The 258,219-nt window shown below is 36.6% G+C and overlaps 5 protein-coding genes and 2 long non-coding RNA genes across 7 annotated transcripts; 3 read left to right on the top strand and 4 right to left on the bottom strand.

Moving 5' to 3' along the window:
• Nucleotides 1-35,976: 35,976 nt before the first annotated feature.
• On the top strand, nt 35,977-66,539 carry LOC140159290 (uncharacterized). Its single transcript, XM_072182705.1, has 6 exons — nt 35,977-36,108; nt 58,727-58,835; nt 60,286-60,369; nt 61,784-61,836; nt 62,782-62,854; nt 65,200-66,539. The coding sequence occupies exons 1-6, from the start codon at nt 36,002-36,004 to the stop codon at nt 65,227-65,229; spliced, it is 456 nt and encodes a 151-aa protein (XP_072038806.1). The 5' UTR covers nt 35,977-36,001; the 3' UTR covers nt 65,230-66,539.
• Nucleotides 47,461-51,492, top strand: LOC140159289 (uncharacterized). The gene is made up of 3 exons (XR_011859869.1): nt 47,461-47,585; nt 48,568-48,686; nt 49,781-51,492. It is a non-coding gene; the product is annotated as an uncharacterized lncRNA (long non-coding RNA).
• Nucleotides 51,390-54,556, bottom strand: LOC140159288 (uncharacterized). The gene is made up of 2 exons (XR_011859868.1): nt 54,387-54,556; nt 51,390-52,682 (listed from the first exon to the last, which is right to left on the bottom strand). It is a non-coding gene; the product is annotated as an uncharacterized lncRNA (long non-coding RNA).
• Nucleotides 66,540-72,292: 5,753 nt separating the features above from the next.
• On the bottom strand, nt 72,293-79,106 carry LOC140159287 (uncharacterized). The gene is made up of 2 exons (XM_072182704.1): nt 78,913-79,106; nt 72,293-77,909 (listed from the first exon to the last, which is right to left on the bottom strand). The coding sequence occupies exons 1-2, from the start codon at nt 78,954-78,956 to the stop codon at nt 75,185-75,187; spliced, it is 2,769 nt and encodes a 922-aa protein (XP_072038805.1). The 5' UTR covers nt 78,957-79,106; the 3' UTR covers nt 72,293-75,184.
• LOC140159630 (bis(5'-nucleosyl)-tetraphosphatase [asymmetrical]-like) lies at nt 78,958-96,534 on the bottom strand. Its single transcript, XM_072183125.1, has 2 exons — nt 96,519-96,534; nt 78,958-79,262 (listed from the first exon to the last, which is right to left on the bottom strand). Exons 1-2 carry the CDS (start codon nt 96,532-96,534, stop codon nt 78,958-78,960), a joined length of 321 nt encoding a protein of 106 aa, XP_072039226.1.
• On the top strand, nt 95,886-143,021 carry LOC140159629 (uncharacterized). The gene is given in 12 exon segments (XM_072183124.1): nt 95,886-96,031; nt 96,657-97,243; nt 97,246-97,611; nt 99,578-99,675; nt 106,801-107,016; nt 120,859-120,946; nt 125,953-126,074; nt 130,816-130,921; nt 133,266-133,447; nt 135,180-138,044; nt 140,556-140,655; nt 141,801-143,021. Coding segments are annotated over 11 exon segments (4,833 nt in total). The 5' UTR covers nt 95,886-96,031; nt 96,657-96,694; the 3' UTR covers nt 141,942-143,021.
• Nucleotides 143,022-152,415: 9,394 nt separating this feature from the next.
• Nucleotides 152,416-195,195, bottom strand: LOC140159282 (phosphatidylinositol 3-kinase catalytic subunit type 3-like). Its single transcript, XM_072182698.1, has 19 exons — nt 195,077-195,195; nt 184,495-184,683; nt 184,040-184,097; nt 182,710-182,795; nt 178,433-178,643; nt 177,552-177,647; nt 173,771-173,842; nt 171,577-171,681; nt 167,848-168,126; nt 166,278-166,414; nt 164,625-164,751; nt 163,069-163,242; nt 160,030-160,146; nt 158,458-158,724; nt 156,756-156,890; nt 155,834-156,162; nt 154,920-155,010; nt 153,384-153,509; nt 152,416-152,573 (listed from the first exon to the last, which is right to left on the bottom strand). Exons 1-19 carry the CDS (start codon nt 195,154-195,156, stop codon nt 152,559-152,561), a joined length of 2,694 nt encoding a protein of 897 aa, XP_072038799.1. The 5' UTR covers nt 195,157-195,195; the 3' UTR covers nt 152,416-152,558.
• Nucleotides 195,196-258,219: the final 63,024 nt, after the last annotated feature.

The following is a 258,219-nucleotide window of genomic DNA, read 5'->3' as shown; positions in this document are numbered from 1 at the left end:
TGCAGTTGGGACGTCATCGGAAGAGGTGCTTTATTATTTTTGTAAATCAAACTACCGTATTCATTCCATTTATCGCCCAGGGTGCTTTTAAGTAGTCATTTTACACAGACGGTTATTTTTTACACTGTTTTCATAATTATGTGTAAAATATGTCCAATAACAAATCATCCATTTTAGTGCAGTGCGCCCTTATATTGGTGACTTGACATGCACTGCAGAGCAGGAAATTAAATAAAATTGTGTATAATTTGCTTCAAGTTCAAAGTAAAGGATAAGTCAACTAAATTTCGCGGTTCTCGGATTGGGCGGTTCTTGTGATAGGCCTGTGCAGGGCAAACCGCTATTCGAAGGTTTGCTGTCCCGAAGGTTCGCTATTCAAAGGTTCATTATTCCAAAAATTAAAAAGGTTCTCTATTACGTAGGTTCTCTATTCGAAAACAGAAAAGGTTCCCTATTCAGAATATGAAAAAAGGTTCGGTTCTCTATATTCCGAAAACGAAAGACGGTTCTTTATTCCGATATAAACCACCGTGTTCTCTACTCCGAAAATATGGGCCCTGGGGCCTTTTGTAGTTTTAGCGCTAGCCTTGACAGAATGATGTGTTTGATGACGGAGGAACAGGCCCTAAAAGAAACCAAGTAAAATTTTTCGTTTAGCCATGATGTTACGAATTCCACTGCTATAACATATTCGGAATAGAGAACCTTTGTTCATATTCGGAGTAGAGAACACGGTGACTTGTTTCGGAATAAAGAAACTTTATTCGTTTTCGGAATAGAGAACCCATATTTGAATATTCGGAATTGAGAACCTTTTTTCATATTCGGAATAGAGTTACCTTTCTGTTTTCGGAATAGAGAACCTGTTTGTGTTTTTATGGGAATTTTCGAATAGAGAACCTTCGGAATAGAGAACCGTTTTTTGAATTTAGCGAACCTTTAATTACATTGAATAGCACATGCTAAAATTACACGTTCGGAAAAGCGAACCTTCGGAATAGCGAACCTTCGGAATGGCGGACCTTCGGAATAGCGAGAGGACCCCCCTGTGCATACATTAATTTTGAAGATTTTTTACGATTAAGTTCGAAGAGCAAATCACTGAATAGGCCTTTTAAAATCAAATTCATTCAATAGTATCGTATTTTGCAAGTTGAAATATCGTGGATGACTGGGTGGGCAGTTGGCACATTGGTTCACCACAAGTTTGGTAGTGACGTACATGTAGGTGCGTATTATGCTGGTAGCAGTTTTGAATTGCACACATAATATTAATCGCAAGAGGCGTACATGCACACATATTACAAGGGCGGTTTCTCAGGGCTCTTAGAGCACAACCAGAAATAGCAATGATGTTGCACTACCAAACTATTGATGCGACATGCGCAACACTTTAGTACATAACACGAACCCCATTGTATGCCTACATTCAGTAGGCTACATATGCATAGTGAGGCAAATTTAAGTCGCTGCCTTTGTTTATAAAATCTTTGATGACCACAAAATGCCTGCACAGCCTTACAATGGCACATATACATTGGTTCGCCATAAGCCTAGTGCATTACACGGTACATACCTGTCGCGTATTTTGCTGGTGGCAGTTTCAATTGCACGCGTAATGTTAGTCGCGCAGTTTGCACATACAAAGGCGGTTCCTTATAGTGCAACCAGAAACAACACTACCGAACTCATTGATATGACATGCACAACACATTTAGCACATGACTCGAAACCCCACTGTAGGCCTACATGCATACGCATGGGTCAAGTTTGAGTCACTGATCTTTGTTTATAAAATCTTTAAGGAACCCAAGATGCCTGCACCTGGTACATCTAGATACATTGCCAAAAGTACGGTAGTGAAGTACTTGTACATAAATTTGGTTCATCTCAAGTTTGGAAGTAGCGTAGGCCTCACGATGCGCGCATATTTTGTTCACCACAGTATCGAATCGCGGCGTAAAGTTCGCGCCCTGAGTGTACATGCACACGTACAGGAGCGCTTTGTCGGCACGCCTGCGGCGCAACCGCGAAAGAATATTTACGTCACTACCAAACTTGAGGTGAACCAAATTTATATAGGGGTTATAGGGGTATATACCGTTTCTGGCAGAGAAGAACGGCAGTTGTTTACATTTTGAGAGCGTGCACAGCATTAACAGGGAAGTGGAGTTCTGATTCAATCGTCTGACAATCATTAAACAACAGACCGATAATATGATTGGCGATTTCACATCAAAAAGTTGGTCGGCACACACACTATATCATGCCCATGTTGTAACATTAAGTACAGGGCGCTCGCATCAATCTGAGCAAGGGACTGCCGGTCTTCTCTGAAACCGAGTGTAGGTGCATATGTTGCTGGTGGCAGTACTTTTTCGAGTCGCACACGTACATGTACTAATAGCCATGACATAACTACCGAACATGACGTGCACAATAAATTAGTATGCCTCGTAAAGTAATACTCGATGCGAGTAACATGCTTGCATACGGCGCGGTGTGCAGGTACCAGGTGCATGTGCATGTAGGCTATGTATTATACTTATAAATAGTCAGATATGGTTATGATAGCGTACACTCACCTGTATTGATAATAAAATAGGCTGTACCGTACTGTAGATGAAAATGCTGTTTGCACTGATTGGTCATGTTGGTAACATGCTTCTGCTTATTTGTCCAACACCATGAACACTGCGCCATATGTACATGTCATTGTAACGTACATCATTGAAAATCCTGTACAACAGTGTGGTGAACTGATGATGTCCAGTAATATCAGCAGTACAAGAAATATCAGTGTCAATATGTCATGCATTCATGGACGGTCATGATTATGTATTTTATTTACTGTTAAGTTACACACTGTGCCCGGACACAGACACAGTCAACTCATGACAGTCAGTATTGTATTGTATAGAGAGCCATACAAATAAACTTCCTATTACACTGCACACTATGCTTTTCTTAGAAATGTTGTACTTCGAAGTTGAAAACGAGAATAAACTAAATTAAAATGCATTTAGCCACCCATCGGTGGCCCGAGTGCAAAATTCGGCACCCATACCGTCGGTTAGTCATTACAAATCACCATCAAAACGGCACAGCAATAAAATTTACAGACGGAATCACGGAATAATCATGAAAAATAGTTACCCGTGCAGCGTATCGATTATTTTTGAAGTCACATAAATCTTATTGAAGTCCAAAAACGAACTTAAATACGTCCACGGTCACGACCGAGTGAATTGTGAGTCCAGCCGTGAATTCAGAATATTATCATGCATCAAAATATTTATAGGACGAGGCTGGAAACAGTCCTCAGTAACCAAAAACACAAGTTCTGGCAGTAACCAAAAACACAAATCCAAATGCTCTCCCCATTGAACGTACAGAGAGAGATACCAAAAACACAAAAAAGAGCATGATTGAGTAACCAAAAACACAAATGGAGATCTCTCTCTCTCTCTCTCTCTCTCTCTCTCCCGCTCTCTTTGTGTGTCAGGTGGAACTGTGTAGCGCTGCTGTGGTCTTCACAAGAGTACGCTATCTCACTCGATCTGATGCCAAGTGCGTTGCACCTTGCATTCATTGGTTAGAAACCAGTTTCACGTCATTTTTCCAAGATGTTGGTGGACGTCCTGTTCCTCGTCGGCCTTCCATAGCCCATTGCAAAATGTGTTATTATACACCTCCATGTGTCCTGACAATATGGCCATAAGTACTTCAGCTTTCTCTCCATTGTGCCGTTTCTGATGGTATAGACTTGTACCAATCTTGTAAGATTGCATTCTAAGCAAGTGCACTCAATTAGCTGGATAATAAACTATAATTGATACAAAATGAATTCTAAATCAATATGTCAGTATAATGTAACTGAAGAATAAACAAGTGAAAAATAAATACAAAAACTGTAAATGCATTATCACAAAGAAGGACATTTGCAGAAATAATGTGATATCTAACGTGACAAGATTTCTTGTCAATGTCAGATACAAAATACAAGGGAACATTTCATTGCATGATCAAGAAAAGCCTACGTGCAGACCGCAAAAAAATTAAGGTACTGGTTATGTTCACCCCTGGTTATCCAAAACAAAATACAGGTATGTCATAATTAGAGCCAGCAGCCAATACCTGCATCTTTTAGCTCGCATTTAAAGCCATAATGAACGATTTATTTTAATTTTATTTTCTTCAAACCTGATTTTTTTTTGCATATTTGTAATATTTACATGTGTCCCAACTTGCACCTAAATGGAATCGGCCACATTTGTTGTCTTTGTAGGTCAACAGAGCAAAGTTCGACATATTATCATAAATTAAAAATTATGATAATGTCCTCCCATAGAACTGCATGTTAAATGGTCAAAATAACCAGTGGGATGTCTTTCACTTTACCTTGTTATTTCAACTTAAAATGGACAGCAACCCTTCCCGGCAGTTATTAATAATATTTTTAATAACAAAATAACAAAATTAAAATTTGACGGAAATTAATGCTTTTAAAAAAGACCTCATTCGTTGAGATCGGTCAAGAAATAAAGGCACGGTTATCCAAAATCCCAAGAAAGATGCCAATTCAAAAGTTACAGTTTTCTCATTGGATGCCATACTGATATCGCGAAGCTTATCTCTCTAGTTTCAAAGGGAAACCGACACCAGCTGCACATGAGCTCTAGTATGTAGATGAAATACCCCACAGTGGGGTATTTCATAGAAATGTTGTTCATACTTTAAAGAATAAAAAAAAAATTAAGGTTTGTATCAGAATAAGCGTTTTTTTAATTCCAAATAATTATGTATTTTGATCTTTCTTTAGGTTACCTTGTTTAATTTAGTTTTTATTCGGATATCACTTTTACATCAGTGGCACTCATCAGTATGATGGTGCATCCAAAAACATTTAAATAATAACAATGTAAATAAATATATAAAACAAAATTAAATTAAATTATAATTAAACAGAAGTACATACAAATGATACGTTTGAAACATGAAAAATAAAAAATAAAAAATATTTACAAGTAAATCTCATTATATGTACAAGTAGCCTACTCAAGGACATTAATCAGAACTTGAATATAAAAAGAAAAATAATAAAGACATTATTTATGGTGCCTTCAAATGTGTCCTTAACGACCATGCACGTTTTATGTACGATTTACAATACGCATCAAACATATCATCAATAATATTTTTGAATTCTGGGGAGAATGGTACGTATCCATGACCATCAAATACATTACTACCTACAGCAAAACGCAATTTGATATTCATCTCACAGCATATAAACCATTATTGCAAAGGTTATTCTTAAGAATAGTTAGTTCGTCATCTCTGACACCTTTAGTGTTTTACATTAAAACATAAAATGTAAAATATCCTCTGTGCCATCATTACATAACGTACATATACCACTTAAGTTATTATCCCAAATGCTTAACTTTCTATCTAACGAGAGTGTATTAGATCGTGCTCTGAACTTCATACTTGCACCATAAAAATCTAGTTTGTCAAGCAAATAGTTTTTAAGTGAGGAGTCTTTTGAATTGAACATATTCCTTCAAAGAAGATTTACGACATGCTGATTCATACCAATTTTTCACACGGTATTGATTATGAATACGATTGAAATACTTAGATAAACTATTGCTTAATGACTGAGTATTTGAACCCATTACATGACTCATACCAATATCATTTAAAGTACTCCTTACTGAGTTAAGCCATTTCCAAGAAATCAGATGTGAGTTTTCAGACATAATAAGAAGAGCGTTGATAATTAACTTTGGCCATCTATGCAAGCCCATTGAAAGTAATCTTGAGAGATACTTAATTGTCACCTTATCGTGCATACTTTTAAAATCTTCCCAACCTAAATCACCAATAAGTGCTTCTGCTGGGGTGTTTCTTGGGGCTTTAAGAATAGTCCTTGCCATTTGAATTTGGAGACTGTCAAGTTTTTTATAATCACTATCGCTATATGATGAAATCGCACATACATAATTAATAGCTGGTAAAGCCAAAGATTTCCAAAGAATATTCCTGGTTATCAATAATTGACTTAACATATCCAATCAAACGATTTCCCTTTTTTATGACTTCAGATATATGAGAGTGATCAGATAGATTCCTGGTGATATGAACACCTAAGTACTTGTACATATCTACTTCCATAATGTGATTGTCTGCAAGATTCCATAATTTGTTATAATTAACACGTTTACCAACAACAAGAACGTTAGATTTAGTATTATTAAAATTACGACGCCACTTATTTGAACATTCGACTGCATTATTAAGCATACGTTGTAAGTCATTTTAATCTTTAGCTATGAGAACAACATCGTCTGCCCAAAAAAGGCATTTTATGTTAACACCCATAATATGAATTCCAACATCATTTTTGCCAAGCATCTTTGATAATTCATTTATATAAATACAGAAAAGAATTGGAGATAAAACACAGCCTTGTTTAACACCTTCTTCTACATCGAAATAATCTGTGACTATGTCCCCAAATTTGACATTACACTGGACATTTTTATACAAACTCTCTAAAATATTCCATACCCTTCCTCTGATGCCAACATTCCAAGCAACTGACAAGAGACCCTTTCTCCATACAGTATCAAATGCTTATCGGAAGTCTAGGAAGGCCATATAATGAAGAGTTTTGTTTCAAAACCCCTTACATCCACTTTTGGCTGAAATTGAGTTATGGACATGACACTATAGTGTGGGTACAAATACACATTTGGTGGTTGTTTGACCTTCATACCACTTTTCCTTCCGGAGATATGGTATATTTCCCGTTTGAGAAATCTTAGGGAATTTCCAGAAATCTGAACATAAAATGAATATAGAATTGTTTTGTTTTAATATTTTGATGTATACTAGTAGCATGGAATGTTATTTACCTATTAAAACCAAAAGGAACTGTTTTTGGATCACTATTTTTGAAAAAATCATTTTAATTAACAAAAGGTGTAGCTTCGGAAATACTCAAAAAATGCCATTTTCCCGAATTTAATTAAAAATTCATAATTAAAAAAGTAAATGAGATATTCCAATTTTTCTTTTTGATTTTGAAAGCATTAGTCAAGTTACATAAAGTAGTGTAAACAAATGGGTTTAAATATGATTGCAAAGGTGGTTTCTAGAAAAGGGGTAAATTTGTTTTGTTGCAAAAGCCCTTACATCCACAAAAGGTGCGATATAAAAGATATAATAAAATAAATAGGAAGGCTTCAAAATTGTACCAAACCTATTCTTTTAGTTTCTATTCATCAACACTTTATTTAAACCCAAATTGAATCAAATCGAACCAGTAATACTTGCACAATTAAAAAAAGCTGTTTTTCTCAAAAAGTCAAAAGTGGATGTGTAAGGGGTTTTGCAACAAAGCTCTTCATATGTTGGTTTATTCTCATCAAGTCTTGCAGCTGCAATACCTTTTAAAGTCAGAATATGATCCTCACACCTATGATCTTTCCTGAAGCCTCCCTGCACTTCCGAAAGAACATTATTATCTTCAATGAAAGACGAAATTCTATTTGAAATGATTCGATTGAAAATTTTGGAAACACAAGATGTGAAAGATATGACGATTCAAAATAATAAAGAGACTTCTGGGACACTCTGTATATTAGTTCTTTTCTCTTTTTATAAGGGTTTATAATAATTCCATTTTCTTATTAATAAGTGCGGCGAAACAACAGCCATGACATTTGAGAAATTCCAACCCACACATTTGCCTACGAAAAAGAATTGTAAGCTTAATGACTTTATTCTTTCAAAAACTTATACTTAACTTATACAAAACTTTATGTCACTACTTCTACTTTCAAATGTTATGATGTCCCTTTCAATTGACGCCTGTATCATGATTTCTGGCGAAATATTTGGTCACTTTAACCTTAAAAGCGCAATTTTTTGACCTCTTATCGTGCGAGTTTGTTCTACTGTATTTACACCATACTCCACCATTTTAGTTTTAATATGGTAAAACAATTTCGCGGGGTTCGCGGGCATTTGTACCTGTCGCCAAAAGGTGTTTGATTCACTATACTTCAATACTTCATATTTCTAATATCCAACCCCCGCGCGACCTTGGAACCTTTTTACTGATACGCCTCCATCTAAGGTAGAAAACTTCACTCTTAACGAAAATATAAACATCCATCCATCAAATCTTTGAACAAGTTCATTTGCAATGTTGGATTGAACTGTAAACATGGTTCGTTTTGAACAATACCCGTGCAAAATGATGTTGATCTACTCACATTGTCAGTGACGTTTCACCACTACACTAGTGGTTTCTTCAGACTGCAACTCATCACATCTTGACTGCTTCCTCTTATAGTCAACAGTAGCCGTTGAGGGCGTGATGAGTTGGTCAAAGATGTTGGTGAGTGAATAGGTCCATCCATGAAGGGAGAGCGTGGCGCAATGGTTAGAGTACTTGCCTTTAGTGCATGAGGTCCCGGGTTCGATTCCCGGCGGTGGCGATTTGCTGGGATATTGACTTGGAAAAAAAAGTCTGAAATTAATTGGCAACATCTGTAGATTAAATTCAGACTTCCGCTCTCCCATGGTTCATTTAGAATTGGGTAAATGAATCATGAAAGTACTCCGTCCTTCGGAGGGGACGTTAAGCCGTCGGTCCCGTGTGCAGAGAGTCATACCTGTACATGTATCTCGCAGCCAGTTTCGAAAAGAGTAGGGTGTTAACCCCTGACTGTTCCCAAGCCGTCCCGGTGTTCAAATGGACCCCAATGGAAATAAGCTTCAATAGAGGCTTTCTTGGGTTATCCAGGGTTGTCAAAACCCGAACAAAACAAATCAAAATCAAAAATCCATCAAGCAGCAAACAACAAAAGTAATACGATTCCAGGTGTACCAGCGACCGTTAGAAATGAGTAACTGGATTTGTAGTTCGATAAACAAAAAGATCTAGTTAAATATTTGATACATTCAGTGTCAAAATAAACCCAAAATAAAAAATGTGTAGTTTTGGGACTTTTTTTGTCTTCAAAGAAGTGTCCCATACTCAGTAAACACAAAACATTTTACAGAAACGGTTAAATGTTGGGTTTAAAAAAGGGTAGAAAACGTTTTAATATCATTCAGAAAACATTTTTGAAATATTTTGCAATTACATTCTGGCATCATTTGTTAAAAATGAATTGTTTCTTGGCCTTTATAAAACCCGACATTTAAATGTCATTGAAACGGTTTGACCGACCCCAAAACGTTTTTATATATGACACGTTTATAACGGTTTACAAACCATTGTTGTATGAACTTGTATCTGGTGGAATTACTAGTATAACCTCATGAATATTAAGTGAATCATTATTTTAGTTCGGCATTTATGGTCATTTTGTCACAGAAGCGTTTACTATTAGCAAAAACACTTTTATGGATTGAGTTGTTTAAATTGGATTCCATAACCCCTTTATGAATTTTTAAATTTGTTATCATTACATAATATAAAAATACTATATTATCAGAATGTTAAGAAATTCTATAAAAGATCTATATCACGGTGCATCTACCTTAAGCATGACAAACAAACGAAGTAAAATACCCAAGATATACAAGCCGTCCAAAAACATTGTGATGTACCCTGTATAATTCTATGTCATGACTTTTCTGGAAAATAACAGCATCATTAATCAAGACTATTTATGTCAAGGGGAAAATCCCCTGATATCAGAATGTTGCAATAATGCACAATGGTCAGTGGTAATGTCTATTATTAGACATTTTGAAAAACCCAGATGGTTTGCTATAAAACATCTTGCTGGATTTAATTCTAGGCAGACATGTATCGATATGATTGTAATGTGAATGAATGTAGCTAAAAAGAGAGTAAATAATGTTAACCAGTTAAAATCAGGATACTCAAAGAGTATTACTGAGTGTGGCCAGGGAGATCATGAGTTTCCGACAGTGCTATTTTAAAAAACAGCCTCTGAGCGATGGAGATGGATGGATATTTTCACCGACAAGCTGAAATTATGGTTATTATTTCGGAGCTACGAAAATGGACCAAAGTAAGACATAGGGTCTACTGCGGATTGTGTCGGACTTTATGGAAAATGTTACAATTATTATCATCTGGATACAGATCTGGATACAGACTGCAATAGCCTTTATTATTGAGACAGTTGATAGTGTTGATCTGGGTTAGCTAGCTAATATGCTTACAGTCCAATTCCTGCAAAGAAAGGAAATTGCAAACCAGAATTATTTTATGTAGTCAATGCACTACTGTCTGCCAGTGTTGTCGGAGAAGATCTAGAATACGTCAAAGAACGTACTTCTTCCAAGAAAGAAATAAATATTCTTCTGCCGATTTGCTGAAGTCTGGTTAATGGAGCAACACAACTGTCAAAGTGGGGACAACTGCATCGCAGTCCTGCTTCCTGAAGATATTGTGTGAAAGGTGGAAATAGCACCATAGTAGCGCAAGGAGTTAAGTTTGGAGAAAGCAGCGCAAAGAGTTAAATTTGGAGAAAGCAGCGCAAGGAGAAAGCAATGCCATTTTTGTGTGAGGATTTCATACGCAAGGATATTTATAAACGCAAGTTTTCACTGGACTTCGCTGACTTTCGCAGGACAAGTGAATAAGGATGTATTACATCTGTCGTCCAGAACATTGCAAGAACTGTTATGATCACCAAGAAGAAGAAGAATGCTGGCTAAGTACTAAATAGTTAGAGAGTGATTATATTTGATTATTGTGTATGTGCATTTGTTGTCATATATTGTACCAATCATAACTTGCTTTCAATTAAAGACTTAAATTTTGTTAGCTTAATCAAACAGTGTATTTGTGTTGTGCATTCGTGTGAGTTCGGGTAAAAGGTGATTTTGGCCTTGAGTCAAGTACGACTCCTAAGAACATTAACAAAACTCAACTAATTGCTGAATCACCGGGCTAAATCGTATTGTTTTGCAATTAATTGGGGTCTCAATATTGGCGTTTATATCATCCGGGTTATCTATGAACATTGTGTCCTACAAAATGTACTGAAAAGGGGTATCATATCATTTGAAAGTAGAAGTAGTGACATTAAGTTTTGTATAAATGACAAACATTTTTAATGAATAAAGTCATTAATGTGGGGTGGTTTTTATAAAAAGTCATGGCTGTTGTTTCGCCGCACTTATTTATTTATTTATTTATAACATTCGGCCGAAGCCAGGCAAATCCCAATAGTGCTCAGAGGCTACTAAATTTAAGGGACACCATCCGGATATGACGGGACAGGGATATGGGAAGAGGTCCGATTTTAGATGCAGGAGGAAAACCGGAGCACCCGGAGAAAAACCTGCGAGGACGAGCATGGATCGGCAACCAAACTCACATGTGGCGCCACGGGGAATCGAACCCCGGCCACAGTGGTGAGAAGCGAGTGAGAAGACCACTACACTAACCCGCCCTCCCTTATTAATAAGAAAATGGAATTATTATGAAAAAAAAAAAAAAAAAAAGAGAAAATAACTAATATACAGAGTGTCTCAGAAATTACATATTTGGAAATAAAAAAGCTTATTCTGATACAAATGTTGAAAAGAATTTCCTCTTTAAAGTATGAGCACCATTTCCAAGTCATTTAGATAGTAGGGACCCCACTCTCTATTTCATAAACATATTAGAGCTCATGTGCAGCTGGTGCCCTTTTAAAAAAGAGAGATAAGCATCCATATATCAGTATGGCATCCAATGAGCAAACTGCAACTTTTGAATTTGCATCTTTCTTTTGGATTTTGGATAACCGTGTCTTATTTTCTTGACCGATCTCAACGAATCAGGTCTTAAATGCGAGCTAAAAAGATACAGCTATTGGCTGCTGGTTCTAATTATGACATACCTGTATTTTGTTTTGGATAACCAGGGGTGAACATAACTAGTACCTTAATTTTTTTGCAGTCTGTGTGTAGGCTTTTCTTGATCATGCAATGAAATGTTCCCTTGTATTTGGTATCTGACATTGACAAGAAATCTTGTCACGTTAGATATCACATTAATTCTACAAGTTTCCGTTTTTGCGATAATGCATTAACATTTTTTGTAAGATATTTTGCTAGAAAGGTTAAAAGTTTTATAATCGATATTTGAAATGGTAAGGGGACCTTTGGGACACCCTGTACATAATCGCCTTTAACTCTCAAAGGGATTATATTTTTTATAATACCAAGTTGAGCACGTCAAACACCTTTAGGGCATTCCTTACATCTATACATTTAATAAACTATTGATTTACTTAATTTAAAGGACGGTCGGTACTTACATATAAATAGATCAGAAAAGCGTCATACAAATTGGTTGCGGATTGTTGTTATTTCAGTATCGCCTCCATCCACACTTTGGGCTCTGTTTTGTATAAATAAAATATAGATAACCTTATAACTAATAAACAATTGGGCTTGACAGTTATTTGATTTGATTTGATTTTATTCGGTATCTCCATATTGCACACACAACAATACTAGTACAAGGCAAATAGATACAAAATACACTAAGATAAATAACATAAATGGTCAATTCCAGCGAAAGCAGGACAAAATTCTCTCTATGTTAACTTTCCACTTTAAAATGTCATTAATAAAGGAAATCACGTTATTGATGGAGCATATCATGTCACGTCAAAAGAGATATCATTATGCATATAGGCCTTTACTAGCAAGTCATACCAGGGGACAAGTTATGATGGCTTAAATGAATTGGCGTTACCCACGAATTCAAAGATAAAGCACCATATATGTCATTGAATGTCCTTCAATCAAAATGAAATTATTACCGTTAGAAAGACGTTTGCATGATTTCTTATCATATGTAAAACGATTGAATTCCACCAAAGTTTGTGGACTCTAGAGGCCATTAAGTAAATTTGGCTAATAATTTTGTTACCCGCGTATCAAAAATAAAATGATCGTTCTGAAAAATGTTGAGTGAATATGCCATAAATGACTATATCATGAAACGAAGTTTCGTTCTATAATTCTGAGGTCCAAGTGATTATTTTATGCAAATACGTTTTACCCATAAAATTCCATAAAATCAAATTTGACGTTACCCACGTATCAACTGTTACCCACGAGTCCAGCAAATATAATTGCCATAACTTATATTAACATTTAATGACTTTGAATTTAGTTTGACAAGCGCTTAAGATTGTAAATCGTAAAAATACGTTCACCGCTTTAAAAAAGAATCTACGACGGTTTAAACTTTTGTTACCCACGAATTCCGAATAGATGCTAACCTTGAAAAACAAGGAGATTGTTTATTTTAAGTTTAAATCAGCATATATTCAAGCCATGGGTATGCTATAATTTTTACAGTACTTACAGTTTATGCACCTAAGAAACGCAAACCCCAAACGGTACTATAGTACTTATACTTTACCCACGAATTCGGCGTTACACACGAATCCAAGGATTTACTCGTAAATTATATGTTTCTTATGCATCTTAACAGTTTGAAAACATGCGAAATAGGTCCTATTTAATAGCGTCCTCTTGAAGGTATACTGAAGCTGTATCATGAGGTTTTGATTGATTATCCTAAATTACCATTTTTTGGGTAAATGCAATTGGTTAGAGAAACGGGAATCATTGAAACACAATGGACGAATAACCGCATGATGGTTTCCAACCTTCTGTAATATTTTCTATTTTGCCGCTTACCAATACATACCTTCAAATATGTGTTACCCACGAACATTTTGGTTACCCACGAATCCCTACTTAAATTATAGTTAATAATGTATTGATAGTGTTTTAGTTCATAGGAACTGTCAAACACGAGTTAATAGAATATTGCTGTATGAAAATATGGAATGATTTTACTAAAATAATAATATAAAACTGTTTGCTCTGTCTATTTGAATTTGGCAACTTCATTATTCTCAATTTTTTTATACCCAAAATGCCAAAATGCCATTTTAAATATTCCATGTAGTCTGTATTTTGATTAAAATTCATTTAGTGCCATTGCAGCCTGAATTATTGACATACGGAAAAGTATTTTTTTTTTTATTAAAAAAATTAATAGGAATTGCTATTTTTCAGACGCTGCAACCCACGAATCCATCCGAGATCCTCATCCTGCGACGAGATACAAAATCTAACTTTATATTTATATGAAGCATTTATTCTAATCTTTCGAAATAATACAGTAATGTTAAATGACAGCCACTTTGGAAAGAGTTCGAAAAATTGACACAATCTTAACTGTACACCTGGTTCTTTCTTAAAATTTGTAATAACCAAAATATTTCTTTGTAGATATATGTAATAACATTCTATTTTACATTCAAATTCTTCACCGATTTCTAGTGTATATGAGTCGCACATAAAATATTGAAAGATATTAAAGAAAGTGAAATTTTATGGCGTACAACAGGTGAAAAAGGCTTGAATTCGTGGGTAACATGCATTATGCGCATTTAACACTTTATTTGGTCTAGCAAGAAAAGTTATTTTTCAATCCGATGGCACTTCCACCTGATGATTCACTAGATATGATCGTCTCATTTGATAAGTCTAGAATTGAAAAGGAAAACATTTTCAAAATGGCCCCCAGAGAGAATTTTGTCCCGCTTTGGCTGGAATTGACCAAATACACCAAAAAAAACAAAGCAAGGAGATATCATTTAAGCCCAAAGGCTTATTTCCGAAGGAGTCCTTTATACATAGAATGGCAAAAGGCATAAATAAAAACAAAAACATACAAATAAATATAAATAAATATATATACAACTTACAAGTGAATATTAAAAGTAAAAAAGTACTTAAACATGATTAAAATCATAAGAAACTAAATTTGGTTAAAAAGATGAGTTTTTACAGACTTTTTGAAACTTGGTTTATCAGAAATTGATTTGATTGCACCTGGTAAGTTGGCCCAATCCTGAATGGCATTATAATAAAAAGAGCCAGAAGTGACGGTAGTGGATTTTGGAACAAATTTGGAATTCTGGTACTGTATTGGTGCACGTTTGAAACTCTGGTAAAATTTGAAATAAGATAGTCTGGGCCAACTTCATTAAAAATATCAAAAACATGGTTCAACCTGAGTTGTTTTGCCCTATTTTGTATGTTAAGGAAATTAAGATCTTTAAAATCATCTTCTGTAATATGATACATGCAATTCTTATTTAAAATGAATCTGATAACTTTGTTTTGAGCAATTTGTAGGCTTTTACTCATCTGCTTATTGTGTGCCAGCATACCAAGAAGAAATAGAATAATCAAACAAAGTACAAGAGCAGAGCATAAATATTTTTTGATATTTTGATCAAGAAACTTTGCCTGTCTGTAAAGAAATTTGAGTCTAGAATTTACTTTTTTTATGACACCAAAACCCATATCTTCACCATTCAAACACTGGTCAATAGTAAGACCCAAGTATTTAACTGAGGGAGTAGCATGAATTGTTTGCCCTTCACAATGGTATAATTTTGCCAATTCTTCAATTTACGTTTTGTTCCAAAAAGAATGAGTTCTGTTTTACCCATGTGGAGAGACAGTTTATTATCAATGAGCCATTTGTTACTGCTTTCCAGATTTTTGCTAAGCTGCTGCCCACTTTTTAACGGATCTTTATCAGAAACCAAAAGAGCGCTATCGTCTGCATACTGAAGGAGCATACAATCAACACAGTTGGGCATGTCGTTCACGTAACAAAGGAACAAAATGGGACCCAAGATACTCCCCTGTGGAACTCCACATGTTAAAGCCATAGAGTTGGAGTCTGAGCCATTAAGAATAACAATCTGATATCTGCAATTCAGATATGACTCAAACCATTTAGTGGAGTTCATTCCCAGAGCAGTAAGCTTTTGACATAAAATAGAGTGATTAACACTGTCGAATGCTTTCTGGATGTCAAGAAGCACCATTCCAGTAAACAGACCAGCACTGATTTGGTTTCTGATATGATCTTGATGATAGATAAGACATGTGTCTGTGGAATATTTACCTCTAAAACCTGACTGATATTTAAATAAGATGTTATTTTCCGTGAGATACTTGTTAAATTGTACAAACACTGCTTTCTCCAAAATTTTGGAGGCCACAGACAAAATACTAACAGGTCTGTAGTTGCCTACTTCCAACCTGCTCTTCTTTTTATATAATGGTTTGACCTTGTCAATTTTCATTTCACTTGGAAACACTTCAGTCCTGATAGAGAGATTAATAATAGATGTGATTGGAGTTTTAATGACCTCTGCAGCATCTTTCAGAAAACGAGCATGGCAAGCCATCTAAGCCAGTGCTTTTATCGATGTTAAGATTGGTTAGCTCATCATAGACAAAGGCCTCACTGACCTCATGGAGATCAAAGGATCCATTCCTAATATGACTGTAATAGCTTTGGAACCTGTTGGAGTTAACATCATAAAGACCACTTGGCTCAGGTAGCTCACCAACAAGTTTGGCAGCAACCCCAGTATATAATTTGTTGAAATGTTTGTTTTTATTAAATTTTGCAAGCAAACAGTCTCTTTCTCTGATGTCATCAACAATCTCACTTGTCATACATGGTTCAGAGCGTTGTTTAATCCGAACTTCCCTTAGGAGCAACAGAGTCAAGAGTGTTCAAGAATATGTTACAAAACATGGACCAAGCTCTATCAACATCGTTACATAACAATATTTCAGACCAGTCAGTTTCAGACAACTTATCAATGAAAGATTCCTTGCTGTAATTCTTTAAAGATCTTACTTTTACTTTTTTATGCTCGTTAAATGTTGGTTTGGGTGACTTCCTTGTACAGTACGTGAAAAGGTGATCACTTAACTCAGTTGTTACCACACCATATTGACTGATTACATTGTCATAATTACATATAATGTGATCAAGAGCAGACTTTGTGGTAGGGGTGATTCTAGTCGGGGTATGAATAAGTTGTTTATGTCCAAACAAGTGGAGCCGAGCATGTTAGCATATTTGGTGTATACTCGGTCTTAACATAGATCAGGTCTTTGGTGTAGGCGGCTTACATAAGTGCGGACTTTCTTTATTCCACTCTAATGGTAACTTTTAGAACTGTATTAAAAGTCTTTATGAAGATGCGAAATGTTCTGTAAGGGTTAATAACTTTATAACAAGTTGGTGTGATGTTGAAATCGGTGTGTTTAATTTCTCCCGTGCTCTTCCACATTTATTTGAACAGTAATGTGAATGAAATAAAAGAATTAAACTGTGGTGTTCCTGTGCTTGACACAAAAATTGATTTGCTAATGTATGCAGATGACATTGTACTCGTTGCTGAAAATGAAAGTTCTCTTCAAAAGCTTTCAAAAGAATGTTAGACTGTGTATCAAACTGGACTAAAAGATGGCGTATCAGTTTAAATGATACAAAGACTCAGGTAGTTCATTTCCGCACTAAAAGCCGTGATAAATCTAATGTACAGTTCACATGTTGTGATACTATCATCTCTACAGTAAATGGTTATAAATATTTAGGCATTTGGTTTGACGAATATCTTGATTTTCATGTGTCTACCCAAACTCTAGCCGCTTCTGCATCCAAAGCTCTGGGAATGGTCGTCAGTTAAGTCAAAGCCCAGGGTGGTATCAATTTCAATTCTTTCACCAAGCTGTATAACTCTTTCGTTGGACTACGGCAGTGGGGTCTGGGTACTGATGAGTTATCCTCGAGGTATTCTGTGTTCTACCGCGCTTGCCGATTTTTCCTTTAGTGTTGGGAAATATGTTCCAAATGACGCCATCGGTTGACCTCGGTTTGATTTTATTCATGCTCCCGTGATATGGAGAATTACTTTCACCAAGTTTAAGCCAAATCAGACGAAATTTAAAATGTAGCTTTTGGATGACCTTTGACCTCGAATGACCTCGATTATATAATAAATATATTTTTACGTGTGCCCCTCATTTCAAGGATTCCACCCATTTGAACCCTCCGTGATGACCTTTGACCTTGGTTGACCAAGGCTATTATTTCGCACATATATATTCTCCTTGTATCAAGGATTACACCCACCAAATTTAACCCCTCCTTAATGACCTTTGACCTCGGTTGACCTCAATTTTATTTCGCGCATATATTCCCCTTGTATCAAGGATTCCACCCACCAAGTTTGAGCCCGATCGGACACAGTTTGAATTGAATCGGACACGACCTTTGACCTTGACCTCCAATGACCTTTAAAACCAGCCGAAGGACATGCTTTTCCCGATACCTATCCATATCCAAAATATCGGATTGATGCGTCGAAGCGCGGCGAAACGCATAGCCGGACAGACAGACACACACACACACCCCCCACACTATGACACACACGTCGCTCATTATTTTAGTATAGTAGATTATAAAATGACATGGAATTGGCAAATGAAGTTGCTGCATTGCCGATAGTTATACAGTCGTGCTAGTATTTTTGAACTGCGTATACGTGGGAAAAGATATACTATGAATATTTATATTCATATGTTTTGGTTCAAATTATATAAACTAGGCGGTTACCCGTATTTGGCGGTTCTCGGCTGTCGCGATTACCTGGCTGATGGTGACTGTACTCACCAAGTTTTATGCCCATAGGACAGTTTTTACTAATTTGACCTCAGATGACCCCTTGTGAACTCGAAATGACCTTCCAAAATTTGGCTCTAAATGTTGACTGTACCCACCACGTTTCATGCCCATATGACAGTTTTTAGTAATTTGACCTTGGATGACCCCAAAATGACCTTCCAAAAATTTGACTCTAAAAGTTTACTGTACCCACCAAGTTTCATGCACATACGACATTTTTTACTAATTTGACCTCAGATGACCCCTGGGTGACCCCGGATGACCCCAAAATGACCTTCCAAAAATTTGACTATAAAAGTTTACTGTACCCACCAAGTTTCATGCCCATACGATAGTTTTACTAATTTGACCCCTGGATGACCTCGGGTGATCTTGGCCCACTAACCGAAAAAAACTTGGGTTCTGTCAGAGGTCCAGATGCACCCATCCACCAAGTTTGAGGCGACCCCTAGTCTCCGAGAAAATAGGCGGAAAACAGTTTTTACTAATTTGACCTCAGATGACCCTTGGGTGACCTTGACCCACTAATCAATACAAACTTGTTCTGTCCTAGGTCAAGATGCACCTACCCACCAAGTTCCAGGCTCCGAGAAAAGAGGCGGACAGACAAACAAACAGACAGATTGACAGATGGACAGATTCTGGTGAATTATAGTAAGATAGGCAATACAAATCGGCCCACATAACCTCTCAGCCTGCAGCACCTAGTAATTTCGTCCATACATGTGTGGCCGTGTGTCTTGAACTCGCCACCCTTAGCGTTACATGACAAATATTATGAATTTTTACACCAAACGGGTTTCTAATTAAATTATCTCCACAATCATCAACCCTAAACTAGCAAAGGTATACATTTATGGAAAGCTGAAGGCATACGCAATTCAAATATATACATTTCAACTCATTATACAGTGTGACCTGCAAGTTATACAGGGTGGAATAAAAAAGATTTTGATAAAAAATGGGTCACTCAATGCATTGCTTATTACCAACTTACAGTAATAAACTGGAAGTAAACAACATTCATTTGGTCAGAGGATATAGAGAGCCAACTGACTTTGGAAGAAACCAAAATCACAGCTGTTTGGTAATCTCGGAATATTGGGTGTCCCAAAGTATGTTAGATTTTGTTACAATTCAACATATTTTGAACCTAAACATTTTCCCCTAACCCATACAGAAAAAATTTGTCCATATTTAGATTTCTCGTCAAATTTCCCTTCAGAAAATCTATACTTTGACTATGGTAGGATAAGTAATTAAAATTTTACAGTAACTTTTAGATTTTGAAGACATCTGCATTACTTACTACAGTGTTTAATATGACAACGGGTAGTTTTGTATGGAAAAGTTTGTATTTTCTAGACTAAACCAATCATAAATGATTAAAAACAATTAGTAGAATTGATTAGCTGTAAGGCCATTAGTCTTTTAGATGCGAAATAGAGTCCAAATCCAATTTACAGCCTTTACAGAAGCAGATTACGCACTAAAAATACCAATCCCATAGAGTTTGTGTGTACCACATCCCCCACCACCACATCCCCCACCACCGCCACCCTGCCCATTCTGAATTCTATGAAGCACAGTATCAGTATTAAAAAAAGTTTAAGTATTTCTTTTTACAGGGTCGAAAGTGCATTTTATTTAGCAATAAAATGAGACCACAAGCATGACAATAACTTCTTGCTTGACAGAGATATCATCATTTGTTTTGAGTCGACTTTGGCAAAATGTAACGTCGCCACCTTTTTTTGCTGGCGAGCTCAAGACACACGACCGTGTTGTTTTCGGCGTGTCTTATATAATATTTAAAAATAGCAATCTCAAATTAATAAAGCAACAGTATTTAGATATTTAGCTCTGGGATGCTTTTTGAAAATAAGACAAATAGCATACAATGGGTATTCCCGCAAATAAACTGAGCTCAAAAAGAAACTTATAATTTTTCACAACTTGTGAATCACAAGGTCATATCTTAAAATCCTGTCAATCAAAATGAGCCAAAATTACACCCAGGATTACTTCAATACACATGTCAGTAACCAAGCAGTTGTCCAACTGACACAACAGCAAAAAGCACTGACACGGAACAGCTTCCTGGACCACTTTCACAGCCCAATATTTGGCACCAAGCACAAGAAATCTGTGAGAATGCATACAAGATCCTGGCACAGATGATGAAACGGTACTGCTTTTTTCTTTTCAAACACTTTCTTCAAGAAACATGTCTTGTTCCATATTATTCCACTATACTGTTTGGGAATTATCACATGTGCAAGGATTTTGTATTCATTCTCACAGATTTCTTTTGCTGGGTGCCAATTATTGGGCTGTGAATGTGGTCCAGCATGTCCAGGAAGCTGTTCCATGTCAGTGCATGTTGTTGTTGCACACCGACACCGCCTGGCTAATAATTATTTGGTGCAGAAGGGACACTAAAATGAATACACGGGATCGATACACGTGAATTGCTATGCACGATTTTGATATCAGACGAAAATCTTCTGATACCTGGTTAGAAAATGATGCATATGGAAACGTTGTCGCATTTGCTCAATTAGGCATGCACTGCCAGTTTTAACACGGGACATATTCAGGCCTATTTTGGTATTTTGAACATTTGAAAAAAATCCGTGCAAGTTAGACCTATGTGCGCCCTCGATTTCTTAAGTAAAAAACATTCCTGAAACCAAATACCTTAAAAAAACAACAACAAAATATATCGTTTGGTCGGAATAGCTTGTTTTTCGTTGCTAAAATCCATCACTTTCAATACAAGAATGTGGAAAATATTGCGAAATTGGCCGACACACCAACATGCATGCTGCCCTCCTGCGTTTGCTGTACTCGGTGGCATCATGTGCCCCAGCAGTTTCTTGACATTTAACTTTTCAGCTTTCATATGATATAACGCTTATTTTCATTGGTTTAGAAATATAGACGGAACACAGCGATCCAATAATATCGAGTGTCTCACGTCTCCCAAAAATTGAGATCGCGTCCCGGAAGTGATGTCACGGCAACGAGCTTGGTAACGAGCAATCAACAAACATGTGCATTAATCGTAGCGGCGTCAGCGTATACTGTTATTAAGTTATCGTCTGATTACACCAAAGTTTTGCTTCATTGGAACAAATATAAGTTTTTTGCATCTTAATTTATACCAATATTGTCATATTTATTAGTTTAAACCATGTAATTATTTATATTCTGCAATTTTCAACATCACCGACTGTGCATGTTTTGCACGGGACTAACGAATTATACGGAATAGGGGTGGCATCGCGTCGTGTTGTAGTTTGTATCGTGTATCGTTGCGGACTGTATTAGAAATTTGGATTTTAATAGTGCTGGAAATACTGCTCAAAATTGCCTAATTTCAGATAAGCTTTATATTTTATGATTCTATATTAATCTTTTTTTAATTTTAATTTTAATTTTATTTTTAAAAACTTTTTCATCATTTTATTATATTTTTTCTATTTTGTGTATTTATAATTCTATTTTGTGTAATTAAAATGTTGACATGTTTAAAGAAAGAAAAAATAAAACACATTTCTGCATTTATTTTTTTTTGAAAAAATAAAATTGAGTGATTACTTCCTTTATTGATTGTGATCTTTATTGTAGGTTTACCTACATCACACAATGGTACCGTCCAAAGTCTTGCTAATATTGATTTCCAGCGACCTTGCTCTGTGTGTGCATTGACCCTGTGCACTGTGTGCATACACATGCAGTGAGGAGCTCAATTGATTTTATGATAAAAATCGAGGTAAAGGTTTCCATATGATATCTCCCGTCATGATTTTTTTCTCAAGAAACCAGATTTGGTCTCATAAACTTGGAAATACGTGTTGAACAGATATGATAGTCGCTAGAATGCGCTTTGAAAATTGGCCGTGCGCTTTGAACTCAAAATTTGACCATTTTATATTGCGTTGGTCCTGTTATGGACTACAGCGTGCAGCGTGTAGTACAGCTGCACTCACTGTAGGCAGTATAAAAGTCGATGACCATTGACCTCAATGGGGTATACAAGCTTAATCACGCACAACCAAGATCGATTACCCGGCTATTGTGAGTAGCCTTAGTTATGTCCCTCGACTAATTATTAGTTTAAAAGAGCTTTAAAGGTTTGAACCAAATGGCTAATCGTGGCTGTGGATTTAACCTACCATGGCGATTCCTGCCATGAAGATATAGGGTCGAAGACACTGTGTGTTGTATCCGTTGGATAACTGCTTGGTTACTGACATGTGTTTAGAGTAGAGTATTGAAGTAAGCATGTGTGTAATTTTGATTCATTTTGATGGACAGGATTTTAAGATATGACCTTGTGAAAAATTATAAGTTTCTTTTTGAGCTCAGTTTATATTCACGTTCACAGTATTTTGATTATGAGCCGGGCTTTTTATTGCTGTAGAGTTGTGAATACCCGTGTGAACATTTATGGCGTAGTTTTTACCAGCACGGACTACCAGATAGCCAACAACAATAGCATGCCTTTTCCACGTGGCTCTTTCTCAGTCTCTACGCTCTGCAGTACGACAGCAACTTAGCTCACTTCCGGTAATTTTTACCGGCGTGACCTTTGCTGTTACGTAACGTAATGTTGTAAATCAGGTGGCAAATACAGTTTTTCAGAAAACATCAAAAACATGGAATACACGAGTGGTTTCTCCCTTCATTTCCATATTGAGCCCATAGATAAGATATGAAACATGAGTATAAGGCAAACAGTAACGTGTAAAAGTCCAATTATTGTGGAGAAAATGAATGTTTATTGTGCGCGAAGTAGCCTAAAAATGAGAAAAATGCATGTCACGATCACCAAAATGGTTATATCTGCAACTATGCGCCAACGCCGGTCGTATGCTTTTCTGTAATGATAGATATTAGCTAACTTGAGCTTGTATTAAATTTTCAGTGAAAATGATTGGTGGAACAATCGAGTCGTAGGTTGGAAAGTTGCTTTCAAAACGGCTTCCCCTCGCAGTCGTGCGTGACCATAAGTGACCAGTGTCAGCAGGAAAATTAACAGCCGGCCTTGTCCATATAATCGATTAATAATTGTCAGGATCGTCCAGTTGACTGTGATATTTATTTATTCATACAAAATACTGCCCTGTCTTACAAAATATCCAAGTCAATTCAAGCCATTTGACTGAACTTACAAACAGTTTATAAAAGATTATTGTTGAACGAGACACTGAATTACTATGAGAAATAACATTGCAAAAGGTACGAGAATAAGTTAGCAGGTTGTGATGGTCTAGTGGCTAAGTCCGTGCCTGAAGTGCGTGAGGTTGGAAGTTCGAACCCTACCATAGCGGGGTTTTTTTGTTGAAAATATTTATGATATTAGTAAACAACTTTCAGGAAGGGTTTCTGATCATTTGAAGCAGAAATAATGAGGTAAAATGAAAGAAAGCATTTGTTTTATCTTGACCGCTTGTGGTGTTTCTATTGAAGATAATTAAAGTTACTCTAGACAACGAAACGCTGATTCCAATTATGTGTATGTCTGGGTATGGTGTAAGAACGGTGTAAAAATTACAAATAATATTATGCCAAAATATCAGGTTTGAAATTCGTAAATTATGGCTGACGCTATCTTATTTTTTTTTTTTTAATATGTAGGCCTACGCATAAAGAAAAACATTGCAAACGTGTTGCATAGAAATATTTTTAATTGATCATAATACTGACGGGCCTACACCATATGCCTAACAGAACAAGAGAGAAAAAAAATCGAAATGCTGTAGGATTCGAACCTTCAACCTCTCGCACTTCAATATACTGATAGGCATGGCTTACGATACGGGTGTTGGACCTCTTCAGGTGTGAATGTGCTCTCCCAATTGCCATTGAAACGGGTCGCCTAACAACACTCAGGTAGGTACAGAACCGAATTTGTAATATTTGTAATATGAATTGCATTGAAGATGAGTTCCATTGTTTTATAAAATTTTCAACGTATAATGATATCAGATCCAATTTCTTTAATGACATGGTTAAATTTAACCCAATTAGGTTTATCAAATAAATTCATTTTTGTAGTGTCAGATGGCAACCATTGTTGCAGGGTAGCAAAATTTGCAATGAAATTCTCACACTTCGTCAATCTTTTGTGCACACTAAGGGATAAATTGTAAATCAGTTAGCTGTCTCCTCATGTAGGCCAACACGTCAACATCATGCTAGCTTCTGTCATGTTGCGCATTTGCGGCTTCTTGCATTTATTTTCTTCTTTTGGCTTAGGCCTATAGCATGATGGACGTTTGATGAGGTTTCAGCTAACATTTCGTGTTTATTTTTTTAATGTATGCATATTGTTGTTTTTAAAAACCTTGCCTTTATTATGTTTATAGGCCTATGTATTATTATGTGCTATATATTTTATATTGTATTAGGCCCTATTATTGTTTTGCCAATAAGCCGGATCATAAGCCAGAATTGGCTGGTCTCTATCCCGGGTCTCTATGTGAGAGTGTGACGTTAATAAAGAATTATACTTTCCCACAGTCTGGGTTCCATCTGTGGGTAAATAATTAGAGAGCTAAAACCATCTCATTACTCGTTGACTGCCGATAAAACGCCCAATAAAGACTTAGTCACCGGACCGCGCCGGCCAGTTAAAGTACATGCCCTATCACACCACTCCACACCATACATAAATTCTCCCAGTCACATTTCCCAAATATGAAATTAAAAGAAGTCAAATTTTAATTTACTTCTTTTAAAGTTTGGCAGAGGCGGGGTTCGAACTCACGGCGCAACGCTTAGTACTCTATGAGCCTAGCGCCTTAGACCACTAGGCCACTTGTCTTCTTGTTATTCAGCTGAAACTTATTTAAAAATATAATCGCAACTTCAACATTGGCCTACCACGTGACAAGCAAAGGCAGAAAACGTATTATATTTTGGAATTTTATCTGCTTAAAACATTAATGTGTATTATAATAGAGCTACCATTATTTATATTGTTGAATTCTCAAGCGCATAGAGACAATTAATACGAGCGTCCTATGATACATACACAATACATAAAATCGATTTTGATCTTCGGCATTACTCGGTGACCTCCGATAAAACGCCCAATAACGCCGGTCAGTTAAAAAAATGCTTAAGTACATGACCTATTGAGATAAGCAATCCTTTTGTGATATGTCCATTCATCCATATAATAATAGCAATCAGATTTTTGGATGGATGTTTTACACAGTGATTGGAGAAGAAGCTATGTAAATAATCAAAAGTAGGCCTACATGTCTACAAATTGACAAGGACAACTCCTTTTGTCAAAATTGTTTTCACCTATTGCTCAGTATGTTAATTAATCCGATTAATTACGTAATTTCGCCAGCGTATGATATATCAGTACTAATATGTAGGCCCAAGGAGGTTAGATATAGAAAGAAGAGGAAATAGATTACGTATCGCATATTGGTCCTTTGTGCCTATTAGAGTTGCCCCAAGGGAGGAAGAAAAAGGAAGGAGGGGGGGAAGGAGAGAGAGGAGAGGGAGACCGATGGAGTCACAGGGCTCTAAATTACATAGGCGTAGATGGGGGGGATAAATGCCACAATATTTTGCCATGGGGATGTTCAATATAATCACCCCCAATATTGACGCCTGTGTATTGGTTTGTGTCGAAATTAACCTCATATTTGGCCATTTGTGATGCGATCAAGCAAAATCAGTCGGAACTCGGAAATATTGATTTTGAGATATAGCCAAACAAAGGCAATATTTCCTTATGTTTCCTTCTGTTTTGGAAACTCTTTAATTGCTAATATCTTTGGATCAGGTTGTTCAATTTCAATGGGGTTTTCTTCAAAATCCAGCTTTGTAAATGCTTTTTACTATCCTATAAGAAACTGAAAATTTAATATTTCCGAGTTCCGACTGATTTTGCTTGATCGCATCACATTTTATAGCCACAAAATGCCATTTTTAGCGCTTTGCGCGAATTTATTCCACTTTTGTCCCATATTTCACTAGTTTAGTTTCAATAGGCCTATGCTAAAATTTTCGCGCGCATTTGTACCATAAGGTTCACTGTACTGGGTACTTTAAAAAATCCTAACCTAACCTAAAACATAACTTTAACCCTTAGATTGGAGCTCTACTAGAAGTAAAAATATAGATAGTGAACGAATTTAGTATTTCTATATCTATGTGAGAATGATACAATAGAGGCCCTGCATGAAATTATTGATTGGCTCCAAAAAAGGTTTTCAACCGGTGTCCTTCACCGTAGTTATGGCGGAGTGCAGTCCATTCAATCAAATGTTGTCATCAACCTATTTGATCGTAGTGCAGGATTATGTGTGTGAGACGAACTGTCACGGTAGATTGCAATCATGCTTTTGTTGAATGCATTTGAGTAGTCCGCCATATTTACGGGATGATACGTCGCATGCAAGGCCTCTATATGACATGATGAACATAGGGCCGTGTAAAATTAATATTTTGGTTCTCGTCCCTCCTCCTCAATTTCTGGGATTTGTCAGATTTTTTTTTTTTTTTTTTTTAGATTTTTCAATTTTTTAGACTTTGGAATGATTTATGAAATCTTCATACATATAAATAAGTTTATTAGAAAACAAGCATCACTTCCAAGTCTTTTTGAGGTACTCTAGGGGGAATATCCCTCAGAATCTCACATTTGAAAAAAAAAAAAAAAAAGGGCCTCATCGTTTCCTCGAGCACTGTTGGAGAAGACCGAAAACTACTGACAATGCTAATTTTACATTGAAAAAAAAAAAAAAAAAAAAAAACACCTCCCTCCCTCATCAATTCATGAAAATCCTCTGGACGAGAACCAAAACATTAATTTTATACGGCCTAGTCATTGATGCATCAGTTTTAAAATAGACTAGGCGGTTACCCATATTTGGCGGTTCTCGGCTGGGCGCGATTACCAGGCTGATGGTGACATGCCCATATGACAATTTTTACTAATTTGACCTCAGATGACCCCAGGGTGACATTGGATGACCCCAAAATGACCTTCAAAAAATGCTGCTTTAAATGTTGACTGTACCTACCAAGTTTCATGCCCATACGACACTTTTTAGTAATTTGACCTTAGATGACCCCTGGGAGGGGACCCCGTGGTCAGATGACTTAACGAACATAAACATCTTCTTGCCAGCACAGAACTATACCCACCCACCGAGTTTGAGCCCCGTACGACCTAGTTTCATGCCCATATGACAGTTTTTAGTCATTTGACCTCAAATGACCCCTGGGAGGGGGCCCCGTGGTCGGATGACTTAACGAACATAGACATCTTCTTGCCAGGACAGAACTACACCCACCCACCGAGTTTGAGCCCCGTAGGACCTAGTTTCATGCCCATATGACAGTTTTTAGTCATTTGACCTCAAATGACCCCTGGGGGAGCCCGGGGTCGGACGACTTAACGAACATAAACATCTTCTTGCCAGGACAGAACTACACCCACCCACCGAGTTTGAGTCCTGTACGACCTAGTTTCATGCCCATATGACAGTTTTTAGTCATTTGACCTCAAATGACCCCTGGGAGGGGCCCCGGGGTCGGATGACTTAACGAACATAAACATCTTCTTGCCAGGACAGAACGTCACCCACCCACCGAGTTTGAGTCCCGTACGACCTAGTTTCATGCACATATGACAGTTTTTAGTCATTTGACCTCAAATGACCCCTGGGAGGGGGCCCCGGGGTCGGATGACTTAACGAACATAAACTTCTTCTTGCCAGGACAGAGCTACACCCACCCACCGAGTTTGAGCCCCGTACGACCTACGACGGCCTCACATTAGCAGTCACAGACAAAATCTACAGAATTTATATCCATTACTCGTCGATACTCGAAAGAGCTCAAAATAAATAACTTAGAAAATTTTCTTGATGTCCTTTAACATGTTTTCATAGTTAACCATCGTTAGCCATGGATATCTATCATGAGAACTGACCGGTGACTAAGTCCGATTTATTGGGACGTTTATCGGCAGTCAACGAGTAATGTCTCCTTCACTCCAAAGGTTAAAACAACACAGCACTAATTATATATGACAACAAAGTTATAGTGCTCCTAGAGCACTGTGTGTCGACGAAAACTCAATTAATCTACAGACCAACTTGTTTATTTTTTTATAATAGCTCTCCTAAACCGCGGGTTTATTTAATGTTGTATAATCTACATTACCAGTCGTTCTCCATGGACCCGAGGGAGGGTCTAATAAAGAATAAACTTAACTTAGAGGTGTTTACTTGGGATCGTAATATCATGTCTAAGCGGACATTATAGAAATGTTCGGTACGGTCGGGTGAATTTTTTTTCGCCGCCGAAAGCGGCAAGTTTTTTTTTTTAATTTCATGCATTTATACACAGTGAGTTAGGTGGGCAACGTGTTTTTTTAGCGTTGGTGGGGAAAGTTGTTTTTTTTTGCTCATGTAGTGAGGGAAGTTTTTTTTTCAAAACTTCCTCCCCCTTGAAGTCTAATGGTGAGTCCCTTAAACGCTCCACAGCGTCGTCATCCCTATATCTTCGTGTCAGAAATTGCCATGATAGTAGGGCGAATCCACTAGTTCTTCAACAGCCACGTACGCATGGCGATTTTGTTCCGCTGTGTTTATTAGTTTCGAAATAGTAATTTGTGTTTCAGATTACTACGATTCCTGCGATTGACGAAATCAGAACTTGCTATCAAGAAGACGAAGGAAATGCGTGACAGATTATGATAGGCCTAGTAGTATTTGAAGTCACGAAACCTTTGACACCTCACCTAACATTCTATCATGGCGCCATATACTTCTGTTTGTTCGTATTCGTGTCCTCGTGTGAAAAATATCAGTCTGCACTAATCAAGAATAATGGTAGGCCTACTTGACTCCCGCATGTATTATAGTGCTAAGTTATAAGGGACAGTTTCGCCAGGAGAGTGCACATTTTGACGCGCTCAGAGAGCAGCCTTTATATCGTTGTGACCAGCCATGTTATCGAAGCCAATCACCAAGCCCAAAGTACGATGATATATGGTCGTTATCACAAACATAATTTGGATCCCGGAGTCCCGATAGATCAATAAATTAATGTAAATTTTTGCCATACATAGGGCACCAAATGTATGATAACATTTACAAGGGACCGACGGCCAAAATGTAGGCCTATAACTTTTACAAGGGTAAATGCTATCTTGGCACGTACCATGGCATAACTTGATCATTAATCCATTCCGTTACAACCTTTATTTTAAGAACTTTTAAACTCGAAGGTGCTTATCTTTATCTTAGTAAACAACAAAGAACAGGGGCGTAGGGGGGGGCAAAATAAAATTTCGGGGGCACAGACGAAAAAAATTGCAGTTGCATCATACAATACATAGAGACTGTATGTCTTCGAGCTTCCCGAAAAAGGCTTTATTTGGATGGTGTGCGCGCGTAGCGCAAAAAAATGGTATTTTACACTATTTTCGCCCATTATCCGGCTGAAATGGGCTTTATTGTTACAATGTGCGGGCGTAGGGCGAAAAATTTTGTATTTTACACTATTTTGGCCCTGAATTTTGCTAGAAAAGGGACTCTTTGCCCTTTTTGTTTTCCTTTGCCCTCCTGATTTTCTCTTTTATGTTTTTTCAGAGGGGCACTTTTTCTTTCATTTTTTGTCAGGGGGGCACTCTTCCCCACCTGCCCCACCGCTAGCTACGCTACTGACAGAGAAACTGGCCAGGTAATATAATACAGAAGAGGAAAAAAGGGGATCTCCCCTAGGACTTCATTTATATCTTGATAATATTTACTTATAATCGCATTTCGCAGTGGATTAAATTAATAATAAAACTTTTAAAGTTAGTGACCGTAATGTTTTCCCCTACTTTGCTAAACGAATTACATATCCTGTTTTGGAGTCCTTATACATCATGTACCTGTAATTGAGACCTGCTCCCACAAAATGAGCATAAAGTCGCCAGGACACTATAGAAGATACAGTCCATTAAACTTTACAAAATTCAATAGAAAACAAAAGAAATTCTGGATGAAATAATTGCTTTTTGAAGACCAAAGCAAGGAGTCATCCTAAAATGTTTGGTATGATTTTAAAGGCTGTAAAATAAGAATTGCAAATATTGAATATCTCGGAATGTTATTTTGTTAACTTTATGCTCATTTTGTGTGAGAGCAGGATATTAGGGGAGAGTGGGGTAAGTTGAGCCAGGGGGTAAGTTGATCCACCCCCTCTAGAAAGAAAATTAAAAACTTCTCTTACTTTGCAGTTCCACTTATTTGTATATGGCATAATAGAGGCTTCTCAAGTGTAATATGGAATCACTTGCACATATGGTAAGAAGGTGGCATTAGAAAGTTAATTTTTCGCACTTTTGTTGAACTTTTGGAAAAAAAAATATTTTTTTCATGTTTCACCCAGAAAGAAAATGGCTTTAATGATAGCATTCTGGGTATTGAGGATGTGTTATATGAACACTATTTTAGAAAACTATTTACAACTGTAACAAGTTTTAGTCAGCCGGGAGGCTTGGTTCTTGACAAAAATGGTCACATGGGGTAAGTTGAGCCAAAGGCTATGGGGCAAGTTGAGCATAGGAAAAACCTGCATAAATTTCCCCAATTTTTTTTATTCAAAGTAAAATCTTGTCAGAAATTACTTGTATGCAATATTTAGATCAAACTACTTCTATATCAAACTATTTTTCAAAATAAATACATGAAAACAACAATTTAGAAAAAAGGCAAAATTGAATTTCACAGCTATGTCATATAACTGTGCATTTCTATGGTGGCTCAACTTACCCCCGCCACTGGCTCAATTTACCCCACCGTTGGGGTAAGTTGAGCCAATTTGCAAATAAATTTTGGCGTCTCACTGTGAGAAAGTGCCAACATTTGATTAAAATTTTGTGGTATCATAACCAAGTAAACATACATATGTTTCATTTGTAACACTGCATTTAATTTGGGTCCTGCTTTATTTATTTGAGCGTAGTGAAAGGAAATGTAAAAAGTGGCTCAACTTACCCCACTCTCCCCTATGTAAACGATTAAGAAAATCCATTTATCGTTTCATCATCTGATCATCAACATGTTTGCTTGCTTTTTTAAAAATGTATTTATTTATTCTTTTTGAACGTACACAATTGCAGGGTCAACTGGATTGAACGCCAACGCGTTTGAGACAAATATAGATCTATCTTATAACATTCCTGTACCAAATCATAAGCCTTTTTGAAATATGGCGGGCACAAAAGGAGAGGGCGTGGCGTACTTTGAAGTGAGTAGGCCCCCTAATCTTTTGTCAGCTGTGAAGCATACAAAAGATTACTCACCATAGACATAGGCCTACGACAAAGTACGCCCTCTCCTTTTGTGCCCAGCTGACAAAAGATTACTCACTTCAAAGTACGCCCTCTCCTTTTGTGCACGCCATATTTCAAAAAGGCTTATTGCCCAACTTGGACTATAATAGCCCTTGTATAATCCTATGTCATGAAATAGGGGACGTTACCTTTCTAATCATGCAGTAGTTTGTTTATTATGACATCACGGGGAAAACCCAGATAACTGCAATAACAACATCATTTAAACAAGACTATTTATGTCAAGGGGGAATCCCCTGATATCAGAATGTTGCAATAATGCATAATGGTCAGTGGTAATGTCTATTATTAGAACATTTAGGAAAATCCCAGATGGTTTGCTATAAAACATCTGGCTGGTAGTAATTCTAGGCAGACCTGTATCGATATGATTGTAATGTGAATGGATGTATCTAGCTCTCAAAAAGAGAGTAAATAATGTTAACCAGTTAAAATCAGGATACTCAAAGAGTATTGCTGAGTGTGGCCATGGAGATCATGAGTTTCCTACAGAGCTATTTAAAACAGCCTCTGAGCGATGAAGATGGATAGATGTTTTCACCGACAAGCTGGAAGTATGGTTATTTCAAAGCTACGAAAATGGCCCAAAGTAAGACATAGGGTCTACTGCGGATTGTGAAGGACTTTATGGAAAATGTTATAAATATTATCATCTGGATACGGATCTTACAGGCGGCCATAGCCTTTATTATGGCCGAGATTTCAAGACAGAATGTCATGGGAGATTGTGAAACTCCACATGTGTGTGATGGTCTTCGTGCTTCAAAAAAGAAGTAGGCCTACATCTTAACCAGTTTATATAGCCAATAATTGAGCTATTTTAATACAGAAACGAAGGAGATTGCGAGCACACAAATGTGCTCTTCCTCATCAAAGGATTAAAGTTCTTCTGTCGAATTGCTGGAGTTTGCTGGGTTTGTGAAGGCCACGCATCTGTCAAATACGGTGTTAAAGAAACCTGTTCCCTGGAGAAAGAGCGATTGGTGAAAGAAACACCATTTTTGGAGAAAGCAGCGCAAGGAGATATATTTTTGGAGAAAACAGCGCAAGAAGATAAGTGATTAGAGAAAGCAGCATCATTAATTTGTGTGAGGATTTCATACGCAAGGATATTTATAAACGTAAGTGTACAATGGACTTCGCTGATTTTCGCAGGACAAGTGAATAAGGATATATTACATCAGTCGTCCAGAACATTGCAAGAACTCTAGGATCACCAACAAGAAGACCGCTGGTTAAGTACTGATAGAATAAAACTGATTGTGTGATTTTATTGTATATGCAATATTGTTGTTATATGTACCAAGCATACTTTGTTTTCAATTAAAGACTTAGATTTTGTTAGCTTAATCAAACAGTGTATTTGTGTTGTGCATTCGTGTGAGTTCGGGTAAAAGGTGATTTTGGCATTGCCGGCTGCACAGTGTCGACAGCGTCTAAATAAATACCCTTTCCCTGAAATGAATCACGTCCTAATACTCCGTTGGTGAGCGACGGGTGATTCGTATTTCACTAATAAGAGACCAGGCTCGCCTTTCCGAACACAAGAAAAGGAGTCCTATCTGATTGGCTAGAAACCGATCGCCAGATCGCTCAGTGACGAGTGTAAACTCATGTATTCAATTCCATTTAAATCAATATTCTATTATTGACGCAGATAAAGAAAGTTTTATAGCTATTCACTGTGCTGTATTGTATTATAGATTTGTGATTTAATATTCTATAGCCAGTGTACAGCACCGTGGTCTTAGCTGAATGGGCTTCCATTTCGTTCTTTTCATAAATAATATTCTCAAACAGTTTAATATCTCACAATTTTGATGCACAATTTAAAATCTTTATGGTGAAAATGCAGTAAAATATATCCACAGCAAACAGCAATCCCCGCTTATTAGTGTATTGAATTTCCAGTTAGTGTATTGAAAACAAATCCTGCGTTTTACCTGACAACAACACATGGGGTACTGAGCATGCACAGATTGCATAAATGTGTATGAATGGAAACACTGCAGTATCTCATATCGTGTAATCGATATGCTTAGCCTGAGTCGCTCGGCCTATCTCGAACAAAATCGCCATGCGTAGCTTTTGAAGAAAGAGTGGACTCGCCGTACTATCACGGCAATTTTTGACACGAAGATATAGGATGATGACGCTGTGCCCTGCCTACCTGCCTATGTGTCCTCGAACTGTGATGTCCCTCCATATCTTCCTGTCTTGCATTGCTGTTGTCATGTCAGTTGTTTCAAGCCCAGTAAAATTATAATAAGGGGTTAGCCCATCACTAAATTGCGACAGATTCCACTTAATCACCATTCATTTTAGGAAAGCATATTAAATAACACATTGAAGGTCCCCAAAAATACAAATAGTGTAACAGTGCTTAATTTACAAAAATGGCCGCTTAGGGCTATGCATAGGGTGAAATGTCAAAATAGAAAAGTTGGTCAAATCTGGTTAAAAACAATACCAATGTAACAGTATAGCTCTCATCATAAGGATGCAGAAAAAGTAAAGAGCCATTCCATGTCAACTCCAGGGATGTGCACCGCAGCACCTCTTCAATTTTTTTCTTTTTCTGTGTGATGGTAGATATTGATGAGAAAGTAAAATCCTGAAAATTTGAGCTTCACACTCCATTTCGTTTTCCCGTGGCATCAATTTGGGGTCAGGGTAAAAAATGTGTCGCAATGCGAAAGACGATGTTTGGAGGTCCATAAATGTATAAAAGGAACGGCGCTATTAACCCCCAACAACTTTGAAAAGTATGTATCCTCATGGGGTACTTTTTTGTGTAGAATTCAAATCTGGCATCAGACAACTTGTGACTCCTTTACTTTAAAAGATATAGGGCCCTCAAAATGCAACTTCGTCCATCCAGGACCAACTTCGGGGGTCAGAACTCCAAAAGTAAAAATAATTTTATTGTCCATTTTTTGCCAGTCACAGCCCTTTGGTATTACTCTTATTATACTATGAAAAACTTTGTAATCTATTTATTTATCTATTTCCTTATTTATTTATTTATTTATTTATTTATTTATTTATTTATTTATTTATTTATTTATTTATTTATTTATTTACTTATTTATTTATTTATTTATCTTATTTAATTCCTTATTTTTTTACATATATATTTATTCATATATCTATGTATTTATTTAGTTACTAACTGTTTAATTTTTTGTTAAATTTAATTTATGTATTTTATTTATTCTTTATTACATTTTTTTTAATTTATTTATGTATTTTATTTATTCTTTATTACATTTTTTTATTTATTTATGTATTTTAGTTGCTTAGGCCCTATTCATTTATTTATTTTTGAAATCTTATTCTAGCCTATAAAATTTATTCATTTTTTTATATTAAAAGGGCATTTCGTGATCCACAGCCTCATCCCCCCACTTTTCTCAAAAAAAAAAGTTGAGATTTTTATATCACTTGAAACCTCTGGCTACATAATGTTTATGTACAAAATATTTCTTGCAGATTAATTCGTTTAGCAAAGATATCGTGTAATCACAGATATTGGTGGTGTAATTTGAATTTCGTTCTGGTGCACCAGAACGAAATTACAACGCATTGTCTATGGAGCAGTGTAATACACATAATCATGCATAACTCGCGAACGCAAAATCGGAATCAACTGAAATTTTGGGAATAGGTTTTTTACTTGGATATCTAATGAAAAATGACATAAATAGAGGATGCTAGGATCACGAAATACTCCTTTAAGCATAATACCCGGTAGTTCACTATTATTTACGTTCTTTAGTCACGAGTGTCTGTCTCTCTTTAACTACTTCCACCCCTCTCTCCTTCTCTTTCAAATCAATCCCCGGAATCAATCATGTAGCGATTTTTTGTCCCGGAATTATGTAGGCCTATGCCAAAATGGCCAAATGTACGTTTTCCACAAAACGGGGCTCCGCGCTCTTGTACTCAATCGCCAATTTCGTTTATCGCCCCGCTCAACAAATGTAATTGCCCATCACTAGATTTGAAAACTTGAATGAAAAATGGCGGCTGCTAAAGAAGTCGAAGACTTTCTTCTTGATTCACATGTTATATTTGGCCCATTTGATACATTCCCTGAATTTCAAGATCTGTTCCCCAGTAAGTATAGGTAAGAAATATGACAGCGAGTTTGATCATTCTTATTTAAAGCTAAATAAGTCCCAAATGAGCAAAATACAAGCTTAAGCTTACCTCCATCATGTGACATGTCCATGGCATGCTGCTTGATCAATAAGGGGTGGTGCAATAATTATGTGTATTTCCCCCGGGGGGGGGGATGAATTATAGGGGGGGCAAAAGATTTTTTGGGGGCAAGCATTTTTGGCAGGTCAAAAGGGGGGTCAAGCAATTTTTGGCAGGTCGAAAGGGGGGGGGGCAAGCAATTTTTGACACAGATATTTTGCCATTTGGGTACCGTTTCTATATTACGCCCTAAAAAGGCATAGGAAAACGTTAGGAACACATTCAAATATGCAAAATTTCCTGCTCGCTGCGCTCGCATTATATGATAAGACAATTTAAGGTTTTAAATTCGGGTTCCCCAAAATCTTGCATGTGTAACGGGGGGCAAAGATTTTTGGCACGTCAAAGGGGGGGGCAAAGGTTTTTGGCACATCGAAGGGGGGGCAAAGATTTTTGGCATGGCCAAGGGGGGGAAGCATTTTTGGCAGACCATTTTGAGAATTCACCCCGGGGTACACATAATTATTGCACCACCCCTAATGCATGTACAGTATCCTGATCATAAATGACATAATGACATTGAATGCAGTCCATACGTCCATGAGTCATATGCCATGCCTTCAGGTACAAATCTTTGGGAGCAGAAGACACCAAATTGGTGTTTTATGACCTTTTTTGACATTCTTTTGTGAGTGAGTACATGTACGCGTACGTGACTGACGTGGTCAATTCACGCCAAGCATGCCAACCAAGTGACAAGTGTGTATCATCATCATGTGTTAGACTGCGGAACTCAGTCTTCAAAGATAGTCAGTAATTTATCTTTTGGACATTATAGACCAGGTTAAAACTGAGCTAAGTACCACTTGGAGAACCAGAAATTCTCATATGGTTTATCTGGACCAGTTTTGCATGGGGAACAAGAATTTCTTGGGTAAAAAGCCCGTAACCTGAGAACTTTTCCGTGAGGGCTTTTTTCAAAATGGCCGCCAAAATCCAATATATATGGTTAAATTAGTCACTTTAGGGCATATTTAACAAGATTTTGGATTTTTATTGATAGCAATAATGTACTACTAAGTCAGGTTATTAATATGGAGGTGACAGGAGTCACGGCTGAGGCGCTTTTTTCAAAATGGCCGCCAAAATCAATGAAAAACATATATATGGTTAAATTAGTCACTTTAGGGGCATATTTAACCAGATTTTGATTTTATTGATGGCAATAATGTACTACTAAGTCAGGTTATTAATATGAAGGTAACAGGAGGTCACAGGTGTGGGTGCTTTTTTCAAAATGGCCGCCAAAATCAATGAAAAGCATATATATTGTTAAATTAGTCACTTAAAACTGGTATACTTCATCAGATTTTGAATGTTGTTATTGATAGCGGTAAAGCCTTAATACTAGGTCAGATTATTAATACGGAGGTAATAGGATGTCACAGGCGAGGGTGCTTTTTTCAAAATGGCCGACAAAATTGAACTGGAAAGTATGATATCAACAAAAAGCGTCATAAAATGTTACTTAAGTTGAAAAAAAAGTAATAGTTGTCTTTGACTTTTTGAACTTATAATGAAGTACTTCAGGGTGGTAAATGTAGATTCTGATTTAAAATGGCTGCAATGATGACTACCAGAATTGCCTTTATGTATTAAAGAAGACCCCCAAAAGGCAACTTGTACACTAGAATGCCGCAAAAGTGTTGCTTACAGTGTTATAAATTGTCCGTCTTTGCATGATTTCACTGATGCATTCCTCTTTGTTTTAATCCTCATGATCAATCAAATCGCTATTATCTGAAAAACCTTCATAGTCATTCTCTACCAATAGTTCTTGGACGTCCTCAGGCATTACCTGCCGTTTCAACCCACTTAGGTTAAGGTTCCATGTTTTCGTTCCACCCATTGTCAACAATGTTTCCACCATCGTATACAGTGACATCGGCTGCTGCTCTCTTGCCTCCTGCAATGACATACGCGCGAAGGATATGCAGCGCCAGCGCCTGCTTACATGGAGGAAGTAAAGATATATCTGTAATATTTTTATCTTTTGAAAACTTTCGATCAAAGATATCGTATCTTGCTTCGTTGACATCTTTGTCCTTTATTCCGTATAGAAGTGGAACGTTCTCCTCTAGCTCTTTGAATAAACTTTCTGACGGAAAATCTAATACTCCAATGCCGTCCTGTATTTACCAGTGTTTGTGTCCAGAATTACTCTGTCTCCATCATGAATGAAATGGGATAAAGCAATGGCTGCAATGTCTATGTCTCCCGCATGTGAACGGATGATTACTATTAATACCCTCGTTATTATTCCTCACTGTATGTTTTGCATGCAAGATGACCTTTGTGTAATCTTCTTCCTGATTACTGCTAAGATCGAGAATCAAAATAGCATCTTGTTTTGTGACACGAAGGCCTTTAAATTGAGCGATATTGAATTAACAGCCAGCTCAGAAGTCATCCCTGATTGGATTTCATGCATTCACTGATTACAACTCAGTTTTTTTTTTTTTTCGCAAGGGGAAACGTCAGTGCTGGAAACTTCTGGAGTCAAAGCCAAATTTTGTGGACACTTTCTGCACTTTGGAGTATTAGATTTTCTGATAGAAAGTTTATGCAAAGAGCTAAAGGAGTACGTTCACTTCTATAATGGAGTGAAGGGCAGAGATGTCAATGAAGCAAGATACGATATCTTTGATCGAACGCTTTCAAAAGATAAATAGATTGCAGATATATACTTACTACCGCCATGTAAGCAGGCGCTGGCGCTTCATATCCTTCACGCAAAAAGTCACAGACAGCTATTACTTTTTTTCAACTTAAGTAACATTTCCTGACACTTTTTCGTTGATATCATACTTTCCTTCAATTTTGTCGGCCATTTTGAAAAAAAGCACCCTTGCCTGTGACATCCTATTACCTCCGTATTAATAATCTGACCTAGTAATGCTTTACCGCTATCAATAACAACATCCAAAATCTGATGAAGTATACCACTTAAGTGACTAATTTTACTTTTCATTGATTTTGGCGGCCATTTTGAAAACAGCGCCCACAGCTGTGACCTCCTGTTACCTTCATATTAATAACCCGACTTAGTAGTACATTATTGCTATCAATAAAAATCCAAAATCTGGTTAAATAAGCCACTAAAGTGACTAATTTAACCATATATATGTTTTTCATTGATTTTGGAGGCCATTTTGAAACAAGCGCCTCAGCCGTGACCTCCTGTTACCTTCATATTAATAACCTGACTTAGTAGTACATTATTGCTATCAATATAAAGCCAAAATCTGGTTAAATATGCCCTAAATTGGCTAATTTAACTATATATATGTTTTCATTGATTTTGGCGGCCATTTTGAAAAAAAAGCGCCCTCAGCTGTGACCTCCTGTGACCTTCATATTAATAACCTGACTTATTAGTACATTATTGCTATCAATAAAATTCAAAATCTGGTCAAATATGCCCTAAAGTGACTAATTTAACCATATATATTGGATTTTGGCGGCCATTTTGAAAAAAGCGCCCTCACGGAAAAGTTCTCAGGTTACGGGCTTTTTACCCACACCACCTCAATGCCTTCGGCAAAATATTTCCCTAAGTTCAGGTGTGCCATTTGCGCATGCGCGAAAGTAGTTTGATTGACAGATTTCACCTCTGACCTCGATCAGCTGTTTTTGCGACAGTCATAACACTGACAGAAGTATCCAGTTGCGAAAATCGAATTATTTGCCTCATTTTAGCGGCGTGCTTGGACTAGTTTGCAATAGTAATATTAGTATTCAATTCACTGAATATTTAGAGAAGCAAATGACATGATGGATAAGGACAGTTATGGCCACGGACATCGAATATACCACGAAAACATGACGAGATTTGTCCCATTCACCACTGCATCACACAGATCTGTTGTTCATGCACTGTCATGACTGTACATTCATGATCATTGCAATACAGTGTATGTCGTGTATGTGTATACCGTTCTCCTGGCTGAGTATGTCGGGTGTGTTGTTTGTACCTCGACTCTGCAAGGTGAGTTTCTTTTTATAACTCATTAATTTTTTTAATGCACAAGTAAAACTAAACGACACAACATTAATTTTAACTGGCAGTGAGGATTCGCTATAGTATAGACGAATCCAACGAGCCAAGTCATGGTCAGGATTTGCTCGGCCATTAGGCCAAGTAAAATAAAAAACATGTTTCACGTCCGGGTTTTCGAAAAAAAGGAGGAAGAGGGTCTTTTTATTTTCTATTTTTTATCACAAAATTGGTGTAAATAGCCATACTTAGAGCTCAGTGTTTTAGCGTATACAATAATGCCTGGAAAAAGGAGGAGAGTTACACCCCCTCAAATGATCACAAAACCTTCCTAACGTGTTTCTTGTATCTTAACAAGGCTATAGAAAGCATCCTAACTTCCTAGACATATATTTTGAAAGTTATAACCGAATTTCAAAAAATAAAAATATATTTGAAGAAACCTCAAAAAAGGAAGCAGGAGGGGACGTGAAACATGTTTATTTTTTTATTTGGCCTTATTAGGGTCCCTGCATGCACCAAACAGGTGTTGTGAGTGCCCAATTGGGTGGATTAAACCCGCTTAAAATTTGATGTGAGATTCTTTTGTGTTGTAAACTGTCATCATTCTTTTGTCTGCGTGTAACACGGGTGGTAGAATGCAGTTTAAAATATCCTTCAAGGCCGCATCATTTCACATTTTAGGTGAGATAGTTTCGTCCCTGTCGCGGCTATGGCCGCCATTGAGGTGCAGGAATGCGTGAAATTTGATTCGTCTATAGGAAAATATTATTTTGACTTCATCTTCAGTCTCAATCCCAACCCACAGCAAGTGAGCAAACATAAAGTCTTGATTTTTGCAGAGTATGTAGGGCAGCCTACTATATGTTTACAAAGCAATCGTGTAAAAACAGAATTTTGAAAAATATTCAGGGCTTTCCCCTTAGCAAATGTTACAATGGCTTTAATTACAATGTCATACTGTATGAACACGAAAGGTCCATTCTGCAAGGCATATCTTCCAAAAATCTGAACTATAAACACACGCTGAAGCAAAGCACCTGCAACCGAACAGCACAGCTTTCCTTATTGAGGAGGATGTAAGTAATTTCATTTACAAAGTTGTAGCCAAGGGGTGCAGCACACCACACAAAATGCCAATACCTTATTCCTATGTGTTCCTATATTTAATTCTCAGGCACGACAGGTATATATGAAATGAAAGTGCCCTCTGACAAAAAAATAAAAGAGAAAATCAGAAGGGCAAAAGAAAAGAAAAGGGACAAGGAACCCTTTTCTACCGAAATTAACCTGATCATGACCGAAAATAGTGTAAAATACGAAATTTTTGCGTGCCACGTCCCAATAAAGCCTTTTTTAGAAGCTCAAAGACATACAACCTCTCTAGGTATAATTGTATGATGCAACTTTTTTTGCAATGCAGAGTTTTTTTGTGTACCACCTAAGTTTTATTTTGCCCTCCTTACTAAAAAAGATGGCTATGCCCATGAAACTATGCACGACTAGTAGACTTAGTAAATTACAGATTAATGCTTTAAATCTGTCTCCGCTCTCACAGTTCATAAAAAAAATTTAAAATTCCAAAATGATTGCAAGTGACTACTTTTGACTGTATGGACCTTTGACCTCACACCTATTGAAATAGCATATCATGACTCTGCTACAATAATTTATCATTTTGGAAGGAAAATCTAAAAATTTAAAAAGATAGTACATTAAGGCTTTAACGGAGTACAACACCCCTGGCCAATTTTGTGCTTATTTTTTGCATTTTACGAAAAAATTATAGCACATTGGTGACAAGTAAGATATGTATAGGGGCAAGGACTCCCAACTACTGTACTGAAAATTCAGCAACTCAAAGCAAGTAGTTATTGATTTTTGATCAAATATTGGTTTTCCCTCATTTTTGACTGTAACTCCACAACTGTTGTCTGTGCTGATATAAAATTTCCAGTGCAGTAGTTGTAGTCCTTGCCCCTATAATATACATATCTTACTTGTCTCCAATGCCCTATAATTTTTGAGAAAAATGCACAAATAGGCACAAAATTGGGCAGGGGTGTAGTACCCCCTTAAGGCACACAAACAGCCTAGATACCATAATCCTGATAATAATGTGTAATAATTAATCATTGGCTATTATTTTATTTTATTCCAATTTCCAGGTGCAGCAGTACTACTGAGGATACTGGTTTCGTGAAAGACAAAGAGGATGATGGTTTGGAAGTCAACAGCTGGCATCTGTTATCTGGCGCATCACTCGCTAGCCGTACTATAGGGCTTTTTAAACACACTATATCCGAGAACTGCTAAAACCCACTAACCGCTCCACCCAAAAGGGGGAATTAGCAGTCTGGGTTTAGCAGTTCTCTGGATATAGCCAGGTTTTACGATATAGCATGGTTTTGGACCACCACAGTCAAAAGGCCGTAGTAGGGCTATCACCGCATGCATTGAAAACTTTCCCAACATTATGTCAACAATTAAATTTTTTGAAGAAAATCTTTTCTGGAGGGTGAACATTTGATGAGAACTTAAATACTTGCATAGTAATTTATGTGGTGCATAAACTAACTAGTAAATGTTTGCTCCAATTATTAAAATAATAAGGACCTCAACAAATGACTCTGACATCATGTGATGTAATCGTAATGCATAGTTCCTTACAGGCTGTAAAAGTTGCATGGAATTATTGGAAATGTTCTAGGCACTTTTCTTTGGTTTGCCTCAAATTCAGCAGTGACGTCAATGTCTTTTCATGGCTGCGCCACACGAACCACCCTTTTTTGCTACACAATTAACTATACGCACACGATTCAATACGGCGCCCACTAAAATATGCACCTACGTCACTACTGAACTTGAGGGGAACCAATGTATAGCCAAGGTTCCCTAGTCCAAAAATACGGATCGCTAGTCCGAAAAAAATAGGAAATGGTTCACAAGTCCAAAAATAAATAAGGTTTACAAGACCTTAGCAATGGAAAATCTGCAGCCATTAGGACTAGCGACCATTTTTTTCTACATGTAAACCCTTAACATAAAACTAAAATAAAAGAAGGCCCTACATGTAAACCCTTGACTTATAAATGCTTTTAAAGGAGTGTAAGTGTTCATAGTTTATTATTGGCAGACACTGTTTCTTTCATGAAAGCTGTGACTGTGCATCAATGCATTCACACCCAAAGCCTTCAGGAAAGACTAGCCGATGTCAGTCAATGCTACAGTGTAGTCTTTTGTGAAGGCACCATATTAACACACAAGCTGGACTCGAATTTCAGTCAGGGCCATTGCCAGCAGTTTTTCAGTTTTGGCCTTTGTGCCCCTGATCTTTGTTAACTTCAAGGTGTTCTTCAATCCTCTTGACAAGTGGTGCCAAATGGCCTTGACAAAGGGTCCCCCCCCAAATGAAGGTCTGAACAAAAGCCTTCTCAAAAGACTAGTGGCTGCCAATAGACTGTAAATAAATGGTCTTTTGCACTCATTATCTCATACTTCATTACTAAATGTATTTTTACACCTATTTCTCTGGTACATAATTATTAGAAAGACAAGAGTTCATGAAATAAACAAAAATGCATGGTGAATATGTAGCTTTGATCATTGTTTTAATTTATTTTGAAATCTGTAAGGAAGTGAAAAAAAAAAAGCACTATTGTCTTTATTAAAAAAGTATGAAGAAGGAAGTCCAACAAACCAAAACAGTTGAACACACCTACTTAATAGATAATAAATGATGGGGATTTTTTACTACATGTATCCTCTATTGTGTGATGGAAGATATCCAATAAAAAGTCTGCACAAAAAGTAACACAGCTGAAATACGCCTATAAGTTCAGAACTAGTAATCGTTTCCACAATATTTCTGCATAGAAAGAAGGATGATTTATTTACGCTCATTTTGATACCCCATTTGTGAAATGTCGTTCAATACTGATAACACAGTACATAGTGCTTTTAAAGAAAAACCACAAATTTAAAAGTTGCCATTTACAGTAATCAATGGTTTCAATCAATGACTTCATATCAATACAAATAACCGCAACTTTCAATTCGGGTATTTTTCTTTAAAAACACTGCTGTGTTGTTATTATTGAACGAGATTGGACTAATGGGGTATCAAAATGCGCGTAAATAAATCATCCTTCTTTCTATGTTGAAATATTGTGAACACAATTATTAGTTCAAACGCTACAGGCATGTTTATAACAGCTGCGTTTTTTGTGCAGTCTTTATTTTTATAATACAATTCAGCATATTCCCTCTAAGTGATTGTGATCTGGGACAAATCCAAAATTGGATCTAATCTATTAGAAATATTCAATCTAGAATTCAATCTTATTTGATTTTTAATGTAAAAAACATTTGGATGGATTTTTAAAAATCTAATTTGAATACATCTAATTTGATTTTAATCTAAGGGGTTAAAAATCAATCTAAGCAATTTTAATCCCATATATTAAAATTGAATTAGATTGAATTCTAATCTATTGGATTGAATATTTCTAATAGATCTTAATAAATTTTCACACATTCTGTTACACCTAATTTATGAGTCCCGACTTTCAACACAAGTATTGTTCTTCAATTAGTGAGATTGAAGTGCGTTTCTGAATCCGGTCATTATTTCAGTCCTTTTTAATATTTCATTTGTTCCATGACTTCCATCTGCCTCCGCTGCAAAATGTGACATGAAATGGCTCACAGTGGCATTGGTTAATGGTGTCTGGCAGTTGGTTGTTACTTGTACAGTGTAGCTCTGACCTTTTAGTAGGCCTGAAAAAAAAAAGAGGATTTTAGAAAATTTGTCAGGGTAAAGCTGGGACAGTGGCACAATCCCCGCCTGGGGCTGTTACAGCGGCTTTGGTTTGAAATCCTTGCCCACCCACTTCCCCCAAATGAGCACATGCATCTGTATTCCCCAGCCCCCCCCCCCCCCTTGGCGGTGGTGGCAGATTTACCCCCAGCTAGCTGTTCCCTTGATTGCAATGAAAGTGTAGTTTTGCCACTGGTGTGCACACCACAGGGTTCATTTATGTGCCATATTAGGGGCTGTGCAATAATTATCGGGGTAATAAAATGTCCGAACGACCCACCAAAAATAGCTTGCCCCCCCTCTCAGCCTGCAAAATAATCGCTTTCCTCCCTCTTTTGGCCTGCCAAAAATCTTTGCCCCCCCTACACATGCCAAATTTTTTGGGATTCCAATTTGCAAACCTTAAAAGGTCTAGATATGTTATGAGCACAGCGAGCATGAAAATTTGCATATTTCAGCGTTTCCATACTGTTTTCCTAAGCCTTTTTAGAGCATTTTATTTAAAAGGCACCCCATGAATGTGTGCCAAAAATTGCTTGGCCCCCCCCCTCGGATCGCAAAAATTGCTTGCCCCCCAATTTTACCCTCCTTCCAGGGCTCATAATTATTGCACAGCTGAGTCCTTATAGGTATAAGGGGCTATCATTTTCTTCAGAAGGGGGGTCATGAATATATTGGGGGGTTATAGAATTTTAAGACCAAAAATAGGGGGGTTATAATTTTTGTAGCAATCAAAATAGGGGGGTTATAGAATTATTAAGGGCTGGCGACTGGTGTAACTTTTCTTACACTTTTTTTGAACAAAATGTGCACACAATCTTTATACAATGTAAGATTTTTGCGCTCTCCGTGCGCCTTCTTTACGCTTATGGTCAAAAATTTTAACGCTTTCGTGTACTCCGCTCTAAAATTTTGACAGAAGGGGGTCCTAAAATTTTTGACCCACGATAGGGGGTCGAAAATTTTAGCCCGCGATCCGCGATGGAGGGGGTCATAAAAATTGACTTCAGTCACCGACATATTCATGACCCCCTGTCGAAGAAAATTACATCCCCTGAAAGGTGAATTCAGTCAAATTTTGCCATCAAACACTGCATCATTTTATATCAAATTAAACTCCTTGATTATAAAGAAAGCCAAAACTGAAAACCGTTTTGTCATAGCACTTTCCGTAGCAAAATTACATCTTGTCACAGATTGACTTTCATGATATCATCAAAAACATTCAGCCAACATTAGAAGCTTCAATTGGCAAAACAAATCAGGATCTAGGCTCATGATGATGGAATTTCCGGCTCATGACAGAGCAGCTTTTCTACGGTGCGGGAACTGCTATCAAAATCCCTCTAAAATTCCATGTGCGATTCTCTCATTACAAAAATAAATCATATATTTGGGTCAAGTGAAGTATTGACAACATATTCATATAGGTTTCCTTGACCGATCTTTTCTTTACGAGGAAAATTTACAAAATATTGTTGTATTTTTAGCCTAGTCGTAAGAGATTCCCATTGAGTTTACATGTACGAACCTGTTATTCCCACCTAGACCATGCCAAAAACATGCCCACATTTCAACTCGATTATCTACCAAACTGGTCATAGATCTCCTACAATTTTTTGATATGACATAAATGAAAGTGTTACTTACCTAAATGTATCCATTTCAGTCGAGATCTATGACTGGAATTCCTGTAATTCGTTGCCAAATATTGGTATTTTCCTCATTTTGCACCACACAAACCAATGGAAAAAGTTACTTCCGGGTTGCCGAGAAGGCAGGGAAAGTAGGCGGGGCTTGTGAGAAAAACTTCTAGAATCGTTTGAGTCGGGACGGTAGAAACACCGAGTGCATTAAAATATACGAACCCAATGTGGTGGTGTGTCGTCGATGTACAAACGATGTTGCCAATGTTGGTCCGTACTAGACTCGCTGAGTCTCATGGACGCCGTTCCCACACCACCTCAATGCCTTCGGCAAAATATTTCCCTAAGTTCAGGTGTGCCATTTGCGCATGCGCGAAAGTAGTTTGATTGACAGATTTCACCTCTGACCTCGATCAGCTGTTTTTGCGACAGTCATAACACTGACAGAAGTATCCAGTTGCGAAAATCGAATTATTTGCCTCATTTTAGCGACGTGCTTGGACTAGTTTGCAATAGTAATATTAGTATTCAATTCACTGAATATTTAGAGAAGCAAATGACATGATGGATAAGGACAGTTTAAGGCCACGGACATCGAATATACCACGAAAACTAGCTCGTTCACGTAGCGTTTTCGTTGTCCCACTGGCCTACTACACGTAGATTGCCTGGCGATCGGAGTGTTTCGTCAGAGCACCTCGGACTACACGAAAACATGACGAGATTTGTCCCATTCACCACTGCATCACACAGATCTGTTGTTCATGCAGTGTCATGACTGTACATTCATGATCATTGCAATACAGTGTATGTCGTGTATGTGTATACCGTTCTCCTGGCTGAGTATGTTGGGTGTGTTGTTTGTACCTCGACTCTGCAAGGTGAGTTTCTTTTTATAACTCATTAATTTTTTTAATGCACAAGTAAAACTAAACGACACAACATTAATTTTAACTGGCAGTGAGGATTCGCTATAGTATAGACGTAATCCAACGAGCCAAGTCATGGTCAGGATTTGGTCGGCCATTAGGCCAAGTAAAATAAAAAACATGTTTCACGTCCGGTTTTCGAAAAAAAAGGAGGAAGAGGGGTCTTTTTATTTTCTATTTTTATCACAAAATTGGTGTAAATAGCCATACTTAGAGCTCAGTGTTTTAGCGTATACAATAATGCCTGGAAAAAGGAGGAGAGTTACACCCCTCAAATGATCACAAAACCTTCCTAACGTGTTTCTTGTATCTTAACAAGGCTATAGAAAGCATCCTAACTTCCTAGACATATATTTTGAAAAGTTATAACCGAATTTCAAAAAATAAAAATATATTTGAAGAAACCTCAAAAAAGGAAGCGGAGGGGACGTGAAACATGTTTATTTTTTTATTTGGCCTTATTAGGGTCCCTGCATGCACCAAACAGGTGTTGTGAGTGCCCAATTGGGTGGATTAAACCCGCTTAAAATTTGATGTGAGATTCTTTTGTGTTGTAAACTGTCATCATTCTTTTGTCTGCGTGTAACACGGGTGGTAGAATGCAGTTTAAAATATCCTTCAAGGCCGCATCATTTCACATTTTAGGTGAGATAGTTTGGTCCCCGTCGCGGCTATGACCGCCATTAAGGTGCAGGAATGCGTGAAATTTGATTCGTCTATAGGAAAATATGATTTTGACTTCATCTTCAGTCTCAATCCCAACCCACAGCAAGTGAGCAAACATAAAGTCTTGATTTTTGCAGAGTATGTAGGCCTACTATATGTTTACAAAGCAATCGTGTAAAAACAGAATTTTGAAAAATATTCAGGGCTTTCCCCTTAGCAAATGTTACAATGGCTTTAATTACAATGTCATACTGTATTGTCTTTCCAGAAACTGGCACACGAAAGGTCCATTCAGCAAGGCATATCTTCCAAAAATCTGAACTATAAACACACGCTGAAGCAAAGCACCTGCAACCGAACAGCACAGCTTTCCTTATTGAGGAGGATGTAAGTAATTTCATTTACAAAGTTGTAGCCAAGGGGGTGCAGCACACCACACAAAATGCCAATACCTTATTCCTATGTGTTCCTATATTTAATTCTCAGGCACGACAGGTATATATGAAATGAAAGTGCCCCTCTGACAAAAAATAAAAGAGAAAATCAGAAGGGCAAAAAGAAAAGAAAAGGGACAAGGAACCCTTTTCTACCGAAATTAACCTGATCATGACCGAAAATAGTGTAAAATACGAAATTTTTGCGTGCTGCGTCCCAATAAAGCCTTTTTTAGAAGCTCAAAGACATACAACCTCTCTATGTATAATTGTATGATGCAACTTTTTTTGCAATGCAGAGTTTTTTTGTGTACCACCTAAGTTTTATTTTGCCCTCCTTACTAAAAAAAAAAAGATGGCTATGCCCATGAAACTATGCACGACTAGTAGACTTAGTAAATTACAGATTAGTGCTTTAAATCTGTCTCCGCTCTCACAGTTCATAAAAAAATTAAAATTGCAAAATGATTGCAAGTGACTACTTTTGACTTTATGACCTTTGACCTCACACCTATTGAAATAGCATATCATGACTCTGCTACAATAATTTATCATTTTGGAAGGAAAATCTAAAAATTTAAAAAGATAGTACATTAAGGCTTTAAGGGAGTACTACACCCTGGCCAATTTTGTGCTTATTTTTTGCATTTTCATAAAAATTATAGCACATGGTGACAAGTAAGATATGTATAGGGGCAAGGACTCCCAACTACTGTACTGAAAATTCAGCAACTCAAATCAAGTACATGTAGTTATTGATTTTTTGATCAAATATTGGTTTTCCTCATTTTTGACTGTAACTCCACAACTGTTGTCTGTGCTGATATAAAATTTCCAGTGCAGTAGTTGTAGTCCTTGCCCCTATAATATACATATCTTACTTGTCCCCAATGCCCTATAATTTTGAGAAAATGCACAAATAGGCACAAAATTGGGCAGGGTGTAGTAATTTCTATAAGGCACACAAACAGCCTAGATACCATAATCCTGATAATAATGTGTAATAATTAATCATTGGCTATTATTTTATTTTATTCCAATTTCCAGGTGCAGCAGTACTACTGAGGATACTGGTTTCGTGAAAGACAAAGAGGATGATGGTTTGGAAGTCAACAGCTGGCATCTGTTATCTGTCGCATCACTCGCTAGCCGTACTATAGGGCTTTTTAAACACACTATATCCGAGAACTGCTAAAACCCACTAACCGCTCCACCCAAAAGGGGGAATTAGCAGTCTGGGTTTAGCAGTTCTCTGGATATAGCCAGGTTTTACGATATAGCATGGTTTTGGACCACCACAGTCAAAAGGCCGTAGTAGGGCTATCACTCGCATGCATTGAAAACTTTCCCAACATTATGTCAACAATTAAATTTTTTGAAGAAAATCTTTTCTGGAGGGTGAACATTTGATGAGAACTTAAATACTTGCATAGTAATTTATGTGGTGCATAAACTAACTAGTAAATGTTTGCTCAAATTAGTAAAATAATAAGGACCTCAACAAATGACTCTGACATCATGTGATGTAATCGTAATGCATAGTTCCTTACAGGCTGTAAAAGTTGCATGGAATTATTGGAAATGTTCTAGGCACTTTTCTTTGGTTTGCCTCAAATTCAGCAGTGACGTCAATGTCTTTTCATGGCTGCGCCACACGAACCACCCTTTTTTGCTACACAATTAACTATACGCACACAATTCAATACGTCTATCACTAAAATATGCACCTACGTCACTACTGAACTTGAGGGGAACCAATGTATAGCCAAGGTTCCCTAGTCCAAAAAATACGGATCGCTAGTCCGAAAAAATAGGAAATGGTTCACAAGTCCAAAAATAAATAAGGTTTACAAGACCTTAGCAATGGAAAATCTGCAGCCATTAGGACTAGCGACCATTTTTTTCTTGGACTAGTGACATTTATGACTAAGCGCACCTTAGGATTAGCGGATGCAGGATAGAGTAATTGTAGACCAAATTGTTTAGTAGCTGCTACTGGTTTACCTTCATCCCCGTAAATATGATGAGTATCCAGTCCACTAATCAAGGGTTTAGGACCAGAAGGCCTAACTGCAATAGCTGCCCCATAGACATTTTGATAATTTATCTAAAATATGACACTTGGCAGCTATTGCAGATAAGGCCTCGTTAATGTCTGTTATTTATTAAATAAATAAAAGAAGACCCTACATGTAAACCCTTAACATAAAACTAAAATAAAAGAAGGTCCTACATGTAAACCCTTGACTTATAAATGCTTTTAAAGGAGTGTAAGTGTTCATAGTTTATTATTGGCAGACACTGTTTCTTTCATGAAAGCTGTGACTGTGCATCAATGCATTCACACCCAAAGCCTTCAGGAAAGACTAGCCGATGTCAGTCAATGCTACAATGTAGTCTTTTGTGAAGGCACCATATTAACACACAAGCTGGACTCGAATTTCAGTCAGGGCCATTGCCTGCAGTTTTTCAGTTTTGGCCTTTGTGCCCCTGATCTTTGTTAACTTCAAGGTGTTCTTCATTCCTCTTGACAAGTGGTGCCAAATGGCCTTGAAAAAGGGCCCCCCCCCCCCCCCAAATGAAGGTCTGAACAAAAGCCTTCTCAAAAGACTAGTGGCTGCCAATAGACTGTAAATAAATGGTCTTTTTGCACTCATTATCTCATACTTCATTACTAAATGTATTTTTACACCTATTTCTCTGGTACATAATTATTAGAAAGACAAGAGTTCATGAAATAAACAAAAATGCATGGTGAATATGTAGCTTTGATCATTGTTTTAATTTATTTTGAGATCTGTAAGGAAGTGAAAAAATAAAAGCACTATTTTTTTTTTTTAAAAAGTATGAAGAAGGAAGTCCAACAAACCAAAACAGTTGAACACACCTACTTAGATAATAAATGATGGGGATTTTTTTACTACATGTATCCTCTATTGTGTGATGGAAGATATCCAATAAAAAGTCTGCACAAAAAGTAACACAGCTGAAATATGCCTATAAGTTCAGAACTAGTAATCGTTTCCACAATATTTCTACATAGAAAGAAGGATGATTTATTTACGCTCATTTTGATACCCCATTTGTGAAATGTCGTTCAATACTGATAACACAGTACATAGTGCTTTTAAAGAAAAACCACAAATTTAAAAGTTGCCATTTACAGCAATCAATGGTTTCAATCAATGACTTCATATCAATACAAATAACCGCAACTTTCAGTTCGGGTATTTTTCTTTAAAAACACTGCTGTGTTGTTATTATTGAACGAGATTGGACTAATGGGGTATCAAAATGCGCGTAAATAAATCATCCTTCTTTCTATGTTGAAATATTGTGAACACAATTATTAGTTCAAACGCTACAGGCATGTTTATAACAGCTGCGTTACTTTTTGTGCAGTCTTTATTTTTATAATACAATTCAGCATATTCCCTCTAAGTGATTGTGATCTGGGACAAATCCAAAATTGGATCTAATCTATTAGAAATATTCAATCTAGAATTCAATCTTATTTGATTTTTAATCTAAAAAACATTTGGATGGATTTTTAAAAATCTAATTTGAATACATCTAATTTGATTTTAATCTAAGGGGTTAAAAATCAATCTAAGCAATTTTAATCTCATATATTAAAATTGAATTAGATTGAATTCTAATCTATTGGATTGAATATTTCTAATAGATCTTAATAAATTTTCACACATTCTGTTACACCTAATTTATGAGTCCCGACTTTCAACACAAGTATTGTTCTTCAATTAGTGAGATTGAAGTGCGTTTCTGAATCCGGTCATTATTTTAGTCCTTTTTAATATTTCATTTGTTCCATGACTTCCATCTGCCTCCGCTGCAAAATGTGACATGAAATGGCTCACAGTGGCATTGGTTAATGGTGTCTGGCAGTTGGTTGTTACTTGTACAGTGTAGCTCTGACCTTTTAGTAGGCCTGAAAAAGAAAAAGAGGATTTTAGAAAATTTGTCAGGGTAAAGCTGGGACAGTGGCACAATCCCCTTTTGTTTTTGTTTTAGCGGCTTGGTTTGAAATCCTTGCCCACCCACTTCCCCAAATGAGCACATGCATCTGTATTCCCCAGCCCCCCCCCTTGGCGGTGGTGGCAGATTTACCCCCAGCTAGCTGTTCCCTTGATTGCAATGAAAGTGTAGTTTTGCCACTGGTGCCCCCAATCCCCCCTCCACCATCGGTTGCACACCACAGGGTTCATTTATGTGCCATATTAGGGGCTGTGCAATAATTATCGGGGTAATAAAATGTCCGAACGACCCACCAAAAAAATAGCTTGCCCCCCTCTCAGCCTGCAAAATAATCGCTTTCCTCCCTCTTTTGGCCTGCCAAAAATCTTTGCCCCCAACACATGCCAAATTTTTGGGATCCCAATTTGCAAACCTTGAAAGGTCTAGATATGTTGCGAGCACAGCAAGCATGAAAATTTGCATATTTCAGCGTTTCCATACTGTTTTCCTCAGCCTTTTTAGAGCATTTTATTTAAAAGGCACCCCATGAATGTGTGCCAGAAATTGCTTGCCCCCCCTCGGATCGCTTGCTTGCCCCCCCACTTTTACCCTCCTTCCAGGACCCATAATTATTGCACAGCTGAGCCCCTTATAGGTATAAGGGGCTATCATTTTCTTCAGAAGGGGGGGTCATGAATATACTGGGGGGGTCATAGAATTTTAAGACCAAAAATAGGGGGGTTATAATTTTTGTAGCAATCAAAATAGGGGGTTATAGAATTATTAAGGGCTGGCGACTGGTGTAACTTTTCTTACACTTTTTTGAACAAAATGTGCACACAATCTTTATACAATGCAAGATTTTTGCGCTCTCCGTGCGCCTTCTTTACGCTTATGGTCAAAAATTTTAACGGGTTTCGTGTGCTCCGCTCTAAAATTTTGACAGAAGGGGGGGGTCCTAAAATTTTTGACCCACGATAGGGGGTCGTAAAAATTTTAGCCCAGCGATCCGCGATGGAGGGGGGGTCATAAAAATTGACTTCAGTCACCGACATATTCATGACCCCCTGTCAAGAAAATTACATCCCCTGAAAGGTGAATTCAGTCAAATTTTGCCATCAAACACTGCATCATTTTATATCAAATTAAACTCCTTGATTATAAAGAAAGCCAAAACTGAAAATCGTTTTGTCATAGCACTTTCCGTAGCAAAATTACATCTTGTCACAGATTGACTTTCATGATATCATCAAAAACATTCAGCCAACATTAGAAGCTTCAATTGGCAAAACAAATCAGGATCTAGGCTCATGATGGAATTTCCGGCTCATGACAGAGCAGCTTTTCTACGGTGCGGGAACTGCTATCAAAATCCTCTAAAATTCCATGTGCGATTCTCTCATTACAAAAATAAATCATATATTTGGGTCAAGTGAAGTATTGACAACATATTCATATAGGTTTCCTTGACCGATCTTTTCTTTACGAGGAAAATTTACAAAATATTGTTGTATTTTAGCCTAGTCGTAAGAGATTCCCATTGAGTTTACATGTACGAACCTGTTATTCCCACCTAGACCATGCCAAAAACATGCCCACATTTCAACTCGATTATCTACCAAACTGGTCATAGATCTCCAACAATTTTTGATATGACATAAATGAAAGTGTTACTTACCTAATGTATCCATTTTCAGTCGAGATCTATGACTGGAATTCCTGTAATTCGTTGCCAAATATTGGTATTTTCCTCATTTTGCACCACACAAACCAATGGAAAAAGTTACTTCCGGGTTGCCGAGAAGGCAGGGAAAGTAGGCGGGCTTGTGAGAACAACTTCTAGAATCGTTTGAGTCGGGACGGTAGAAACACCGAGTGCATTAAAAGTAACGAACCCAATGTGGTGGTGTGCTTTTTACCCAAGAAATTCTTGTTCCCCATGCAAAACTGGTCCAGATAAACCATATGAGAATTTCTGGTTCTCCAAGTGGTACTTAGCTCAGTTTTAACCCGGTCTATTATATGACTATCATTTGAAGACTGAGTTCTTATGATACATCTTCCGAGGAGCAGTTTCAGACAATAGCTCGGGATTATTGGGATAGGGGTTATCTTTTGAATTCTTTTATGACCACGTCGAGCATAGTCATGTCTGTCAAGGACACTCGGCATGAATTGAAAGACCATGTCATTCGCAACAAAAGAATGTCAAAGGTCATAAAACACCAATTTGGTGTCTTTCCGCTCCTCAGAATATGATGCTTTAAGGGGTACTACACCCCTGGCCAATTTTGTGCCTATTTTTGCATTTTTCTCAAAGATTATAGCGCATTGGTGACAAATAAGATATGTATATTATAGGGGCAAGGACTACAACTACTGCACTGGAAATTTTATTTCAGTACAGACAACAGTTGTGGAGTTGCAGTCAAAAATGAGGGAAAACCAATATTTGATCAATAAATCAATAACTACTTGCCTTGAGTTGCTGAATTTTCAGTGCAGTAGTTGTAGTCCTTGCCCCTATAATATACATCTTACTTACCACCAATGCGCTATAATTTTTGAGAAAAATGCAAAAATAGGCACAAAATTGGCCAGGGGTGTAGTACCCCCTTAAAGGCCTATGGCTAATCATGTGTATGCTTCATAAATTCAGTGCCGTGCCAGTGGTCATGAGTCATGAAACTTTGAAGAATTAAAAGATAACCTCTGCCCCACTAATCCCAAGCTATTGTCTGAAACTGCTCCTCGGAAGATGTGTCATAAGAACTCAGTCCTCAAATGATAGTCATAAATATAACGACCAAAAGATAAATGACTGACTATCATTGAAGACTGAGTTCCGCAGTCTAGTACGGTATGATATGAATGCATGAATTGTACGGTACTGGTACGCCATGCGCCCAGTACTTTAATAACACTTCTCACGTCTGTCAAAGAAAGGAGACACACTCGCGAATTCCCTATTGGATTGATAACTGACTTTCTCTGCATGAGTGAGACATAGGGCCTATCTTGATTTTGCATTGACTGTTCAGTGTTATTTCAATTGTACGTCCGTAACAAAAAAATGTACACGTCCGCAACGGCAAAACATTGAGAAATTTGACCAAAAGATATTAAGACTCTGATTTTTTTCTTTGCTGGTTTTCTTTAGTTTTGTCCCTCTTGCAAATAAAACTGTACCAGTTTGCATCAAAGATCTGAACACTACACAGAGCAATTAAACGGAAACACAAGTACTCCCGGTAACTCAAAAAAATCACTTTCTGTACGTCCGCAAAGGAGGTGTTTTTGTCATGCCAACTAAGAATGGGATTGGAATTAAATATTCAGGTTTTACACTTCTATCAGAGATACTTCAAATACAAAAGCCTCAAGAATTTAGAAGTTCTCAAAGTCTTCTAAATGTATGTCCGGAACTACGGAACTGGCCCAGGGCCTAGGCAAAGGCACATATAAATACTTGTTGTTATGTTATTACCATCACAGCTTTGGAACTTTTTTTTCTTCTTTTTAGATTTATTTTTATTTTTTTTGTAAAAAAATTAGGTCATGACTCGGGCCTACTTTTAGAGTCGGTCCAGTTATGCCAAACAATAGTTTTAGGCCCTATTGAAATGTTAATTTAAATTGTTGATTAATTTAAACAACAACAAAATTGGCCAAGCGCCAACCCTGAATCTGAATAATTTTTCTCTTGACATACCAGTTAGCAACCTGGACAACCGATTCTTTTGTTTAGCAAGGCTCACTCAGTCATTTAATGTGGCAATACAAACGATCGAATTTTGTGTTGAAACGAGCTAAATTTTGAGTTACACCTTTTCAATGTAAAATAAATTTTCTCGGTGAAATGAAATGCAATCATTTTCATTTTTTCAGTAAATGTCAGGTCAAATTGTAGTGCTTGATACTTATTTTTTTTTTTCAAATCCTAGTGTTTAACTTAGGCGTGAAATTCAGTCATTTCGTGTAAGATTTTCGATTTTGATAGGCTTAAACTCTGCCCATGAGCCTTTTCTTGGATCAACCTTTTAGCTTTTCAAAGTAATATAGTTCGCTAATGAAGGATTTTTCCCAACTTTCTAACGCACATCACCGTGAGCGATATATCATAGTTTTGTCAGAATTTACGTTTTGATTTCACCATTTTTTCACCGGCTGAAATTTTTTCAAAATCAACGCGTGAAATATAAGGCTAATAATACTAGTATTGTGGATCGATATCCCTGGGTTTAATAGGAATACCGGCATGATACAGTGTTGCCAGAACTTCAATATAGCAAACGAAATTCCCAGAGAAATAACCTTCATACGCCCGGCGTAACGCCCCAGACTTTCGTTATTTAAACGCCAGAAATAGATTGTCCTTATAAGAACCATCAGAGATTGTGGCTTATAAGAACCGTTCATTATCATTGTTAACTTAAACAGGTTTTGTTTTTAAACATCTTTATAAATTGATTGTTTTTATGTTTGTTTGTAAATTTGCGTGCTTTTACGCGCTTTGAGTTCCTCATCAGAGATTGTGCCTTATAAGAACCATTCATTTTCATTGTTAACTTAAACAGGTTTTTGTTTTTAAACAAAAACCTGTTCAAGCAATTATTTAAAATTGCTTGCCTAAAAACAGAATAACTTGGATGTTAATACTTGACGTAGTGTTTCAATTGTCATGAAGGTGACTGGGTATCCAGTGCCTTTTGTTTGTGTTTGCTTGAAACTGCTTTTGGAAACCCACCGAAAGGCATAGGCCCTAATGAAGCAGCCAAAACAATACCAGGTTAAACATGGAAGTTTATAAAAACTTATTAAATAACCTTAAGGAAAAAAAAAAAACATTTGTGGCAACAATAAGCCTTGCATTGAAAGTCATGGTTAAAGTGTGTTGATTACCACACCAAAGTTTCCCTACATACACCCCCACTACCCACCTCACACACCTCTGCACCCACCCCACCCTATAGGCCTACATGTACATGATATTACATAATAATATATAGCATAGCTATACATTTAGGTATAGCGCTTAATTATGACAAATATGGTTAGGCCTATATATAGGCCTACAACCCGAACACTGATGAATCTCTACAGAAACCCGAACACAAGTCATACAAAATTCACATGGAGATAGGAGGGACAGAAGATTAAAATCCCCCCGGAAAATCCCCTATAATAACACGCTAATTTTTCTTGGTTTGGACCGTGGATTTTCATGAACCTCAAGCGTCGTCTCTTAATACGGACTAACCTAGGTAAACAAACACACAGACAGACAAAATGGTTTTCATAATCATGGAATCCATATAAATTGAAATTGCAGGCTATCACGGGAGCAAATTTGTAAAATTCACCTCATTTACCAATTGGGGATTTGGGCTACCAAATCGCTAGTCGGGCAATCTTCATGATCTTTGCTTTTCAATGGAAAATTGCCCTGGATGACAACAATGAAAATATCGACTATTTCTGCTGGTTACGCACGAGATAAAAGCACCGAGTTTGACATTTTCAGAGCATGAAGGGAAAAAGGGTAAAATAAAAAACGGAAATTCTGACAAAACTATAATATATAGACCCACACGATGTGCTTTACAGAGGTGGGAAATATCTTTCTTTAGCAAACTATATTAGTTTGAGACGCTAAAAATCAATTCCGTAAAAAGCTCAGAGGCGAACTCAAGGCCTATAAAAATCAAAAATATCACACTAAAAGATACAATTTGATGCTTAATTTTAACACCAGGATTTAAAAAAAAATGTATATCCAAGCACCAAGTTTTTAACTGACATTACTGAAGAAAAAAAAAAAAATATTGCTTTATATTTGACCGAGAAAATTAATTTCATAGCAAAAGGTGTATCTCTGAATTGTGCTGATTTTAACATGTATCGATCGACTTTTAAGCGCGACTAAGCATTTCTAAAGAATCGGTTGTCCAGGTAGGTGACTGATACCATGTTTTGTATAAAATGAGTAACACATTTCAGAATGTTGCCTCTTTACAGGGCTCATCCAGATGTAAGATTATTATATCAGGCGTTTAAAAGACACAGACGACTTGTAACAGGAAAGGTCAACAAAGATATTGTGCAGAAATATAACAAAACAGAAAAGGTGAGATCAGTTAATATGTTAAGGGGGTACTACACCCCTGCCCAAATTTGTGCCTATTTTTGCATTTTTCTTAAACATTTTAGCGCATTGGGGACAAGTAAGATATGTATTATAGGGGCAAGGACTACATGTACAACAACTGCACTGGAAATTTTTATTTCAGCACAGACAACAGTTGTGGAGTTACAGTCAAAAATGAGGGAAAACCAATATTTGATCAATAAATCAATAACTACTTATTGAGTTGCTGAATTTTCAGTACAGTAGTTGTAGTCCTTGCCCCTATAATATACATATCTTACTTGTCACCAATGTGCTATAATTTTTGAGCAAAATGCAAAAATAGGCAAAAAATTGACCAGGGGTGTTGTACCCCCTTAAAAAAGTTACTAATTGGTTCAATTGAACTGTATGGATCTAATTTCAAAATTTTTAAAACCATTTTAATTTGTAAGTGCCAAAACTGTGAACATCCAAACTCAATGAACATAGATTTGAAATTAAACCATTGTAATAAGCAGGCCTTAAGTGCTAAAACTGTGAACCATCCAAACTCATGAACTTGGAGATTGAAATGTTTCCTTCCAAATACTTTTTAAAGCTGGGTCCTACATAAATAGTTTCACTAAGACGACACAACAAAAATGCTGATGTAAAAAATATGTATATTGTTTGAACGTAATGCCCGCCATTGTGGTGTTTTATTTTTCCCTCCTTGCAGTTTACATGATACACAAGTAAAAAAACAAAGTGGCTGTAAAAAAATAGAAACTAAAATATCTGACAGATAACCATAATTTAGAAACCTGGTTGTCAAGATATCTAGTACGGTACATATATGTACTACACACCCCACATTTGTCATTTTTGCAATAATAAAATAATGTCACTATATGGAGTCCCCACCCAGCCACGCATCTGTAAGTTCATCGAAGTATCCTGCGCTATCTTCCAATCACTCAGTCCTGTCAAGACTGCCACAATCATAATTGACAACCTCATGGTGAAAAGCAGGGGTAGCGCAAGAACTAAACACTCCAGTGTCCGCAGGGACCCCCGAACTTGAAGAAAATTAAAAAGTGGGGCGTCCGGAGTAGAGTTTGGCGAGTCTGAGTTGCATAAATGCAGCATAAATAGTATGTCTGCAATAGTGCTAGATTGAAAAACGGGGGTTCTGCTGGGACCCCTGAACTTGCAGAAAATTTAAAAACAGGGGGTCCGAACTCTATTTTAGTGGGTCCGGGACCCCAAAAAGCAACCTAGCGCTACCCTAGGTGAAAAGGTGAGCGCGTGCGAAGAGGACGTCCCCGTCTAGTCTTCGACACTAACGCACTTATACCAATTTGAACTGGAGTCAGATATGGAATCAAACTCATCACATGTTATCTGTAGATATGCTTGTGGTCTCAGAATGAATCATTACATTACTTTGGTTTTGTCTTAAACACAGGATGGTACACATGCCAAAGTAGGAGATCAACATTTAGAAGATGCTGTGCAATTTTTAGAAGAAAAAGAAGAGGAAGTGAAGGGGGTAAGTATATGTTATTCTAATCGAAATTCATACTCCATTTGTGGAAGATATGACCTTAATCTCACTGCCACACACAGGGGTGTAGAATTCAAATTCACACTCTTCCTAATGTCTTTTAGCAGAGATGCCAACCCTCCCTATTTAATAGCGATGCTCCCTATTTTTGGAAACGTTTTTGTCCATTTTGACACCCAAATTTGGCAACCTCCCTATTTCTAACAAGTTATGTGCCATTGAAGTTGCATGTAATTTTGAAAACCTCCCTATTTTTTGTTTGAATCCTCCCTATTTTCTGGATGTTAATGTTGGCATCTCTGTAGTAGGTGTATGGATAAATTGGATATCAACCTGAATAGCCCAAATTTATTAAGGAAATCAACTGCAAGCAGCTTTACTGCAGATTTACTAACTGTCTGTATAATTAATTCTCGGACGGAACATGTACATTTAGAAGCAACATGTTTGTCCCACACACTTATGATGCACCCCTGTACACATGACCACTGTAATTGATCAACGTTAAGATCAAGAGCTTAGGCTGCCAGCCGTGTAAGGAATGTCTTACACACCCAGTTTTTGCCCACATGGCCTATACTTTGTACACAAATCTTAAATTTACACACCCAGTTTTTTTTTACACACCCAAACCTTCAAATCCTGCCTTAGAGACCCTGATTAAGATCACACAATGCAATGTTCCAAGCAATGTGATGTGTAATTTTTCACCAACAAGACATGAAGTAAATCACTATAATTTGGAACATGAATTATGCGGGATTAAACTGTGAACAAAGTTTGGCAGACTCAGAATATTAGAAGATTTTTCAACAGAAAAGAAGACTCAATATTATTTTGAATTAAGAGAATAAACTTGGAAGTGAAATGAAATCTGTGAGTTGGGTTTGGTGAAGACATTTATGAGCCAGGCTAGGTTGTACAAATAAGTACATGTTTTAAGGCATGTGAGTGCGATAGCACACCACGGAACACCTTAAATCACCCGTCCAAGTGCGATTTATAGCGCACCTCAATTCCTAAACTTCTTTCTTACTGAGTGCAATTTAATAGCACACCTGACAGTCCGCCACAACATTTCCAGAAGTTGTAGCACTAGCACACCTGTTATTTCAAAACTCAACCCCTGATATACACCGTTCCCAACATAATCAGAGGGTGTATGAGTATGACAGGAGTGGTGTATATGTACCAGATTCTCAAGTTGCACCATGATCCACCATAATTGTAAATATAGGACTGAATAAGCCTACATGTATGAATATTTATCCCATTGAGTATTGTGTCGCTGTGCCATGAGTATAGATCTCTTCTTAGACACTGGTCTATATAGTGCACAGCAGTTTTCATTGTTTGTTTTTATTAAAAAGTAACATAACTTTGTAAACTTTCATTACAGAGGCTGCAGGAGACACAAGCTGACATAAAATCATTGGAAAAGGAAATCAAAAGGTATAGTCATTTCAGTGATACAAATTACATTAGCTTTTTCAGTTTTTTTTAAAAAAGTATTTACTTGAAATTATAGGTGTATACAAATTACATCGGTATTAAATGAAATCTTATGAATGTCATATTTTGTCTGCTGCTCAGTGCAAATTCCAAAAGAAACACCATATTCTCACCAACATTTTCATGTGATGATTTGTTTTATGTCATAGTAAGAATCAATTTCTTGATTGATGCTGAATCTGAAACTTTGATCATCAGTAGAAAATAGTCAACAATAATACAATTAATAATTTGATTCTGGTCCGATTATGGCGAGCAAGCTATGGCGAGCATGCCAAAATTTGTTAGCCGTACACCACTGATTATAACAAGTGAAAGGGTACATTTGTGAAACAGAACAAATGAAAGGGTACATTTGTTTTATAATACATTCTTATTCAATGGGTGTGTCTTGTAAAGAATTCACATAATTTGATTGGTTATCTGGTGTATAATATGATAATATCTCACAATAGTTGATAGTGATATTAGTCAGGGCGCGCGCCGCCACGCAACGGCGGCACGCTTGTTACTCCTCAATGATCGCGCGATAATGCGTCAGCGTAATACACGTGCGAGAACTAAGAAAAAGATTCGGTGGCTTAGATGTTCGTGATGGTTTCGTTCATTTAAAACAACGGGATGTCCTCACAAAAGTAACTTTATTTTTTCTGAAAAATGCAGTTTTCTCATAAAAATTACATTAAAACTGAATAAGAATGAGAATAATATTTGATTTTACAGATTACAGATACAGACAAGCTATGGCGAGCATGCCCAAATTTGTTAGCAGTCGGGGAGGGGGGTCGTGGCTCTACCACTTTCAAAAACCTGCGTACACCACTGATTATAACAGAACAAGTGAAATGGTACATTTGTTTTATAATATAATATTTGATTTTACAGATTAACCAAGAGTGTTGAAGACAACAGTTTAGCAGATGTTCTTCCACAGGATTTCAGTACAGAAAGTATTCAGGTAAACTAAGTCGAAAGAACCAACAAATGTAAATCAAGCGTTGAAATGTTTTCAGCATGGGGGGACTTAACACAAATGACCATATGGGTATGCTCCCCTGGAAAGAACCCAGTTTTTGGACAGCACTGCTCCCAAAGGCCCCTTGAATTTTACCCTTATTAAGATAATTTCAGCTCTAGAAGGCCCAATTAATTGCTAATTCCTCACATTTTTAGTTTTTTCAGGTTTACTGATTTTCAACCAGAAACCAAGAAAGGCCCTTGATTTTTACCGTTCGCAGCTCCGAAAGACCCCAGTTTTGGGCGATTTTTGAAACCAGATTTAATCCAAGAAAGACACTTCATTTTGACCATTCGCAGCTCCGAAAGACCCCTTTTCCTTTTCTTCAGGCGACTTTAAACCAGAAACCAAGGAAGACTCTTGATTTTGACCGTTTGCAACTCTGAAAGACCCCCCCCCCTCAGCGCCCAAAGACCCACTACCTCAAAATTCGAGTGAAGCATACCCAGATTACCCACCAAAAATTGATGATGTGCCCCCAGGTTATACATATATGACACGGTCAAGGGAAATGGGTCGGATGTCGCTAATATTGATAAGTGTTAAAATTCTTTTGTTTTATATTGTTTTCAGCGATTGATAAATTGATGTAACTTTGCAAAGAAAAGTCGTATCAACATGGGGTTTTCAGTTTCAGAAAGCTCTAAATGTCCTCTTCAGGAACATATGTAAAACTCATTTTCGACCAGGGTGGACATGTGACTCATTCCCCTTGATCATGTCACATATAGTGAAAAATACAGTTGTACTTTAATGCTTGCACATACCCCTTCCCTTCATTGCTGGTAAACCTACAGGTTAAACACCATTACTAGTAATTAGAGCTGGGCAGTACTTGAAAAAGAAAGAGGGATCTGAAAAAGGTGCTTAAAACTTAAAAGTCACTGAAAAATAAAAGAGTAACTTGCAGAAATGACATTATTTTATGTTAATTGGACCTTGCTTTCTCGTTTGACATCCTGTTCATGAAAATCGAGCAAGAATGGACCAAGATATGTGCCTCAAACCCCAAAATCGAAAGTTGCAATTTTAATAATTCAATTGTGCCTGTTGCACTGTGTGCTAACTGCTTTATTGATCGGCCCGTGGTGCTTGTGAACAACACAACGATGCATCCCATTGAAAATTGTTGAAATCGCAACTTTTAATTTTGGGGTTTGAGAGTTTGGAGGCGCATGTCGTGGTCAATTCTTGTTCAATTTTTACGAACAGGGTGTCAAGTGAGAAAGCAAGGTCCAATTAACAAAATGTATATTTCAGAATAATCCAAAATGATCAGGTTGTTGAACAGCAAGGATGACTATAACTGACAAGTTTCTTTTTGTGCCTGGTGTATATGAATGTTTCCATACAGTTTTTCAATGCATTTTATGTAATAAATGTCTATGAAAATTGTATTCTTATTCAAATTGCCTGTTTTTTTTAAATTTCCATCATTAGCCCCCATTACCACCACCCCACCCCACCACCCCAGAGGAGAGGGTCTTTTTTAATGCTGAATTACAGTATTTTTATAGTGCTAAAGTAGAACTGACCACAATGGAAATGAAAGTGTTTAAAGCTTTCAAAGTGGGACCATGTAATCAAAATAGTGAGCGTAACGCGAGTCACGTAACGCGAGTCACGCACCAATTTAGCTCAAGTTGGCCATTTTAAAAATACCAATCTCAAATATAATTGGTGTTTGTTTCTGAGAATACAGCTGAGATATAAGGTAATTACTTAGTGGTATAAACTTTTGTCTGCAGCTGTTTGTTTGAGGAGAAATATTGAACAAGTAAAAGCCTAATTTTGAAGGTGTAATTTTTCGTAACGCGAGTTACAATCACATTTTTTTCTAATAAATGTTTCACCTAGTTATTTACAAAATTAAAGTTTATGTGATTTGATACACTGGGTCAGTAAGTACATGTGGAGAGAAGATGAATAAACCAACTCCTTGTTCAATTGTATTTATATGACATTGAATGTGCTGATTTTATCAAAAATGTAACACGAGTAACATGGAATTGCCCAAACCTCTATCAAGAATATGCACTATTTTCCAGATTTTTTGAGTAAAAGCACCCTCTCTCTAAACCAGTTTTTGATAATTATAATCCTCATTTATACCAAAAAGCCTGAAAATGCAATATGCCGTGTGTGGGTCCTGTATCTCCTTTCCACAAAGGACCCCCCCCCCCCCAAGTTTTGCTCTGCATAAACAAGTGAATGATTCCTTCTTTCAGTTGTTATTTCATAAAACTAATGCCACTCATTGTACATTGTATCATCTCCCTAAACAGAAACTCTATGATGCTCTAAAGAAGAGGTAGCAGGAATGGACGGACACTCCAGACAAATGCAGAAAGTATATCAAAATGCATGATACATACGAGTACATGTACATAATTTTAATGTAAATGGTGCTACTGATGTCATCAGACAAATATTCACTACTCCCCATTCCAGAAAAATACAGCACTAATTTTTTGGGATTAAAAAAATATTATCCTGTTTTGCCAAATGAAACATAGCTAAATCCTAATCATTTAGTTAGTTCTAATTGGCAATAAAAATTAAATTTCACTGTTTGGCCAAAGTTATGAATTAAGGGCCCAAAACATACATATTTAGGGTGTTTTTCACATGCTGTGACAATCAAGTCTAAAGACTTGTAATTAGTCTAATTTCAATTTATGCATTTTTTAGAAAAGGCATATAATTCATTCTTATAACCAATCATTAATCAAAGTAACCCGAAAATTAGAGCAAAATTTTGAAATTACTCAAGATTTTGAATGCATAGACTTGTTCCAAGTCTTTGATTTTTGTGACTTTAATTGATAGTCAAAAAACATGCCAAAAATGCATGTTTTTGGCTGTTTTGTTCAAGAAATTAGTAAAATAATGAACTTTTTCTTTTATCTCCAGTTAGTACTAAATGAATGATTAAAATTTTCATTTAGTAGAACTTGATAATATTTTTTTAAAACCCAAAATATTAGTCCTGCATTTCTCTGGAATGGGGATTATTAAAGACCTAACATGTTATTGCATCTGTTGACTGCATCAGAGATCATGGTTATATTTTTAGTATCAGGTTTTTGTATTGAAAGTAGACTATAGTTGTGTTTTGGTGAACATGTATAATTTCAGTTCACAAAGACCTGGGGAGCACTTGTATTCTGCGTTGAATATGATGCTCATGTGTGAATGGTTGTTTCTCACTGGCAAGCAAACACATACATCGTTCAATGAGGGCGTCAAAAACCTGGGGGGGGGGCACTTAACACAAATGACCATGCAGGTATGTTCCCCTGGAAAGACCCCCCTTTTTGGATTTCGCAGCTCCAAAAGACCCCCTATATTTGACCAAAATAGAACTCTTAACAGATCCTTGATTATGATAATTTCAGCTCTAAAAGACCCCAAAATTGCCCATTCCTCATATTTCTGACGATTTTCAACCAAAAAGCCAAGAAAGACCCTTGATTTTGACTGTTCCCAGCTCCAAAAGTCCCCATTTTACTTGTTCGCAGCCCTGTTCGCTGCTCCAAAAGACCTCCTTTTACCAGTACGTTGTCAGTTCCCAAAGACCCACCACCTCAAAATTCTGGGGGAACATACCCACCAAAATTTTTTGATCTGTGTTACAAATTGATGATTTCTGTGATTTTCTGTTTCCACTATAAAGCACTGAAAAGTTAAAACTAACTTGTTTTAAAAGTGTATGGCCAGAATCTTGCATTGTATGCCTAAAATTAATGCTAGAATGGATTGTTTAATGGTTGATTACTGCTAAATAATCACTTTCCTTTTTTGTTTTATTTTGCAAATCAACACAAAAGTTAGACATTTTACACAGTTTTCACTATTTTGTGGCATTTTCAAATTTCCGTGAGCAACCCCCGAATTCTGTGAGTTTTTCCGTATCGCGGAGAAATCGTGGCTTAACGCATACTGGGCAGATAAACTAGAAATTGGCAAACAGATATTGGCCATATTGGAGCATACTTAATTGTTTCATAAAATGGAGATGTCAGTACTAAACAACTAAGGATCCATTTCACTATAAGGGGTTGTGCAATAATTATGTGTGCCCCAGACTGGTGAATTATAAAGATTTTTTGGCTGGCCAAAACTGGGAGGGGGAGCAAGCAATTTTTGGCAAAGATACTTGGGCACCGTTTTGATATTATGCCCCGAAAGGCATAGAAACATGTTTGGAAAATTTACAATATGCAAAATGTTCTGCTTGCTTGATCATTGCATAATTAAACAATTTCAGGTTTTTAATAAATTGTGGTTCCCCAATATCTAGCATGTGTAAAGATTTTTGGCATGTCGAAAAGGAGGGGCAAATATTTTTTTGGCATTTTGCAACTTTTGGCAGACCATGCATTTTGAGAATTAACCATCCTGGGGTGCGCATAATTATTGCATTTTTGTCAAAACATTCAACAGTTACCCAAATTCGGTTCCGTCAGGATTCTGATATATTTCGCATCTAGGCACTATTTTTTATTGGGACTATGAAGGGTTACACCAAATGCTGAAGGATTTGGTGGTGTGCTACCTAATAAAAGGGTATTTGTAACTTGGAAATGGTTACAAAGGGTTAATGGTTTAGCAAATAAAATCAATGTTAAAGGTGGTTTCAAATCTTGAAGATGTACAGTTAATGAGATTATGGGTTATATTGAATTTATGTAAAAAAACAATTTCTACATTTTATAGCATTGTTTAAGTTTTATAATAATTTCTACATTCTATAACATAATGTTTAAGGTTTATTTTGTTAATAGTTTTGACAGTGAATTTGAGATGAATAAACTGAACCAAAGAAACAACATGTTACATGTTCTAACTCTCTTCACATAGGTGTCGACTGCAGATGAAAAATGTATTAGAATGAGTACAAACAAGCCTAGTATTGCAATGTTCAGTGGTTCTTAAGGTAGCTTGAAGCCTATGGCTAGCATGTAGACTGTAGAGCATATACATATGGTAATGGAAGATTGGTTGTATAGCTTTGGTAACGACAGTTCAATTTTGTTGTGAGAATCAGGGAGTTTAGTTTTGTATAGACCTTTTCATATCGTGAATCGGCATCGGATATGTTCGCAAAATAATCACATGGACGCGAGCGTCTTTACATGCCAGCGTAAATACACATAAACGCTGTGTATTGACGCAACGCACAACTGGCGTAAGTGCGCGCCCAAGAACTGCGTATGATGAATCACTTCGGAAAACTTTGATATGAAAAGGTATTCATGCAACAATATTGAAAATCATTGTTGATTCTCCTAAAACTTCTACAGTAAGAATCAGATTCGTGAAATCTGATCTGAAATTTTACCTGGATGACTCTGTACAAATGCATATCTAAGCAATGTACATTTTCAGGATTTTTTTTGCCATTTCAAGATTTTTTGACATCACTGACTGGCATCTGTGCAGTGTACTTTTTATCACTGCAGTGCACTTTTACAGGGCTGTCAACTCTCACGCATTGGCCGTGAGTCTCACGCATTGGGTCACTTTCTCACACCAAGGTAGTATAATCTCACGCAAAAAGCTGGAAAATGAGTAAAATCTCACGGATTGTCAAAATAATACGCCAAGGTAGTATAATCTCACGCCTAGGTTGTAAATCTCACGCAAAAAGCTGGAAAATGAGTAAAATCAAACGCATTGTCAAAATAATTTGTTTCAAAATATCCTGTGAGACAGAAAACAATTATATTGTATATTGCATCCGGGTAATTTGCGAAAGCTGTATACTTACAATCCTCAATTTTGCATATTTTATCTCTCAAAAGTCTGATATAAATAATTAGCTACACCTGTCCTGTACATTTTCTGGTCATTTTAAGCCAAACTAATGGGGTAAAAATTAAGTGAAAATGAGGTAAAAATTAAGTTGAAGTGGCAAAGTTGTCTTATTTCGACGTATACCTTTACAAAGTTTGGTATTTAAAATAAATCGAAAAATATTTGACAAAATGCAAACTTGGAAAAAGACATGTGTAGTTTTATTTGTTTTATAGCATCACATGTCATTGCGTTCAGTCACAATGGTTTATTATGTAATGAGAACGTTTTAAACCCGTGTTAAAAGTTGCATCCGAGTCCGTAGGAGTCAACTCTCAAACAATACATGTACAGCAGGTCTGGCCTATTTATGTGCTTGTTAGAAAATCTGACTGCTATGGGCTCAGGTGCAACTTTTAAAACGGCCTCTTTTCTTACATAATTAACGCAATGTGTTACACTATAAATTGGTCCACAGGGGCAAAACAAATAGGGCTATACATATCTTTTTACATTTTGTAAAATATTTGTCAACTTATTCTAAAAAGTATTAGCGGGGGAACTTATGAGTTGTGCACCCTGTATAACTAAATGCTGATATAACTCCAGGTCTTGTGGGAATGGTCACACAGTCAAACATTATACACTAAGCCAAAAAGAAACTTATAATTTTTCACAAGGTCATATCTTAAAATCCTGTCTATCAAAATTCCGGGATCACATTCACAGGCGAAAAATTGGAACCCAGCCAAAGAAATCTGTTGCGCTGTGAATGTGGTCCAGGAAGGTGTTGCATGTCAGTGTATTTTGCTGTTGTGTCAGTTGGACAACTGTTTGGTTACTGACCAGTGTTTAGAGTAGAGTATTGAAGTAATCCTGTGTGCAATTTTTGTTCATTTTTATGGAGAGGATTTCAAGATATGACCTTGTGAAAAATTATATAAGTTTCTTTTTTGGCTTAGTGTATATACTGCACCAATAAAGTATCCTTAACACTTGGGAAAACTAATCACAATTTCAAAACTGAACAATATTGGGGTAAATTTGTTTTTTTTTTAATAGATGCACTATCTAATCCTGCACATTATGACACCACATTGAATCCAATGTGACTTCAAGAGGTAAAGTTACAAGCAATTAAAAGTGACAAACTGGCCTATACAAGGGGCAAAAAGATTCCAACAAGCGAAACAAAGAGAGACAACACAGTTTCTTCAATGAAGCGTTATTTAAAGCAGTTTTTATTTCAGTTTTTACTTCTCTGTACTTGTCATAATTTTCATTTTATTTGTCAGTTCTTTTGTTTCAGTTTTCTTTTGTTCCTTTTGTTTTAAATTAAAGCCAAACGCATAAATTAGCCATTCACCACTCTCACCAGATTTGTGGTCTGTGGAGTTTTGAATAGGCCAGTTTGTCACTTTTGAAATTGGACCTTCATCTAATCAAATGCATGTAACTTTACTTCTTGAAGTCACATTGGATTCAATGTGGTATCATAACGAGCAGGATTAGATAGTGCATTTATTTTAAAAAAAATTTACTCCAATATTGTTCAGTTTTGGAAATTGTGATTATTTAAGTGTAAGGATACTTTATTGGCGCAGTATATAACAGGGCTGTCAACTCTCACGCATTGGCCGTGAGACTCACGCATTGGGCCACTTTCTCACGGTCTCACGCCAAGGTAGTATAATCTCACGCCTAGGTAGTAAATCTCACGCAAAAAGCTGGAAAATTAGTAAAATCTCACGCATCATCATGAATAATGTGTTGCTCCTACCCCCCCTGCTTTTCACATTCTCGAGCGCTGTGGCTCAAATAATCATGGTACAAAATGAACATTGGAGTCGGCAAATCTCGGTACGACTCTGTCTCACGGCAAGCAATTCCAAAAAGTTGACAGCCCTGATATTAACCATCCAAGTGGGACTTCCATTGGATACTCCTCTTCCTTATAGTATTGATATCTTTATTTCTGGATACTGCCCACATTTTAAAGTCTATTTTATAGAGCAGAACAAGATGGTACCAAATAATGCCGTGTGGAATTTGTTCTAGTGATCAAAAACTAGTTAAATTTTTTATCCCTAGATGATTGCATTACATACTAAACAGGATTTTGTTAAATTATTGAATATTGACTGCCAAACTTTTACTTGTTAAGATTGTTACTGCTTATTTGCATGTGTGGGTACGTTCCATCCCGGGACGATTGTATGACATTTTACAGAGCGAGTTGTTATGAAGGACTTGTTTGACCTTTCCAAATTTTTAATTGGATATATTTTTATTGAAAGTCAACAACTGTGATGATGTCCTTTGTCGGCAAATTCAAAATGCAGTATTTAAGGGAGCTATCGCTATTTAAGCCAGGAAGGAACAGGATTTTCATATTTTCGCACAAAAATTTTGCATCCCCCTTCATATTGAAGGAAAAATTTCACGTCCCCCCTTGCATCATCCATTCCTTGTATACAATTTCATGCCCCCTGCAATCTCAAGTCGATCAAAAAATTTCCTGTCCCCCCTAAAATCCTCCGTTTCCCCGGCATAAATAGTGATCGCTCCCTAAGTAACTGGACCATATGCAGACCGTTATTTTGATGACAACCCTGTCAAAATTGGACTTGCATTTGTAGAGATATGGTCAATGAGTTGCTCAGAACAAAATACAAAGTAAGTTGTGCTATCTCAAATTAGCAATAACAATGACTCTAATAGCTTATCACATCACAATTATGTATGTAGAGAGTTGTACCGACCTGGGAGGGGGAGGGGGAGTTCGAAATACCGCTACTTCTAATACCAGTGGGCAAATGAAGCCCCCATAAAAAAGCTGCTTATTTCAACTCTTGGATGATGTCCCAGGCTGCTGGATGTAACAATCACTTCAATGTAAATCAGTCGGTTGTAACAAAAAATTAAATTGTTTAAACAGCAACTTTAATTTTAACAAGTACACATTTAATACACAATTGAATACCTGAGTGGAAGAAGGGCCCAACTCCAATTTTTTACAAAAATGAGTTAGACCCAGCATTTTATTGCCTGCTGACTGTTCTTCCTTGTGTGTGAAAGATGAGCTAAAATCCACTCTCTAAATAGACTTCCACATTACACTTAATCATGGTTTTCATGGAAGAAAGGCCCAACTCCATGGAGTTTGACCCTTCTTCCACAAATATTGGGTTAAAGAAGAAATTTTGTTCATCCATGAAATCTGCTTTTCACTACAATAAACTTTCTTGCTAGCATATTACATGCTTCTACTTGTGCAATTAATGGATAATTATCAAATTTCTGTAGCTATTTATAACAGATCTGCTTACGGAACTTGCACTTGCAGTATATTAGTGGAAGAAGGGCCCAACTCCAGCTCGTATTAAGACCTGTACTGTTGCCATAGAAACATCATATATAATTTTGAATGTATATAATATTGTATGTTCATGCATTAAAGGTCCCCTGAAGATGAAAACATTCTGTCTATAAAACTTTTCCAAATATAGAGGTTTTTCTTAATATCTCAAAAACAGTTTTGATGGAGTTGGGCCCTTCTTCCACTCAGGTATTCAATTATCATATTGAATGAGTTTATTTCAAGTATAATGTAAACAAAGAATTGAAATTAACAAATATACATATACAAAGGTTTCATTTACATTAAAGGCATGTAATTCCCAAAACCACTGGTCCATGGACGCCAAAGGAGGATTTTTTGAAAATTGAGTCGAGCATAGTTGGACCTTAAGTTCTGAAGTTTTGCAATGTCTATTATCAAGACTTGATGGATTTTATTGTTTCTTTAATAACTCCATATTTTTACATTTATCTCAATTTCAAATTTGCAGTCTAGATGGCCTCCATGGACCACATTGTGTCACCAAAACCAAGCGATTTTCTTTCTGGTGAATAGATAACAGCCTTAGCTAGTCACCCGTCATTTTGGACAGGCAGTTTGCTCCAGGAACAGGCAAAATTAATGTGTGACATTGTGCTAAATTCTAAAAAATTATCTCAAGAACCGAATACCATATGACGATGAAACAAACTTTGAAATAAAGCTTTTGCATTTCTCTAAAAAAAAAAAAAAAAAAAAAAAAAAAGCCACCTGTCATTTTGGACAGGCAGTTTGCTCCTGGGACAGGCAAAATTAATGTGTCATATTGTGCTAAACTCTAAAAATAATGCTTGAATAAGTGAACCAAACCAAGAACAGACAAACAAATCAAGGCTATAGCAATAGCTATTTGAACTTACTGGACTCCCAGAAGGACCAGAGGTCTGGTTTTTGTTTTCAGGGTCAAATTTTGGACAAGCAGTTTTGGTGAAAATGCTGTGCACTTGCACAAATCCTAGCTAAGACCCTGCTAGGTAAGTAACTTCCCAAGTTTGAAAAAAAAAAACACATCTTCAAGACAAATGATAAAGGCATGCTAAATTATATGTAAATAGAATCCAAGAGGGTGTTGGGAAAAAACTTTTGTTTTGGGATCAAATTCGGTAAAATTAGGTTGTTCAGGGGGTAATGTGCTATATATGTTTCATTCATCAGGGGGTTTCGTGAAACAATTTGGTCATGCATGTCTACAATAGAATACTCCCCTACATTTCCCCATTTAAGAAGAGGGTTTGTCCTTCAAAATGTACAACCAAATCTTGCGACAAACTATTTTAGATGGCCTTATAGAAGTTCCTTCTATAATCTGAGTGTTGGCCAACACTAATCCCTACAGTCATAAACTAGTAATGAATTGTCTACAATCTGTGGTTATTATAATTATTATAATTCTCAAGTTTTTAAAGAAAACAACTGAAATCTCTATACTCTCAAATTAATTGTGTACATGGAGTTTTAACATGTGTACTCTGTAGTATCCAAGATGGACTGTTACTTTGCAACTAAACCTTATACACTAGGAAATACAAAGGTGACTACAAATGAATACCCAGTTATAATTCAGGCATTCTCAAATGGATATTCTGAAGTGCCACTGTCTGAAATGAAAGTGCCATTATCCAATGCGAACGAGCACAGTGGCCATGTGGTGGTGTCCTGTGTCCCGCCAAGGGCAGAGCCCACAGACGCTCTTGGATTTTAGCTTTCTGGGAGGGGTTCTATCTCCTGGCATGTTTTTGTACAAGTTTTCAAATTGAAACTGTCATAAACCAGGGCCTCAATTTCGTCTTTGTTTGAGAGAATCAAAATCCATCTGTCGCTACACTGAGAGAATCTTATGTTTATCATTATAATAATTGATTCTGTGATTCTCGTCGAAATCTAGGCCCTGTAAATGATTATAAATAAACTGAAAAGAAAGTATTTTTATTGTCCCTCTACTTTAGTGAGTGAATGACATCTTGAAAATATTGTAAAATCTGGTTTGTAGTGTTTTTTATAGTGAGGTCACATGCCACTTGGAAACCAGCCATTTGAGAATGTCTGTTTTAATTGTTTGTTTTAAATGTCTTAAATTAATTTTTCCATTTTAAAGAGTCAATCATATTCTCCAAAATATCTGTTTTCCTTTCACACAGGATTGCTGATATAGTTTGATCCGCTTATAATTGGCAAAAAATTAGACTCATAACATTGTGTATATTGATATAGAATGCCGTGCACGCAGTTGGGCGCAGCATTTATGGCGGTTGTGTAATGCATGACTGGTGCCCGCTTATATCAATTTACGTGAGCATAAGTTAGGACTTTATTGATGCGTGCAGTAACATAAAAAATAACTTTCGCCAATTATAAGCAGAACGAAACTATAACAATGGGCACATACTCGTGACATATGTAGGGATAAATCACAACTTGCTTACAGGATTAAGGGAATTGGTTGAACACAAAAAGTCCCCACTTATCCTCAGTATTATATCGTACTGTGTTTAAAACTACCAAGAACCAGTGGAACCAAAACAATATGGCGGCGATCAGTGTCGTTCAGTGGTGAGAACCTGGGTGAGAATTGCTTATTTCTCCCCTACAGTCTGTCTATTCTGAAGTACAAAATACCGACGCGGACGCACACAGTGTGCCGACTTTGAAGGCACACATACCTGCAGCAGAGACGCAGCACTGCGCACTGTTTACGCGCGCGTTGTCACTTTGTACTTCAGAGTGGACAAACTGTAGCTCATCTGTTCGATTTTGTGGTCCTCAGATTGAGAAAATACTCCTGAAAAGAAATAGACACTCTCATACTGTCCCACATCTTCATTAAAAAGTTGAATGTTACACCCACCGTGCCCACGCATTTGCAAACCAGAGCGGTATCCTCCCCTCGGATCTCGGGTTGCCGTTTACTTACAAAAAATACACTAATTTTCAGATTGAAAATTGCTAAATACGATTTAAATTACAAATTTCCGGCTCATTTCTGGCCGGAAATTTGTGATTTTTGAATTTATAAAAAGGCTGGAATTCCGGCAAAACTGGTAAACTTGCATCTCTGATTCTGCAACTCCACTTCAGGTAAGCACGAACTGTACAGCAATTTCAGTTTCATCAATCTCTAAGGAATCTGCATTTGTGGTACTTGCATCTTCCGCTGCCACCTGTACAGGTATTTGTTCCGGTGCTACCTCTGTTGGCGTTTGTTCCGGTCCTGCCTCTGTTGGTGCTTGCTCCAACGTTACCGTTTCTTGATTTTCACCACTTGTTTCTCCCTCATCGGAGTCGATGCTGTCTTCGTTTGCTCTTAATCTGGAATCGATAACACTATTTATAATGTCATCAGTACTATGGGATTGTTCATGCTTACGACGATGATACACTCTTTTGAATCTCTCTCCGCATCCAACGACACGACACTCATACGGCATCTCGTCTCCATGCTCCCTGACGTGATCTCTTAGCGACGGGTAGTTCTTATAGGTCTTCCAACATATCCCACACTGGTAGATAGTTGCTGGAGAACTGATGGTTTCTTTAGGTATAGGTTTTTTTTTAAGGCCTCTCTTCCATGACGACTGGTGCCCGGTTGATGACGATGCGGGGCCAGCTGGTTTACTGTGGCTCTTCTCATGACGTAATCGAATGTGAGGTTGCTGGAATTTCATTACACACTCTGGATCAACACGACACTCAAACGTAGCATTGACATGCTTCTGTTGATGTTCTTCAAAGGCACTCGGTTTTTTAAACGACATGCGGCAAAACTGACAGTACAAGAGATTGGTGTCGTGAACTTTCCTCTCGTGGACGTATCGATCATTTGCGCACTTAAATATCTGCCCACATGTTTCGTATCTACACTTAAACGGATTCTTATCTCCGTGCAACATCTGATGATTTCTTAACGTTGTGTACGTCGGGAAATTCTGTAAGCAAACGTCGCACCGAAATTCTGTATCATTTGAGTGCAGTTTCATGTGGGATTTGTATTCTTCTTCCTTGAAAAAGCAGACGGTCTGCTTGGGACATTCACGACATATGTACGGGGCTTTATCAATGTGCAATCTCTTGAGATGGCGCTTTACATCTTGACTAAAATGAAAACGCTCATCGCAAAAGTCGCACTTGAAGGGTTTCACTCCAGTATGCACTCGCATGTGTTTTCTCAAATCTTTGCTCATCACAAAACTGTGAGAACATAACTCGCAGTGGAATTTTTTCTCCCCGTGAATCTTCTTGTGCGCCCTCAGTCTGGTTGCAGTGAGGTACGTGCGGCCGCATTCGTCGCACTTATGAGGAAGTTCGTTAGTTTGACTGTGAATGACAAAATGTTGGTCGAGTGTCTGCTTTGATTTGAATGTTTCTCCACATAAGGAGCATAGGATTGGCTTGATCCCTGTATGGCACATAATATGGTAGTCCATACCACCTTTACTTTGCAGAACTTTGGGACAATGTGGACAAGTGAAACTTTTCTCAGCTGGCTTCAGTCTTGGTGCTTTTGTATTAGGATAAATAGCAATTGGATACTTGGAATAGTGCTGAGAACCCTCCTCTTCAACTCCGTCGGCCCTGCTCTGCTTGCGTCGAAAATGTCGGATGAGACTTTTCTTCTGTGTGAATGTCTGTCCGCATACACATTCAAATTTAATATTAACAGTGACTGCCAGGTCAGCTGAGAATGCGGTTACATCTTTTGGTTTTGACGCTTTGATGATATTGATGGGTACAACTTCATCAGGGTCTATTGCTTCAATTCCATCTGGTGTAATAGTGAAAGTATCTTGCTCGCGTTTTATAGCGACCTTCTTGGTACCTTTTGTTGCCTTCTTCTTCCCAGGCTTGGTAGCTTTTTCACTATCTCCGACAGCATCATCAGCAGGTTTATCAACTTCCTCTGGTTTGTTTTCTGTTTCTTTATCATCAGTCGTCATTTTTTCCTCTTCCATACTTTCTGAACCAGATTGACCTTTCTTCTTTCGCAATGCCATACGGGTACCCACCTTTGCAGCAGGCGTATCTTGTACTGCAGTCTCTCCATCGCAAGTCACATTATCACTTGCCAACTTTTCATTAGTTGCAGGTGTTTCAACAGTCTCTTCATCAACAGTCAAATTGCCAGGTGTATGGTCCTTGTTTATTCTGCTTGACTTTGCTTTGGTTCCCTGAGTTTCATCTTGTTCTTCATCCCCATCGCAACACCCCGTATGACATCGTTTCCTTTGAGGAAACGCGGCCGCTTTTCTCTTGCTTCTACGAGACACTTGAGCAGGTTGTTTTGCTGCAAGATAATCATGCTCATTCAAGTTAGATTTAGATACACTATTATTTTCTACTTTACTACCAACACCTGAATCACCTTCACTTATTTCTACAACTCCACCTGGCTTTTCTCCTGTAACACCATCTGATGAAACTGATTCTACATGTTCCCTAATAAAAACTTGAATTTTATTATTTTCATCTACAGTTCCAACATCTCCGTCAGGAGTTGGGGCATCCCCAGACATCGTCACTGTCCTACTGTTCTGCTCTGGTGTTACCAATTGAGGCACATCTTGGGACATAGGTGACTTGACCGGCATCTGTACCTCAACTTGTTCCTGTGTTGTATACAGCGCTCGAGGTATTGGTTGAGATCTGTCTGCCGGCATCTGCACCACCACTTGGCTCTCACCCCCTTCATCTAGGAGCTCATTTATTGGGACTGTCACTACGCCATCTTCGTCTCCATTCTCACCTTCTTCATTGCAGATAATGACAATTTGATCGTTGCTGTTGGCAAGCCATTCTGGAATACTGAAAAGATCAAGATGAAAAATATCATTTAGTACATGTATCACAAAGTTGATTCATGAGACAGATGAATCCATTGGGCTAATCTATTCCAGTCAAAATCCATAGCCCTATGGAAGACATGACCTGAAATCTTCCACATTTTCAAATGGCATTACCTGAATGGGTGACTCTATTTGAAATCTACACCCTCTGTGTGGGAGATAAGATCATGTCTTCCAGGGGTGTGTGGATTTTACATGGAATAGCCCATGACAGACAGTGAGGGAGGGGTCAGTACCGTCAGTTATTAACCTAAACCATATGTTTACACCATGAAGAAGTCAGGGTTATCGAGCTATTTCAATTGCAAGTCGCAACTATAATTGAAGACCGAATCAAATAGTAGTTTGCGTATGACATCCTGTCAACTAGACCAAAAATGTTGTACTGCGCAGGTCAGCAACCATTAATCACATCACGCCTTTGCCTTAACGTAAGACGCAAAATAGCGTTTTTAATTTGGTCTTCAATTATACACAACTCGATCTGAGGACAGTGATATACACACTGTATACTTTGAACACAAGTCTTGATATTAAAAAATGCTTAATTTCATGTAGCCTTTGCTGGTGGCAGCAGTAACTTTCTGCGATTAATTATTCATGAGATTGGCAATGGCCATGTTGCCAAGTGATGTCATTTTAACTAAGTCTTTTGTAACCTATGGCAGCAGCAAGTTTCTGCTTGAAATGAGCTGCTAGCCCCAAGTTATTGCACAAAGTATGCACTGCGCTGTCCACACATTTTGCTTTGCACAAGTTTTCTTAAATATAATTGACCCCTTTCCGCTGTCGATGGCATTTTGGCTCAGCTAACTCCAATCGGACCAGAATTGGCGAAGCGGAAAAGCTGACAGCAAGTGTGGTTGTGTAGCCCACGCCATCAACGGCATGAAGGGGCCAATTATAAGAAATAAGAACCAACACATGAATAATTGCGATAGACCTTGAATCTTCCATCTTACTTGATTTCTAGATGCTGCACTTGTTGTTGTTGTTGATTCTCCATATTACTGCTTTAAATATTTCTCGACAATCATCAAAGTCTCTTGCATGTCCTTGTAACCGGCAATAGCTTTAGCCTCATCCAATTTCAACCACCTGTAAGCCTGGTGCTCATCAGACAGTCGCACCTTGGTGTTGATATCCTTGAGTTCTGCTAACCAGTAGACCACCTCCTTCTGCCCTCTATTAGTGTGGTACTCAAGTTTTCTCTGGAAGTCTAGGATGTTGAGATGATCAGCTCCTAAGCCGGCTTCCTCTTCTGTCTCTCGCAGAGCTGCTTGACGGAAGTCTTCACCCGGATCTAAATGCCCTGAAGTGAAATAATTAAATACATAATAGACATAATTAGTAAACTTGTCATAGATCTGTTTAAAATAAGAGGCATGTGAATTCATTATGAAAATGAATGCCTTGGCCTTGTATATAAACGTTAAAGCATATGTATGTGGCAAAACATTCAATTTCTTTTCTTTTAGCATATCGTTGGAAATCAAGATTGCCAATTAACTCTTCAGCACTACATGTATGATGTAGGTCAAATGAATACACCTGCCGGACTGAGGTAAAAAACAAATATTTAGGATGCTTCGTTCCCATTTGAATTGGTAATGTGGTATCAAGACAATGATTGAGTTCTCTCTCTTGGATGGTTGTATAAAATACTTTTTACCCCGGCCAATTCTGATTTTAAAATTACAGAAGTTATACAGCAATTTTTTCATCGCTGTTACGATATATATTTAGATCTATCATCTATGTGACCTCGCTAGCGTAGTAATGAAAGCATCTCCATCAAATGGTTGTATTCGCCAGAGAAATGATGATGTAACAGGGTTCTACCATAGCAACCTGTAGATGAATACAATTTTTGAATATTGCCTTGCACTACAACGTTCATACGAGCCGATGGTTCTCTCAAAAGCCCTAAATGCTCTGATTTCAACAATGAAAGTGAACTTTGCACTTTAAAAAAAATGCTATCTACTTGTGTTTTTCACATTCTTTAAATCTTTGGTCCAGATGTCTTCTCAATACTTGCATATTTAGACCGAATTAAAAAGACTAGATTGCATATCCTGTCAACCAGACCAAAAATGCCGTATTGCGGTGGTGCCCGTACTGCGAATGTAAGCAACCAATCATGTCGCGCTTTTGCCCTGACGTCAGGACGCAAACTAGTCTTTTTAATCCGGTCTTCAATTATCGCAGAGTTGCATTTCATCCACACGGCCGTCAATGGAGGAGATTGGTCCTGGTCATCTTCTGCCAAAGTAATTGTGTGAGGATATCTGAGCAATTGCTTGCAATTGTGAAAGCGCAGTGCATCATCATTAAGCTGAATTTATACTCGATCGCTTTTGCAGAAAAGCGATTTGATTTGATTTGTTCGGGTTCTGACAACCCTGGATAACCCAAGAAAGCCTTTATTAAAGCTTATTTCCATTGGGGTCCATTTGACCACCGGAACAGGTTGGGAACAGTCAGGGGTTAACACCCTACTCTTTTCGAAACTGGCTGCGAAATACATACTGTAAAAAAATACAGTAACTGTATAGGTATGGCTCTCTGCACAGGGGACCAATGGCTTAACGTCCCCTCAGAAAGCGGAGTACTTTCATGATTCATTTACCCAATTCTAAATGAACCATGGGAGAGAGGAAGTCTGAATTTAATCTACAGAAGTTGCCAATTAATTTCAGATTTTTTTTCCCCAAGTCAATATCCCAGCAAATCGCCACCGCCAGGAATTGAACCCGGGACCTCATGCACTAAAAGGCAAGTACCGTAACCATTGCGCCACGCTCTCCCTTGATTCTCACGCATGCTCAATGTTTACTTCCGTTTTCAGAGCGTCAACTCAAGCCGATCAATCAATACAAATCGCAGAGGCAAAAACGATGTCGCTTTTGCAAGTTGAAGAAATCTCAACTTCCCAGCGATATCACTTGACATGTGAATGCGTCAACCAATCATATAGGCCTACAACCAACTGGATCTATTATTTTGCTGATTAATTTCCCTTTCTCGATTATTAATTTTTGATGACGAATTAATTCAAAGCAATAATTATTGACAGCAACTGATGTTTTAAAAATGTATTTTGTGGCATTCAGAATATTTAAATTGTCGTCTGCAATCGCTATCTCCGTGATAAGTATAAATGCAAAAGCGACGCAAATTCGGCGATTGCCCATCGCTTTCCAAAAGCGTTTAATCGCAATCGCTCGGCGATCGAGTATAAATTCAGCTTTACTTACTTGAGAACTCTAGCTTTGAATTTGCACACGATAGTTACACATTCAATGCTAGAGTATTGCGTTGAGACAGTTTTTGCAACGGATTGTTATTTATTCTGTTAACCCTAACACCCAAAAATCTTACAAAATCTTACGATGAAAAATTCTGCGCATGCATGAATCCCAGGGTCTGGCGATAGCGCAATCAGCCCAAGTGTTATATGAGCACGGAATTGCTGGCGGGCAGCAATAACCCGATGTAGCTACCGGTCCGTGATCATGCGGTTGGCATGCGAGGGGTCATAGGTTCGAATCCGGGGTGCCAAGCCAAAATTCTTCTTCTCCTTGACTTTTTCGGATCTTCTTTGACTTCCGATCCCAAAAAGCAGGGTCCAGTGTTAGGGTTAACTAAGATGTATTTTTCCAGATTAGACCCTACTATAACCCTAACACCCAAAAATCTTACAAAATCTTACGATGAAAAATTCTGCGCATGCATGAATCCCAGGGTCTGCGATGACGCAATCAGCCCAAGTGTTATATGAGCACGGAATTGCTGGCGGGCAGCAATAACCCGTGTAGCTACCGGTCCGTGATCATGCGGTTGGCATGCGAGGGTCATAGGTTCGAATCCCGGTGCCAAGTCAAAATTCTTCTTCTCCTTGACTTTTTCGGATCTTCTTTGACTTCCGATCCCAAAAAGCAGGGTCCAGTGTTAGGGTTAATGTTGAAATTTGAATGAATAGTATTTCGATGAGTCCACTATCATTTGGGTAAAATTTGCCTATTTTAATTTTTGAACAGTCTAAAAATTTTGTTGTCAAAGTGGCCAGTCGCAATTAGCAACATTTTTTCTATGATCACCCGTCGCGGCCTGTGTCATGTGTGTTGACTTCTGAACTTCCAAAGTTCCATTGCTTTTACAGTGTCATGCTTCAGCAAATCCGACTAGATTTTGAATGCAAAGGTCTAGACTCTAGCCTCGAATGTGAAGCTTGAGCTATTGTTGGTAGGTATGATCATCAAATTTTCAATTTCATGTGAAATACATAGAAATTGTTTTATTTGAAAAGGTGATTATTTAACCATGTCTGTAGGAGAAAAATTAGCAAAGTTATGGGCAAATGTCCTTGTCCAAATTCTGTGACCATCATCAACTGTAGGCCTACCTTTATAATGAATTACTGTACAAAAAAGCAAGTAATTTAGTAAAGCAGTTATTTTTCAGCACGGCGATCCATTTTACACAATAAGCGATTTTATTTGAAAAAAATCTTACTATCACTGTATGATAACTTTTGTATCAAGGTATACCAATTGACAGTTTCTGACTTTCTACATTAAGTTTCTGGTGTCCAAATTTCAAATTTTTGTACATTCCTATGGGGATTACACAGTTAAGCCATTTATTCCACTTTTGCACCATATTTCATCAGTTTAGCTTAAAAATAGCAACATTTTTCGCGCGCATTTCTACCATTAACTTAATCAGTCGCCAAAAGGTGCTGCTTTCACTATACTTCCAAGAATTTTTTCCAACCCCATCCCCCCCAATGTCAAAAAAGAAATCTACGCCACTGTACTGTACATTTTTGTACATTTCCAAAAAATGCGGTGAACGGTGCTGTTTGCATAAAAACATCTTGTACTGGGATTTCTTCATGATATTTAATCAAATACAATGTATCATGACGAAATAAACACAAAATAATCGGCATAATTCCAGTACAAACTATGTTTTTATTAGGTATGCTAGGTGAATTCAAATTTGCCATCAAACTGCATCATTTTATATATCAAATCAAAGCCCTTGAGTAAACAAAGCCAAAACTGAAAACCATTTTTTCATAGCACTTTCCGTAGCAAAGTTACATCTTGTCAAAGATTGACTTTCATCAAAAAGTTTCAGCTAGCAAAATTCCCCAAAACGGCATTTCGGGGGTGTTTCTAGATCTTAGTCTCATTATGATAGCAGCTTTTTTTTAATGGAACTGCTATCCAAATCCCTCTAAAATTCCATGTGCAAGTGACTTATCACCATAAAAATCATATATTTGGGTCAAGTGAAGTATAAAAAACATATTTATGTACGTTTCCTTCTTCGGCCAGTTGTTTTAAATTTCTATGTAAATATGCATTGACATTGTCGGCGAATTTGGCTGACTAGCAAATGTGTTTTAAACTAAGGTTTGTCTGGGTTACCTATTTTTATGCAAACGGCACAGTTCACCGCATTGGACATGTTGGAAACGCACTGCCACTGCAGCCTCCTCGTGTTTATCTCTCGTTGAAGAACTGTGTGACGATGTCTGAGCATGCGCAGTTGCAATTTTCCGAAATTGCGAAAGGGCTTATTCATGGAAAACATCAACATCATGAGTTGACATGGCATGGGCATGGTCATGGATGGCAATAGCAGGATCTTGAAAAATTTAAGATTTTTCATTTTGATGAATATTGTCATATACGATCACTTATTTATTACATTCACTGTTTAAATGCTACAAGTACATTACAAGTATATTTTACTTGTTTTCAACCTTCTCACAGCTTAGAGGTGCTCCAACAAAGAGGAATTTACTTTGAACACTGAAAACTTTGCGAAAATCCTAGTGGTGCAAAATTCGGAAGTCAAACGCTTCCAACTTAACAAGCATTTTATCAAAATTAAAAGTATGTTTTCTAAAACTATTTAATGCGATCGAAAATTAATACCTTTCGGAGGAGTCCAGTGATGCTGGCCGTAAGATGTTTGCAAGAGTAAATACTCAAATTCGCCCTGAACTTTTCGAAAAATAATCAACCCTCCAGCTCGCAACACGCCAGCTGCCATTTTCTGTTCCTGGGTTGCCAGTTTCTAGTTTCTTGTTGCAAATGGGCAAATCAAATCCTTTATCAGACGCCAGTAAATCCATGACGGCGCAACTTCAAGGTGTGGAAATTTACGTAAGTTTGGGTGGTTTGCCTCAAAACTGGGGGGCAAGAATAATATTGGGGGGGCAAATTCCCCTTGCCCGAATGGAGTCTGATTAGGGGTGTATCGTAAGGTGCAGGCGAAATCAGTCATTTTGGGGAAAATGACTGATTTCCCCGAATGACCAACAACTTGGTGGGGGCCGTGACCCCTGCCCCCCCGTCCTTTGCGCACACCACTGACGTGCTCTCAATAGTCTGTGGAAAGGGACCATTCACAAACACTTGTACTTTTGTAAGGGGAGGGGACTGATGCACTTTTGGCGACGGGGATATCATGGGGTCTTTTGGTGAGTATAGACTTCAACAAAGGGGTCTTTTGGGCCCCAAAGAATGGGGTTTTCGGAGACGCAAAAATTCTTATACCAAAAATGGTCTTTCTGTGAGAGGGGGAAAAATTTCTGTCAAACTATAAAAGTCAATAAAAATTTTCAAAATTAAAAAAAAAAATAGAAAAAAATAAGTGGTGACAGGAAACAAAAAGCAGGTCATTGGGTGAGAGGGAGTTTAGTAAAACAAAAATGAGTCATTGGGTGAGAAGGCAGTGGCGTGTACACCGTGGCCGCCCCAACCCCAGGGGGCTGAAGAAAATTCAATTTTGCCGCCCCTTCCTCAACAGCCCGAAAAGGTTGACCTAATTTTTTTCTCGGTTGTTTGAAAAAGTGAAGAGCAAAAAAAAATTAATTAGTTTCAGGCGCTAGCACCCTAAAAGCAGCACATTTTCATGTATATCCATAGTACCATTTTTTCAAAATTTTTTATGCTTTATCAAATTTTTCCGCCCTTTTTTATTTACTAATTCTTTTTGCAGCTCCCTTCGTTTTTGCCGCCCCTGTTTTTGCCGCCCCTTCTTCTTCTGCCGCCCCTTCATTTTGGCTGCCCCCTGCTTTTACCCCGGGGGGCTGGCGCCCCCAAAGCCCCCAAAAAAATACGCACATGGAAGGAGTTGAAAAATGGTGGTCAATGTGGCCGACTGGCCGTGCATTCACGTCAACTTAGTGACTACCCCCGTCCCCAAGGAGAAAGAAAGGAAAGAAAGATTATAACATAAAGAAAGTAAGCAAAGTAACTTAAAAAGAACAACAAGTAGCCGGGGGGCAATAACTGTATTGACTGTACACTTATGGATAAAAGCACCGGGGGGGGGGGCGCATTTTGTATCCATGGGTAACAAATCAAATTGCTCCAATCAAGTTCTTGCTTTATCCAGAAGTGCACAATTATATTATGGAGACAGCAGTTATTTGACTACAGTAAGGGAACAACCCAAAAGTTCGGAAGCCCTATAAACGAAGTCCTTTCATTAGTGAAGGCTAACCCCCTCCCCTCTTTACTTCTTTACAAATGTAATTGGACTTTTTGACCCCCTCCCACCCTAACGAAAGGACTTTCGTTATAGGGCTTCATCGAACTTTTGGGTTGTTCCCTAAGAAGCATAGTAGGCCTATAACTAATTAACTGGCGGAGAAAAAAATAACCAGAGGCACCGAAGGCGGCTTGGTGCCCCGGTTATTAAGCCGAAACAGCGGCACAGAAACCTGGAACATTGAATTTCTAAATGGCTTCAAATTTCTTTTTTCAAAAATAATAGGGGCCTACTGTAACAAAATCTGTGATAAATGAAAAATCTTCCCCCCCCCCCATGCACATGCCAAATTTTTGGGATCCCAATTTGCAAACCTTAAATGGTCCATATACATGTTGCGAGCGCAGCGAGCAGGAAAATGTGCATATTTAAATTAAGCGTTTCCGTACGGTTTTCCTAAGCCTTTTTAGAGCGTATTATTTAAAAGGCGCCCCAAGAATGTGTGCCAAAAATCGCTGCCCCCCTCTCGGCTTGCCAAAATTGCTTGCCCCCCCTTTCGGCTCGCCAAAATTTTCTTCCCCCCCCCCCAATCCCAATTTTACCCTTCCCCCAATGGGCATAATTATTGCACAGCCCTATTAATGTGAGATAGTGATCATAGTCTGGTAAAAAAAGGTCCTACTCATTGGACTAGCTGCGCTAGGATCAAAAGCTCATCAGGCAGTCCCGCGATAGATTTTTTTACATTGAAATTTTGTTTTTCACTAAAAAAAACATTTTCTGAAAAATCAACTGACTTTACCAGTTAGGCCTACCACATGTGTTTACAAATAATGTGATCAGGATTCAGGCGCTCAGGCCCCTATTGACACATCCTCTAAATTTAGTATATTTTGTACTTCATTATTCAAAGCAGCAACCAGGCAGCAACAGGCAATTATAATCATAGCGCCCTCATCAATTTACCCCGATCATTGTTTTCATAGGCAGGACTGGAGTTCGTTGTCGTTGTTTACAAAAGTACAAGTCACTGAGCGTGATGTATTTTGATTATCGAACCGCGACAATTCAAAGCAAAGCACACTGGACCAAGTTGTTGCCCTGAATATCATGTTTATAGATCATCGGAAGCTACTATATATATATAATAGCTCATTCGGGTGAGTGTTAAATCGTTCAATTTTGGGCTCTGCCTCTCGCTAGCTCTAGCTGCAGTGCTGGCTCATCAGTCATAGCTGCCATCAGTGTCGGTGACTCAGTCATGATCATTCATGACATGTACATGTATTTTGTATATTTCTATCTATGCATACACTACTGAGCTGAGAGTTGCAGGTAAATTAAGTATTTCTTGGCCAGACTGGAACATGTGCATTGCGTCCATGTAGCGTACTGCGTGTACACAATAATGCGCACAGCGTCATCATGCATGTGTCAAAAATTGCCGTACATGAACATGTACAATGTATCATGTATGGGAAATGTAGTCTAGCTAAAAATAAATTCTCGATCATGAGAGCCAACTTGGGCATGCACTGATATTTGCGTCAAGCCCCGCGTCGAGCGTACTACGCAAAGACCACACACTACGGAGCAAGCAATGCCAACATTGGCGCACGAGGGGGGTGTTACGGTGTGAAAACCCCCTTGTGTCTGTCAAAAAAAATAAAAATGGGGAGAAAAGGCGGAGAAAGAGAAAGGAGAGAGAGAGGGGGGGAGGGGAAGAGGAGAAGAGGAGATGAGCAAGGCATAAGGCTAATGAAAGTTGATCCCCAGTTTCCCGTTACATAGTTTTTCATGACTGGGTAGGTGACTGTTTCATTATTCATTATTCATTATTTTCAAACTTTCGTTATCGGTGCAAAGTTAATTACGGAATGCTATGTTTTGAGGCCCAAATAAAATAATAAAGTATAGTTAGTAATGACCATGCTTCACTTCAAAACAAATTTTAATTAAGCACATCTTCTTTGGAATCTTCAAATTAACCTATAGGTTGTGCAACATATGAAAGCACCAGAAGTCCATGATAGTCTTTGGAGAACCACTTTTCCATATAAATACACGGTGTCTGTGTGTTCTATTGCACACTACTTTTTACAAACCAAACTTACTCTCCACTAGCACATCTTTGGAAGCAATATTTATACGGAAATTAGTTTGTCTACTTGCACAAACTGGAGGTTGCTGGTAAAAATCATCACAGGGTGCACGTGTTAATAATAAAACAACCATGCAAGAAATTGACAAATAAATCATTTTATTTATAAGTTTATTTTATTTTAAAAATACATAAATATTTGTAAAGAAAAGCAGAATAAATTTGACTTCAAATTTTGTTTATTTTATTTATTTTGATGTTGTCTATATATCTAGCGCTACATAGTGCAGGGTAGAAATGCTTTCATATTTGTTCATACGCTGGTTCCCTTGAACTTGGCTGCCTCTCTTTGTGTTCGGTCTATCCATTTAGTGGTAGGAGAAACTTAGATGCAGGGAATTCCTAGTCTCTAGTAAATGCGCCTCACGATATCGCCATTTTACCACGTAGTTTAACCCAGCGTTTGCAAAGACTATTCGGGCCGGTCAGGGTCGGCGTAAAAGTGCTTAAAATACGTGTCGGACGTGAAAGATGACATTAAAACTATCCTTTTTTTCTTAAAAACTTGAAAAATGTGAAATAATGAAATAATGGAAAATAATGAAATATTTGATCGGCATTTTTTTCTGACCGGAGTCGGGTAACGAGAAACTGGGAGTCAACTTTCATTAGCCTAAGGGACATATTATCAAATTATCATAGGCCTATCTTTTTTTCTGTTTGAAGCAATGATTTTAAAATAGTGTAAAAATTATGCACCAAATGGCGAATCAATCGAACCTTCATTTTGCAAATTTTTCCAACTTCTTCATGGACCATTATTTCACCAATTTTGGGCTTTTTCAAACTAAAATTTTACACACTAATTAGGCCCTAGTGTCTAAATTATGGTCCGCCAAATCGCTTCAATTAGGTCTTCAGTTTGCAAAAGTTTCTTAATGCTCAGGGGGGCACATCCCCCTCAGACACCCCCTGCATAGTGGATAAAGTAGCCATTTTGGCTTTTTGCTTTCGACATTTACCAATTTGTATTTAACACAATTTATAGGCCTACAACTGTAGGCAAGGCTTGTTCACGAAAGGCTTCATGGACCGCCATTGCACAAATTTTCGGCTTTTTCAAACTCAAATTTTACACACTAATCATGCTAATAGTCCCAAAAGGTCCACCAAATCAGGTCCCCCTCAGACACCCCCTGCGTAGTGGATAAACAAGCAGCCATTTTTGCTACTGCTTTCGACATTTACCAAAAATTGTGTTTTTACACAATTCATATAGGCCTACAACTGTAGGAAAAACTTGTTCACGAAAGGCTTCATGCACCGTCATTTCACAAATTTTCGGCTTTTTCAAATTGAACTTTTACACACTAATAGTGCCAAAATTGTCCACCAAATCGCTTCAATTCGGTCTTCATTTTCCAAAAGTTTCTTAATTCTGAGGGGGGCACATCCCCCCTCAGACACCCCCCTGCGTCGCGCAAGCGCGACGGGATGACCGCTATATAATGCGGCCATTTTTATTGTTTATCATCACACCCCCTTGAGAAATTCCTGCGTACACACGCATGAATGCCAAGCATATAGCGTTACGGGAAACAGCGATGTCCGTGACCTCTCCTGTGCATGTACCCCAGGGGGTATTACTACTCGGTACAAATGACCATACGGGACGTGCCGCAAACATGGGTAGCATTTTCAGCCTTCTGGTATATCAATGACCCCTTTTTCAAAGCCTATTTTGGTATATGAATGGGTCCTTTTTCAAAATTTTCTCAATTTTTTCAGAAAACAGCCCAATTTTTCCTTAATTTAGCCAAAATTTTCAAAATTTTGGGAAAATTTGTAAAAACTAAGACAATTTTGGGTAAATTCGGCCGAAAATTTTGACTTTTGGTATATCAATGGGTCCAAATTTCTTGAAAAATTGGTATATTTATGGGTCTACTTCCAAAATCTCAGCTGCACGTCCCTACCAAAACCAAACTTGAGTACCCCGGGCATGTACATCACTTTGTGCCTGTTTGTGCTCAAACGCAAAAAAGCTTTGATTGTACGCAACACGTTGACAGGAGTGAAATTACCGTAAACCACCAAAAAAACAAAACACGGCTAGCTGCACGTCGGCTGTTTTCAAAACAACAACATTGTAATAAAATTACAATTAACTATTGTTTTTGTACTTCCTATCCACTGTTAAAAGTCTCTTAAATGTAATAAAATATAATGCTTCAATAAAATTCATTATCCATGTGTGTTTCATTTTATATTTTAAAAGCAAAGGTAATTTAAAACAAAGTTAAAAGCAATAAGCATGTTAATTGAGCAGCGGTAAACTCCAGGAGTAAAAAACGTGAAAAAGTGCCAGTAACAGTAACCATGGGCGAGAGATGACCGTACTGAGTCGCCGCATCTCCTGGTAAACCAGCAACTTCAAAAACTGGGTTGCTGTGGGTATAGTCTCTTTTATGGTTTAAAAATAAATTTTTATTCGTATTTTTAAAATGCCTCTCACAAGAACAAGGTATAGGCCTATCATACTGTCCCATACAGCCGCCAGGCTAGAGAAATCATCATCAACATATAAATTTGGAATTTCTTTGCAAATAAGGAATATCATGAACGATCAGGGACGTCAAGACCAAATGCCGTAAAGAATATGCTAGCCGCTACAGGACTCAAATCTCGGTCTACGCTGTACAACTTGAGGAAAATTGGACCTGTTTCTCCCAGGAAAAGAAGACCCCGGTGTAAGCGTGTGATAGATAAGGCTATTGAAACTTGATGTTGAGTTTAGCGTCCCATTTTTTCAGCTCATAATGAGGCAACTATTTCATTATTCATTATTCATTATTTTCAAGGTTTCATTATCAGTGGCCTTTTACCAATGCTTATGCGCTTTTGTTTATTCTAATTGGGCATCGGCAGTCCCAATATAATGTCACTTAAACACACATAAATAATATACAAATATATACCGCCATGAGAGGTTCTGGTTAAAACTATGGGCCCGAGGTCAGATCAGTACTACTTTGACCTCTATTGAATTAGTGCGCCCACATGATCCCACTTTTTTTTTACTTGTTATCAGTTATACATAAGCCCCTTTATCCAATCATCCAAAAAGTAAGATGGGATCTTGTTGTCGCACATTTTTATTGCGGGTCAAAGTTCTACTTTTGTGCTGCACATAGGCAAAGTAATGCCAATTCGGCACAAAGTATGAACTTTGACCTCTATTGAATTAGTGCGCCCACATGATCCCACTTTTTTTTAACTTGTTATCAGTTATACATAAGCCCCTTTATCCAACCATCTAAAAAGTAAGATGGGATCTTGTTGGCGCACATTTTTATTGCGGGTCAAAGTTCCACTTTCGTGCTGCACATAGGCAAATATGCATCACTTTGGCACAAAGCTTGACCTTTGACCTCTTTTATATTAGTGCGCCCATGGAGCTATTAAGAATGGAGAGGCAATAGATTATGTAACGCATTGAAAACTTGTGTCGATTTGAAATCTGACAAGCTATTCATCGAAAGGTACCTTTTGTTTGGGACAAAGAGCGACCACCATTAAATCGGTAAGCTGACCCGACAGTGTATTAACGCTTTACCTACCAGACTACTGTCAATAAGTGATCAAACGAAAGTCGCGTAAGCGCTTACTATAACGAAAAGTACCTTTTGTTGTCATACCACTCAAGGGTGTAATTGAGTAGCCGTAAGCTCAAAAGGCACACATTAGCCGCTGATGCAGTTCACAGACCCCACTGACTGTAGGTGCTTCATTTAAATAAATTGAATGCACTTGCTGAATGATTCAGATCAAGGCTGCCATGTCTATTACTGTATAATGGTAATAGCTATCCGTATACATGTAACATATAATAAGTATACCGGTATAGGCCTATATAAAAGTTGTTTCACAAATTGACATTTTATTTTATTTTAAGAAGGAGAATGTCATAAACAGTGGCGTACTGAAGGGGGGGCAGCTCTTTTGTGAGAGGTCTTGGGAGGGGATGAGGGAGGAAGAGATGAGAGGGGGCTGGAGGAAGAGATAAAGAGGGACAAAAAGTATGAGGGGATGGAGAAGGGAAGGGAGATAAGAAGAGGGAGTGATACTTTAGCAAGGAAAGAATAAGTACAGAGAAAGGAAAAGAAAGGAATAACAAATAAATGTAGGCCTTATAATAATTATTATAGCAACTAAACACAGCCCCCCCACACACACATAGGCCTAACACTAACAGCACTATAGGCAGCCATTCGATGATGTCAATTCCTTAATGCGTTACATATTTAAAACGCCCATTCAGATGTATTTTACACCTGCCAAGCACAAGTCACCCAATTTCGAAAATTGGACGTTGAATGTACACTCTCATGAATATTGATTGGCAACATTTTCCAATATGTCAGCGCTCAAATCGGACACAATAGAACAATAGACCATTCAGTGCGCTGAGCGCCTACATGATCCCAATTAGCTGTTGCTTGTTTTTTTGTCTACTGTCGCCGAAGAAGCTAGACGATGAAAAATAAAATTGGGATCTTGTTGGCGCATCTTTTTGTGATGCAGTAAAAAGCCCACATTGTGCAGCGAGTGGGAAAAAGATGTCAAATTGACCTCCAAAATGAGGCTAAGTCCATTTTCAAAAAATCAGAAAAATATGAAGATCAAGAGATCCCAAGCTAATTTTTTCAGTTCTTGCAGAGAATTACCTCTTCTTTGATGAAATGCTATTCGGAGAGTCAGGTGACGTTGGCGCGTAATAATGCACGCGTGCCAAAATGTGCTAAAATAGGAAATTTTGACCTTTGACCTCTGTTAACTCGGGGTGCGCCAACGAAATCCCAACAAATTTTTGCTGAAAAATGAAACTTGCCATGGAGGTCTTTAATTTCAAACTTGTTCGGACTTGGGATCTTGATGGCGAGCCGGTTATGATGCTTTGAAGTTTGCACGAGGCGCTTTTCATCAAATTGTATTTTTTCTTGGTTTTGTAATGTAACCATTTGGTACTTTAAAAAATGCAAAATGCAGGTTGGGATGATGATGGCGCACAATGTTATGCACCTCCAAAGTTTACCATTTGCAAGTAAGGCTCAGAGAGGCTGAAATTTCAAGAATTTTTTCAAGCTGAACGAGGGCACTGTGCACGCTCATATTTTACATGTGAGTTGTTGGTGCTAATATGTACCAAAATTATTTTTTAGAGAAAATTCTATTTTTTTTTGTATAGCAAATCCGTACATAATAAGGGAGACTGGCTCTTAAGCACAACCTACCCTTCAACAAATCGAATAGCCTAAAATCGGGCTAACCAATTACAGCAGCGCGAAATGACGCCATGGCAGTTTCGCAGACGTGAACTGTTCCGTCAAGATCGAATGCGCTGCGCACGCCGAAGGCATGGTCAAAAGTGCTGTTTACGGCTTGGAGGTACTATTTACGGCTCATCCGGGACATTGAAAATACTATTTACGGCTTAGATGTACTATTTACGGATAAGAGTACTGATGGTAGAACTATTTTTGGTCATGTGATCCACTTTTAACCAATCAATGAACAAGAATATATTAATGAAGTATATAATGTTTATTTAAAAGTATAATTCTTGCTTTTTGCAGTCTAATTCTTCACTCCAATTTGTACTAACCTCTCCATATATATACATTTGAGGATAGGGGAAGGGGGGGTTATAGTATCTCCTAGTTAAATTATTTACAACATAAACAATGTCCATCTGGTAAAAACATTTTGGCTAGATAAATTTCTCTTCTAGTCTACCCTGGTATCCCAAAGGTATTGAAATAATTGGATAGTGCAAGGGTCCAAAATCTGTATATTTTTAATGCTCAGATATTTAGATGAAATCTTCTATAGTTGTCAAGGCTTTTGAAGGCTTCAAATACAAAAAAAAGGGGTTTAAAATTTTCTTTCTGGTTTAGTAGTACCAATTTGCACAATAATGAATTTATTTTCAGGATTTATCATCTCAAACGCAGCACAAAATTCATAACGCAAGCGGCGGACGCTAAACTCAGAATCAACGTTCAAGTGCCTAATGTAGACTCTTTTGATCGTGGAGTAATACGTCGATTAATTGCCTCAATGTATGAGCAAAAGAAATGGCCTACAATTGCGTCAATTCACAAAGAGCTTAAATCACAAATTGAACTCAAAGGTTCACAATCAACCCTGAAGAACTTGCTCAAGGATATGGGCTTCAATATGGTAAAAGGCCTACAAGAGACCTGGTAAAAGAACGCCCTGACATTCCACATTGGTCGGAGCTCCCGGAGACCTGATTTGCATCAACACAGTCCGGGGAGGCTGTCACATTAATTGTCTGTACACATGCGTGAAAAAAAAAACAAGGAAAAAGGGGTGTTTTTTAGGCAAGGCAAGTTGCGTGAGTGACGCATTTAGGGTCTAAAAAACACTGATACCGGTATTCAAGAATAAGGTAAAAAACAACTGCTGACATTTACTTCATTGTTTTATGTTTTATAATGAAGAGTATCATTTAGCACTATTGAAAATAAAAAAAATTGGCAGGTATGATTTGTTACTAAAAATAAAGCCACGGACGGACGAGATAGAAATAGGTTCCCCTACTTTTCAGTACTCTTTTGTCATTTCTATCTAAACTAATCAATGCTTACCAATACTTTCCAGGACAAATAATAGCCAAGATACTTGGCTTGATTACCTGATAAACAGATATTGGAAACAAGCTTCATCTTTTCCAGGAGAATGTGACAAATTTTGTCATGGACGGACACTTTTGGGTGTCACAGACGGACACAAATTATGCTAATCAGAGGAGCAACTTTTAAAATTGTCACTTATTTACCCTTTAGTCAGCAGCTCCAGTAACTGCACATTACCATGGAAAAATGATCTTGCAACTCCAAACTGTTTCTGAGTTATGACATTAAATATCCATTTTTGTCACGGATGGACAGAATTTTTGTCACGGACGGACATTTCATTACAAATTTTAGTACAATGTCCTATTTTGACAGCTTATAAATAAAACATTAAAAGAACTCTAAACTTGGTTTTACTATATTTGTGTTGACCATGTGTGTTTAAATTTGTCCTCAAGAGTTGATCAACAAGGGACCCTTAATTCTTCAGATAGACCCCCTAAACTTGCTCCATATGGCCAAAGTCTGTGTAAAGAACTTCACTCAAGTACTACCGAATAATTAACAGTAAAAGTGAAATAAATGCATCTTTTGGTTTATATATTCAATCAGTTATGTTAGACACTTTGCAAAAATTGAGCATCAAGTGATTGTTCATGAATCTTTAAAATAAACCCCCTGAAATTGCCCCAAAATGACTAGTCCTCATCAGGGGTAGCATTAAGGCCCGAAAGTTGGGGGTTGTTTTCCCGTGTTTTCACTCCCGAGCTTGCAGAAAATCCAAATACATGTACATGGGGTGAAAATTAAATCTCGGGGGTGAAAAATATTTTGCAGTGTAATCAGGGGTAGGAGTAAGGTCCAAAAGTAGAGGGTCAGAGTTCACCCCAGAGCTTGCACATTCCCAATATATGGAGGGTGAAAAATTTATATATAAAAAAATTTAGGGGGTCATTTACCCCCCATTTTCAGTAGTGAATCAAGCAACAATGAACATGAACGAAAGGCATCTGTTGCTTTATAGTATATGTTTAACTAGTTATTGTTAGTAGCTTTGCAAAGATTGAGCATCAAGCGATTGTACATCTTTAAAATAGACCCCCCTGAAATTGTCTCAAAATGGCTGGGGACCAATATTCCTGATACCAAGTACCATTTTCAGTAGTGAATAAAGTAACAATGAAAGTGAACTGAAGGTATCTTTTGCTTTATATATGTTCAACCAATTAATGTTTGTTGCTTTGCAAACATTGAGCATCAAGAGATTGGTCATCTTGAAAATAGACCCCCCTGAAATCAAAATGTTCGTCTGTGACACTTACTAAAACCACTGCTTGTACATTTTCCATGTGATGCGATTATGCAATCAGCCTGAGCCTAAGTCATATTTACCCAGGGAATCGCTGGCCGGGCCAACGTAACCCATGTGGCTACAGGTCGTTGACCTTCTGTGTGGCATGCGAGGGGTCCGAGGTTCGAATCCTGGGTGACTTCTTTGTTCATCTTCTCTCCTTTTTCGTGCTTTACAGCAAGTTTTTCCTGCAAACCCTGCCTACACTGTATACTGTAACTAATTGTCCAACTTTTTTATTGCATGTTCAATCATGCATTAATTAGTAAATTACCTGTTCCGTTTATTTCTCATCAACATGCAGGGACTTGCAGCTGGTGACATAATATAATGAGGGGCTGATCACCATGATATGAAGTTCAAGTTGTACTGAGGCTTGTCAGCAAGAAGTAGTGTAGAGGAATGCAAGCATACTACTGACTGAGCCAGGAGCGGATGATCTGAGTAATGTAGGACAATTTGTTGATATATTACAGGTATGTTTATTTTTACTCTATGAATTTTAGGGAGAATGACCTAGGGACGCTTGCATAAATATTGAGACAAATAAAGCTGATGTACAAGAGGAATGGTGTAGTTTCTTCCAAGACTTGGTGGGGTTCATTTCTGCTCCATATGTGTATGATATTTCTCGGGAGGGGCAAAACCCGGGGGAAAAATGCCCAAAACTTTGATTGATATTATCATTGGCCTTAAATCAAGAACCACAAGACCTATGTAAAATTGTAAATATAAATTATGTGATTATGCTTTATGACTTGTTTCCTATAAAAGAATAATTGATGTATTTTACCTGTACAGTACACTGCAGTTTTTTGGTTAAAATGGCTAAAACTGGGAAAATTTGGTTGTGCCATATAGCCCTGAAGATGGTCTATGGTTCTGCCATTCTAGCTACTGACCTTATATTTTGTATCTAGATTTCCATGTACATACCTGTATGGTACCTCATATGTCTCAGACAGTTTTATTTCTTCCTAAAATAGATGACTAATTCACTTCAACACTTAATATCTTGCTCATGTATTCAGTGTAATCCCTTATTAATTCTTAATGGTGTCATTTCACCCGTAGGCAGCGGAGTCATTAAATTTGAAGTACACTCAACCATCATGGCAAAAGGATTATTCGAATGCTTGCACGAGGCTAATCTTGGCCAATACATAGAGCAATTCCGACTGCATGGTGTGAGCACCCTGGAGACGCTGGCAACACTATCACTGCATGAGTATGTTAACTTTGGTATCACATCTGCAGAGGACAGGCAGAGACTGTTCCAGTTGATTCACATCGTGAAAAGAGTGCAGGGTGAGAGGAGGATGTCGTCTATAGATATGTCGGTGCAAGACAAGGAAAACACACCAGTGAAAATAAACACTAGTAGTCGTAACAAGTCTCAAAAGGATGCTGGTGATCGGTCAACGATTCCTAGCTCGCTCAGTATTCAGTGGACTCCAAGAAAGAAAGGGAAGAGTTATACCGACCCTCCTATCAAACAAAACACTGTGCAATTAAATGATAGCTGGCGTAATGCAGATGAATTGCAACCCATCAGTGGTATGCAACCAGATACTAATACTCTAAAAAGACTTGAAGATCAAGGTGGAATCCTTTTGTGCAAACCTCTCCCTACCAATCTAAGCCATCGCCAAGGAATCGCAAGCATGATCTTCGACAGTCTCTGTCAGACTCTGAAGTCGCGGATGAACTGTTAGACTCTTCCACAAACCCTGCAGATGTTACAGGGTTTGGTGCTCCGAAGCTAAAGAAAAGTGTTGTGGAAGTGATTGATCACAGAGCAAAGGGTTACAACTATGGAATTCCAGGTCAAAATGTTATCACACCTGCTAGGAAGCAGGAAATATCAAATCTGGATACGAGCAAGATAAAGGTTTGCGTAAGGAAGCGCCCTCTGTTGAGGAAAGAGATAGGAGTGAAGGAGGAGGATATCGTTGGGACTGAAGGACATAGTACAGTAGTTTTGAATGAAAGCAGAGTTGCAGTGGATCTTACTAAGTTTATGCAAGTGGTGAGTTACATTTTCTTTGGTATTCTAACACGTGCATTATGATGAACAATGAACAAAATGTTTTATAGCTCTATATTTGATCTGACTGACCTAGATTTTCATTTTGGGGCTTTTTAAAGTACATTTTAGATTTTTAGCTGTATAATAAATTAACTGAAAAATATGAGTGAATGCAATCAAGTGATTTCTTTGCCATAAAATGTTAGCTTTTACTGTCAGATATATCCCTTTTTAATTTTGAATGGTTTAAAGTCAAACTGTTCAGGGCATTAATTTTTTGATAAAAAATTAAGCACACCTCCCAGTTAGGATTTTAATATGGTTTACACAATCCTGGCCTTTCTAAACAAACTTGAGAATTCATTTATTTATCTGGATACAGTACTGGCAAAGTTGAACAATGCTTTCCTAGATCATTCATTCGATCACACAGGAAAAGTTATTAAGTAACCATATCATTCAGTCAACCTAGGCTACATGTAACCAAGCAAATACTGTACATACCTAGAAATGAATCACATTTTGTTACCTTGCTCATTGCACTTTTCTGTCCTTCATATTCAAGCCCACAGCAGCCGATAGGTGTATCCCATCATGCTCTGCGGTACCAAAGTAGAACTACACATGCCATAGAAAGTGTGCACAAAATTCCTCACTTCAACTTTCAATTACTTGCTTATATCAGAGGAGCTTAAATTTTTGTTTGAAAAAATATGATCTCTTTAAGTATTGTGAACCTATCCATAGCTCTCAATATCTCTTGTTTATATTTAGTATGTATTTGCTATAGAGTATGCAGATAGACTGCAATGCATGATGGGATACTCCCTTCAGCTGCTGTGATTCAAGCCACTGTAGGAAACATTCAAAAGTTCACCAACTTTCAAAAAATACTGTATACATGGTTTAGTGGGGTATTTTCGCTGGGTTAATTTTTAGCGATTTTTAAAATTCTGGATGATTTAGTGGGTGTATTTGTGTTTGCAAATATATTCACATTTTAAGTAATATGTGTATACTTTCAGGTTGCAATCGGCGGGAAATGGTAGTCATTTACCACTACGCCGAAAAGTAGACCCACGTTAAGAGTGATATAGTTGACATGTCTGGTCTATATTGTGCAATGTTATTATTTCATTTATTCTCATTGAAATCCACACACCCACTATATGGAAGCTTTTTTTTTCTTCTTTGAACAAGCAAAAATGGAAGCATTTTAAATTCAGAAATATAATTATTATGAATTTCATGTGAATATTGGTTTGTTCCAGTTGAAATCCATTCGCCTATGGAAGACATGACCTTAATCTCACACATAGGGGGTGTAGATTTCCAATGGAGTCATCCATTCAGGTAACCCCCATTTGAAATTCACACCCCCTGTGTGGGATATTAAGGTTATGTCTTCCATGGTGGTGTTGGTGGTGTATAAATTTCAATTGAAATAGCCCATTATTCATATATCTCTATGACCATGATAAAAGTTTACTATTTTGCCATGAACCATTTCCACAATTTGATCAACATTGTCATTGATTATCATGTCCCTGGCTTACCGTGTTATAAAACTTCTTTATTTGGTCATTTGGAAAATAGGATTTTGGCTATCAGCTTAAGCTCTACAGTACTGCAAATTAGTACCACTTCAAAGGGTGTGTGAAAGTCCTGATGAATTGTTATTGGCTCATACAGATAAATACTAGTAAAATCTTCCTGTGTGAAATTATGTACCAAATCTGTAGCAGCTTTGATAGCATTATTAAAAGTATCATGTAAGTCACTAGGGCATTGGCGCATCTTTGAGAGGAATGCTTGATGACCTATACTGAATACGGTAGAATCACATACCATTTCCTAGGAACGGATAAGGTCTGACCCGTAATAGTTAGTGAATAGGATTTATTGGAGAAGACATTAATTGGACCCATTTTGGTTTGAGTGTATCATTTTGTATTTCATTTTGCAGCACAAGTATCACTTTGATGAGGTATTCCATGAGTCATGCAGTAATTTGGAAGTTTACAACCGGACAGCCAAGCTACTTGTGCCACATGTATTTAAAAGGTGAGTGATGATTGAATGGTGTATGGCTAACCTGGCTGTCCAACTAGTCATTTTGGACAGGACAGGCAATGTAACTAATGCAGAACAGTGAACTACACCTATAGCATTTTTGAAAAAGTAATGCATAAGTTCTGTGAACTCAAAATAAGGCCAGACTAGTAATAGCAATAGCTATTTGAATCAAACTGACTGAAGTTCCAGAAGGTGCAGAGATAAATTAGCTGGTTTATGTTTTTAGAGTCAAATGTTGGACAGGCAGTTTTGGTGAAAATGACAGGCACTTTTCAAATCATAACCCCTGGTGTATGGTACTGTTTTAAAAATACTTTGAGGAAGACAAGTATTTGTATTTCAATCAACAACAAAAAACTTCAATGATTAAAGACTTTTCCTTGAATAGATCGTGCTGTTTTTATTATAAAAGAAATGTGCTGTGATGAAAATTGTCTGGGTTTTGCAATATTGTACTATCTGTGAAAACTCTTCAGATGGTGAAAAACAAAACAACAACAAAAAACATAGCAATTTAGGTATGTTTTCATTTTATGACTTCAACATCAAAAGTTATCAGTTAATTTAAAAAATAAGAAAAAGTAAAAAACTAGACTTAGCTGTGGTCTAAGACCACGAACACAGCCGTGTTGTTTCCCCTTAATGACCTTTGACCCCAAAATATATGAAAGCCCCATAGACATTGGCTAATGTCAATGCACATTTACACGTGGCATCACTATGCCATGTTATTTCTGGCAGAAGGGCATTTTGAAGGTTTTTCGCCTCAGACCGGAAGTGACCCCTTGATGACCTTTGACCCAAAATAAAAAAATACCACATATACACTGGGTAACCACAATTCATATATGAACATACCGTTACTGTCCTTTGTTTTTCTTAGCTAATAAAATTTTTGAAGGTATTTCGTTTTATACCGAAGTGACCCCTTAATGACCTTTGACCCCAAATCTGTGTACACCCCATACACACTGGGTAACACCAATGCATGTGTGCAAGTGGCGTCACTGTCCTACGTAATTTGTGGAAGAAGATGCATTTTATAAGTATTTCGTTTTATACCGGAAGTGACCCCTTAATGACCCTTGACCCCAAATGAAAAAATACCACATATACACTGGGCAACCACAATTTATGTGTGCATATACCGCTACTGTCCTACGTTTTTCTTAGCTAATAAAATTTTTTGAAGATATTTCGCTTTTATACCGAAGTGACCCCTTAATGACCTTTGACCCCAAATCTGTGTACACCCCATAGACACTAGGTAATTATAATACATGTGTGCAAGTGGCGCCACTGTCCCACGTAATTTGTGGGAGAAGATGCATTTTAAAGGTATTTCGCTTTTATACCGGAAGTGACCCCTTAATGACCTTTGACTCCATGTAAAAAAATATCACATATACACTGGGTTACTACAACTCATATGTCAACATTCCGTTACTGGCCTATGTTTTGATTAGCTAATAAAAATTTTTGAAGGTATTTCATTTTGTACCGGAAGTGACACCTTAATGACCTTTGACCCTAAATCTGTGTACACCACATAGACACTGGGTGATATCAATGCATGTGTGCTAGTGGCGTCGCTGTCCCACGTAAGTTGTGGGAGAAGATGCATTTTTAGTTGAAATCACGTTTTTGACCCCTATAACCTCTGCGTGACCTTTGACCCCATGAGTTTCATGTAACTTGTAGGTGCACAGTGAATGATCATTGTGACCAAGTTAGGTCAAAATCGATGTAAGCATGTGAGTGCTAGAGCAATGTAAAGATTGACAGAAGAAAGAAGAAGAAGAAGAAGAAAGAAAAAAAAGAAAAAAGACACAGCCGTGACTAACGTCACGGCTGTGTAACAAGACAGCAATAATTTTTTAGAGCTATTGCCTTTGTTCTTGATATCTTTATAAAATAAAATACCATCACGCAACATGTGAAGGATTTTCACAGATCCCATCACATACATCTGCAGATTTTATATACTTTTTATTATATTGATATATTAGAATTTATATTGACATTTATTGTATCAAATCTCACTATTATTCAATATTTTGAAAGTATAATTACTAGATTGCCAAACATTTCGTACATTTTAGACAGAGAAGAGTGCTGTATCATAATCAATCATTTTGATCATAATCAATTTTTATTATCATATTTATCAATCGGGCACTGTGGGTAGTTCCTTCATATAGGCCTATTTGTTGATGACAACTGGTGCATTAAAATTTCAATGATACTAATTGACAAGAAAAACTGCAAGGCTTTCATATTTGTTTCTTGTTTTGTTCTGCATACAAACCCCGGGGGTGCCACTGTAATGGTGAAGGGGGGTATCAGGCGCGTCCGTGGACTCACAAAAAGCACCCTAAACAAGTATTGCTGAGACTGAAATTTGCACCCCTAAACAAGTATAAGTATCGTGATTTGCTACCCTAAACAAGTAGTTGTCTTTTCTCTACCCCTAAACAATTGATGCAATTATTACCCCTAAACAACACTAAGAAACAGATGCTTTTAACCATAAAATAAGTAAGAAGCTGTTGCCTTGGTCAATTTTGGAAATAACTTGGACCAAAAACGTGTTTTTGCTTCCTTTATTAAATAAATGCATGTTATGAAAAGCTTGAACATGTTGAATGTAAAAGTGTCAACTTCAAAGGTTCATAACTTGAAAACTGAGCCCCCCCCACGCATACATATGAACTGTATCAAGAGATAGAGCTCTTTAAAATAAAGCTTTTCTGAAAAAATTGGACAGAGCTCCTACTGCCTGACAGAGAAATTTAAGGTTTCCAAGAGCTTGCTTTTTAATCACAAGTCACTTATTCACAGAGCTTACCTATAGTACTAGTAGTAGCCCCCGTTAAAACAATAGTTTAAGGATGCACAACTATGTTTTCTCAAAATTTGGGTTGGCAAAATCCCTAAAAAGTAAGTCCTAAAGTTATTAATTTATTCAATTTGGCAACTGGCTAAATTGCGAAAAAACCAAACAACCAGGTTTTGAATTCGGAGTTAATAGGTCATCAGTAAAGTGGTCCAACATAGTTTTTTGGTATTTATCAATTATTAATTTAAATGAATAGGACTGGCAACTCACTAATTTCAGAAAATCATTGATCAATACATCATTAAAACAGTCAAGTGCCAATGTCAATTAGAATACTATGACAAGCAGTTGTCTATGCATGGTTAAAGAAAATATATTAATGTGCCCTTGCTGCACCATGACAAAGTCACGACAAAACAAAGTCGAAAACCATCTTGTAGGCTTATTCTTTTGCACAAATAGACCTAAATAGTTAACTAAATACCTTCAGAAGACAAAGAATGTGTAGCAGTTGGAAGAAAATCATTTCGCAAGCCATCTTGTAGGCCTATATAGTTTTTTTTAATGTGCATGCATCATGCGAAAGTCGGGAGAAAAACAAACTCCGAAACCATCTTGTAGGCTTATTTTTTTGCACCGATAGAGCTAAATAGTTAACAAAATACCTTCAGAAGACATAGCATTAGATGGTTGAGTAAAATATTAATGTGCATGAAAAATCAGCAAGTCAGAAGAACATTATTTCGGAAACCATCTTGTAGGCCTAGCCATATAATTTTTTAATGTGCATGCATCATGCGAAAGTCGGGAGAATAATGCAGTCGGAAACCATCTTGTAGGCTTATTCTATTGCACCAATAGAGCTAAATAGTTAAAGGCCCTTTCAGTGATTTCACAGGAACATTAAAAAAATGGAAATTTGTCAGAGTTGCTTAGAAATAAAGAATAAGTCTACAGAATTTCATTAAACCACTTTTCCCCTGAAAACATCGACAAATTAGTCAAAAAACAGAAGTTTTAGAAAGGTTTTCTACTTCAACTCTGAGAAAATCGAGATTTTCGTACAGTGCGCCACCTAATCGACTGGAAAAACTTCCTAGTCCAGTGTTTCTAACACGGGGAAGTAGAGTCTAAATTGATTTAAAACAGACGCTTTTAAGCTACAATTTTGTAGTAGAAAACAAAATAAGCAATTAAAGGTCACCGAGGCAAACTAACGGTCAATTCAAATATGAAAAACAGTTAAAATTGTGTATTTTGTTTAAAATAGTAGCTACTGATGTAATAAGTAGTAGAAACAATACGCAACGCGTGTTGGTACGTGGAGAGTGAGCTTCTTTCGATCTCGAGTCGGACTTTTGTACTGTCAGTATCAAAAGTCCAGAATCATGCAAATGCTTTATTTTGTCTAAAATACACGGCTTTTCGATCGAACCACTAGCAGGCTATGTTAGCACATCTATGCCAATTACAAAGGTACCAAAATCTGAATTTTGATGATTTTTACGATCGTCCGGATGAGCAAATCACTGAATGGGCCTTTAACTGAATACTTTCAGAAGACATAGCATCAGATGGTGAAGTAAAATATTATTAATGTGCATGAAAAATCAGCAAGTCGGAAGAACATTATTTCGGAAACCATCTTGTAGTCCTAGCCATATAATTTTTTTTAATGTGCATGCATCATGCGAAAGTCGGGAGAATAACCATCTTGTATAGGCTTATTCTTTTGCACCACTGGCACTAGAGCTAAATAGTTAATATGATAGTTAACTGAATACCTTCAGAAGACATAGTATTAGATGGTTATTAAAATATTAATGTGCAGGAGAAAATTATTTCGGAAACCATCTTGTTTTCTGTAGGCCTATTAAATATTTTTTAATGTGCATGCATGTCGGGAGAAATTGCCAGTTTGGTATGGGTTAAGTGTCTAGGGTCGAAAGAATTGAGTCCGTTGGCAAAACCCCGGGCAAAACTACCCTAAGTACGTAAGAGCTCCAAAAACATACCCTTTTACACCAATTTTACATGGATTTGATACCCTATTCAAGCGTTACGCACGTAACGCGTGCCCTAGTCTGAAAAAATACCCTTTTTACGTGAATTTACGGACGCGCCTGATACCCCCCTTCACCATTCGAGTGGCCCCCCCGGGATACAAACATTATGTAATGGAATACCGGACATTATGCAACATCTGCTTTAATGACAAGAGAACTTAGCAAAATGCAAGATGATGATAATTGACATGTCTACTTAATTTGGTGGTGGTTCTTTTTAAGGAACAATTCTACCAACACCACTTCAGACTTTAAATTGTAATTTTATTTCACTTTGTTGCAATTTCATTGACTTATATAATTGAATATTTATATAATTTATAATCTTGTACTTAGACCTCCAGATGGTAATTTCTTTGTGTAAGAAACTCTTTTTATACTCATTGCCTTGAATTCATCACCATAAATGATTCTTGAACATTAGCATTTCTATATCCCAATTCTACAACTTTCCTGGAGGTGTTTCTCTTCTCATTTATATCTGTATCTATAATTCACAAGAGCCAATACTGGCCTTCACATTCTGCTTTCAAATCTTCAGCTCTCACCTAAAGATCCGTTGTTTTCTCTAAAGAGCAGGATTTTTTTGCTCACAAAGAGCCATATTTTCTTTTAAAGAAATTTGAAAATTTGAAGAAAGGCTAGCTGTCTAATTTGCACCCAAAGAATCTTTATTCTGGCCATTATTTTGTTGCCTACTTTACTTGGTGTCACAGAGAGACCCTTAATATTTAATGCTATCACTATTAAATGTCCATTGGTTTGTTGTGTCTGTGCACCTGCGGGTGAGTGCAACCAATTTTTCCACCCATATACAGGTCTTTTCCCAGGTGGAGGAACTCAATACATAAAGTATCAAATCAAAACAACCCTCTCATTAAAGTTCTTAATACTTGTGTCAAATTACTCAATATATAAACTTGACATTGCCTGTAGCAGATAAAATAATGCCATTGTATAATATTTCCTTTGGTATGTATAATACTGTTGACATGGTGTGGGTGTGTGCAATATTGAAGCAACATAAATAGCTGCCACCTTTTTTTTTTTTTTGGTCTCAATTTTTTTTAGTATTTTACGTTTAGTGGTATTACGTTTTGTTTTGTTTTTATAGATGTTTTCAGAGATGACTGGGTTACCTGACCATCTGAGGATAAAAGTCATCCCAAACAGTAGTTGTTGTTGCTAATGGTTTTAAGGTGGTACTATACCCCCTGAAAATTGTGTGACTAATTTTGCATTTTTCTCACAAATTAACTACACACTGGTAACAAAAGTTATAGGGGCAAGGAATCCAATAATATTACTTCACTGAAATTTCAGTGATTCAATACAAGTGGTTCATTAGGCCAAATAAAAAATAAAACATGTTTCACGTCCCCTCCCGCTTCCTTTTTTGAGGTTTCTTCAATTTTATTTTTATTTTTTGAAATTCAGTTATAACTTTTCAAAAAATATGTTTAGGAAGTAGAGGTGCTTTCTATAGCCTTGCTAATATACAAGAAACACTTTTATAAGGTTTTGTGATAGTTAGAGGAAACCTATCTCTCAGAACAACAAAAAAAAGAGGCCTCCTCCTCTTTCCAGGCATTATTGTATATGCTAAAATAGCTCTAATAATGGGTATTTACACCGATTTTATGATAAAAAATAAAAAATAAAAGCCCCTCTTCCTCCTTTTTTGTCAAAAACCCGGACGTGAAACATGTTTTTTATTTTATTTGGCCTTATATTTGTTGAAAGAAATGAGGTATATACTAGCGGTACCTCTTTTCTTATCGTAAATAATGTACCACTTGTCTTGAGTCACTGAAATTCCAGTGAAACTGGATTCCTTGCCCCGATAATATACATAACTTTTGTTTTGAGAAAAATGCAAAAATAGTCACAAATTTATCAAGGGGTGTAGTACCACCTTAAATCATTACCAATTCTTTTGTTTTTGCTACAATGTGAAGTGCAAAATAAAATTGTCACAAAAGTTAATTTGAATTAAAAATTTGAATAGAAGGTGGTTTGCACTTTATGAAAAATTTAAACATAGAGGTAACAAGTCTAATCTTGATTTAAAAAGGTTTCTGTAAAATGGGTGGACATACATCAAATTGGATCTGCTTTATAAATTCCATTATGTGGAACAATTTTGAAAATATGTTAGGGCAGCCTTAACACACCGTTCACTCAAATGGTATGTACTTGATGTTGCAGAGCTAAGGCCACCTGCTTTGCCTATGGACAGACCGGTGCAGGAAAGACGTACACCATGCTAGGCAACAAGGAAACCAAGGGGCTGTATCTGTTGGCAGCGGAAGACATCTTCTCACTACTGGCGGAGGATAAAACTGGCAGTCGGCTGTCAGTTTGGGTGAGCTACTTTGAGATCTACTGTGGTCAGCTGTTTGATTTACTCAATGCAAGACAGAGGTGAGTCAAAAAAGTTTTTGTTTCTTTGTAGATGATGGGCTATTCCAGTTGAAATCCATATACCCCCTTTGGAAGACATGATTGTAATGATGATTGATGTCATGTGTTCCATTAGGGGTGTGGACTTCAACTGGAATAGCCTATTACGTGTACATTATTAGTAATGGTACAATAACAGCTTGGCACCATTGTTATGTAATTGGTAGCCCATTGCTAATGAGGGCGAAATGGATGACATTTAATTTCAGTTTTTTGCCCATAAAATGAAAAGTAATTCAGATATGGTCATTTTCACGGTAAAGGGTGTAACTTTGGATTTTTAACATTTTAATCCGTAGTGTTCTAATAAAGCCACAGAATTCCATGATTTTTGGCCACATAAGTCATCTAGTTAGCAGCTACCTTGGGTAGCATAATCAGCTTTGGGAGTTACTATGCTCAGTTTAGCAGGCTTAAATGTACTTAATATTGCCATTTTGAAAAACTATAAAAACAGTAACATTTTGTAAAACCCTGTGTTTTCTTCAGTTAGTTCATGGATAATTTTTCTTATCCTGAAAGTACAGTCATATGTTCAGTAAACACTGCCACATTAGATTTAATTGTGAACAGCCCTGTATTTTTGAGAACCGGACTTCGATATTTGTTGTTTCGAGGTTTCATTTTCCGTTAACAATTGTTAACAAACTTTGTGGGTGTAGCTTTGGTTCATAATTCTTGGTTATTTCTTCACTTCTTCTTGATTCATAACAGTTGTTATCTTAACTTGAAATGGGTAACAAAAATTAGTCGATTTGCAAGCTTTTAAAATTTTTATAAAATCTTGACTTCAAAGAGCCGTTTTTCCGTTAACTTTTTTGAAGCCTCCGAAACAAACTGTTCAGCAAGCTTGTGCAAATATAAATAAAAGAGCTCATCCAATCTATTTATCAAAATGCAGCAAAGTAGATCCTCAAGTCACATGTTTTTAAATCGTGGAGATATATATCACCGTTTGAAAATACAAATTTTCCGTTAACAATTGAAGCCTCCGAAACAAATGAAGCCTCCGAAACAACAATAAGATTAATTATCATCTATGCATATCTAAATTGGTGTGTTTCATACTGATATCTGCATTGTAATTATTACTTGATATGTGCAGAATGTCATAAATTAAAAAAAAATTTGACATTATGGTTAATGTTTGAAAAATATACTGATACCCAAAAAGCCTGTTTCGGAGGCTTCACATGCAAAAAACACCATACTTAACAAATGGGTGAAAAAATTAACATGTGATAAATCTACAATATCTGCCGCATAGAATCATTGATTCAATACACACAAGAAAATAACAGCTTAGATGATCCCAACACTGTTGTTTTCAAAAAAACTACTTCTGCAATGTTTAACAATTGTTAACATGAAGCTTCCGAAACAAAAAAAATGACTCGCTGTGATAATTTAATTTTGTCACAACTGAAATTCAATACTTAGAAGCAAAGCATGAAAATTGGTAATTGTGATATTTTTACCTATTTTTTATGTCAACTTGTAGTAGTTAGCCAAATATTTTACTTTTATGATCACCTGTGTTGTTAACTGAAGCCTCCGAAACACAAATCGCTTGAATTGCCATTTCTAAAAAATAACTCCAATTTCTGTGAAACTTGGCTGGGAGGTTCCTTTCATCAAGTAGTATTTGTACATGAAGTTAGACATTCAAATTATTTTAGGAACCCAATTAAAACTTTAAAAATATGTTTAAGGTTTGGAAATTTCCATTGTAAATGACACTTGATGTTAAAAATTTTCAAAACTGCAATTACAAACATAGCAAAACATGGTATAAAATTTAACTTATATCTGTTGACTTACTTTGGAATGGGATTTCACATGTATTCCAGCTTTCATGTCATAATTTTCTGAGGTTATGTAAAATACATTTTTCTTAGATTTTAACCAAAATGTTATGGAAATGTCAAATTTTTATTAGAAATCAAAAGGTTTAAGCCTTGAAACATTATTTTACTGGAATTTAAGTTGCTTCTATTCATGTTTTCAGTAAACAGAAACATATTTAAGTGGTTTGAAATTTTGACCTAAAAAATCAAAAGATACACCCTTTACTGTGAAAATGACCATATATTAAGATAATCTTTAGAAACACAATCAATCACTTTAAATGCCATTTTATATAATAATAGACTAGAGGATAATTAAGTTTCTTAGTTTTTGTGGAAAGTTTGATCAAAACTTAAGTAGCGATTCGAGAGTTATTCTAAACCTACCATACTTCACGTTTTATTTGTGCCTCAGACAATGCTAGTCAAAAGTGTTAGGCCCCCTCCCATTCCTTTGAAACAATGTTGAATCATGTGATGTTGCTCATGAGCCCCTAGAAGTTAATGCCATTCTTTTTGTAGGAAAAACAGCCTAAACAGTTCTTTTGCATGTTTTCTTACAATAACAGTCACTGAATTCACATTGTTGGCACAAGTCAAAAATCGTGCCTTTACTAGAATACTGCTTTTCATATCAGTTGTCTGTCTAGCATAGCATTTTCAAATAAAGAACGCAAAATGCTTATTTGCTTATAAAAAATTATTTTCTTTCAGATGCAAAACCTGATAAATGCCATTTTCAAACTTTCAGCATAAAGGCCACCAACATCTACCCTATAATGCTACAAGTAGCTTTAAATTGACACCCTCCCATGTTTTTGAAATTATGATAAAAACAGCACATATTTTCTTAATATATTCTTTATATTTGACGAAGTTAATATCTATATCTCAAATCGAGAAACATTATAAAAAAAATGGATATCGCTTTTGCATCTGCTCTCTTCATATAAATACGTACACATATTTAGGAAACAAAGAGTAGTGCTGCATTTTTCTGTCATGAGGAACAGACTCGGTAATGTGTTTTAATTCAATTTAAAAACTGTTATAGCTTGATATGCTGGCTTGTTACAATGATGTATAACCTTGAAGAGAGCTCTCATATTAAAATGGGAACCGAAACAGCAGCAACCATACTGCATTATTCAAAATATATAATATAGTTACAATAACAATATAATTAAATGCATTGAATTGAGCTTCATATCAACTACATACCAAGCATGCATCCAAAGCAAATTTGAGTGTTGTTTTTAAAATTTAAACTAAAGTAACAGAGCTACATTTTATAATGACAATTTATCAGTCAATGTTATTTCAATGTTTTACTTTTAGTATCTTCAGGTTCAATTTACATATGTATTAATATGGAGGTCTGATTTGTATATAGGGCTAGAAAAATAGCGCTAAAAATGTCTTTATCCTGTAAAAATGAGCCATACTTCCCTGCAAGATACCTGTAGCAACATTTTCCATGAAAACTAATTCTTACATATGAGGAATTTCCTTCCAAATTCCCCCCAAAATGTCCTTCCATATCCCAAAATTTCCCTCGAATGAACTTGCTAGATTTAATATTTTCCAATCCCTTAAGGGATCTAAAATGAGCGTTTATTATGCTTTTCGACAGTATTTTTTGTGGGACATGAGAGCACCTCAGACCTATCGAATTGCATTCTGAATCTGAAGCATGTCTTTCTGATATCAAATAATTTTCATTTTTTGAAAATCACAATATAATACAAATTTTATGACAAATTATAAAAATTTGGATATTTTTCAAAATTTTGATATATATAACAGTCCTCGAAGTAAATTATATTAATCTAATGATATATATTCTTAAAGTGTATGTAGTTGGGAGGAAAAGCCGACGATCAATTGAAAATTTTGACCTTTCATATTGAAGATATGGATTTTTTTCCCAAAAAGACCTAATTTTTTTTTGTGTTTTGGAGAAAAAATCCATATCTTCAATACAAAAGGTCAAAATTTTCAATTCATCGTCGGCTTTTCATCCCACCTACATACACTTTAAGTATAAATCATCAGATTTATAAAGTTAACTTCAAGTACTGTTAAATATCAAAATATCAATTTTAATGATTTGCCATAAAATGTGTATTAAATTGCTAATTTCAAAAATCAAAATTATTTGATATCAGAATGACATTCTTCAGTATTCAAAATGCAATTCGATATGTCTGATGTGCTCTAATGTCCCAAAATAAATACTGTCCAAACGCTTATACCCCATCCCTTACATTAAGTGTATACCTGCTAATTGCAAGCTTAAGTGGCATATTTTCTAATTTCCTGCAGACGTGAAAGATGAAGGTCGGCCGCCATCAATAATATTTTGGGACATTGATAGGTTTTGATAACACTTTTCAATCACGACACTAAAAAATTCTCTGGAGCCCCCGTTAAAAAATATGACCACCCCCTAAAAATCGCTCCAAAATCACCTAAAATATGTTTTAAAAAGCAGTTTTTCATCGCATTTGAAGGAAATATTGTAAGAAACTCCATAATTCAACAGGTCCCAAACAAATTGGCATTGAAAATACATATATTGGTGAATCTCCTCACATATTTACAGAAGCCAGCAATTTCATTAAGGTGGATTTTTCATAACTTCAATATAGCCATATTTTCAAAATGTCGAAAATGAGAAAAAATGCAAATTTTACCTAATTTCTAACTTAATTATTGCCTTTATTCAGGCTGAGTTTGATATGACCTTTTTAGATAAACATTTCCCATCCTTTGACTATAGGAAAATGCTTTTTCTATTGTGGGATCTTTTTCCAATTTATTATGAGGGGTCTTTAAAATATTGCATTTTGCATTAGTTCGTAAATCAACAAAATCAAAATGAGCATATTAATATTGTCTAATACTATGTACAATCTGTATTAATCAGAAAAAAAAATATTATATAACATCAGTATGTAGATTATTAATAACAACTGAGTGCAAGTTTTTACCTAGAAGTGACTTTTTAATGTCCAAATATCCCATTTTTGGCTGTATTTGGTCAATAATTTACATTCATATATGCCTACATACATGGCGCTACCTAACGGCGCGCTTGATTGTTTGAGACTAAACAACGGCGATATGGCCCAGCGTTTAGGATCGGCTGATCTGCCTAGGGATTTCAGTTGGTGAAATAATGGTATATGATGAAGAAATAGTATAGTATCACAAAATGTTCTGGTATAAGCGTGGTTTTCATGAATGAATCCCTAAATTAAATTTGATGATGCGTGAGAATTTGTTAGATTTTACTACATCCACTTGGTCCCATTACCATTTGGTACAATAACCATTTGGTCCTATTTACCATTTAGACCAAAACCCAATAGTCTAGGGACCGCTCACAAACACTTGTGGGGGGCTGATGCAAATCGCGAAAATTTTTCGGGGCCACCCCTTTACAGACCTCAAAGGCCCCTCCCCTTTTTTGACATGAAAATTATGGGTCAACCCCATTAGAAACCTATTTCGTTTTAAAGTTTGGAGTGACAGATAACTCATACTGGCCCATGTCCCATGCCTGTGGTACCCCCCGGTGATGCATGATGAGCCTATACCGGTTATATTATTTATATACCTTGTAAAGACCGGAAAAGAAGAACAAATAGCCCGGCAAAATGTCACTTTCAATACATGCAGGCCGCATATGTCTTCTTCTTAATTTTTTGGGTACACTATATTTGATGAATGTAGTATATTTATACACGTGCCCGTCTCATTTACATATATTTACAGCCCGTAACCAGTTGTAGACGATTTTTTTTGATGAATTGGCAAATACACGACATAGTATTAGATTATAACTGGTTATTAGACCATACGGTTAATAGACCAAACGGTTATTAAATCAAAGGTAATTAGGCCAGATTGTTAATAATACTAGAATTTACGCGGTTCATAATTAAGGTGGCCCCCACCCAAAGGTGTGTAAACAACAAATAATATGCAATTTGTTAATAAGCTCATTAATATCAATAAAATATATGCAAATAACATGACACAAAACTATCCAGCACATCAGGCCACCATATACTACATGTATCACAAGACCAAGTTAGAAGATGATCGGTTGTTGCGCTTAAGCTGTAGAGTGGATTGATGAAAATGTAAGCAAAATATGCAAATTAGCTCATCAATATTCATAAATATCACAAAACTATACAGCTTATCAGGCCACCATATCCAATCACCAAACCAAGTTTGAAATTTATTGGTTATAGCGTTTAAGCTGCAGAGTGGATGACTGAAAATATAGGCAAAATATGCAAATAAGCTAATTAATATTCATTGATATACAAATAACATGACACAAACTATACAGCACACCAGGCCACCATATCCAATCACCAAATCAAGTTTGAAGTTGATCGGTTATTGCGATTAAGCTGCAGAGTGAATTAATGAAAATGTAGCTGCAAAATGTAGGCAAAATATGCAAATAAGCTCATTAATATTCATAAATATGCCAATAACATGACAGAAAACTATACAGCACATCAAGCTACCATGACCAATCACCAAACCAAGTTTGAAGTTGATAGGTTATTACGTTTAAGCTGCACAGTGGATTAATGAATTTGCTTCCGCCCGGCCCGCCCAACAAAGAAACAAAGAAACAAACAACCAGTCAACCATTTGGATGATAACATAAGCCCCACATATATGTGGGGGCCAAAAATATTAGACCAAATGGTTATTAGTCTATATGGTCAGTAGACATACTGGTTAATGGACCAAACAGTATTATACTAAAGGGACATTAGACTATATGATTATTAGACGTGGTAATTAGCCTTTCTGGTACTAGACCTTTTGTATATACAGACTTGATATTTAGTATGGAATATTTTTTGCAAAATTCCAAGACTGGTCTGGAAGGGGTCTGCATAAACCGCACGGGCTAAATATTAATCGGGTGTGTCGGGAGATGGTGTAACATAATTTTTTGACAGATAATGTGCTTTCCAAATTCCATTAGTTTACATTATGGCGCTCATAATGTAGTGAATTATCCTAAAATTGCGGTTTTAAGGAGACTGAATTGGATTTTTGTGGGCGCGATTATTTCTGAATTTGAGCAACATCATTCTGTTATTATCAAATTTATTGAGGTTTAAGGTGATGTTTACTGAACCTTAATACCAATAAGTGTTCATCAGAACTGAAATGCACTTGTAATTTACCAGTTTTAAAAGTGGGAGGAGCTTTAAAAATATGGCTCTTAAAAGTGGTACGCACTCAGAAAGTTTGAATGGCCCCTTACAATCTTACTGTACACAAAGAATCAGCGTGAGTTCATTGGACAACCAGAAATCCGCGCAGTTGTTTTTTGTACCATAAGTTTATAACATTTGACCCGGGGTCATTTAAACTTTCTGAGTAATGCACCACTTTTAAGAGCCATATTTTAATCTCCTCCCATGTTCAAAAATGTGTACATTGCAAGTGTATTTCAAATGTGATAAATGCCAATTGCTGACGAAGTTTAGGAAATATCACCTCAAACCCCAATACATGTGATTTTGATAATAACAGAACAATTTTGCATAAAGTCCAGCCCAGTCCTCGAATTTTGCGAGAAAATATTCCATACTAAATGTCAAGTCTGTAGATAAAATGGGTATTAGACCAAATGGTATTAGACCAAATGGCAATAGATCTGACACCTGATAAAGTCCCCGAATGCGTGAGTCTCACGCTCAATGAGATATTGTAAACGTACATCATTACATGTAGGCCTACATATTCACATTCAATTTTAGACAATGCTTGAAGTACCTATACATGTTATCAAATTCGCCTTTGAAAAGAAATGCAAATTCCATTGCATTGGTAGTAGATATTATATGAAGTATGGCGTGGTGTTTGTTTTGTTTTGTTATAAATGTGTTGTTGTTTTTTGCCTGCTGATCTAACAGTTAACTAAATATTAGTCAATTTTATTTTAAATATGATTTGTTACCTAAACAGTGTAATGTTGGTTGCAAATTCCACTTTCGAAAATATGTTTAAAGACACAAATTCCTTGGAAAAACAAATTCCATTAAAAAACACATTCTGTTATTAGAAACATATTTCTAAAATCAGCAATCAAAATAAATATCATATCAATCTAGGAAACCCGAGTTTCATATCATTAGTTAGCAGAAAGATTCATATGCAAATTCCATGAAAATTAACAAATTCCACTATAATAAAAGAGCAAAATCCACATGAAAATAGTTATCAAACTTAAATCAATAATAACCTTGGTTGAGAATTGAAGCCGATTGTGAATGTAAAATAATTAGTATGTTTATACATTGGAAAACGTTAATTGAGTCTACAAGAAAAAAGCAAAAACGGAAAATCCGCCAAAATCAACAAACTCCCCTGCAGTATAGGAAAAAAGTCCCACGCTAATTTAAACATATTTCAGAAGTACAACATGTTGGTTATATTATCCAAAAGGTTTGATCCAATGTTAGCCTGAATATAGCAGAAAATGTGATTTGAAAATGCTCTTTTTTCGCTACTTTCAAAATTATGAAAAATCCTGTTTTTGCCCAAATTCCACGATGATATTACGTAATTATATCAAAAGAAATAAATTTTTCTGAATAGGTCATCTTATAAAGCATAGTTCAATTCCAATATGTTCAACTTTCTGTCAGACCCAGGTTATTTTAAAGGACATTTTCATGATGTCGAATGTTGTTCAGTTTTAAGCTGTATCAATTCTGTGGCAGGTCAAAAGAGGGCCAATTTTAGGGGGGTCATGGAATTTCCCCCAGGGGGGTCACCTGATTTTTTTATTATCATAGTTGTGAACCATCTGACCTAGCTAGACTACATACCAAATATCATTGGATTTGGCTGACCTTCATCTTTCAGCTTTGTGTACAGGCCGCATGGTGCTTAGAAAATATTCCACTTAAATTCAGTACCAACAAGTACTGTTCACTATCAGGTGAAAATATACTTAATTCATGATGAGTCTGCATTTATGTTTACCAATTGTACTGGATGACATTTAAGAACTGCATCATTGATGATCAAATGGATACAAAACACCGTAACTTAATCGAGACAGTGACTGGGAAGGTATATGGTTGCAGCGACCTGCAGTCAGCTGTCATGTTTTATGAGGGGAGTGCAATAATTATGTATTCCAAAATTGCTATATATGAGTAGGTCTATGTGTAATTTGTTGGCTTTAGATGTTTAGGTCAACATGGTCAATAAATGAATCATTTCAGATCACCAGAATGCTTTAATTGCCACCCGGGATTGTCACCTTCTGTGAGCGTGTATGATATCATAAGGAGTTATGTATCATAGCAATATTATCCAATGAGTGTACCTTTATGAAATTAAAGTAGTGTATCCATATGCATAGCGGTACTTTACCCCAACCCTAACCCTAACAGCAATATGTAACTTAACACCTAATACTATTTAAAAAAAATAGACCAGCATAAAATGATTGATGGTAATGAGTTCCACTTGTGCACACATCTGTGTATTGAATTTATAGTGATACAATATAATAAATGTATGCTTACATAATCTGCTTACATGATACATATCAAACTACTAACACAGAGCTCTCGGTCTGTGGGTCTGTCGATATCTCTGTCTTTACTCTAGGGGAGTGAGTTGGCAGAAATATGGCTAAGTGGGTTATAAGGTCAGGAGAGTGAAAACTATTTATGCACTCTGGCAGTCACTAGAGAAAGAGTTCAAGTAACACATGCATGCACCGTAATCAAACTACTAACACAGAGCTCTCGGTCTGTGGGTCTGTCGATATCTCTGTCTTTACTCAAACTACTAACACAGAGCTCTCGGTCTGTGGGTCTGTCGATATCTCTGTCTTTACTCTAGGGGAGTGAGTTGGCAGAAATATGGCTAAGTGGGTTATAAGGTCAGGAGAGTGAAAACTATTTATGCACTCTGGCAGTCACTAGAGAAAGAGTTCAAGTAACACATGCATGCACCGTAATGTCTACCCAGAATTCATTGCTGCACATTATTTTTGAATTTCAAACCGAATGGTCTGCAAATGGTACAGATTTGTCATTTCTGTCTGTTGGTAAGGGTATGGAAGTGGTTGTGTAAGTCTACCCATAATGCAATGTGAAGTGGTTGTTTACCCATAATGCAATTTGTAAAGTTGCTCCAATCGGGTTGTAACTCGGGGATAGACACTCCGGGAGAATAAAGCCGCAAAGGTCATAACTCGGGTAAAATAATCCCTACCATACTGCAAAGGTCATCCGAGGTCAAAGGTCAGGTCAAATTTGAAGCTACTCCAATTGGGCTGTAACTCTGGGAAAATGATCATCCTCAACACTCGGGGAGTCTAAAACCGCAAAGGTCATCCGATGTCAAAGATCAGGTCAAATTTGAAGTTGTTCCAATTGGGCTGTAACTTGCGAAAAAAAATACCTGACTCCCGGAGAGTATAAACCCGCAAAGGTCATCCCAGGTCAAAGGTCAAGTCAAAGTCTAATTTTAAGTTGCTCTGATCAACAAAGCTCATCACCAGGGAACAGTTTGGAACATTTAGCAGGAGTCGTGTCAAAGGTCAAGGGTCCACCTCCCCCAACTTAATTTACGGTCTATCAGTAGACTATCACCAAGATGTGGCTCTAGTACTTATATAATACTGGATGCATTAATCATTTGCAAGCTTCCAACCATGTTCAGATTGCTTATAGGCCTATTTGTTGAAAGCTCTACTGTCTGTTCAATTAGCTTAGATTCTTGAATTTTTAAGATATTTAAAAAATAAAAATTGTGGTCAGTGTCCCAAATAAGGAAAATATGGAGGTTGTCCCGAGGACAACTAAAGCATGAATTCTGCTTGTCCTCAAAACATTTTGGTTGTCCCCAAAATACATGTCATGTTTTTTGAGTGCAAGGAATCCAAATAGTGGTTGTCCATGGGATAAGTATACATAGCTCAATATGGTTGTCCCCAGTGATTTTTGGACAAGAGGACAAGAGGATAAGTGCTTATTTCGAACACTGATTGTGGTCAAAGTCATCAAAGAAAAGTGTTAGCACAGCCTTACACCTAACATGATTTACACTTTTCAAATTCTAAAGTTCAATTTAAAACCCCATTTCTTTTCAATTTTGGTCTTTTCCTGCGATATTTTTATAAAAAGCCGTAGAACGTTGGGTACCATAAACTTTTTTGAATCAATCCATTTAGAGCAATGGGGACGAATGAGATAGTATTTATTCGACCATCCGCAGCAAACTATTTATGAACTAAGGTTTTCTAAAATAGGCCCAGCTTATATAAATACATTCCTTGCATATTTATTGATTTATTGATTTATTTATTTATTTATTTATTTATTTATTTATTTATTTATTTATTTATTTATTTATTTATTTATTTGCCAGGTATTTGTTTATTTATTTATTTATTTATTCATTTATTTATATATTTATTTATTTATTTGTTTGTTTGTTTGTTTGTATGTTTGTTTGTTTGTTTGTTTATCTATTTATTTATTTATTTAACAACATATATTCATAGTTAGACTACCTTTTGAATACAGTGCGCAATCCCAAGAAGGGAGAGCGTTTAAGTTTAAAGTTTAAACCTTCTAGAATAGAAGTTGTTACTCTGAGTTTCACGCCTAAAGGCGATCGTCAAACGTTTGACCAGACGATCGCCTTTAGGCGACTTCTATTCTAGAAGGTCTAAACTTTGAATATTTTATTTAGTTATTTAGTTATTTATTTATTTATTGTGTGAATGGGTCTGAGAAGGTGTAGGCCTATAGGCCTATTATAAAACTACACATTTATTTTCAATTTGTTATTTCGTTTTGTTTGTTGAATACAAATTGAAAAAAACTGTGAAACAAAAGAACTTTTGTACAAGAAAATATTATTTAAAATAATCAGGTTACAGAAAACAATTCTTGTAAAGTCACTGTGCGCTCGTATCTGAAAATGTCAAGCGAATGCTGATATTCTTGGGAAGGAATGGTGGTATTAAACAAAACTCAGTTTACATTACACCAGTTGAAATAAAAACGAAATCCACAATTTTAATGTCATTGTTTAGGAAAAAAATAATGCTCAGAATAATGTTATGCATAAAACGTAATCGCGCCATACAATTTCGTGTGACAAAAACCGGTGGACCATCATCACCTATAGAACCTATCCAATAACCAAAACGGTATAACAATTGAAATGGCAGGACAGATTGACGGAACAGATTGTTTTGCTAAATTTGATAGGGTCAATGCACTAAGTTGAGAATGGACCATCCCACTCGATTTGTAAAAGGTCGCGAACCCTTTCGGTGGACCCAAGTAACTGCCTAAAATGAGGCAAAATTCAAAAGAAATGGGGTTTTAAATTGAACTTTGGAATTTGAAAAGTATAAATCATGTTAGGTCTAAGGCTGTGCTTAACACTTTTCTTTGATGACTATGGCCACAATTTGTTATTTTTTCAATATCTTAAAAATTCAAGAATCTAAGCTAATTGGACAGACAGTAGTTGACAAACTAAGTAAAACAAAGTGAAATGCTCAAAATTGAAGGCCAAAATGCATATCTTTATAGGGACAGGGCATATGGACAGAGCTTATTATTTTTAGTTGGTATATCTCAGGCATAGCAAAATACTAAATACAATGTTAAATATACAATTGAATACCTGAGTGGAAGAAGGGCCCAACTCCAATTTTTTTCATTTTTGTGTTAGACCCAGCATTTTATTGCCAGTAGACTGATCTTCCTTGTGTGTGAAAGATGAGCCAAAATCCACTCTCTAAATAGTCTTTCACGTACACTTAATTATGGTTTTCATGGAAGAAAGGCCCAACTCCATGGAGTTGGGCCCTTCTTCCACAAATATAGGGCTAAAGAGGAATTTTGTTCATCCATGAAATCTGCTTTTCACTACAATAAATTTTCTTGCTAACATATTACATGAGTTCTACTTGTGCAATTAATGGTGATTACGTAATTTATGTAGCTATTTATAACACAAAACTGGCACTTGCAGTATATTAGTGGAAGAAGGGCCCAACTCCAACTCGTATTAAGACCTGTACCGCTGCCATGGAAACATCAAATATAATTTCGAATGTATGTACTATTGTATGTTCATGTATTAAAGATCCCCTGAAGATGAAAACGTTCTGTCTATAAAACTTTTCCAAATATTAAGTTTTTTCTTAATATCTCAAAAACAGTTTTGATGGAGTTGGGCCCTTCTTCCACTCAGGTATTCAATTTGAGTCTGCAACTATGCCCTATACTATCTGCCTACACTGAGTAGAATTGGTTTGAGAATTTGTAGATTGGTTATAAATTTCAAATTTGCGAAGAAATGATTTTGATCAAAATAGAATCCATATCAAGGCCCGGGAGAGGTGGGGGGAGGGGGAGCCGGTGGGGGGGGGGGGTTAGTACTCAGTACAAATGACCATACTTGGACCTACTGCAAACATGGGTAGCATTTTCTGCCTTTTGGTATATCAATGACCCCCTTTTCTAGGCCAATTTTGGTATATGGATGGGTCCTTTTTTCAGAAAACTCAGAAAATAGCTCAATTTTGCCTCACTGTAGCCAAATTTTTTGAAATTTTCCTAAAATTTGGGGGGGAAAGTTGTAAAAATTAAGACAATTTATGTTAAATTTGGCCAAATATTTTGGTATATCGATGGGTTCACATTTGTTGCAAAATTGTATTGATGGGTCCACTTTCAAATTTTGAGTGGCACCCCTGCTCAAACCAAATTTGAGTACTCCGGTATTAAGGAGGCACTGATGAACACAATTATTAAGAAAGCCTTCAATGGGAATTTGCAATAAAAGAAACCACACATCATTACATACATGTACATCATTAATGATGGTAGAATCTGATGTTTTTTGTTACCTTCAGGTTGCATGCTCGTGAAAATAGCCGTCACAATGTATGCATAGCTGGATTGAATGAAGTGCAAGTCAGTGGGCCTCAAGGATTAATACGAGTGAGTAGCTACATGTATAGTTTATTGTCAAGTTCAGTTGTTAACTTTTCACTCAAACTTGATCTTGATTCTACATGATATATGCTTTGCGCATGATAACGCAATTGCCCTAAGTGATATATAGGCACGCTTTTGTTGGCCCGTCCAGTGCTTGGCATGCGAGGGGTCTGGGGTTCGAATCCCACACAGAGCAAACAACTTCTTTGTTTGTTTTTTGTCGTTATTCCTTCCTTCTCTCCCTTCCAGTCGCCAAAAAGACCTTCGGGCATTAGGGTTAAAGCGGCCCATACTGATTCAATTTTACTGGGCAATATCAAAGACCCTATACAAAATCTACATTGTGCACTGTACACACGATCATTAATAGTGCAAAATGGGGTTACCTGAATGGGCGATTCCATTTTGAAATCCGCACCCCCTGTTTATTGCAACAAACATCGGAGAATAAAATCTTGCAGTAAAATGTTTGTTTGTTTGTTTAAACAGTCGCTTTGTGTGGAGACACGCTTGGGTCCTGATGGGACCAGGCTCAAACAAAATGCTCAAGTCAGGCTAAAAAGCCTATAAGCATGCTGGCCTGTATGGAAAGAGAAGAGAGAAACAGATTTGAAGACAAATAACAAGTAAAAGAAGGCCACTCCCAACAATCAAATTAAAAATTTTACTCTCAGCCTTTGGGTCAAGAGAAAGGAAGTGCGTAATCCAATCTCAACTGCCACTGATTTTGATTGGGTAAAGTGGGGGGGGACGAGGCTGTGTGTGGCGGCTATGAATTTGGTTTAAAATAAGTTTGCATCAGTTATATGTTGCATTTGGGCATTGTGAAAAATCTAAACATTTTGCTTTGGTGTAATTCCACGGTTCCAAAGGTGAAATGTTTAGATTTGTCATAATGCCCGCTAAATAACTGATGTTTAAAAACCCTATATAATCAATGCAAGACATATTTTGCTGATCCAGGAATGAGCCAAGATTATTGAGTTCAACTATTTTTGTAACAGTCTATAAAAGACCAGTCTCGTAAATGTTGTTATCTTTTATCAGAGTAATAATCGTTGTAACATTAACTTGCATGAAAGAGAGCCATCAACAAACATTGTGTGTAATTTCAGCCAGGAGTGTGTATTTAGATACAGCGTAATGGTGATATGATAACCAGGAGGCAGCAGGCATTGATAGCACATGATACGATAAGGGTGTTTTATCTGCTAGTATTTGTAGTTGGTGGTAGTCAGTAGGATGTGCAAAACAAGCTTGCAATGCAGAAGCAAACTTGCTAGATTCATTTTAAGTGGATTAACGATTTAACGTAGTAGGTTTTGCACAAGTTGTTGTTTTTGTCAGGGTAGGGGGTCATTGGGGAGGGGGATACACTGTACACATGAGTGATCAAAACAACAAGTTAAAAGGGGTGTTTTTAGCAAGCATGCAACAATTACTTTAATGACATATTTAAAATACACTGATTTTCAAGAAAAATGTTTTTTTTAATAACTTGGTAAACTTATATAGTATTCAGAACATAGACATAGATCCCAGGGGATGGGAAATCCCCCAATATTTTGCCATGGGGGGGATGGTCCACAATCACCCCCCAATCTTGATGCCTGTATATGTGTGAGTTTCTGACCAAATTAACCTCATATTTGGCCATTTTAGCCCCCAAAGTGCCAATTTGTGCATGCTTCGAGTAAATTAATTCCACTTGTGCACTATATTTCATCAGTTTAGCTTCAATATGGCAAAAATATTTGCGTGTTTCATGCCCATTTGTACCATAAACTTATTCTGTCACCAAAAGGTGCTGGATTCACTATACTTCAAGAAATTATTTCAATCCCATCCAACCTAATGTCAAAAAGAAAACTACGCCACTGATTCAGAAAGCAATTTGGTGTGTCTGATGTGCTCTCAGGTCCCACAAAAATACTGTGCAAAGGTACGGGCTCAAACAAAATGCTCAAGTCAGGCTAAAAAGCCTATAAGCATGCTGGCCTGTATGGAAAGAGAAGAGAGAAACAGATTTGAAGACAAATAACAAGTAAAAGAAGGCCACTCCCAACAATCAAATTAAAAATTTTACTCTCAGCCTTTGGGTCAAGAGAAAGGAAGTGCGTAATCCAATCTCAACTGCCACTGATTTTGATTGGGTAAAGTGGGGGGACGAGGCTGTGTGTGGCGGCTATGAATTTGGTTTAAAATAAGTTTGCATCAGTTATATGTTGCATTTAAGCATTGTGAAAATCTAAACATTTTGCTTTGGTGTAATTCCACGGTTCCAAAGGTGAAATGTTTAGATTTGTCATAATGCCCGCTAAATAACTGATGTTTAAAAACCCTATATAATCAATGCAAGACATATTTTGCTGATCCAGGAATGAGCCAAGATTATTGAGTTCAACTATTTTTGTAACAGTCTATAAAAGACCAGTCTCGTAAATGTTGTTATCTTTTATCAGAGTAATAATCGTTGTAACATTAACTTGCATGAAAGAGAGCCATCAACAAACATTGTGTGTAATTTCAGCCAGGAGTGTGTATTTAGATACAGCGTAATGGTGATATGATAACCAGGAGGCAGCAGGCATTGATAGCACATGATACGATAAGGGTGTTTTATCTGCTAGTATTTGTAGTTGGTGGTAGTCAGTAGGGATGAGCAAAACAAGCTTGCAATGCAGAAGCAAACTTGCTAGATTCATTTTTAAGTGGATTAACGATTTAACGTAGTAGGTTTTGCACAAGTTGTTGTTTTTGTCAGGGTAGGGGGGTCATTGGGGAGGGGGATACACTGTACACATGAGTGATCAAAACAACAAGTTAAAAGGGGTGTTTTTAGCAAGCATGCAACAATTACTTTAATGACATATTTAAAATACACTGATTTTCAAGAAAAATGTTTTTTTAATAACTTGGTAAACTTATTTAGTATTCAGAACATAGACATAGATCCCAGGGGATGGGAAATCCCCCCAATATTTTGCCATGGGGGGATGGTCCACACAATCACCCCCCCCCAATCTTGATGCCTGTATATGTGTGAGTTTCTGACCAAATTAACCTCATATTTGGCCATTTTAGCCCCCAAAGTGCCAATTTGTGCATGCTTCGAGTAAATTAATTCCACTTGTGCACTATATTTCATCAGTTTAGCTTCAATATGGCAAAAATATTTGCGTGCTTCATGCCCATTTGTACCATAAACTTATTCTGTCACCAAAAGGTGCTGGATTCACTATACTTCAAGAAATTATTTCAATCCCATCCAACCTAATGTCAAAAAGAAAACTACGCCACTGATTCAGAAAGCAATTTGGTGTGTCTGATGTGCTCTCAGGTCCCACAAAAATACTGTGCAAAGGTACGTGACCTAGCCCTGTGTCCACGGCATGCCACTTGTGTTAGGAGTATTCAACAAATATGTATGTATGATACAATACATAAAACAACGTAATTATGTTATAACAGCATGATTTATTACTCGGAGTTTCACGCCTAAAACGGCGATCATCAGATAAATAGCTGAACACTGAACTGTAACTCCAAAACAAAACAAATAAATTCACAGCGTTGAAAGCGCACGCGTCTTCACTAGAAAAGCATGACAGTCGCAGCAGGCGAAAGCAACCACGCAAGTAATGAAGTGCATAATTTATTTTTTCTTTGCGCTGCTTGGTGGTTTCCGACCGTGTCGGCATTTTGAGATGAGTTCGGTTTTATTATTGAGGGTGTTAGGCCCTTTTGCACGCAGTATTTCTAATTTCTCTTCAATGCATAGGTTGCATTGTCCTGAGTCACGCCTGTGTGTGTTTGATTCTTTCAAGATTTCCCAGTAGATAGAGTAGTTGCTTCCTTTTCTTTTAAGTTGCCATACATATTTTGAGAGTTCTGTTTCCTTCTCATATTTGTCATGTTTGAATGATTTGGTGTGGTTGTTGAACCTCTGTTTAAAGGTTCCGCCTGAAAGTCCTATATAAGATTTAGATTCTGTATTCGCTGTTACACTGGCTTTATATACTAAAGCACTAGTCATGCACTTTCCACGGAGGGGACAGGTTTCTTTGACTCTACAGTTGCAACTTTTTGTTGATGGCACTTGGTTGGCTTTTTTGGTGATTTGTGAGTTGTGAGATTTGATGATTGATTTCATATTCTTCATACAACTGTAGCTGATTTTCACCGTGTTCCTGTTAAATATTTTGTTGAGTTTGTGTCCACGCGGGAAGTGCTTGGCCAGAAGCTTGATGAACGTACTCCCTACATTTGATTTCACGGCTTTGTTGTACGGAGGGTTAAACCAGGTGATTTTTCTGGTGCGGCGTCTTTTCTTCTTGGCAACTTAAAAGAAAAGGAAGCAACTACTCTATCTACTGAATCAAACACACACAGACGTGACTCAGGACAATGCAACCTATGCATTGAAGAGAAATTAGAAATACTGCGTGCAAAAGGGCCTAACACCCTCAATAATAAAACCGAACTCATCTCAAAATGCCGACACGGTCGGAAACCACCAAGCCGCGCAAAGAAAAAATAAATTGCGCACTTCATTACTTGCGTAGTTGCTACGCTACCGCGCGAGCTGTCATGCTTTTCTAGTGAAGACGCTGCACGCTTTCAACGCTGTGAATTTATTTGTTTTGTTTTGGAGTTACAGTTCAGTGTTCAGCTATTTATCTGATGATCGCCGCGTTTTAGGCGTGAAACTCCGAGTAATAAATCATGCTGTTATAACATAATTACGTTGTTTTATGTATTTTATTACACGCTCTACTATCTAATAGTATCGAGCACTATCTTCAGCTGTTTTGATTAACTATATATTATGTATGATACACACATTTATCTTTAATCAAATTAATTATGGAATTAAAGTCCATTTGCTTCTGTCAAAACAAAACAGTGGAAAAAGTCCTAATGCCTTTGTCATGGCTATGTCAGTAGGTCCCTAACTATTATAGATATTAAAGGTGTCAATGTCATGTCTGTATTTGGCTTATCACTAGGTGGTAGAGCAAGGCAACAGGCTGAGAAGTACCGGTTCATCCGGGGTCAATGCCGATTCATCCCGGTCACACGCCATACTACAGATAGAACTTCAGGATGCTGGGAGGAGGAAACTGGGAAGGTAAGATGATAACATTGTTACTCTAGTTTGTTTCTATATTCAATAGCCTTATCCTATCACTTGTGTACCTATCAGCGAATTATTTCATATCGATTTCTCATGATTACAAAAGTTAGTGAGCTTGTAGTTTGTTGTACACATTACTATCTGTATGTTTTTTTGTTTGTTTGCTTGTTTGTTTGTTTTGTTTTCTGTGTATGTTTTTTTTGTTTGGTTGTTTTTTCCTATCTACTTTCCCTGAGACTGAGTAGGTGACTGATTTTACATATAGGTTACATGGTAGACTTGTTGTAACTCAACACATATCACATACCATTTTATTTTACTCAATTAAAATTAAATTTGAAGATTCTCACCCTCAGTGGTACAGGGTAGGGGAATGGGGTAGCGACTTAGGCTCCGCCATTTTGCCCCAGTCAAAATAACAAATTGGTGAAATTTACACTTTTGAGGCAAAAATTGCCCAATTTTAGGAAGCATATTTTGTGAATTCCCCCACCCTAAAATTGACTTTGTCCCTTCCTCCTTGCTGCCACTGAAGATTCCCAAGCAAAATTAAACCTATGAATGTATTATTGCGATGAAAGTAGAAGATTGATGGTAATGATAATGCTGTATCCTAGATTCAATTAATTGTATGAAAATTCATGCCATAATGAAAATGGAAGCCAATTCCTTTTAGCTGCAAATGTTCACTCTCGTAATAATAAGTACTCTGTGTGCACGTGCCCTCAAGGCTTTAAATTCAGCTTAATTAAGGTGTAATTTACGCATCACTTGGTGTTGCTTCCATTCCGTGCCTAGAAATTTATATTGATTGCAAAAAGTGTTTTAAGGATTTGACTCTTACTGTATAATTGTGCATATCATTAAAATATTATGATCAGTTGATTACAAATGACCTGCAGACTGCAGTGATAAAGATCTTTAGACAGACTCAAATCTGATGATGCATAGGTGATATGATATCTATGACCCAACACAGGGATTAAATATTAATTAGTCATGGTATAATTGTCAACCAATTTGTAATAATGCAAATAATAAAGGTTGCTGTTGATAATATTATATGTCAATATATCACAATTGTCATATAATAATAGGCAGTGATCGAATTTAGGAAAAATAAATGGTTGTCCCATGGACAACCAGATTACAATTTCTGGTTGTCCGTCTTAAGTTTTTGGTTGTCCGTAGGCCTACAAATGTGACTTTTGGCTAGATTTATGGTTGTCTGGCGGACAACCGAATCAGTATTTTTGGTTGTCCGGCAATTTTTTTAGTTGTCCCGGGCAACCGGACAACCAAAATTTCGAACGCTGATAATAGGCCTATACAATATGTCACAAATATTGGACCAATTTGTCGCTTACAAAAAGCACAGGTGAGAAATGCCTAATGGTGCATATAATTATATTCTAATGTAAGCATAGGGAAAATGAATGATTTTTGAGAGTTTTTGAAAATGCACGGTTTGTGCATTAGGCCAAAAAAAAATTGTTTGTTTGTCCTCCACAGCTTTGAAAGAGGAGGTGCAGGCGGGCGGATTTTTTTTTTTTAAATTTCTTTTTTCGGATTTGGTGTATTCTTGGACCTAGCTAGAGCTAAAAGCTATAATCATTCATGGCAGGGCCGTAGCAAGCAGGGCAGCCGGGGATGCCATGGCCGCCCCACTTTTTGAGAAATTTGTTATGTTTTTCTTTATACATGTATCTTTATTTCAATTTGGTGATATATTTGTATTTTGGCCGCCCCACATTTGTCATGGCCGCCCCACATTTTACAACCTTGCTACGGCCTTGATTCATGGTAACTTAAAAACAACAACAACATTTTGTTATGCAAAGTTATAGTTTGTGTTCATGTCGTAGTCTTTTTAAGATTTCAAAATGGATAAACCACAAACCCAATGTATTTTGAAGTCATTAATAATAATAGACTGACATGAACATAAATTATAACTTTGCATATTGAAGACAAAAAAATGGTGTCTTTTTTTGGGGGGGGAGGGGGCTTTTTATTTTCAACCATGAGCGATCCTAGCATTTAGCTCCAGCTAGGTCCAGAGATACTCCAAATCTGAAAAAAATTGAATTTTTTAATTATTTAAAAAAAAAATTGAAAAAAACAAATATTGGTCAGGCCTTAAACTGAGGAGCGGGCGGTGGAGGACAAACAAACAACTTTTTTTTTTTTTTTTGCCTTATGGATCCTTTGGATTCTTTGATTCTATTGAAAACGTAAAGTTTTTGGCAAATGAGTACTTGAAAAATGGTTATTTTGGGAAAATCTTAAAATTCGCGGTCAGACCTAAAATGCGCAATTATACCCAAAATGCGAAATTACACCCAAAATGCGCAATTATACCCAAAATGCACACATTTCAGTGTTTTTTGCGCATTGCACATTTTCCCTGTTCTTATTCTAATGTGACCCAGTCTGTTTGATTCACATTCTTTATCAGGATTCAGGTCATTTTGTTTGGCTGAACGAAGAAAGGAAAGACTGAACATAATTTGTATGTGCATGCGTACTTACTGTACTATGTACATTTTTAGATGTTATTGATAAAAGAAAATATCAGGATTTATCACACCAGAATACTTTGATCGCATATGTGCTATATGTTCATGTATAGAAGCAATTATTCCATCCATAAAATATAAATTTTATCAAGCTGTAATGAATCAAAGTGATAATAATCAAAATAGTCTGCCTGTGATGCCATGCTGATTTCAAGGCAAAGTCCAATGTCAATACTGAATGCAATTATTATTACTAGAAAAAATCAATACCAATATAAGAATTCTCCCATTGAAAAACAGTATTAATATTTTGTGCATAGGAGCATGCAAGAAAGCATGATAGGAGTAGGTGAAGTAATGGGGAATCTTTTTATAGATAATTGAATTTGAATGAGTTAGAAGGACATTGTGGTTGGATAGCGTAGCTTACAGGCATAGTATTGCCGCAATGTCAAATATTTATGTCATGTAGACATACGGAACTAGAATAACTAGAATTGAAATGCTTGTTGGAAGTCAAACACATGGTGTTATTGGATGGGATGTGTTCTGCTCAAGGCGATGGATGTTAAATTGGTTCTTATGGTATTTGTGACAAACATTTTATTTTGGTATCTGTCTATATGAGAGATGGGTATGTGTGTGGGGTATGTGTGTGAAATTTGTTGGCTGGAATGTGGATATACTCAGAAATAGAAATTACTTGATAAAAATAAAAATCTTGTAGGAACATTAGATTTTGTATATTTAGAAACATTATAAAACAAAGGCACAACTTTGAATAATGCATTTATTTTGTGGCTCCCATTTCCTTAATTGGGTTAAATTTCACTCCAGTGAATGTAGTGATTTTTATTTAAAATGTATTTATTTGGTGCATAGAATTTATGTAAAAGATAATATATCGTAACAAAACCAAACTTAAATGTAACAGTTTGATAAGCAAGTACAAAAGAGAAGAAAAACAAAGGCAGAAGGAAGAAAGAAAGCAAAATTAAAACATATTAAGTCTTTTGGGAAACTTGATGTATATCATCATCAAAAGGTCAAAATTGTCATATGCTGGTCGGCTTTTCATCCTAGCTACATACACTATAACATTACCTAGTTTACTTTGATGACTGTTAAATTTCAAAATTTTTGTAATAATTTCTCATAAATTTTTTATTATATCGCAAATTAAAAAAAAAATCTAAATTATTTGATATCAGAAGGAAATTCCTCACATATTAAGAATGCAATTTGGTGTGTCTGATGCATTAGCGACAATCCAGCTTCAAGAGGGGGGGGGGCACAATAGGCCTGAGTTGTCAAAAAATGGCTGAAAAGGACAAGAAATGAACCATTTTGCCAAAAGGTGGGGGACACATCCACCTGCCCTCCCCATCCATCCACCCCACCCCCAGAGATTGATGCCCATGGTCTGAGGTACTCTCAGGTCCCACAAAAAATACTGTGCAAAGCTGGGCGACCGAGCCCTTAAAGATGGCTAATGTTTGTTACTGCAGGTCATTTCTTATATATTCAAGGGTATCTGTAGGTTGCAAATTCTTGACATTTCTCAAAGATGTTATAATTGGTTTGATCACCAGAAGCAAGTTTGCCATTCATCAATGGTATTAATGCAATTCAAACATTTAAAAGTATTTTGCCATTTCCTGTAATTCAGAGAGCAAACAAAATGTTGGCTTCATTCCGTATTCCTAACAGACGATTAATATATGGGTATGCATAAAACATGAAATACTCGCTACTAAGTACTACATCTGTTGACATACAATTATCATTGCGCATATTATATGCTTCTATTTTATTGAGCGAGGTGGAAATTACACCATAATTATTGTGTGAAGTATCACTGTTATCTCACAGACTAGTAGTACAGCTGACCAAAGAGCACAGCCAGTGATGTACTGAAATGTTCCATAGTTTCATGTTTATAACATGTGCTGCAAAATACTGCATGTTCTTCATTAACTTGGTTAATGTGATAAGATTTGTGATGTATTGATGTACATTTTTTAGAAGTAAATAGAAGGAATTTTAAGTATATCTGTATTTTGACATTATGAGTTTTCACAATATATTTTAGCTGCATTGGGATGGCTTGTGATAGAAGAAAAATTGTGATGTACAGGCTAAGTGATTTATTTATTTCATTGAATGTTTTCCCCTTTAAGTAATTATAAGTTTCTGGCGTGTCTGTTTAATTACAGGTTTTCCTTCATAGATTTGGCAGGCAGTGAGAGAGCATGTGATACAGCAGATCCAAGTAAAGTTACCAGGTTTGAAGGAGCTGAGATCAACACAAGCCTTTTGGCAGTAAGTTTTAATAGACACATGTTATTTGATTTAGATGCTGGTTTTTGAGTAACAAAATTTATTATTTTTATTATTATTATTTTTATTCTGAAAAATCCCTTGACCAAAACCCACATGCTGGAATCGAACTGGTTGATTATAAAAATATTGAAAAATAACAAAATAACAAAAAAAAGGTGAGATCCAGGAGCTTTCGGAGTCTCGCCCCCTGAACCCTTCACCCCTACCCCTGCTGTTGGGCGTTGTGCTCTATTTTGTCACAGTATTAGAAAGTTTAAGTTTTTTAGCAAACCCTGTGGCATCTCTGTTTATTTGAAATTAGCAGCATAAACTGTCAAATCTGATGCTTATGATTTTAAAATAGCAAATGTTTAAGCAAAATAAGTGTTTAGATTTTAAAGAATAAAATGATGTAAATCATCCACTGTGGGTCAGTCATAGTAACAATAGCAAACATTATATCACTCATACATCAGTCCGTCGGTTGATTGCCATTTAGCATTTTTACCATCAGCCTAATAGTTTTGACCATCATGATTGAGCTGCATGCTCCAGGCTATGCGCTGACTCTTAGACGCACATATTTAGTTATATGATAGACCACAAAATGTAAAGAGTGTCATACCAAAACATGGTGCTATGTAGATGAAAAAATGTATTTTCTACCTTAAAATAGTATTTTAATATATAGAATTTATGTATGAAGGTTGAGAGCCAGAAAGCCTCAACTCACAAAGGATTCTTTTGTGACTTCAGCTTTCTGGTTCTTAACCCCAGATATGTATTGTTCCAACAGCAAATGGGCTATTCCAGTTGAAATCCTTATACCCTCTATGGAAGACATAAGCTTAGTATTCTACAGAGGGAGTGTGAATTTCTAATGGGTTTACCTGAATGGGTGACTCCATTTGAAATCTACACCCCACTGTGTGGGACATTAAGGTCACATCTTCCATAGGGGGTGTACATGTATGGATTTCAACTGGAATTGGCCCAATCAGGACATAAACCCTGTAATTGGTGTTGTTATTGATGAGTCAGATGTTAATCAATGCAAACAGTGTGGTATTTGTATGATAAAGTTCAGTGTACACACACAGTCAGCAACTTTTCAATATATATAAAATAAAGTTCTGTTATTAAATCAGTGTATAAACACAATGGATGACTAAAAGCCAAAAGCTTAGACAAAGAGCCATAGGTGCTAGGTTCAGTAGTGTAGCCATGATTTTAGTGTGAGGGGCAAAGCCAAATTTTCGTCCCTATTTGTTAACTTTGTCTTTTTAAAGCCATTTTACTCTTTGTTGACATCCCAATTTTATTCCTGATAATTTGCCCCCCCCAGCTCCCCCTGACTATGCCACTGGCTAGGTTTTAATTCTGCATGTCAGCAGGTTTTTATTTTTTTCACTTGCTGTAATATTATGGGTGAATAGATTTGAATTTAACCCACCGACTACTGATGGCATGATTCACCGAGTATGTGGAGCTGTAATGGCCCCAGCAATGCTGGAACGACCTATATGTTTTTTACAGCATTTCTCCATTTAAAAAAAAATCTGCTTATAATTTGGCTTATAATTTATTAAGTGGGGGGGGGGGCACTTCAGAACTGAGAACTGATTTTGGGGCAAATAGGGGCTTCTAAACAGAAATTTCAAAATGTTTTTTTGTCTATTGGGCCAAATTGTTGGGCCAGGTTGTGGAGCGAAAGATTTTGTTTTGAGCTAAAGAGCTGAATTTTGAGAGTTTTACTCAAAGCGAAGCTAATGAACTGGAGAATGATCCCCAAATGTAGATCTTCCAATCTGCCAGAGGGACTGAAGAAGGGACCATTTACCGCCACATATACCCATACCACCTTTACATGTAAATGCCCCCTCTGGGCTGTGATGACTACAACATGTAAAGCTAAAAAAAAGTAATTGTTTGATTGCCCTTCCGAGACAAAAATTTGGAGGGTCGGTAGGTCGATCCTTTTTTTTTTTCAAGGGCTCTTCCTCAATTTTTCCTCCATTTTGAAAAGGCTAGTATTGAAAAATGCTTGATCATTTTTGGTAAAAAAATTGTGTGTTCTTGGACTAGATTTAAATGGAAATACTTTTTAATCAAATATGCATTTAATAAATCAAATGAGTGAATAACAAATATAAAATGTCCTTGATACTGTCCAAATTTAAGGTTCTTCTAAAAATCTGATTAAAACAAAATCTGACCCAAGATTTCAAATTTTTTGGGTCGGTCTCTGAGGGCAACCAAACATTTTTTTTTGTTGCTTAATCTATCACATAGCTATCATCCACATATTTTCAACTTTTTCTTTCCTACCGGCTTTCTGTTTCAGTTAAAAGAATGTATCCGTGCGTTGGATCAGGATCAGCGACACACTCCCTTCAGACAGAGTAAGCTGACTCAAGTACTGAAGGATTCCTTTGTGGGAACGTCTAGGACTTGTATGATAGCCAACATTGCACCATGCGCTAGTGCTGCTGAACACACACTCAACACACTTAGATATGCAGATAGGTAAGGCAATCATAACTTAATCTATACAATCTTAACAATTTGAATGCTCAGTGCCAGAAGTGGGTAAGTGTAATAGCTGCCCTGTAAACAGTTGGCAATTAACACACAGTATATTGTACTCAACTATACATGGCAGCTACATATGGCAGCTATTGCACTTACCCACTTCCACTTGTGACACTGAACAGTCAAATTCTGAACATTGATAGAAAAATATGATAAAAAGTTTCAACAACACTTTAATCCATAATATTTTGGTTACCTAAGTCAGTATTTAACCACATTTTGGGTTGTATAAGTTTAAAGTACTTTTCCTGAGGTTATCTCTTTAGGGGTCAAAAGCATTTAATTTTAACATGATATTTCCTCAAATGTTGTTATATCTATGGAATATATGGATACTTTGAATCAACATCACAATTGTGACTTGCTCCCACAAAAACCAGACATAAGTCACTAATTTTGAAAATTGAGTTTTTGTTATCATCATTTAGTATAGGTCTTCAGCTTTCATTGAATACCAAAATTATGTTTCTGGGACATGTGGTCCTCATTCTACGGTCTTTCAACGGGAAGGGGGAAGCGACACATAAAGAAAAGGCAAATGCAAGAAAACGGGCTTTAAAGTTGTAAAATGACATGTTAAGGACTTGGTTTGCCTCAGAAAATGCTAGATTTGGGTGCTTTAGACGTAAATTTTTTTTAAATTTTCAATGTTAGGTTAACGTAAACATATGTGACATGATCAAGGGGAATGAGTCACATGTCGGCCCTGGTCGAAAATGAGTTTTACACATGTTTCTAAAGAGGACATTTAGAGCTTTCAGAAACTGAAAACCCCATGTTAATATGACTTTTCTTTCTGAAGTTACGCCAATTTGTCAATCACTGAAAACAATATAAAACAAAAGAATTTTAACACTTTCTTTGCCAATATCTCAAAATCAATATTAGCGACATCCAACTCATTTCCCTTGATCGTTTTTCACCCATTTCCCAACTTTGACTTGCCATATCATGAAATGGCTGAGTGTGACTGATGTCGGCTTTCATCAGAACGGGTCACAATTCAGATTATTATTCACTTTTGATACACATGATTGCACCTACATGTATAATGGGCTATTCCAGTTGAAATCCATACACCCCCTATGGAAGGTATATGACCTTAATCTCCCACACAGGAGTGTCAAGTGGAGCTATTTGAGGTGACTTCATTTAAAATGTACACCCCCTGTGTGGGAGATTAAGGTCATGTCTTACATAGGGGGAGTGTGGATTTTAAATGGTATAGCCCAGTATACTTTGATCAGCTCGTAATTGGCGGGAATTGTTAGGCTTTTACCACTACGCCACAAAAGTAGATCCACGTTAAGAGTGATATTGTTCATCTGGAAGATCTAAAATGTGCATGTTAAAGAAAGTAGACAGGAACAGGACTTGAATTAATAATTTATGATGCTTCTGGTGAGGTGTCACAAGACAATTCTCTAAATAAGATATATTGATATTAATCCACGATGTTAAAATTCCCGCCGATTACGAGCTGATCAAAGTATAGGCTAGAACAAAATCACTTTATAGGACAATGACATATGCATATTAGCACTCTTGATTGAGAATGCCGGGAAATTTTATAGGAAAAGTTGATGCCAGGCAAGGCCATCATCCCATACAACAAAAGTCTTACTCATTAAATTTACATTTTTTGTGTTTTGATTTTACTAAACAGGGTTAAAGAACTGAGAAAGCAAACACGTGCCACCAGTTCTCCGTCCACTCCACATCTGTCTGCACCCACCATTTTCAGCCCTGGAAACACATCCACACCAGTAAAACCAGTCAAGCAGCCATTGTCAACCAGACAACCTACCAGCACATCTACACCAATCAAGAGCAAAACTCAAAGAAGTCGCTCATCGGATAATACCAAGAACAAACATGACATTTCAAAAAGAAAGACTGATACAGATAAGACTCCCTTTCGAAAGACGCCAACACGGAAAACGAGAAGTTTATCAAAATCCAATAGAAGTTCTGATCTGAATTTGTCCAAATCGGTGAAAAATGATTCGAAACGGGAGAGGAAGATGATATCCGGTAGTAGAAGTGATGAAGTGAAGAGAAGAGATACACCGTCCAGAAGGGAAGTGAAAGTTAAAGATGCACCGTCCAAAAAGGAAACCAAACCGAAGGAAACACCAACAAAAAGAAGCGTGGAAGCCAAAAATCAAGCCAGAGAGGCTTTCCTAATGAATAGCAGCCTTCCCGTGTGGGAACCGCCAAAAGAAATGGAACTTATTCAGAAAACGCCCGAAGATGTTGTGTCAGCACCGACTGTCTGGGAGATTGATAATCCAAGATTCAGAAAGGATAAATCTAATTCCATGAGAGAAGAAGCAAAGAATGAATCTATTAATGAAGTGTCAGATTCAAATGGAGGTATCGTGGAGCCGAGAGAAGATCTTGAAGAAAATAATAACAATAGTACGCAAGGCGTAGATGGGGAGGTTGCGATTTCTTCAGAGGAACAAAACAACAAGCAAAACAAAGATAAAAGTTTTAATTCTGACAGTACTTTAGAATTATTAGCTGAAATTGACCATGCACTACGCAATTCTTTGGTTAGTCCGTTGGTAGACGAGAGCCCTGCACAGCCTAGTGGGTTATCTTCTGGTATTCAGCAATCAAGTTCAGAAATTAGAAATGATAAGATTGGGTCAAATGAAGAAAGGAGTTTTCAATACACGACTAACACCAAACCATATGACAGTTTGTCTAGGAACAAAGAGGAAATATTGAAACAACACCAGAAGATGCAAGTGGCTGTCATCACTGGAGTTAAATCGCCAGACCCAAAGAAGGCTTTGCATCGAAGCCTGAGTTTACCATCTCAGGTAGAGCTGCCAAATCAAAGCCAGTTGGAACCCCACCACAGAAGAACCCCAGGGCTACGTTCCAGATTGTCAGGTAGAGGGATTCAAACCTTGCCGTCCCCTCGCGATCTACAAAAAGTTACCCCAAGAGCGTTGAATTTTGGGGATAAAGAGAAAGCAAGACAGGATCCTCATGATGACTCAAACACAAGTATTAACAGACCTCAGACTGCTCCAGAAACTGAGAATTCAAGTGGTGTTATTGTTTCCACAAGTTTTGCTGAATACCTGACATCGCATGGAATTAATATACCTGATATTATTGTATCTCCAGATAAAATGTCACCTCGAGAAAAGAGCAAAACTGGTGTATTAAATGAAAGCATAGGAAGAACAAGAGATTCTCATCTGCATCATGGAGGCTCGCACAGCAGGCCTGATTATACCCTTGCCAGAGTAAATAATAAATACCCAAGCTCTGGTGGTGATTATAGGCAATCAACTGTACAAAACCAACATAGCCATGTACCGGTAGACACCCGGAGAGATGTGCCAGTAGACACTCAGACACATAGTCATGTGCCAGTAGACACACGGACACATAATCAAGTGCCAGTAGACAGTTGGACACATAGTCATGTGCCAGTTGACAATTGGACACATAGTCATGTGCCAGTAGACAGTTGGACACATAGTCATGTGCCAGTAGACACTCGCACACATAGTCATGTGCCAGTAGACAGTTGGACACATAGTCATGTGCCAGTAGACAGTTGGACACATAGTCATGTGCCAGTAGACACACGGACACATAATCAAGTGGCAGTTGACACTCAGACACATAGTCATGTGCCAGTAGACACACGGACACATAATCATGTGCCAGTAGACTCTCGGACACATAAAACTGTTGAAACACACAACCAAAGAAACACATTTGTGCAATCGACTTCACTGCATGCAAACAGTGCTAGCCTAAGACAAGCCAGACAGTCTAGAGATACTGCCATTCCATGTCCAAGGAATATTAACAGAAGTGTGCAGCCAGATATCTTACATGGCCAACAGGTTAACAATAACAGGAGCCATGTTTCACGGCCAACACCGATCGGGCAAAACCAGGACAGCCTTTCTAATAACAGTGCTAATCCAACACCAAGAAGACCAAATATGCAGTACAACCCTGGTATGCATCGTATAGAAAACAATAAAACACAGTCGCCCGTTTCGGTTGAAGTATTACGACATTCACAGCCCATTACTGCCAGCCAAGACGGCTCAACTCCTGTTGCACAAGTGGTGCAGCCTAATCAACATTCCATACCAAGGGCATTCAGCAAGGAATCACTGGGGAGAAGTGGTGTATATCCCAGCTATCAAACCTCAGTGCAATCTCCTATCGTGAAAGAGACTCTGCATGTTGCTATGAATACTCAGGAAACCTCTAATAAGGAATGCAGTGTCAGAAGGTTGTCTTATCACGAATCATCTCAAAATGTTGAGTCTCAAAAAGAGGATGATGCTGTCGGAAGAATGAGTTATCATGAATTATCTCAACACAGTATTGAGTCGCAAAAAGAGGAGAGTTGTTTGAAGACGCCACCAAGTCTGCAGATAAATCTTGCTGGGGCTATTGATGATGATGTTTCTGTAGCGTTGGTTTTAGCTAAAGACAGGCTGTCTGGGGTTGCGCATCAGAATTCTGCTATCAGGAGAGCAAAGTAAGTATGATGTCAAATCTTCTCTTCAGTAATTCCCAGAGTTCTTTTCAATGTATGTCTTCATTGATGCGCACATCAACACCTTGCATGTTGCTGATGAGTGCATCAAGGAAATGTATTCTCAAAAATTCAAAAGTGTTTTTTGGTATGGTTGTAAAGGGAATAACTTTTGGGTTTTTTGAAGGTCTTACAAAATGAGTTTAAGGATATACGATGTATAAAAGTAGTTCACACCATCTTGCGAATGGTAGTGAGCTTTAGCAAAAATTGCATTGCTCAATTCATAGCGAGCGTGTAGAAGAATTCAAATATCACAGATATACTTTTGTAGGTCCTGTGACTCTTGTTATGTTGTAAAGAGGGCTGACACAACAACACTTTTGTAAACGTACATAACTCATTAACAACAATAAATTAAGCAAGTTTTCAAAGTATATGATTTGTAGAATGAACTTTTGCAAAACACCAAAGTGTATTTTTCAATAATATATTGATTCAGATAATGAAAATTGATTTTATTGACTGCTTCGACCAACAATACCTCGTATACCCTTAAAAGGCAATACTAGTTGGTGAGGAATTCAAGAGGCAAATAAGGATATATTATTAAAATCAGAACTTGTACATGAAGAGCTTATTTCCAAACCTTGTTAAGTCCACTATCCCATGTTTCTGATTTCCCTGTGCGATATTGCAATATGTTGTGATGCCAGGTATTATAATTTCAGTTGGATGCACCATTACAAAGCAAACAGTGGATGGATGCACAGTAACAATACTGTCTGAAGCTTTTGTTTCCCAAATGAGAACAATAGTCTGCATATTGTTATGCAGCATTGTTATGATAAATAATAGCTTGTTGATGGTACAACTCGTTGTTGCTAATATCAAACTTGTCAAACTAATTGTGATTTTATCTCACAAGTAAATGAGACACATAGCTAGGGTTGTACACGGTTTGGAAATAAGCTCTTCACATGTAGAGCAGGAGCCACATGAAAGTTTTGATCTACTGAAGTCTACCGAGTACTGAAGTGGTACAATGAGACTGAAGAGGTTCATTAGGGGTATATTTCACTAAACTTTTAACCCCCACGTAACTCAAGTAATCATTCGTAAATTACAAATACCCTTTTACTAAACATAACTTTACTTAAGGTCCTTGTAGTAAATCCCTGTTCAATGGCGTAGCGTCATAGGGGCACGGGGGAGGGGGGGTGGGCACGGCCCCCCCCAGTCAATCTGAAATTTAAAAAAATCCCATAGGAAAATGGCCGAAAAACGGCTTGTGCCCCCCCAATCAGACCCGGTGCCCCCCAATCGGATGACCCACGCTACGCCACTGTCCCTGTTACTTACAATCGTAAGTCATTTTAGTGAAATCAATTTTACAATGTCTTAAGTTACTATTGATTTAGAGATTTGCGAAGCTTCGTAAAGTTTAATGAAATGGAGTTCATTTGTCAAGACCAAATGGAAAACTTACATTTTTCTACTGACAGTTTCACTAGAAACATTCTGGATTTCTCGAAGCATTGATGATGTTATTGATCCATCTTGCTTGGAGCGGAAACCTTGTTATTACCAGATGTGTTACTCCTACCTTTAACATTGGTCTTCAGTAGAGGATCAAAGAAAGTGTCCCCTTGTCTCTGACTTTAGGTGAAGTGATTCTTGAAGAAGGGGTGATTTGAGTGTCTTGTGACGTAGAATCTTTGTTCACCAACACCCCGGTCACCAAAACACTCATAGATAATAAGATCGCCTTTCTCGCGACCAAGATCTTTTAAGATCTTATTGTTTGAAGTCGAGGACACAGAGAAGAATCCTTATTATACAGTAAGCCAAAAAATTAAGGTACCAGTTATGTTCACCCCTGTATATCCTAATTAAAGACAGGTATGTCATAATTGAAACAAGCAGTCAATTGCTGCGTCTTATATAGCTTGAATTTAGACCTCATTTGTTGAAATCGTTCAAGAAATAAAGACACGACATCCAAAAACCCAAAGATGCCAATTTAAAAGTTGCAGTTTGCTCCATTGCAAGCCCTATAGATTTGTACACAAGACATTCTCGAACAAGAGAACTAACGCCATACTTCCATTGATAATAGCGCGTTAAAACTAGCGTTGTGCTTTCATTGATTAGAACATAAAAGTGCAACTTGTGATTTCGTTTCTTAGGTTTTAGATCACCCTTTCTTTAATTCTCACCCAATTTCAACAAATAAGGTCTTAAATCATAGCTAAAAAGTACAGGTAGGGGCCGATTGTTTTAATTTTGACATATTTGTCTTTGTTAGGATATACAGGGGTGAACATATTTTTTGGTTACTGTATATCTTGTGTAGATTGCCCTGAGTGTGCAAGATTTGTGATCTAAATGACCCCCAAAATCAAATCAGCTCCTGAATCTATCAAAGACAAAGCCCTTATTCCACATTATGCAAAAATTATGACAATATCATTTACCAATATTTGGACATATGTTTGCTTTTCATTTTTACAGAGACTTATTACTGAGTGCTCATGCTGAGCAGGTTGATGAGATCCAACAGCTATGTGAAAAGGAATTGATGTTGATTGCTGAGTTTAAGAAAGGAGACAAAGTGAGTACATTAAAGGAGTGACAGGTTAGACATGTTAATTTTGTCAGTTTGTGTTGTTCTCTGTTAGATTTTGTTAATAGTCATTACTTGAATGCCAGTTAGCAGTCTTTTCTCTGCTCTTTTCTGCCTTGTCCGTGCTTTGTATACAAAACAGTTAAACACTGATGATTGGCTTCATTTTATATTTGCTCTTTTTTGCCATTGAAAAAAATTATGTTGTACTGTTTTATGAAGAAAAAAGATGGATACCACAGCCCAAAAAAGAGAGCCATATCAAACGGCCAGGACATAGACCATTTTCGCTATATATGTCCTATCATGCACTACTCCAGGAGTCCAATGCCCGCTTTGCATATCAGACTGAGAACATGTATACTGGAAATGGGAATGTGTGGTACCCTGGAGTAGTGTGTGATGGGATAAAGGTGTAAAGGCTTTATAAAGTGCCAAATCATAAGCCAGGCATATTTGAGTTCAGGTTACATATAACTGCTAAAGAAATATGAATACCAATTGTGCATGTACATCCAAATGTTTTATTGAATTTCACTTGTGCACGAATGGGCTATTTCAATTAAAATCTACACTACCTCTTTGGAAGATTAAGGAAATATCTTCCATAGGGGGAGTGTGAATTTCAAATGGAATCAACACATTAGCCAGCTCCATTTGAATTTCATATACCCTCTTGAAAAAATCAACCTGAATATTCCACAGAGAGAGGGTGAGTTTCAAATAAAGTGGTCAATGTGCTGATTCCATTTGAAATTCATACTCCCCATGTGGAAGATATTTTCTAAAATATTCCACAGGGGGATAGTGTGGACTTTTACAGTGGTGTGCGCAGCACATTGAAAGAGGGGCAGGTTGTTCAGTTCCCTCGAATGGAGTCTGTTTATACTAGGAGCAAATTTTGATGTTTTTAACATTTGTTCCCCAAATCCCCGAATGACCAACAAAAGTGGGGGGGATGCCCCCCCCCCTTTGCACACGCCACTGGACTTTTAATGAAATAGCCCAATTCTTGAAATCTGTATGTGTTGATATATTAATATGAAGTATTAAATCTCAGTGTTGTCATAACACACCATTCATAAATAAAGGGTTTATGCTATGATGCCATTTCTGTGTTTTTCTTTCTGTAGGATCTGCCGGAATATCTAGGCTATGTTGAAGATCTCCTGAGGAGTAAGCTGAGATGTATAGATACATTCAGGGATCAGTTGGATACGTTTGCTACGCACACACCTGAAGCCTCACCAAGATCTCCCATGGAAGCATGGTAGCCAAAGTCTTTGATCACACTGGACAAAATACATCACTGTGTCAGCATTTGTATTCATTTGTTTGTATTTAGCATGCACTGCAGTCAGCACAACTTGGTGTTACTTCCTGTTTTCTCTGTGTTGATGTAGATGAAACTAACTTTGGAGCAGTAAGTTTATCCAGCACAGCATGCTTGGCAATTGGAGCCAACATGACAATGCATTTACCATGGCAATTTTGATGATGGTCCCATTGAATTGTGTAGTGCATTTTGCTATCGAGGAATAATGAATAAGCGATTGCCATGCACTGTTGCAGCAGACAGCCGGATGATATAGGATGCAAATAGTGAGATGTTTCTCACTAAGTTAACATTTTTGTGCTTCAAGCAGTCAAAAGCAGAGATGCCAACATTTACATTCAGCAATCAGGGAGGTAGCACACAGATTAGGGAGGTTTTCAGAATTACATGCAACCTACAATGTATGGGTACAAAAACCTTCCTGAATCAGGTTGTGCCAAATTTGTTGGTAGGAATGTACAAAAAAAATTCATTAATTTCAGGCCCGGGGGGCCACTCAAATATGACAGTGTACGCATGCGTGACCAAATTTTTTTCGAACACCCCCTAAACAAGTTTTCCTCTGTGAGCAAAATGACCCCCTAAGCAAGTTTTTAGCAGCTTTCCCAAAAAATTTGACCCCCTAAACAAGTTTTTGTCTAATTTTGACCCCCTAAACAAGTTTTTTATATAAATATAAAATACCAAGGTGCAATTTATCCAGAGGAGGCAACGTTATGCTGTGCAGTATTCACATCGTACTAGTATTTGGTTCCTAATTCGGCACCTAAAGTTGATTATCGTGTCCCGGTATCGTGTGCCCTTATGCTTTCTACCGCAAATTTAATTTCCTAAAGTAATCCAGAGAAGGGGAAACTCACAAATCTACCAGCAGGAGTAGTAAATAATGTGAGGAATCTATAAAAGTCTTGAAAATCTTTTTGAAATACAGTGATATTTTCGTCTACCCATCTGTCCGCTGAACTATATACCCTCATAATTCAAGCAACATTTATATGACGTCATTAATGAATATATGCATGTATTTTAATCAAAACGGTATTTTACATAGAAGTACGAGGCCATGGTTAAATCACATGTAACACGTCATGAAATACATTGACATAATACAGTGACACTCTAGGTTTCTACGAACGGGTAATTCCGGCACTGGAAACTTTTTTCGGAATCGGAGTTTCAGCAATTTGAAAAGCGGATTAAAATGGTACCCTAAATGCATTACAAACAATTTTTAAAACTACCCCTTTTCATAAAAATCACTGTTTTTGCCCCCCTAAACGCGTCACGCGCATAACATGCTCAACCAAAAAAAAACACCCCTTTTCACACGTTTTTTTGGTCACGCATGCTTACATCATTATATTTGAGTGCCCCCCACCCCCGGAATTTCAGGGTGCCTCCCTGAGAATCGGGGAGGAGTGCTCTCTGCAAGCATATGTGAGGCACTCAAGCAAAATGGGCAAATTGTTACACAAAAGTTACTTTTATTTACTTATCAATGAGGGGCAAATAAGTTTATCTTACTTCAAATTTGTGATTTTGGCGGCTTCTTTTCAGGTTCCGTAGCGTGTGCAAGTTGGCTGGTCTACTTTTCACAGTCAGAACCTTGATAATATCTGTTTGATAGTTCATGCCCTTTTCAGTAAGCTTAATTTGTGTTCTTTCTCTTTGAATATTGCATACTCTGTACTGGTTTGTAAATCAATAAGCAATGCCAAACATTTCAAAGCCTTTTGAAATGTTGTCAACACAGCAGGTGGTTTACTTGTATTGAATATTATGTACAATATGAAGAGGATATCCAGGTATAACAGGTGCTACTACTATATATAGCATCTTGACAATGATCATCAATGTAGGCTTGATTTTTTTTTGCGGACAAAGTTATAGCCTATTTCACTACCTCCAGTAGTGCCATTGGCTTAAGTTTAGCCTGCTCTGCATTAGCATAGTGTTACTAGGTGGTGTACATACTTTTGCGCGCACGATCAAAGTGGCCCATATGTACACGCAAGAAATAAAGCTAATTGCAGAACACGCTGAGCTTCAAAGCTAGTGCCGCTGACTGGAGGTAGTGAAACAGAATAGAATTGCATTTCAATGAATTAGAATTGTAATGGATCCGAGTGTTTGGTATATATTATGCAAGACCCATATTCAAGTGTCCTGACAAATCGTTAACACATTAGAACTATACATTTTCATACTTAAACAGGAAGCCCCATCTGGCCAGTTCTCCACAGAAGAACTGATAATGCACCTGTTACTTTGATGACAGACAGAACAGAATTTACATGGATAAATTTTAACCTTGACTAATTCCCCAAAGAACTTGAACCAAAAGTGGGGCTTTCACTTTAAAAAGGAAGATATTGGTTATGCATTTTTAGATTGAAAATTAATTTGCCTTTGGTAAAAATAACAAAGCAAAATTTACCTATGGTTTTGATGTGTACTACATGGAGCGATAGATTGATACAACAAAAGACATGTTGAGGGCTTATGCAAGAAGGCCCATCTGTAATAGCTACCAGGTGTTGTACAAATAGAATGCATAAATAGTGAAATGTAGGGTAGCCAGGGCCAGATTTACCATTGGGCCAGATGCCCCCAAAATTGCCTTGTGCATGTTTCTTTGTAGCCCGGAAACACCCTGTTTTGGACCAAAATATCACAATTTTGCATGCACTGTCCCTTTGCATAGTTATATTAACTGGGCTAAAATTGTCTGAAATTGAAAATGTCCTAGTAAAATCAGAACAAAATATGGTGAACATCCTCATGGCGAGTTTGGGGCCTCCAAAGTTTGGCCTGGCCCAGGGCCGCCAAGAAGGTAATTCCCACCCTGAGGGTAGCTATTAGAGACAGTGCCACCTTAATTAAACTAAACCCTTGATATAAAGAACAACTGACTCCATTAACTTGGTACTGTTTGCAGACTTTATTTATTTGATTCAACAATTCTTTATCAAGCTATTGCACATTCCTCTTGTTAGGTTTGTCATTTGAATGAAATTTACCCACCAACTCTGTATTTCCTTCCATCCACAAATCAGTTAAAGCAATACATGTAAGTGATGCATCTACAACCTATAGCATGTAGATAGGTGACATGTGACCGCATACCAAACAGTTGGTTGGCAGCTGTCGCATGGTCTTTATCATCCGGTCTTGTTGAGGACCTGTTCTTTTGAAACTTGCGTTAAATCAGATAATAAGCAATAATGTTATTGAACATGGAAGAAGTCGCATGCTGTTCCCTCAAGTATATCGCTACACTTTGTTCCACCTATAAATGGCAAGAATCATTGTGGACTGATATAGAATGCATGCATTCAGTTCAGCGCAGTACCTATAGGCAGGGACAAGCGATTTGCAGGGATACATGATTTGCACTGAAAAAAAGTTCCGCGCAATCTCCGCGCAATTTGCTATTTTTTTCGCGCAAATCGCCTGTCCCTGCCTATCGGGTAATAAATGCATGTGAATGGCGTGCTTATGTGAATTCACACAAACATAAGTTGGAGAGTAACAGAATCAAATAATTTTTGCCACTTGTAGGTTGAGCAAAGTTTAGACCCTTATATTGCCTTTGGTTATGAGTATTGTATAAAACTTCGCTTGGAATCCACATTGATATATATATCTTCTTAGTAAATAATCTTATATAATAATCAAGAAATTCAGTATGAGTGAACATTTTGCAATAAAACAATATAGTATTGTATCAAAAGAAATGGTGCAAACCCAATGTGCTGTAAAAAATAAATCAGTATTTGCCATTTTGGCACAAATAAAGACATGGGAATGATGTGCAATTTGATTTGGTGGTGGGTACAAATATTTCATGACATTTGCAGAAGATGGCAACTGCCAGCACTTAGCTGTGAAAAATTCGAGACATACAATGTAAATTGCAATTGAGTTGAGCCCAATTCATAAAGGCTTATGATTGATCTTGCAATTGATTTACCACATGCAAGATCAGTCATAAATTTTGGTTAAACTGACCCAATTCCTTTATTTTACTTGTACTTTGAATCTTATCCATGGAACATGATTGCCTTGTGAATACTTTTAATTATTACTGTGATACTGCATAAGTGGTAATTTTTGTGTACAGTTATTTTCCCGATTTGTAGTGAGAGACACATTTTCGCAAAATGTTATTTTCGTGATTGCCCAGTCCTCCCCTATACTTGTAATACATTATTGCATATATTTGGGAGGTATTATATTTGTGGTTGGAGCTCTAATTGCGTAATTCGCAAAAATAAAACCCTCATGAAAATTTCCACTTATACAGTATTAGAATGGGGAAGGTTGAGCCATAAGTTCAAGTTTTCCCCGAATTATTTTTGTTTGCTAACAAAATGTATAACCCAAATTCATCCCAACAAATATTTGTATTTGTTAGATTTTATGCTTAAATCAGTCCAAAATAGTTCAGAGGTTATGCCAATCTTCCGAGACATACTACTAACGTCATCAGTTTTTGCAAGGAATCTTTAACCGTTTGAATATCCTCCATACTTCACCTGCATGCAAGGTTGCTGTTACTAAAGAAGTACGTGGACATTTTTGTTTTCAGAATTACATGCTTTTCACATTAAATGTGTTCTTTTACAATACAACAAGAGATTCCTATTGGGGCCACCTGCACTGGTACACTGTCACCAAGGTTCCTGGCTGGTATGTATACTGTGCAGTACCAGGGGAGTACCTATGTAGTACTTGGGCAGTACCACTGCTGGTACGTCCTGTGCAGTAGCAGCATTCTTACTGTGTAGGTACTCTGTGTGTACCAGTCTGGTACCTTGGCGACGATGTACATGTGCAGGTGGCCACGATGGGAACCTTGCAGTGTATGTTTATAGGCCTATGTAAGAAAATTCACGAATTTGAGTCTTGAGTCTCTGGACTGATGACTGCCACAACCTCCTGAGTAAATGACATTCTTCATACTTATATGTCTCTGGTGCAAATGAATATTTTGAGTAAACAAGTTTCCAAAATTCTTAATGTACATACAATTACAAGAACATGAACTGTCACTGCCATAAAGATAAGTGATGCCTAATATTAGGAATGTAGAAAAGAAATTTGACACTTTTTGCCTTGTTACTCTCTTCTGCCTACAAAGTTTTGACCGTCTTGGTAGTCTTTCAAACAAGATTCATTAGTAGAGACATTTTGTCAGTGCAATTAGAACCAACGTTTTTGATATAATTTTCATGTATATAAAGTCAATTTTGTACTAGCTATTATGCATTGTCTGTAAATATAGTTACTGTACAATTTACATTTTGTCTGTACATATTAATATTAACAAAAAGTGACATTACTTGCTTGTTTTCTTGCCACAAAATTGGATATCATATTAAGTTTGCAATAATATATTGTTATAATTGATTAAGGCATGTCAGAGCAGGGCCTGAGCTAATTGGGTTTGTGCTCAAATGTTAAGAAAAATATAGCCCACATTCATAAGGAAAGGTATGGGTTCAAAAATGAGATCCCAAGGCTCTTTGTAATGGGATTTATTATCCCGAATGTGCATGATTTTTCATTTCATGAAAACATTGGTGTAGCTTTACCAATACCCATCCCTACTATACTATGATCAGCTTGTAATAGGCGGGAATTGTACGGTTTTTTTTATGCACGCTTTGATGAAGTCCTAACATACACTTGCGAAAATTCACAAAAGCGCAAGTCAATTACACAATATGCATTTTGTGTAGGTGCTACGCCCAACTGTGTGAACGACATTCTATATCAATACACAATGTCCCACCTATTACGAGCTAATCGTGGTATATGGTACAATTAAATGCAGTTTGAAGCTGAATATGATATTGTGCACATTTTTGAACTTATTAAAGAACTAAAATACATGCAAGTATGTTTATTGTGACCTTTATGATTTGGTAATTCTAAAATCTAGGAACAGTTGGCAAGTATAATAAAAACTGTTTAAAATAATAGTGGTGATAAGTACAGGGCTTCACACATCCCCATGTTGTTTCCCCGTCTCCTAAATCCCTTGAATGTTTGAAAATGTCCAATAATCTTTTTTCAAGCAATTATTTTTCCCAATTATTTATTTTTGATTAAATTTTTTTTATTGAAATTAAAATATTTCTGAATTTGGGATTGTGAAAGAATGTAAATTGTAAACATCTATGGTCATGAACATCTGTCTACTTCACAAGTTAATCATTTACTTGCAAACTACTGATTATTGGTACTTTGTAAGATGGATGGGTATCCACACAAATCCCCAAGATGATAATTTTGATCTGCCTTAAATGTGAAGCCCCAGCTGCAACCATTTGGTGTTCACCTTTTACTCTTTCATTCCCTTTGAAAATATCATGTCTTACCAATTAAGATACAACATTATTATATTTTCAGAATCTTGCATCCTATACCTTTATACGAGGGGGTATCCAAAAGTTGTTGACATCACCCAGAAGGAAAAGAGCTACATGTATATTGATAAAATTTTGTCAGTGTAATCACTGGTCCTTATGTACATTATGGTCCAAAAATGGACTCAAAAGTATGTTTACTTTCTTCACAGCTGGCACTAGATGGGGAGTAGGCGCATAACCTTTTCATGATAAGATCCTCCACTTTCTTGAGTTTCTTCACTGTGGCCGCATCATCCGTAAGTGATGGACGTCCACTTCTTGGCTCATCTGTGAGGGACATGTGGCCAGTTTGGAAATTCCTTTTTCAAAAAGCAACAGTGCCATATGATGGGCAATCATCACCGTGAGATAGCTTTCATTTCATCATAGATTTTCTGAGCATTGTAGGCCTAACCCTCCAAATGCAGAAACTTAATCACGCCATGTGCCTCAATTTTCACCATCTTGCAGGTTATGCGCCTACTGCCCATCTAGCGCCACCTGTAAAGAAAGTAAACATACTTATGAGACCATTTTTGGACCATAATGTACATAAGGACCAGTGCACATGATTTACACTGACAAAATTTCATCAATATAGCTCTTTTCCTTCTGGGTGATGTCAAAAACTTTTGGATACCCCTGGCTGTCCGAGTAATTCACCACACAGACAGTATACAAATATTTACTGCTCATGAGGGATCTGGTGGAATCTATTGGTCCCCGAGGTGAACTGGAGACCGTGAGCCTACTATTTTCCCGAGACCGCCAGGTCGAGGGAAAATAGTAGGCTCACGGTCTCCAGTTCACCTCAGGGACCAATAGATTCCACCAGATCCCTCATGAGCAGTAAATATTTGTTTTATATCCTTCATTAATATATTCTTTGTTCATTAAACACAAGGCATAGGCCTAGGCATAAATGTAGGCTAGGCCTAGGCCTAGTCAAGGCTACGCTGGCCTTGCTTTGTTTTGATTGAATGCACAAAGCACGCACACAGTTGAGTGACTAAAGCTTACCGTGAAAACGTTGTAAAAGCTGTTGTAACCTCTACAATACCGCCGTGAAACGAGTAACCATGTTCTTTGTTATTTCACCATCAATATAAGATATTGATTCTGATGTAACTCAGATTTATGCCATTAAACACGCCCGTATTTTAGCTGCACTTCTGTGCTGCTTGTGTGCTTCATAAGACAAAAGCGAATTGCTACACATTAATACCCGGAACCGGTACTGATATCCCGTGTATGTGGCGAGTTGCACTGACCACTAGGAACTGCGACGCGGTTATGAGGTCATCACTGGCGCTCCGGGACGCGCTCAGAGGGAGATAGTAAAACTATTTCCCGGAGATAGTACTTTGAAGAGTACCCGTTCCTCCTCAATCGGCTTTTTAACAAGTTTGCAAAATAGCAAAACTATTTTTGGTCACATGATACTCGTTTAACCAATTAATGAACGAGAATATATTAATGAGGGATATAATAGCTATATTTATGAAGGCTGTTTATTCTGAAAACATAATGATGATAAAATTGGATAGATTTTTCTCATGGTATATGAATTATTCAGTCTCACTAGACTTTCTGAAATCTTGCATATTTGATAACTCTTATCTCGACCGATAAGTTCCTGTATCAAGGCAGCTAACTGAAAAACCTCTCAGTATTTATGGAAAAGAATGTGATTTTAATGTTACACTTTAATATTTAAGTTGTTACAATCCATTTCTCATAGTGCTGAATAGCATCCAACTATATACCGTCCGTATCCCTTTGTATTATTTTGTCTACAGAGGGCCACATTATCCATTCATATCCTCATGAATATCAAATATCAAACATTTATTTGCCATTTATATTTATTTATTACAGTGAACCTCTGCTTACCTCAGTGTGCGTATTCTACGCGAACGAACAATTTACTCACACGCAACTACCAATTTGTACATCGCATGATTAAGCGCTGTCAAACTTTTTTAAAAGTGAGTAGAGTGAATCAAACAAATTGAAAAGTGATGGTTATGAATGAGGTTAATGACTTAACATCAGTTATTTTTCGGGAATTGTGAAAAATCTAAACATTTTGCTTGTACCTCGAAATATCCTCGGTTCCAAAGAAAAATATTTAGATTTTTCTCAATACCCTCAAGACAAGTGATGATTGCTTAAAGTGCTTCACAAGTTTGATAGGGACGGTGTGTAGCATTATGCACAAATAATGATGATATCAGCATTTGAGGGTTGAGAACCAGAAAGCCTCAACTCACAATGAAACACACTGTGAGTTACGGCTTTCTGATTCTCAACCTTCGTTTTGAATGGGTAACTTAGAAAAAATATCCCTTTCATTTAACATTTCAAGGGGTTTAGTGTAAGGCGGCCCTATCTGTAATACCGTAAAAACTCGATAGTTAGCATATGTGCTTACTATCGAGCGCTTTTGAAAACATGAAATTGTACCTGCGCTTTATCAACTGGGCTAATGGTTGATTGATAAATGGGGTTGAGACACACATTTTCAGGTTTACTTGTTCGTTTATAACTATGTGTATCGATGATTTGCTCAAAACCCTTTACACTTTTGTGGATGGGTGTCTTCATGTTTGCATGTTTTAAAAGCGCTCGATAGTAAGCACATATGCTAACTATCAAGTTTTTACGGTTATTGCAGCTCTTTCACTAACCCCTCAATTTTGTTTTGAGTTGGAAGTCGGAATACAGAATAGCCTTGACTGCCTTCAATAAAATAAGAAATACAACATGAAAAAGAAAAACTTGCCAAGTTGTCAATGTGTGATTTGTTCTGCATTGTCTTTTATACCCTATGGGCTATTCCAGTTGAAATCCATACCCCTTATGGAAGACATGATCTTAATCTTCCACACAGGGTGTGTGAATTTCAAATGCAGTTACCTGTGTGTAATTCCATTTGAAATCTACACCCCTGTATGGGAGATTAAGGTCATGTCTTCCACAGTGGTGTGTATTTCAACTGAATAGCCAACTGCAACCTCAAGAGTCCTTTCACACTATGCAATGTGCAGCCCCTGGTAGAACCAGCTTGTGATGTAATGCAATCACTTGGACCCAATTTGCGCAGTACACATGCCATTCACTTTTTGCATGGTCATCAAGTTTGAAGGTAGAGCCTCGATCCGGCAGCATGCATGAATGGGAATTGAACGATTCCTATAACATTGTGTAAAGTGACGTAATTCTTTCTTTCATGTCTATTACCAGTTTGAGGCTCGATCCAATATAGTGGAACCGTGCAAGGGGTGAATATCGGAAAAGAAGTGCACCAGAACTCTTTATAAAAGGTTCAGATCCTGGAATTGACTCTTTGCATTGATCCGCCATCTTTTTACCAAAATGAGGTTCTCCCTGCAAACTCAAGTACATTTTTGTTTTTGGTGCTTTTCTAACAATGTGCAAGAAGGCCATTGTAAAACGTACTCGGTAGTCATGTATGCGTATGAAGGCATATGTGCACATAACACACACTTCAGGCGTAGAATCTTGTTTTGAGATGATCACACAAAGGGTCAATAAACTTCTTGCCCTCTAGTAAAAATCACAAGACTTATATAAAGTATACATTCAAATACTTCCACTTCTTTAGCATAAATCATAGTGATACATGTATCAATGTGTTCAAACAGTAATTCCAAAATTCCTGAAAAGGTTAAAACCGTTCTATCAATATGTGATGCATTTTTCAGGCTAAAAGCATATGTGATATGATCAAAGCTAATGAGTCGCATGTCGACCCTGGTCGAAAATGAGGTTTACATATGTTTCTAAAGATGACATTTATAGCTTTCAGAAACTGAAAACCCCAAGTTGATACGACTTTTCTTTGCAAAGTTACTCCACTTTATCAATCCCTGAAAACAAATGTGAACAAAAGAATTTTAACACTTTCTTTGCCAATATCTCAAAATCAATGTTAGCGACATCCGACTCATTCCCCTTGATCGTGTCGCATATAACTGGCAAAATTCAGTGCTTAATTTGCCCAATTATTCAACTTCAATGAGTAGTATTGTTCAAATGAATAGCATATTTGAGTTGTAGAAATGGCATCTATAGGAGTAGCTCCATGGCACATACTGTACTGCTCTGATGTGGTATCACCTCCTCCAATACTGTAGAAATGAAAGAAAAATATCAATATCAAAATAAAGATGGCTTGGTTTCAATTCCCCCTCAATACACATGTATAATGAGCAATTATGAAAAATTAACAGAATCAGAACTTATCACAGCAAAATAATATGGGACCTGCTACCACGAAATCAGCGTAAAGTCACAGCGACTTTATACTCATTTTGTTGAGTTGGTAGTTTAGAGATATTTGGTCTGACTAAGTTGATTTTCTTTGTTTGCCACCACCTGTACATTGTACAAGCCAGTAGTATTATCCTTCGTGAATGGCCCATTGCGCCCCCATTCACAAAGGACATACAGACATACTTAGTGGCTTTAACAGGTGAGTGAACACCAACGCGGTAGCCAGGGCGTTTTGAGTGACTAACCCTACTTTACGCCGATTTCGTGGTAGCAGGTCACATATATATATGCAATCAACTGAAATCAAAATCAAATTAAATCAAATCAAAAACTGAATGAGTGGTCCACCATCAATTACCCACCAGTTGTTATCACTGCCTACCGATACTTATGGAACCACCTATGGACACAAATGGCACACTACTCAAGCTTGAAGGTATATTTGTCTGTGATAGGGTTTTAGTCTCGTTGCCAGTGTGTTTGTCCTTGTGTTGGTGTCCATAGTATTGTTTTTGATGAATATTGCTTCTTAAGCCCCACAATTCCAAAAATAAGTTTACAGGACCGTCTGTCAGCATTGAGCATTTTGAGATACATGTATGTGTTAAAGTTCACATATAGGCCAAAATTCAAAGCTGCTCAAATGCTGTTATAATTGTCCTTACCTGTGCAAATTTATGTATTTGTTCTACCACAGCAGCAAAGACAGCTGTGACACTGACATCTATGAGTGTCTGCATGTAATGAACGGCCTCTTCATCAGTGAGATCTAAACGGAACTTGTCTTGTAACTGTTGAATGGAATTGAGATACAAGGCTATGTCAGTGCATCAATGATATCCTGCTGGTGTTATACACGGTGTGTAAAAAAGTGCAATAGAGCAAAGAAGCCATCTTTATTTTAGAACCAGGTTGAACTTTTTAGTTTTTTACACATGAACATTTTTTTAAACTCAAAAGGAAATGTGTGTACATTGAAGTGGAATGAATTACAAAATCTAGTAAGTTGGCATAGAAAAACTGGAGTGGGATCCAGTCATGTGAGGTACAATATATATGGAAGTGAAAGAAGGCAAACATCAGTTAACCTTGGATCAATGGAGAAGTTCAACTTAGTTATGATGTAAATATGACTTTGTCTTATTGCACCTTTTTTGACTCACCATGTAGTACCTGCTTTTGTGGGTGGCTACATACTACCCAAGATGGACCATACTATTGCTTTGTTACGTTTGAATCTTACCTAAATAGACCTTTTCATACTGAGTAATTCCGATAAAACCCGAAGCATGAAATAATTTCCCTAGTCGCGCACGCATAAAAGTACCTCTTCAGGATCATGTACAGTGTGAAGTTCCAATGTGTAACAGGCATCATAACTACGATGAACTTTCGATTGTCAATTTAGGGACGAGAGAGGTACTTTTGCCAATGATACTCAACGTGCAATTGAGCGTGTGGTTGTAGCGTTGTGTAAGAGACTGACTATGGAAGAGGTGATGAACGTAAACAAACACGTTCTGGAAAAAAAATTAACTGACGAAAAATTACGGACATTATCCATTTCTTTCCATTAGTATCTTATTGTGAAAAACCAAGTAGCTGAGGTGTTAGCTCAATATGCTAGGAAAATATTTCTGGGCGATGACCCATGTTCAAATTGGCTTAATAAGCTGTATTTTCGCGCAAAAGGGTGTCGTAATTCATGACATTTCTTGTCTGCCAGTTTGGGTACAATTTGACCCCCTAGCTTACTAAATAAATATCGCGGTTTTCCGAACTTTTCCGATCTTGATATGAAAAGGTCTATACTTGGTTATCAAAATATCAAACTCCAGAAAAGGAAATAAACCACTTTTATAATGCACTGCAAGGGGCTATTACCATTTTTCACCGCTTCGCTTGATGCGCTGGCGTACAAATGCACGCGCTGACGCCTGATGAATACACGCCAGATCAGCTGCCTCAAAGTGTTGACGTTACTGTCACATCAAGGTGAAACATGGTATAGTTTTAATTACCAAACTGTGGACCTAGTATTACATCTATGACGGGGGCCTATTATCCATATGCATGGGTCCATGTTTCTCAGTGAAAACAAATGCACCCTGCCACACAACATATTGCTACATGGTCCAACAGCAATATGCTGGCCGCCCCACAAAAACACCAGCATTTTAGGTAGATGTTGTCCTGCTTACCTTCTTGACAGTCTTGTCTGGTTCCAAGGCAATATCAGGAATCTCAGCATCAACCATCAATGAGAATAAGTTGAGAATCAGATTAGCATGTCTGCAAACACAAAATATTACAAGCATTTCATCAATAAGGAGTGGCATGCAAACAATTTACTATTCAAAGAAGTTTAAATAATTTCTCTAATATCAACCATTTTATCAAAGTATAATAAAGCAGACAACAGAAACTGATGCAAGAACGCACCACATATAGTATATAAGATTTTCTGATTTGCCAATGGGGTAACCTCTCTATGATCAATTACATTCAAGTAAAGTTTTGCCAATAAAGTTTTTGGTGTCCCTGAAAAGAGCCGTTCACTGATGATTGGCCTGTGTTAACAGAGAACAAGCAGACCTCGCCTATCTTCTAATGTAAAGAAAGGTTTGGTGGCTCTGCAAAGAGCCATTTTTTTAATCTCTTTTTAAGAGCCATCAAACTTTTTTGCATTAGAAGATAGGCGAGGTCTGATTGTTCTTTGTTGACACAGGCCAATCACCAGTGAACGGCTCTTTTCAGAGCCACCACTTATTTACTTTCCTCTGTTGACAAGGGGTGGTCTTCAGTGAACGGTTCTTTTCAGAGTCACCAAAAACTTAACATAAGCAGATAGATAAGATCTGCTCCTTAACTGTTCACAAGGCAGTCTTCAGTGAACGGCTCTTTTCAGAGCAATCAGTAGGCAAGGGGTGGCCTACATGTCTCATGTCCTGAAAAAATCAGAGCTACTCCTGACAAAAGCTTGACAGACCTACACTTGCCCGACAGAACAAAAACTTACTAACTGATAACAAACTGTGATGGGCGCTGTACATGCATCATTCTAATACAGCATGTATACACAATCCATCCATCAAATATTTCATCCAATTCTTACCTTCTAAGATGCAGAAATGCAGTATAACACAACTTCCTAAAATCTTGGTACTGTTCACTAGATGCTCCTCCCATGCCTTCCACCATTTCCTTACTCAGCTTCATGGGTGGTGGTAACGGCTTGGGATCCCTTCCTAAGATGTATCCAAAGTCTACGTGGAACAGCTTGCCTGTGGTTGTCAACAGAAGATTGTCCAGATGACGATCTCCTACACCCAGGAGGTAGGTGATGACACAGTAACCGGCACAGCTCTTCACGTATGTGTCCATCACGTCTTGGCTAATGCCAAAAGGACCGGATTCTGCCGGGGCGAACTTGCGGAAAAAGTTCTGCAAGAAAAAATCCCCCTCCCTGGTTTTAGACTTTTATTTTTTAGGTAAATATTAATAACTGCGCATCAGTTATTTGGAGGGCATTGTGAAAAGTCTAAACATTTTGCCTTTGGTACCGAGGGATATTCCGAGGTCCAAAGTAAAATGTTTAGCTTTTTCACAATGCCTGACACATAAACAGTGTCAGTTATTAACAGTTATTAACCAAATTCATAACCATCATTTTTAACTCATCACACAACCAAATCTCACATTTTTATTCTCTCAAATTTGTTGAAATAAACAATTTTAAACTGATATTTCACCCTTAAAAATCAAACAGGCTCAAAACGTATTGACCAATTACAGCAGTGCGAAATCACGCCATGTGCAAATATGGTAGTTCCGGCACAAAGGATGCAAATGGATATCAAAGTTTCGCATGCTTTGAGCAAACTGGTTCACCAAATAATAAGATTCACCTTCATTTTGGACTAAAATAGTTTAAAATTGAATATGAGTGTCCCCCCTAACTTTTAATGGTTCCACCACCACTGGTTGTGGAAAGTATTTGCCTTCTCTATGTAGCGGAATAGATATTCTCTATTTACCTGTATACTGCCCTCGCTTGACAAGACATCAGCAACAGCTGTTGATTCAATGAACTGCAAGAAGCCATTTTTACTGCTAGTTGCTAGACATCTGTACGGTGTTAACTTTAGGTCTAAATTCTCTTGACGTAGAAGCTATAAAGCAATAACAAAAAGCACAGGAAATTTGATTAATTTACAGGTTGCACTGGGCTTAAAACAAGATGCTGGCTACATCAACAGAGGAAAAACTATTTCAGAAATAAGATATTCTAACAGGCTCCGATTCTAAATGTGATACCTACGAATTAAAATTGGCATCTCCATTTGAATTTCATACACCCTCAGCCTGAATCGTTCCATTTAAAATTCATACTCCCCTGTGGCAGATATTTCCAAAATCTTCCACAGGGGTAGTGTGGATTTTAATTGGAATAGCCCATTTTTATGTCCATAAACGGCAATGGTTAATGCTGGCCTTTTCGACCAATCCCACCATAATCTTTCTATACCAGAAAATTAGTATTTGATATACATGTACAGGGTGTCCCAATAAAAACAGAACCCTCATTGCGCCCTCTTTTTCTCCTATTTCTGAAAAGTTATGAAATATATTTGGTATGAAGATGTGCTTTTTTCAAGAAAAGGACCCGTTTTTCATTCTGTCCACGAAGGAGGTTTGGCTACTTCAAATATTGAAAAGGAGCACATGTACCATGCATGAATATCAAGCATTCCTCAATGATAATCAACATGATTAAAATCAAAGACCTCTGCAATGGGCTTTTCCAGTTGAAATCCACACTCCCCCTGTGGAAGATTTTGGAAATATTTTCTACAGGGGGAGTATGTGTTTCAAATGTAATTGGTCAGAGATAATCATTTTGAAACTCATAATCCAGGCTTTACATAATCTTCCACAACTGGAGTGAGTATTTCAAATTCAAGCTATCCAATTGAATATATGAAAACAAAACCCACCCACGTCCATACGTTGGCTAAATTGAGTTAAGCATGGGAAATTGTTGCTATACTTAGGCCTGTCATATGTATGAAAGAACAACTCAAATTCATCCTCTGTGTCTATTGAGCATGTGAAAAATAGCATGTATGAAAGAACCACACAATTCCATGATTTGAGTCTTGTAACACATTGATTGAAATCCAGTATGTATAAAAGTCCACTTGTAACACATTCATTGCTAGAGAGTGACTTTTGAAAAAAAAAAATGGGTTTAATAAACGAAAGTGTGTGGTTTCTATTACATGGCAGAATGCTTATCAACATTATACATAACTGTGTGCTTTATTTTGTATTATCTTACTAGTGGTAATCTCATTCCAACATTATTGTCTTTGAAAAAAAAAAAAAAAACCACCCAAGTCCAAAATTTAAAATGAACCCCACGAAGTCCCTGAAATGCTAATCGTCATACCTAATACAGGTTAATCCACTCATTTGCACGTAAAACTTACCATATTGACCAGGTAAATCTAACTGAAGGAATTAAAATGATACACAGGTTTTTCTCTCAAAATCACTTCCCATGGACTTGGGTGGGTTTTGTATTCATGTATTCAATTGTCTATTCTATCAAACCCATACTCCCTCTGTGGAAGACTCAAGCTAAATCTTCCACAGTGGTAGTGTGGATTTTAAATGGAATAGCCCAAAGTATAAAAGAATATCTGGAATAGCCCAAAGTATAAAACAATATCTCACTTTATCCATGAGAGTAATCATCTGCAGGATGAGTTGATCCTGTCGTAAGTCATCCCCATTTTTGCAAATCATTGTGTAATCACCATGGTCCGTAGTCTCAAATGTCAACTTAGCTGGCATCAGTGCACTTTTAAATATGGAGGCCTTTTCTGATTTCACTCCTTGAACTTTGACCTCTGGATGTAGTGGTAGCGGTAAAGGGTCGAAAGTTGTGAAGTTGAATTTGGTTATTTCAGGGTCCCCAAGAAGTAACTGCAGACGTTCAATCTAGAAGATACAAAATAAAATACAAAGCAAGTTTAGATGATTGCAATCTATATAAAAATCATTGTTAGACATTAGTGCTAAGTATGTAAATGATCTACCTTTGTAATACAGCCACAGGCATGCATGCGCTAGGAAAAGTTGAACGGGCGTCCAATGGCTTATAGTTTGCCTCTAGCAGTATTGTTAATTCTTTCTTTTTTTTTTATAATAGGCCTGCAGACTATGGGCCCTGACTAACTCAGTTGGTGTGATATGCACACAGTGCACTTTATTTTTACCGACTTAACCAAAAGAAGAACTCAAACATGAAGCTACTGTTATATGACAGCTTAAACTAGAATTTCGCGGTTCTCGACCAGCGCGGTTCTCGACGCACAAGGATATTTTGCTTGATATGCATAAATTATGCAAATTAGGTACTTAATTACCATATTTTGCGACGAAAACCTGCTAAAATTTGGAGGCCGCCAATTGCCACCCCTCCACCAAATTGCATCACTATATGCCTTACCAGTTCCGAGAAATTGCACTCGCAAGCTCGGATGGACAGACGGCCAGATGGACGGACGGACCAGCAGGAAACATAATACCTCTAGTACATAAAAATACCTGACACCTAAACTGATGATAAGACAGCATCACTGATGCCAATTTGGAATCAATAATATTGGAATCATTGATTCCAAATTAACCAATATAATACCCTCACTGATGCCAAAATTGGCATCACTGATTCCATTTGATGCCATTGGAAGCCATTGGATGCCAAAAATAGGAAAATGACACCTTTCCACTTTTTCTAGTGAAGTAGCCTGCACCCACACAAAATGTAAAACATTTTCCCACATCTGTTTGTACAGTTGAGATCAGACTTTTAAACTTTTTTTTTTCAAATGATATCTGTGTTTTTATATACAAATGATAGCTTTAAAGTGTGGCTTTCGCATGCAAACACTTTATGAAACATCACAACATTTGTTGGAACGGGACACCCTGTATTATCCTTGGATCAACTTTTCTACTTTTATCAAGAATCAGATTACTTTTTGTAACAAGTGATATCTTTATAAAAAGAGGGTATGGCCTATATTAAAAATCGGCTGTGTCCTAGCAGCTAGGACGAGGAAGAGTTATCTTTGATATAAACATTGTTTTCTCTCATGAAAAGGAAATAACTAAAGAGCTGCAAGAAATATTATTGTATTTAAAAAACACATAAAAACAGTGAAGGTGATTAGGTGATAAGAGTAATATTATAGAAAGGTTTAAGAAGTATCACTTCTCCTACTAAGTCCTATCACCTACCTTTTTCCTCCTGTTGCCACTTTCTCTGGCCACCTGTCTCATTAGATTTAGCACCTGATTGGTTAATGCATGTTGTCTAATCAGTAGATTCCGGTATGTTGTGCACTCTCGTCCACCCTAAAAGAACCAATGTAAATTAAGACAACATGCTTGTGTAAATATTTGACTGACTGAAAACTGATATTTTGCTGGGCTACTTTTTGGTGTATATTGTAAAAGACAACTGGATATGATCTGCAGATGAACACTGTGCACAAAAAGTATCCAAACACTTAAGGGATCTAGAATGAGCGTTTATGGCGTTTTGACAGTATTTTTGTGGGACATGAGAGCACCTCAGGCGTGTCGAATTGCATTCTGAATCTGAAGCATGTCTTTCTGATATCAAATAATTTTCATTTTTGAAATTCACGATATAATACAAATTTTATGACAAATTATTAAAATTTGATATTTTTCAAATTTTGATATATAACAGTCCTCGAAATAAATTATATAAATCTAATGATATATTCTTAAAGTGTATGTAGCTGGGAGGAAAAGCCGACGATCAATTGAAAATTTTGACCTTTTATATTGAAGATATGGATTTTTTCCCCAAAAGACCTTTTTTTTTTTTTTTTTTTTTTTTGTGTTTTGGAAAGGTCAAAATTTTCAATTGATCGTCGGCTTTTCATCCCACCTACATACACTGTGAGTATAAATCATCAGATTTATAAAGTTTACTTCAAGTACTGATAAATATCAAAAATATCAATTTTAATGATTTGCCATAAAATGTGTATTACATTGCTAATTTCAAAAAATCAAAATTATTTGATATCAGAAGGACATTCTTCGTATTCAGAATGCAATTCGATATGTCTGATGTGCTCTAATGTCCCACAATAAATACTGTCCAAACGTTCATACCCCTTCCCTTAAGGGATCTGGAATGAGCGTTTTGAGCATTTCGACAGTATTTTTTGTGGGACGTACATGAGAGCACATCAGACATTCTTTTGAAATTTACGATATAATACAAATTTTATGTCAAATTATCAAAATTTGATATTTTTCACATTTTTGATATATAACAGTCCTCGAAGTAAATTTTATAAATCTAATGATATATTCTTAAAGTGTATGTAGCTGGGAGGAAAAGCCGACGATCAATTGAAAATTTTGACATTTCATATTGAAGATATGGATTTTTTTACCAAAAAGACCTAATTTTTTTTGGTGTTTTGGAGAAAAAAAATCCATATCTTCAAATACAAAAGGTCAAAAATTTTTATTGATCATCGGCTTTTCATCCCACCTACATACACTTTGAGTATAAATCATCAGATTTATAAAGTTTACTTGAGTACTGTTAAATATCAAAAATATCAATTTTAATCATTTGCCATAAAATGTGTATTACATTGCTAATTTCAAAAATCAAAATTATTTGATATCAGAAGGACATTCTTCAGTATTCAGAATGCAATTCGATATGTCTGATGTGCTCCAATGGCCCACAATAAATACTGTCCAAACGTTCATACCCCAGCCCTTAAAACAAAAGCAATATCTTAATGACAGTCAACATAAATTACCAAATAGTTTTGAACAGATGAATAATTTTGTTCTGCGTATTATGATCAGTGACATAGATTTCTTTTTGACATGTGGGGGGGTGAGCTTGGAAAAATATCTTGAAATATAGTGAATCCGGCACCTTTTGGCAACAGAATAAGTTTATGGAAAATTGTTGCCATTTTAAAGCTAAACTGATGAAATATTGTGTAAAAATGGAATAAATTTACGCGTAGCTCAAAAACATTTGGGCTTTGGGTGCTAAAATGGTCAGAAACCCACATACAGGCAGCAACATTGGGGGGGGTGATTGTATGGACCATGCATCCCCGGCAAAATATTGGGGGATTTATCCCCCCATCCCCCGGGATCTACACCTATGATTATGATACCTCATTTGAAATAATACAATTTTATTTCCCAGGTTATACAGAATTTAATGGAAAAGAGAGCATTTCAAAAGTGACAATTTGGACTATTTCCTCCTTCAGGGTGATTCCTACCAGCTATTCTAACGGGCTCATTACAGCGATCAACATTTACTCCCTGTGCTCATAATTAGTGTGTTTCAAGAGAAAAGTCTATGTAAATTTTTTCAGTTTTGAAATGCTCTTTTTTATTCAGTTTAGTATAACTTTTGTGCCAAAATTATACATTTGTATATCAAAATTCCCCATCGATTGACTAATTCATTCGGTAAATTGTGACATGATCAAGGGGAATGAGTCACATGTCGGCAATTTTCAATCAGAAGGTTTTTGCATCATTTTCTGGCATTTTACAAATGCTACATTTTGATGCAAACCCTATCACAATTGGACATCTGGTTATGAACAATTTATCAATGGCTGAAAACAATTAATATAAAACAAAAGAATTTGAACACTATTTTTACCAATATCTCAAAAACAACATTAGTGACATCCGACTCATTCCCCTTGATCATGTCACAATTACGCTTAATGCCTTTAAGATATTAAAGATTGTGTGATCTATGGAATAATAAAAAAAAAATGAAAATAAAAAAAAAATGTTTCTCTACAGCAAGTGCTAGTACATTTTTTGTAGATGGACAATAGTAGAGTAATAATACTTTCATGGAATTATTTGTTCCATTTTGCAAGTACATGTGACATGATCAAGGGAAATGAGTCACATGTCGACCCTGGTCGAAAATGAGTTTTACATATGTTTCTAATTAAAGAGGACATTTAGAGCTTTCTGAAACTGAAAACCCCATGTTGATACGACTTTTCTTTGCAAAGTTACATCAATTTATCAATCGCTGAAAACAATATAAAACAAAATAATTTTAACACTTTCTTTGCCAATTTCTCAAAATCAATACTAGCGACATCCGACTCATTTCCCTTGATCGTGTCACATATATGCATGTACATGTTTGATTTTAACGCTGGCAATTTATAAGAGTGAACAAATATTGAAAAAACTATACAAATATATGATTAATTTTGTCACCTTGAGTAGAGCTGTATTGAACCTTTTGAGCACCATCTGATACATGCCAACCACTTTAGAATCCTTGGACACGGCATCATGGTCATCGCATTCAACCAACAGAAACCAGTAGAGATAATTGGCTAGTGTATAGTTGTGACATGCTCTGTCTATCAGGAAAGATGCTAGGTCATGCTGGAAATATAGAATATAGGATAACATATGTTACCAGTTCTTCGTGAAGTATACAATTACACTTATTTTATTTTATTTATATATTTAGGTCAATGTCAAAAATAAGCAAATTTGGTTTCATTTTCCTATATTAATTATTTAGCACCATCCAGCAAGAGGTAAAACAAGTGTGATATAAAAAGTGCCAATTGATGAGCATTTTTCCAAAACTCACTCAGTGCATTTTTGCACATTTTGAGTAAATCAACATTTTTGTTCATTGATTTTGTAATATTTTTACTTATTTCTCTGTTTCTATTATCATATATACATACTCGTATATAATGCTGTAGACCAAAAAATCAGAAACATTTTATTTATATTGGTGAAAATATATTCATGTTCAAAAAGTAGTCTTTTAATTCCACCTGCATCCCATTTTCTCCTTTTAAATTTGAAAACAAAATAAAATTTTAACTTTATCTCTTATTTGCTCTGCAAAAAAAATCAAATAATGGATCAAAGAAATACTGCTAGCGACCAATCACACAAGTGCATAATCATTTGATGTCCAAATATTGCAGCCAGAGCCCGTAAATTATTCGAACGCATAACACGTCACACAATGCGGTCACTGTAATGCATACTTTATGTACTACGTCATGAGACATGGTCATTATACTTTTTCAATAACCTGCATTGCATGCTTATGCATATTGAAAATTTATTATCTGTGATTGGATTAAAAACGTCATGTCTATTCATGAGGATATGAATATCTGTGATATTAGTCCTATGTAATGAAATTAGTAGTTTCCCGTCACCTGCCTGCATCACCTTTTCAATTTAACCAAAACTTTCATTATTTTCATAAAAAAGTTAATTATCTGAAAATTGAGATGGAAATAATCATAATTGAAACTCGCAAAATGTCTGACATCCCCTGCTGATCATAATCAGCAGTTTTTCTTAGTTGTAGGGGTAGAGGATGTGGTAAATAATGGAAATTTAAGGATTACCTCATTTGTTTCTAGTGATTACAAAAATTGCAAATTTCTTTCATTTTAATAAAAACATATTCAAATCTTTTCTCAATCTGTTGCAAAATGTCTGTAATGATGATCTAAGCATTAACACCTGTTTTGAGATGGTCTTTCATCAACGATATAGGTAATAGCCATGTAAATGCAAGTTTTGACAATAATGAAATTTTCCAAAATAATGAATAATGAAATCATGACTTCACTGAAAAAAAATGTGACGGGGAAACTAATCATTTCATTTCATTTCATTTCATTTCATTAGCCTTATGCAGCTTATTTTTTCGCCAATTATAAGCCACTCAAACTTCATATTAGGCCCTTTCTAATTGTGTCCTATTTATCATTGATTGATCACCTCACCTCTTCTTCCGCCCCCTGGTCTGTGTCATCCATTCTCTCAAATGGTGCAGGTTCAGGTGCTGGTGCAGGTGTTGTAGGAGTCTCTGGTGTCTCTGCCAATGGGTGAGGAAGACTAGCTAAATTGGTTCTAAAAAGAATGCACAGAAAAACTGGTATCAATTCATACCCAAGCTTAAGATGGACCAGGAGCTAAACATCTGAAAAAGGCAGCTCCTGGTCTTCAAAATTTTTGCAGAACCATTTTATTTTATTAATTTTTTAAATTTCATTACTATTATCTTTATTTATTCAATAAAATTGCCTGGTATCTATCTACTTCCCACTGTATGGTTAAAATGATAATAGCAATAAAATTCTGGTCCTCTCTCATCAGTCTTGAATAAATCACAACATGAATCATCAATGGCCAACACCCTGTGACAATTTCATGTCTTTCGCGATCGTTTTGAGTTCAAATTAGATTGAAGTAAATTAGTCCATAATTCTCCATTTTGGGGGTTCAGTTGCTTCGAAAATGATGTGCATAAGCTGTTTATGCTTCCTGCTTGACACATGGAAGTGCATGAGTGTTTCATCAAGAACAGGTGCAAACTACAGATTTTTTCTGGCGCCTGGACATGTCTGATCATTCAAACCAGGGGCTACAACTCTCTATAGCCATTGGGTAAAAATTGCCTGGTGCCTGCTTAATCATCAAGTTTGATCCACCAACAATGGCATATATATTAAGGATTATGAGAAAATAGCTGGCAATAATGCTACCTTTCCCTAACAGGTTTCAACATTGCTCACAGCTGGAGTGTGCTCCTTTTGTTTGTCAATGTATTATTGCAAATTTACTACAGGTTACACAGCTGTATTTGTATTTGTTAAACTGCAATTTGTTTCCTCATACTACAGCAAAGCCAGAAAAGTTGAGTTTTCATCTTCTCTGATATAACCAATGCTCTGTATACATAATCAATATGCACTTAAGAGCCACGATTTCCTGTTTTGTAATGCTCAAATTCTGACTAATCAACCTTGATTATAGTAAAAATTACATTTGAATGAACACATCAGCTGCCAACAGCTGTACACAATCTGATTTTTAAATTTTTATTATGGTTATGAGAAACATGAAGCTGTCTACTGATGCCAAAATCTCAGTTTTGTTGGGGTTAAGCGGAGGATGAGACTGTGATTGTGGTCACCCACCTTTAACCCTCTGTCAAGTCTTTTTGTCTTATCATGACTAACTAATCACAAATGGGTTGGTTCACTTCTGCATTACGCACACGTGGGCATTCATCACACGGTGTACGCATACAATCATCACATTGCTGGCAGCTGATCATTCACATGATATTTTAGCACTGATGTTTTTATGGTAAACAATCAATATTTTGTAAATGGAAAATGTTTTGAAACAAGTGAATAACACTTCAAACCAGTAAAAACATTTCATTACGGTGTAAGATTGTAAGGTTTGAAAGCTACAAGTATCTCATGCTTAATTTGACTGAGTTTGAGTAAGGGAATATTAATGAAGGAATGAATGTTCTGCATTGGATTTTAAAATCTTTGTAAGCTCTGTATTTTGCCCCTTTTTACTTCTTTTTATGTCTAAAGAATAGAAACATTTATTTGAAATTGAAAGTAAACCCATCTTACTTTTCTGAAGTATGATCTACAGACACAGGATGATTGACTCTTGTAGATGGGGATGGAGTATCCAGGGCTGTCATGATGTCATTGTAATTCTCATACTTCAAAGCTTGTACTAGTTGCAGCAGATATAACATCAATTCCTATGAGGAAAAAGAACAGCAAAAGCAACAAAATATTGAAAGCATCACTGTTTATATTTGATTGAAAAGACTCATCAGGTTATTATTTGTCAAGACCAAATGACAATGTCGCTGGAGGTAAAGGAGTCGAACCTGCATTTACAGGGCAGAGTGCCCATCTCTCTTTCATTAGTGATAAGGCCAGACTCTACAGTAAAATATTGCTGTGGGGGATCGCCACACCTCCTCAACAACGAGTCTGTTACCTTCCCAGTATTTAAGAATGCTGGTGCCCATTTATACACCTGCCTTACTCAAGGGCACAACAAGATGGCATCGCCGGAGCTTGAACCAGCAACCTTCCGATTATGAGTCGGAGTCTGTTCCGCTCGGCCACCATGCACCTCTCTCGCTAAAATAAGTCTGGCTTTCACAAAGCACTGTTGATATATATGTTATCAATCTATCTGCTTTGGTTCAGCAAATCAGTTTGGATCCAGAGAAGAGACAACACCATGAACGGTGATGATAGCATATTCTGTCAAAGTCTCATCTTTGATCTTCTGAAGACAGGAGTTCTGCTTCCAGTGAAGTTTCTCGCTACAAAGCAGACGGATTGATAATATCAACAGTGCTAGTGCTTTGAGTAAGCCAGAATAAATGTTGCCTTCTGAAAGCCAGATCAAGTATGTAGCTACATGTACCAGCAGAAACATAAGTTTTTTATTTTGTCTTGACAAATTATAAATGGCAAATTATATTTAACTGATAGTGCATTGCATTGAGTTGGCTGTAAAGTCGATCCCATCTCAAACTGCAAATTTTCCAAAATTTATGCCAGCGAATACAGATTAACTAATTATACTAAAGAACAACATCAAACAACTTTCCACCTTAGCCCTCTCCACGCGGGTGTCGACTGCAGACAAAAAGTTTCAAATTTTCTTTAATAATTAAAAAATTTGTTCATTTTATTACATGTATGAACAATTGAACATATTTGGAATCAGCATGAAAAATGCATTAAAATGAATATACAAACAAGCCTAGTATTGATTGGTTTGGTAGTTCTTGAGATAGCTCTTGACATTTTGAGAAAATATCTCAAAACATGGCCTTCTTATGTTGAAGCCTATGGCTAGCACACAAAGCATTTAAAACTTGGTTGCAATGGGTTATTCCAGTTGAAATCCAAACCCCTGTGTAAAATTTTGGAAATATCTTCAACAGAGGGAGTATGTTTTTCAACTGTAATTGATCAGTGTTAATCATTTTGAAACCCATAATGGCCTTGTATTATGATTTTACCTATATCTTCCACAACTGGAGTAAGTATTTCAAATAGAACTTGCCCAATTGTCTATTCTATTCCAAACTTATACTCCCTCTGTGGAAGACTGTAGCTAAATCTTCCACATGGGTAGTGTGGATTTTAAATGGAATAGCCCAATTACCTCATCATTTGCCTGCTTCAATCTGGTCACTGCGTATCTCCTAACAGTAGGATTTTTAAAATGTGGTGAGAGTAACTCCAAAGCATCGGCTACATCGATAGGACTCCATCTCCTCAGCAAATCTATGGCTTGCTTCTCCTCATGAGGGACATCCCACTTGACGCATTTGAGGAACTTAGTGAGCGCTTGCTTCTGATTGGTCAGATAAAAACGAAACTTCCACACCAGGTCTTGTTCTTCTGATGTGAGAGATTTTGTTGGCCCATATGCGACGATACTCTATAAGATAAGATTACAAAATGTGATGTTTGATCAGAATATATAAGCATGAAATGCAAAATTTAGGCCAAGTAAAAGAAATAACATGTATATATCGTCCCTGACCTCACCGATTTTTGGAGATTTAAAAATATTTTTGTTATTTCTCTTATTTGCTCCCTTTAATACTTTGTTTCTAAAATTGTTGTGATGAATACAGAGAACATTCCTTAACCATTTGACTTCGGAATGATTTGATGTGACCTCCACTTGAGATGAGTCTGGTATTTATTCCTAGCTAGTGTGAAATAAGACACATGTAGCAGCCGACAAGTGCATCGTTTTGATATGGATGTACACATTTTTGGTTTCTACAGGTATCTAGCATTTATACTGTTGACAATTATCTTTGCTTCTCATTTTCAGTCCATTCAAATATTCTTTCTCATAACCAGGCTGTCTTTGTCTAACATGTGTTGCTGGTATAAACAATGTATCTGTTCTCTATTTATTTATTTATTTCATTTAATCCCTTGTTTCCATAGCAATTTGCATAATTACATTTGGTGATACCATCAACTATTATATTTTATTTTCAAATAGAAATAATAAAATAATTTTGAAGTACATTTTATGTCCACAGCTGTTTGCATCACTGTATATATATGTGACGCCATTATTGTCATTAAAACTGATTTTATGACATATGACCACAAGAACTGTATCTCCACACGATTACATATCACATATGTTGGCAAATGCAAAATATACATCATGCCTTGAAATTCATGGATGTCCTTTTCATTGGCCATGCGGCCCATCACAAAAATGAACAGTCACAGCCAGTTGTTGCCAGCCTTATTTCCACTGGCCTTTGGACCCCCCTTTGCAGTTCTCAGTTTTCTAGCAAGCCCACTTTTTTCAGGAACATATTGACAGTAATGTCTGCAATAATGCATCATGATCAGCATTGCAACATGTATGAGTTGAAGGGAAAAACCGCGATTGATAGCTGGGCCTTGCACATAAAAACATGTAATAAATAAGTAGGAGTCAACACACTTTTTGAATCAATCGCATACCCAGCTAGGTGTGATGGGAGATCTCGTCATATTCTCATCTTCATCGGGTTCAAACTGTACATGCCATTGGAAATTATTCAAAATGCATGCACAAGCAGAAAATTTTGATGTATTATTTATTTTCATTTTGGTAATTTATATATGAACAAATATGAATCTTTCCCCAGAGCAGCCAGCGCACATAAACGTTGGAAAAAAGTGCATCTGGCTTGATTTGAACCGATGACCTTCGTATTACTAGCACAACGCTCTAGCCAACTGAGCTACAGAGGCATACTGGAGAAGAGCAGAAGATATAAATCTATAGGCATTAGGTTTGAATGATGTTGGTTGCATTCCTATATCATAAGAACTGCATATTTATAACAAATACACAAAGTCAAATAAGCATGAAAGTTATTATATTTAGTTTTATATACCGTACCTCATCTTAAGATTCCCGCCATCTGATTGGTTAAAAGTAGGCACCGGAGTTTCAGCGATTTAAAACGGCAAAATGCGTGGCCGGTTTTTTATAAAGCGAAAATGCGCGAAAATTCAAAGTCAAAAAGCGCGAAAATGCGTTTTCCAGACAGATTTTTGTGCGTCCATCTGAAATTCACGATTATCACGATACACACTAGTCGGGATTATGCACTTTCAGTTTCTCACACGTTTGAGCGGAATTGGATTGCGTGCTTTTTCGATGTCTAGTGAGCAAATTTCTTCAATATTTTGAGAAAATGATGTCAAATTTTCTATTCTATATTGTTTGCCAATAGTATGTCTAAAGTTGTAATTTTGTGTTTTTGATCATAAAGATCAGATATTTTCGTTCGATTGAATTTTGAACCCTTTGGCAAGGGTGCCGATTTCGGCAGAACTTTGACGAAAATTTTGCCTTTTTGGACACTAAAATGCATTCGATCCTTAATTTTGTTTCAACCGAGTCTTAAATTAGCAAGCACAATAAGGTTGGTACCACTTTTATATACATTGATAAAATTTTAAAGATTTTTTTCAAGTTTCTAACGGCGCAAATCGTTAAGTGTGTATTTCCCATTGACATCCAAAATGGCGTAAGCCAGTCCTTAATATACATAGGTACGGCGTATATAGGACTGGCAAGCAAGTCTAATACACACGTACCCCGGGTCTACACCTCATCAAATGTTGATTGTTAAAAAAAAAATAAAAGTGCATTTTCGCCGTGATATTCCATCTCCGTTTGCTATGATAATTTTTCTCATTTCTGTATCAGTTTTGGTCCGAAGCGTGGTCAAAAACAGGTGCAAAAACATGAGCAAATAGTCTGTCAATCTTGAGCAATTTTCGTTTGTACTTTCACTTCCGCATTTCTTTTTTTTAATTAACGTGTTGTTGATGCTACAAAAACTAAAACATGCACTACCACAAATAATACGAAAAAGGGGTTATCATTTGGATTTTGTCTTTAAAATTGCTTTTATTCATCGTAACAATTATACTAATAAAGGAAACCTAGATTATTTATGAGAAAATAAACTTAAAATATTAAAAATTGAATATTGTCAGGTTGTGATAAATAATTAAATAAACATTAACCGCACGTTAGCGGCACATGCTTGGTTGTAAACAAATCAATCGGGACTTCCCCAGGCCAGCGATCGTTCGGAAAGCATGCAAAAAGTGCACGATTTCCTGACGTTGCATTTACAAATATTGCAAAATTTACTTCAATTCTCAGCAGGTGGGTCAAAATTTTGGGGCTTTTATTATCTTAAAAATATAAAAGAATAAAAATTTAAGCCTGTTATGTTGTAAAAAGGTTATTATTGGTGAATTTACATTGAAAAGTAGCGTGTTTGGCAAAATTCTCAAAATTCACGATGGACCACCAAAATCGCAATGGACCCCCAAAATTGTGATTTTTTGCGCTTTTTGCGCGATCGCGCGAAACTCCGGTGCCTAGTTAAAAGCGCAGGCATAGTTTTGACTATGCCCGCAAAAGTAACTATTCCCCGGGCATAGTTCTGCGTGTGCTTTGTCCCCAGCATAAATTGATATTAGGCAAGCGTTAATGTTGTCGCGTGCTATAATTACGCAGATTGTAATGTGTGCCGTTCGCATTGAAACGATTAATTTCTCTTCCTGAAATCGATGCTTTTAACCAAACAGATAACACGAATCTTAAGATTTGGTATATAAAACAAATATTGACTGCTTTTTATTCGGGGCATAGTCATGGTTTTGAGATCACCTTTTTTTGGGCCTATAATTTTAACCATGCCCTTCATAGCAGTCAATATTTGTATGCTATGGGTTGATATAGAATAAACAAATTTGAATCTTTCCCCAGAGCAGCCTGCTCCTAAATCTAAAACACAGGTACAAAGGGTATCTTAAGTTACAACAGTATTAATATACTCACATTGAGTTGATCTCTAGTTGTAGCATTAGGTTTGAGGTCCTTATCTGATAGGCCACTCCGTTCACTTCTGGCTAGCGTGTGGTGCTTTACTTCTACCAAATTATTCTATAGTTACAAAGAATACAATACAACATTCAAATTATAAACAAACTCTTTGAATTAAAATTCCGTAAAACTAGCTTGTCTACAAGCATATAGAGTGCTTTTGCTTAATGCTAAATTAATTCAGGCGCAATCCATTATTATCCAAAATTATAACATTATGGAGTTTAAGCAAATAAATTACCGACACAAGCATATATACAAACTTGTACTTCTGTAAGACCAATCTATTGTATTGGCATACTTACAGCTGCTTCGTATTAATCTAGCTTTCATCAAAAACACTCTATATGCTTGTAGACAAGGTTTTACGGTAGTTCCTTCTTGTTACTTCCTACCCAGGATTATTTCAATATTGATAAAAATCAGTAAGTCATTTGTAATTTGAAAAATAATACAAAACATAAATCAAGCTTTAATGCAAGTCTTACATTGAAGGGTTATTCAGTGATCCCAGCGAGAGTGTGGGGCATGGTGGCACAGCAGTACAGGCTCTGCCTTGCAATCGGTGGGTTGCGAGTTTGAGCCCCGGCGTTGCCATCGTGTTGTGCTCTTGGGCAAGGCACTTTACCTTACTTGCCTCTCTCTACCCAGGGGTGAAATGGGGGAGCTATTGTGAATATTGTCCATTAAGTGCTGCCCAAAGGTATGAGCATGCCTTGGGCATTGTATGGCAGCTGACATATTCTAACGACAGCAGAATAAATGTAAAGCACTTTGATACATGTGAAAGGCGCTGAAGAAATACCAACAATTATTTATTTATTATTAAAGTAAAAAATAAAAACTGTGTATAAATTACCTCAAATTAAAGGATAAGTCATTAAAATGGTTATTAGCATTTTTTTTAATGAAAAATTGGCAAAAAACAAGGACAACAGCATTATTGACAAAGTTGAAGCCCCATCAAATAGATTCAAGTAAAATATCTTATTTTTTCTTTAATACATGGCTTTCGGCGTAACCACCAGCAGGCTATATTAGTGCAGCTGAATCTATGACACTATAGTTACAGAGGTGCTACAATCTTTAATTTTGATGTGCAAATCATTGAATAGGGCTTTAACATATTTTGCTGTGTTGTACTGGAATTCTTATTCCTTTTGGTACCTATAATGTTTATACATAAAATTAATCATTATTTTGGATTTATCATTTTTTTTACAGTAATGCTCATACAAAACCAAGTTTAGTATAATGACAAAAAACAGTGAGATTTCCCTACTCTGAGTCATAGACAGCCTGCATATATAATTGTTTGAAAAGAGATGGTATGATCCGGTGTATGATAATGATATAGATTGCACATGTTATTTTCACAATGTATTTATACTGTGATTTTGAAACCTTACGGAACTTGTGCGACTTTCCCATTTAATGGGAATGAGTAAGTGGCATTTTGTACTACAGCTGTATAGGCCTATTCTCTATATTCATGTTAAGGGTATACGATATATTGTTGGTGAAGCAGCAGAAAAAAGTAGTTCACAGCATCTTGCGAATGGTAGTGAGCTTTAGCAAAATTGCATTGCTCAATTCATAGCGGCGTGTAGAAGAATTCAAATATCACAGATATACTTCTGTAGGTCCTGTGGTTCTTGAGTTATGTTGTAAACAGGGCTGAAACAACAACACTTTTGTAAAACGTACATAACTCATTAACATAACAACAATAAATTAAGCAAGTTTTCAAAGTATATGATTTGTAGAATGAACTTTTGCAAAACACCACGAAGTGTTATTTTTCAGTAATATATTGATTCAAATAATGAAAATCAATTTTTTTTGGCTGCTTTGACTAACAATACCTCGTATACCCTTAAAGAGAGCAACATTTATTTTATACCAGCATAATAATAAGTCAAACACATTCAACTGTTAGGTTCCTGTAACCAACTTCCCAAGAAAATAAACATAAAAAAATTATGATCATACATAACATACACAATGGAATTACCCAACAAATCAATTTAAGCTGAATTTATGACTCTTTCTCACCATCACCATGTAATAAATTTAAATGGTGTTTCTCAAAACAAACAAACAAACAAACAGACTAACAAACAAATAGAGCATGCAGCTACGATCTTACCATCAGCATTTCTGGGTCCGGGACAGTCACAATATCAGCATGATTTCTGATTGTAATACTCTGCTCTGCATCCTGTACACAAACACAAAAATATGAAGCATTATTTTCCAAGTCTAATATCACTGTTAAATACAACGCCAATGCAGCCTTATTTCATGGCCACATATGGAACGTAATTAGTCAATTGAGTACAACAAAGATGTATCTACAATATACATACAATAACTGTCCTGTGCAAACTATTATCTCTTACAAATAGCACACACTTGTTTTGACATCAAGTCCTGTGAATATCACACCAAAATGCAATACTTTCCGCAATATCTTTGTCATAAAATAAAACATGTAATTACCATTTTTTTCAGTAAATGATTTTTATAGTTTTCCCACACCGTCATTATCAAATAAAGGATTGCGTGCTCTACTGCCACTAAAGTCCCATGCAATACAGGTTGAATATGATGATGGAATATGCCTACACAGCTGTTTCCATAGCTAATAAACAGTGCAGAGTAATTTCTAGGTATTTTTGAAAATATTATTCAGAATTAAAGGGAAACTTTTTTAAAGAATGATTTTCCTTTTTAAAGAACTACTATTAAGGCCAGTGTAATGGGAGAGAACATTGACCTTTTCGAGCATCATTATTTCTGAATTGTATGTCAAAAGTATATAAAACTATACATTTTTGGAAAGGAAATGAGTCAAGGAATCCCATGGTGACGTCAGATTTGTTCAAAAATCTGGAGTTTTTGAAAAAATCACAAAAATTCACTTTTTTACCCCAATTTTTTTGTGACAACTTAGAAAAAAATCCGGTCGGAGTAAAAAAAATTCAGGTAGCTTTTCATGAAGAAGAGACATGAACTTAGAGAAGGTTTTTTATTTCTTTGAAATTCGTCTCTTTTTTTGAAATATTGAAAAAAACATGTGAAAAAAGCAATTTTGTCACTATCTATTAAGCTAAAAATTGAACATAATGGTGTATATTTTTTTTTAAAACAAATATTTTGAAAAAATGAGAAAACCTTCCCTAGACTTTGATGTACTCTAAACGATAGTGCAAAAGTTTACCTTTTGCTTGCATATTTTTCGAGTTATCTTGTCACAAAAATCGTGCAATATTGTTAAAAGTGAAAAATGTCAAAATTATGCACAAACGTCCTTATATTTTAAAACGGTGAGACTTTCACGCTTGTAAAAGCTGTATCTGGTGCATGGTCTAAATATGCATCTTTTTGCACCAATAAATCTATAATGTCTGCTTTCAGTGCGCCAAAATTCAAAATAATTAAAAAATCCAAGTGGCATTTTGACTGCAAACTTTTGTTTTGTTTACACCACATTTGCTGGCGTGAACAACAAACCGAATTCGCCTAGACTACGTTGGACATACGCAAGCAGAGTTGCGCCAGCGTCACGCTAAGCGAATCGCTAGCAGCGTAATCAAAATATTTCAGCATTCAGCGCATTTCTGACTCATTATTTCCGCCAATTTACTAAGCTGTCTTGAGCCATGTGACTTTTTAGAGTTGAAAAGAGTGAAACAAATCAAGCAAAAATACGAGTAAATATTAGCAAGTTGTATTTTATCAGTTTCAAGTGAAAGAATACATCTTAGTGTTGATAAATATCAAGAAATCTCAAATTCGGGCGTGAACGAATGTGTCTTCCATTACTCTGGCCTTAAGTGTTGACTCTCAGGAATGCATTGATGTGTAGTAATTTATTTTTAATTCTTAATACAAGATATACAAAAGTATACATAACATTTAGACTGAAAAAGATTCCAGGAAACTAAAAAATAACATAAGCATCCTAACTTAATTTATTCACATCATTTAACTTAGTATTCCAAGAGTCAAATGTATACATATTTTAATGCTAAAGAGTCAAGAAATTGAAATATAAACAAATATTTAGTGTAAAAATAACCATTTTGGATCAGTCTAAAAGTAAGTTTTCTCCTATATATTTGGTCAATTCATCATTCAATTTAATTTAATTTTTTGGTTTTAAAATCATACTTATTGGCCAGTGTGTGTAGGGGGGTACATGTACAGATCCAGATAAACTAATTAATACTTTTAGCTGAAACTCACAGTGATTTGAAACACACCATCTATGTTACTAGTCTACTGCCATCTACTGTTCAAAGCAAGTGTCGCTATACCCCAATTTGGTGTCATTTGTTAGTTTACAAAATAATTTGGGCTATTCTATTTAAAATCCACACCCACCTGTGGAGGATTTCACTGTCATCTCAATTCCAGTTGCACCTTTAGGCCTAAAAAAGTGTTTGACAGGCGTAACCTGACCTACCCTAAAATTAAGCCAGACCCTAACTTTTTTTTTCCTTTTTCCAAGTCTTCAAATTAAAAAATAAATTAATTAAAATAAATTAATTAAAGAAGAAAAAAAGTTCCAAAGCCTTTATCAAACAACATTTACAGCTTAAAAAGTAAAAAGAAAAAAGAAAAGAATTCCGACCTACCTATCCAAAATTTTTGTAATGTTACGCCAATCAAACATTTTTTAGGCCTTATGGTCAATCCACCTGGGCATATTTTCCAGGTTTATGTGAAATTTCAGCTGAAAATTGTTGCAATTTATCTAAATCCAGTTGAATTTTGCCCCAATTTGGCCTAAAATTAGACAAGTTTATTTGAAATTTCAACATTTTCCACACTCTTTGTGGATGAAAATGATTGGATTTGGAATAAAAATAAACAGTTAAATTTGGTTGAAATTCCAGAATCTACCACAGTGTGGGTGTGGTTTTCAAATACAACAGCCCATTCAATTTCAACCAGTAAATCATTATGGCAGACTTGTTGTTGCTGAAATTAAACTTCATTCTTGTTCATATCATATTTTTTGCACCAAGTGCCCAACTCTTCAATGCCATCTTGAAGCAACTCGCAACCCCCAAAAAAAAAACAACCCACCAACGACACAAGTTTATAAAACTAAAATAATTATCAAATAATACAATGAATCAACTGACCTCACCTCTAATGGACTAAAAGTAAAAGGACCATATATATAAATTGTTCTTATTTTGAATTTCATGCAATTGAATCTTCAGAAGATAAATCATGCAAAACGGCTGAATCTATGCATTCCAGACTGATCTCTTGCTTGACCAGCCACAAAGGTCAGGAGCATGATGAAAAGCTTTGAATCTTGAATATAACATAATTACATGCACATGGAATAAAGGGTGGGCATTCAATGCCTTCTCACAGTGAGGAGAGCTGTCAGTTTTTTGAAAGAAATTTTTAAGTCCAAACATTGGATATAATGTATACCCTTTTCATCAATTTCTTGTACTTCTAAACAAACAATTTCAAAAAGATGTCATCAATCATAAACTATGCAGGAGATGATGAGAATCTAAATTATATCAGATGATATCAAACAATTACAATTTGATAAAAAGTCATATGTGATGCGATCAAGCAAATCAGTTGGAACTTGGAAATATCAAAGTTTCAGTTTCTTATACATGTAGTATAGTAAAAACATTTACAAAGCGGCATTTTGCAGAAAAACCCCACTGAAATTGAACTACCAGTTCAAAAGATATGAGCAATTAAAGAGTTTCCAAAACAAGAGAAAACAAAAGGAAATATCTCTTTTGTTTGGCTACATCTCTAAATCAATATTTCCGAGTTCCAACTGATTTTGCTTGATCGCATCACATATACTGATTAAAAATTGTTAGAACAAAATTTGACTTAAAACTTGATGAAAAAGTAGCTCATGATGATATACATACCCTGTTATAATGCACAATGCCAAATTCCACTCCGCTGTAATGAATCTTGGGAAATTCAACCATCAGATACATGAAATTGGAATCTCGCTTCTCTTTCTGGAAGTTGTAAAAACATGATAATATTTAGAATCAATATTTAGTATTACATGGTTTATCCGTTTCTGGTCACAAGAAGCAGTTTTTCTTCATCCGATTGAAAATGTTTGTTATTGACTGGTCAGTAATTTTAAAGAAAATACTACAAATTTCCAATCAATTTCATTTGCAAATGTAAACTGTACTGCTTGAAATGGTTGCATTTTGGAGATGTCCTTTTGAATGAAGGAAGGTGATACTACTAATTTCATTCAAAGCACAAAATAATTTGCTCACTGCTTGCAAGATTTATTATGTGAGTGCTTATATCTACTAAAAAAATTTGTGGTAATAATTTTGTCTTAATTTGTTCAAAATATGTATACTGGAATACTGCTTTTCCATATTTTCCTGTTGGATCGATTTAATGTTATTTATAGGGGGGTACATCAAGCCAATTTTGTGATCATGAAAAAGAAGGCCTTCCTTATTAAAATGTGCTCAATTTCTTCACAGAATGTACAAGCTAACATTCTTATCAAACCTGACACTCTGAGGAATTTGCATATTTAAACAAAACTGCCAACAAATTCAACAACATAATTTCATTAAAATTGAAAAGTTGGAAAACAATCATTTTGATACAGGATATAATCTCCTCACTGATCTATCACATGATCGATCACATGACTCCAGTACTGCCAACGTCAACCAGCAGTAACAACAGCTGAAGAAGTGAACTCGGATGAGTCACTTCTTCTGAGTGAGTTTTGTATTGCTTGTAGTTTAAAATTTCAAACAATTACCTCGTTGATCATTTCTATTTCACGGAATGTCAGTCTATCTAACCAGTCCACCTTAATCATGTGACCTTTGCGATGTTTCTTGGTCAGTTTTCCTAGTCTATTCATCTGGTCACGACTGTCACTAGTCTTCCCTGGGGTAGTGGTGCTTGGACTTCCATCAGCTTCTACACCAGGCCATACTTTCAGGTCATGCATGCCTTGGCGATAGGTGCTGAAAAAGATCAATAATATCCAGTAATAATTGTGAGTCAAATTTAAAAAGCCACATTTCTGGCTGGGGTGGGGAGGGCGGGCATTTGCCACCCCATCGCCCCGGGGCGCTGCCACTTCTCGAACCACAGTAATGGACCATGGGGTGACTCTGAACCAACTTTTGAAACAAACAAACTAAGAGGTAAAAATTAAGTAAACAAACAAACAAATTTACATATATAAGTAAGAATTCTAAGGAGAAACCTAGCCCCAAACACCCCTTTGAGAGGATTTCGTGATTTGTAAAAAAAGAAAAGAAAAAAAAAACAGAGAAAAAAAGGATTAACATTTTTGCAGACATATCATAGACATACACGTACTGGCACTCATTTCATAGTCCCCTTGCTGAACTTTGATTGGGGGGTTTAATTGGCGAAGACAATTAAGAAGATATTGAAATTGGGGGGAAAATCATATAAAATACGGTACATGTACATAATTTACATGTGTGAAAAATGCTTTTGTTGTAAATTTTCATAAGATGCCCATATGCATACTTCTCTTTATGTCATCACATTTACTGTAATTATTAAAAGTTGAAACCTCTTGGTAAATCTAGGTTCCACCCATTAAACAACATTCATTCAAACAATGTATGTTTTATGGTTCAGAGAACAGAGCTATGTGTTCCATTGTTCACTGCTCACTAACTGCATGTTCACCAGACATTGATTTGATATAGAGAGGGCACAATGAAAAGAAACATTGAAATTTTGTTTGTGGTGTCAAGGATGTTTAAAGGTACACTGTATCTAAAGAAACTTGAAATTCTATACACTATATAAAAATATGAGTACCACCAGACTCAATATATATTTTATCTGTATCTAACAAAATTTTACTTATTTGGAAAGAAAGTTCAACACTTTGGTGTTGTTATCACTTGTTACGATAACAAAGAAATAATCTTACTCCGCCTAATTAACTGTAATTAGCCATTTAAAGGGGCATTTCGTGATCCACAGCCTCATCCCCCACTTTTCTCAAAAAAAGTTGAGATTTTTATATCACTGGAAACCTCTGGCTACATAATGTTTATGTACAAAATATTTCTTGCAGATTAATTAGTTTTAGCAAAGATATCGTGAAATTTGAATTTCGTTCTGGTGCACCAGAACGAAATTACAACGTATTGTCTATGGAGCAGTGTAATACACATAATCATGCATAACTCATAAATAATATCGGAATCAACTGACATTTTGGGAATATGCTTTTTTCGTGGATATGTACTGAAAAATGTCATAAAAAGAGGATGCTAGGATCACGAAATACTCCTTTAAGTACTTTTGTTGGGAACAGAAAGTTGCCCTTTAGGTGCCAACACCTGGGTCGGTCGGTCGATATATTTTTTTTCAATTTCTGCAATAAATTTTTTGGAGCTCAACATCTCTCAGGCGAGTTTTTATCAAAAATAATATGGAAAGTGTAATTCAAATCAATGCAGGAAACGCGACTGAACACAATTTCTGTCCCACATTTCCCTGTTTCAAACTTACAATGTAACTTCCATGGCTCTCACAGGACGCCATGTTTAAATCCCCATGCTGTGAATAACCCTTAGACACTTAATACACACTAGCTAACAGGGTCTATGCTTACACTGCTGAATGCAGAAAGCGAGTCAGAATTTGTGAGTAATTGACAATTTTATGCATTTATACTGCAGTTAAACTTAAATAAAAACATATTTTGTTTATAAACCAAAATATGACACTTAAAAAATAATAAAAAAAACACAAAAACGTGACTGTTTTTTTCAGATTTTGGGGGTCGGTCGATAAAGAAAGGACAAGTCAACTTATTCTTTTTTAAGCCTAACCTTTTCCCAAAACAAATCAAAAGAAAAAATTTGAAATCTATCGCGTAGGGCTAGTAATTTGTTTTTAATTCAATTTCAACAATTCCATGATTTGGAACAGGTTCAAGTTGTCATGTATGGGCTATTCCAGTTGAAATCCATACACCCCCTATTGAAGACATAACCTTAACCTCCCACACAGGGGGTATAGGCTTCCAATGGAATCACCCATTCAGATAACCCTATTAGAAATACACACTCCCTGTTTGGGAGATTAAGGTCATGTCTTCCATAGGGGGTGTATGAATTTCAACTGGAATAGCCCATTGTCAGGACATCACATAACAAATACACATAATTTTATGCCTGTATTTACCAAACATCGGACACTTAAGGGGGTTCTACACCCCTTGATGAATTTGTGACTATTTTTGCATTTTTCTCAAAAAATAATAATACACTGGTAACAAAAGTTATGTACATGTATATTATATAGGGGCAAGGAATCCAGTTATTACACTGGAATTTCAGTGACTCAAGACAAGAGGTACCGCTAGAATGTACCTCATTTCTTGACATATATAATGAACCACTTGTCACCAGTAATTCAATTTCTTGCCCCTATAATATACATAGCTTTTGTTACCAGTGTGTGTTATTATTTTTTGAGAAAAATGCAAAAATTTGGGGGTAGGACTTTAATCAAAGGTGGGACTATACTCGCGTCAGTACGGTATATGTATGAAACCACAATCACAAAATTCAAAATAAGTGAAACAGTGCAAAATTGGCAAATTGTGAACAAATATTTGTGCTTGAAATTTCCCACTTTTTTTTAGTACCAGTATTGAAACTTATACGGTTCACTGAATGTTTTGTCAATGCACCTTCTATCTCTACATGAGTCTAAATTACTGCATGTGCTTGCCGTGAATTTACAGCTATTGAATACCTTAACCATATCTCCAAACATTAATATATATCTTTGGTGACAAAAAGGAGTATAATAGGTAATGAACCATGAACAAAGTTATCAATCAAGTTTAATGCACGTAAATTGCTTGCTTGTCCTCAACCGGCCGACCCTTATCTTGAAAATCTGGAAAAAACCTTTTTACTTTACAAAAGAATACCGACTCTAAATTTTGGAAATTAAGAGAATTTTGTTTTTCCTTTCAAAAATTTTGCCATCTGGAAAAGATATTTACACAGTTTTTTACACTTCTAAACTGTTTTAAAACATGAATGAAGTCATATAAAGATCCCATTTAGTCTTTATTTATGACCTTTACAATTTTTTTTTAATCTGAGCAAACGACTCGTCTTCCACAAGGTGGTCAAGGACAACCAAACACCATTTTTCTCTTGGCCATAAATAATGGTTCACGCTTGGTTTGCACACCTGTTAGCCACATAAATTTGTTGACTTTGTCTTGTGATAATTTTGTTTGTGGTTCCGAGAAAGATAGTGTGAACCAATTTACCAGGCAACTATGGACTAAGTCACACTACAATGGCGAATAAGGAACCTGTTTGAACTCTAATGCTAAAGTATTTTTTGGCTATCGGAAAGGAAAGAAGGAACAAAAAAGGAGAGAAGATGAACAAAGAAGTTACATGTACTTGGCACCCCAGGATTCAAACTTCAGACTCCTTTGTTGGCAAGCAGGAGATCAACGACTGAACGATTGGTAGCCACAGGTCTTTCGCTGGCCGGGTCAATAAAATAATTGCACCCAAAAAATATGATACAAAATATAATGTTTTAAGGAAAAGTATCATTTAGTTGTCCTCGGGACAACCTCCAGTGTTTCCTTGTTTTGGACACTGCCGACATCACTATACCACACTCAAGGTAAAACACAAAAAGTGAATGTTTTGATACATATTCATGTTGTGTTAAGATTCATTGACAGCATATGTCAATTACAGTCAGGACATAGTGCCAAGATCTTGCATGCATTTTGCAGTTGCAATAAACAAAAGGGGCAGGCCTAAAAAACCTGTGACAGTGCACACAAATCCATTTGGATTTGCATGAATGGATTTGCAGATTTAGGTTGTATTTCTAGGCCTGAACCGGGCGATGCGACAAAATATCAATAAGAAGACAAACTACAGCCCAAACTAAGGAGGAAACATACCGTTTGTCATTGCAACAAAAAAAAACGCACACAAAACTTGAGACTACATACATGTACTGGCCTTCTTATATAATGCTTACCCATGCTTCCCAAAAAGTGAGACTGTGGTTCCACCAACTTTCATTGCTTGCCTTGGTCCATACACGTCCCATATTGTCAGTGCTGCCTGTATGGGATGAAAAATAAGATCATAAGATAGATATCATTTGTTGGTTACTATATATTTTTCCATTTACTGACTAGTAAAACTAATCCATGTGCGAAATAAGGTGTAAACTATTTATAATACTTGCACAGTCAAGTAATTTTGTTGGAAACAAATATACCGTATTTGTTCCCTTAACCACCCAGGGCGCTTAAGAAAGTCATTTTGGGTGGGCGCTTATTTTTTACATTGTTAAAAATAGTCCTCAATCTGATAGTATTTAGTTACTCACAAAAAAGGTGTCCAGATAATGTCCAGGTCTGTTTACCAATGGCATCAAAAGGCGACCATCAGCAAATAAAATACAATTTTGAAGTCAGAATTACATCAAAATTTGTGTTTTAAAGGCATTTGCAGGTGGTTAGTGATTGATAAGTATATCTATACATCAGCCCACTATGAAATATTTTTAAAATTGTTAAGTCACTGGGTGAGTGCTTATAGGTGCATGGATGGTTAATGGAACGAATATGGTATACATTGTACACACCCACATTATTGACGAATTACTCATCCTCATGCATACACAAATACGCATATATGCCAGCAAACAGATTCTGTATTGGACTATGCAAACACAGACAGTATAATTATTTTTCCTGCTTTTCTACACCTAAACTGAAATGTTGACCTTAAAAACAAAAGATACACATTTTTTTAAATTTCAATATATTAACTGTGGACTGATTTTTATATCAAAAATTGAGGACAAACTCTCAAATGCATTTTTATAAGCTGTTTACAATCAATTGTACACCTTAGCTAAACATAGATGGTCCCAGTTGCAGTAACAATCATGGTTGGAATGTTAAGTTTCATATTAACATCCCTATTCAACGTAGAAGTGACGTAATAATCGGATTAACAACCATAGCAATAGATGAATACAATTTTGAATATATCGCCCTGCACTACAACATTCACGCGGTACCTATGCATTGACCCATAAATGCCAAAGAAAGGCTGATCACTCACACCTGTAAAATCAGTATCTTTGAAAAGAGCGGTACCGTATTGTATTCAATCTATGTTTGCAGACATACACAGGTGATTAGTGCAATCTGCTTGCAATTGTAGTGCAGGGCGATCTATTCAAAAATTGTATTCATCTATTGCTATGGTAATTAATCCGATTATTACGTCACTTCTACGACGAATTGGTGGCAAACATGTACACAGATACACACACGCTTAATTACAATTACCTTTGTATTCTTGGGTAAGTCACTGTATTTGACTGGTAATGTCAACCACTCATTCCAGCTGCAATAGAAAAAACAAATAAAAAGGATGAAAACTTGAGGCAGTTCTAAGGTTCTATGGTAAAGTTAATTTTTTATTACTTGACTTGTGGTCTAAGCTGTGCACAGAGCGTACACCATTACATGGTAGCCCAATGAAAGCGAGGGCGCCTTACACACTTCACACATTTCTGATTGCTGTAGATCTATAGCCTGTCTCTTCTCAATATGAGAGTAACATCATTTTGGATTTTGCAGTAGAAGTTTTGAATCGCGCACGCTGACCTAATCCCAAGGGGCGTAAACACATGTGTTGAAGGGCAATTTACACGCTGATTTGAATCTGCCACTGCAACATGGTGTTACTCTCCACTTGAGACAAGACACACTATAGGTCTATGATGGTGCCAAATACTCACTTCCATCTTGTGCTAAATGACTTGTAAGACGTTCTTGTAGGCAATGCCAGAGGTTTTCCATCAGCAAATAGGTGGCAGGACACATACAGATCGGAACATTTATCTTCAAGTAGACCAGAAAAACGCAGCTGTGGGTCTTCTATCAGTGACTTGTAGCTGAGACGCTCTCGCTTACCTTCCAAGGTTCCACTGATGACAAAAAGAGAAAAGTAAATAGTTGAAAATGCAACAAATCATATACCAGGGTTGGGACTTCAGCCTTCCAAGCTGCTGACTAGGCAAAAAAAAAAATGAAGGAAGAGCCCATGAAAAAAAAAAAAAAAGGATCGACCTACCGACCCTCCAAATTTTTGTCTTGGAAGGGCAACCAAACATTTTTTTTTTTCGGCCTTAGTTAGTACCAAACAGTCATGACTAGCTGACTAATTATTACTATTTAGTCCAGAGGTCAAAATTGGGAGTTATTTTATGCTCAAAATTTATATCAACTCATGGATCTTGATAGACGGACAGATTAATCCAACTGCAAGCAAATTGATTGAAAAGTCTATCCTTACATGTAATGCAGGCCACCGATAACCGACAATGGATTGAGGTTAGAATGTGGAGCTATCTCAAAATATGTCAGAATCAATGAAGCATGACACCATGCAGCGTTTGAATTAAATTTTAAAAAGTGGTTGTCCATCGGACAATCAGGTAACAGTTTTTGGTTGTCCGCCAAACTTTGTCCATGATTTTCCAAACTTCTTTTCATCTTCTCCTGAAATCTTCGGACATACATTGTAAGACGGGCAGAAAATTTAATTTGAATTATTTTCACAGTTTAGCTGAAATGAGCTGCTATAGGAAGTATTAGAAAGGAAGGAAAGGAGCCTCACACACTGAGCAAGGCCCAATAAATGTGCTGAAAGCCAAATTGGTCACTTATCGCTCACTGTTCAAAATGTGACATCTACACCAACTACAGTCCCCGAAATGGTCTACTTTTTAGCCGACCTCAATTCCGAAACATTTAGTGATCTAGTTAAAAATGTGATCCTCAACCCATTGGTTACCTTTGGACGAATTTGTAGAAGTCTCTGTGTCTGAAATTCCCCGGTACAAACATCGAAAATGTCACATTCCTCAGTCCCGGTGATGAATATCCGCATCGCTGTTTAGCCAGCAGCCATTCATAAAGGAATATGCATATCTCTGACCCCTGTAGGGTCAAGCATGTGGCGTTAATTCCAACCAATCTGATCCACCGATTGTGACCACATGGTTTGTTTCATGAATATATAATAAGCAGCTTGATACTGATGTCATATCTGAGGTGACCAAGAGGCAGGAGCTACTAATTTGGTCAACTGAACTCGACTTGCGTTCTTTTGGTTGACATAAATCGAACAAATTTTTCAATAATGGGTAATATTAGGATTTCAATTTTTTATAAAATGAAGTTACTTGCAGTTTTGAGGAATGACAAAGTTGTTTTTGGAAACTTAGATGTTTGTTTCAATTGATGATGTAGGATCGCAAGGTGAGTGAATTCGTGAAGAGATTTCCTTGTTTGAGTGATTGTAGGATACAGGACGTAGGCTAAAATAGTACTTTGACCTGCTCTGACGTCTCAATTCACACAGAATTATTCGTACCTGCTTACCAGACATAGGAGCCTCAGACCTTCGTACGGAGAAGGCCAGTGGAAATCGTAGTAGTGACGGAGGTGTGAGTACTTTCACTCTTTTCTTTTTCCTTTCTTTATTTCTTTTTTCTCTTTTCTTTTTCCTTCCTTTCTTTTTTTTTCTTTCTTTCTCTCTCTCTCTTTTGTCATCATCTTTCTTTTCTTTTCTCATTCTTTACTTTCTTCCTTTATTTTCATCAGTCTCTCTTCCTCTTTCTTTGCATTTCATTTAATATCTAGAGTTTGTCTGCGACCCCTTACGCTCACACTGCTTTAATTTGCGTGTCGCGCCATTTCCAGTACACACCTTTTAATATTGCGTTTCTCATTTTTGTTTACCACGCTCGCAGACATTCTCTATTTTCTCACTTTGATAAAGTACTTTTGTACGAAAATGATCAGAATAAAACTTTCTCTTTTTCATTCTTTTCTTTCATCCTTTATTTTCATCAGTCTCTCTTCCTCTTTCTTTGCATTTCATTTAATATCTAGAGTTTGTCTGCGACCGCTTATGCTCACGCTGCTTTAATTTGCGTGTTGCGCCATTTCCAGTACGCACCTTTTAACATAGACTATAGTCATCGCGTTTCTCATTTCTGCGGGAGTGTTTACCACTAGTACGAGGAACCCATACCGTAGTAGCTCTGCACAACGGTATGGGATGAAGTGTATACAAAAAGCTAGTGCAACGTTGCACTAAAAAATACAAGGCTCCTGTAGCTAAAATAGTTGCATGTTTGTCATAATATTAATTACACAGCTTCTTGTACTTCTTGTCTAAACTCTTATGCTTGTAATTGTAATTAATACCCCATTATTTATCCAGAATAAATAAAAATTCATTAACACATGATCCACATCGGCGCACCAAAACTGAGATGGCACTTCAGTGCAAACTTAGATAGGGCAGCACCAATACGAAAATGTCATACCGATAAATGATGTGTCTGTTTTGCCCGTTATTAAAGTTTGTGTTGCGAACTAGTTTACCACGCTGGCAGACATTCTCTATTTTCTCACTTTGATAAAGTACTTTTGTACGAAACGCAGTGTCCGATTTACAATTTTTTCCTACCTGCACTGGTGCATGTAGCCCAAAATTTCTACATGCACAGCAAAAAGTGTGCATGCACCAAAATTAAAGCAAACATAAAATCACATTGAATCACAATCATTGTCAGTTAAGCTTGTAATAATATTTCCGGCTCCCCTGTCAGTGTCATTTTTGTGCCGATCACTCGCCCCTTCACTCGCCGATTTCTCAGCCAAAACACTGGATGCTGTGGCTTCATCTGTTCTAGAACTAGTCGCCGATGAGGTGCACGATTTCCAGAATGATGCAAGTGTTTTTTGAGCTATTTCCTTTTTTGCTGGACATTATTATGATTATTTTCCGTACGTAGACAAATATTTCCCACGGTTTAAATTCCGGTTCTTTTTTTTTCAATGAAATGAAAATGACACTCTTCTACATGTGCGAGAGTATCGGGAATTGGTGGCATATGATGTCACATTACGCTAGCCCCTCTAAGGGAAGTCATAGTCTTGGACCAGACTGTATGTGGCTATTGCGAATGTTCGTTAGGATGGACGAGTATCAGACCGAACTGGCTGTAGAAGACTAGGGAAGTCAATGAAAAAAGTGACAGTTCTCACGTGATAGGGGTATCGGGAATTGTCAATTGTGCGATTTGTGCCAGCCCTTCTAATGAAGTCAGAAGATGTTGCGCTAAAAATAGATTGGGTTTTTCCCAATCGGACTGACTGCTTGCTTACTTTTGTATATTGGCCTTGTCATATCGCTAGCGCTAAAATCGTACATGCACGTGTGCAGGCAGGTAGTGAAAAGCTGCATGCACAGAGGGAAAGTTACATGCACTGGTGCAGGTATGAAGGTGGTAAATCGAACACTGACGAAACATCGAATCGTTGAACACCACCAAATTGTTCAATCTACTTTTTATGTACGATGAAATGTATCATGAATGTATTAGTATGAGGAACCCATACCGTATAGGGCAGCACCAATACGAAAATGTCATACCGATAAATGATGTGTCTGTTTTGCCCGTTATTTAAGTTTGTGTTGCGAACTAATGAATGTATCATGTTCATGATGTTTGTGGGAATACTGGACACTTCATCCCCTGGACACTTCATCCCCTGGACATTTCATCCCCTCGTGTTAAAACGCTTCTTTGAGCATGACAGTCATGACAGTGACTCAAGAATGCATATGAATATAATAATTGTTTAGAATCTTGAACTTAGAAGGAACTAATATAAGGAAATTAATAATCTTATTTATCCAATGTATGCACCGTGTTCTGTATGAGCTATCACCAGCTGATCACACATATAATAATCGATCAATGTTGAATGGCAGCAGGGCTTATAGACTAATAGTTAATAATAGTTTATACATTCAATGAATTTACCTAAATTGAACAGTGCATACGCGCATATCTTTTGTTATTACTGTGAGTATTGTTATCATTATATTACTATTAATATTATTAGGCATATTATTATTATCATCATTATTATTATTATTTACTGTGGGTATTCTCTTTTTTCCTGTTATTTATGTATTTATTATGTATTGTTTGTTTGTTTGTTTATTTATTTATTTATTTATTTATTTATTTATTTATTTATTTATTTATTTATTTATTTATTTATTTATTTATTTATTTATTTATTTATTTATTTATTTAGTTAGTTAGTTAGTTAGTTAGTTAGTTAGTTAGTTAGTTAGTTAGTTAGTTAGTTAGTTAGTTAGTTAGTTAGTTAGTTAGTTAGTTAGTTAGTTAGTTAGTTAGTTGTTAGTTAGTTAGTTAGTTAGTTAGTTAGTTGGTTAGTTTCGTTGGTTGCTCGTTAGTTCGTTCGCTTAGTTAGTTAGTTAGTTAGTTAGTTAGTTAGTTAGTTAGTTAGTTAGTTGGTTAGTTAGTTAGTTAGTTCGTTCGTTCGTTCGTTCGTTCGTTCGTTCGTTCGTTCGTTAGTTAGTTAGTTAGTTAGTTAGTTAGTTAGTTAGTTAGTTAGTTAGTTAGTTAGTTAGTTAGTTAGTTAGTTAGTTAGTTAGTTAGTTAGTTAGTTAGTTAGTTAGTTTAGTTTAGTTAGTTTATTATTATTTACTTAAAGTTGTTCATCTAACAAAATTAGTACATTTTTAATACTATTTATCTGTTTATTGTATATTGATAAATATGTTAATTGCATATGGTATGGAAGGATCATGGCAATATTGTTGTATTGTCCACTTGATGAGGTGATTAGCGCAATGTCATGTTAAACAATAGGAACAATAGCCGAATGGTTACAGGAAGTTGAATTCATTCAATCATTGACTGGTGTATTATAAAATCAATGGAATCTACATAACTATATAATCATTCGGGAATCTGTAATATAACCACTGATAAGGTGCGATTAAAAGGTTCTAAAGCGCGCTTCAGACTCCGTATTGTACGTACAATATTGTATGTACAATACTTTTCGTGACGTCAAAAAGTATTACACGTGCAATAAATAGTATGTACCGGGAAAATATATATTTTGCTACAATCATAGGTTGCTTAATTGATACGGAGTTGCCAAATTTCTAAGAGTTCTAAATTTAGTGAGTGCACGGAATGATGAACATCTTTTAATGTCTTCTTGTATTCAACCATGGTAGGTATCATAATACCTACCATGATTCAACTGTACTTGAATTATTATATAATCAATGGGCACCTTTTTAAAGTTAATAATACGTCAGTATTAATACTTATATTAATAATATTAAAATTGTAATAATAATATAAATGGCACATTCAGATCTTATTTATTTATTTATAGATTTATCTATTTAGGCCTATTTATTTATTTATTTATTTATTTATTTATTTATTTATTTATTTATTGATAACTGAGTGATTAATTGATTTAGAGATTCATTTATACTGATATTTAGTCATATATTGATTTAGAAAGTTTAAAAGTATTATTTGCAGGCCTTTGTATTTATTCTGGTTCTGAATTTGTAACACCTTTTTACATATTGATATCGTTGAGGCATGTTATGATAGGCCTACTTATGATCATCACAATACATCCATAAACGTGTTAATGCAGTAACCGTAGCGTTAGGGGCACGGAAGCCCACCCCCCCCCTTGATCTGAAATATTAGAAAATCCCATAGGAAAACTGCGAAAACGGCTTGTGCCCCTCCCCTCATCAGAACCGGATGCAACGCCTTCTATACTTTTTCATTCATTAATTATAGGCGTATTAATAGTAATGCGTTGAGTTTTAAAAAAGTAATATCCGCCTTTTTTTCTTTCTTTTTGAAATGACATAGGCCTACGGTACTTGTTACAAAAACAAATCAGCATGGAAAACATTTTTTTTCGTCAGAGGCAGATATTTGGCTTTTTCAGTGTTATTATTTTACTAAATAGACGCTCTTTTAAAATCATTTTTAAATGGCTATTTATTTTTCAACCTTATTGTTTGTATTTGTAATGTTCACACAATCTGAACATGTGCTTGTAGGACATCGATTTTGAATTAAACATGTTAATTGTGATATTTTAATTCCCTAGAACACCACAGTTAAGCGTCCAAAATTGTAAGTGGGTTTTCTTTTATTTAACCTCATTATTTCGCTAAAATTACTAGAAAACCCTCCTAAGAGTTGTTGTTACTAATAAACATTTCATAATTTTGGGCAAAGGATAGCCAAATAGTTGACCGAAATCGTATATTTGCACCAATATTTGACTGAAATCGTATATTAACATTACCGCCCCTTCGTGGCTTTATTGCAAGCCAAAATGTGAAACGAGATTACTTAAAATATATATTTCAGAGTTGAAAGAGTTTCATCCCTACAAATATATTTCTGAAATATGTCTCTCTGATTGGTTGATGGTCAAGAGGATTACGGCATCCTCAAAGCCTCTTGCTGTAATTCTCTAATCGATATCTATTATAGGACCGATCTTCTGAAATCCATACAACCGTGTCAAATGAAATAGTCTCGAATCATAATTTGTACACGATACAACGTTGATACGTCAGATTTCGGAATTTTATTAAAAATAGGCATAAATCACATTGAACAGGTTGAATGCTGGCAAAAGTAGATAAAATAACTATGGGTCGAATTTACATTAATCAGTGTCCTGGGGCCAGGATAACATTTAGGACTCCTTCAATTCTAAAACAATACTTCGCCAAATGTCCTTGCTTTCATTTTCTCATTTAATTTTTTTAATTTTAATTAATTTCTTTATCCACTGGCTCTCTGGTAAATCCGGTATTGCCAAATATTTCTTGTCCATTACCCGTGTTAATCTATTTATTTATTAAAATGAACCATCTATTAAATTCCTATAATACAATGTATAGGCCTAGTGTATTTGATAACAAATTTGTTTTTATTTTTGATTGGAATTTGGGTTCCATTACACGATTTCATAATAAGATATGTTTGGGCATGGCGGAATTAGTATATGATTAAAAATAGACATACTCTTAGGCCCCCTTTTTTAATGTTTGTAGGCCTACATTATTGATATCAATATTTATGTACAAAATGCAAAAGAATGTATATATATTTGATTGTTTTGTAAACATTAAATTTGATGTTTACTCATAATTATGTCTGGAAAGTCAGGGAAAAACTAAGGAGTATCGGTATTTAGTTTCCTGGGAAAGTGGATCAGATGAGCAGTGAGTAAAAACATTTGCCCTAAATCTTTATTTGATTTATATTATTTTATGAATTTATTAGGGCTACTGGTAAAGTGAAAAAAAAACCTTCAAACGCACTCTAGGATTTTTTCATCAGCAGCAGTAGAAATTTCTCTTGCATAGATTTTCTGGTGACCTCGCTTGGATTTAGCAAACACAGGGTTATAGCGCGTTATTTAATCTGATTCAACTCGTCGTGGCACGTATATTTATTGCACGTGTAATACTTTTTGACGTCACGAAAAGTATTGTACATACAATATTGTACGTACAATACGGAGTCTGAAGCTAGCCTAAAAGTAGTTAAGTACAAGGATAGTTATACTTGTAGGAGAATTAAATTAATACTAAACGGTAAAGACTAAGGAGCACTATACGCAAAATACTGGAATTCCATCAGTTCAACTGATAATAAATATCTGCATTATATTTTTTCTTTTTCTCCTGTTTTTGCCCATTTATTTTTCTTGCTTTCCTCCAAAGATCCCCTTCACCACCTCCAAAGATACAATTTTTTCTTGTTTTCACCCAAAAAGCCATTTTTTGCTCCCAAGACCACTTTGTGGGGACACTCTGCAATGTATATACTGTTATAAGATCGGCAACCAAGTTTTAGAATATGGCTCAAAAAACTGCAGAAAGAACTGATTTTGGGGGTTTTCCGCACATGCATGTCATTTTACTATTAGAGTGCCCACCTCCCCGGAAACTATATAAAGTTTGAACTACGTGATTCCCGACAGAGTTTACACTCTGCATCTGTATGGATTACAATCCATGGCCCCTAAAGACCGGGTTATAAAAAATCGCACGACCGCAAATATTTAAATTTGATTTCTCTAAATTAAATTTTCTAGATTAATTTTCTAAAAGTAAGACAAACTCAGTTTCACCCCATACAAACTTGCTCAAAAATATTAATCAACATAATTTGTCAGTCGAGTATACATGTAATTAGTCATATTTGTTCACCTGAAGATCGTGTGGTTACTTACTTATTTTGTTTATTTATAATTTATTTGTTTGTTTTTGTCCCCAAAAGACCCTACCATGCATAATCTGAGACGAAAATACCTAGTCTCAGACCATCATGACCATCTTATCTAGCTGTATCCCCATCATCACCATGCACTGCATAATAATATTCGTAAATGAATGAAAGAAAGAAACTTGAGAAAAAAAGGACTCTAGCGGGGAAGGACGCAAAGACTGAGCTTTTCACCAAAAGACCCTTAAATACCTTAGAGCTGTAACCCGTGCCCAAGGAACCCAGGAAACCTGGTTTCCTCATTTTTGACAAATGTTTCATTTTGAAAATACCTTGATCCGATTTGTGCATGATGATGGATGCATCATAATATTTCGGTCGTGCTTGTACTACGCCGTACTGGAAGTCAAATTGTCATTAACCAAGTTTTTTAAATTCATGATAAATTTATGTGAGACCTTATACTTTATGAACACCCTCCCGGTCCGTGGATAACGACTGGTAATGTAGTCTAAGCTATTTTATATTTTCACCCCCGTGCCCACCCCTTCGTAGGCCTTCATCATGCATTTTTGTAAAATTAAAAATTTAAATTTAAATTTAAATTTATAACGACTGGTAATGTAGACTAACCTATTTTCAGCCACTGCCCCACTCCCCAGAGCCATGGAACATGGAAATAGTAGATGCCCCGCTAGCACTTTTGTCGTCTTAAGCCACTTGTGAGAATTGATATGGGAATATTCTAAGGATAATCATGGGGATTAAGCCCTTATATCAGTTATCTCCCTGTGCGTGTATCAACTTTAATTTGTTTCCCATTGTCATATTTGGATGCACACTGACCACAGAATGTTTTCTTTTTATTTGAATTAGTTGTTTGGAGGTTTTGTTTTGAAGGACCATTGACTATGACAGAATATCCAATTTAACAATTTTGAAGTCGGCTTTTCAAAAATTGCCCAATATTTAATGGATTTCGGGGGTGAGATTTTTAAAGTAGCCAAAATGTCGCGAAATCGCGGGAGCACTTTGTATACTTTCTTGCTGATCAATATCAAAAATAGTATAGGCCTACCATTCCTTTCTATTCAATTTTCTTATAACCATGAGTTTTAAGTTCAGTCAACTTTCAATCAATCAACCCAGAACACCCTCCCGGGTCCGTGGATAACGACTGGTAATGTAGTCTTTAAAAGCTATTTTCATCGCCCCCGCCCGTGCCCACCCCTCCGTGCCAATGTATAAAGTCATGTAGTTAGTGATATTTTTAATTAACCCCAAAACAATCTCTTTCGTAGGCCTACATCATGCATTTTTGTAAAATTAGTTGATTTTCAAAAAAAAAAAAAAAATAGATAACGACTGGTAATGTAGACTAACCTATTTTCAGCCACTGCCCCACTCCCCAGAGCCTTGGAACGCCAAGCTGTTATGTTATTTTTAATAAACCCAAGTGAACCTACATGAAAAGAGAAACTTGGCCCCCGCTTGGCACTTTTTGTCGTCTTAAGCCACTTGTGAGAATTGATATGGGAATATTCTAAGGATAATCATGGGGATTAAGCCCTTATATCAGTTATCTCCCCTGCGTGTATTGACTTTAATTTGTTTCCCATTGTCATACTTGGATGCACACTGACCACAGAATGTGTTCTTTTTATTTGAATTAGTTGTTTGGAGGTTTTGTTTTTAAGGACCGTGTAGGGGGCCTACACGCACTGTTCAATAGGTAAATTCATTGCACTATTGCCATTCAACATCGATCGATTTTTATACGTGTGATCAGCTGGTGCTAGCTCATACAGAACACGGTGCATACATTGGATAAATAAGACTAATTTTAAATAAAGATTAATTTCCTTATATTATTTCCTTCTAAAGATCCTAAACAATTATTATATTCATGTGCAATCTTTTTACTGTCACGCTCAAATAACGCTACAATAGCGTTTTAACATGAGGGGATGAAATGTCCAGGGGATGAAATGTCCAGGGGATGAAATGTCCAGACCAGGGGATGAAAATGCGAGGGGATGAAATGTCCAGTTACCGTTTGTGGTTGCCGAATTCCGAAGACTCGATCTCGGAAGGAAACTTGGCTTGTTAATTGTGGTTTTCTCGTAATTAATACCAATCGAATATGCTAGAAAGTTTCAAAATATACATCTTGCCAATATCTTACACTTTTATTTGTACGTTGACATCGAGGTCACAGCTGTAAACATAATAAAACCGGTCAACTCCTCCGATTCCGTCAGCCATTTTTATCTACGATGATGTTGTTATTATGCACAAGGCCGACATCCTGAAGATACTGAAACTAAAAAAAAAAAAAATTAGGGACCGTTCACAAACACCAAGGGGTGGGGGTGGGCTGATACAATAAGAGGGGAGGGGGCCTGAAAAGTTTTGACCCTCTTAAGGGCTGCCCTGAAAAAATGACCACAAAATTGAGTTTTTATGCTTTTCTATGAGGTCGATCCATACTTTTCATGTCAAAAATTGGGTCCCTGTAATTTTTGAGGTCTCACAGGGGGGAGGCCGAAATTTTTTTGTGATGAATTTTTTTTTGCATCAGCCCCCCTAACAAGTGTTTGTGAACGGTCCCTTATTTTGGTGCAATTTCTGGTAGAATTTGGTATTCCCTGGATCGTCCAAGTTCGGGGGGCACTCGACTCAAGTTGGAAGGGACGGGGATATGATGAGGACACAGTCTGTTCGAAACTAGGGGTCCTTCGGAGAGAGCCTAGACTCCAAATAAGGAGGGTCTTTCAGCAGCGGCGGCGGCGGAACGATTTTGAAAGTGGCCGGGGGGGGCTTCGGTGATGTAAAATATAGTCCCTATAGAAATAAGAAAAGAAATAATCGCGTTGCACTTGCGCGACGTAGGGGGTGTCCCACGGACAACCAGGCATAGACATACCACCTAGACCTATTACTGCCCATCCTTTACCACAGCGGGAGGTGAAGCCCCGTATCCAAGGTGATATTGACGGATTGACGGGGTTACTAGGCGCGGAGAAATATCGCATACATGTTTGACGCGCTAGTTTGCGTGATTACTGCGCCGTTATCGCCGCGTCAAATGCAACATGTTCCATAGACGCGAATATGTCTGCTTGTTTGCGTCCGGGTATGCGTCCTTGTCAAATTCGTTGCTAAGCAGCATCGGCTTCACTACGCGAGTCAAAGTCATAGGTCTAGGTTCTCGTTTGTCTGGGCAACCAGGCATAGACATACCACCTATTACTGCCCATCCTTTACCACAGCGGGAGGTGAAGCCCCGTATCCAAGGTGATATTGACGGATTGACGGGGTTACTAGGGCCAAATTGGTCAAGCTGGGAGATTCCACGTTTGTTGATAGAAAGACAGCTTAGGCTAATAGAAATTGGCACTCCATTCGTGGTGGATAATAATAAAGTTTAAAACATGTAGGCCTATACTAAAATGCAGCAAACCTTTTACGAGCGCGACTACCGTGATGTTGCAAATTCGGCGCTAACAACGCGTACGGCGCACAGTTCATTCATAAATTTCATCTCAGCAACAACATATCGCCTTAGCAGCCAATCAGAGACAAGTGCGTGCAACGCAGTATATACGCGATGTATCCTTACAATACGCGCTCGTCAAAGGTTTTCTGCATTTTAGTATAGCCTATGTCCGGCACTTAGGCAGGGTGATTCTTTGTTGGATTATTTTATTTGATTCTATTTGTGACCTCTTTCCTTTTCTCACAAGTCTGAAACATCGAGTCGTAGTACCGTCCATGCGAACTTGGATGTAAGCTTTAGCGAGTTTAGGCCTACACGTTGACGCAAATTCAAGAAAGTAGAAAACTTGGAAGTATGACTACATGTATATCCCGGCGGCCCGGGATTATATCTGCCTCTGTATTTTGCAAACTAATGAAGAATAGGGCCTACTCTATTAAATAAATACGAGAATGAGAGTAGGCCTATGACTGAATTAAGTTAGATACCAAGACAAGTCAAGACACTGAAACTGATATCGTAAAAGTCACACCGGCGCTTGCACAAAGTTATGAATGAATGCCGTACAATGGTTATACTCATCACATGTATATCGCCATGGTCGGGGCACGTATGTAGGGCTAGTATTTGCATGCTTGTCATGGGTCGACCTGGCTAAAAATCCTGGCGTTTGTGGGCCGAATGTGGCAACCCAAAATTGACGGTCGACCTGGGAGAAACCGATTTACAATAACTTAGGTGGTCTATCGTGTGCGATACGCTATTTTTGGTCGACCTGGGATTTTTTTCTCCCAGCTTGACCCAAAACGCGTTACTAGGCGCGGAGAAATATCGCATACATGTTTGACGCACTCGTTTGCGTGATTATTGCGCCGTTATCGCCGCGTCAAATGCAACATGTTCCATAGACGCGAACATGTCTGCTTGTTTGCGTCCAGGTAGGCCTATGCGTCCTTGTCAAATTCGTTGCTAAGCAGTGTTGGCTTCACTACGCGAGTCAAAGTCATTGGTCTAGGTTCTCGTTTGTCTGGGCAACCAGGTTACAATTTCTGGTTGTCCGTCTAAGTTTTTGGTTGTCCGTATGTACAAAGGTCCATTTTGGCTACAGATTTATGGTTGTCCGGCGGACAACCGAATCAGTATTTTTGGTTGTCCAGCCACTTTTTTAGTTGTCCCGGACAACCGGACAACCAAAATTTCGAACGCTGGATGTAGGCCTAATTTCATTTACCATAAAAAAGAACGCTTTGTAGGCCTACATGCCTGATAGCAGAAAATCATGAGAATTCATGCAAATTGACCAATTAGGGTCTATTTAGTAGGGTGTGTCCCACTTAGGGCCTACCTCATCCACTTAGGTGGGACAGTGGTTCTTGAAATTAATTTTTGATACAAAAAATAACAAAATTACTTAATCGTGGGGTTTTTTTTTTTTTTTTTTTTTGGGGGGCTTTGTCACCAAAAACCAAGAAAATAAATCTCCCTCAGTGTATGAATTGCCCGGATGAATTGGGACATGATACCGGGTAGTATAGTATTACTATTTTTGGGTATCATTATGTTAATAATGCCCAAATGTTCCAATATAGGCCCCTAAATATGTATTGCTGTAAAATAAGTTCTTTTAATGTAATAATAGGCCTATCATAATAGGCCTAGGCCTATAGGCCTATGTGTCAAATTTACACCTACCCCTCATGTGTCCCACTTACCCCAAAGTGTTGGGGGTAATTGGAACAGTTGAGTCATTACATTAGCCCGCCATTCTGTACTGAATCGCCCTGAAACTAACACCGGTCATTTTCCTGGGATTATACTTGAATTATAATAACATAAGTCCAATAAGATATAATTTTGCTATTCAAAGAAAATAATACTGAAATTATATGTTAAATTTATAATACTAAAAGAACAGTAATATCATTTTACATTAACTTGCATCATTTCAACATTATTCATCTATAATATTCAATTTGTAGAATATAAAATTGTATGACTATAGTGGTCAGGGTTGGCACGATTTAAGTCAGTTGAATTAAATCACGATATAAATCAATTTTTTTAAGTCACTGATCAACTTTTTCATTTTTTACAATTTCTGATAAATAGAAGTTAATTTCTTTCCTAAATTCCTATAATGCTTCTACAACTTTTGGATGCAATTAGAATACCTCTATATACAGGTCGAGGTCTATAGTCATTTTATCTATTGTTAAAAATTAATCTTCAAGGTGCAGAATTCAACAGGTTTTTCACCGGCATGATTTTTCAAAAAAATTTCTTGCAGTGTGAAATTTTCACCACGTGGAAAAACATGTTTTGATTTTTTGTAAATACAAAATAGGATTGTGCATATATGTCTAGCATTCCATCGGTCTCTTTTAACTTTATCATGGGTTATAGCAGTTCTTGTAATAAAAACTTAAAAAAAAGTTAAAAACCCGATTTAAATCAAATAAATCCTGCTAATGGTGAATGATTTCGCGATTGAGTTACTTTAGTAAGTTAGTTAAGTTGGTTAGTTAAGTCATGATTAAGTTAGTCATTTACGTAAATTACTAATTGAATGAATGACTATAGAAAATCTGCAAAGCGCGGAAGCTTTTGAAATATATACATTTTTAAATGAATTGTACCTTACATTATTATGCTCTAAAATTATGAATTTTACCTTAACCCTAGAATTATGAAGGGAGTATACCACCCTAAAAATTTTTATCCGTCAACAAGAAATGTCTTTAAAAAGACAATGCCACGGATGAAGACCATGTTTCATACCGGTAATTTGTTTTATGTGTAAATTAATTTCCGGATGGGACATATGGGTATTTATTGGTAAATACCAACAAGGATATAGGAAATACAAATTTACTCTTAAAATGTGTGCTAAGTATATCTAATGCAGAATTGTCTGACAAAAATCTCCATGCATTTCAACTCCAAGCAAGTTTCCTGACAATCCGACAATCAATATTCAGTTGACCTCAGATAAAAAAATTTTCCCCACTGAAAGATGATAACACCCACCAAGTTTCATTACCGTGCAACAATCCAACAACAGACCTCAGATGACCTTGACATGACCTTGAATATGTTTGGCGCTTAATGGTGATCACATCCACCACATTTTATGAAATGCTCAATTAACCACATATGACCTTGACATGACTTTAAATTGTGGGCGCTCCGATTGTAAATAACATCAAGTAAAGTTTCAAGACAATATGACATTTTTCGCGATTACATCTATCATATTTCATGACAGTCCAAAAGGCCATCAATATTGGGACATGCACCCTTCAACAACAAACCAAACATAAACTCCTATCCTAAAAGTTTCTGTCAACTCTCCAATTTATAACTCCAAACTTTCCTGTCTTTTTTCATTTTCTGTCTTTTACCAATGTTTAATATAGTATTAATCATGTTAAGGTTAGCCGAGAGTTTTTCATGCGCTTGATTTCAGAGGGGCGTAAGTTCATAACAGAAACAGCCATGCAGAAAATGAACAAGCGTACTGGGACGTAGGCCTACTTTACAATAGAATATTGATCCACGGTCAAGACATGAAACTTGGCTTAGCTCGTGCCCGGAGCTCGTGAGACGGGGGCGGGCGGGGGGTGTCATGAGGGGCGGCATGCCGGGTCGGATGCCGAGGGAGGGGCACAAGCCGTTTTCGGCAATTTTCATAAGGATTTTATAAATTTTAAATATAACATCAACAACAGTATCAAAAAGCAATTATTTGCAAATCGAATTTGGGAAGAATATTCAAAAAGACAGACTTAGCAGGCCTACAAATTTCTGTATTATATAAAGTGAAAAACAATCAATCACGATTCACTGCAGTCAGCGAATCAATCAAATAAAACTAAAAAGAAAGGAGCAAGAAAGAATAAAGAAATAGTGAAAAAGAGAAAGAAAGAGAGAGAGAGAAAGAAAAAGAACGACAAAGAAAGGAAGAAAGAGAGAAAGAAATAAAAAAAATGAAAAAAGAAAAAGTGAAAGAAAAGAGGAAAGAAAGAAAGTAAAAATGAGAAAAAGAAAAAAAGGAAAGAAAATTCAGCCACACGGGGACTCGAACCCACAAAAATTGTTCATAACAGATTCCCAGTCCAACGCCCTATCCACTCGACCATACATCAGCTTACGAAATTTCTTGTTCTCGAAGCGGATATGTAACTATTGATGCAATTACTTAATGATTACAATCGCGTCCGCACAATGGCTCTTAGAATAAACACGCATGTCGGCGCTGAAATTTTGAACGAACTGATGGAGGAAAAACCTCGTTTTTGCAATACTAGCTTCAATTTGGAGTGAAAATCAAATGGGATAGCAATTGGCAGAATGTTGAGAAATAATGTAGGTATTCAGATGTCTAAATTAACGCCCCGTTATCAAGATATCGATAATTTCACAAAACAGTTTTTTCTCAGACAAGATTCTCGAAAATGTTCCCCAAAAACGGGCTTTTTAAATTTAATCGGTACTGTATTTGGTTCTTCCCCATGGCAACATTATTTCTTTAATCGATTTGTAGTACAATACAAAAAGGAGAAAACAATCACTCGGCGTGGTTTTATACGGAGCGAACATTTGAAAAAACTGCATGGAACGTGTTTTTGATCTTGTGAACATGGTGCGTAAAAATGATTTAAACGAAGGATTTTCAAACGGATTCTAAATTTTTTTTTATAAACACACAAAAATAATGTAAAGATACATCCATGCACCAACATTTGACTCACTGCGATATTTGATTGCTGAGAAAACGCGGTTTTAGAGAACAACTTTATACGTCTTTTATACGTTTTTATACGTTTCTTCGTGTAACCTTAATGTTAAATTGTAAAAGCATGCGTCACGCCCAACGATCTAAGCTAATCGTAGATCCATCCTTTGCGCTCATTTTTAGTGGTGAACTCAGCACCCAAATACCCGGCGTTGGACCGGCCATCAAAGATGACCAAATGAGAGGCTCGCCATTTGGTTTTACAGTAAAATCAATGATTTTCATTTCGCGTTTGTAAAATTAGTCCAAGAGCTTCTGACAATTTCTTGTTAGTTTAGGTTGAAATAGTCATTTAATTTTTTATTTAGGAAAAAATTCTGTGAAAATCGCATTTTTATAGAATTTTTAGCTGAAAATCAATTTTGCCTATACTTTTGTCCATAGCCAGAATTTCCCCCCTGAATTTCTTGAATGCAAAGTTGTACTTATTTTGGTATCACTGGATAGAGGAGACCCATATAGATATTGATACCAAATAACGGTATAATGCAACCCCCTTCACAGTCCGTGTTACAAAATATGCCTCAGTAGTTCTAGGGTTAAAATTATAAATTTTACTTTAAAATAATTGATTATGATATGAAATTTACCCTAAAATTATGATTGTTGTTCTACAATTTCAAATTTTACCCTATAATTATGAATTTTACCCTAAAATTATGAATTTAACACTAAAATTGTGAATTTAACCCAAAAATTATGAATTTACCTTAAATTAATCGGAGACCTTAGGTATTTTTGACATCTAACTTAACAGTCCTCGAAGTAAAATTTATAAATCTAATGATATCTACTTTTAAAGTGTATGTAGCTGGGAGGAAAAGTTTTTAGGTCTTTTGGGGAATAAATGTAAATCTTTAATACGAAAAGTCTTAATTTTCCAATAGTCATCGGCTTTCCCTCTCAGCTGCATACACTTGAAGTACATGTACATATCAGCGATCAGTAGATTTATATATTTTACTTCGAGGACTGTAATAATATGAAATATAAAAGAAATATCAATTTTTAATAATTTGCCACAAAGTATAATTATGTGTTTTGTATCGCCAATTTCAAATTAATCAGAAATCCTCGTATTCAGAATGCAATTCAATATGTCTGATATTCACTTATGTCCCACAAAAATACTGTGCAACGTTACTATCCGATCCCTTAAAGCACCATTCAGTGATTTGCTCATCCAGACGATCAATTCAGATTTTGGTATCTTTGTCATTGTCATAGTGTGCTAACATACTAACATAGCCTGCTAGTGGTTCAGCCGAAAGCCGTTTATTTATTAGACAAAATAAGACATTTTACATGAATCTGATGTATATAAATTTATATACTGACAGTATCTATTTAAAATGTATTATAAATGGGGCTTCAACTTCACCAATACTACTGTTTTCTTTGCTTTTTGCCGATTTGTTCATTTCAAAAATACCAAATGACAATTGGAATGACTTCCTTCACTTTTAAGCAATTTATTAACAATTTTTTTTTTTTTTGCACTTGCGCTGGAATCACTGAATGGGTTTTTAAGTTATTTTCAATTGTGTACCAGAACAATAACATCAAGTTATTAAGGCCCATTCAGTGATTTGCTCATTCAGCTTCATTCGCACGATAGTAAAAATCATCAAAATTTAGATTTTGGTACCGCGTCATTGTCATAGATGTGTTATAGTCTGCTAGTGGTTCAGTAGACTATGCCATAGTCGAATTGTATTAAAAATATGTTATTATTAGTCATGATGAACCCATTTCGTTGAACTCAAAATTACTGATGTTTATTAAAATTAAAGTATTCAATAGTTAAATGGTCATAAAGAGTTAAAAATATCAGATTATTAGTGACAATAAAAGTAATTGAATGCAACACTATCTTGCATAATTATAATGGCTCACTTTAATACAGGAAAATTCTGATTTTGGAATCTACCAGTTTATTGATAGCGAACCCCGAAAATCCGACTATGGACTTTGAATTTTAAGCAGAACTTTAACCCGGACTTTGCTCTCTAAAAACACACTGTCATGCATACTTGTTTATCAGTCCATTAACCACAAGTACTAAGCATGGTATAGTATACAAGACGCGCTAGATGTTTGATGACAGATTAAAGTCATAATGTACGATCTTATAATATTAATTTGGTTAATTTTATCCCAAACCTGATTTTTTGGCATATTTGTAATGTTTACACATGTCAGAACTTGCACCTAAATGGAATCAGCCAAATTTGTTGTGTTTGTAGGGTAAACAGAGCAAAGTTCGACATAAAGTCATAATTCAAAGAATTATGACTTTATGTCTTCCTATAGAATTGCGTGTTAAACGGCCAAAATAACAAGCAGTGTTTACCTCGTTATTTCAGCTCAAAATGGACAGAAACCATTCCCGATAATTATTACTAGTATTATTTCAGCATTTTGAGTATATAATGACAAATTTAAAATTTGAAGGAAATCGTACATTCAGCCTTTAACTTTCGCGTCAACACAAAAGCGCCGCAAATACCACAGATAGTTGTGTACGGTGTAGTTAATGGTAATGGCGCGGGCCCGGAAGATTTAAACCATAGCGAGATATGGGCGACCAATCACAAGGCAGATCCATTTAAAGATGCATTACATCATGGCCAATTTTAGTTAGGCCAGAAATTGGCCTAACTCTCCATAGAGTCCCGTGTTAAAAATCGTAACCGCAAGGCAAAGTCAGTAGTCCACTTGGGAAGCTAACAAACAGAGGGAGTGCGGTGACTGAAAAGATCAGATACAGATGTGAAAATCTATCAGTTGCACACAAATCAATATAGACTATGAGGCATGAGCATTTATCTTTCACTTCGGTAGTCCCCTCTTGGGCACTACATGAAAACATAACAAATCAAGATAAAGATATGCCTGAATTAATATCCAAAAAGTTCCCACGTTTTACTTGGGACATTTAGGAGTTATTTGGGGTTTAAATGTGTTTTTCGTGATTTTTTTTTCCATTTTTGCCCAAAAATGTCAAATATTAAAATAGTTGTAACTTTAAAAATAAATTGAGTAGAAATTTCATTTCTATTGTAGATGTTACATGTCACATGGATGTCTAATACTAGTGAATAAAAATGTCACAGCACAACTCTAAAATATAAAAATATGGCAAAAATCATATTTTTGTGCTATTTTGGCAATTTTTGACCTAAAAATGTAATTTTTGCATGAAAAAAATAAATATATATTTTATTGATTTAAAAAATATGTCATTATATCAACCTAGTTATTCTGAACAAAAAAGTTAATGATGGTGAATGGCTGTGAGCTATAGTTTTTGATCTATGGCCCTTTCAAATTCACATATGGACTAAAATAGCATGTTTTTGTCAATTTTTCCAATTAGGCTGAAAATGGTACTTTTTTGTAATTTTAACAAAATTTTCAGTGTTTGGAAAGTGGGAACTTCACATATATTATGGATACATTATAGTACTTTCATTTTAAGCTATTTGTAGATCCACTGGTAGCTCGGTTTCCATGGCAGCAGCAATTATATTGGTCAATTTTACTAGTTTCAATGCAGCAAAATCATTTTAGTCATCATTTTACTGCATTGAAAGTAGATAAAATTGCTGCTACCCGGTAGTGGGCATACTAGTGGATCTTGAAATAGCTTAACATTAAAGTACAATTACATGTCCATATTATTAAGTGAAGTTCCCACTTTCCAAAAACTAACAAGTTGGTTAAAATGGCCATAAAGGACCATTTTTGGCGTAATATTGGAAATATTGAACAAAAATGTGCTATTTTAGTCCATATGTAAATTTGAAAGGGCCATAGATCAAAAAACTATAGGTCACAGACATTCACCATCATAACTTTTTGTTCAGAATAACTAGGTTGACATAATGACATATTTTTTAAATCAATAAAATATATATTTATTTTTTTCCCCATGCAAAAATTACATTTTTAGCTCAAAAATTGCCAAAATAGCACAAAAATATGATTTTTGCCATTTAAAAAAAAAAAAAAAAAAAAATATTTTAGAGTTGTGCTGTGACATTTTTATTCATCAGTGTTGGAAATCCATGTGACATGTAACATCTACAATAGAAATGAAATTTCTATACTCAATTTATTTTGAAAGTTACAGCTATTTTCATATTTGATATTTTTGGGCAAAAATGGAAAAAAATCACGAAAAACGCATTTTTAACCCTAAATAACTCCTAAATGTCCCAAGTAAAACGTGGGAATCAATTCAGACATATCTTTACTGTTGATTTGTTTTGTTTTCATGTATAGTGCCCAAGAGTGGACTACAAAAGTGGAAAACCAAGGGCCGTAGAGATCGATGCATGCCCCATAGTCTAATATAAATCAGAGTTTTATGCTTTAAATGTAATAGCCAGAGTATGCAAAATGGGCAAGTGGACTACGGAGAAGTCTAGTGGTTCAGCCGAAAGCCGTGTATAAAGGCAATATACGAATCTGCAATATGCATATCAAAAATAATAAATCTAATCAGACGCACGCGCAAGAGATTGTGGCCCACTCACCACATGCACACAAACTCACTGATTTGTAGAATGCAGAATGTATACATCCACAATATAACAGGTTATCTGTCAGATGCGATTAACGTAAATGCCACGAAAATTGGCAACAAAGGCTCTCACATGACACAAGGAATGCAAGGTACTACAGAATGTTTATAAACTCAACAACCTGTAATCGAGACCGTTCACGCATTTGACCTATACCGAGTGTAATGTTTGAACTTCAAATTGGCCTTGTCACAGTGTGAACGGAAATCAGGGAACTTTGCCTGAACCACTTTTAGAAATCGTCTACTCTTTCCTGTTCCTCGTTTGGCAATAGACTGGAACATGTACCGGTCTGGCTTGTATGGAGCGGTTTTTTTACACCGTTCTGCAGGGGCCAACGTACTGGAACAGTAGCTTTAAACATAGGCTATATGTTTAAGGTCGGTAGCCAATAGCTCACACACACCAAGTTCATTTTGTCTAAAGTTTTGACTCTTTGCAATATAGCGAGTCGACACATCCAAAGAAGATTTGAGTGTTTTAGTACTGGCTTGTCTACAATCTATCACTAGATGGTAGATTGTTCCAGAACTAGTAGAACTGGATCTATATGGACCTGCTCATGCTTAATACTGCGCTTTATACCCAGGTGTTCGTGTATGAAACAGACTCTCGTCATATCTTAGATCATCAGCTATAGCTAGCTATCATCCATCCATCTCATCATATCGAAGGGGATTCGGACTCATGCATTAATACTCATCTCCCGAGAAGCCGAGAGACATCTTTGAGAACGAGGCATGCAAGAGACAGTTGTAACATTTCTATAAGCTGAAGTTGATACCTTTCTATTGCCCCGGCGGTTGCTAACACTTACAAACTATTTGCATTCAGTGTTTTCTTTACTCTTTTGTAGCTTTTTGTGGTCCTTAAGATACACCGATATGGCACAGTGGGGATTTCAAAGCGGAAAGCACCAAACCCATGGACTTGTGGCTGCAAACATGCTATTTCCAGATCCGTATGTTCTCTCGATTTTGATCGTCAATCTTGGAGGCTTCTTAGTGGATTCATTTAATGAAGTAAGGGAATCTTATCGGCAACATGTTCGAGAAAATCATCAGAAAAACAAACAGTTAGGTTTTCGGCCGACGAAGCGAAACTGGCGAAAAAAGTTGCATTCTGCTAAACTGGGTGGATTTGTTAGAAAATGCAAGATTAAGTTGTTTTCGCTTCCAACACACTAAAGAATGACTGAACACTGAACAGATGCATGTATATGTACTTCAACCATACATAGGTCTACATAATACATGTATCGTAGATATATGGTCGATTATACAGCAATATTAAATAAATGCCAGTATTTATATGCAAATGGTTAATATTTGATTTAACTCTCGCATTGTGGTACTCTTGTCAACTCAGCCAGAGCCAGTATCATCGTGATATAAAATCAGGCCAAGTACCAGGTCAAGTTCGCCTTTCGCCCTTACCCAACTTACTCAACCCATGTAAAGCAAGCCATTTTATACTATACCATTTGCTTTGCAACAAGGAGATATACGCAGCTTATCGTATAAAGGGCCTACCTGAAGAGAGAAAATTTAGGATTTTCTGTGTCAGTTAGATATGATTATAAAGGATATGAAAATTGGCAACAAAGGCTCTCACATGACGCAAGGAATGTAGAATGTTTTATCATGACTTTAAACCCGAGACCTCTCATGATTGACTTATACCGAGTTTGATATTTGAACTTCAAATTGGCCTTGCCACAATGCGAATGGGGTGAACCAACTTTGGTAAAGCGTTACTCGATCTCTTTCCTGTTCCTCGGCTTTCCTGTGCCTGATATACATGTATGCCTACACTGCTGGTGCTCAGTACTGAACCAGCAGCTTTAACGCGTTGTCTCAAGTTTAGACTCTTTACAATATTGTTCTATCACCACCAAAAGCAGATTTGAGAAAGCTGCAATTAAGAGAGGACCAACAAGAGCCAAAAGAGTGGATATTTCATGACTGAATATATGGTTTTAGTAAATGGATAGAGTTCATGCTTCAAAGTGGGCAGTGCAACTGTTTCGTGTAACATAATCATCATCTTGGATCATCTGTCTCATCAGATCCACATTCTGATTCTACACAACGAGCGACTTCTTAATTTTAGAAACGAGGCACATTTATGTTATACTTGTTTGTAAAACTGTCAAACACTACGTTCAGTAATCTGTTACACTCTCAAACTGGTACTTTGGCATACTGAATTAACCTGTGGACTCTTGATTGAAAACATGCTTATACCATATCCGCATGTTCTCTTGGTTTGGAGCGTCAATATTGGAGGCTTCATAATGGATTCACTTGATAACATTAGAGAATCTTATCACCAACATGTTCAAGATAATCGTCAGAAGAAACAACACTTAGGTTTTCGAACGAAGCGAAATTGTCGGAAAAAGGTGTATGTTGCTAAAACTTGGTGGATTTGTTAGAAAAAGAAAGAAGTTGTTTTGTAGTCTAATGAAGGAACTGATGTACTGCATTATACGAACAGCAAGTAATAGACATGAATTTATTTATGATCATTAATTACCTAGCTATATGACCTTTGCACATTATAACACTTTCCCATTCTATAATAAATACTCAGGGGCTATTTTAACGCGCGTGTCCGGGCACGTTCGTGCAGTGAGAATAAAAATCCGTGCAGGGAGAATTAAAAATCCATGCTTAAAATGTTTCTTTACTATTCAAGTGTCAACCCGACAAACGATAATGAGATTTAGGAAGTTTCGTCACAAAGTATGATGGATGGAGTCGGAAAATCCTATGCCAAAATGTATAGTTTGTGGTATTGTAGCAAACAATCATGCCAAAAATCCAGTAACGCCTCTGGAAACGCCTTTTCTCCCCAATTTTCGGTCACTCGTTGGAGAAAGCCTCAAGACGAGCAGATGCACACTTGGCGTGGGAGAGCAGAATAGCCTCCAGACGGCTTTACTGGACTAGTCTGCGCTGTCGACCGGGCGGAAATCTACCAAATCATTTTTAAAAACATTTAGATTCTGGGCAAAAATAGCATAACATTGAATATTTAGTAGGACAGTGACGACAAATGCAGTGCAGTTGAACTGGATCTCTTCTTTTTGTCTCATTTATGCCAAAATTTACGTTAATCATGGCCAAATTGGTTTGAAAATGGCATAAATGCGCGGTTTTTGTGAATACTCAAGGAAACCCCTTATTTATTTATTTGCGAACGAAGCACTGCATTATGAGAGTCTATGTTTAAGGCGCGAAATTTACATTTAGAAGCGCAAGAGGTAAATATTAAATTAATAAACACTTTCATCAGGCTCCGAAACAAATGATAAACACATCAAATCTTTTGGGCATTATTTTCATGTTTATGAACTGAACATCTTAGTATTGAAAGTTACGCTCATAATAGACATTTAGTTCATAAAGAATGTGTTTAATATTTTTGTTTGTATACGGAGTTTGTATGCGTTTTTGTATTCTGATTACATTATTTATACCGCGTTTAACTTGATATCAGTAAACCAGCTGGTACTTTCTTCGAGCAGCAGCTAGGTAAATAACCGTAAATGGATTGACGTTTTAAATGAAAAACATACCCTTAACTTGATATCACTAAATCAGCTGTGTACTTTTATCGAGCTGTAGCTAAGTAAAAATAATGACAAGTTAATTAAATAGATTTATATTTTAAATGAAACCTACCCTTCTAAATAACTCCAAACAATTTCTTTTCTCATTAGCATTTTATAACATTTTATCATTAAAACATAATACCGTTAATTTGACATATTCGTGAACCAGGTGTGTACTTTCATCGACCTGAGTCATATGCATTTTCAAAATCTATATAATTTATGTAGCTAACAAATTCAAAGTATAGACCTCTGGCAAGGCAACCATTTCTATTTAGTTTCACAGCATACCCTCACTTACGACCATTGGGTATACCGATCATCAGACGGATAAACATTGGGTATACCGATCATCAGACGGATCATCCGTCTGATGATCGGTATACCCAATGATCGTAAGTGAGGGTATGCTGTGAAACTAAATACATGTAGTAACGGTTGCCTTGCCAGAGGTCTATACTTTGAATTTGTTTCTTAGCTCACCTGTAATGGGTTTGAGCACTCTATAATTCCAAAGTTAGTCACTTGTAAAGTAAACTTGTTAATTTATGTAGTTATTTAGTTATGGCAGAAAAATGAGGATTGTTGTCTAACGAGCCGTTGTTTATTATTTACAATATTCTTAATCATGTGACCAATCGAGTAAAATATTCTTAGAAACAACAAGTTGTCCTTACGGTGATATTACGCCAATATTTGAAAAAATTCAAGAAGTTTAATTTTGCTTTCTATATGTTATTAAATGTTAAAGTTAATTTTCAAGATTGAATACAGTCATTGACAAAATGTTTTTTTTACATAGCCCTGTTTTAAGTGCACATTTCTTACCATCAATGACCCGTCAGCCATGCAGAATGGATTACGGTCTGGCAAGATCTTGCGTACCATTCCATATCACACATTGCATAATGTAGGACAATGGCTTCTTATGACTGACCAATGAACCATCGCGGGGATCCTTTTTGCAGTTATTTGAGCGATATGATTCAAAAGGTTACATTGGCTTTTCCATTACCGTGTGAAGAAACCAGCTTTACTTTGTTGCATCTATCTGTTGTATACGATATATCTGATCATGAGTTGAGTTGAGCGAGTTGAGCGCAGATTTATACGACCGCGACATTGTCTTACGTAGTCGCGGCTACAAACAGAAGGATATTGCTGCCGCTTTAGGAATTCCACAAGGTGCTGTTTCTAAAATTTTGAAGAGACGTCGAGAAGACCGTAACTGCTACGCCTAGACCAAGGTCAGGTCGGCCCCGAAAGACAACCGCCAGGGAAAACCGATCTCTCCCGAGACTTTGCCGCAATGGCCGCACAAAGCCTGCATCTCAGCTACGAACAGAATGGCTGAGGTCCATAAACGCGCTTGTTACCAGGAAACTTGTGAACAATAGATTGGTTAGTGTAGGTTTGCGTGCAAAGCGACCAATAAGAAAGCCGATACTTCTGCAAAGACATCGGCATGTGCGATTGTGTTGGTCACAGAGACACAGGAAGTAGACAGTAGGTCACTGGCGTAATGCAATCTTCAGTGACGAAGCCCGGTTCCTTCTCTACAGACAAGGTCGCCGATTCAAGGTCCGAAGACAGGTTGGTCAAGCCCTGCTTGAAGATTGTATCCTGCCTAGAGTCCAGGGAGGTGATGGTGAACTCAAAGTATGGGGAGCATTTCATAGTTGGTCAAAATCACACCTCTACATGCTAGAAGGACACTTGAACCAGGACCAATACCTGCAGGTTCTTGGTACAGTTATGCTTCCGTTTGCAAGAAGAGCCCGATGTGTGAGGGAATTCCTTGAAAATGAGAGTGTAGAACACCTGGAATGGCCGGTTTGGGGCCCGGATTTGAACCCTATAGAGAACCTTTGGGCAGAAGTATCCCGCAGGTTAGGTAACATGGACAACCAACCAATTACCCTGCAGGAACTTAGACACGCGTTGCTTGCTGGCGAGATATTCCACAAGGAAACTTGGCAAATCTGGTCGAGGGAATGCCACGTCGCGTAAGTGACCTTGAGCTGCCAAGGGGTGAACACACCAAATATTGAGTTGTGTTTTTTCAAGCAAGAGACTTATCTGAACATGTCACATTGAGAGTTTAAGCTTTTGTTTAATTTAAACAATAAAGTTTGCTAGTGTCGTTAATCTCATTTTGTGATACAAAGAGACCGCCATATTAAAAGTGTTGCAATTGTGTGACCCTTCCATTGTAATGCGCTCCCTCAGGTAATTATTTGTTGAATTGACAAACTGTGTTATTTAAACATCAAAGGACATTTGTATCTTTCAATTAAATTCAACTGAGCACTACTATAGAACAATAAATCTGTTCCTAATATGATTGAAAACTGCATTTGATACAAAAATAAGAATATTCCAAACTTTTGTCCATGACTGTATAAGTTATCGCGTACCCAAGGGTAAATTCTTGCACCCCTATTATATCTATATAAATAAAAGGAAGTCGCTAAATCTTGTCCAGAAGCAGTCTCCGAGATGCTTTCACTTTCAGCTTTGATTTATTCGTACATTGATCGGGTACATATTGCCATTAAACCATCTGACGTTCATTTTGCAAAACTATTCAGTCACTATGGAAATAACAAAAAAACGTTCGGTTGCTAGGCCGTTGAGGTCAATAACCTTATGGGTCAGGTCATGACAGCAAACGCGTCAAAATGCAAGCGGTGTCCAACACGCGCGGTAAGTGGCGAGTCACGCACCTGCGCGTACACGGCACCATGGTTTCACGCGCTATGCGGCGCATGGTATGGACGCATTTAAGGGGGCGCAGCACTAATTCAGCGTCCCATAGGATAACGTGTGAATTCGGCCTACTTCAAGCGCCATTTCTGGCGTCCCTGCAATACTTGGCAAAATAAATTTGGTATCAAATTAAAGCTCTGTTTCTCTAGATTCCAAAACTTTTGTCGGCATATATCGATGACCATTGACTTTTTTCGCTATTTTGCGGTGCAAAAAAAATAGCTAAAATATACTAAACTCACCACTCACATTTCAAAATCGGGTTTTCTCTTAATCCGCCACAGAGAATTGCTTTTGAGATCAATTGTCCAGTTTTTTTCTGCATGTTATCATTAAAGACACTTGTCGAATTCATATGAGCCAATATTGAGTGATATAAAGTGAACATGTCGGTAGATATGGTCGCTACAATCTCATATTCACTATGGACTATATTAGCCGAATTTCGTTGTTACATAAAATGCGGAGTGATTTAGTGTTGCGCCCTCTTATAAGGTGTCAGAAGTTTTCAAAATCCACATTTATTACTCTTTAAGTAAACTAGAAAAGTTTGAAGCTCAACACCGAAGATTTCATGTCTCTGCGACATTCCGTTCAAGAGAAATGATGTTTTAAAGATCAGTGCCGAAATGCCGAAAATCGAATATTTCGACTTTTCCTCCAATATGCGAAAGTTTATACAAAACTCACAAACTTAGTGACAGACGACAATTTGAGCACGTCTTTGAACCAAGTTTAATTTCTTTTCTAGATTATCAGTGTTCCCATTTTGTTTTGGAAATCATTTATTACTAAGTCTGAAGTATAAACCCCCCCCCCCCCCCCGTTCCAGTGGTAACATTTACGATCTTTTTGCGTAGGCCTACTGAATATTCAGCAAAACGGCTTCATGCAGATTAACAATGTCTATTAACCTTAAAATCCATTTTTGAGCCTTTTTGAGTATTTTTGGACGCAAATCTAGACTTTGCAGGCGCCTACTCGGCCAATAAAGTGTTTTTTCCAATATTTTTTCATGGGGATGACTTTTTTTTTTTTTTTTTTATCATCATGATTGAAATAGAACACATTTTGTGAAGCGCATCTCTTATTTTGTGCGAAGAATGTAAAAGGAACGCGTTCATAACGACGGCCGTTATAAGGTGTCAGAAGTTTTCAAAATCCACATTTATTACTCTTTAAGTAAACTAGAAAAAGTTTGAAGCTCAACACCGAAGATTTCATGTCTCTGCGACATTCCGTTCAAGAGAAATGATGTTTTAAAGATCAGTGCCGAAATGCCGAAAATCGAATATTTCGACTTTTCCTCCAATATGCGAAAGTTTATACAAAACTCACAAACTTAGTGACAGACGACAATTTGAGCACGTCTTTGAACCAAGTTTAATTTCTTTTCTAGATTATCAGTGTTCCCATTTTGTTTTGGAAATCATTTATTACTAAGTCTGAAGTATAAATACCCCCCCCCGTTCCAGTGGTAACATTTACGATCTTTTTGCGTAGGCCTACTGAATATTCAGCAAAACGGCTTCATGCAGATTAACAATGTCTATTAACCTTAAAATCCATTTTGAGCCTTTTTGAGTATTTTGGACGCAAATCTAGACTTTGCAGGCGCCTACTCGGCCAATAAAGTGTTTTTTCCAATATTTTTTCATGGGGATGACTTTTTGTAATCTTTGTTTATCATCATGATTGAAATAGAACACATTTTGTGAAGCGCATCTCTTATTTTGTGCGAAGAATGTAAAAGGAACGCGTTCATAACGACGGCCGTTACAAGGGGCGCAGCACTAATTCAGCGTCCCATAGGATAACGTGTGAATTCGGCCTACTTCAAGCGCCATTTCTGGCGTCCCTGCAATACTTGGCAAAATAAATTTGGTATCAAATTAAAGCTCTGTTTCTCTAGATTCCAAAACTTTTGTCGGCATATATCGATGACCATTGACTTTTTTTTCGCTTTTTTGCGGTGCAAAAAAAAATAGCTAAAAATATACTAAACTCACCACTCACATTTCAAAATCGGGTTTTCTCTTAATCCGCCACAGAGAATTGCTTTTGAGATCAATTGTCCAGTTTTTTTCTGCATGTTATCATTAAAGACACTTGTCGAATTCATATGAGCCAATATTGAGTGATATAAAGTGAACATGTCGGTAGATATGGTCGCTACAATCTCATATTCACTATGGACTATATTAGCCGAATTTCGTTGTTACATAAAATGCGGAGTGATTTAGTGTTGCGCCCTCTTATAAGGTGTCAGAAGTTTTCAAAATCCACATTTATTACTCTTTAAGTAAACTAGAAAAAGTTTGAAGCTCAACACCGAAGATTTCATGTCTTTGCGACATTCCGTTCAAGAGAAATGATGTTTTAAAGATCAGTGCCGAAATGCCGAAAATCGAATATTTCGACTTTTCCTCCAATATGCGAAAGTTTATACAAAACTCACAAACTTAGTGACAGACGACAATTTGAGCACGTCTTTGAACCAAGTTTAATTTCTTTTCTAGATTATCAGTGTTCCCATTTTGTTTTGGAAATCATTTATTACTAAGTCTGAAGTATAAATACCCCCCCCGTTCCAGTGGTAACATTTACGATCTTTTGCGTAGGCCTACTGAATATTCAGCAAAACGGCTTCATGCAGATTAACAATGTCTATTAACCTTAAAATCCATTTTTGAGCCTTTTTGAGTATTTTTGGACGCAAATCTAGACTTTGCAGGCGCCTACTCGGCCAATAAAGTGTTTTTCCAATATTTTTCATGGGGATGACTTTTTGTAATCTTTGTTTATCATCATGATTGAAATAGAACACATTTTGTGAAGCGCATCTCTTATTTTGTGCGAAGAATGTAAAAGGAACGCGTTCATAACGACGGCCGTTACAAGGGGGCGCAGCACTAATTCAGCGTCCCATAGGATAACGTGTGAATTCGGCCTACTTCAAGCGCCATTTCTGGCGTCCCTGCAATACTTGGCAAAATAAATTTGGTATCAAATTAAAGCTCTGCTTCTCTAGATTCCAAAACTTTTGTCGGCATATATCGATGACCATTGACTTTTTTCGCTATTTTGCGGTGCAAAAAAAAATAGCTAAAAATATACTAAACTCACCACTCACATTTCAAAATCGGGTTTTCTCTTAATCCGCCACAGAGAATTGCTTTTGAGATCAATTGTCCATTTTTTTTCTGCATGTTATCATTAAAGACACTTGTCGAATTCATATGAGCCAATATTGAGTGATATAAAGTGAACATGTCGGTAGATATGGTCGCTACAATCTCATATTCACTATGGACTATATTAGCCGAATTTCGTTGTTACATAAAATGCGGAGTGATTTAGTGTTGCGCCCTCTTATAAGGTGTCAGAAGTTTTCAAAATCCACATTTATTACTCTTTAAGTAAACTAGAAAAAGTTTGAAGCTCAACACCGAAGATTTCATGTCTCTGCGACATTCCGTTCAAGAGAAATGATGTTTTAAAGATCAGTGCCGAAATGCCGAAAATCGAATATTTCGACTTTTCCTCCAATATGCGAAAGTTTATACAAAACTCACAAACTTAGTGACAGACGACAATTTGAGCACGTCTTTGAACCAAGTTTAATTTCTTTTCTAGATTATCAGTGTTCCCATTTTGTTTTGGAAATCATTTATTACTAAGTCTGAAGTATAAATACCCCCCCCGTTCCAGTGGTAACATTTACGATCTTTTTGCGTAGGCCTACTGAATATTCAGCAAAACGGCTTCATGCAGATTAACAATGTCTATTAACCTTAAAATCCATTTTTGAGCCTTTTTGAGTATTTTTGGACGCAAATCTAGACTTTGCAGGCGCCTACTCGGCCAATAAAGTGTTTTTTCCAATATTTTTTCATGGGGATGACTTTTTGTAATCTTTGTTTATCATCATGATTGAAATAGAACACATTTTGTGAAGCGCATCTCTTATTTTGTGCGAAGAATGTAAAAGGAACGCGTTCATAACGACGGCCGTTATAAGGTGTCAGAAGTTTTCAAAATCCACATTTATTACTCTTTAAGTAAACTAGAAAAGTTTGAAGCTCAACACCGAAGATTTCATGTCTCTGCGACATTCCGTTCAAGAGAAATGATGTTTTAAAGATCAGTGCCGAAATGCCGAAAATCGAATATTTCGACTTTTCCTCCAATATGCGAAAGTTTATACAAAACTCACAAACTTAGTGACAGACGACAATTTGAGCACGTCTTTGAACCAAGTTTAATTTCTTTTCTAGATTATCAGTGTTCCCATTTTGTTTTGGAAATCATTTATTACTAAGTCTGAAGTATAAATACCCCCCCGTTCCAGTGGTAACATTTACGATCTTTTTGCGTAGGCCTACTGAATATTCAGCAAAACGGCTTCATGCAGATTAACAATGTCTATTAACCTTAAAATCCATTTTTGAGCCTTTTTGAGTATTTTTGGACGCAAATCTAGACTTTGCAGGCGCCTACTCGGCCAATAAAGTGTTTTTTCCAATATTTTTCATGGGGATGACTTTTGTAATCTTTGTTTATCATCATGATTGAAATAGAACACATTTTGTGAAGCGCATCTCTTATTTTGTGCGAAGAATGTAAAGGAACGCGTTCATAACGACGGCCGTTATAAGGTGTCAGAAGTTTTCAAAATCCACATTTATTACTCTTTAAGTAAACTAGAAAAGTTTGAAGCTCAACACCGAAGATTTCATGTCTCTGCGACATTCCGTTCAAGAGAAATGATGTTTTAAAGATCAGTGCCGAAATGCCGAAAATCGAATATTTCGACTTTTCCTCCAATATGCGAAAGTTTATACAAAACTCACAAACTTAGTGACAGACGACAATTTGAGCACGTCTTTGAACCAAGTTTAATTTCTTTTCTAGATTATCAGTGTTCCCATTTTGTTTTGGAAATCATTTATTACTAAGTCTGAAGTATAAATACCCCCCCGTTCCAGTGGTAACATTTACGATCTTTTTGCGTAGGCCTACTGAATATTCAGCAAAACGGCTTCATGCAGATTAACAATGTCTATTAACCTTAAAATCCATTTTGAGCCTTTTTGAGTATTTTGGACGCAAATCTAGACTTTGCAGGCGCCTACTCGGCCAATAAAGTGTTTTTTCCAATATTTTTTCATGGGGATGACTTTTTGTAATCTTTGTTTATCATCATGATTGAAATAGAACACATTTTGTGAAGCGCATCTCTTATTTTGTGCGAAGAATGTAAAAGGAACGCGTTCATAACGACGGCCGTTACAAGGGGGCGCAGCACTAATTCAGCGTCCCATAGGATAACGTGTGAATTCGGCCTACTTCAAGCGCCATTTCTGGCGTCCCTGCAATACTTGGCAAAATAAATTTGGTATCAAATTAAAGCTCTGTTTCTCTAGATTCCAAAACTTTTGTCGGCATATATCGATGACCATTGACTTTTTTCGCTATTTTGCGGTGCAAAAAAAATAGCTAAAAATATACTAAACTCACCACTCACATTTCAAAATCGGGTTTCTCTTAATCCGCCACAGAGAATTGCTTTTGAGATCAATTGTCCAGTGTTTTTCTGCATGTTATCATTAAAGACACTTGTCGAATTCATATGAGCCAATATTGAGTGATATAAAGTGAACATGTCGGTAGATATGGTCGCTACAATCTCATATTCACTATGGACTATATTAGCCGAATTTCGTTGTTACATAAAATGCGGAGTGATTTAGTGTTGCGCCCTCTTATAAGGTGTCAGAAGTTTTCAAAATCCACATTTATTACTCTTTAAGTAAACTAGAAAAAGTTTGAAGCTCAACACCGAAGATTTCATGTCTCTGCGACATTCCGTTCAAGAGAAATGATGTTTTAAAGATCAGTGCCGAAATGCCGAAAATCGAATATTTCGACTTTTCCTCCAATATGCGAAAGTTTATACAAAACTCACAAACTTAGTGACAGACGACAATTTGAGCACGTCTTTGAACCAAGTTTAATTTCTTTTCTAGATTATCAGTGTTCCCATTTTGTTTTGGAAATCATTTATTACTAAGTCTGAAGTATAAATACCCCCCCGTTCCAGTGGTAACATTTACGATCTTTTTGCGTAGGCCTACTGAATATTCAGCAAAACGGCTTCATGCAGATTAACAATGTCTATTAACCTTAAAATCCATTTTTGAGCCTTTTTGAGTATTTTTGGACGCAAATCTAGACTTTGCAGGCGCCTACTCGGCCAATAAAGTGTTTTTTCCAATATTTTTTCATGGGGATGACTTTTTGTAATCTTTGTTTATCATCATGATTGAAATAGAACACATTTTGTGAAGCGCATCTCTTATTTTGTGCGAAGAATGTAAAAGGAACGCGTTCATAACGACGGCCGTTATAAGGTGTCAGAAGTTTTCAAAATCCACATTTATTACTCTTTAAGTAAACTAGAAAAAGTTTGAAGCTCAACACCGAAGATTTCATGTCTCTGCGACATTCCGTTCAAGAGAAATGATGTTTTAAAGATCAGTGCCGAAATGCCGAAAATCGAATATTTCGACTTTTCCTCCAATATGCGAAAGTTTATACAAAACTCACAAACTTAGTGACAGACGACAATTTGAGCACGTCTTTGAACCAAGTTTAATTTCTTTTCTAGATTATCAGTGTTCCCATTTTGTTTTGGAAATCATTTATTACTAAGTCTGAAGTATAAATACCCCCCCGTTCCAGTGGTAACATTTACGATCTTTTTGCGTAGGCCTACTGAATATTCAGCAAAACGGCTTCATGCAGATTAACAATGTCTATTAACCTTAAAATCCATTTTGAGCCTTTTTGAGTATTTTTGGACGCAAATCTAGACTTTGCAGGCGCCTACTCGGCCAATAAAGTGTTTTTTCCAATATTTTTTCATGGGGATGACTTTTTGTAATCTTTGTTTATCATCATGATTGAAATAGAACACATTTTGTGAAGCGCATCTCTTATTTTGTGCGAAGAATGTAAAAGGAACGCGTTCATAACGACGGCCGTTACAAGGGGCGCAGCACTAATTCAGCGTCCCATAGGATAACGTGTGAATTCGGCCTACTTCAAGCGCCATTTCTGGCGTCCCTGCAATACTTGGCAAAATAAATTTGGTATCAAATTAAAGCTCTGTTTCTCTAGATTCCAAAACTTTTGTCGGCATATATCGATGACCATTGACTTTTTTCGCTATTTTGCGGTGCAAAAAAAAATAGCTAAAAATATACTAAACTCACCACTCACATTTCAAAATCGGGTTTCTCTTAATCCGCCACAGAGAATTGCTTTTGAGATCAATTGTCCAGTTTTTTTCTGCATGTTATCATTAAAGACACTTGTCGAATTCATATGAGCCAATATTGAGTGATATAAAGTGAACATGTCGGTAGATATGGTCGCTACAATCTCATATTCACTATGGACTATATTAGCCGAATTTCGTTGTTACATAAAATGCGGAGTGATTTAGTGTTGCGCCCTCTTATAAGGTGTCAGAAGTTTTCAAAATCCACATTTATTACTCTTTAAGTAAACTAGAAAAAGTTTGAAGCTCAACACCGAAGATTTCATGTCTCTGCGACATTCCGTTCAAGAGAAATGATGTTTTAAAGATCAGTGCCGAAATGCCGAAAATCGAATATTGACTTTTCCTCCAATATGCGAAAGTTTATACAAAACTCACAAACTTAGTGACAGACGACAATTTGAGCACGTCTTTGAACCAAGTTTAATTTCTTTTCTAGATTATCAGTGTTCCCATTTTGTTTTGGAAATCATTTATTACTAAGTCTGAAGTATAAATACCCCCCGTTCCAGTGGTAACATTTACGATCTTTTGCGTAGGCCTACTGAATATTCAGCAAAACGGCTTCATGCAGATTAACAATGTCTATTAACCTTAAAATCCATTTTTGAGCCTTTTTGAGTATTTTTGGACGCAAATCTAGACTTTGCAGGCGCCTACTCGGCCAATAAAGTGTTTTTTTCCAATATTTTTTCATGGGGATGACTTTTTGTAATCTTTGTTTATCATCATGATTGAAATAGAACACATTTTGTGAAGCGCATCTCTTATTTTGTGCGAAGAATGTAAAAGGAACGCGTTCATAACGACGGCCGTTACAAGGGGCGCAGCACTAATTCAGCGTCCCATAGGATAACGTGTGAATTCGGCCTACTTCAAGCGCCATTTCTGGCGTCCTGCAATACTTGGCAAAATAAATTTGGTATCAAATTAAAGCTCTGTTTCTCTAGATTCCAAAACTTTTGTCGGCATATATCGATGACCATTGACTTTTTTTCGCTATTTTGCGGTGCAAAAAAAATAGCTAAAATATACTAAACTCACCACTCACATTTCAAAATCGGGTTTTCTCTTAATCCGCCACAGAGAATTGCTTTTGAGATCAATTGTCCAGTTTTTTTCTGCATGTTATCATTAAAGACACTTGTCGAATTCATATGAGCCAATATTGAGTGATATAAAGTGAACATGTCGGTAGATATGGTCGCTACAATCTCATATTCACTATGGACTATATTAGCCGAATTTCGTTGTTACATAAAATGCGGAGTGATTTAGTGTTGCGCCCTCTTATAAGGTGTCAGAAGTTTTCAAAATCCACATTTATTACTCTTTAAGTAAACTAGAAAAAGTTTGAAGCTCAACACCGAAGATTTCATGTCTCTGCGACATTCCGTTCAAGAGAAATGATGTTTTAAAGATCAGTGCCGAAATGCCGAAAATCGAATATTTCGACTTTTCCTCCAATATGCGAAAGTTTATACAAAACTCACAAACTTAGTGACAGACGACAATTTGAGCACGTCTTTGAACCAAGTTTAATTTCTTTTCTAGATTATCAGTGTTCCCATTTTGTTTTGGAAATCATTTATTACTAAGTCTGAAGTATAAATACCCCCCCCCGTTCCAGTGGTAACATTTACGATCTTTTTGCGTAGGCCTACTGAATATTCAGCAAAACGGCTTCATGCAGATTAACAATGTCTATTAACCTTAAAATCCATTTTTGAGCCTTTTTGAGTATTTTTGGACGCAAATCTAGACTTTGCAGGCGCCTACTCGGCCAATAAAGTGTTTTTTCCAATATTTTTCATGGGGATGACTTTTTGTAATCTTTGTTTATCATCATGATTGAAATAGAACACATTTTGTGAAGCGCATCTCTTATTTTGTGCGAAGAATGTAAAAGGAACGCGTTCATAACGACGGCCGTTATAAGGTGTCAGAAGTTTTCAAAATCCACATTTATTACTCTTTAAGTAAACTAGAAAAAGTTTGAAGCTCAACACCGAAGATTTCATGTCTCTGCGACATTCCGTTCAAGAGAAATGATGTTTTAAAGATCAGTGCCGAAATGCCGAAAATCGAATATTTCGACTTTTCCTCCAATATGCGAAAGTTTATACAAAACTCACAAACTTAGTGACAGACGACAATTTGAGCACGTCTTTGAACCAAGTTTAATTTCTTTTCTAGATTATCAGTGTTCCCATTTTGTTTTGGAAATCATTTATTACTAAGTCTGAAGTATAAATACCCCCCCCGTTCCAGTGGTAACATTTACGATCTTTTTGCGTAGGCCTACTGAATATTCAGCAAAACGGCTTCATGCAGATTAACAATGTCTATTAACCTTAAAATCCATTTTTGAGCCTTTTTGAGTATTTTTGGACGCAAATCTAGACTTTGCAGGCGCCTACTCGGCCAATAAAGTGTTTTTTCCAATATTTTTTCATGGGGATGACTTTTTGTAATCTTTGTTTATCATCATGATTGAAATAGAACACATTTTGTGAAGCGCATCTCTTATTTTGTGCGAAGAATGTAAAAGGAACGCGTTCATAACGACGGCCGTTATAAGGTGTCAGAAGTTTTCAAAATCCACATTTATTACTCTTTAAGTAAACTAGAAAAAGTTTGAAGCTCAACACCGAAGATTTCATGTCTCTGCGACATTCCGTTCAAGAGAAATGATGTTTTAAAGATCAGTGCCGAAATGCCGAAAATCGAATATTTCGACTTTTCCTCCAATATGCGAAAGTTTATACAAAACTCACAAACTTAGTGACAGACGACAATTTGAGCACGTCTTTGAACCAAGTTTAATTTCTTTTCTAGATTATCAGTGTTCCCATTTTGTTTTGGAAATCATTTATTACTAAGTCTGAAGTATAAATACCCCCCCGTTCCAGTGGTAACATTTACGATCTTTTTGCGTAGGCCTACTGAATATTCAGCAAAACGGCTTCATGCAGATTAACAATGTCTATTAACCTTAAAATCCATTTTTGAGCCTTTTTGAGTATTTTGGACGCAAATCTAGACTTTGCAGGCGCCTACTCGGCCAATAAAGTGTTTTTTCCAATATTTTTTCATGGGGATGACTTTTTGTAATCTTTGTTTATCATCATGATTGAAATAGAACACATTTTGTGAAGCGCATCTCTTATTTTGTGCGAAGAATGTAAAAGGAACGCGTTCATAACGACGGCCGTTACAAGGGGGCGCAGCACTAATTCAGCGTCCCATAGGATAACGTGTGAATTCGGCCTACTTCAAGCGCCATTTCTGGCGTCCCTGCAATACTTGGCAAAATAAATTTGGTATCAAATTAAAGCTCTGTTTCTCTAGATTCCAAAACTTTTGTCGGCATATATCGATGACCATTGACTTTTTTCGCTATTTTGCGGTGCAAAAAAAATAGCTAAAATATACTAAACTCACCACTCACATTTCAAAATCGGGTTTTCTCTTAATCCGCCACAGAGAATTGCTTTTGAGATCAATTGTCCAGTTTTTTTCTGCATGTTATCATTAAAGACACTTGTCGAATTCATATGAGCCAATATTGAGTGATATAAAGTGAACATGTCGGTAGATATGGTCGCTACAATCTCATATTCACTATGGACTATATTAGCCGAATTTCGTTGTTACATAAAATGCGGAGTGATTTAGTGTTGCGCCCTCTTATAAGGTGTCAGAAGTTTTCAAAATCCACATTTATTACTCTTTAAGTAAACTAGAAAAGTTTGAAGCTCAACACCGAAGATTTCATGTCTCTGCGACATTCCGTTCAAGAGAAATGATGTTTTAAAGATCAGTGCCGAAATGCCGAAAATCGAATATTTCGACTTTTCCTCCAATATGCGAAAGTTTATACAAAACTCACAAACTTAGTGACAGACGACAATTTGAGCACGTCTTTGAACCAAGTTTAATTTCTTTTCTATATTATCAGTGTTCCCATTTTGTTTTGGAAATCATTTATTACTAAGTCTGAAGTATAAATACCCCCCCGTTCCAGTGGTAACATTTACGATCTTTTTTGCGTAGGCCTACTGAATATTCAGCAAAACGGCTTCATGCAGATTAACAATGTCTATTAACCTTAAAATCCATTTTTGAGCCTTTTTGAGTATTTTTGGACGCAAATCTAGACTTTGCAGGCGCCTACTCGGCCAATAAAGTGTTTTTTCTAATTTTTTTTCATGGGGATGACTTTTTGTAATCTTTGTTTATCATCATGATTGAAATAGAACACATTTTGTGAAGCGCATCTCTTATTTTGTGCGAAGAATGTAAAAGGAACGCGTTCATAACGACGGCCGTTACAAGGGCGCAGCACTAATTCAGCGTCCCATAGGATAACGTGTGAATTCGGCCTACTTCAAGCGCCATTTCTGGCGTCCCTGCAATACTTGGCAAAATAAATTTGGTATCAAATTAAAGCTCTGTTTCTCTAGATTCCAAAACTTTTGTCGGCATATATCGATGACCATTGACTTTTTTCGCTATTTTGCGGTGCAAAAAAAATAGCTAAAAATATACTAAACTCACCACTCACATTTCAAAATCGGGTTTTCTCTTAATCCGCCACAGAGAATTGCTTTTGAGATCAATTGTCCAGTTTTTTTCTGCATGTTATCATTAAAGACACTTGTCGAATTCATATGAGCCAATATTGAGTGATATAAAGTGAACATGTCGGTAGATATGGTCGCTACAATCTCATATTCACTATGGACTATATTAGCCGAATTTCGTTGTTACATAAAATGCGGAGTGATTTAGTGTTGCGCCCTCTTATAAGGTGTCAGAAGTTTTCAAAATCCACATTTATTACTCTTTAAGTAAACTAGAAAAAGTTTGAAGCTCAACACCGAAGATTTCATGTCTCTGCGACATTCCGTTCAAGAGAAATGATGTTTTAAAGATCAGTGCCGAAATGCCGAAAATCGAATATTTCGACTTTTCCTCCAATATGCGAAAGTTTATACAAAACTCACAAACTTAGTGACAGACGACAATTTGAGCACGTCTTTGAACCAAGTTTAATTTCTTTTCTAGATTATCAGTGTTCCCATTTTGTTTTGGAAATCATTTATTACTAAGTCTGAAGTATAAATACCCCCCCGTTCCAGTGGTAACATTTACGATCTTTTTGCGTAGGCCTACTGAATATTCAGCAAAACGGCTTCATGCAGATTAACAATGTCTATTAACCTTAAAATCCATTTTTGAGCCTTTTTGAGTATTTTTGGACGCAAATCTAGACTTTGCAGGCGCCTACTCGGCCAATAAAGTGTTTTTTCCAATATTTTTTCATGGGGATGACTGTTTGTAATCTTTGTTAATCATCATGATTGAAATAGAACACATTTTGTGAAGCGCATCTCTTATTTTGTGCGAAGAATGTAAAAGGAACGCGTTCATAACGACGGCCGTTATAAGGTGTCAGAAGTTTTCAAAATCCACATTTATTACTCTTTAAGTAAACTAGAAAAAGTTTGAAGCTCAACACCGAAGATTTCATGTCTCTGCGACATTCCGTTCAAGAGAAATGATGTTTTAAAGATCAGTGCCGAAATGCCGAAAATCGAATATTTCGACTTTTCCTCCAATATGCGAAAGTTTATACAAAACTCACAAACTTAGTGACAGACGACAATTTGAGCACGTCTTTGAACCAAGTTTAATTTCTTTTCTAGATTATCAGTGTTCCCATTTTGTTTTGGAAATCATTTATTACTAAGTCTGAAGTATAAATACCCCCCCGTTCCAGTGGTAACATTTACGATCTTTTTGCGTAGGCCTACTGAATATTCAGCAAAACGGCTTCATGCAGATTAACAATGTCTATTAACCTTAAAATCCATTTTTGAGCCTTTTTGAGTATTTTTGGACGCAAATCTAGACTTTGCAGGCGCCTACTCGGCCAATACTGTGTTTTTTCCACTCTTTTTTCGTGGGGATGACTTTTTGTAATCTTTGTTTATCATCATGATTGAAATAGAACACATTTTGTGAAGCGCATCTCTTATTTTGTGCGAAGAATGTAAAGGAACGCGTTCATAACGACGGCCGTTATAAGGTGTCAGAAGTTTTCAAAATCCACATTTATTACTCTTTAAGTAAACTAGAAAAAGTTTGAAGCTCAACACCGAAGATTTCATGTCTCTGCGACATTCCGTTCAAGAGAAATGATGTTTTAAAGATCAGTGCCGAAATGCCGAAAATCGAATATTTCGACTTTTCCTCCAATATGCGAAAGTTTATACAAAACTCACAAACTTAGTGACAGACGACAATTTGAGCACGTCTTTGAACCAAGTTTAATTTCTTTTCTAGATTATCAGTGTTCCCATTTTGTTTTGGAAATCATTTATTACTAAGTCTGAAGTATAAATACCCCCCCCGTTCCAGTGGTAACATTTACGATCTTTTGCGTAGGCCTACTGAATATTCAGCAAAACGGCTTCATGCAGATTAACAATGTCTATTAACCTTAAAATCCATTTTTGAGCCTTTTTGAGTATTTTTGGACGCAAATCTAGACTTTGCAGGCGCCTACTCGGCCAATAAAGTGTTTTTTCCAATATTTTTCATGGGGATGACTTTTTGTAATCTTTGTTTATCATCATGATTGAAATAGAACACATTTTGTGAAGCGCATCTCTTATTTTGTGCGAAGAATGTAAAAGGAACGCGTTCATAACGACGGCCGTTACAAGGGGCGCAGCACTAATTCAGCGTCCCATAGGATAACGTGTGAATTCGGCCTACTTCAAGCGCCATTTCTGGCGTCCCTGCAATACCTGGCAAAATAAATTTGGTATCAAATTAAAGCTCTGTTTCTCTAGATTCCAAAACTTTTGTCGGCATATATCGATGACCATTGACTTTTTTCGCTATTTTGCGGTGCAAAAAAAAATAGCTAAAAATATACTAAACTCACCACTCACATTTCAAAATCGGGTTTTTTCTTAATCCGCCACAGAGAATTGCTTTTGAGATCAATTGTCCAGTTTTTTTCTGCATGTTATCATTAAAGACACTTGTCGAATTCATATGAGCCAATATTGAGTGATATAAAGTGAACATGTCGGTAGATATGGTCGCTACAATCTCATATTCACTATGGACTATATTAGCCGAATTTCGTTGTTACATAAAATGCGGAGTGATTTAGTGTTGCGCCCTCTTATAAGGTGTCAGAAGTTTTCAAAATCCACATTTATTACTCTTTAAGTAAACTAGAAAAAGTTTGAAGCTCAACACCGAAGATTTCATGTCTCTGCGACATTCCGTTCAAGAGAAATGATGTTTTAAAGATCAGTGCCGAAATGCCGAAAATCGAATATTTCGACTTTTCCTCCAATATGCGAAAGTTTATACAAAACTCACAAACTTAGTGACAGACGACAATTTGAGCACGTCTTTGAACCAAGTTTAATTTCTTTTCTAGATTATCAGTGTTCCCATTTTGTTTTGGAAATCATTTATTACTAAGTCTGAAGTATAAATACCCCCCCCGTTCCAGTGGTAACATTTACGATCTTTTGCGTAGGCCTACTGAATATTCAGCAAAACGGCTTCATGCAGATTAACAATGTCTATTAACCTTAAAATCCATTTTTTTTTTTTTTTTTGACGCAAATCTAGACTTTGCAGGCGCCTACTCGGCCAATAAAGTGTTTTTTCCAATATTTTTCATGGGGATGACTTTTGTAATCTTTGTTTATCATCATGATTGAAATAGAACACATTTTGTGAAGCGCATCTCTTATTTTGTGCGAAGAATGTAAAAGGAACGCGTTCATAACGACGGCCGTTATAAGGTGTCAGAAGTTTTCAAAATCCACATTTATTACTCTTTAAGTAAACTAGAAAAAGTTTGAAGCTCAACACCGAAGATTTCATGTCTCTGCGACATTCCGTTCAAGAGAAATGATGTTTTAAAGATCAGTGCCGAAATGCCGAAAATCGAATATTTCGACTTTTCCTCCAATATGCGAAAGTTTATACAAAACTCACAAACTTAGTGACAGACGACAATTTGAGCACGTCTTTGAACCAAGTTTAATTTCTTTTCTAGATTATCAGTGTTCCCATTTTGTTTTGGAAATCATTTATTACTAAGTCTGAAGTATAAATACCCCCCCGTTCCAGTGGTAACATTTACGATCTTTTGCGTAGGCCTACTGAATATTCAGCAAAACGGCTTCATGCAGATTAACAATGTCTATTAACCTTAAAATCCATTTTTGAGCCTTTTTGAGTATTTTTGGACGCAAATCTAGACTTTGCAGGCGCCTACTCGGCCAATAAAGTGTTTTTCCAATATTTTTCATGGGGATGACTTTTGTAATCTTTGTTTATCATCATGATTGAAATAGAACACATTTTGTGAAGCGCATCTCTTATTTTGTGCGAAGAATGTAAAAGGAACGCGTTCATAACGACGGCCGATACAAGGGGGCGCAGCACTAATTCAGCGTCCCATAGGATAACGTGTGAATTCGGCCTACTTCAAGCGCCATTTCTGGCGTCCCTGCAATACTTTTGGCAAAATAAATTTGGTATCAAATTAAAGCTCTGTTTCTCTAGATTCCAAAACTTTTGTCGGCATATATCGATGACCATTGACTTTTTTCGCTATTTTGCGGTGCAAAAAAATAGCTAAAATATACTAAACTCACCACTCACATTTCAAAATCGGGTTTTCTCTTAATCCGCCACAGAGAATTGCTTTTGAGATCAATTGTCCAGTTTTTTTCTGCATGTTATCATTAAAGACACTTGTCGAATTCATATGAGCCAATATTGAGTGATATAAAGTGAACATGTCGGTAGATATGGTCGCTACAATCTCATATTCACTATGGACTATATTAGCCGAATTTCGTTGTTACATAAAATGCGGAGTGATTTAGTGTTGCGCCCTCTTATAAGGTGTCAGAAGTTTTCAAAATCCACATTTATTACTCTTTAAGTAAACTAGAAAAAGTTTGAAGCTCAACACCGAAGATTTCATGTCTCTGCGACATTCCGTTCAAGAGAAATGATGTTTTAAAGATCAGTGCCGAAATGCCGAAAATCGAATATTTCGACTTTTCCTCCAATATGCGAAAGTTTATACAAAACTCACAAACTTAGTGACAGACGACAATTTGAGCACGTCTTTGAACCAAGTTTAATTTCTTTTCTAGATTATCAGTGTTCCCATTTTGTTTTGGAAATCATTTATTACTAAGTCTGAAGTATAAATACCCCCCCCCGTTCCAGTGGTAACATTTACGATCTTTTTGCGTAGGCCTACTGAATATTCAGCGAATCGGCTTCATGCAGATTAACAATGTCTATGAACCTTAAAATCCATTTTTGAGCCTTTTTGAGTATTTTTGGACGCAAATCTAGACTTTGCAGGCGCCTACTCGGCCAATAAAGTGTTTTTTCCAATATTTTTTCATGGGGATGACTTTTTGTAATCTTTGTTTATCATCATGATTGAAATAGAACACATTTTGTGAAGCGCATCTCTTATTTTGTGCGAAGAATGTAAAAGGAACGCGTTCATAACGACGGCCGTTATAAGGTGTCAGAAGTTTTCAAAATCCACATTTATTACTCTTTAAGTAAACTAGAAAAAGTTTGAAGCTCAACACCGAAGATTTCATGTCTCTGCGACATTCCGTTCAAGAGAAATGATGTTTTAAAGATCAGTGCCGAAATGCCGAAAATCGAATATTTCGACTTTTCCTCCAATATGCGAAAGTTTATACAAAACTCACAAACTTAGTGACAGACGACAATTTGAGCACGTCTTTGAACCAAGTTTAATTTCTTTTCTAGATTATCAGTGTTCCCATTTTGTTTTGGAAATCATTTATTACTAAGTCTGAAGTATAAATACCCCCCCCGTTCCAGTGGTAACATTTACGATCTTTTTGCGTAGGCCTACTGAATATTCAGCAAAACGGCTTCATGCAGATTAACAATGTCTATTAACCTTAAAATCCATTTTTGAGCCTTTTTGAGTATTTTTGGACGCAAATCTAGACTTTGCAGGCGCCTACTCGGCCAATAAAGTGTTTTTTCCAATATTTTTCATGGGGATGACTTTTGTAATCTTTGTTTATCATCATGATTGAAATAGAACACATTTTGTGAAGCGCATCTCTTATTTTGTGCGAAGAATGTAAAGGAACGCGTTCATAACGACGGCCGTTATAAGGTGTCAGAAGTTTTCAAAATCCACATTTATTACTCTTTAAGTAAACTAGAAAAGTTTGAAGCTCAACACCGAAGATTTCATGTCTCTGCGACATTCCGTTCAGAGAAATGATGTTTTAAAGATCAGTGCCGAAATGCCGAAAATCGAATATTTCGACTTTTCCTCCAATATGCGAAAGTTTATACAAAACTCACAAACTTAGTGACAGACGACAATTTGAGCACGTCTTTGAACCAAGTTTAATTTCTTTTCTAGATTATCAGTGTTCCCATTTTGTTTTGGAAATCATTTATTACTAAGTCTGAAGTATAAATACCCCCCCGTTCCAGTGGTAACATTTACGATCTTTTTTGCGTAGGCCTACTGAATATTCAGCAAAACGGCTTCATGCAGATTAACAATGTCTATTAACCTTAAAATCCATTTTTGAGCCTTTTTGAGTATTTTTGGACGCAAATCTAGACTTTGCAGGCGCCTACTCGGCCAATAAAGTGTTTTTTCCAATATTTTTTCATGGGGATGACTTTTTCGTTATCTTTGTTTATCATCATGATTGAAATAGAACACATTTTGTGAAGCGCATCTCTTATTTTGTGCGAAGAATGTAAAAGGAACGCGTTCATAACGACGGCCGTTACAAGGGGCGCAGCACTAATTCAGCGTCCCATAGGATAACGTGTGAATTCGGCCTACTTCAAGCGCCATTTCTGGCGTCCCTGCAATACTTGGCAAAATAAATTTGGTATCAAATTAAAGCTCTGTTTCTCTAGATTCCAAAACTTTTGTCGGCATATATCGATGACCATTGACTTTTTTCGCTATTTTGCGGTGCAAAAAAAATAGCTAAAAATATACTAAACTCACCACTCACATTTCAAAATCGGGTTTTCTCTTAATCCGCCACAGAGAATTGCTTTTGAGATCAATTGTCCAGTTTTTTTTCTGCATGTTATCATTAAAGACACTTGTCGAATTCATATGAGCCAATATTGAGTGATATAAAGTGAACATGTCGGTAGATATGGTCGCTACAATCACATATTCACTATGGATTATATTAGCCGAATATCTTTGTTACATAAAATGCGGAGTGATTTAGTGTTGCGCCCTCTTATAAGGTGTCAGAAGTTTTCAAAATCCACATTTATTACTCTTTAAGTAAACTAGAAAAAGTTTGAAGCTCAACACCGAAGATTTCATGTCTCTGCGACATTCCGTTCAAGAGAAATGATGTTTTAAAGATCAGTGCCGAAATGCCGAAAATCGAATATTTCGACTTTTCCTCCAATATGCGAAAGTTTATACAAAACTCACAAACTTAGTGACAGACGACAATTTGAGCACGTCTTTGAACCAAGTTTAATTTCTTTTCTAGATTATCAGTGTTCCCATTTTGTTTTGGAAATCATTTATTACTAAGTCTGAAGTATAAATACCCCCCGTTCCAGTGGTAACATTTACGATCTTTTTGCGTAGGCCTACTGAATATTCAGCAAAACGGCTTCATGCAGATTAACAATGTCTATTAACCTTAAAATCCATTTTTGAGCCTTTTTGAGTATTTTTGGACGCAAATCTAGACTTTGCAGGCGCCTACTCGGCCAATAAAGTGTTTTTTCCAATATTTTTTCATGGGGATGACTTTTTGTAATCTTTGTTTATCATCATGATTGAAATAGAACACATTTTGTGAAGCGCATCTCTTATTTTGTGCGAAGAATGTAAAAGGAACGCGTTCATAACGACGGCCGTTACAAGGGGGCGCAGCACTAATTCAGCGTCCCATAGGATAACGTGTGAATTCGGCCTACTTCAAGCGCCATTTCTGGCGTCCCTGCAATACTTGGCAAAATAAATTTGGTATCAAATTAAAGCTCTGTTTCTCTAGATTCCAAAACTTTTGTCGGCATATATCGATGACCATTGACTTTTTTCGCTATTTTGCGGTGCAAAAAAAATAGCTAAAAATATACTAAACTCACCACTCACATTTCAAAATCGGGTTTCTCTTAATCCGCCACAGAGAATTGCTTTTGAGATCAATTGTCCAGTTTTTTTCTGCATGTTATCATTAAAGACACTTGTCGAATTCATATGAGCCAATATTGAGTGATATAAAGTGAACATGTCGGTAGATATGGTCGCTACAATCTCATATTCACTATGGACTATATTAGCCGAATTTCGTTGTTACATAAAATGCGGAGTGATTTAGTGTTGCGCCCTCTTATAAGGTGTCAGAAGTTTTCAAAATCCACATTTATTACTCTTTAAGTAAACTAGAAAAAGTTTGAAGCTCAACACCGAAGATTTCATGTCTCTGCGACATTCCGTTCAAGAGAAATGATGTTTTAAAGATCAGTGCCGAAATGCCGAAAATCGAATATTTCGACTTTTCCTCCAATATGCGAAAGTTTATACAAAACTCACAAACTTAGTGACAGACGACAATTTGAGCACGTCTTTGAACCAAGTTTAATTTCTTTTCTAGATTATCAGTGTTCCCATTTTGTTTTGGAAATCATTTATTACTAAGTCTGAAGTATAAATACCCCCCCGTTCCAGTGGTAACATTTACGATCTTTTTGCGTAGGCCTACTGAATATTCAGCAAAACGGCTTCATGCAGATTAACAATGTCTATTAACCTTAAAATCCATTTTTGAGCCTTTTTGAGTATTTTTGGACGCAAATCTAGACTTTGCAGGCGCCTACTCGGCCAATAAAGTGTTTTTTCCAATATTTTTTCATGGGGATGACTTTTTGTAATCTTTGTTTATCATCATGATTGAAATAGAACACATTTTGTGAAGCGCATCTCTTATTTTGTGCGAAGAATGTAAAAGGAACGCGTTCATAACGACGGCCGTTATAAGGTGTCAGAAGTTTTCAAAATCCACATTTATTACTCTTTAAGTAAACTAGAAAAGTTTGAAGCTCAACACCGAAGATTTCATGTCTCTGCGACATTCCGTTCAAGAGAAATGATGTTTTAAAGATCAGTGCCGAAATGCCGAAAATCGAATATTTCGACTTTTCCTCCAATATGCGAAAGTTTATACAAAACTCACAAACTTAGTGACAGACGACAATTTGAGCACGTCTTTGAACCAAGTTTAATTTCTTTTCTAGATTATCAGTGTTCCCATTTTGTTTTGGAAATCATTTATTACTAAGTCTGAAGTATAAATACCCCCCCGTTCCAGTGGTAACATTTACGATCTTTTTTGCGTAGGCCTACTGAATATTCAGCAAAACGGCTTCATGCAGATTAACAATGTCTATTAACCTTAAAATCCATTTTTGAGCCTTTTTGAGTATTTTTGGACGCAAATCTAGACTTTGCAGGCGCCTACTCGGCCAATAAAGTGTTTTTTCCAATATTTTTTCATGGGGATGACTTTTTGTAATCTTTGTTTATCATCATGATTGAAATAGAACACATTTTGTGAAGCGCATCTCTTATTTTGTGCGAAGAATGTAAAAGGAACGCGTTCATAACGACGGCCGTTATAAGGTGTCAGAAGTTTTCAAAATCCACATTTATTACTCTTTAAGTAAACTAGAAAAAGTTTGAAGCTCAACACCGAAGATTTCATGTCTCTGCGACATTCCGTTCAAGAGAAATGATGTTTTAAAGATCAGTGCCGAAATGCCGAAAATCGAATATTTCGACTTTTCCTCCAATATGCGAAAGTTTATACAAAACTCACAAACTTAGTGACAGACGACAATTTGAGCACGTCTTTGAACCAAGTTTAATTTCTTTTCTAGATTATCAGTGTTCCCATTTTGTTTTGGAAATCATTTATTACTAAGTCTGAAGTATAAATACCCCCCCGTTCCAGTGGTAACATTTACGATCTTTTTGCGTAGGCCTACTGAATATTCAGCAAAACGGCTTCATGCAGATTAACAATGTCTATTAACCTTAAAATCCATTTTTGAGCCTTTTTGAGTATTTTTGGACGCAAATCTAGACTTTGCAGGCGCCTACTCGGCCAATAAAGTGTTTTTTCCAATATTTTTCATGGGGATGACTTTTTGTAATCTTTGTTTATCATCATGATTGAAATAGAACACATTTTGTGAAGCGCATCTCTTATTTGTGCGAAGAATGTAAAAGGAACGCGTTCATAACGACGGCCGTTACAAGGGGGCGCAGCACTAATTCAGCGTCCCATAGGATAACGTGTGAATTCGGCCTACTTCAAGCGCCATTTCTGGCGTCCCTGCAATACTTGGCAAAATAAATTTGGTATCAAATTAAAGCTCTGTTTCTCTAGATTCCAAAACTTTTGTCGGCATATATCGATGACCATTGACTTTTTTTCGCTATTTTGCGGTGCAAAAAAAAATAGCTAAAAATATACTAAACTCACCACTCACATTTCAAAATCGGGTTTTCTCTTAATCCGCCACAGAGAATTGCTTTTGAGATCAATTGTCCAGTTTTTTTCTGCATGTTATCATTAAAGACACTTGTCGAATTCATATGAGCCAATATTGAGTGATATAAAGTGAACATGTCGGTAGATATGGTCGCTACAATCTCATATTCACTATGGACTATATTAGCCGAATTTCGTTGTTACATAAAATGCGGAGTGATTTAGTGTTGCGCCCTCTTATTTATAAGGTGTCAGAAGTTTTCAAAATCCACATTTATTACTCTTTAAGTAAACTAGAAAAAGTTTGAAGCTCAACACCGAAGATTTCATGTCTCTGCGACATTCCGTTCAAGAGAAATGATGTTTTAAAGATCAGTGCCGAAATGCCGAAAATCGAATATTTCGACTTTTCCTCCAATATGCGAAAGTTTATACAAAACTCACAAACTTAGTGACAGACGACAATTTGAGCACGTCTTTGAACCAAGTTTAATTTCTTTTCTAGATTATCAGTGTTCCCATTTTGTTTTGGAAATCATTTATTACTAAGTCTGAAGTATAAATACCCCCCCCGTTCCAGTGGTAACATTTACGATCTTTTTGCGTAGGCCTACTGAATATTCAGCAAAACGGCTTCATGCAGATTAACAATGTCTATTAACCTTAAAATCCATTTTTGAGCCTTTTTGAGTATTTTTGGACGCAAATCTAGACTTTGCAGGCGCCTACTCGGCCAATAAAGTGTTTTTTCCAATATTTTTTCATGGGGATGACTTTTTGTAATCTTTGTTTATCATCATGATTGAAATAGAACACATTTTGTGAAGCGCATCTCTTATTTTGTGCGAAGAATGTAAAAGGAACGCGTTCATAACGACGGCCGTTATAAGGTGTCAGAAGTTTTCAAAATCCACATTTATTACTCTTTAAGTAAACTAGAAAAAGTTTGAAGCTCAACACCGAAGATTTCATGTCTCTGCGACATTCCGTTCAAGAGAAATGATGTTTTAAAGATCAGTGCCGAAATGCCGAAAATCGAATATTTCGACTTTTCCTCCAATATGCGAAAGTTTATACAAAACTCACAAACTTAGTGACAGACGACAATTTGAGCACGTCTTTGAACCAAGTTTAATTTCTTTTCTAGATTATCAGTGTTCCCATTTTGTTTTGGAAATCATTTATTACTAAGTCTGAAGTATAAATACCCCCCCGTTCCAGTGGTAACATTTACGATCTTTTTGCGTAGGCCTACTGAATATTCAGCAAAACGGCTTCATGCAGATTAACAATGTCTATTAACCTTAAAATCCATTTTTTAGCCTTTTTGAGTATTTTTGGACGCAAATCTAGACTTTGCAGGCGCCTACTCGGCCAATAAAGTGTTTTTTCCAATATTTTTTCATGGGGATGACTTTTTGTAATCTTTGTTTATCATCATGATTGAAATAGAACACATTTTGTGAAGCGCATCTCTTATTTTGTGCGAAGAATGTAAAAGGAACGCGTTCATAACGACGGCCGTTACAAGGGGCGCAGCACTAATTCAGCGTCCCATAGGATAACGTGTGAATTCGGCCTACTTCAAGCGCCATTTCTGGCGTCCCTGCAATACTTGGCAAAATAAATTTGGTATCAAATTAAAGCTCTGTTTCTCTAGATTCCAAAACTTTTGTCGGCATATATCGATGACCATTGACTTTTTTCGCTATTTTTGGTGCAAAAAAATAGCTAAAAATATACTAAACTCACCACTCACATTTCAAAATCGGGTTTCTCTTAATCCGCCACAGAGAATTGCTTTTGAGATCAATTGTCCAGTTTTTTTCTGCATGTTATCATTAAAGACACTTGTCGAATTCATATGAGCCAATATTGAGTGATATAAAGTGAACATGTCGGTAGATATGGTCGCTACAATCTCATATTCACTATGGACTATATTAGCCGAATTTCGTTGTTACATAAAATGCGGAGTGATTTAGTGTTGCGCCCTCTTATAAGGTGTCAGAAGTTTTCAAAATCCACATTTATTACTCTTTAAGTAAACTAGAAAAAGTTTGAAGCTCAACACCGAAGATTTCATGTCTCTGCGACATTCCGTTCAAGAGAAATGATGTTTTAAAGATCAGTGCCGAAATGCCGAAAATCGAATATTTCGACTTTTCCTCCAATATGCGAAAGTTTATACAAAACTCACAAACTTAGTGACAGACGACAATTTGAGCACGTCTTTGAACCAAGTTTAATTTCTTTTCTAGATTATCAGTGTTCCCATTTTGTTTTGGAAATCATTTATTACTAAGTCTGAAGTATAAATACCCCCCCGTTCCAGTGGTAACATTTACGATCTTTTGCGTAGGCCTACTGAATATTCAGCAAAACGGCTTCATGCAGATTAACAATGTCTATTAACCTTAAAATCCATTTTGAGCCTTTTTGAGTATTTTTGGACGCAAATCTAGACTTTGCAGGCGCCTACTCGGCCAATAAAGTGTTTTTTCCAATATTTTTCATGGGGATGACTTTTTGTAATCTTTGTTTATCATCATGATTGAAATAGAACACATTTTGTGAAGCGCATCTCTTATTTTGTGCGAAGAATGTAAAAGGAACGCGTTCATAACGACGGCCGTTACAAGGGGCGCAGCACTAATTCAGCGTCCCATAGGACAACGTGTGAATTCGGCCTACTTCAAGCGCCATTTCTGGCGTCCCTGCAATACTTGGCAAAATAAATTTGGTATCAAATTAAAGCTCTGTTTCTCTAGATTCCAAAACTTTTGTCGGCATATATCGATGACCATTGACTTTTTTCGCTATTTTGCGGTGCAAAAAAATAGCTAAAAATATACTAAACTCACCACTCACATTTCAAAATCGGGTTTTCTCTTAATCCGCCACAGAGAATTGCTTTTGAGATCAATTGTCCAGTTTTTTTCTGCATGTTATCATTAAAGACACTTGTCGAATTCATATGAGCCAATATTGAGTGATATAAAGTGAACATGTCGGTAGATATGGTCGCTACAATCTCATATTCACTATGGACGATATTAGCCGAATTTCGTTGTTACATAAAATGCGGAGTGATTTAGTGTTGCGCCCTCTTATAAGGTGTCAGAAGTTTTCAAAATCCACATTTATTACTCTTTAAGTAAACTAGAAAAAGTTTGAAGCTCAACACCGAAGATTTCATGTCTCTGCGACATTCCGTTCAAGAGAAATGATGTTTTAAAGATCAGTGCCGAAATGCCGAAAATCGAATATTTCGACTTTTCCTCCAATATGCGAAAGTTTATACAAAACTCACAAACTTAGTGACAGACGACAATTTGAGCACGTCTTTGAACCAAGTTTAATTTCTTTTCTAGATTATCAGTGTTCCCATTTTGTTTTGGAAATCATTTATTACTAAGTCTGAAGTATAAATACCCCCCCGTTCCAGTGGTAACATTTACGATCTTTTGCGTAGGCCTACTGAATATTCAGCAAAACGGCTTCATGCAGATTAACAATGTCTATTAACCTTAAAATCCATTTTTGAGCCTTTTTGAGTATTTTTGGACGCAAATCTAGACTTTGCAGGCGCCTACTCGGCCAATAAAGTGTTTTTTCCAATATTTTTTCATGGGGATGACTTTTTGTAATCTTTGTTTATCATCATGATTGAAATAGAACACATTTTGTGAAGCGCATCTCTTATTTTGTGCGAAGAATGTAAAAGGAACGCGTTCATAACGACGGCCGTTATAAGGTGTCAGAAGTTTTCAAAATCCACATTTATTACTCTTTAAGTAAACTAGAAAAAGTTTGAAGCTCAACACCGAAGATTTCATGTCTCTGCGACATTCCGTTCAAGAGAAATGATGTTTTAAAGATCAGTGCCGAAATGCCGAAAATCGAATATTTCGACTTTTCCTCCAATATGCGAAAGTTTATACAAAACTCACAAACTTAGTGACAGACGACAATTTGAGCACGTCTTTGAACCAAGTTTAATTTCTTTTCTAGATTATCAGTGTTCCCATTTTGTTTTGGAAATCATTTATTACTAAGTCTGAAGTATAAATACCCCCCCGTTCCAGTGGTAACATTTACGATCTTTTTGCGTAGGCCTACTGAATATTCAGCAAAACGGCTTCATGCAGATTAACAATGTCTATTAACCTTAAAATCCATTTTTGAGCCTTTTTGAGTATTTTTGGACGCAAATCTAGACTTTGCAGGCGCCTACTCGGCCAATAAAGTGTTTTTTCCAATATTTTTTCATGGGGATGACTTTTTGTAATCTTTGTTTATCATCATGATTGAAATAGAACACATTTTGTGAAGCGCATCTCTTATTTTGTGCGAAGAATGTAAAAGGAACGCGTTCATAACGACGGCCGTTACAAGGGGGCGCAGCACTAATTCAGCGTCCCATAGGATAACGTGTGAATTCGGCCTACTTCAAGCGCCATTTCTGGCGTCCCTGCAATACTTGGCAAAATAAATTTGGTATCAAATTAAAGCTCTGTTTCTCTAGATTCCAAAACTTTTGTCGGCATATATCGATGACCATTGACTTTTTTCGCTATTTTGCGGTGCAAAAAAAATAGCTAAAAATATACTAAACTCACCACTCACATTTCAAAATCGGGTTTCTCTTAATCCGCCACAGAGAATTGCTTTTGAGATCAATTGTCCAGTTTTTTTCTGCATGTTATCATTAAAGAAACTTGTCGAATTCATATGAGCCAATATTGAGTGATATAAAGTGAACATGTCGGTAGATATGGTCGCTACAATCTCATATTCACTATGGACTATATTAGCCGAATTTCGTTGTTACATAAAATGCGGAGTGATTTAGTGTTGCGCCCTCTTATAAGGTGTCAGAAGTTTTCAAAATCCACATTTATTACTCTTTAAGTAAACTAGAAAAAGTTTGAAGCTCAACACCGAAGATTTCATGTCTCTGCGACATTCCGTTCAAGAGAAATGATGTTTTAAAGATCAGTGCCGAAATGCCGAAAATCGAATATTTCGACTTTTCCTCCAATATGCGAAAGTTTATACAAAACTCACAAACTTAGTGACAGACGACAATTTGAGCACGTCTTTGAACCAAGTTTAATTTCTTTTCTAGATTATCAGTGTTCCCATTTTGTTTTGGAAATCATTTATTACTAAGTCTGAAGTATAAATACCCCCCCGTTCCAGTGGTAACATTTACGATCTTTTTGCGTAGGCCTACTGAATATTCAGCAAAACGGCTTCATGCAGATTAACAATGTCTATTAACCTTAAAATCCATTTTTGAGCCTTTTTGAGTATTTTTGGACGCAAATCTAGACTTTGCAGGCGCCTACTCGGCCAATAAAGTGTTTTTTCCAATATTTTTTCATGGGGATGACTTTTTGTAATCTTTGTTTATCATCATGATTGAAATAGAACACATTTTGTGAAGCGCATCTCTTATTTTGTGCGAAGAATGTAAAAGGAACGCGTTCATAACGACGGCCGTTATAAGGTGTCAGAAGTTTTCAAAATCCACATTTATTACTCTTTAAGTAAACTAGAAAAAGTTTGAAGCTCAACACCGAAGATTTCATGTCTCTGCGACATTCCGTTCAAGAGAAATGATGTTTTAAAGATCAGTGCCGAAATGCCGAAAATCGAATATTTCGACTTTTCCTCCAATATGCGAAAGTTTATACAAAACTCACAAACTTAGTGACAGACGACAATTTGAGCACGTCTTTGAACCAAGTTTAATTTCTTTTCTAGATTATCAGTGTTCCCATTTTGTTTTGGAAATCATTTATTACTAAGTCTGAAGTATAAATACCCCCCCGTTCCAGTGGTAACATTTACGATCTTTTTGCGTAGGCCTACTGAATATTCAGCAAAACGGCTTCATGCAGATTAACAATGTCTATTAACCTTAAAATCCATTTTTGAGCCTTTTTGAGTATTTTTGGACGCAAATCTAGACTTTGCAGGCGCCTACTCGGCCAATAAAGTGTTGTTTCCAATGTTTTTTCATGGGGATGACTTTTTGTAATCTTTGTTTATCATCATGATTGAAATAGAACACATTTTGTGAAGCGCATCTCTTATTTTGTGCGAAGAATGTAAAAGGAACGCGTTCATAACGACGGCCGTTACAAGGGGGCGCAGCACTAATTCAGCGTCCCATAGGATAACGTGTGAATTCGGCCTACTTCAAGCGCCATTTCTGGCGTCCCTGCAATACTTGGCAAAATAAATTTGGTATCAAATTAAAGCTCTGTTTCTCTAGATTCCAAAACTTTTGTCGGCATATATCGATGACCATTGACTTTTTCGCTATTTTGCGGTGCAAAAAAAATAGCTAAAAATATACTAAACTCACCACTCACATTTCAAAATCGGGTTTTCTCTTAATCCGCCACAGAGAATTGCTTTTGAGATCAATTGTCCAGTTTTTTCTGCATGTTATCATTAAAGACACTTGTCGAATTCATATGAGCCAATATTGAGTGATATAAAGTGAACATGTCGGTAGATATGGTCGCTACAATCTCATATTCACTATGGACTATATTAGCCGAATTTCGTTGTTACATAAAATGCGGAGTGATTTAGTGTTGCGCCCTCTTATAAGGTGTCAGAAGTTTTCAAAATCCACATTTATTACTCTTTAAGTAAACTAGAAAAAGTTTGAAGCTCAACACCGAAGATTTCATGTCTCTGCGACATTCCGTTCAAGAGAAATGATGTTTTAAAGATCAGTGCCGAAATGCCGAAAATCGAATATTTCGACTTTTCCTCCAATATGCGAAAGTTTATACAAAACTCACAAACTTAGTGACAGACGACAATTTGAGCACGTCTTTGAACCAAGTTTAATTTCTTTTCTAGATTATCAGTGTTCCCATTTTGTTTTGGAAATCATTTATTACTAAGTCTGAAGTATAAATACCCCCCCCCCCGTTCCAGTGGTAACATTTACGATCTTTTTGCGTAGGCCTACTGAATATTCAGCAAAACGGCTTCATGCAGATTAACAATGTCTATTAACCTTAAAATCCATTTTTGAGCCTTTTGAGTATTTTTGGACGCAAATCTAGACTTTGCAGGCGCCTACTCGGCCAATAAAGTGTTTTTTCCAATATTTTTTCATGGGGATGACTTTTTGTAATCTTTGTTTATCATCATGATTGAAATAGAACACATTTTGTGAAGCGCATCTCTTATTTTGTGCGAAGAATGTAAAAGGAACGCGTTCATAACGACGGCCGTTATAAGGTGTCAGAAGTTTTCAAAATCCACATTTATTACTCTTTAAGTAAACTAGAAAAAGTTTGAAGCTCAACACCGAAGATTTCATGTCTCTGCGACATTCCGTTCAAGAGAAATGATGTTTTAAAGATCAGTGCCGAAATGCCGAAAATCGAATATTTCGACTTTTCCTCCAATATGCGAAAGTTTATACAAAACTCACAAACTTAGTGACAGACGACAATTTGAGCACGTCTTTGAACCAAGTTTAATTTCTTTTCTAGATTATCAGTGTTCCCATTTTGTTTTGGAAATCATTTATTACTAAGTCTGAAGTATAAATACCCCCCCCCGTTCCAGTGGTAACATTTACGATCTTTTTGCGTAGGCCTACTGAATATTCAGCAAAACGGCTTCATGCAGATTAACAATGTCTATTAACCTTAAAATCCATTTTTGAGCCTTTTTGAGTATTTTTGGACGCAAATCTAGACTTTGCAGGCGCCTACTCGGCCAATAAAGTGTATTTTCCAATCTTTTTTCATGTGGATGACTTTTTGTAATCTTTGTTTATCATCATGATTGAAATAGAACACATTTTGTGAAGCGCATCTCTTATTTTGTGCGAAGAATGTAAAAGGAACGCGTTCATAACGACGGCCGTTATAAGGTGTCAGAAGTTTTCAAAATCCACATTTATTACTCTTTAAGTAAACTAGAAAAAGTTTGAAGCTCAACACCGAAGATTTCATGTCTCTGCGACATTCCGTTCAAGAGAAATGATGTTTTAAAGATCAGTGCCGAAATGCCGAAAATCGAATATTTCGACTTTTCCTCCAATATGCGAAAGTTTATACAAAACTCACAAACTTAGTGACAGACGACAATTTGAGCACGTCTTTGAACCAAGTTTAATTTCTTTTCTAGATTATCAGTGTTCCCATTTTGTTTTGGAAATCATTTATTACTAAGTCTGAAGTATAAATACCCCCCCCCGTTCCAGTGGTAACATTTACGATCTTTTGCGTAGGCCTACTGAATATTCAGCAAAACGGCTTCATGCAGATTAACAATGTCTATTAACCTTAAAATCCATTTTTGAGCCTTTTTGAGTATTTTTGGACGCAAATCTAGACTTTGCAGGCGCCTACTCGGCCAATAAAGTGTTTTTTCCAATATTTTTTCATGGGGATGACTTTTTTTTTTTTTTTTTTATCATCATGATTGAAATAGAACACATTTTGTGAAGCGCATCTCTTATTTTGTGCGAAGAATGTAAAAGGAACGCGTTCATAACGACGGCCGGTACAAGGGGGCGCAGCACTAATTCAGCGTCCCATAGGATAACGTGTGAATTCGGCCTACTTCAAGCGCCATTTCTGGCGTCCCTGCAATACTTGGCAAAATAAATTTGGTATCAAATTAAAGCTCTGTTTCTCTAGATTCCAAAACTTTTGTCGGCATATATCGATGACCATTGACTTTTTTCGCTATTTTGCGGTGAAAAAAAAAATAGCTAAAAATATACTAAACTCACCACTCACATTTCAAAATCGGTTTTCTCTTAATCCGCCACAGAGAATTGCTTTTGAGATCAATTGTCCAGTTTTTTTCTGCATGTTATCATTAAAGACACTTGTCGAATTCATATGAGCCAATATTGAGTGATATAAAGTGAACATGTCGGTAGATATGGTCGCTACAATCTCATATTCACTATGGACTATATTAGCCGAATTTCGTTGTTACATAAAATGCGGAGTGATTTAGTGTTGCGCCCTCTTATAAGGTGTCAGAAGTTTTCAAAATCCACATTTATTACTCTTTAAGTAAACTAGAAAAAGTTTGAAGCTCAACACCGAAGATTTCATGTCTCTGCGACATTCCGTTCAAGAGAAATGATGTTTTAAAGATCAGTGCCGAAATGCCGAAAATCGAATATTTCGACTTTTCCTCCAATATGCGAAAGTTTATACAAAACTCACAAACTTAGTGACAGACGACAATTTGAGCACGTCTTTGAACCAAGTTTAATTTCTTTTCTAGATTATCAGTGTTCCCATTTTGTTTTGGAAATCATTTATTACTAAGTCTGAAGTATAAATACCCCCCCCCGTTCCAGTGGTAACATTTACGATCTTTTTGCGTAGGCCTACTGAATATTCAGCAAAACGGCTTCATGCAGATTAACAATGTCTATTAACCTTAAAATCCATTTTTGAGCCTTTTTGAGTATTTTTGGACGCAAATCTAGACTTTGCAGGCGCCTACTCGGCCAATAAAGTGTTTTTTCCAATATTTTTTCATGGGGATGACTTTTTGTAATCTTTGTTTATCATCATGATTGAAATAGAACACATTTTGTGAAGCGCATCTCTTATTTTGTGCGACGAATGTAAAGGAACGCGTTCATAACGACGGCCGTTATAAGGTGTCAGAAGTTTTCAAAATCCACATTTATTACTCTTTAAGTAAACTAGAAAAAGTTTGAAGCTCAACACCGAAGATTTCATGTCTCTGCGACATTCCGTTCAAGAGAAATGATGTTTTAAAGATCAGTGCCGAAATGCCGAAAATCGAATATTTCGACTTTTCCTCCAATATGCGAAAGTTTATACAAAACTCACAAACTTAGTGACAGACGACAATTTGAGCACGTCTTTGAACCAAGTTTAATTTCTTTTCTAGATTATCAGTGTTCCCATTTTGTTTTGGAAATCATTTATTACTAAGTCTGAAGTATAAATACCCCCCCCGTTCCAGTGGTAACATTTACGATCTTTTGCGTAGGCCTACTGAATATTCAGCAAAACGGCTTCATGCAGATTAACAATGTCTATTAACCTTAAAATCCATTTTTGAGCCTTTTTGAGTATTTTTGGACGCAAATCTAGACTTTGCAGGCGCCTACTCGGCCAATAAAGTGTTTTTTCCAATATTTTTTCATGGGGATGACTTTTTGTAATCTTTGTTTATCATCATGATTGAAATAGAACACATTTTGTGAAGCGCATCTCTTATTTTGTGCGAAGAATGTAAAAGGAACGCGTTCATAACGACGGCCGTTACAAGGGCGCGCAGCACTAATTCAGCGTCCCATAGGATAACGTGTGAATTCGGCCTACTTCAAGCGCCATTTCTGGCGTCCCTGCAATACTTGGCAAAATAAATTTGGTATCAAATTAAAGCTCTGTTTCTCTAGATTCCAAAACTTTTGTCGGCATATATCGATGACCATTGACTTTTTTCGCTATTTTGCGGAGCAAAAAAAAATAGCTAAAAATATACTAAACTCACCACTCACATTTCAAAATCGTGTTTTCTCTTAATCCGCCACAGAGAATTGCTTTTGAGATCAATTGTCCAGTTTTTTTCTGCATGTTATCATTAAAGACACTTGTCGAATTCATATGAGCCAATATTGAGTGATATAAAGTGAACATGTCGGTAGATATGGTCGCTACAATCTCATATTCACTATGGACTATATTAGCCGAATTTCGTTGTTACATAAAATGCGGAGTGATTTAGTGTTGCGCCCTCTTATAAGGTGTCAGAAGTTTTCAAAATCCACATTTATTACTCTTTAAGTAAACTAGAAAAAGTTTGAAGCTCAACACCGAAGATTTCATGTCTCTGCGACATTCCGTTCAAGAGAAATGATGTTTTAAAGATCAGTGCCGAAATGCCGAAAATCGAATATTTCGACTTTTCCTCCAATATGCGAAAGTTTATACAAAACTCACAAACTTAGTGACAGACGACAATTTGAGCACGTCTTTGAACCAAGTTTAATTTCTTTTCTAGATTATCAGTGTTCCCATTTTGTTTTGGAAATCATTTATTACTAAGTCTGAAGTATAAATACCCCCCCGTTCCAGTGGTAACATTTACGATCTTTTTGCGTAGGCCTACTGAATATTCAGCAAAACGGCTTCATGCAGATTAACAATGTCTATTAACCTTAAAATCCATTTTTGAGCCTTTTTGAGTATTTTTGGACGCAAATCTAGACTTTGCAGGCGCCTACTCGGCCAATAAAGTGTTTTTTCCAATATTTTTTCATGGGGATGACTTTTTTGTAATCTTTTTTTATCATCATGATTGAAATAGAACACATTTTGTGAAGCGCATCTCTTATTTTGTGCTAAGAATGTAAAAGGAACGCGTTCATAACGACGGCCGTTATAAGGTGTCAGAAGTTTTCAAAATCCACATTTATTACTCTTTAAGTAAACTAGAAAAAGTTTGAAGCTCAACACCGAAGATTTCATGTCTCTGCGACATTCCGTTCAAGAGAAATGATGTTTTAAAGATCAGTGCCGAAATGCCGAAAATCGAATATTTCGACTTTTCCTCCAATATGCGAAAGTTTATACAAAACTCACAAACTTAGTGACAGACGACAATTTGAGCACGTCTTTGAACCAAGTTTAATTTCTTTTCTAGATTATCAGTGTTCCCATTTTGTTTTGGAAATCATTTATTACTAAGTCTGAAGTATAAATACCCCCCCGTTCCAGTGGTAACATTTACGATCTTTTGCGTAGGCCTACTGAATATTCAGCAAAACGGCTTCATGCAGATTAACAATGTCTATTAACCTTAAAATCCATTTTTGAGCCTTTTTGAGTATTTTTGGACGCAAATCTAGACTTTGCAGGCGCCTACTCGGCCAATAAAGTGTTTTTTCCAATATTTTTTCATGGGGATGACTTTTTGTAATCTTTGTTTATCATCATGATTGAAATAGAACACATTTTGTGAAGCGCATCTCTTATTTTGTGCGAAGAATGTAAAAGGAACGCGTTCATAACGACGGCCGTTACAAGGGGCGCAGCACTAATTCAGCGTCCCATAGGATAACGTGTGAATTCGGCCTACTTCAAGCGCCATTTCTGGCGTCCCTGCAATACTTAGCAAAATGAATTTGGTATCACATTAAAGCTCTGTTTCTCTAGATTCCAAGACTTTTGTCGGCATATATCGATGACCATTGACTTTTTTCGCTATTTTGCGGTGCAAAAAAAATAGCTAAAAATATACTAAACTCACCACTCACATTTCAAAATCGGGTTTTCTCTTAATCCGCCACAGAGAATTGCTTTTGAGATCAATTGTCCAGTTTTTTTCTACAAGTTAACATTAAAAAAACTTGTCGAATTCATATGAGCCAATATTGAGTGATATAAAGTGAACATTCGGTAGATATGGTCGCTACAATCTCATATTCACTATGGACTATATTAGCCGAATTTCGTTGTTACATAAAATGCGTAGTGATTTAGTGTTGCGCCCTCTTATAAGGTGTCAGAAGTTTTCAAAATCCACATTTATTACTCTTTAAGTAAACTAGAAAAGTTTGAAGCTCAACACCGAAGATTTCATGTCTCTGCGACATTCCGTTCAAGAGAAATGATGTTTTAAAGATCAGTGCCGAAATGCCGAAAATCGAATATTTCGACTTTTCCTCCAATATGCGAAAGTTTATACAAAACTCACAAACTTAGTGACAGACGACCATTTGAGCACGTCTTTGAACCAAGTTTAATTTCTTTTCTAGATTATCAGTGTTCCCATTTTGTTTTGGAAATCATTTATTACTAAGTCTGAAGTATAAATACCCCCCCCGTTCCAGTGGTAACATTTACGATCTTTTTGCGTAGGCCTACTGAATATTCAGCAAAACGGCTTCATGCAGATTAACAATGTCTATTAACCTTAAAATCCATTTTGAGCCTTTTTGAGTATTTTTGGACGCAAATCTAGACTTTGCAGGCGCCTACTCGGCCAATAAAGTGTTTTTTCCAATATTTTTTCATGGGGATGACTTTTTGTAATCTTTGTTTATCATCATGATTGAAATAGAACACATTTTGTGAAGCGCATCTCTTATTTTGTGCGAAGAATGTAAAAGGAACGCGTTCATAACGACGGCCGTTACAAGGGGCGCAGCACTAATTCAGCGTCCCATAGGATAACGTGTAATTCGGCCTACTTCAAGCGCCATTTCTGGCGTCCCTGCAATACTTGGCAAAATAAATTTGGTATCAAATTAAAGCTCTGTTTTCTAGATTCCAAAACTTTTGTCGGCATATATCGATGACCATTGACTTTTTTCGCTATTTTGCGGTGCAAAAAAAAGAGGAAAAAATATACTAAACTCACCACTCACATTTCAAAATCGGGTTTTCTCTTAATCCGCCACAGAGAATTGCTTTTGAGATCAATTGTCCAGTTTTTTTTCTGCATGTTATCATTAAAGACACTTGTCGAATTCATATGAGCCAATATTGAGTGATATAAAGTGAACATGTCGGTAGATATGGTCGCTACAATCTCATATTCACTATGGACTATATTAGCCGAATTTCGTTGTTACATAAAATGCGGAGTGATTTAGTGTTGCGCCCTCTTATAAGGTGTCAGAAGTTTTCAAAATCCACATTTATTACTCTTTAAGTAAACTAGAAAAAGTTTGAAGCTCAACACCGAAGATTTCATGTCTCTGCGACATTCCGTTCAAGAGAAATGATGTTTTAAAGATCAGTGCCGAAATGCCGAAAATCGAATATTTCGACTTTTCCTCCAATATGCGAAAGTTTATACAAAACTCACAAACTTAGTGACAGACGACAATTTGAGCACGTCTTTGAACCAAGTTTAATTTCTTTTCTAGATTATCAGTGTTCCCATTTTGTTTTGGAAATCATTTATTACTAAGTCTGAAGTATAAATACCCCCCCGTTCCAGTGGTAACATTTACGATCTTTTTGCGTAGGCCTACTGAATATTCAGCAAAACGGCTTCATGCAGATTAACAATGTCTATTAACCTTAAAATCCATTTTGAGCCTTTTTGAGTATTTTTGGACGCAAATCTAGACTTTGCAGGCGCCTACTCGGCCAATAAAGTGTTTTTTCCAATATTTTTCATGGGGATGACTTTTTGTAATCTTTGTTTATCATCATGATTGAAATAGAACACATTTTGTGAAGCGCATCTCTTATTTTGTGCGAAGAATGTAAAAGGAACGCGTTCATAACGACGGCCGTTACAAGGGGCGCAGCACTAATTCAGCGTCCCATAGGATAGCGTGTGAATTCGGCCTACTTCAAGCGCCATTTCTGGCGTCCCTGCAATACTTGGCAAAATAAATTTGGTATCAAATTAAAGCTCTGTTTCTCTAGATTCCAAAACTTTTGTCGGCATATATCGATGACCATTGACTTTTTTCGCTATTTTGCGGTGCAAAAAAAAATAGCTAAAATATACTAAACTCACCACTCACATTTCAAAATCGGGTTTCTCTTAATCCGCCACAGAGAATTGCTTTTGAGATCAATTGTCCAGTTTTTTTTTCTGCATGTTATCATTAAAGACACTTGTCGAATTCATATGAGCCAATATTGAGTGATATAAAGTGAACATGTCGGTAGATATGGTCGCTACAATCTCATATTCACTATGGACTATATTACGCTGCCGAATTTCGTTGTTACATAAAATGCGGAGTGATTTAGTGTTGCGCCCTCTTATAAGGTGTCAGAAGTTTTCAAAATCCACATTTATTACTCTTTAAGTAAACTAGAAAAAGTTTGAAGCTCAACACCGAAGATTTCATGTCTCTGCGACATTCCGTTCAAGAGAAATGATGTTTTAAAGATCAGTGCCGAAATGCCGAAAATCGAATATTTCGACTTTTCCTCCAATATGCGAAAGTTTATACAAAACTCACAAACTTAGTGACAGACGACAATTTGAGCACGTCTTTGAACCAAGTTTAATTTCTTTTCTAGATTATCAGTGTTCCCATTTTGTTTTGGAAATCATTTATTACTAAGTCTGAAGTATAAATACCCCCCCGTTCCAGTGGTAACATTTACGATCTTTTTGCGTAGGCCTACTGAATATTCAGCAAAACGGCTTCATGCAGATTAACAATGTCTATTAACCTTAAAATCCATTTTTGAGCCTTTTTGAGTATTTTTGGACGCAAATCTAGACTTTGCAGGCGCCTACTCGGCCAATAAAGTGTTTTTTCCAATATTTTTCATGGGGATGACTTTTTGTAATCTTTGTTTATCATCATGATTGAAATAGAACACATTTTGTGAAGCGCATCTCTTATTTTGTGCGAAGAATGTAAAAGGAACGCGTTCATAACGACGGCCGTTATAAGGTGTCAGAAGTTTTCAAAATCCACATTTATTACTCTTTAAGTAAACTAGAAAAAGTTTGAAGCTCAACACCGAAGATTTCATGTCTCTGCGACATTCCGTTCAAGAGAAATGATGTTTTAAAGATCAGTGCCGAAATGCCGAAAATCGAATATTTCGACTTTTCCTCCAATATGCGAAAGTTTATACAAAACTCACAAACTTAGTGACAGACGACAATTTGAGCACGTCTTTGAACCAAGTTTAATTTCTTTTCTAGATTATCAGTGTTCCCATTTTGTTTTGGAAATCATTTATTACTAAGTCTGAAGTATAAATACCCCCCCGTTCCAGTGGTAACATTTACGATCTTTTTGCGTAGGCCTACTGAATATTCAGCAAAACGGCTTCATGCAGATTAACAATGTCTATTAACCTTAAAATCCATTTTTGAGCCTTTTTGAGTATTTTTGGACGCAAATCTAGACTTTGCAGGCGCCTACTCGGCCAATAAAGTGTTTTTTCCAATATTTTTTCATGGGGATGACTTTTTGTAATCTTTGTTTATCATCATGATTGAAATAGAACACATTTTGTGAAGCGCATCTCTTATTTTGTGCGAAGAATGTAAAAGGAACGCGTTCATAACGACGGCCGTTATAAGGTGTCAGAAGTTTTCAAAATCCACATTTATTACTCTTTAAGTAAACTAGAAAAAGTTTGAAGCTCAACACCGAAGATTTCATGTCTCTGCGACATTCCGTTCAAGAGAAATGATGTTTTAAAGATCAGTGCCGAAATGCCGAAAATCGAATATTTCGACTTTTCCTCCAATATGCGAAAGTTTATACAAAACTCACAAACTTAGTGACAGACGACAATTTGAGCACGTCTTTGAACCAAGTTTAATTTCTTTTCTAGATTATCAGTGTTCCCATTTTGTTTTGGAAATCATTTATTACTAAGTCTGAAGTATAAATACCCCCCCCGTTCCAGTGGTAACATTTACGATCTTTTTGCGTAGGCCTACTGAATATTCAGCAAAACGGCTTCATGCAGATTAACAATGTCTATTAACCTTAAAATCCATTTTTGAGCCTTTTTGAGTATTTTTGGACGCAAATCTAGACTTTGCAGGCGCCTACTCGGCCAATAAAGTGTTTTTTCCAATATTTTTCATGGGGATGACTTTTTGTAATCTTTGTTTATCATCATGATTGAAATAGAACACATTTTGTGAAGCGCATCTCTTATTTTGTGCGAAGAATGTAAAAGGAACGCGTTCATAACGACGGCCGTTATAAGGTGTCAGAAGTTTTCAAAATCCACATTTATTACTCTTTAAGTAAACTAGAAAAAGTTTGAAGCTCAACACCGAAGATTTCATGTCTCTGCGACATTCCGTTCAAGAGAAATGATGTTTTAAAGATCAGTGCCGAAATGCCGAAAATCGAATATTTCGACTTTTCCTCCAATATGCGAAAGTTTATACAAAACTCACAAACTTAGTGACAGACGACAATTTGAGCACGTCTTTGAACCAAGTTTAATTTCTTTTCTAGATTATCAGTGTTCCCATTTTGTTTTGGAAATCATTTATTACTAAGTCTGAAGTATAAATACCCCCCGTTCCAGTGGTAACATTTACGATCTTTTTGCGTAGGCCTACTGAATATTCAGCAAAACGGCTTCATGCAGATTAACAATGTCTATTAACCTTAAAATCCATTTTTGAGCCTTTTTTGAGTTTTTTGGACGCAAATCTAGACTTTGCAGGCGCCTACTCGGCCAATAAAGTGTTTTTTCCAATATTTTTTCATGGGGATGACTTTTTGTAATCTTTGTTTATCATCATGATTGAAATAGAACACATTTTGTGAAGCGCATCTCTTATTTTGTGCGAAGAATGTAAAAGGAACGCGTTCATAACGACGGCCGTTACAAGGTGTCAGAAGTTTTCAAAATCCACATTTATTACTCTTTAAGTAAACTAGAAAAAGTTTGAAGCTCAACACCGAAGATTTCATGTCTCTGCGACATTCCGTTCAAGAGAAATGATGTTTTAAAGATCAGTGCCGAAATGCCGAAAATCGAATATTTCGACTTTTCCTCCAATATGCGAAAGTTTATACAAAACTCACAAACTTAGTGACAGACGACAATTTGAGCACGTCTTTGAACCAAGTTTAATTTCTTTTCTAGATTATCAGTGTTCCCATTTTGTTTTGGAAATCATTTATTACTAAGTCTGAAGTATAAATACCCCCCCGTTCCAGTGGTAACATTTACGATCTTTTTGCGTAGGCCTACTGAATATTCAGCAAAACGGCTTCATGCAGATTAACAATGTCTATTAACCTTAAAATCCATTTTGAGCCTTTTTTGAGTATTTTTGGACGCAAATCTAGACTTTGCAGGCGCCTACTCGGCCAATAAAGTGTTTTTTTTTTTATTTTTTCATGGGGATGACTTTTTGTAATCTTTGTTTATCATCATGATTGAAATAGAACACATTTTGTGAAGCGCATCTCTTATTTTGTGCGAAGAATGTAAAAGGAACGCGTTCATAACGACGGCCGTTATAAGGTGTCAGAAGTTTTCAAAATCCACATTTATTACTCTTTAAGTAAACTAGAAAAAGTTTGAAGCTCAACACCGAAGATTTCATGTCTCTGCGACATTCCGTTCAAGAGAAATGATGTTTTAAAGATCAGTGCCGAAATGCCGAAAATCGAATATTTCGACTTTTCCTCCAATATGCGAAAGTTTATACAAAACTCACAAACTTAGTGACAGACGACAATTTGAGCACGTCTTTGAACCAAGTTTAATTTCTTTTCTAGATTATCAGTGTTCCCATTTTGTTTTGGAAATCATTTATTACTAAGTCTGAAGTATAAATACCCCCCCGTTCCAGTGGTAACATTTACGATCTTTTTGCGTAGGCCTACTGAATATTCAGCAAAACGGCTTCATGCAGATTAACAATGTCTATTAACCTTAAAATCCATTTTTGAGCCTTTTTGAGTATTTTTGGACGCAAATCTAGACTTTGCAGGCGCCTACTCGGCCAATAAAGTGTTTTTCCAATATTTTTTCATGGGGATGACTTTTTGTAATCTTTGTTTATCATCATGATTGAAATAGAACACATTTTGTGAAGCGCATCTCTTATTTTGTGCGAAGAATGTAAAAGGAACGCGTTCATAACGACGGCCGTTATAAGGTGTCAGAAGTTTTCAAAATCCACATTTATTACTCTTTAAGTAAACTAGAAAAAGTTTGAAGCTCAACACCGAAGATTTCATGTCTCTGCGACATTCCGTTCAAGAGAAATGATGTTTTAAAGATCAGTGCCGAAATGCCGAAAATCGAATATTTCGACTTTTCCTCCAATATGCGAAAGTTTATACAAAACTCACAAACTTAGTGACAGACGACAATTTGAGCACGTCTTTGAACCAAGTTTAATTTCTTTTCTAGATTATCAGTGTTCCCATTTTGTTTTGGAAATCATTTATTACTAAGTCTGAAGTATAAATACCCCCCCCCGTTCCAGTGGTAACATTTACGATCTTTTTGCGTAGGCCTACTGAATATTCAGCAAAACGGCTTCATGCAGATTAACAATGTCTATTAACCTTAAAATCCATTTTTGAGCCTTTTTGAGTATTTTTGGACGCAAATCTAGACTTTGCAGGCGCCTACTCGGCCAATAAAGTGTTTTTTCCAATATTTTTTCATGGGGATGACTTTTTGTAATCTTTGTTTATCATCATGATTGAAATAGAACACATTTTGTGAAGCGCATCTCTTATTTTGTGCGAAGAATGTAAAAGGAACGCGTTCATAACGACGGCCGTTATAAGGTGTCAGAAGTTTTCAAAATCCACATTTATTACTCTTTAAGTAAACTAGAAAAAGTTTGAAGCTCAACACCGAAGATTTCATGTCTCTGCGACATTCCGTTCAAGAGAAATGATGTTTTAAAGATCAGTGCCGAAATGCCGAAAATCGAATATTTCGACTTTTCCTCCAATATGCGAAAGTTTATACAAAACTCACAAACTTAGTGACAGACGACAATTTGAGCACGTCTTTGAACCAAGTTTAATTTCTTTTCTAGATTATCAGTGTTCCCATTTTGTTTTGGAAATCATTTATTACTAAGTCTGAAGTATAAATACCCCCCCGTTCCAGTGGTAACATTTACGATCTTTTTGCGTAGGCCTACTGAATATTCAGCAAAACGGCTTCATGCAGATTAACAATGTCTATTAACCTTAAAATCCATTTTTGAGCCTTTTTGAGTATTTTTGGACGCAAATCTAGACTTTGCAGGCGCCTACTCGGCCAATAAAGTGGTTTTTCCAATATTTTTTCATGGGGATGACTTTTTGTAATCTTTGTTTATCATCATGATTGAAATAGAACACATTTTGTGAAGCGCATCTCTTATTTTGTGCGAAGAATGTAAAAGGAACGCGTTCATAACGACGGCCGTTATAAGGTGTCAGAAGTTTTCAAAATCCACATTTATTACTCTTTAAGTAAACTAGAAAAAGTTTGAAGCTCAACACCGAAGATTTCATGTCTCTGCGACATTCCGTTCAAGAGAAATGATGTTTTAAAGATCAGTGCCGAAATGCCGAAAATCGAATATTTCGACTTTTCCTCCAATATGCGAAAGTTTATACAAAACTCACAAACTTAGTGACAGACGACAATTTGAGCACGTCTTTGAACCAAGTTTAATTTCTTTTCTAGATTATCAGTGTTCCCATTTTGTTTTGGAAATCATTTATTACTAAGTCTGAAGTATAAATACCCCCCGTTCCAGTGGTAACATTTACGATCTTTTTGCGTAGGCCTACTGAATATTCAGCAAAACGGCTTCATGCAGATTAACAATGTCTATTAACCTTAAAATCCATTTTTGAGCCTTTTTGAGTATTTTTGGACGCAAATCTAGACTTTGCAGGCGCCTACTCGGCCAATAAAGTGTTTTTTCCAATATTTTTTCATGGGGATGACTTTTTGTAATCTTTGTTTATCATCATGATTGAAATAGAACACATTTTGTGAAGCGCATCTCTTATTTTGTGCGAAGAATGTAAAAGGAACGCGTTCATAACGACGGCCGTTATAAGGTGTCAGAAGTTTTCAAAATCCACATTTATTACTCTTTAAGTAAACTAGAAAAAGTTTGAAGCTCAACACCGAAGATTTCATGTCTCTGCGACATTCCGTTCAAGAGAAATGATGTTTTAAAGATCAGTGCCGAAATGCCGAAAATCGAATATTTCGACTTTTCCTCCAATATGCGAAAGTTTATACAAAACTCACAAACTTAGTGACAGACGACAATTTGAGCACGTCTTTGAACCAAGTTTAATTTCTTTTCTAGATTATCAGTGTTCCCATTTTGTTTTGGAAATCATTTATTACTAAGTCTGAAGTATAAATACCCCCCCCCGTTCCAGTGGTAACATTTACGATCTTTTTTGCGTAGGCCTACTGAATATTCAGCAAAACGGCTTCATGCAGATTAACAATGTCTATTAACCTTAAAATCCATTTTGAGCCTTTTTGAGTATTTTTGGACGCAAATCTAGACTTTGCAGGCGCCTACTCGGCCAATAAAGTGTTTTTTCCAATATTTTTTCATGGGGATGACTTTTTGTAATCTTTGTTTATCATCATGATTGAAATAGAACACATTTTGTGAAGCGCATCTCTTATTTTGTGCGAAGAATGTAAAAGGAACGCGTTCATAACGACGGCCGTTATAAGGTGTCAGAAGTTTTCAAAATCCACATTTATTACTCTTTAAGTAAACTAGAAAAGTTTGAAGCTCAACACCGAAGATTTCATGTCTCTGCGACATTCCGTTCAAGAGAAATGATGTTTTAAAGATCAGTGCCGAAATGCCGAAAATCGAATATTTCGACTTTTCCTCCAATATGCGAAAGTTTATACAAAACTCACAAACTTAGTGACAGACGACAATTTGAGCACGTCTTTGAACCAAGTTTAATTTCTTTTCTAGATTATCAGTGTTCCCATTTTGTTTTGGAAATCATTTATTACTAAGTCTGAAGTATAAATACCCCCCCGTTCCAGTGGTAACATTTACGATCTTTTGCGTAGGCCTACTGAATATTCAGCAAAACGGCTTCATGCAGATTAACAATGTCTATTAACCTTAAAATCCATTTTTGAGCCTTTTTGAGTATTTTTGGACGCAAATCTAGACTTTGCAGGCGCCTACTCGGCCAATAAAGTGTTTTTTCCAATATTTTTTCATGGGGATGACTTTTTGTAATCTTTGTTTATCATCATGATTGAAATAGAACACATTTTGTGAAGCGCATCTCTTATTTTGTGCGAAGAATGTAAAAGGAACGCGTTCATAACGACGGCCGTTATAAGGTGTCAGAAGTTTTCAAAATCCACATTTATTACTCTTTAAGTAAACTAGAAAAAGTTTGAAGCTCAACACCGAAGATTTCATGTCTCTGCGACATTCCGTTCAAGAGAAATGATGTTTTAAAGATCAGTGCCGAAATGCCGAAAATCGAATATTTCGACTTTTCCTCCAATATGCGAAAGTTTATACAAAACTCACAAACTTAGTGACAGACGACAATTTGAGCACGTCTTTGAACCAAGTTTAATTTCTTTTCTAGATTATCAGTGTTCCCATTTTGTTTTGGAAATCATTTATTACTAAGTCTGAAGTATAAATACCCCCCGTTCCAGTGGTAACATTTACGATCTTTTGCGTAGGCCTACTGAATATTCAGCAAAACGGCTTCATGCAGATTAACAATGTCTATTAACCTTAAAATCCATTTTTGAGCCTTTTTGAGTATTTTTGGACGCAAATCTAGACTTTGCAGGCGCCTACTCGGCCAATAAAGTGTTTTTTCCAATATTTTTTTCATGGGGATGACTTTTTGTAATCTTTGTTTATCATCATGATTGAAATAGAACACATTTTGTGAAGCGCATCTCTTATTTTGTGCGAAGAATGTAAAAGGAACGCGTTCATAACGACGGCCGTTACAAGGTGTCAGAAGTTTTCAAAATCCACATTTATTACTCTTTAAGTAAACTAGAAAAAGTTTGAAGCTCAACACCGAAGATTTCATGTCTCTGCGACATTCCGTTCAAGAGAAATGATGTTTTAAAGATCAGTGCCGAAATGCCGAAAATCGAATATTTCGACTTTTCCTCCAATATGCGAAAGTTTATACAAAACTCACAAACTTAGTGACAGACGACAATTTGAGCACGTCTTTGAACCAAGTTTAATTTCTTTTCTAGATTATCAGTGTTCCCATTTTGTTTTGGAAATCATTTATTACTAAGTCTGAAGTATAAATACCCCCCCGTTCCAGTGGTAACATTTACGATCTTTTGCGTAGGCCTACTGAATATTCAGCAAAACGGCTTCATGCAGATTAACAATGTCTATTAACCTTAAAATCCATTTTGAGCCTTTTTGAGTATTTTTGGACGCAAATCTAGACTTTGCAGGCGCCTACTCGGCCAATAAAGTGTTTTTTCCAATATTTTTTCATGGGGATGACTTTTTGTAATCTTTGTTTATCATCATGATTGAAATAGAACACATTTTGTGAAGCGCATCTCTTATTTTGTGCGAAGAATGTAAAAGGAACGCGTTCATAACGACGGCCGTTATAAGGTGTCAGAAGTTTTCAAAATCCACATTTATTACTCTTTAAGTAAACTAGAAAAAGTTTGAAGCTCAACACCGAAGATTTCATGTCTCTGCGACATTCCGTTCAAGAGAAATGATGTTTTAAAGATCAGTGCCGAAATGCCGAAAATCGAATATTTCGACTTTTCCTCCAATATGCGAAAGTTTATACAAAACTCACAAACTTAGTGACAGACGACAATTTGAGCACGTCTTTGAACCAAGTTTAATTTCTTTTCTAGATTATCAGTGTTCCCATTTTGTTTTGGAAATCATTTATTACTAAGTCTGAAGTATAAATACCCCCCCCGTTCCAGTGGTAACATTTACGATCTTTTTGCGTAGGCCTACTGAATATTCAGCAAAACGGCTTCATGCAGATTAACAATGTCTATTAACCTTAAAATCCATTTTTGAGCCTTTTTGAGTATTTTTGGACGCAAATCTAGACTTTGCAGGCGCCTACTCGGCCAATAAAGTGTTTTTTCCAATATTTTTTCATGGGGATGACTTTTGGGAAGCTTTGTTTATCATCATGAGCGAAATAGAACACACTTGGTGAAGCGCATCTCTTATTTTGTGCGAAGAATGTAAAAGGAACGCGTTCATCACGACGGCCGTTATAAGGTGTCATAAGTTTTCAAAATCCACATTTATTACTCTTTAAGTAAACTAGAAAAGTTTGAAGCTCAACACCGAAGATTTCATGTCTCTGCGACATTCCGTTCAAGAGAAATGATGTTTTAAAGATCAGTGCCGAAATGCCGAAAATCGAATATTTCGACTTTTCCTCCAATATGCGAAAGTTTATACAAAACTCACAAACTTAGTGACAGACGACAATTTGAGCACGTCTTTGAACCAAGTTTAATTTCTTTTCTAGATTATCAGTGTTCCCATTTTGTTTTGGAAATCATTTATTACTAAGTCTGAAGTATAAATACCCCCCCCC

Source organism: Amphiura filiformis, chromosome 8, assembly GCF_039555335.1.
Source record: "Amphiura filiformis chromosome 8, Afil_fr2py, whole genome shotgun sequence".
Lineage (NCBI taxonomy): Eukaryota > Metazoa > Echinodermata > Ophiuroidea > Amphilepidida > Amphiuridae > Amphiura > Amphiura filiformis.
This window is presented reverse-complemented; position numbering and strand designations above follow the sequence as displayed.

What these genes read in the sequence shown, in the direction of transcription:
- LOC140159287 (XM_072182704.1), bottom strand. Translation starts at nt 78,956, where the DNA reads ATGGAGAATCAACAACAACAACAAGTGCAGCATCTAGAAATCAA. An exon ending in GTGCAGCATCTAGAAATCAA is followed by an intron (nt 77,910 to 78,912) that starts GTAAGATGGAAG and finishes TGATCTTTTCAG; the next exon opens with TATTCCAGAATGGCTTGCCA.
- LOC140159290 (XM_072182705.1), top strand. Translation starts at nt 36,002, where the DNA reads ATGGCGGCTGCTAAAGAAGTCGAAGACTTTCTTCTTGATTCACATGTT. An exon ending in TTGGAAAAGGAAATCAAAAG is followed by an intron (nt 61,837 to 62,781) that starts GTATAGTCATTT and finishes TTGATTTTACAG; the next exon opens with ATTAACCAAGAGTGTTGAAG. An exon ending in TCAGTACAGAAAGTATTCAG is followed by an intron (nt 62,855 to 65,199) that starts GTAAACTAAGTC and finishes CTCCCTAAACAG; the next exon opens with AAACTCTATGATGCTCTAAA.
- LOC140159282 (XM_072182698.1), bottom strand. Translation starts at nt 195,156, where the DNA reads ATGGCTGACGGAATCGGAGGAGTTGACCGGTTTTATTATGTTTACAGC. An exon ending in GTCAACGTACAAATAAAAGT is followed by an intron (nt 184,684 to 195,076) that starts GTAAGATATTGG and finishes TTTTGTCATCAG; the next exon opens with TGGAACCTTGGAAGGTAAGC. An exon ending in CAGACAAGACTGTCAAGAAG is followed by an intron (nt 153,510 to 154,919) that starts GTAAGCAGGACA and finishes TCCATTCAACAG; the next exon opens with TTACAAGACAAGTTCCGTTT.